Source organism: Adiantum capillus-veneris, chromosome 7, assembly GCF_014529385.1.
Source record: "Adiantum capillus-veneris isolate H3 chromosome 7, ASM1452938v2, whole genome shotgun sequence".
In the NCBI taxonomy this organism is placed as follows: domain Eukaryota; kingdom Viridiplantae; phylum Streptophyta; class Polypodiopsida; order Polypodiales; family Pteridaceae; genus Adiantum; species Adiantum capillus-veneris.
Window position 1 is genome coordinate 119,962,591 of NC_140937.1, and position 288,358 is coordinate 120,250,948.

A 288,358-nucleotide genomic window follows, 5' to 3' on the forward strand; every position below is an offset into this window, starting at 1 on the left:
TTCCCATGTACTTTAAGTAGCAAGGGACTTTTAGGTCTTCCCTCTATGATCTCAAAAGATGCTTTTCCTGTAGTAGTATGGATAGTATTATTGTACGCATACTCTACAAGGGGTAAGTACTTCTCCCATTTTGATCATTGATCTACTTTTGTAACATAAGTCTTTAGTAGATCGAGTATCGTAAGATTGGCTATCTCACTTTGGCCATCTGTTTGTGGGTGGTAGGCCAAAGAGAGATTCAATCTTGTACCTAGATTTTCAAAGAGACCTTTCCAAAAATTACTAGTCATTCTAGGATCTCTATCTGACACGATGGATGTTATATGAGATAAGAAGATGGTTGCCATTTGGTGTGCCTTTATAGTCTTTTTGACAGGAATAAAGTGTGCTTGCTTGCTAAACCTGTTGACTACTGTCCATATTCCCGTATTCCCATGGATAGACTTGGGTAATCCAAAGATAAAATCCATGGATATACTCTCCCATGATGAATTAGGGATGGGCCATGGCTGGAGTAATCCAGGTTTCTTCCCTCTATCATACTTAGTCTTTTGGCATATTACACATTTTGAAACATACTCCTGTATGTCCACTTTCATGGTAGGCCAATAGAAGTATGTCTCTACTCCTCGAAGAATAGGTTGAATGCCTCTAATGCCCCGCATAGGGAGGAGCATGGGATTCATACATGACTTTCTCACGAAGGGAGTGGGTAACACATAGCCTATTGCCATGGAGAAGATAACCACCCTGCAAGGTGAATGGTTCCTCTTTCTTCCCCAAAGCGAGGGCTAACATTACATCTTTAAAGTTAGGGTCAGTAGCATACTCATCTATCATAGAAGATAGATCATTGTGAGTTACTATAGACACCGCGTTGACTTTTGGTCATCGTGAAAGTGCATCGGCCACTTGATTGTGCATACTAGCAATGTGAGCAATATGAAAATAAAATTGCGAAAGAAAATTTGCCCACCTCATTTGTTTGTCGGAAAGCTTGGTTTGCGTCATGAAGTACTTGAGACTTTGGTGGTCTGTTTGTAAAATGAATGGAGTCCCCAATAAATAGTGCTTCCATGTGTCTAGGTCATGTAGAATAGCTAAAAGATCTTTCTCATAAATGCCCAAGACCTGTTCATCTGTATTGAGCCTTCAACTCTCATATGCTATGGCATGCCCTTCTTGAAGCAAGACTGCTCCAAGACAATTACCACAAGCATCACATTGGACCTCAAATGGCTTTGAGATATCCGGAAGCATGAGGATTGGTTGAGAGGTAAGCTTCTCTTTGAGCTTGTCAAAAGCTTTTTGCTCCTTAGCAGTCCATGAATACTTAATGTTCGTCTTTTTTAAGTCATGTAATGGTCCTACTATTTGAGAAATTTTTTCTATGAAGCATCTATAGTATGCACACATACCAATAAAGCTTCTTAGCTCATGTAGATTCCTTAGATTAGGCCATGCTTTTATTACCTCTAACTTCAATGGATCCATACGGATACCATCTTGAGAGATAATATGACCTAAGTATTGAATCTCTCGAAGGAAAAAATCGCTTTTCTTCTGGTTGAGAAAAAGCTTGTTCTCCCTCAATGCTTGAAAAATCACTTGGAGATGCTGCTTGTGTTCCTCTAAGGACTTGGAGTAGATGATGATATGATCAAATAACACTCTAGTGAACTTGCGGTAGGGTCTAAATATTTTCTCCATCAAACGATTGAATGTGGCTGGTTCATTGGTCAAGCCAAAAGGCATTACTAGATATTCATAAAGACCAAACGTTGTACGAAACGTGGTCTTTAGGATATCTTCATCCACTATCCTTATTTGATGATAGCCACTTTTTAGGTCAATCCTCTTGAAGTAGGTAGAGCCTTGTGGCTTATCAAACAGATCTTCTACCCGAGGCACAGGAAATCTGTTTTTGATAGTGATATGGTTTACTACTCGATAGTCCACACACATACGGTATGTACCATCTTTCTTTTGCACTAAAAGGACTGGAGACAAAAAGGGAGATGAGCTAGGCCTCACCATCCCTTTTTCTACCAATTCTTGTAGTTGCCTCACGATCTCCTCTTGTTGAGCTTGGGAAGCTCGATAAGGAGGCTTGTTACGCAGTGAGCTTCCTGGTAGGAGCTCAATTCGTTGGTCATCATCCCCTCGTTTTGGAGGTAAGTCCATAGGGATATCATCGATGAAAACATCTTAGAATCCATTTAAAAAAGTAGACAAGTCTAACTCTTCTTGATTCCTACCATTTTCACTTGCTAAACCATTAGCGTCATTAGTGGATTCTTTGACAAAAATCATGTACGTAGAAATCAAGATTTTCATCGACTTATCAGAAGCTGGTGAATTTACAAGTGGTATAGTACGACCAGACTCATTAGCATCTATTTACATGTTCTTTCCCCTATAGGTGAAGTAGATTCTCCTTTCAGGGAACTTCATGTTGGCCGCCATGCGATCGAACCATGGTGCCCCTAGGATAACATCCTCATGTTGGAGAAGAGAGATGAAAAAGTCTTTTTTGTCGACATAGGTTTGGATATGAAGCCTCAACTTCCCAATCAAGGGAGTAACGGAGTCTTGATGTCCCTTAAAAGCTGTGTCAGCCGTTACAATATCTCCCATCTTGAAAGCTTGAATGCCCAACTTGGTGGCCAACTTCGTTGATATGAAGTTGTGAGTAGAGCCAGGGTCAAACAAGATGAACGCATTATGCTCACTTACCTTTCCCCAAGCATAGAAGAGAGATGAGCCTTTGCAATGAGCATCTTCTTTTGGAGCTTCGATGGTGGAAGCCTTAGGAGTCTCATTGAGAGCATTTTTCTTGGGGCAAGAACTATAGCCATGTCCTTGCTCCCCACACTTAAAACACTTATGGTCCTTGCGAAAAGCTTCAAGCTCTTCATGAGAGAGTTTGTTTTTACCTTTGTAAATTCCCTTCTCCTTGGACCTATTGTTGTAGGAAATACCTTGGGAAGAATTTTGGGCATTGGTTTTCCCCTTTGCATCATTTTTGTCTTTGTTTTCCATGGGTTTGACATTCCGTCGAGCCCCTTGTTGGAAATTGATGCGAGAAGCAACCATGGTGTGGTGGATTACTTCGGTAATAGAACCAAGCCGTTGACAGTTGACATACTCGGCCATTTCTTCAGGTAATCTAGCACAAAATTGTTGCTTTTGCTTGGTATAGCTTTGAGATGTACAAAACTTGTCCACATATTTGTGAATAGACTCATGTGAGAGAAGCTTCAAACTGTGCCATTCGGTAAGTACTTTGTCCTTTGCATCGCTTGCAAGGAATTGCTTCATGATGGAAACTCGTAGAGTTTTCCATGTCTTTGGGGCTTCATTGTTGCCACGAAGGCTAGCCCACCATTGACGAGCCGATTTTTGGAAGTGCATAGCTATATGGCGTAGCTTGGAGGACTCCGTGAAGCCCTTGTCTCCAAAGGCCGTATCAAATTGCTGGATGAAGGCCAATACTTTGTCGGTGGCACCAAAGGTGCCATCATAGGTGATAAAAGAGATACTCTTTCCTTCCTCTTTGAAATTCGTGAGCTTTTGTGATCTCCGCCATGCAAGGTATAATTTGCGATGTCCTCCCCTCTTGTATTCTCTAGGAGAATAGCCATAGCTTTCGTCGAGAGAGGAGGAAGGTGAAGAGGGTGACCTCTTTCTTGACCTTTTCTTCCTTTGTTTCCTCTCTTCCCTTTCGGAGTGATGAGGAGAAGGACTATGTGTTGACCGTTTCCTCATGGGAGGAGTTGACGATCCTCTAGACCGCCGTCTTCGTGGAGCCACATCTTCAGAGGAACTTAGGGATTCATTACTTTCTTGTTCTTTGGATTCCTCCTCTCGTATGGGAGAGAGTCTTCTTTTGGGGGTCTCATCAAGAGGCCTCCTAAGCTCTCTCTCCTCTTGGAGAGGAAGGGAAATCCCATAAGCACGAAGTTGTTGAGTAACTTCGGCTTGCAAAGTAGGGTTGCCCATAGCTTGATGCAACCTAGTAACAAGATAATTGATAAACATGGGGGCATCATCATTAGCACCTTCATGTGCAAAATCAAAGTTATCAATGTTCATTCTATTCTCTTGGTTATTGTCAACCATGCTAATTATACGTATGTGTTTACTTAGTGTATTCTTTGGCAATTCAAAACCTTAGTTGCTACTCCTCTTAGCCTTTGAAAATAAGCACTTAAGTATCTACACCCACAACTCGAATTGGTTAATTATAGAGAGTAGCGGGGTGGGTCTAACATAGCAGAATTGTCGAGGGATAGCTCCTTTCGGACTTCTTATGGCTCAATAATGGTAAAGCCGTAGGCAAGTCTAAAAAGATCCCATTATTAGGACCAAAACTCCCGAGGTGTGCACCATATCCCACATAGTGGGCTCAACAAAACCGATAAGAGATCCCAGTCCCACTTACCCTAATATAATTAACAAAATCAACCATTAATAGGCTACTTAAGGACCTCTCTTCTTAAGCAAGAAAAGAGAAACCAAATGCTCTGATACCAATGTAATGGAAATGGCCTATGAACTTTGAGAATAACGGAATTAAGAGAATTAGAGTGAGCTTGTGAGATTACTTTGAGAACATAGAGGGTGAACTTAATTGATGGTAGCAACATGAACATAGTACTTAATTAACTTGGCATGAGCAATACTTTTGCAAGAGAGAGAGAGAGTATTAGAGAACATGACAATAGTTGAGGACCGGATTTACTTGGAGTCGGTTCCCCCTCCAAAAGGCGTCTGTATTATAGATTCTCCCATCAAGAGACACTTGTTACAATACAATCTTTGTGTTCCTTGTGACCTTGGTGATGCTATGAAGATGGAAAGCTTAATGCATTACGAGCATAACATAAACTTTGCAAAAAGCATTAACTATCCCAAGGCCTCAAACACCTTCGAAGGTGGAGAGAGCTAGCGCGGAATGAGGGTAGGGAAGAGGAAGAAAAATCATCCATAGGAGAAAGAAATAGTTCCTCGCTTATCATCACTCTTCTTGCTTAGCATAGCATAATAGCATAGTAATGAAGATGAAAAAGATAGCAAGTTTAAGCATCGAAGCATGGCTCTTGGTTGGATTTGCATTCCATAGCCTTGAAGAGTGTTGGTGTAGGCTCTCCACTTCTCAACAAGCTTGGAGACACACAATGACAGATGTGTGTGTGTGTGGAAGAGTATAACCCCCTCTCATGCTTGGTCCACACCTCTCTCTCTCTCTCTCTCTCTCTCTCTCTCTCTCTCGTATAATTTAATTATTTCATTTGGACATGTGTCCTCTTTTTCCTCTTTGAGAGAAAGAACTTAATTATTTTTATGTATCTAAATCCTCATTGGACCCCTTTAAAACCTATCCAATAGCATTCAAGCACATCATGAGGGCCACGTGTGGAGGATCATTTGAACATGTGTCTTTTATGCTTATTAAGTCATTTGGTTTGAATTGAATACTTCAAGAACTTAGTCAATCAAGCATGGAAACGTTGATGCCTCTTGAGAGTTTATCTTTGAATTGAACACTTCAAAAACCTTAGTCATTTAAGCATGTGAGAAGCACTTCAAGCTTTTGGGAAAGGTTCCCATTAACACTTAGCAAGCCGACAAGCACTTCATGCTTGAGTAGGATTCCCACCTCAAGGTCAGTCCTAGCTTTTTGTCTAAGATCAAAGGACTTTTTAACACTAACTTTTGAAGGTCTTTAATGAAGATAACCCTAAGGTCTTTAAGCTCCACTAGGTAGCATTGCTCTTTAACATACCATCTCCCATTTGGACCCCTTTAACCTTGGCCCCGTGTTGAGACAGATCCATAAGCACATGTCTACATTCTAACCCTTATTCCCGTTTATTCTCCCACATTAAATGATCCGTTTAATATGAGAAAATCATTTGGGTTGGTTAGATATTAGATTTTATGACAAAATGTCAGGATGTGAAATGAAAGTGAAATAAAAAGATCCATTTACTCTTTTAAAATTGAAATAACATTTAAGATAAGTCTCAATCATCACCGAAAACATTGAAAGTATGACTCTCCTCTAAGGCTTCTTTTAGAAAGCCAAAAAACTAGGGGTGGTGTAATCCCACCTACACATTTTCAAGCACTATTGCTAATATAATGATGTAATGATCATATAATGGAGAGCCATTTTCAGGCTCTCCATGTGGCTCAAAGCAAGAGACGGTGGCTCTGGTGAGCAGTAGCTGGGAGTCATGGAAGCGAATAGCTAGGAGTGACACGAGTGGGGGGAGAGAGAGCATAGTACTCCAATTGATCGTGTAGATACAAAGATTAGGGTCATTGATCGGCACTTGTCATCTCTCTCTCTCTCTCTCTCTCTCTCTCTCTCTCTCTCTCTCTCTCTCTCTCTCTCTCTCTCTCTCTCTCTCGCGCGCGCTCTCGCTCTCGCTCTCGCGCTTGCTCTCGCTCTCGAGAGACATGCATGGAGAGCTCTCTCTCTCTCTTGAGAGACATGCATGGAGAGCTCTCTCTCTCTCTACAGAGCTCTCCATGCATGTCTCTCAAGAGAGAGAGAGAGAGAGAGAGAGAGAGAGAGAGAGAGAGCTCTCCATGCACGTCTCTCTCTCTCTCTCTCTCTCTCTCTCTCTCTCTCTCAGAGCTAGAGAGAGACAGAGAGAGAGAGAGCGTAAAAATCTATCGCCCCCCCCTCCCCCCACCTCTCTCTCTCTCTCTCTCTCTCTCTCTCTCTCTCAAATAAAGGATGCCTCCTTAATCTTTTGCAATGTTTTGTTTCATGCTTGAAAAATTGCGCAAGCTTGTAGCTTCATAAGTTCATGGTTACCCCCCCTCCTTCTGTCTCTCGCCTCAAGATGGGCCACATAATTTTTTACTATCAAATATATACACTTAATTGGGTGTACCTAGCCATTTATATGTAGGCCTCGTGATTTTATTGCTTGTTGTCATGTATAGGGTAAAGGGGCCGACTATGGGACATGCCCCTTAGCAAGGCCTGTCCTCACCCTAATAAAATAATACTTGGTGCACTAGTGAATGTACAAGCTGGTATGAGAATGTGGTTATCTCATTAGCTCGTGGAGAGTTGTTGACTGTCAGATCATGAGGTCGAGCCATCTTGTGGAATTGTACTTCTTTTGCCTCAGACTGAATCTGCCCTTAGGCGCTCTACTTTGTTTAACTAATTATCAAAATCATGCCGCGCAATTGATGAGATCTCTATTGGAAGATCTTTTGCATGATGCGGACATCCTGAGCTTCCAAATGAGCTACTTCATGCCTCGAACCACAAAGCACAACCTTTGATTGAGCCGGCCCGACCCTCGTCACTAATTGACACCTCCCTAGGGAGGAGGGATCAATGGCCCACATTAGGTGTCGCGAGGCGGGTGCATTCCGAGCCGTCCGATCGCCGTGTGAACTAGGTGTGAACTAAGAGTGAACTCGGGAGGTATGTGCACCACACCGAATTTGGTGTGAACTCGATGTGAACTCAACAAGAACAAAGTGTGATCTTGGTGTGAACTGGGGAGGGTCTGCACACCACACCAAATTTGGTGTGAACTCAATGTGAACTCGGTGGTGTGAACTAGGTGTAAACTTGTTAGCGACGCCGTGATCTATAAACTTACCACACACACATACCTCTCAACGAATGTGCGATAGTCTAGTGGTTAGAGTCAATGCTATGGGAGAGAGGGTAGTGAGTTCAAGCCCCGGATCCGGACAAAAGTGGGAATCTTTTGCATTCCATAGGAAATCCAACGGTCACAATCAACCGATCATCGCGAGCCATCGATCCCCCCTCGCAAAAGGAGGTGTCAATTAGTAACGAGGCGGCCCGACTTGAGTGCCTGATGAGAGAGAAATAGACTGCGCACATGCCTAGCACCGATCGTTGAACGGCGCCTGGAATCTCCACCGGTCGTTGGGGTCTCTTTGCGCACATGCACCGCCGGCCACAGCCGTACCGGACACCACCTACGGTCAGGCATGCGCACATGCTGCACGTCCGGCCCAAAACCGACGGAATGCAATTTTGACATATGCTAAATAATATAATAACATGAACTACATCTCCAAGATCTATGACGTATGATATATCGATAGAAAGCTCTTGAAACAAGGAATCCAAATGTACAACCTCTAACAAATTTTGATAATTTTTTGTAAAAAATTACAGGACGCCCAACTTTTTTTAAGATGTGCTAACTTGAAAATGCTAACTACCACAAAAATCTCGACACGTTAACATGCTTTCACCCCTCCACGCTATGGCTAGAGAGAGCTTGTTGGAGGGAGCTTTTTTTTGTTATTTCTCAATCCCTTAGAATATTCAAACTACCATTGTCTTGGATAAAAATAATGCTTGAAACATATTTGAAGGACAATAAGATACAATCCACTCTTTTAGGTCATGTGAGCCTTGACACAAACCACAATTTTAACTCAACACATAGCATCCACTAACAAAGAAATATGTTATGCACAAAGTAGACGAACTGTAAAACAATTTCAACCCAGCACATAGCATCTAAAAACAAAGAAATATGATATGCTAGCGATAGATGAACTGCAAAACAATTTTTACTCAGTATATAGCATCCACTAACAAAGAAATATGTTATGCACAAAGTCGACGATTTTCAAAACAAAAGACATTAAGTAATCTCAAAGCAAGAATTCAAACTACTATTGTCTTTGATAAAAATTATGCTTGAAACATATTTGAAGGAAAAGAAGATACAATCCACACTTTTAGAACATGTGAGCCCTGACACAAACCACAATTTCAACTCATCACATAGCATTTCAAAACAAAAGACATTACATCATCCCATATGCTCAAAGTAGACATACTGCAAAACAATTTTTACTCAGCATATAGCATCCATTAACACAGAAATATGTTATGCACAAAGTCGATGATTTCAAAACAAAAGACATTACATCATCTCAAAGCAGGAATTCTTATTAAAGAGTTTCAATACCAAATCAATCCGCAATTACATACAAAGTCGCAAGCTTAAGGGCAATTATGTTGCACGTTGACAATTAAACACACGTAGCAGATCTTCATTTGTCAGCTTGCTCTGATGGACGAACAGATTGTGGTTCAAATCCAAGCCAAAATAGTAGTGAAATATGTAGTAGATATGCTTGCAGGCCATATATGGTTTACTTTGCACCACTCGTTCTGCAAAGTCTCCACATGTACACATTGGACTACTGGTAACATGAACTTCATAGCTCTCTCCTCGAACTTGAGAAGAAGATGTCTCCACCATGAATTTTTCATGTATGCTTGCCTTTACAACACCGTGTTGAATAACATGTGCCTCCATGGTTACAATTGATTCAATTCTCTTAGAGGCCTGAATCGATACTCCTGGACGATAACACACATTGTTGGTTTCCCTTGCTGCGATCTTATTTACGGTGAAGCTCCCTGTCTCCAAATCCAACAGCTCCAAGGAATTTATGTTCGTTTCCTTCTCCACATGTCAAGTTCTGGGTATTCTTGTAGGACATTGAGTTTGTGTTACAAATTTTTCGTGTGTGATCCACACTATTATTGTAGAACCACATGAATTGTGCCTTCAAAGCGCTACCTTGACCAGTGTTATCCCCTCTTTCCCATGTACAAATTCCCCAGAAGGATGGTGCAACAGCACCTGCACCTGTGTTCTTTATGTTTTTCTTGCATTTACCAGATCTAGATCCAAACCACCCTTGACATTGAACCCTACTACCCTTTGGTATACGACAGATTTCCCACATTGTCTTATGAATATCCGTCTCCTCTACCATCATACCACCCTCGTGTTCTTTGACCTCATGACCTGCCCTTGTAAATGTTGTTTGTGGTCCTTCACGATTGCAAGAATGTTCTGTGTAATATATTTAGGTTAGTGCGACAAATTCTCTTCCTCACAATCTACGTCTCATCATTTTTGTGCCTTTTGGCTACTGTAATATTATCTCCCTCCATTGTCGATCTTTGATAGTGTGGTGTACCTCCTAGCCCATCTTCAATCTCTTTAGCAATAGTTGTGGGACCTGGTGCTATTGCTTGTTGCCCGCGATAGCCAAGTTCGGTCGAAAGGCCTGCTCCATGATATCTACCCTCGACAAAAGCAAGCATCTTCACACTTTGCAACAATGGAATTGATAGATCGAAAATGCATGCATCGTACAAGATCAACATTTATTTGTTTCCCTTGCCAGCAAGCCAACTTGTGTGCTTTTTTTCTGCAAGGTTTGTAGTTGGAATGTATGACAAATCATCTACTGCTTGCAACATAAAGAAATATTGTAAATGCATTGAAGCAAATAATTATACATGCCACTAAGATAACATCCCACGTAGTTTTACCCCAACAAAGTGTTTTCTCCAGCGAGGGTAACGCAAGTGCCACCAATTGAGCCAACAATCCATCTGCGACAAGTTACTCCCGGATAATTTTCCAGTTGCCCACCAAGCTTGAATAGTCCTGCACAAGCTCGTTGCCTCCTCCTTGCACATCGCTAAAGTTCACACAGACGCTTGTGCTCATCTTGGAAAATTTTATGCACGTATTTCATGGTGTCAATGTGAAATCTTTGCTCCCAATGAAACAAGCAAGAACATTCTCTTCCCTCCATAATATTGTCAGGACCTCCATTGAATATTGTTTGAACAGCTCTCCAATTTACCCAACCTCATCTGCCTGAATCGCCTAAAATTTGCTGGAAGGTGTCCACTTTTCAAAAGCATAGAATTCATCATTTCCCACAGTATAGTTTGCAACTGTGTGTCCTCTTCCTTTATCTTGCAGATGGCTATTGTCTGCATGTCTTGGATCCTGCAAAGTGAATTGATTAGCCATTGTTACGAACGAACGTAAAAGAAGAGGGATGATATGTCAATAGGTCTTACGCAGGGTCGTAGACATGGCCTGCTATTGTTGTCCACAAAACTACTCTATGAACGCCACCAAAGCAAACACAACTTTTTTGAAGGTCTCCACTACCATCTTGCCGTATTCTATTTACAATTTCGACACTAGATCGTGGGCCATTGATTGAAATTTTGAACATATGACATCTTTTGCTATGATTTGTGGATTGTCCCGAAAAATGCAAACCGTGGAAATACTTGTAGCGACAACTTTTTTTAGCCAAATCAATTGGGACTTTGCATCAACACCAATCCATGCAATTGTAGATTCTCACATCCAATGTTTGAATCTGAGTTACAAACAACAAAGATGCAGGTAAGAACTCGTAGAGGGAGCAAAATTGATACATATATTAGACAACAATTCAATACCTATGTATGAATCAATGGATGCATCTCCTCTAGTATAGAAAGGAGCTCATTGCTATTCAGCTGCTCCACATTTTCTCGTACCACCACCCCCATAACCATCTTCTTTGCAAGATTTAATTGCAAATGCCTAGGGCCAGTCATCGGGCTTTCAAAAAACACACGTGACACACGCTCTCTAGTCTGTCTGATCGTTGATCACAAAACTCCCTTCGATGATTATGCCTTTTGAGGTGGATACACAACTGGGTCGAGTTGTAATAGACAGTGCATGGACACTCCTAAAGAAGAATTGGACAACTACCACAATGAAAGCAACATAGTGTTCCATTTTTAGAGCTAAACATACCAACCAAAGCAATTGATGTTAGCAATTTCCCCGTCTAGGAAGTCTTGTTTGGTTGCCCGTTCATTGCATTTATTGAGCACGAGCTATTTTCACAAATGAGTTGCCCAAAACATTTACTTCTCTTGATCAAAGCTGGATACCTATTTCTAGAATGGACCAGCTTAACCCAACAATGGCCATCATACTTTTGATCCATCCCCAATAGTTTGGGAACACCATCTGGCACATTGTGGAGCTCATAAATGCAGTCCCCATTGCATATTTGTGGAACTTCATCAACACGCTTCTTCATTGAACATCTAGAGATCATTCGGCCTAACTTGGGGTACTTGTGTCTATTTAATGCAATATACTCTAATGTACTCTGTGTTTTTTCCACATGATCAAAACCTGCCCATTTTTTGTTTTCTATATCTTCCTCTCTAAATCTGCCCGTCGTTCCTTCATTACAGGAATAAAAGGAATCTTTAGTCTTACCAAATGAAATTTTGGCAGACCTTTCTCCTTGTTCATCAATGGAGCTGTCAGTAAACTCTACTATTGCCACCTTCGATGTTGAGGGCATTTTCATACTGTTTTGCGTGACCAACAGAAACTTTCAAGACAAGGTTGAATCCAACACAAATTGAAACTATTGACCTACTTGCACACCATCTTTCACCTCTGTTTGAATGTCAGCGTCCAGAGTTGAAATGATGGCAAACATCTTACTGTCATCACAATCCCCGTAGTCCCTAGGATTCACCATCGAATATCTTGCTAGGCAATCAAGCAACAATGGGACATTGCCAACATTATTAAAAAACAAACTCACTTTGCTCGACGAGGATGAAGCCATTGCTCAATAAATCTAGTCGATGCAAATGAATTTTTGTGAATATCCAAGCTTTCCCCTTACCATATATTTATAGGCATTCGAGTTACTCAAACAAAGATTAGGAAGCTCAATCTATCATATCATAAATTAGATATGGAAATCAGTGACCATATTAGTATCAATTCCTCCTATATACATATAAGGTAGTTTACCCCCACCTATATTCTGGGTTTTTCTCCCTATCTTCCATTTCCCTTACCCCTAAATTTCTATCTCAGACACCTCTTTCCTTTTTCTCTAAGTTTTATGTCTATATCCATCTAGTGCTCATTAACTCTCCTCCTTCTACTTCAACCATCCTTTACTTTCTCTCTATCTATCTTCCTCACTCTGTCTATCATTTTCTTCTACCTCTCCCTATTTTCCACCCTAACTCTATATATCTAACACTCCTACTTGTCAATCTCTATCTATTTCTCTTCACAATATACTCTATCATCTGGCCTTATCTTTAATTTTTGCCCTCAATCTTTATAACTGACTCCTCTCTTTTCTCTGTTTTACCTAAAGTCATTTTTTTCATAAATATCTCTTCTCTATTTTTCACTAAATGAAAATTTTCTCATCCACACTCCACAATCCTCTCTCTCTTTGTCACCACTCTTTTATGGTTTGATGTTGAGAAGAGATTATCAGTCATTCAATTAGTATATGTGTATGTGCTCACATAGAAGAGCTGTCAATTGCATGTTGTTTATTGGGGTTTAGGGTATATAGGAGGAATCATAGTATATGTGTAGGAATACAACTTGATACTAATATAGTCTCTGATTTGATACTAATAGGGTTTAGTCTCTGATTCCTCTCTCTCTCTCTCTCTCTCCCCCCCCCCCCCCCCTTCAAACTCATCATGAAGTTTGAGCTTGAGGGGGAGAGAGAGAGAGAGGGAGATATTTGCAACTATTAATTATGCATGTTTTATAACTATATCTAGCAACTATCTTTCATGTACATATTTTTACGCGCCAAGGCTTAAGAGTGATTGTGCTCCAAAGCAAATATGATTCCTCTGTCACTTATCCCTTTCAAAATCTCTCTCAATCTCCCAATCACGATCTCCATGTGGGCTGAGCGCTAGCGCTCACGTGCAAGGAGATCATGATGGGGAGAGAGAGAGAGAGATTTTGAAAGGGATAAGTGAAGAGTCTGATGGGGAGAGAGAGAGAGAGAGAGAAATTAAGGTAAAATGAATTATGATATAGGTTATGTTTGTGATGAATTCCCCTTGCTTTTCTCCCTCCTTTTATAACACTCTCTTCATGCAAATATCTCCCTCTCTCTCTCCCTTGCTCTAAAACCTATCATGAAAGCTTGCGCCATAAACAATAAAAATCAAATCTGAAGAGAGAAAGTGCTCGCTAGTCTGTAGAGAGAGGGCGGTCGCAAGCAAGTGGAGTCAACGATATTTTTACAGGCTAGCCTTCAATTCCACGTTCATGATATTTTCCCTCGCTCTGTTACCCTCTCCTCTTGCGTATATCTCCCTCTCTCTCTCTCACCCTCTTGCTCAGCATGATGTCCGAGCGCTAGACATCATGATGAGCAGAGAGAGAGAGAGAGAGAGAGAGAGAGAGAGAGAGAGAGAGAGAGAGAGAGAGAGAGAGAGAGAGAGAGAGAGAGAGAGAGAGAGAGAGGGAGATATACGCAAGAGGAGAGGGTAACAGAGCAAGGGAAACCTAGAATCAGACATCATGATGAGCAAGAGGGTGAGAGAGAGAGAGAGAGAGAGAGAGAGAGAGAGAGAGAGAGAGAGAGAGAGAGGGAGATATACGCAAGAGGAGAGGGTAACAGAGCGAGGGAAGATGCCTATATATATAGGGTTCATCATGGATGTGTTGAGAGTCACAAGATTAGGTAACAATCAAGCGTGATTAAAAGGTAATGATCACCTTGAAACTAATTTTCGCTCCCTTTATGTTGACGACGCTATCATGCAAACATGGGATCCATTGTGGTAGCGGATGGTCAATGAAGAGTTTTAGGCCGAAATCAAAGATATATGTTGGGGTGACCTTTGTGGAAAATTGTTATATACATGGGATGGGAACCATAGGTTAACCGCTTGGATGGAAGTTCTTAAACAGAGTAAGTTTTGTTCTCTATGTGGTTAACTTGAATGCGCATTTTGTGGTGAATTACTACATGATCTTTCCTATGATTGCAAGCACAGCCTACAAAAAAGGTATTGATTTGCATCCAAGGGTTCATGTCGAGCTTGTGACAGTAGAATATTCAAATGAGGCAGACATGTTGAGCATCGTGATGCATATAAACAAGTAAGTACCTTTAGGCATGTTCAATTCAAGTACTACCTTTATAATCAATAATATTATCATTCTATGATTGTCAATCCAATCTAGATTGAATGAGATGGGATACGTTACAACATCTTGCACTGATATGTTATGGATGGTGCGAGTGATGGGGCTTGCTTGAAAGGAGGCAATCATGGAGAAATTACCATGTGTGGTCTACAGCTGGATGCAGATAGAAATCGACAAGAGGGTAGGGATAAAAGCATGGTATAATGTGCCTGTGGCTCTAATGTCTCAACTTCTACATCTAGTGAGTGCCAATGTATTTCTTTTTACAAAAGTTTGCGTCAAATTTTGCATCTCGCAACATGTACTTATTAATAATACCATACATGCAGGAAAGTACACTCTTGCATTGAAAAAGATCACCGCCAAGAAGCATAAAATGCTTCCTTTGGAGTTTCAAACCAATTATAAAAAGGCATTTTTTAAAACAGATGCACCATCCCAAAAGATAACGAAACATGCGTTGGCCATTGTTGATCCAGCATTAGGAGATGATTGGTAGAGGTATATTGTTTTGAACTCCCATGTGCTAAAAAATATGGAATTGATCCTTGTTGGATTCAATCTAGGAAATTGCAAACAATCGAGTGGACCAGTCAACCAAAGTGGTTAACGGAGGAAAGATTGTACAGGTTGGTATGTGTGGATCTTCTGCCTGTGAAAAGAACATTCATTCTTTGTGCAATGGCTTCTACTGACCAAGCAGATGTTAAGACTTTGGGCATACCACAGAGAGGGGAGCACATTTTGCCATTGGCTAAACAATCTACCTCTCTAGCTTGGCATGGAATTGTCATGACAAATGTTTCCACAAACAAGGAGAGTCGGTTGTGTTTAAGGAGTGGCTACGAGTTGAGGTTTGCTGGTCATCGACTACAAGAGAAGTAGGGAACGTACACAACAATATTCGGAGTATACATTTGACATCCATGCCTAGTCTAGAACTTGATTCGTTCATCGACGATGCCAAACTTATTCATAGAGGAAAGAGCTTCGCTTATGAGTTGGCTCTAATGAAAAAGGGAACTCAATTAAAGGTGGCCAAAGCATTGGTGGATGTAGGCCAAAGATGTCTTTGCAGGTTAGATCACTATATATTATTGCCTCAAACAAACAAAACATATTTTTGAGTACTTGTAATTATGTAACTAGTATTAGATGGTTGTGAAAGCGTACGCCTCAACATTAGAGGTGTTGCAAGCTTGCAAAAAATGCTTGAAAACAGTAAATCAAAGCAAGTGTTCAACTCTTTGCAAGTGGCCCGCAACTTCAAGACCTACCTTGGTTCTTGGAGTATGATGAGGGTTATTTCCCTATAAGCAAGGAAAAAGCACACTACGACGCAGTGAGGGAAAGAGAAGAAAGAGCACGTGCAGGTGTAGAGATGTCCATAGCATTAGAGTCTAGTGTGCAATTGCCTCGAGGAGAGGGATTTGATACGACTTCATAGGCACCATCATTTTGTGATTTAAATGAGCACCGTTGCCGTGGTGGCATTTCATTTTCACTAAGAAATTTGACTTTGTTATGCAGATTGAACAGTCCGGTCGCTCTTTCGGCTCACAACGAGAGGCTAGAATGAAAGAAAATCGTGAGTTCTATTGATGTTCGTAAGAATCATAGTCTTGATTTTTTAGCTTATTAATATGGTCTTGTTGTTTAGGAAAAAGAAGGGAGATGTCTGCAGAGGAGGTGATATACTTTGCAACAAGTCTGGAAACAGAAATATTGCATGCCTAAGACTTGCCACTAGTTACAATACCCTTTATTGGTAATTTCTAATCTCGGGTGAATGGTTGTTCAAGTATAATTCAAGAGCTTGTTTGCTTCGTTCATGTTTTTGTTTTGCAGCAGCTAGCGGTGGTAATTTCTAATCTCGGGTGAATGGTTGTTCAAGTATGATTCAAGAGCTTGTTTGCTTAGTTCATGTTTTTGTTTTACAGTAGCTAGTGGTGGTGAGAGTGTCCAAATTCTGCATCTCGGGTGAATGGTTGTTCAAGTATGATTCAAGAGCTTGTTTAACTTGTTCATGTTTTTGTTTTGCAGTAGCTAGCGGTGGTGAGCGTGTCCAAATTCTGCATCTTAGCTGGGACAAGACAGAGGATGAATTGAAAAATGTATTGTTGAGCAATGTCAGGACTCACGTGATGGAGAAGTGTCTAATGCCATTGCAAGATGGGTCGGCCGCTGATTCATCGATGAACACATCTATTCTTTTCCTACCATTAAATGTGCTTGTGTATGGGTTCTTTGAAACAGAAGTGCTTGATTGGAACAAGATGGAAGCATGCCATATGGCAACAATCGATGACAAAGGTGTTCGTGGTTGTTTGTCCGTTAGATAATTATGGAATGGTGCATATGGCATTCGATGTTGGTTGGAAAGAAGACCACTTGAATATGGTTGTGTGTAAGATATCTGTTTGCAAGACAAAAAGTAGACCGTGTGCATTTTGTTGGTGTCACCTATGAGAAAAGAGTAGATTTAGACTTCAAAGGCCATTGAAATTCCATCAGACGATGCTTGGTAGTATGATTCGGTACAAGAGGATGATTGGACACGAGAGGAGGATTGAACACGAATGTAAGGTACAATCCGTCATTCATTGGCTCTATGTATAGTTTTCTTGTGTCCTGTTACTAAACCCTTTGACAAATATTTGTTGTGTAGGGGGTATGGAACATGGGCATTGGTTCCTTTGGCAACTGCTTGGACAATACACCAATGAGAACGATGTTGTCGATCAATACGGGGGTGACTGCGATGCATTGGCCTTGCTGGGTAGCTAGATGTATGATGACTCCAACAGACTCAACAATGAGGATGTCTCTAGTAGACACACTAAGTAATAAACACATAATGGGTTCGAGTGAGTAATCACACTACCGCACATCCACATACAGATGGATATTATGTATCTTGATCATAAAAGGTTGAATTGGACACAAAGTTTTTTTGAGCACTAAACTTTTGTAATAAATGGTAGCATAGCCACATATTTTTACAAAATTGTATCAATTTGTAGGACAACCAAGGAACGGATGAGTCTAATACATGAGATTAGTTTCACACAAAACAAGATCAAGCAACAAGATGATTTATCAGTTGTTTTCTTCAAGAAAATTCATGTGGCTTCCTGTAAAGATCACCTGTTGGTGTCGTTATCGCAATAAAGGGCCTTGTAATTGTGCAGATTGTTGGATTTACATTATTGTACCATCTTTGATACCTTGTGGGATTATTTTGTGATGATTCTTAGTGTATAACTTAGGTGGTAATATTATGAACGCATTATGTTCTTGGAAAGGGTAACAAATGTAGGCACATGTAATCCTTTATTTTATTTTATTTTTTCTTGGGTTTAAGTACCAAATTTTTATAATATTTTTCTTGGTTGCATTTATGTGCTATAAGGGAGGAGAAGATATGCCGGAAAGGAACCCCCCTTCGTTTTAAAGTTGAATATTCTTACATGAGTGGGCAACCTCCCCCTTTGTTTTCCCAAGTTTAAATGCCTTAAATGTGTAAACATAAGGCATGGGTTAGCTGTAAATATAATATACTCACTCTTAGAATTTTTCTAAAAGACTTAGTTGCCTCAACCGTTTAAAACATAAAGCATGCTAGTAGCTTTTTGAATGTTCATCCTTAATTTTTCTAAAAATAAAAGTCAAACTTTCTATTTGAAAGAGTTACAACTCATAGCCTTAACTATTTGCACGCGGAGTTGCCAAAAAAAGCGTAGTATGAAAAACAGCCTTCAAATAACTCTTTAAAAAGGCCTATGCATGAATAGAATTCGTGCGCTTCTTCTTGCAATTAGTTATTTAGTTATTCACTTGCAATTGCTTACAATACTCTTAGCTTCTCAGCCCTAATGGCGACCACTTTTTGATAAGCACGCGTGCGTGTGTGTGTGCGTACGCACACGCGCATGCACATGCACGCACACACACACACACTCACATAAGCCTTGCAAGTGGTACGTTCTTTGCGTCTCAGTGTCAAGAGATAGTGAGCCATACAATTTCCCTTCTTGCAAACAGACACACACACACATACGTTGGCACAAGCTTCTTTCTTCAAGTATACGTGCACATGTGCACGCACGCACACACAATTCCCAATCAAGGAGGCTTATGATTCCGCACACCCCTTCACCTTGAATTGCGTCAACGACGATCATCAAACAAGGATTGGATAGCACATTTGGCATTAGGTATCGTAACAAAGTGCATAGTTGAAGTAACATTTTTGCGAACAAAATGGCTTCGACATCAATCTCTCAGGTTGGTTCTAACCAATTTACAAAGTTGGTTTTTTGGCTTTTTCGTTGTAGTCATGATGAAAAAGGCATTAACATATTGACCTCAAGCATAATTATGAAACTTTTGTCATAGATTAGAGGTTATTAAAGCTTTCTTTTGATGCATATTGAAGGTTACACCAGAAACAAACTTAAGTAAGCACGATGTTTGGATTTAGTATTTGAGTGATGAATAGGCATACACGGATGTTTAAACGAAAAGAATTGATGAAAGTATACTCGACTACGATAAATGGGCATCCCACAACCTACATGGCTATTTATATCACGAGAAATGTGTTCAAACTAACGAATACTATCTATAAAGAGTTTAATTTTGTCTTCGTGTGCTGAAAAACATAATTGTATCATCGCAATAAGACATACGGACTATTTGTTTCTAATTTTTTCTCGATACCCAATACTAACTCAATAGGATGATTTCTATAGATTTTTTGCATTATAGTATGATCATGATACTCTATGATGGTAATTCTCTTGGGTCTAGTTTCTCATCCCTTTATGCTTTTCAATCTTGTATTACCCACAGTGATAAAATCATATTATCTCTAGCCCTTGGCCTCTTTTATATATCACATTATACCCCTGCTATACACATCTAATACTTGCACACTAACTTAATCTGACATGTTTTGATTATCCCTCAGGAAACTTGTGTGAACGTTAATGATAACGCAACTCAAAAACAGGTAAAGGAGCTCATTGACAACCCGAAGGAAGGAAGCCGCTTTAAATACTTATCCTCTGGGAAACTCCGTCTCTCTGCTATACGTGATTTTCCTGTAGGTTGTAAGCCTGCACACCTCTATAAAAGCACCAAAATCATAGCCCGAAAAATATTAGCCTATTGCAAAGCAAAAAACCTTCCACCTAATGTGTATAAGGAGAGTGAGGGAGTGCAGGGCTATGTGATAGTGATGACAAACAGAATAGACTGGTTGGATACCTGTCTTCATATCAGAGATAGTCCAAGTTCTAACTTGTTATCTGTGTTGGATGGTGGCAGGTATAGGTCTATTCTCTCATGGTCTAAGAGCTCGTTTAGTCTCCTACAGGATCGGTTGTACCAATAAATATGAAATAAAAAGTTTATTTCTTAATCTTTGTCCATTTTTCTCTTGGAACTTTTTTTGGTACTGTCCATGTCAATAATTTATATATGGTTGTGTATTGAAGGGATATTAAAAATAAACACACAAATTGTTTCCCGGATTGTCCTTGGTCGGACAATCACCATATATTAATTATTGACAGGCTGTTGAATATTTTTGTAGTCTTGTTTAGCTATTTCAATTCTATTGTTTTATTGCAGAGCAACTAGATTGCCTCCCTCACTCGCTTAGGTTATGCTTCTGAAAAGAATATCCCCGTGCCACCTATTGGCACCCAATGTCTTCTATCTTGTTTCAAAGGTATTGAATTTCATAAAAGACTCTTGCATCATGAAAAAGACGCCATCAGAAACCTCAAAACTCTCAGCTTTAATGATAGCCTCTGTCAATGACTAGCTTAAGCTACTAGTCTTGGCAAGAAAGGACCCTGCGCTTCTCTCACAAACCTTAGAGTCTTTCGTAGCCTCCCTCAAGTTTATAGATGATCAAGACTCAGTTGATTTAGACTTTTATTTTACTTCTTTACCCTCCATTGTGAATAAACTTTATTTTATCAATAACCTACCCATTCCGCCCTTTGAAATCAAGCAAACAGATAATGTTATTAACCCCCTGCTTGACCTTGACCTCCTTGAACCAGATGAAAAGGAAGCCTTTGAGTTTTTAGGAGATCCTAATTCTCTAAAAATTGAAAAATCTATGCCCAAAATATTCAAAAGACTCTTGCATCATGAAAAAGACGCCATCAGAAACCTCAAACTCTCAGCGTTAATGATAGCCTCTATCAATGACTAGCTTAAGCTACTAGTCTTGGCAAGAAAGGACCCTGCGCTTCTCTCACAAACCTTAGAGTCCTTCCTAGCCTCCGTCAAGTTTATAGATGATCAAGACTCAGTTGATTTAGACTTTTATTTTACTTCTTTACCCTCCATTGTGAATAAACTTTATTTTATCAATAACCTACCCATTCCGGCCTTTGAAATCAAGCAAACAGATAATGTTATTAACCCCCTGCTTGACCTTGACCTCCTTGAACCAGGTGAAAAGGAAGCCTTTGGGTTTTTAGGAGATCCTAATTCTCTAAAAATTGAAAAATCTATGCCCAAAAGATTCTCAGAAGTGATCCCTCTCCTCCCTCCTTGCCAAATAGAATTGGATGCCATTAGATTAGAGAACAGACTTTGCGACTTTGAGATTCTCAATCAATGTGCACCTTTTACTATTGATTCCCTAGCTCTCTTATGTAGTTTGTCTCCCGAAGTCATAGAGCAATGCAAAACATTTGCTTTACAATCTAAACACCTTTTGTCCCAAGATTTACATTTTTCCCTAAAACAAATTAAGCTATCCGACGTCGAAAGCAAGAAGTGCTCCAATACAACACTGGTTGCTACGACAAAATGCCTATGTCTCAATGAAAGAGAAAATGACATTAGAAAATTCTTGAAGAATGGTTGGAACACCTACAGGCCCTTTGTTAAATGTACTTGCAGAAGGGATCCTTCGTCAACTTGCCCATCAACAATCATTTGGTTTGATCATCTCTTGTGGTTTGTTTTCCAAAACCTTCCAAAGTTCTTCCCTTTTTCATCAGGACCGGCACAAGTCTATGCATACATTGCTTGGGTGGCATCATTTCCTATTGAACTAGAGCATGCTGTGATTGTATTCTATGCCCTTCAGGAGCACCTTTTTGAAGGAGCTAAAGGCCTAGTGTTATATTCACCTGGTACCCCATTGCTTCCGTGCATACAACATCATCCTCTTGGACATACTATCGACACTATCTTAAAACCTTCAAAAAACAAAGAACAGTTGAAAAGGATTGGAAATCTCCAGGGAGTATGTCATCTTCTTTGAAGAAACCTCATCAATTTTGTGGATCAGAAGATTTTGGGGAAACCCCAAAGATGTTGGAATACAGCACAGAAGAAAAGGTAAGACACTTATCAATTCGAACTAATGGGTTACTTTCTTTTGAAAAAACTCATAAAAGCTTTGGCAAATTCATTCATTTATCTTTCTGTAATAAGTTTATGGATTTTGTACACCCTCAAGCTTTCTTTGATAATCTTCTTAAAGACATTGGTTTCAATAACAACCTCAAACATTTTCGTAGCAGTTTTAGTTGGAAATTTACACACAATATAGGACATTACCTTTATAAGCCTTACTTGACCTTTGCTGAACCTTTTAACCTAGAAGATACATGCATACGTGATACACAAAAATGTTTCCAAGCTTTTTTGCAAGATTTTGGTCCACATGGTAAGCATGTATTGACCACAAACCTAGATTTTATTCGAAACAAGCTACTTCAATCCTTTGGCCTTAATCACATCCCATTAGTGCCTGTACATTTTAGCTCCGTAGAACATGAGTTCCTTAGGGATGGGATAAACTCTGTCAAATGCTCAACATAACAAATTCACCAGCTCATTCTTTGACAATCTCAAGACGCCTGGAACAAAGATTTCAAGAAATCTTTCCTTATTACAAACCCAACCAAAGCCCTTGGTATTTGGATCTTAACATTATGGATGAAGTTGAGTTTATTTTGAAACACATTTTTGTGTGCGAACTTGATAAATCCGCACAAACTCCTATTTTTATTTGTAAACACATTATTCGCATGCACGCAAAAGAGAGACTCGAATCTCAAGAATTCATGGCTATTCAAGAGATTGAACAAACTACAATCAATCTTTTAAACAACTGCATTAGGGACTTTGGGGTAAATCCCTATGTAGACAAAGGACTTCCATACATCATGGGGAATTAAAAGATCCACAAAATGACTTTTAGATGGATTACCAATGCCCATGAATGCGTATTCACCCCCTTAACTAGTATGATTACCAAAATGTTAAATGGATTGACTTTTAACTTTAGGGAATATACGAAGGATTTCCAAAAGAAGCTTAAAACCTTTTCTAATGTTAACACTAATGTTTATTGGATTATTAACAATTAGTATGAGTTTATAGTTAATATTCCGGAGCACATTTACATGATCCACACTTATGACATTAAAGCATGTTATGAGGCCATTCCGCATCATGGAGTTGATAGCCTTATGAGCTCCCTTCAACATATAATTAAGGTACTCTTTGGTATGGGCTATAAAGGTTTTAAACTATCTCGAAACAAAATTGTACTATCAAAAAAGAAAATCGAAATAAAATGGATTTTTGAGTTTTTTTCAACCATCAATACGTCTATATTAGATCGCTGGTTTTCTAAACTTAGTACACAAGTTTATAGGCAAACTATGGGCATACCTATGGGATACTCTTGCTCCCCATTATGGTGCAATTTATATTTGGCATGGTTTGAGTTTGAGATTATTCGGAAGTTGTCTCGTCTCAAAAAAATTGAGATGCTTAAAGCATTTCTTCTCAAGAAGCTCTATCTGGCCCACCTACGGGCTCTATGTGACTTTTATTAAAGCGAATCTCGCAAGATCCCCTCCTTCTCGTCTCTGCCTACTCCCAAGGAGCTGTCCTTCACCATGCCATCGTGGTGTCTCCTCGTCCCTGCACCCCTCGTTTGCATCGCCATCGTCGACATCAGAGCTGGAGCCATTGAAGTTGTTGTTGATTGCAGCACAAGGGGAAGGCGTTTCGGGGCGCCGCAGTTGGCCACCACTTCCAAGGAGGCGAGCACTCATCCTCAAAATGGTGGGCTGTCCTATCATCCACCACAACTATGTGAGACAGATAGACGATTCCCATTAGCACCTCCAGGTTTTCAACGTGAGGAGGGAGAGAGAGACCAACACAAAAAATGACCTGCAATTGTCCGTCCACTTTTGTCTCTGTCCTCGTCCCATGTCCTCGTGAGCTCCATTGCACAACGCACCTCACTCTCTGCACCCGTACCCCGTTGGATGCAAGCATTCCATGTGATTAATCCCACCTCCACCTCAGCGTTCATCTCCCTTTGCACCAACATGTCGTCCTCGACGGTCTCTCACAAGCCACAACGGTTCTTGCCACAGCATGTCACATCCTGAGGAGACCCCCCCCCCCAAGGCTCTTGCTATCGGTCTATGCTTTACTGATTTGTTGTTGTCCCTATCAACAAGCAGAACCACTTCGCAGAGAGAGAGAGAGAGAGAGAGAGAGAGAGAGAGAGAGAGAGAGAGAGAGAGAGAGAGAGAGAGAGAGATTCATCGGAAGAGCCCTTTCATCAACTGGACCACCTCCGCCCTGCGCATGAAAATGATGAGCCACTCAATCTCATTCTGGTCCGACTCTGCGCCTCCAAGCCTCTTCGTCATCACCTTGAGCAATATGGCGATGGCTTCTACTACCTGCCGTCAAAGCCATGCTCTACTCCAATTATATATATCGCCTATTCGGTCTCCCTCTATTAAGCCGATCCTAGCAGTAAGCCGATTGAAGCATTGTGCAATACCAAGCAAGGTGCAAGAGAAAGAACAGCGCTCTACGCAGCTGCACCATAGGTGTTCCTTGCAAAAAAACACACCATAGGCACATCATGGATTCGCAAAGATCTCTCTCTCTCTCTCTCTCTCTCTCTCTCTCTCTCTCTCTCTGTGCATCTTGACTGACCGACAGGTTCGCCCTTCATCTTCTCTCTGCATTTACCTTTTGCTCCCCCTCCACGTGTCGACTCCCTCCCTTTTCCTCTTTGATGACCAAGGGGATCTTCTTAGATTCCACTTAACAAAAACGAGATTTTTTTGAAATCAGAGGGGTATTTTGGTAATTTTTAGACCACCTAAGCATCTTAGAAGAGGTAAGCTGGAAAGTTAAAAGAGAGAGAGAAAAACTTTACCTTCAGCTTTCCCTTTTTCAAACTAGATGAACGTAAGCATCCCCTTTGATTCCTCTAAAAAGAAATGAAAAACTAGTTTTGGGCACCTACTGCATCTAATACATCGGTGGAATATTGTGATTTAAAAAGAGTTATCTTTATGTTTGCGTCGAATGGTTTTACAGAAACAAAGATAGAAGACATGGTGGTCAAATTCTTAAAAACTGGAAGTGTTCCTGGATTAAGGTTCAATATGTCAACATTATTACTTGCATTTGGTAGGGGACAAGTCCACTTGGTGGACTTTCCTCCACCAAGTGATCTTCTCCCCAGGGATGGGGGTGGGCCACACACACACACACACACACACACACACACACTGTCTCTTTCTTTAAGTAATAAACACATAATGGGTTCGAGTGAGTAATCACACTACTGCACATCCACATACAAATGGATATTATGTATCTTGATTGTAAAAGGTTGAATTGGACACACAGTTTTTTTGAGCACTATACTTTTGTAATAAATGGTACAAAATTGTATCAATTTGCAGGACAATCAAGGAACGAATGAGTCTAATACATGGGATAAGTTTCACACAAAACAAGATCAACCAACAAGATGATTTATCAGTTGTTTTCTTCAAGAAAATTCATGTGGCTTCCTGTAAAGATCACCTGTTGGTGTCGTTATCGCAATAAAGGGCCTTGTAATTGTGCAGATTGTTGGATTTACATTATTGTACCATCTTCGATACCCTGTGGGATTATTTTGTGATGATTCTTACTGTATAACTTAGGTGATAATATTATGAATGCATTATGTTCTTGGAAAGGGTAACAATTGTCGGCACATGTAATTATTATATTTTATTTTTTCTTGGGTTTAAGTACCAAATTTCTATAATATTTTTCCTGGTTGAATTTTATGTGCTATAAGGGAGGAGACGATATGCCTAAAAGGAACCCCCCTTCGTTTTAAAGTTGAATATTCTTACAAGAGTGGGCAACCTCCCTCTTTGTTTTCCCAAGTTTAAATGCCTTAAATGTGTAGACATAAGGCATGGGTTAGCTGTGAATATATTCACCCTTAGAATTTTTCTAAAAGACTTAGTTGCCTCAACCGTTTAAAACATAAAGCATGTTAGTAGCTTTTTAAATGTTCATCCTTAATTTTTTTTAAAAATAAAAGTCAAAATTTCTATTTGAAAGAGTTACAACTCATAGCCTTAACTATTTGCACATGGAGTTGCCAAAAAAGCGTAGTATGAAAAATAGCCTTCAAATAACTCTTTAGAAAGGTCTATGCATGAGCAGGTGGACAAAACGATTTCTTCATTTCTTTTTAGAGGAATCAAAGGGGATGCTTACGTTCATCTAGTTTGAAAAAGGGAAAGCTGAAGGTAAAGTTTTTCTATCTCTCTTTTAACTTTCTAGCTTACCTCTTCTAAGATGCTTAGGTGGTCTAAAAATTACCAAAATACCCCTCTGATTTCAAAAAAATCCCGTTTTTGTTAAGTGGAATTTAAGAAGATCTCCTTGGTCATCAAAGAGGAAAAGGGAGGGAGTCGACACGTGGAGGGGGAGCAAAAGGTAAATGCAGAGAGAAGGTGAAAGGCGAATCTGTCGGTCAATCGAGATGCAGAGAGAGAGAGAGAGAGAGAGAGAGAGAGAGAGAGAGAGAGAGAGAGAGAGAGATCTTTGCGAATCCATGATGTGCCTATGGTGTGTTTTTCTGCAAGGAACGCCTGTGGTGCAGCTGCGTAGAGCGCCGTTGCTTTCTCTTGCGCCTTGCTTGGTATTGCACAATGCTTCGATCGGCTTACTGCTAGGATCGGCTTAATAGAGGGAGACCGAATAGGCGATATGTATAATTGGAGTAGAGCATGGCTTTGACAACAGGTAGTAGAAGCCATCGCCATATTGCTCAAGGTGATGACGAAGAGGCTTGGAGGCGCAGAGTTGGACCAGAATGAGATTGAGTGGCTCATCATTTTCATGCGCAGGGCGGAGGTGGTCCAGTTGATGAAAGGGCTCTGCCGATGAATCTCTCTCTCTCTCTCTCTCTCTCTCTCTCTCTCTCTCTCTGTGAAGTGGTTCTGCTTGTTGATAGGGACAACAACAAATCAGTAAAGCATAGACCGATAGCAAGAGCCTTTGGGGGGGGGGGGGTCTCATCGGGATGTGACAGGCTGTGGCAAGAACCGTTGTGGCTTGTGAGAGACCGTCGAGGACGACATGTTGGTACAAAGGGAGATGAACGCTGAGGTGGAGGTGGGATTAATCACATGTTATGCTTGCATCCGACGGGGTACGGGTGGAGAGAGTGAGCTGCGCTGTGCAATGGAGCTCACGAGGACATGGGACGAGGAAAGAGACAAAAGTGGATGGACAATTGCAGGTCATTTTTTGTGTTGGTCTCTCTCTCCCTCCTCACGTTGAAAACCTGGAGGTGCTAATGGGAATCGTCTATCTGTCTCACATAGTTGTGGTGGATGACAGGACAGCCCACCATTTTGAGGATGAGTGCTCGCCTCCTTGGCAGTGGTGGCCAACTGCGGCGCCCCGAAACGCCTTCCGCTTCTGCTGCCGTCAACGACAACTTCAATGGTTCCAGCTCTGACGTCGATGATGGCGATGCAGACGAGGAGTGCAGGGAGGAGGAGACGCCACGATGGCATGGTGAAGGACAGCTCCTTGGGAGTAGACAGAGACGAGAAGGAGGGGATCTTGCGAGATTTTCTTTAATAAAAGTCACATAGAGCCAGCAGGTGGGCCAGATAGAGCATTAATAGAATTCATGCGCTTCTTCTTGCAGTTAGTTATTCACTTGCAATTGCTTGCAATACTCTTAGCTTCTCAGCGCTAAGGGCTGCCACTTTTTGATGCGCGCGCGCGCACACACACACACACACACATTGGACTACTGGCAACTGTAAAGAATGAGGATGCAAGAGAGCTACACAAGACAAGCACAAAGCACACAGAGATGGAAAGCTTCTTCTTCTTCTCACAGAAAAGAGAGTACAAAATGACTAAGTGCTAAAACTGAAAAGTAGCACATATGTACATGCGGTCACTAAGTGTGAACTCGCTAGAAGCGTACTAGGCTGGCACTATAAGTGTAGTCCAGCTGTAGAATCACTGGTAGAGATCCTCCGTGTCGGTCACCTAACGCGCTAATGAGTAAATGTCGTAAAAGGCCAAGACCCTCCGTGTCGGTCACCTAACGCGCCAGTGAGTAAATGTCGTAAGTGGCCAAGACCCGTAGTGGATGCCAGCTCAAGATGTAGAGCTCGACATCTCAACAGCAACATGAACTTCATACCTCTCTCCTCGAACTTGAGAAGAAGATGTCCCCACCATGCATTTTTCAGGCATGCCTGCCTTTACAACACTGTGTTGAATAACATGTGCCTCCATGGTTACAATCGATTCAATTCTCTTAGAGGCCTGAATCGATACTCCTGGACGATAAAGCACATTGTTGGTTTCCATTGCTGCAATCTTATTTACGGTGAAGCCCTTTGTCTCCAAATCCAACAGCTCCAAGGAATTTATGTTGGTTCCCTTCTCCACAGGTCAAGTTCTGGGTATTCTTGCATGACATTGAGTTTGTGTTACAAATTTTTCGTGTGTGATCCACACTATTATTGTAGAACCACATGAATTGTGCCTTCAAAGCGCTACCTTGACCGGTGTTATCCCCTCTTTCCCATGTACAAATTCCCTAGATGGATTTTGCAACCGCACTGCACCTGTGTTCTTTATGTTTTTCTTGCTTTTACCAAATCTAGATCCCAACCACCCTTGACATTGAACCCTACTACCCTTTGGTATACGACAGATTTCCCACATTGTCTTATGAATATCCGTCTCCTCTACCATCATACCACCCTCGTGTTCTTTGACCTCATGACCTGCCCTTGTAAATGTTGTTTGTGGTCCTTCACAATTGCGAGGAATGTTCTGTGTAATATATTTAGGTTAGTGCGACAAATTCTCTTCCTCACAATCTACTGTCTCATCATTTTTTTCACCTTTGGGCTACTGTAACATTATCTCCCTCCATTGTCGATTTTTGATAGTGTGGTGTACCTCCTAGCCCATCTTCAATCTCTTTAGCAATAGATGCTAGACCTGGTGCTCTTCCTTGTTGCCCGCAATGGCCAAGTTTTTCGGTCGAAGGGCTTGCTCCATGATATCTACCCTCGACAAAAGCAAGCATCTTCACACTTTGCAACAATGCAATTGATAGATCGAAAACGCATGCATCGTACAAGATCAACATTTATTTGTTTCCCTTGTCAGCAAGCCAACTTGTGTGCTTTGTTTCTGCAAGGTTTGTAGTTGGAATGTATGACAATCATCTACTTCTTGCAAAATAAAGAAATCTTGTAAATGCATTGAAGCAAATAATTATACATGCCACTAAGATAGCATCCCACATAGTTTTACCCCAACAAACTGTTTTCTCCAGCGAGGGTAACGCACGTGCCACCAATTGAGCCAACAATCCATCTACGACAAGTTACTGTCGAATACTTTTCCAGTTGCCCACCAAGCTTGAATAGTCCTGCACAAGTTGGTTGCCTCCTCCTTGCACATCGCCAAAGTTCACACAGACGCTTGTGCTCATCTTGGAAAATTTTATGCACGTATTGCATGGTGTCAATGTGAAAACTTTTCTCCCAATGAAACAAGCAAGAACATTCTCTTCCCTCCATAATATTGTCAGGCCCTCTATTGAATACACTTTGAATAGCTCTCCAATTTACCCAGCCTCATCTGCCTGAATCCCCTAAAATTTGCTGGAAGGTGTTTACTTTTCAAAAGCACAGAATTCATCATTTCCCACAATATGGTTTGCACCTGTGTGTCCTCTTCCTTTATCTCGCAGATGGCTATTGTCTGCATTTCTTGGATGTTGCAAAGTGCATTGATTAGTCATTGTTACAAACGAAAGAAAAAGAAGAAAGATGATATGTTACGCAGTGTCATAGACATGGCCTGCTATTGTTGTCCACAAAAATACTCTACCAACGTGACCAAAGCAAACACAACTTTTTTGAAGGTCTCCACTACCCTCTTTCCGCATTCTATTTACAATCTCGACACCCAGATCGTGGGCCATTGATTGAAATTTTGAACACATGAAATCTTTTGCTCCCGAAAAATGCAAACCGTGGAAATACATGTAGCCGCAACTTTTTTTTAGCCAAATCAATTGGGACTTTGCATCAACGCCAATCCATGCAGTTTTAGATTCTCACATCCAATGTTTGAATCTGAGTTACAAACAACAAAGATGCAGGTAAGAACTCGCAGAGGGAGCAAAATTGATACATATATTAGACAAAAATTGAATACTTGTGTATGAATCAATGGATGCATCTCCTCTAGTATAGAAAGGAGCTCATTGCTATTCAACTGCTCCTCATTTTCTCGTACCACCACCCCCATAACCATCTGCTTTGCAAGATTTAGTTGCAAATGCCTAGGACCAGTCATTGGGCTTTCACAAAACACACGTGACACAAGATCTCTAGTCTGTCTGATTGTTGATTACAAAACTCCCTTTGCCACGGGACGATTATGCCTTTTAAGATTGATACACAACCGGGTCGAGTTGTAATAGACAGTGCATGGACACTCCTGAAGAGGAATTGGACAACTACCACAAAAAAAGCAACGTAGTGTTCCATTTTTAGAGCTAAACATACCAACCAAAGCAATTGATGTTAGCAATTTCCCCGTTTAAGAAGTCTTGTTTGGTTGCCCGTTCATTGCATTTATCGAGGACGAGATATTTTTACAAATGAGGTGCCCAACACATTTACTTCTCTTGAGCAAAGCTGGTACCTCATTCTAGAATGGACCAGCTTAACCCAACAATGCCATCATACTTTTGATCCATCCCCAACATTTTGGGAACGCCATCTGGCACATCGTGGAGCTCATAAACACAGTCCCCATTGCATATTTGTGGAACTCATCAACACGCTTCTTCATTGAACATCTAGAGATCATTCGGATTAACTTGGGGTACTGGTGGCTATTTAATGCAATATACTCTAATCTACTCTATGTTTTTTCCACATGATCAGAACCTGCCCATTTTTTGTTTTCTGTATCTTCCTCTCTAAATTTTCCCGTTGTTCCTTCATTATAGGAATCTTTAGTCTTACCAAATGAAATTTCGGCACAGCTTTCTCCTTGTTCATCAATGGAGCTGTCAGTAAACTCTACTATTGCCACCTTAGATGTTGAGGACATTTTCATACTCTTTTGTGTGACCAACAAAAACATTGAACAAGGTTGAATCCAACACAAATTGAAACTATTGACCTACTTGCACACCATCTTTCACCTCTGTCTGAATGTCACCATCCAGAGTTGAAATGATGGCAAACATCTTACTTTCATCACAATCCTCGTAGTCCCTAGGATTCACCATCACAGATCTTGCTGGGCAATCAAGCAACAATGGGACATTTCCAACATTATTAAAAAACAAACTCACCTTGCTCGACGAGGATGAAGCCATTGCTCAACAAATCTAGTTGATGCAAATGAATTTCTATGAATATCCAAGCTTTCCCCTTACCATATATTTATAGGCATTCGAGTTACTCAAACAAAGATTAGGAAGCTCAATCTATCATATCATAAATTGGATGTGGAAATTAGAGACCATATTAGTATCAATTCCTCCTATATACATACAAGTTAGTTTACCCCCACCTATATTTTGGTTTTTTCTTCCTATCTCCCATTTCCCTTACCCCTAAATTTCTATCTCAGAGACCTCTTTCCTTTTTCTCTAAGTTTTATGTCTGTATCCATCTAGTGCTGATTAACTCTCCTCCTTCTACTTCAACCGTCCTTTACTTTCTCTCTATCTATCTTCCTCATTCTGTCTATCATTTTCTTCTACCTCTCCCTATTTTCCACCCTAACTCTATATATCTAACACTCCTACTTGTCGATCTCTATCTATCTCTTCACAATATACTTATCATCTGGCCCTATTTTTAGTTTTTTCCCTCAATCTTTATAACTGACTCCTCTCTTTTCTCTGTTTTACCTAAAGTCAAATTTTTCATAAATATCTCTTCTCTATTTTTCATTAAATGAAAATGTTCTCATCCACTCTACACAACCCTCTCTCTCTTTGTCACCACTCTTTTATGGTTTGACGTTGAGAAGAGTTATCAGTCATTCAATCAGTATATGTGTATGTGCTCACGTAGAAGAGCTGTCAATTGCATGTTGTTTATTAGGGTTTAGGGTATATAGGAGGAATTATAGTATATGTGTAGGACTACAACTTGATACTAATATAGTCTTTGATTTGATACTAATAGGGTTTAGTCTTTGATTCCTCTATCTCTATCCCCCCCCCCCCCCCCCCCCTCAAACTCATCATGAAGTCTGAGCTCTAGCGCTCAGTCTCATGATGAGTTTGAGTGAGAGAGAGAGAGAGAGAGAGAGAGAGAGAGAGAGAGAGAGAGAGAGAGAGAGAGAGAGAGAGAGAGAGAGAAAGAGAGAGAGAGGGAGAGGGAGATATTTGCAACTATTAATTATGCATGTTTTATAACTATATCTAGCAACTATCTTTCATGTAAGTATTTTTACGAGCCAAGGCTTAAGAGTGATTGTGGTCGCAAGCAAATATGATTCCTTTGTCACTTCTCCCTTTCAAATCTCTCTCAATCTCCCAATCACGATCTCCATGTGGGCTGAGTGCTGGCGCTCACGTGCAAGGAGATCATGATGGGGAGAGAGAGAGAGATTTTGAAAGGGATAAGTGAAGAGTCTGATGGGGATAGAGAGAGAGAGAAATTAAGGTAAAATGAATTATGATATAGGTTATGTTTTTGATGAATTCCCCTTGCTTTTATCCCTCCTTTTATAACACTCTCTTCATGAAATATCTCCCTCTCTCTCCCTTGCTCTAAAACCTATCATGAAAGCTTGCGCCATAAACAACAAACATCAAATCTGAAGAGAGAAAGTGCTCGCTAGTCTGTAGAGAGAGGGCGCTCGCAAGCAAGTGGAGTGAACTATCCTTTTACAGGTTAGCCTTCAATTCCACGTTCATGATATTTTTCCTCGCTCTGTTACCCTCTCCTCTTGTGTAAATCTCCCTCTCTCTCTCACCCTCTTGCTCACCATGATGTCTGAGCGCTAGACATCATGATGAGCAAGAGGTTGAGAGAGAGAAAGGGAGATATACGCAAGAGGAGAGGGTAACAGAGCAAGGGAAACCTAGCAGTCAGACATCAGCAAGAGGGTGAGAGAGAAAGAGAGGGAGATATATGCAAGAGGAGAGGGTAACAGAGTGAGGGAATATGCCTATATATAGGGTTCATCATGGATGTGTCGAGATTCACAAGATTAGGTAACAATCAAGTGTGATCATAAGGTAATGATCACCTTGAAACTAATTATTGCTCTCTTTATTACCCTCCTTTTTTCCTTTTCTCTCTCGCTCTCTCTCTTTCTCTCTCACTCTCTCTCTATCTCCCTCAAGGTCATCATGTTGGGTGAGCGCAACATGATGACCTTGAGGAAAGTGTGTGTGTGTGTGTGTGTGTGTGTGTGAGAGAGAGAGAGAGAGAGAGAGAGAGAGAGAGAGAGAGAGAGAGAGAGAGAGAGAGAGAGAGAAGGAATAGAGGATGGTGAAAGAGGGAGGGAGGGTAAATTTGTAAAGGCACAATGTATGTGTGTGAGAGAGAGATGTGGGGCCTTAGGAGCTACTGATATATAGAGAGAGCTAGACACAAGTGTGGCAATAGAGAATGAGAGAGCTTAGGTAAGGAGGAAATATTAAGAGAGTGAGGGAGATATATGCAAGAGATGATTGAGATAGAGGGAGGGAGAATGCCTATAAAAAGGGATGTAGCATGGAAGTTTTTGGAGTATGACAATAGGTTACAAACGACGCTTTATAAGGTAATACTCACCTTATTTGCTAGAGCATGTGTTGCTATTCAAAAAGTCATTCTAACTCCCTCTATCACTGTCTTCTCTAGAGTCCTTCTATCTCTCTCTTTCTCTATCTCTCGCTCTTCCATTCTCTTCCTTCCTCAAGCTCTACATAAGGGTTGAGCGCTCAACACTTATGTAGAGTTTGAGGAAGGAAGAGAGTGGGATAGCGAGAGATAGATAGATAGATAGATAGAGAGAGAGAGAGAGAGAGAGAGAGAGAGAGAGAGAGAGAGAGAGAGAGAGAGAGAGAGAGAGAGAGAGAGAGAAGGACTCTAGAGAAGAGTGTGATAGAGGGAGGTTAAATTTTTTAGAGAGGCGTATGGCCTAGAAGATTCTTGAGTCATCCGAGTAAGTATGCAGTGTCTGTAAACAAGGTAGCTTCAATGTATACATTCTTTATCAATAAATTTCCCACTATCTCCCTCTCTCTTGTGACATACCTCCCTCCCCTTTGGCTCAATTATTCTCTATTGAGATAATGATAAAAACGTAGAGGGATATAATGTTTACATGTAAAATTATGGTTTTTTCTTTTGGTATTTTTTTAGAGTTTTCTATCTTTGCATTAACATCTAAAGCTGAGGATGGCCAAGAAAATTGATGCTGGTGCATACTTTGAATTCATTTACAATGGAGAAGCTATTACTGTTGGAAAAATAGACAAGACTTCAAATTTGGCTAATCTTCATGGAAGGAGATTCCCAGTTGGATGCTTCTCTGTTGCTGTGGTAGAGGTATATGAAGGGTAGGATGCTCCTCTGCCTCATGTTGCTTTTGGAAATGAGGAGATGACTGCTTTGAAGAAGACAGAGAACAATTTTGCTGCATGGCCTAGAAGTGATTTTGTAATTTCTGGTTTCATTTCACTAATGGCTTATCATTGATATCCTCTAAGTGAAAAGTCTTGTGTGTACATCTGCAATGGGTTAATGTGTTGAATGATCTTTGCTCCGTTTTTTGTTGAATTGTGGGTCACCGAGATCGCAAGGACAGAACCAACAAAAATGTCACCATCCGCTGATGTCAAACACTACACTAGTAGCCAACCAGTTAGTGCATCCCCATCTCCACCTGTTTTGTCAATGGAAAATCTAAAAAAGCTGCAAAGGGTAATACAAAAGTGCAGGAAGGTACATCTTTTGGGTTTGTGAGAGGCGCTATCAGCTCGGATGAGGATATCGATGACCAAGAGATGGAGGCTTACATGACAGTAGAGGCAAATGCCGGGGAGAGTTTCCCATTAACAAGGATGTCATCGTACGACAGGATATGTTGTTTAAGCATCTTGGGAATTTAAAGGTGATTGTAATCCTTTGTATTGAAATTATGCAGTGACTTATGCAAATTATGGTTTTGGACATAATTTGGTTATTGCAGATAGAGCATGGGACTCCGTTGCCCTAGGTTCCTCTATGCTGGTTGCTAAAACTTGAGAAAGCAAGACAGGTAAGCTGGGATTCTCAGCATCTCTAGCCACTAGCAGATACCTTTCTGTTGGAGGGATATTATGAGCCCAAGGGATGCTTCATATGCTCTGTCGATGCACTGGGCCATCTGGCGTCAATGTTCACGACGCTATCATGCAAACATGGGATCCATTGTGGTGGCGGATGGTCAATGAAGAGTTTGAGGCCGAAATCAAAGATACATGTTGGGGTGACCTTTGTGGAAAATTGTTATATACATGGGATGGGAACCATAGGTTAGCCGCTTGGATGGAAGTTCTCAAACATAGTAAGTTTTGTTCTCTATGTGGTTAACTTGAATGCGCATTTTGGGGTGAATTACTACGTGATCTTTCCTATGATTGCAGGCACAACCTACAAAAAAGGTATTGATTTGCATCCAAGGGTTCGTGTCGAGCTTTTGGTGGTAGACTATTCAAATGAGGCCGACATGTCGAGCATCGTGATGCATATAAACAAGTAAGAAGCTTTAGGCGTGCTCAATTCAAGTACTGCCTTTATAATCAAATAATACTATCATTCTATGATTGTCGATCCAATGTAGATTGAATGAGATGGGATACATTGCAACATCTTGCACTGATATGTTATGCATGGTGCGAACGATGGTGCTTGCTTCAAAGTAGGCAATCATGGAGAAATTACCATGTGTGGTCTACAACTGGATGCAGATAGACATCGACAAGAGGGTAGGGATAAAAGCATGGTATAATGTGCCTGTGGCTGTTATGTCTCAACTTCTACATCCAGTGAGTTCCAATGTATTTTTTTATATAGAAGTTTGCGTCAAATTGATCAAGTATGCCATACATGAAGGAAAGTACACTTTTGCATTGAGAAGGATCACCGCCAAGAAGGATAGAATGCTTCCTTTGGAGTTTCAAACCAATTATAAAAAGGCATTTTTAAAACAGATGCACCATCCAAAAAGATAACAAAACATGCGTTGGCCATTGTTGATCCAGCATTAGGAGATGATTGGTGGAGGTATATTGTTTTGAGCTCCCATGTTCTAAAAAATATGGAATTGATCCTTGTTGGATTCAATGTAGGACATTGCAAACAATCGAGTGGACCAGTCAACCAAAGTGGTTAACGAAGGAAAGATTGTAGAGGTTGGTATGTGTGGATATTCTGCCTATGAAGAAAACATTCATTCTCCGTGCAATGGCTTCTACTGACCAAGCAGATGTTAAGAGTTTGGATATACCACAGAGAGGTGAGCACATTTGGCCATTGGCTAAAAAGTCTACTTCTCTAGCTTGGCATGGAATCCAATTGTCATGACAAATGTTTTCACAAACCAGGAGAGTCAGTTGTGTTTAAGGAGTGGCTACGGGTTGAGGTTTTCTAGAAGAGAAGTAGGGAACGTACACAACAGTATTCGGAGTATACATTTGACATCCATACCTAATTGCAAGAGAAGTAGGGAACGTACACAATAGTATCCGGAGTATACATTTGACATCCATGCCTAATCTAGACCTTGATTCGTTCATCGATGATGTCGAACTTACTCATAGAGGAAAGAGCTTCGCTTATGAGTTGGCTCTAATGAAAAAGGGGAATTCAATCAAAGGTGGCCAAAGCATTGGCGGATGCAGGCCAAAGATGTCTTTGCAGGTTAGATCACTATATATTATTGCCTCAAAAAAACAAAACATATTTTTGAGTACTTGTAATTATGTAAATAGTATTAGATGGTTGTGAAAGCATAAGTTCAACATTAGAGGTGTTGAAAGCTTGAAAACAGTAAACCAAAGCAAGTGTTCAACCCTTTGCAAGTGGCCCGCAACTTCAAGGGGAGAGTTTACCAAGACCTACCTTGGTTCTTGGAGTATGATGAGCGATATTTCCCTATAAGCAAGGAATTAGCACACAATGACGCAGTGAGGGAAAGAGAAGAAAGAGCACGTGTAGGTGTAGAGATGTCCACAACAGCAGATTCTAGTGTGCAATTGCCGGAGAGGGATTTGATACGACTTCATAGGTACCATCATTTTGTGATTTAAATGAGCACCGTTGTCGTGGTGGCATTTCATCTTCACTAAGAAATTTGGCTTTGTTATGCAGATCAAACAGTCCGGTCGCTCTTTCGGTTCACAATCAGAGGCTAGAATGAAAGAAAAACGGGAGTTCTATTGATGTTCGTAAGAATCATAGTCTTGATTTTTTAGCTTATTAATATGGTCTTGTTGTTTAGGAAAAAGAAGGGAGATGTTTGCAGAGGAGGTGGTAGAATTTGCCACAAGTCTAGAAACAGAAATATTGCATGTCTCAGACTTGCCACTAGTTACAATACCGTCTACTGGTAATTTCTAATCTCGGGTGAATGGTTGTTCAAGTATGATTCAAGATCTTGTTTGCTTAGTTCATGTTTTTGTTTTGCAGTAGCTAGCAGTGGTAATATCTAATATCGGGTGAATGGTTGTTCAAGTATGATTCAAGAGCTTGTTTGCTTAGTTCATGTGTTTGTTTTGCAGCAGCTAGCGGTGGCGAGCGTGTCCATATTCTCCATCTTGGCTGGGGCAAGACAGAGGATGAATTGAAAAATGCATTGTTGAGCAATGTCAGGACTCACGTGGTGGAGAAGTGTCTAATGCCATTGCAAGATGGGTCGGCCGCTGATTCATCGATGAACACATCTATTCTTTTCCTACCATTAAACGTGCTTGTGTATGGGTTGTCTGAAATAGAAGTCCTTGATTGGAACAAAATGGAAGCATTCCATTTTGGACAACTAGCACAACTTGCATTGGCAACAGCCGATGACAAAGGTGTGTTTATGGTTGTTTGTTCGTCAGATAATTATGGAATGGTGCATGATATCGCATCAGATGTTGGTTGGCAAGAAGACCACTTGAATATGGTTGTGTAAGACATCTGTTTGCAAGACAAAAAGTAGAACCGTGTGCACTTTGTTGGTGTCAGCTATGAGAAAAGAGTAGATTTAGAAGGCCATTGAAATTCCATTAGACGATGCTTGGTAGTACAATTGGCTACAAGAGGATGATTGGACACGAGAGGAGGATTGAACACCAATGCAAGGTACAGTCCGTCATTCATTGGCTCTATGTATAGTTTTCTTTTGTCGTGTTACTAAACCCTTTGACAAATATTTGTTGTGTAGGGGGTATGGAATGTGGGCATTGGTTCCTTTGGCAACTGCTTGCACAATACACCAATGAGAACGATGTTGTTGATCAATACGGGGGTGACTGCGACGCATTGGCCTTGCTGGGTAGCTAGATGTATGATGACTCCAACAGACTAAACAATGAGAATGTCTCCAGCAGACTAAACAATGTTTTGGAGATGCAAGACCATCAACTACAAGAGATTCAGGAGCGAGACAAGAGACTAGTAGATGAGGTAGAGGGTTCCCTGAAGGCAACATCTCTTGTGGAGCCGCATCGAAACATTGTGGAATTGGATCCATAAGCCCATCCTATAGAGTAGACTAACAACAAGATACCCCCATTTTGTAGATGATGCTGTTTGTGATCTACCACTGTATACACATGCTTTGAACATTCTGCGAATAAATAGATGTGTTTTATTTGCTCACAAATACTTGTAAAGATGGTTTTTGCTTTTTGTCGTAAACCAGATCGTATACACTGAAAGAGGATGTACAAACTTGTTTGTTTTTTTGTTTCTTAAATATACACACACACATACACACACACAAACACACACGCACGTTCGGGTCGAGAAGGAGCTCGTCGAAGGGGGTTTTCCACACTCGTCATTGGAAGCTCAACCTAACCGGCAACTGCACTACAACCAAAGGTAATCACAAAACATTGCTCCCCCCCTCTTTCCCTATTTTTTTCTACTCCACAAACACACGCATAGTAACACGTATTTGCGCACGCGCACACGCACATGCACACACACACACACACATGCATAAACTCTAAAAATTGAAGACAAAGATAGAGATATCATGACATACCTCGTTCATTTGAGAAATGGTTGCATTGTTGAAATTTCTCTTCATGCGTGGTAGGAAATATCCGCTTGTTTGCAAATGTTAGATTTCTTAGGGTATCTTCGTGTTAGATTTGTTAGATTTGAGAGAGACAAAGAGAGAGAGAGAGAGAGAGAGAGAGAGAGAGAGAGAGAGAGAGAGAGAGAGAGGGAGAGAGATAGAGAGGCAGAAAGAGAGGGAGGTAGGAGGGAGAGAGAGAGAGAGAGAGAGAGAGAGAGAGAGAGAGAGAGATGGAGAGGTAGAGATAGATAGATAACGAAATAGGGAGATAAAGGGTAATGGTTGTAGGCAAAGCAACCATTTTGTGGTGTGCGCAGTGTGGGTATGCTTCTGTTCTGTAGAGTGCTATGAAAAAGACCTTATTTACGTGAAGCTGATGGACCCTCAGAAATTACTTTCTACTCTCTTCTCCTTAGCTTCTCTATCTATCTTTCTCTCTCTCTCTCTCTCTCTCTCTCTCTCTCTCTCTTCCTATCTCTTTTTTCCCACCGAATAGGCATTCGGTTGTACAGCTTTAAACGGTACCATACCTCAGAATGGGGACATGCATGCAATGTGCAAAGTAATCCCTCGAACAAGGAGCTGCGGTGAAGAGATGCTGCACAAGAAGCACAATAAAAAAGCTCTTCTTCATAGCACTATACAGAAGCAAGATTACCCTCGCACTGCGCACAACACAAAACGGTGGCTACATTGACAACCATAACGCTTTATCTCTGCTCAAAATGATGGCTACATTACGTAATTGTATAGATATTTGTGTGTAACATATATATTTGTTTATGCATGTATGTAGGCACTAAGTACGAGAGCATAGCACCCGAAGGTTAGACGCTTCCTCTTGGATATAGTCCATTTTTTTATTGTGGCGTTGTGGTCATTGATCCACTCACGCATGGATTACCGCAATGTACCTTTGGTTTTACCACGGTTGAGACTGTGATGATATCTAAAGAGGTGCACTTGACCTTTGGCACTACTAGCCTCTACTTAGGTCTACTAGTATGTATATGTATCTATGTGTTTTTGTGCTAATATACTTGTGTACGTATTTATAGATGAGCGAGTAGGGGGAAAAGCTAAATCTCATATTGCTCTTTGTAATGTAGATGTCAGATGAGAGACTACCTAGCGGGGAGCAGCCATCTGGCTCTTCTTTTGGTTGGTTCGCATCCCAGGTGAGATCCCACCCGGGGTGGACATCGCCTCCAGTGGACCCGAGTCTTGAGGTGGTGAGAACAAGAAAAGAAATAAAGATTGTTTCTGGCTAGTTAACACTAAACCATGAGTGTCATAGGTTTATTTTTGTTAACTGCAGGCATGGCCATCCTACACCTACTCTACTCAAGTTCCTCCCCGGGTCGTAGTTCCAGACCTACAACGGGCTATCTCTTTACGAGAGCAATAGATCCGTTCGACGGAGGATTTGTTTGGCCGCTACACTCCATAGCAGCTTGCGACCTACGGTCTTTCTCTGCAAACCACACCATGGGGGAGTTAGGGAGGACTCCTTACCTACTGAGCCTAGCACCGACGACACCTCAATCTACAGCCCCTTCTTATCGTACTACTCCCCTTCCATCGCAGGGTCCCATCCCCATTTCATCACAGGGTCCTCCTACGCCACTCCATTCCACTCTTGCTTTGCCAAAACACTGTCGACGAACTTCCTCTAGTAGCGCGCGTCGATGCTCGTCTCAAGGCAGCGAGCACCGTGAGAGACGAAGCGACGGCGGATCTTGTGGCTTTGCCTGTTTTGGTAGTGGCAGGGGAACGGAGTCCCCACTTTTAGAGCGTGCCTCCCCTGATGCATAGGACGAGGATACTCATGCACCCATGCCAGACACGCATGGGCGCTACTACATGGTTAAATATGATGGCAAGGTGGACTTTGGCACAGCACAGGGCAGTGCATTCGATGCCATCTACAAATTCTTATACAATCAACATAGAAGAATTGTTTTGTAAAGTTTAGAGATCAACTGCCCGATCATGCATGCTACATTGAGGACACGCTGCTAGCTAGATTTCCAAATGCCCTCGATCCACATTTTCCACAACAGTGGTTGGAGGGCTACATAATTTGTTTTTGAAAAACAAGCAGTCCAATGTGCGGCACGCAGCAGCCAACAGGTTAGAGATCCAAACAGAAGCTATTGCGGTGGGAACATAGCAGAGACGGAGTGGAAGTGGGCAATGCAAGAAAAAGAGAAATCAGGCAGCGACCACCTCATCCTACAAACAACAATGCGAAGCTCGCACCAGAGAAACTCCCACGCACTATGGCTCAGGAGGCAAGGAAGCGTGGAAGGACAAATATGTAAGATTGATTAAATTAGAACGTCGATCGGTGATTATAAAGATTGTAGTTGATGATTTGTTATTTTTATTGCTAACTTAGGGAAATATCACTCTTACTCAACCAATCAGAGAGATGGTCAAGTATCGGGAGCGACATACAAAATTTGATACTTGGCGATGGTTGTTCAAGAACAACCACATCTTTCGCAAGCAATCCGACGCGACGATTGGATCACTATAAGCAGTAAGTTTGAACAAGTAGTTTTGTATCAATTGTTTTGAGCTGTTGATGATTGTTTAATTTGGTTTGGGTTTATGTAGAGTCAAGTTGATCAAACGTATGTGCCTCTGGATGACGAGACGAGATCGAGGAGGATTAGATAGAAAAATATTTGTCCAAACTTTTGTAAAGTACAAATGTGGTACAATGTATATAAAACAATTTATATTTTATTGTAGATTTTTTAAATAGTTGATCTTCTGCATATTTAATTGTCAAGGTAAAGTAAATTCAATTTCAATTCTTTGGTTTTTTTGTATACTCTTCCAAATGAGCACCTTTATTTTTGAATGGTCCTTTAGTGGCAATAAGCGCGGTAATAGCAGCAGCAACAGACATGATAATATCAGTGGATATATTACCACAGATATTACTGTGCTTATTGCCTCCAAACTACTACCGCGTTCAGAGCCGCGGTTATGCTACGTACACAATTTTTTTCTCTCCATTTCCCTTTGTTTTTCCATGGCAATACTAGCGGTTATAGACTACTCCTCTGATAGTGACACACACACACACACACACACACACACACACACACACACACACACACACACACACACACACACACACACACACACACACACACACACGAGGAGAGGAGGGAGAGTAAGGTATACTCCCTCCCTCTCATGTGCCCTTTCCCCTCTCTCTCTTTCTCCTTCCCATCCACACAAACATGCGCATTTGGGGGGGGTCACTTAATAATTATGTGACTATCACATGAGTGCAACACAAGGGTTTATTAAATTTTTTTCTCACATTTCACATACAGAAGGGTATTGTAAAATAGAATGGGGGAAAAAATTTACAAATGGAATAGAAAAAGGGTGTATTTTAATTGCTAAAAACTCATAGATAATTTTTTAATTTTTTTTTGAACGCATGTGATATACATAATTTATACATAGTGACCCCCTGAACATGCATGTGCGCACACGCGCGCGCGCACACACACACACACACACACACACACACACACACACACACACACACACACACACACTTAAGTACTTCAACAGCTTATATTTAAATCCAATAAAAAAACCGACTCTTTTGGTTGGGTTTAGGACTTCTTTACCCTCACAATCCCTCAAATATATAATTAGAAATCCCCCCCCCCGGTTGTACGAGTGGCCCCTTAAAGCATAACTTTGTTAAAGCCTCTTGAGGGCGCATTGAAAATGGAACAATATCCCATAATAAATTGGCGGAGGCAGTTCTGGGTATTGTATTAAATGATCTTGGGCATATCGAGTACTTCACGCGTGTAGCGTGCAGTACATACCTCACATATGAGCTCTGTGTACCTGCACATTGCATGATGATGTTCTTCAATCCTTCTCTCCCACTCACTCCCCCTATGGGGCCATGGCGGTTGACGCTTGAAGCCATACACTTTGGGAACTGAGTCGATTTCAATAACATTGGTCTGCATCATTCATCAAAGCTCTATATAAAGGTGAGGATGGCCCTGAGACCCTCACTTAGTCTCTTTTTGCGTGGTGTTTGTGTTGGTATAAAGAGACATTGAGGGTGTTTTTTGGAAAGCTTGCCTAATGTCTAACTATGGAGCTTGTGAAGAAAGAGGGCATTTCTCAGGTCTGCATTCTGTACAAAACTTTTTACTGGATGTTTTGGTTTTATATGGTCTGCAGGGATATTTCTCAAACTAAAGTAGGAAAGATGGTGTGGCTTGAGATTTAGCAGCCATGAGCATTAACATCAAACTAATTTTTGAACTTACGTTTTGTCTCTGGTCTTTTTTAACGAAGTTGGTTTTTCAATACAGTGTTCGATTGAATTTCTTTAGATTTAACTATGGGGCATAAAAGGCACTTGGCTTGAGTAGGTTAATGAGGTTTGCATAGATTTTTGAAGGGCTTTTTTCAAATGCCCTATATGTTTTATGACTGTATGGGTATAGGTTTCTTTAAACCAGGGCTTTAAATGGCATCCACTAAAAAATAACTGGAATTTTTTCCATCTTTTTGATGTTTAGGGGTGACTGGAATTAGGTCATGCACTTCATGCGCAAGCATGGAAATATGTCTAAGGCATAGGATGTGTGCTCGTAGTTTTGCATACTGACTCATTATGTTGGTCTTTTAACTGCAGGTTTAAGCCGTTGATGCCATTAAAAGGCAAAATATACCTGTGGTATATCTACATACTGGCTACAAATATTGGGTTAACTGTAAAAAAGGAGGGGCCCAATTTGATGAGCCGTTGTTGCATTTGATTGTTTTGGGGTTGCTAGCATAATTGTGGTGTCACATTGATGATGTATTGCACACTATGATTTGAGTTGCATTGCATACCATGATGCAGATGCCAAGATATAACCGTTTGGGTTTCATAGTTTTTTTCACTTTAGGCATGTCTTAGTTACACTTGTTTGTACAAGTTTCATTTTTGGTTCCTCTTACTCAAACTTAATCTAGAGGATTTGATATGCTTAGCTTAGTTCTTTTGGCCTAAGCCAAGCAATAGACAACTATTTGAGATGTAGAAACGAAGTTTTTTACGGTTTTATATAATACTAAAGACAAAGTTACTATGTTTTGACTAGTGGTGTTTAAGATGGAAGTGGTAAGAGATGTACCGCATTTACTTGATTAATTTAAGAGAGTTGTCAGACTAAATTTTGTAAGAGAATGAAAAAATTGCTATGTAAAATTTTGATGATGAATGATTGAGAAGTAGGCACAAAATTAATGGGAATAATGGTGGTCCTAAGTCACTTGGATCAGAGGGGGTGGTGGCCTTCTGATCGAAATGATACATATGTAAATATCTATTTAAGGTCTATTAAAAATTGGGTTATATAGAAACCATACATATAATAATTACCATAGTTCAAAGGGGTTATGCCCCTTTTTACAAGCCTTAAAAATAATTCTTTTACAAAATTGAAATACATATACACTTTGGACGTTTGTTTAAAGTAAAAAAAGTTGTAAGTTGGACATGGATAACAACTGATATAGTCCGTCGACACCTATAAAGCACATTCAAGACTAACGTATGTGTTGTCTTGATTGAATGGATGCAGGTGAGGACCCTATCATTTTTTCGATTTTTTTAAGCTTGAACCAAATGTCTGTCCATGATTACACTGGCTCCTAATACTCGGGAAGTACTTCTTTAATGAGTTACTATCATTGTATACTTGAATGAGGCCTCATTCTTATATGCCATGTACAAAGATAATTCTAAGATTGAGCTATTTTTGTACTAATCATTGCCTTTTCTCTAAAGCCAGCTGTCTTTTGAATGTTAAAGTTCATTTATGTTTTATTATTTAAGTAAAAACAACTACACACATGTCCTATACATAAGGTTTTTTCATTCTTTTTGGAAAAACCAGGACGTTGGCTTTGGAAACTAGCTTGAATCTTAGTTCTAAGTTGGAAACAATGCCTATAAATCCTTTTTTGGTTGGCTGGTGTTAGGTGGTCCTTCATAGGCTAATGTTCTCGATACCTGCTTACGGCTATTATAGTCTCTGACTTTGTCTGTTTAAGGTTTGCAGGCCCAACCTACAAGACTAATTGTATATTTTCTTTTAGGATACAAACATTTTAAATTGACAGTTGGCATGAGAGTAAACCATGACCCGGAGAAGCATTAGGTTTTTCCTAAAGGACCATTCTCCAAAAAAAGCATTGGCTATTAGAACTAGACCTTTTCTGGCTCGACGTGCCAAATGCTCTGTTACATATTACTATAAGTAATCCCTAAAAGTTACGAATAATTTTGTCTATTGCAGACCTTTGCCCTCTCGAAAGGCCTGAAACTATCTTCTGAGCCCCTCTCTATGGCTACATCTCTTGTCCTAAGATGTATTGGTAGTCTGGATGCTTCTCAATTAATATATGATTCGGCTCTTGCCTCAGATAGAAAGCTATCTATCTTACACATGCTGTCTTTCAATGATTGGGTCAAGATTCTGGCTACCCTAGACAAGGACTCCAAAGATGGGCTTAATATAATTTCCCATTACATAGCCTAACTACCTGTACTTTCTGTACAATATCAACAAGAGCTGGCCTTATTTCTTCTTTTGGGCTGAATTATCTAACTTTCTGAAAAAATATGTGGCCTCAACCCTTCTTTTATTAGTACCCGTGCTACTCCAACTATCCCTCAAACCGGTGGTATCTTTTACAGAGACAATGCTGCACTTGAAGCTTTCAAGGAATTTCAAAATAATCGTTACTCCCTTAGTGACTCTAATCTCTTGGAAATGGTACCCAAAGTGTCCAAGGTTTTTCCCTTCCTTTTCCAGTTAGACAAATTGAAATTGAATCTTTTGGTGTGGACCATTAGCTCTGGGTTTTACCTAACAAAGCCTTTCTGGCACCAATTCTTAGTGAAACCTGGATCTATGTGGATTATCTTCCTGCCTCCACAACTGAGGATTGTAGACTTAGGATTCTGAAAGGAGGACATTTCTTAGACAAAGGACAACACATTAAAGCCCCCTTCAACCTTAACCTTATTGACCATTCCAAATTCTCTTCCAATACAGGTCTATACATTTGGACAAAAGAGAACATGGAGTTTGCTAAAAGTAATCTTGACTTTTACACAAAATCTATTTGGAATGTTTTTTGACCATATGTTAAATGTGCATGGAAATTGCTTGACCCTAAAGCATCATGCAAATCCAACATTATGTGGTTTGACCATGCTATCTGGTTTATCCTCAACCATCTGGACCAGCTCTTCCCCGAGAGGCCGATGGAATTTCATCTATCCCTTATCTGTTCTTGGTTAGGTGGTGGCCAAGCTAAACAATTAGTAATTGCTAAAATTTCTTTCAATATTTTTCGTGGGCTAATGCTAGATATCCTTAAAGAACTAAAATCTGATGAACTTGGGACATATTTGACTACTTATGCAAACTACAAAGGTGTTAATATTATCACCACTTTATTCAAGCCATGTATTGAGGATGATGATTCCCCCTCACTGAAAAGACCTAACTCTCTAGACACCCCCAATTCATTCATGTCATTTCTGACACCTAGCTTGTCCTCTAATTTCAAAAGAGGGAAATCTTGTAGCTTTACTACGGGAAGAGGAAGAAACACCCCTATCCGGTACCTTCTTGACTTATGATCACTTATGCTGTGCAAGTTGCTATTTGTAAGGTCTCCGACCTCGACCAAAAAGAGCACCCTTGTACCATAAAATGAACATAATGAAAAAAGTTACTATTTTTAGCAGTTTTCCAAATTCTGTCAGTGCCATGTTGTTTAGAATGTTATAAAGCTTCGAAATGTAAATTAAAATAATCTTTGTAAAAAAGTTCCAAAAATAGTAAGTTTTTGGTCACCCGATCCGTCCAATTTTGACCATCTCGAAAAACTGCACTCGTATCGCGAATTTAAAAAAATGCATTTTCGGACCCTGAGGGCTACTTAATATGGCAGGTATTCGGGCTAGTACTCCTTAGTTAAAGATCAGTATAGCAATCTATGGCATTAAAATCCGACTCGTATGACCCGTTTTAGCCTAAAATCAATTTTTTCAAAAATTGAGCGGGAGGCACCGGGGGCCCGAGGCTGTGTGGGAATAGGTTCCAGGCCACTCCAGGTCAGCTTTAGCAGCTAGGGGGCGCCCTCTTGCCTTGTGGGAGTCTTGGGAGAGTTTCCAAGATTGCAACTAAGTGTGAGAGCCAGTTAACCAAGCCAACTGGACACTTGGTGGGTAGGCAACTGGACTTGCCATGCTTAACTGGAGTAGCTCCCAGATGCAAATAGCAAGCAGGTTCGATTTTCAGCTTGAGGAGGCCTATTTAAAGGTGTGCTCACACACACACACACACACACACACACACACACACACACACACACACACACACACATGCTCACACACACACCCAATACACACACACACACACACCCAGTACACACACTTGGGGAGGTGCTGCTGGCACACACACAGTTTTTGAAGGAGAAGTAAGGAGGGAGGTGCTGCCAAAATTCTCATCTTGAAGATTCATTTTGGAGCAGAAAATCAAGAGGATTCTCAGCCCCTAATCACGGTAATCATGGTTTAATTCCTGCTCTTCTTAATTCTCTTCATTATTCTCCAAATTCTTCGTCTACTATGCTTAATCCTAGCTATAATTCCCAATAGCTGCTCTCTAAATTTACATAGCTATATTCCATTACATAATCATCATCTAATTAGCTAATTTATGCAGCCATTCATCATTCTTAATCTATGATTAATACATGATTATAAGAAAATTCTCTCTCTAGGCAGCATAGTTAATTAATTGTCAGCAGCAGCCGGTAACAATGTAGATTTGATGAAATTCATTCTTTTACCACTATATAGTGTTGTAATTAAATTATATTAAATTTTCTCACACATTAAGATGTGATAAAGGTAAAATTAATCCTTCATTAGGCCACTAAGAAGAAAATTTCCTAACACCTATGCATGCGGTAACTCTGCATCTTTCTTATCACACTAGTAAAGTGATTGAGCTTGTTTAATCCATCTCTCTTGTAAATTAATTAGTAAAATTCTGAAATTCCTTAATCATCTAAGCCAAGTAATTAACTTTAGAGCCGGTTCCCATAGGATAAGTAAAAGTATTACCCATAAAATTGTTAGGTCTCGAAGGAAAAATCTAAACCCTTGTATAAGGAGGATTGATCAATGATTCTAATCTGCCATTCGGTTTGTTATGATGCTCTCGGAATTTAGCTCTTTTCTTCAAGTTTATCATTTAAAGTAGTGAGTATGAAATGGCCCCGGTTAAGAGAACTCGCTTCGGTGGTGCCCACGACCGCAAGGCGGGAACTAGCAATGTGAATAGAAAAGGAAAAGCTCCCATGGACGAACAAGCACCGGCCATCTCACGGGCCATTGATGAAGAAATGGAAGAGGTAGGTCACAATTTTATTCAAGTTGTTTAATTTAATATTGCATACGATTAGCTAGGAATGAATATACCCCTAAACATGTTGAAGAAATCCGACGGAAACCTCGACATTTGAATTCAATTGTATATTAAAGTTTAAGTAGGAAAGAATGGTTGATGGATATACTGTTTGCAATAAGAAAGAATGTCTGCTAGGAAAAAATTAGCTCGGCCTGTTCATTCTATTTCCAATGTTGAACTAGTCATGAACCCCCTCCTGATCACAGGGGGCAAAGTTCCTGGTTAAGGGCTCTTGAATCCACGTCTGCTGGTTAAGCGGTGGATACCCACGTCTGCGGGTTAAGCGGTGGGAACCCACGTCTGCTGGTTAAGCGGTGGGAATGTCCATGTCGTGCTTTCTATGCGGTGGACATACCTAGTTATATGGGCAGCTAGGCAACAACGGGCGGAGTAAACTCTCGCTGGAGGGGGAATGTTGTACCTCCAGAACATTGGAATTTTAATGAATGAGTTTGAGTATAATTTTTACTAGAACTCTATCTTGGTGCTGCTTTGCAATACTGATTGAAGGGCTGTCTTAACGAACATTGTGATTTGGAATCTAATCAAGGAATGTTTATGTTGAACATTCATTGTGGTAGTAATTAGGACACACAAGGAAGTGTGAGTGTGGGGGTGGAAAGTGGGGGCTTGGCTCAGGTTGCCAATGCTTCTGAGAAGGGTGGTCCCGATTGGTCGGGAACTCTTTGTCCCCATAGTGTTTAAATCGATACTAGTAATACTCATTGCCCCTCCAGCGGCGGAGTCTCAAGTATACGTGCCTCTGAAAAATGGGGAAAAAGGCCCTCGGGGTTTCTCTCCTCTTGGAAGGTGGGTCTTAGGATCGATAGATAGTTTAAGTACGCTTCCCATGCGAGGTGGAGCTATATCTCATTGCTAGTAGGCTCGAACTCGACTCACCTTGTGATGAGAGATCGTCCGCTAGCTGAACCCTAAACCACTTTGTTTGCTTCCATTATAGATCTAGTGGCCACCAGGTTCACCATTAGATCCGCCGTTTGATACGGCGGGGTGGGGACCTCACACCTGGTATCAGAGCTATAGGTTTACGAATTGGAAAATGATGTTTTATGAAATTTTAAAAAATAAGGGATATTAGGATAGCTCGTACACAAAGCTTGAGCATGATGTTTCCCAAAATAATGACATTGGATTTGTCTAGTGGATTGTCTCGTGAGTGTTGTTAAAGAGTTTTACTTGTTGAGCTTGTTGGGATTCAGTGGATTCCACATGAGGTTTTTTTGAGAAGTCGTTGGTGCGACTAGTACTGCGGGCAGGTAGCCTGTTGATGCACATAAAGTTATAAGTATGAATGAAATCTCTCGAGTAAAGTTTTTACCATTATTTATCGGAAAATTTTGGATGTATTAAATGGAATTTAAACTAATGGTGGAATGGTTAAATCCTTTGTGATAGATGTACAGATTAAGTAGGTTGGTTAAGCCCAAAAGTTAAATTTCTTCTTGAGTATGGAAAAGCCTAGGTTCATTCGAGAAGAGTGCTATAGTAATGAGTTTTATACCATTGGATAGGCACCTCCTGCTGCTCTCTACTCGGCAGCGCAAGAGAAGAAGCTCCTCCTTAAACAAGCCCAACCTCCACTCTTTAAGGGCGAGGGGGCAAATGTGGAGAGAGATGCGGAAGTGTGGATGGAAGCAATGGACGATTACTTCGAAGCTCCGGGAACCCAACCCGTGAATCAAACTATGCTTGCAATGTTCCGTTTGTCTGGTGATGCCAAGATATGGTGGAAGCAACATTGCAGGGATTTGGATATTAAGGGATCTTCCCAATCCTGGGAAGACATCAAAGCTGCAATAATGGGACGTTATTTACCACCTGCCTATAGAACCTTGAGGATGAATGAATTCTTTTCACTTCGGCAGCTGACTTCATCTGTCGAAGAATATTATGCAAAGTTTGTCACTCTTCGGAGATATGCTCCTAAAATGACGTTGGAACAACAGGTAGCACGGTTCTGCCAAGGACTCATCGACCCCTTGAACAACCGACTAAAAGCTCTCAGGCCAGCAACTCTGCAAGATGCCTTGCTAAGGGCCAAACCGTTAGCTAAAGAGATTCAGAGGACTACCCAAGATAGTCAATACTATTTGTCAAAGAGGGCCAGGACAGATAACTGGAGTAACAGGCCAATCAACCCTGCATACGACCATCGTCCGATAGTAGCTACTACGGTAGCTACCGAGTTTCCCAATATAAAATGTTTTGAGTGCCAGGAGTATGGACATTACAAAAGCCGATGTCCAAAAAGGATCTCCCAAACATCTGGTGCTAATAATGTACCTCTGAATGTCAAGGGACGAGGTCAACCAAACGAAAGAGGAGGCCGAGGAAGAGGAAACATAGGACCATGAAGCGGAGCTTTCGCTAATGCCGCAGTGAGACAACCAACTGTGGGTGACGAAGCTGATGAGAGAGCAGCTCTGTATGCTGCAACTGCTAATCCTAGTGAGCAATAATTCAAGAACCAGGATCTCATCAAAGTTCAGCAGAATAAGACGCATAAAGCTAAAGACTATTCTATTATCAAAGGATGTCTTTACTTTAGACAAAGGATATATGTACCTAAGTAGTTAGCATAAAATTTTTCTAGATGTATTCTTGAGATGAGGACATCTCAAATTTTTCACGTTGGGGAGGTTGTAAGGTCTCCGACCCCGACCAAAAAGAGCACCCTTGTACCATGAAATGAACATAATGAGAAAAGTTACTATTTTTAGCAGTTTTCCAAATTCTGTCAGTGCCGTGTTGTTTAGAATGTTATAAAGCTTCCAAATGTGAATTAAAATAATTCTTGTAAAAAAGTTCCAAAAATAGTAAGTTTTTGATCACCTGACCCGTCCAGTTTTGACCGTCTCGAAAAACTGCACCCGTATCCTGAATTTGAAAAAATGCATTTTCGGACCTCGGGGGCTGCTAAATATGGCAGGTACTCGGGCCAGTATACCTTAGTTAGAGCTCAATATAGCAATTTACGGCAGTAAAATCCGACTCGTATGACCCGTTTTAGCCTAAAATCAATTTTTTCAAAAATTGAGCGGGGAGGCACTGGGGGCCCGAGGCTGTGTGGGAACAGGTTCCAGGCCACTCCAGGTCAGCTTTAGCAGCTAGGGGGCGCTCTCTTGCCTTGTGGGAGTCTTGGGAGAGTTTCCAAGCTTGCAACTAAGTGTGAGAGCCAGTTAACCAAGCCAACTGGACACTTGGTGGGTAGGCAACTGGACTTGCCATGCTTAACTGGAGTAGCTCCCAGATGTAAATAGCAAGCAGGTTCGATTTTTAGCTTGAGGAGGCCTATTTAAAGGTGTGCTCACACACACACACACACACACACACACACACACACACACACACACACACACACACACACACACACACACACACACACACACACACACACACACACACACACATACACACACACACACACACACCCAGTACACACACACACCTACACACACTTGGGGAGGTGCTGCTGGTACACACACAGTTTTTGAAGGAGAAGCAAGGAGGGAGGTGCTGCCGAAATTATCATCTTGAAGATTCATTTGGAGCAGAAAATCAAGAGGATTCTCAGCCCCTAATCACGGTAATCATGGTTTAATTCCTGCTCTTCTTAATTCTCTTCATTATTCTCCAAATTCCTCGTCTACTATGCTTAATCCTAGCTATAATTCCCAATAGCTGCTCTCTAAATTTACATAGCTATATTCCATTACATAATCATCATCTAATTAGCTAATTTATGCAGCCATTCATCATTCTTAATCTATGATTAATACATGATTAGAAGAAAATTCTCTCTCTAGGAAGCATAGTTAATTAATTGTCAGCAGCAGCCAGTAACAATATAGATTTGATGAAATTCATTCTTTTACCACTCAATAGTGTTGTAATTAAATTAGATTCAATTTTCTCACACATTAAGATGTGATTAAGGTAAAATTAATCCTTCATTAGTCCACTAAGAAGAAAATTTCCTAACACCTATGCATACGGTAACTATGCATCTTTCTTATCACACTAGTAAAGTGATTGAGCTTGTTTAATCCATCTCTCTTGTAAATTAATTATTAAAATTCTGAAATTCCTTAATGATCTAAGCCAAGTAATTAACTTTAGAGCCGGTTCCCATAGGATAAGTAAATGTATTACCCATAAAATTGCTAGGTCTCGAAGGAAAAATTTAAACCCTTGCATAAGGAGGATTGATCAATGAATCTAAATTTCCATTTGGTTTGTTATGATGCTCTTGGACTTTAGCTCTTTTCTTCAAGTTTATCATTTAAAGTAGTGAGTATAAAATGGCCCCGGTTAAGAGAACTCACTTCGGTGGTGCCCACGACTGCGAGGCGGGAACGAGCAATGTGAATATAAAAAGAAAAGCTCTCATGGACGAACAAGCACCGGCCATCTCACGGGCCATTGAAGAAGAAATGGAAGAGGTAGTTCACAATTTTATTCAAGTTGTTTAATTTAACATTGCATAGGATTAGCTAGGAATGAATATACCCCTAAACATGTTGGAGAAATCCGACGGAAACCTCGGCATTTGAATTCAATTGTATATTAAAGTTTAAGTAGGAAAGAATGGTTGATGGATATACTGTTTGCAATAAGAAAGAATGTCTGCTAGGGAAAATTTAGCTCGGCCTGTGCATTCTATTTCCAATGTTGAACTAGTCATGAACGCCCTCTTAATCACAGGGGACAGAGTTCCTGGTTAAGGGCTCTTGAATCCACGTCTGCTGGTTAAGCGGTGGGAATGTCCATGTCATGCTTTCTATGCGGTGGACATACCTAGTTGTATGGACAGCTAGGCGACAACGCGGGGAGTAAACTCTCGTTGGAGGGGGGATGTTGTACCTCCAGAATATTGGAATTTTAATGAATAAGTTTGTACTAGAACTCTGTCTTGGTGCCGCTTTGCAATACTGATTGAAGGGTTGTCTTAACGAAGTTTGTGATTCAGAATCTAATCAAGGAATGTTTATGTTGAACAATCATTGTGGTAGTAATTAGGACACACAAGGAAGTGTGAGTGTGGGGGTGGAAAGTGGGGGCTTAGCTGAGGTTGCCAATGCCTATGAGAAGGGTGGTCGTGATTGGTCGGGAACTCTCTGTCTCCATAGTGTTTAAATCGATACTAGTAATACTCATTGCCCCTAGAGCGGCGGAGTCTCAATTGTACGTGCCTCTGAAACATGGGGAAAAAGCACTCGGGGTTTCTCTCCTCTTGGAAGGTGGGTGTTAGGATCGATAGATAGTTTAAGTACGCTTCCCATGCGAGGTGGAGCTAGATCTCATTGCTAGTAGGCTCGAACTCGACTCACCTTGTGATGAGAGATCGTCCGCTAGCTGAACCCTAAACCACTTTGTTTGCTTCCATTATAGATCTAGTGGCCACTAGGTTCACCATCAGATCCACCGTGTGATACGTCGGGGTGGGGACCTCACACTATTGGCCCTTGTGGAAGGATGCATCTTACCAAAAAGACTTCTTGCAAAGAGTATATTTACGAACAATTTCTTTTTCAAAATGAACTTCTAGATTGGGTACACCCAAAGACACTTTTTTGTGAGTGTTTTGACTTACTTTTTGGAAACCATGAAATACTTGATAATGTACTTATTGGTTGGAAGTTTCAATAATCTATTAAGAATCTAGTCTACTTCTAGATTGGGTACCCCCAAAGACACTTTTTTGTGAGTGTTTTGACTTACTTTTTGGAAACCATGAAATACTTGATAATGTACTTATTGGTTGGAAGTTTCAATAACCTATTAAGAATCTAGTCTACATTAATGATTTTTTATGACACAACACTGTTCTTGATTGTGCTTGTGATAAATATATCCCTTTTTGTAAAGATTCCGATACTTATAATGGCAAGCATGTCTGTACTTGTATTCTTGATCTAGTTAAGAATACCGCAGTCTGAAAATTCCTAGCTAAAGGACTTAACCACATACCCATTTTTCCTAAAAACCCATATCTCACTCTTACCATATAAATGGTTGTCTACTGAAAGCACATGGATCACACCACAACTGGCTGTTGAATTTTAAAAGCTTTCATTGGACTGGTTTATAGTAGGGCTGGATAAAAATTCAAACTATCCCATTCTTTTATGCAACAACTTGGCTTGGAAAACAACTCACTCTCGGGTTTTTGGGAAGGAATTTACACCACTTAACACCTCTTTGTATGAGGTCACTAATATGGTTTCAAAACATCTAGATAAATTGGGCTATTTTCTTCAAGATACCAAACTTCTAGTACTTTTTCCCACCTATAAACTACACAAGCATAAATTCAGATGGATATCTGATGCCTCGAATGGTATTTTTACTAACATTTCCAAGGATCAGCCATTGCCTTGACTTAGTACTTTCAGAATTTGAATTTGTCTGCGCCTCTAAACAAATTTTTTTTCTCTCCCACTCCCTCCCCCTATGGGGATACACTTTGGGAACTGAGCCGATTTCAATAACACTGGTCTGCATCATCATCAAAGCACTATATAAAGCGGAGGATGGCCCTGAGCCCCTCACTTAGTCTCTTTTTGCGTGGTGTTTGTGTTGGTAGAAAGAGAGATTGAGGGTTTTTTTGGAGAGCTTGCCTAATGTCTAACTATGGAGCTTGTGAAGAAAGAGGGTGCTTCTCAAGTCTGCATTCTGTACAAAACTTTTTACTGGATGTTCCGGTTTTATATGGTTTGCAAGCATATTTTTCAAACTAAAGTAGGAAAGATGGTGTGGCTTGAGATTTAGTAGTCATGAGCATTAAAATCAAACTAATTTTTGAACTTACGTTTTGTCTCTGGTATTTTTTAACGAAGTTGGTTTTTTAATACAGTGTTCAATTGAATTTCTTTAGATTTAACTCTGGGGCATAAAAGGCACTTGGCTTGAGCAGGTTAATGAGGTTTGCATAGATTTTTGAAGGGCTTTTTTTCACATGCCGTATATGTTTTATGAATGTATGGGTATAGGTTTCTTTACACCAAGGCTTTGATTGGAATTCACTAGAAAATAACTAGATTTTTATCATCTTTTTGATGTTTAGGGGTAACTGGAATTAGGTCATGCACTTCACGGGCAAGCATGGAAATATGTTTGTGGCATAGGATGTGTGCTCATAGTTCTCCATACTGACTCATTATGTTGGACTTTTAGCTGCGGGTTTGAGCCGCTGATGCCGTTAAGAGGCAAAATATACATGTGGTATATCTACATAATGGATAGAAATATTGGGTTAATTGTAAAAAAGGAGGGGCCGAGTTTAGTGAGATGTTGTTGCATTTGATTGTTTGGGGTTGCTAGCATAATTGTGGTATCACATTGATGATGTATTGCACACTATGATTTGGGTCGCATTGCATACCATGATGGAGATGCCGAGATATAACAGTCTGGGTTTCATAGTTTTTTTCACTCAAGGCATGGCTTAGTTACACTTGATTGTACAACTTTCAAAATTTTTTGGTTCCTCTTACTCAAACTTAATCTAGAGGATTTGATATGCTTAGCTAAGTTCTTTTGGCCTAAGCCAAGCAACAAACAACTATTTGAGATGTAGAAACAAAGTTTTTTAGGGTTTTATCTAATGCTAAAGACAAAGTTACTATGTTTTGACTTGTGGTGTTTAAGATGGAAGTGGTAAGAGATGTACCGCATTTACTGGATTAATTTAGGAGAGTTGTCAGACTAAAATTTGTAAGAGAATAAAAAAATTGCTATGTAAATTTTTGATGATGAATGATTACTGTGAACTAATGGTGGTACTAAGTCACTTGGATCAGAAGGGGTGCTGGCCTTCTGATTGAAATGATACATATGTAAATATCTATTTAAGGTCTATTTAAAATTGGGTTATATAAAAACCATACATATAAATAACTACCATAAGTCAAAGGGGTTATGGCCCTTTTTAAAAAGAATTCTTTTACAAAACTAATATACATATACACTTTGGACGTTTGTTTAAAGTAAAAAAAGTTGTAAGTTGGACATGGATAACAAGTGATATAGTCCGTTGATACCTGTAAAATGCATTCAAGAGTAATGTATTTGTTGTCTTGATTGAATGGATGCAGTTGAAGGCTCTATCCTTTCTTGGTTTTTTTTTGGCTTGAAGCAAATGTCTGTCCATGATTACACTGGCTCCTACTACTTGGGAAGTACTTTTTTAATGAGTTACTATCATTGTATACTAGAATGAGGCCTCATTCTTATATGCCATGTACAAAGATAACTCTAAGATTGAGTTGTTTTTGTACTAATTATTGCCTTTTCTCTAAAGCCAACTGTCTTTGGATGTTAATGTTCATTTATGTCTTATTATTTAAGTAAACACAACTACACACACACACACACATACAAAGAGAGAGAGAGAGAGAGAGAGAGAGATAAAAAGAGAGAGACACACATACACCACACACACACACACACACACACACACACACACACACACACACACACACACACACACACACACACACACACACACACGAGAGGAGGAGGAAGAGTCAAGTATGCTCCCTCCCTCTCCTCTCTATCATGTTCCCTTCCCTCTCTCTCTCTCTCTCTCTCTCTCTCTCTCTCTCTCTCTCTCTCTCACACACACACACACACACACACACACATAAAATGAGAGAGAGAGAGAGAGATAGATAGATAGATAGATAGATAAATTTTATTATCGTCCTCGGAGGTCAAATATGACCTATGGGACCAAAGTTACATGTGATGTAGTATGTGTATGGCTGATGAGTGACTCTCGATGCTCCAAAATTGTAGTGATGAGAGTCGCAATGGAGAGCCCACACTTTGGATGGGAGAGGAAAGTGTGTAGGTCTAAGTTATGGCTGAAAATGTGAGAGAAGCAAGTTCGGATGTGATCAAAAGCTGAGCACTCTAGTAGTGTGTGGTACTCAGACTCTCGAACTTGCAGTGAGCATAATGTGCACAATCGATTTGACTCTTCTCCATTGCCCCAACGCCCTATCTCGCATCGAAGGAAATGGGAGCTAAGCCGAATTGCTGCGATAGTGCGTATCGCGGACAAGGGAATAGGCTCAAGCATGTAAGTGTGAGTACGGTTTCCTCTCTCAGCGAAGAACATGGTTTTGTAGTTGGGGGCAATATAGGTGGTGTAATGTATGAAGCGTGACCCACCGGATTTCTCCCAAGCCGTAATACATTGGCGTTGTAGAAAAGCTTCATTCACTTGAGAGTCAATTGAAGCATCATGTAGCAAGTGTAATGCATCCCATCTCCCAAACCACTTCTTTATGTCTTGCATCCATCCCGTGCTCAAGATCTTGCTTTTATGCGTCTTTTGAACTTTTTTGCTTGCTTCCCATGAAATTTTAGGAAGTCGATGTGAGGGGTTTTGACGCATCTTTATCATGTACTCCACAACCCTTTCCATGCCCATAACCTCAATTGGAAGAGATCCCGACTCAAGAAGTAGGAGCATATATGGTGTTTGTGTCTTAACTTGGAGAAAGTTTGTAAGAAAACGCTTTTGGACATTCTCAAACTCTTTCCAAGTAGACTTTGAGATGCTCCCGCCCCACACTTCAACTCCATAAAGAAGAACCGGTGTCACCAATGCATCAAAAAGATACTTCTTGAGAACCCAACACTTGATGTTTCCCGCATTACACATGTTCTCAAATGCATAATATGCTCTCTTTCCCGCTTCCAAACGACGCATAGCACATTCATGCCACTTGTGATTGGATGGAACCTCAAGGCCAAGGTACTTAAAGCTCTCAACAACTTCAAGTGTCTCGTTGTTGTACACAATGCATGGCTTCTCCTTATGGTTGGTTTTCACAAGCATAACCTTTGTTTTGGATTCATTTACAATCAGCCCACTATGCAAGCAAAAGTTCTCAAGGACAACCATAAGCTTTTGTGCATCTTCTAAAGTGTGTGCTAGAAGCACTACATCATCCGCATACAACAAAAGCATGATTACCGCATTGCAAATAGTGACCTCTTCAATGCCTTCTTCTTGTATAAAGTCAACTACCATTTGTTCCAATTGATCGATGCATAGACCAAAGAGAGTTGGTGACAATGGACATCCTTGTTTAACCCCAATAGTGCTTACAAAAATTTATGAAATTTCTCTTCCCATGCGCAATTGACAAATCACCTTCTCATAGATTCGAGAAACCGCAAGCATAAACTCACTTGGCACTTGGAGTTCTTCCATCCTTCTCCACAAATTGTTACGTGGAATCATATCAAAGGCTTTCTTAAAGTCCACAAAACAACAATACAATCGCTTGCCTTTCAACCGACTTTCCTCCATGAGAACACGAAGAGTGACAAGATGATCAATGGTGCTATGGCATCGACGAAAACCCGCTTGTCCCTTTGCACGCTTGTCATTCTCTTCAGCCCAATCACTCAATTTCATTTCCATTATGCACCCAAACAACTTTGCCATAAGAGACCCAATCATTATAGTCCGGTAGTTGCTTACATTCTTTACATCCCCTCCTTTATGCAAAGGCTTAACCCAATTAGTACTCCAATCATAAGGCATACCATGTTGAAGTGCAAGGTTGAACATATCAGCCCAACGCATACATCCTCAATAGTAAAAAAAGACGGCATACATGGGAGTGAACCATAAAATGGCATTTTCTCAGTATTTTCTTGCTCATATAATTGCCTACAATGTGTGTACATATCCACTAGACTCAAGTTACCAAAATTCTCAATCCGCTTGCCTCTCAAGTTTCTCCAAAATCTTCCACATACATGTGCCTTTTCTTGGACTTGAAATTCTTGTTGCTTTACTTCCCATCTTCTTCTCTTCTTTTGAATCAATGCCTTGTATGTATGCAAATGACTTTGATAGTTGTCTTTGTCCATAGTTGCATCAAGCTTTATCAAGGACTTTCGAGCATCTTGACATTCTTTATCAAACCACCTTTTGCGTGATCTATCTTTGTTGATACCATGGAGATGCTTTATGGCAAAGCATTCTTCCGCACAAGAACAAATAGCTTTTTTGAAAGCTTCCCATTTAGTTTCCAATGGTGCATCACATTGAAGCTTTGTCATCCATAATTTTTGCTCAACCATTTCAATGTACATTGGTGCCCGTTTGAAATCCATACATAGTGATAACTTCTCTTTCCTTTGGCTGAGATTATCATGCTTAGTTGCTTCTCCACATGAAAGGTCAATACATAAGGTGCGATGGTCGGATTCCGGGGTCCATTGACCAAACATAAAACTCTTTATGCGATACATGATGGCTTCAGAGAGTAGCATATAGTCAATCACACTATCCCCATTATGTCTTCTACATGTAAATCCATTGGTTCCACTCCACAAAGATACACCATTGGCAATGAGCATACCCGTGCTATTACACATGTGTAAAAGTAACTTTCCATAGTGATCCGGCTCTTTCTCATCCATTGAAGTACGATCATACAAGTGAACTTGCTCCAACTCCCTTGAAATGTATGGCATATCAAATTGTTGAGTATCATGTTGCAATGTTTTTGTGCGAGCATTCATATCCCCAAATACAATAACATCACCTTCACCTTTGAAATAAGCAATGTCCTCTTCCAAATCAGAAAATGGTTGATCTCTATCCATGCAAGCATAAAAGGGAGAATCATGATGAGGAATGTAGCAACCGGCTACAAAAATGGGTGCTTTTTTTGGTGTCATAATTTTCAGCCATACATAACGTTTGTACTTGTCATCTTTCACAATTGATACAAAATCTTCCAATCCTTTCTTAACCATACATGCTAACCCTCCTTGTCCTCTTCGTTGCTTGAGATTCTTTGACCACATCAATGAATGTACATTGTAATCCTCCAAGCCGTCAATCCTTTGTGTATCATGCTCCCAAGTTTCAACAAGAAGTACAACATCGGCTTTGCTTGTTAGTTCATCAATGCCAACCCCCGCATTCCATGGGTATCCATTACAATTCCAAAAGCATATTTTCAATTGTAACTCGGTCTCATAGGTCACGCATCCCTATTTGCTTGAGAGACTTGCCTCCTCCTTGGGCACATTTTCTTCATGAGAGATCTCCTTGTTTTTATTATTCTTTTCCTCATATGCCTTGCGACGCATATTTTATTGCTTAATAGTGCGATCTTCACATACAAAACATTTTGTATCCCTCAAATAGATCCAACTATTATCAAGGATAATCTTTCGCTTGGTCTCATCCGGCATGGTGCATACAATTGGCCGTTCTCCCGAGCGAGGAGCTCCTTGCTTCCCCACTCTATGTGCTCCATAGACCATAACTCCGGACATGCCAAAGTGGGTTTTGAAGAAATCTTGAATAACAATGGCAAGAGAAGGAGGTGTCTCTAACTTCTCTTCGGGAATTCCACGAATAACAATGTTCTTGGAACGTTGCTCCCGTTCCTTCAACTCCTCCACATCCACATTCTCAACATTCTTTGTTTGAACCATAGCTTGCATGAGTGAGGAATTAGAAACCACATTGCTACCACATACATCAGCCCAAGACTTGTTTGTGCATACATTTTTCATGTCGCATACATCCCGGCTCATAGTGTCAAATTTCTCCTCTTTCAATACATGGTCATGCTCTACTTTGCTCATCCGCTCCTTCAAAGCATTCAAGTCCACAAGAGAGCGTTTACATTCCTTGACTTCCTCTTCAAGTTGCATCAAACGTGTTGTTTGCATCTCAAGTGTCCTCCACAGATTTTCATTCTCAACCACAAGTACCCTTAGTGTGCCATTCTCCATTGCAAGTGCTCGTAAGTCTTCGCCTTGTTTGTTTACGGTCTCTTGCAATGATACCAAGTACGCCATGATCATGGTTTCCGATGTCGTTGGTTGGGTGGTTGTGTTGCTATCTCCACACTTAGGAGATTTTGGATCACTTTCCACAATGGTTGTGGATCTTGTTGAAGAAGAAGAACCCTTGCGAGTGCCGGAAGACATTGTATGTAAAATAGGAGATGAGAATCAATTTTGTTGAACCTGCTTACTTCGGAAATGCTGCTACAGAAACGCCTTCCATAACTCTGAAAATTTTTGTCTTTACATCAATGCGTAGAGGACTTCGTGCTCTTCGATTGAGGCTATAGATCACCCAAATCGGAGTTCGGATGAAGAAGTTATGATCAAAAGAGTGGACTGCTGTCTACTAGGTCAAAAAACGGCTGCACTGAGAGAGAGAGAGAGAGAGAGAGAGAGAGAGAGAGAGAGAGATTGAGAGAGACCATGTACACACATAGCACAACACATTTATTGTAACATTTAATGGCCTATAATCTTATGTGTAGCGGAAATTAGCATGAACATAGTGGGCATTTCATTAGAATAGATTCCTAATGAGAATTACAAGAGTGCTTGGGTGGAGAGAGCAACAAAAAGCATAACACCTAGTTAGATAGCATCGACAATACTTTCAAAAGAGAGAGAAATTAAGCTATTGACAACAGTTGAGGACCGGATTTACATGGAGCCGGTCCCCCCTCCAAAAGGCTTTGTATTATGGTTTCTCCCATCAAGAGAGACATTGTACAATACAATTCTTTGTGTTCCTTCAAGACTAGCTAGTGCAATGAAGATGGAAGCTTCATACACCAAGCAAAACACTTAATCAAACACAACTTGAATTATCCCCGTTCTCAGACCCAAGACCTCACACACCTTCGAAGATGGTGAGAGCTAGCAGGGTATGAGAGTAGATTGAGAAGAAAAAGAAGTATCTTACGAGAAAGATGTACATCTCCTCACATAATCACTCATATTAGCATAGCTTAGCTTAGTAATTAGCTTGGTAGAGAAGATGAGCATGCATTGAAGCTTGGCTCTTGGTTGGATTTTCATCCACATGCCAAGAGAGTGTTGATGTAGGCTTCTATCTCACAAGCTTGGAGTAGGTGATGAGCTCTCCATTAAAGCTTGGGAGGAGATAGAGTATTTTCCCTTCACACATGGTCAAGTGTGAGAGTGTGTGTGTCAATGCCAAGCAAAAATCAGCCCCCCCTCTCTCTTGGGCGAGCCCTAGCTGCTAATTAGGTCTGGCTTTTGCCTCATTGGACCTCCCCAGGTCAAGCCAATAGGAATTAAGCAGCATAAGTGATAGCCTTCTGACATGTGTCCCCCTTTCCCCTTTTGTGAGAGCTTTAGGTAATTAAATAATTAAACTAAACTCTCATTGGACCCCTTTGCCTCCTGGCCAATAGGAATCAGGCAAGCCATGGGGCTCCTGAATGCTCATTGGACCCCTTGGGAGACTGCCCAATAGTCTTCTAGGAGACTTAATTCTCATTGGTTTCTTTTATTAAATGTTTTTAAATTAATTAAACTAGATTTACTCTAGCTTAATTCTCATTGGTCCACTTCAAGGGTCTTCCAATAGGAACTGGGCACACCTTGTGGGCATCTGGCCTAGGGAGCTGACATGTGTCCCTCATTCCCTTTGTGTAAAGGGAGCCTGTGTGTGTGTGTGTGGCTTTCTCTCTCATCCCCTAGCTTTGGGGCTCGCCCCCTCCCATGTAGGGATGTGCAAAGACTTTTAGGGCACACACAAAGCATCCAATTTTTCCTAGGGTTGACCTTTGGACACAACCTTTGAATTTTGGAACCTTAGCATTTTGGAAGTCTTAATGGGCTGAACCTTAGGGTCTTTTTGGCCCATTGTTTCACATGGCTCTTTTGCAGATGGCCCCCCCTTTGGATCCCTATTTTCCCTCCTTTGGATCCCTACTGTGGCCGGTCTGCTAGCTTAACCAATATTCTAGCTTTTTCTCCCTTGGCACTTCCCCACATTAAATGATCAGTTTAATATGAGAAAATCATTTAGGAGAATTAGATATTGATTATTATGACATTACCTCTCTCTTGAAATCATAGTCGTCCTGGACTATGGTGTAGAGAAGATAAAGCATATGCATGAGTCCTTTTCTTAGCGGGTAGAGGATCCCTATGTTACCCTACGACATCATTCCATAATGGATGACTAGTCCATTTGGCGCTTGAGAGCCTGAGGCTGCCGCAAGCATGTCTGCACATTAGTCCTATCAGTCTTCCATAGTAGAGTGACAAGCTCTACTTGGTGTTTGGGAGACGTCGTCTTCGCAAACTTGATCTAAGCATGCATACTACTTCATTTTTGTGCACAAATAAAGAAAAAGAGAGTCTTATAAGACAAAAATTTTGTTCATTTTTAACATTTTGTACATTTGCTTACTCTTGGGAAGCATTGTAAGCATTGACAAGGTTTAGGTTATCCTTTAATTGTATGCCTTGCATCCATCTAGCATCTTCAAAAGGATAATTCTTAAACTTAATAAGATATCGTCGGATAGTCTTACCGCCTCTTAATACCTTGTCTTCATGTCGGAGAATGGACTCGGGCTGCAGCACCTCCTCGTGGTCCTCGATCTCCGGTGGGTCTTCAATAGTTGGTTCTTGAGGTGGCTCTCCTTTGTAAGGCTTTAATAGGCTCACATGAAAAGCATTGTGTATGAGCCAATGATTGGGCAACTTAAGTTGATAGGCCATTTCATTGATTGGCCTAAGAATCTGGAAGGGACCATAATACCTTTTTGCTAGTTTAGCATAGTACTTTTGGTGGCCCGTAGGATTCTTGCCCGTCGTGTGCCTTAATCGAGCCTTGGGAAACTTTAACAAGACCCAATCGTTTTCTTTAAAGGCTTGGGCTCTTCTGTGCTTGTCAGCAGCAGCCTTTTGCCTTTGCTGTGAGATAGAGATAGCATCCTTAATCTTTTGGAAAGATTCTTGTAGGTCTCGGCTATACTCATCTGCAGCGAAGATCTTCCCATGTACCTTAAGTAGCAAGGGACTTTTTGATCTTCCCTCAATTACCTCGAAAGGTGCTTTTCCTGTGGAAGTATGTACAGTGTTATTGTAAGCATACTCTACTAAGGGTAAGTACTTCTCCCATTGGGATCTTTGATCTACTTCCGTTACATAGGCTTTTAGTAGATCAAGAATGGTTAGGTTAGCTATTTCACTTTGGCCATCAGTTTGTGGATGATAGGCCGAAGAGAAGTTTAGCCTTGTTCCTAAATTCTCAAAGAGACCCTTCCAGAAATTACTGGTCATTCTAGGATCTCTATCCGACACTATGGACATTGGCAAGCCATGGTACTTGAAAATTTGTGAAATGAAGAGGGTTGCCATTTGATGGGCTTTGATAGTCTTTTTGACAGGTATAAAATGAGCTTGTTTACTGAACCTGTCTACTATCGTCCATATTCCCGTATTCCCATGGATAGACTTAGGCAATCCAAAGATAAAATCCATGGATATGCTCTCCCAAGGTGAATTAGGGATTGGCAATGGTTGAAGCAATCCAAGTTGCTTCCCTCTATCAAATTTTGTCTTTTGACATACTACACATTTGGAAACATACTCGTGTATGTTCACTTTCATGGTAGGCCAATAGAAATATGTTTCAATTCCCTTTAGGGTAGACTAAATCCCTCTATGCCCCGCATATGGGGGAGCATGAGATTCATACATTACTTTCTCACGTAGTGAGTTAGTAACGCATAGTCTATTGCCATAGAGAAGATAACCATCTTGTAAAGTAAATGGTTCTTCTTTCTTCCCTAATGCAAGGGCTGAAATCACATCTCTAAAATCGGGATCAATAGCATACTCATCTATCATTGAAGATAGATCATTGTGAGTTGCTATGGAAACCGCATTCACTCTCGGTCATCTTGAGAGTGCATCGGCTACTTGATTATGCTTGCCAGCAATGTGAGCAATATGAAAATGAAATTGTGAAAGAAAATTGGCCCACCTCATTTGTTTGTCGGAGAGCTTGGTCTGCGTCATGAAGTACTTAAGACTTTGGTGATCCGTTCGCAGAATGAAAGGAGTCCCCAATAAATAGTGCTTCCATGAGTCTAAGGCATGTAGAACTGCAAGGAGTTCTTTTTCGTATATGCCTAGAGCTTGCTCAACAGGGTCGAGCCTTCGACTCTCATAGCCTATGGCGTGCCCTTCTTGGAGCAGAACAGCCCCAAGGCAATCACCACAAGCATCACATTGGACCTCAAATGGTTTTGAGAGATCCGGTAGTGTAAGCACAGGTTGAGAGATAAGCTTTTCTTTAAGCTTTTCGAAAGCATTGTTCTCCTTAGCAGACCACGTATACCTGGAGGTGTTGCTTGTGTTCCTCCAATGAATTAGAGTAGATGATAATATCATCAAAGAACACTCCAGTGAAGGTTCGATGAGGCCTGAACAGCTTCTCCATCAAGCGGTTGAATGTGGCTGGTGCATTGGTCAAGCCAAAAGGCATGACAATGTATTCGTAAAGACCAAATGTAGTACGAAATGCGGTCTTTACAATGTCTTGATCAACTATCCTTATTTGATGATAGCCACTTTTTAGGTCAATCCTATTGAAGTAGGTCGATCCTTGTAGCTTATCAAATAGGTCTTCTACCCTTGGAACGGGAAACCTATTCTTGATAGTGATCCTATTTAGTGCTCTATAGTCGACACACATACGATATGTGCCGTCTTTCTTTTGCACTAATAGCACAGGTGAGCAAAATGGAGATGAGCTAGGCCTAACCATGCCCTTCTCAACTAACTCATGCACTTGCCGCATAATCTCCTCTTGTTAAGCTTGAGAAACTCTATAAGGAGGTTTGTTAGGCGATGAACTTCCTGGAAGAAGTTCAATTGCATGGTCGTCATTACCTCGTTTAGGAGGTAGCTCACAAGGGATGTCGTCAATAAAAACATCTTGAAACCCCTTGAGAAAATTAGATAACTCTAATTCCTTTTGGTTGCTTTTATTTTCTTTTGTTAAAGCATTAGGTTCATTTTGAGAATCTTTAACAAAAATCATGTACACGGAAATAGAGCTCTTTATTGACTTGTTGAAAGCTGGTGTATGTACAATGGGGATGGTGTTACCCATCTCCTTAGCATCTATATACATGTCCTTTTCCCTGAACTTAAAGGAGATTCTCCTTTCAGGAAATTTAACATCGGCAGCCAGGCGGTCAAACCATGGTGCCCCTAGGATTACATCCTCATGCTTGAGAGGAGAGATAAAGAAGTCCTCTTTGTCCACATAGCCTTGGACATGAAGCCTCAATTTCCCGATTAAGGGAGTGACTGAAGCTTCTTGCCCCTTGAAGGCACTATCTGCGGGTAGGATATCTCCCATCTCGTAGGATTGTATGCCTAGCTTGGTGGCTAACTCCATAGATATGAAATTGTGAGTAGAACCAGGGTCAAAGAGAATAAAAACATCATGTTCTCTTACCTTTCCCCAAGCATGGCATAGAGAAGATCCTTTGTGGTGAGTTTGGTGAATCTCTTCCTCTTGGATTTCAACCAAAGAAGCTCTAGGAGGATCTTGGCGGTTGTTCTTTTGGGGACAAGCGCGGTATGCATGCCCTTGTTCGCCGCACTTGAAACACCGGTTATCTTTACGATAACGCTCAAGCTCTTCAGGAGAGAGTTTATTCTTTCCTTTGTAAACTCCCTTCTCTTTAGCTTTGTTGGAATTGCCCTTAGGAGACTTTTGGACATTGTCCTTCCCCTTAGGCTCATTGGAACCCTTGTTTTCCGGGGGCTTATTATTTCTTTTACCCCCCGTTTGGAAATTGATTCGCGAGGCCACCATAGTATGGTGTATTACCGCCAATATGGTACGTGGCCTTTGGGAGTTGACATACTCCGCCATTTCTTCGGTTAAGCCCGCACAAAATTGTTGCTTTTGCTCTCCAAAATCCAACTTTTTGAAGACAGTGGCTTTGAGTTGTAGGTCCCAAAACTTGTCTACATATTTGTGGATGGATTCATTGGGAGAGAGCTTTAAGCTTCGCCATTCGGTGAGTACTTTGTCTTTGGCATCGGTGGCCAAAAACTGCTTCATAATGGAAGATCTTAAAGCCTTCCATGTTCGTGGAGCTTCACCGTTGGCTCGTAGGCTAGACCACCATTGTCTGGCGGACTTTTGAAAGTGCATAGCTACATGGCGTAGCTTAGAGGACTCCGTGAAGCCCTCATCTCCAAACGCCGCATCGAATTGCTGGATAAAGGCCAAAACTTTGTCTGTAGCACCAAAGGTGCCATCATAGGTAAGGAAAGAGATGCTCTTCCCTCCCTCTTTGAATTTCTTCAGCTTGGACGACCTCTTCCATGCGGCATAGGATTTTCTATGGCCTCTTCTTTTTGATGGTTCAAAAGTTGCACCATCACTTGCTTCAGAAAATGAAGAATTTGAAGAAGGTGGAGAAGAGGGTGACCTCTTTCTCGCCTTTTTCTTGTCTTGATCTTTGTCGTCTTCACCATAGCTTTCATAAGAGGAAGAGGATGAAGAAGATGGAGAAGAGGGTGTCCTCTTTCTCGCCTTTTTCTTCTCTTGCTTTTTATCATCCCTCTTTGAATTATGGCGTGGAGAAGAGTGTAATGGTCTTCTCCGCTTTGGTGGTGATGGAGAGCGTTTAGCCCGCCGTCTTCGTGGAGCCATCTCCGCCGAGGTGACGGGAGACTCGCTTCTTTCTCGTTCCTTCGGTGGAGGCTCTTGAGTTCTCCTTTGGGAAGGAGATGCATCATCAAGAAGTAAGTTCTTGAGCCCTTCATATGGATTCTCTTCTTCTTCCCGAATCGGAGAGAGACCTCTTTTGGTAGTCTCACAAGGAGGCTTCCTAGGTGTTCTCTCGTCATGGTGATGAGCTTGGAGAATCCCGTGAGCACGGAGCTGCCGTTGCACTTCACTTTGGAGAGATGGATTGCCCATGGCTTGTTGAAGCCTAGAAACTAGATAGTTAACAAGCATTGAAGCATCATTAGTAGCTTGCTCATGAGCAAAATCAAAGTTATCAACATTAATTTCACTCTCTTTACTATTGTCAGCCATTCTAACAACTTTTAGGTATAAACTTTTTAGGTGTACTTTGGCACTTCAAACCCTAGTTGCTACTCCTCTTTACCCCTTTAGAAAAAGCACTCAAGCTACTGTACCCGCGGCTCGAATACCATTAATTGCAAGGAATAGAAGAGAGGGTCTTTCGACACCAAAACAGCACCGGCTCTTGTCAAGCTTCTAATAGCTCAATAGTGGTTAAGCCGTAGGCAAGCCCCGTAGGACTCCACTATTAAGACCATAGCTCTCGACGGTGATGCCCCGTTAACTACACAAAGGCAGGCGCACTGCAAGGCTGAAAAATCCCTATTCTACTTACTCACAGGCAATTAATAATACCAACCATTTGTAGCTAGCTTGAGGACCTCCCTTCTTGAGCAAGAAAAGAGAAACCTTGAGCTCTGATACCAATGTAACATTTAATGGCCTATAATCTTATGTGTAGCGGAAATTAGCATGAACATAGTGGGCATTTCATTAGAATAGATTCCTAATGAGAATTACAAGAGTGCTTGGGTGGAGAGAGCAACAAAAAGCATAACACCTAGTTAGATAGCATCGACAATACTTTCAAAAGAGAGAGAAATTAAGCTATTGACAACAGTTGAGGACCGGATTTACATGGAGCCGGTCCCCCTCCAAAAGGCTTTGTATTATGGTTTCTCCCATCAAGAGAGACATTGTACAATACAATTCTTTGTGTTCCTTCAAGACTAGCTAGTGCAATGAAGATGGAAGCTTCATACACCAAGCAAAACACTTAATCAAACACAACTTGAATTATCCCCGTTCTCAGACCCAAGACCTCACACACCTTCGAAGATGGTGAGAGCTAGCAGGGTATGAGAGTAGATTGAGAAGAAAAAGAAGTATCTTACGAGAAAGATGTACATCTCCTCACATAATCACTCATATTAGCATAGCTTAGCTTAGTAATTAGCTTGGTAGAGAAGATGAGCATGCATTGAAGCTTGGCTCTTGGTTGGATTTTCATCCACATGCCAAGAGAGTGTTGATGTAGGCTTCTATCTCACAAGCTTGGAGTAGGTGATGAGCTCTCCATTAAAGCTTGGGAGGAGATAGAGTATTTTCCCTTCACACATGGTCAAGTGTGAGAGTGTGTGTGTCAATGCCAAGCAAAAATCAGCCCCCCCTCTCTCTTGGGCGAGCCCTAGCTGCTAATTAGGTCTGGCTTTTGCCTCATTGGACCTCCCAGGTCAAGCCAATAGGAATTAAGCAGCATAAGTGATAGCCTTCTGACATGTGTCCCCCTTTCCCCTTTTGTGAGAGCTTTAGGTAATTAAATAATTAAACTAAACTCTCATTGGACCCCTTTGCCTCCTGGCCAATAGGAATCAGGCAAGCCATGGGGCTCCTGAATGCTCATTGGACCCCTTGGGAGACTGCCCAATAGTCTTCTAGGAGACTTAATTCTCATTGGTTTCTTTTATTAAATGTTTTTAAATTAATTAAACTAGATTTACTCTAGCTTAATTCTCATTGGTCCACTTCAAGGGTCTTCCAATAGGAACTGGGCACACCTTGTGGGCATCTGGCCTAGGGAGCTGACATGTGTCCCTCATTCCCTTTGTGTAAAGGGAGCCTGTGTGTGTGTGTGTGGCTTTCTCTCTCATCCCCTAGCTTTGGGGCTCGCCCCCTCCCATGTAGGGATGTGCAAAGACTTTTAGGGCACACACAAAGCATCCAATTTTTCCTAGGGTTGACCTTTGGACACAACCTTTGAATTTTGGAACCTTAGCATTTTGGAAGTCTTAATGGGCTGAACCTTAGGGTCTTTTTGGCCCATTGTTTCACATGGCTCTTTTGCAGATGGCCCCCCCTTTGGATCCCTATTTTCCCTCCTTTGGATCCCTACTGTGGCCGGTCTGCTAGCTTAACCAATATTCTAGCTTTTTCTCCCTTGGCACTTCCCCACATTAAATGATCAGTTTAATATGAGAAAATCATTTAGGAGAATTAGATATTGATTATTATGACATTTACATACATAGAATGATAGAGAGAGATGTAATGAGAGAGACATAATGTACACACACACACACACGCACACACAACACAACCAACATCAACTCATCCATTGACTAGTCCACATTGGGTGTTGCATTGGGAGCCTCATTTTTATGCTATGCTACATAAACTGTGTCTGATGCACAAAGAGAAAGTTTGCTTCTGTTGGTGAGAAGAGCCAACTCAAGTGAGGTTTGGTGTCCCTAAGTGCTCAAAATCAACCCTCATGGCTCAAGATCAAAGGAGCACAATCTCATTGTCTTTAAATTGACTCCTTTACCCTATGTATATCTTGCAAGCTCTAGAATACATGGACTCGATCAATATAGACAACTCTCTCTATGACTTTGTTATTTGGTCTAACATTGCAATAGAAGAGTGATTGCTTTACCAATTTAAAATTTTTTGATTTCCCTAAACATAGTGTAGTTTCTAGTTTGTGATGAGAAGCCCCTCCCATAAAGAGATTTGCTCAGTTATTTTACTTTCTCTAAGAGTTCCATGACCATTTTCACATTTCCCTCTCCTAGTGCCTTTGCACTACTACTCACTAGAAGAGCTTTTATATCTATTATGATGTGCAGGTGCAAACGAGTAGTGAAGATGAGAATGTTGCAACAAATATATCACAACAAATCTACTTCAAAGCGAATGGATGTGATTCTCAAAGAAAAGAAAAATCATTTTTGCATATTGCATCACCCAGCCATGGAGAAATGGCTTAGTGCATACGAATGCACTGTGAAAGAAAGACATGCTATGCGTTGTGCATATTGAGCATCCCAATGTCAAAGATCTAGAGTAGTGTGATACCCATCGGATCTGGGGATATCACTAGGCTCATGCCTCTTTGATGTATGATGCTCTAACGAAGGTGTCTCAAGAAGGACAACGTATCAACGTCAAATAATGGGATTTTTTGTGAAGTTGTAGTGACAGGGTTAGTGTTCTTTTGTTTATATCATTCTAAACAAATGCTCGTTCCTTGTAATCTAGCAATGACAATAGCCTCCTTTTGCAATTTAAGTCATATAGTGTTGCAAGGTCTCGAGGTCATCACTTTCGAGTGGAGCACATCAATAAGAAGCATGTGACATTTGACTCTAGCATCATCACAAAGTTTGAGCAATCTAATCAAAGACGCACAAAAGTTCCCAACATTATCATTACAGAGATGTAATACTTTGGTCATCTAAAGGAGAATATAAATATGGACTATCAAAGCTTCAACATGCTTCTCTTTGATGTGCAATGGTTCAAAGTGATTAATATGGCATGATTGATTGCCACTGTTTGAAGAGATGTGTCAGGGTTTCTCAAAGTGGACTCAACAAAGCTCTAGAGTTGTGTCACCTCTGAGGGGAAGTAGGTGATGAGCCGCATGCACCAACTATGCAGATAGATCTTTTGCCACACTATCATGGTCTCTTAGAGGTCTCAAGAAAATCCTCCAAGGACTATATTATTAGTACGCTGCATTGTGAGTAGGGTAAAAGGGCCATTATAAGGCCACCTAAGGTGGGAGAGTGTGTTAGGGGTCAAAATTGAGCAGTTTTGGTATTGTTCAGAAGCTCCATGTGCCATTGCACATGAGGAATAAAGATGAGAGTCTTCCAGGTAAGGGAGGTGGGATAAATAGGGAGAAAAACAATTTCTTTGTAACAAAAAAGGGTGTGAAAAGGAGGACACTGGGTACCCTTGCAGATCCACAGTGACTAGAATCATGGTGTGTTATCTAACGTGTGCAGAGATTAGCACTTACCCAGTCGTGTGACTATCACCCTTGGTTAAAGGCCCACTCGCATTCAAGCACATGGACACGCGCTTTCCAACTAAACGCCTCCCAAATTCCTATTAATCAGGGTTCAGTGAGATTTTGCGCAGAGTCAAACGAGTGCAAACTGCCTAGCTCACTTCTTCCTCTTGACACCCCCCCCCCCCACATCTACGACAACTACCTACTTTTCACCTCTCTATCAAAGCCTTGAAGGCGGCGCTGATCACCTCTGCAGGGCCGTAGGAGCAGGAGATACAAGCAAACAAAACCTGGCCAATTCGTGAACACCAACCTCTTTGACATCCATCATGAACCATGATCACACATGTTCGACATCTTCTGCTCCATCATGCGCAGCCATTATGTCAACTGCTTCAAAAGCTTCCTCATCATACCCTTGACCAGCTCTAGCATCTGGAAGCCAATGGTACCAAGAAGCTCTCCCCGTTTATCATATACAGAGGCAGTGAGTAAAAAGAAAAGTTTTCTTGGCTTACATATCAACAACCAAAGCATTGCTTAATACAACATGTTTCTTCAACAACTCGTGTACAACTCCAAAATTCTCTCTCCATCGTAGCGCTTCAACCTCCCTCCATGTGTAGCTTCCTGTGTGTCAGAATGCCAGAACGCTTTGTGATAGGCGAGAGAAACACACATGGTACTGGTGACATGAATCGTGTCTGTGTCAAAGCTTTGACAACCACCAATGGCAGCAAGCATTGGAAAGATGCTTGTTTACGCACTTTCTGTGTCAACTTGGTAGGTCTAACAACAGTCATCAAACAAAGGGCATCCTGCCTTAATGTACAAGCAATCATGAGGATGGTATAGAAGCTCAAACTTCTGATTTCTAGGCTAGCTCAACTCAAACTTGAGAAAGCTATTGCGGATTGTTTTGCTAATGAAGAAGTTGTGACGCAAACTCATCGCCGACACATGCAGGGCTGGTATCAAACCTAGAGCTAGTAACGGTTGAGCCATCATCATCAAATGACTCTAAGTGGAGACCTGTTGAAACAATGTTATGGGCTGGTGGAGATGAGGATAGTCGATTCAAATCGACTAAATTCAAGGAGGTGAAGTTTGTGGGCTTCTAGAGGGTCGGTTTATGCTTGCACATGCCATTAGTGGGTGGTGTCTTTCTTTTTCTGCTTTGATGATGGTGCTAGCTGTGTGAGGTAATTAAAGTCTCTACCTCACTCAACACTCTTGAATTCATGCTCTGTATTGTTTGTTAAGCTAGATATCTTGAAGATAAACAAGAGGAAAAAGTTTTTGCAGAGTAAAATTCTGATTGATGTATGCACAACTTGTTGAAGGGTCAACTTGTAGAAATATAACTTGACCAAATCCATCTATCGATTTGTAGTATATAGCAAACCACCTGAGGCACATGAAGTTCTTGAGGAGTTGTACATTTGTCTAGAAAAATTTACATTGATTGTTTAATAAGGAGGAAAGCAGAAGATTATAAAGTGTACTCTATTTTCTCAAGGAAAGGTTGGAGCAGAACCTTACCATGTTGAACCAAAAGGTAAGTATGAAGAAAAAAAGCAAAATAAGTTGTAGACAATGAACTGCATTAGCTACTAGTAAGAACTCTAACTAGGAAAGAGAAATATCGCTTGGCATAATCAGAACTAGGGAGGCAATACTATCAGTTGGAGTTCAGTGATTGTTGTTTGAGACGCAATTTTTCCATCCTTTGCCTGCATGCTAGTGCTTGATATGGATGATCAATATGCAAAGGTCTTACAAATAGTCCTTGTGTAGATCCGCCTTCCCATAAGCAGATGCCTAGCATCTGCTTTCAAATGCTTGTTGTTGCATTTCCCAACCCTTGCGGGATTGTTTTGCTTGTTGTGCTTCAAGTTTTCTCTGCTTTGTGGCGTCTTTATCTACAAGAACTTGAGCTTTATTTTTCTCCTTTTCCAAATGTTTTGCTTCCCTTGCTTGGGCGACCTCCTCCTTCTTGGTAGTTTTTGCTCTCATACTCTCCATATATTGAGAGGATGTTAGAATTAAACTATTTGTATAGTCTACAAATGCCTCCCGATTCACTTGCCTCACGGATATGTCAGTTGATGGAATTCGTAAGAGGTCAATGATGTGCTTATTCCCAATCTCTTGCTGTTGTGGCTTTAATGTGTTGATGTTAGCATTCTCATCTGTGGTTGGATACTGCTTCTCAACTTCTTCTGGTGACCATGACCTTGGAGTGATTGGAGAAGTTTAATTCCTCAAAGGAGACTATCCACTGCTATCAGTTCTGTGTGCCACATTACCCAAAACTGCATTTCTCTTTTCGTAAATAATTTCGTGCGGGCCTCTTTGAAAGGTGGAGATGTTTGCATCCTCCATTAGTTGTGTGAAGGTCATTACTTGGCCTCCATGTTCTCCCAAGAGCTCTTCCTCTAATTGTGCTTCCATGTTGTGTAAGGCAAGGATTGCCTCATCTTAAATGTTTTCTTGCATTGGTGTGCTTTGTACTTGAGAAAAAACTCATCATTAGCTACTACATTCTCTATCCCCAAGTCATCTGTTGCTTCTTCAATCAGATTGATATGGTTACTTGGTATACCTTCAAACCGAACTGCTGATGAGTCTGGTGGCCAAATGCCCGTCACTCAAAGAGTGCCTTAATATTGGATTTTGTGAAAGAAGATGAAATTTCCTTAGCCACTATAGTGGCAAGCTCTGTCTTTGATGCTTGTATCAAAGAAGTTCTCTGCTGCCAGATGTCCCTTTCGTTTTGAAATTTACTTTTAATGATTTAAAGACACTTACATCTAAAGGTTGCAATTTATGTGATGTATGGGCGGGCAGTGTGATGATGTCTATTCCCTTCTCCTGAGCATACTTGGATTACTGGGACTGAGGCTTGGGATAGTTAAAGCTTTCCACAAAGTTTATGCTATGCTTGTGATGCATGAAGCTTTCCATCTTCATTGCATCACCTAGGTCACAAGGAACACAAAGATTGTATTGTAACAAGTATCTCTTAATGGGAGAAATCATAATACAAATGCCTATTGGAGGGGGGACCGGATCCACATAAATCCGGTCCTGTTGTCACGTTCTCTAAATTATCTCTCTTGCAAAAGTATTGTTCATGCCAAGTTAACTAATTGCTCTTTCTATGTTGTTATCTTCAATTATGTTCACCCGCTATGCTCATAAAGTAATTTCTCAAAAGTACTCTCATTAATTTCCACTACTCTCAAGTTAATAGGCCAATTCCATTACACACACACACACACACACACACACACACACACACACACACACACACACACACACACACACACACACACACACACACACACACACACACACACACACACACACACACACACACACACAGAGGCCGTTGAAGGCTGCCGGGATTACACTAAACTATTGCAAGAGGGGAGAGAGAGACAAAGAGAGAGGGTACTTTTCTTGATGTGCCTTTATGAAATTTGTCAATAGCAAGGGGCTTGAGGGTAAGAGGGGCCATGCCGCCACCGAAGGCGGCGCTGTTTTACTAGTAAGGATAACAAACTAGTAAAATTTTCCAAGAGACGGAATCGAATTTTAAAAGCAAACATTGGATCAACAAAACAAGAGCTTCAAGCATGTTAAGTTTAGAATGATTTGGTTCAAGTCAATTTTTGGTCCAAACGGATCAAGTACGCAAAATCGAGGGTAATCATTGACCAAAAATACAAATGGTAAGCGTCTTGGAGTTACAAGTGATATGCCATGGGCAGTCAAGGCAAGAAAGGTAAGTATGCACTTGGGACTCTAGGTAACCACCCTTGGGAAATTCATGCCTCAGTTTCACTTGGTAGCAGCTCTCTCTCTCTCTCTCTCTCTCTCTCACACACACACACACACACACACACACACACACATACACACGTAGAGAGAGAGAGAGAGAGAGAGAGAGAGAGAGAGAGAGAGAGAGAGAAAGAGCTTGTATTTTACCAAGAGCTACTACCACATTTTTCCTTGCTACGGGTATTACGAAAAATGCATGTAGTCCATACTACAAAAAGAAAACACCCGAATAACTATATTAATCAAATCAAGGTCAGAATTCTAGCAAAATTTCAAAGGCCATTCAAGGGCCAAATCAAGTCCAAATCTCAAAATTTTTTGCCAGCGGACTCCCCAAGCAATAATCTATCCATCCATCGAATCGAAGTTGGGATTGGGAGTGGAGCATGGATTGCAATCCATGTTTCTCCACCTCAGAATCTGAAAAGATTTCAACTACAGAATGCCCTCAATATCACCTAACTATTGCAGCAATCATAGTTCAAAAATGTTGCAAAACATGGATCACAATACATGTCCCCAACCATGCCAGAATTAGGCCAAAACTCACCTACAATTAGATCACAGCATGGCGAACATACCCTTCTAATTTTAGCCAAAAAAAACTCCTCTAGACCCAAAAACCCAAAATCTTTAGATTTTGGTATGCAAATGGTCATTTTGACCCATGCAAGGAAAAATTAATCCAAACATCAAAAGTTTGTGACCAAGAGCTTATGAGACATGTTTTTTGTGAAGGAATGGATCGTAGGCCTGCGTGTGTGCAATGAAGATGGAGAGAGAAGAGAGGGGGAGAGAGAGAGAGTACGACACAGGGATGTGGGGTGGAGCTCCCAAATCTCACTATATGAGCAATGAGTGAGAGCTCCTTATTCTTTGTATGTATAAAGAATAAGAGATAAATGTGGGCGGTTGGACATTGGCGAACAGACACGGGCAAAGCACGGTGAGGAACACCACCTTTACCTAACATTCTCCCACTAAAGGCTGTGTGCCAATAAGTGGTGAGAAGACTAGCCTACAACTAGTATATACAAGAGGTGAGATAAGACGACTCTCAACCTATGCCCACTGGCTCACTCCAAACACGTGAGTGCATCTGTAACCACTCTAGTGAAAATGAAACATGCATACCACTAGGGCTAGAGCCATGATGGCACTCCTGATGTAGGTACGAGTGACGACTTGCATGGCTCCACAATGCACAATGCCAGTGTCAGTCATCGCACAACTACCAACTACCATTGCAAATGCACCAACCGTATAAGCAAGATCAGATCTCGAGACCAAAAGGTCAGACATGAGAGACCCAAAAGCCAACGAAACATGCACTATGTGTGCCAACCTATCCCTATCAAAAACCTCTGTGCCATATGCATCCTGATCAGAAACCACGTGACTATGCATCACCATGTCAGCATCGTCTGGCAAAGGCATATCTACTGAGAATGATTGCAGAACTGAAAAAACAGCACCACTGCAAACACACAGCTGTCTGAAGGACACTATCACCCTCAAACATAACAGAGGCATCATAGAACAATGCATCAGTCCCTGGCTCAACTGATGTCACCTCAACTCTCCCTCAACTGATGATTGACCAAGCTGTGCATCCCTAGAGATACCATTGTCTGCGTGAACGTCACCACAAGACAATTGCACAACCTGCTCTCCATGTAGCACATCCACAAAAGAGACACGCATCATCTCTAACTCCAAACATGGATGCAAATACATAGAGACTACATCGTCTAGTGTGTCCGAAATATGCAAAGGGTATACCAGACCACTCCTAGCACCTTTGGCTATCACGAGTGATACCTTATGCATCTATAATGACCACTCTCCAAGCAGTACACAATGTCCACTACTCTGCAAACTGATGCACTGAAATGAGACTCTAGCTGAGTCCTCGTACATAACGTACATCTCGTAGTGTAAGCAATGCACCGCTAGGTAAAGACATCCATACATCTCCAACACCCTCTATGTCATATGTTGAACCATCAGCAAACTGCACACAACCAAGTCTCCCACTAAAGAAAGAGCAAAACAATCATGACGTGGCATACGTGAAAAACTACATACTCTTCTAGTAGAAAACGCGTAGACGATGTGCTATCCAAAGACACAAAGTAGTCTCAAGGCAAGCTAGACTCAAAAGTAACATGCCCGTCACATGCATACTCTCTAGCATCTGTCCTCATAGTAGCACCATGCATTTTCCTCTTTCGCTGCCTCATACGCCTGAAGCAATGGTGTGTAATATACCCATCATGGCCACAGTGCCAACATGTCAATCACGATCGTGAGCAAGAACCGCCTCTAACCCGAAGCATCTCCATATCCATACTAAAACTATGGCAAACAATACTCGAGATCACAAGACTCTCCCACTCGAGAGAAAACCACTGTCTCAAGCAAAGAAGGTGAGCAAACGGTCAAGCTCACTAGCCTCTGCAATATGCATACATATCTAGCAAAATTTCAGTAAAGTCTCCTCTGTAACTGGAGCAAAAAACTCAACAATAAATTGCAATGGAAACAACAACAAATGCCCAACTGGCCAATTCGGGAATGTACTCGTCTGGAATCACCTCACAGAGTCATACACTGAGCCAAACCTCTCTAGTTGGAGTATCACTCAACGGCGCGAAAATGACATACATATGTAAGTGAAAAACTACTACCAAAATGTGTCAATGAATAAACAATGTGCCAAAAAACCCTAGCATATACAATTGTCACTGTTGTGAGAATGGGTACAAGAACACCAAACTGCATCCAAGCTGACAAAACCTGTCAAAGTGGGAGTCCAACTTGACCACTAAAGTCTTCGAAAGAGGACTCTAAACTACTCAATGCCAATGAGTAGAAATGCCAAAATGGCTCCACATTTTCACATACAATGGCAATCCGCACACAATGTACATCAACAAAGTGACCGCGCATAAGCAAGCGCCAAAAGAGTTGCAATTTGGAAACTTGATCAATGAGAAAAAAATGCTCTCAAGAAAGCTCACCGGTGGATGTACAATGGGCATCAAGCATGTGCCATCACCATATGCAAACCATCCGCAAAGACCATGAATCCAAGCACAAAATCGCTGCCAAAGTATCCTGTGAAAACCTGTGAAAGAAGCGCCACCTTTGTGATCCAAAAATCATGTCTCTCAAGAGACCGCTTCGATGGGGTGTAAACGCCTTCGTGACTCTGTGTGTAATGGAATTGGCCTATTTAATTTGAGAGTAGCGGAAATTAATGAGAGTACTTTTGAGAAATGACTTTGTGAGCATAGCGGGTGAACATAATTGAAGGTAGCAACATAATCATAGCAATTAGTTAACTTGGCATGAACAATACTTTTGCAAGAGAGAGAATTAAGAGAACATGACAACAGTTGAGGACCGGATTTATGTGGAGCCGGTCCCCCCTCCAATAGGAATTTGTATTATGATTTCTTCCATTAAGAGAGACTTGTTACAATACAATCTTTGTGTTCCTTGTGACCTAGGTGATGCAATGAAGATGGAAAGCTTCATGCATCACAAACATAACATAAACTTGAAGAAAGATTTAACTATCCCAAGCCTCAGTCCCAAGACCTCAAACACCTTCGAAGGTGGAGAGAGCTAGAAGGGAATGAGGGTAGGGAAGAGGAAGAAGAAACATTTCATAGGAGAAAGAATTAGTTCGTCACTTATCATAACTCTTGTTGCTAGCATACATAATAGCATAGTAATGAAGAAGAGGGAGATGGAAAGATTAAGCATTGAAGCATGGCTCTTGGTTGGATTTGCTCTCCATATCCAAGAGTGTTGGTGTCGGCTCTCAACCTCTACTTGCTTGGAGAAGGAGAGGGAGCTCTTGCACTTTGCATAGCACACAATGAGAGTGTTTGTGAGTGTGTGTGGGTGAGTATACCCCCTAAGCAACCCCCTAGCTTACTTGGGTCGACCCCCCCTTGTAGCTCATGCTTGAAGCTCATTGGACACATCCAGGCCTAGCCAATCACAAGCAAGAGGCATTACAAGCAGCAAGGGTAGCCTTGAGACAAGTGTCCCCCTTTCCCCTTTGAGAGAGAGGGCTAGATAAATGCTAAATCATTTAATTAAATCTCCTAAATTATTATTGGACCCCTTGGGTGGCCAACCAATAGGCTTCAGGCACACCATGAGGAGGAACTTGACAAGTGTCCCTTTTGCTTTATTTGTACCATGCATGCCTTGTGTGAGTGTTCTCTCTCATCCCCCCTCATGTAGGGCTCGCCCCCTCCTTGTAGGGATTGAATCTTTGAATTTTTGACACCTCAAGCCCCTCATGCATAGGCCCAGCTCCCACCACAATCTTGGCTCATAAGCACTTTAAGCTTGGGCTGGGTTCTCACCTCAAGTGCAACCTTAGCAGCTCAAGCATGTCAAGCACCTCAAGCATCTCAAATTAAGCACCTCAAGCATCTCAAGCACCTCAATCATCAAGAACCTCAAGCATCTTAGTCATCAAGCATGACAAGCACCTCGAGTTGGGTCGGGTTCCCGCGCCTCAAGCTCAGCCCTAGCTTACCTAAGGTCAAAGGCCTTTTACACACATTATTGGAGGTCTTCAATGAAGCTAACCCTAAGGTCTTATGCTCCATTTGTTAGCCTTGCTCTTTGATAGACCATCTCTCATTTGGGCCCCTTTACCATTGGCCCCGTGTTGAGATAGATCTATAAGCACATGTCTATATCTTAACACTTGTTCCCGTTTATTCTCCCACATTAAGTGATCAATTTAATATGAGAAAATCATTTGGGGTTGGTTAGATATTAGATATTAGATTTTATGACACTTTGCCCAAATCTACCAAAAAACCCTCAAACCACAAGCTCTGCACAAGCTAAAATTGTATCTTCAGCTCATCATTTACGCACCTAATTTTGAGCACCTGCCGTGCTTCCAAAAGTGCATCAAACTCGCATACTATGCGAAAATAAAAAACCTGCAATTTCTGTATTTAGTCAGTCTGAGCTGAATATCAGCAAAACTTGAGGAATTTGCAAAACGTTTCTTCTGCAAAGTTGTAGACCACGTCAAAACGGATGGGAAGTGTAGACAGAATACTCAGATCTGTATTCTATGAGGAGAAAAACAAATCTAAAAATAGTGCTGCTACGTATACAATTTTTATGGGAGCACTTTCATCCACACACAATCTTCGACACTCCTTTTTGAGCTTCCACAAGAGCATACATCACTCTCAACTGAGCCCACAAGATCCCATTGCATTCTCACAAAGCTTTCAAGCTTTCTTGATCTCTCGAACGTCGAGAGCGAGTGAGTTATCGCCCCGAAGCTCTCAAAGACGTCTTGCTCTCCGCGATCACCATCCGCTTTGATACCAATTGTGAAGGAATGGATTGTAGGCCTGTGTGTGTGTGCAACAAAGATGGAGAGAGAGAGAGAGAGAGAGAGAGAGAGAGAGAGAGAGAGAGAGAGAGAGAGAGAGAGAGAGAGAGAGAGAGAGAGAGAGAGAGAGAGAGATGTGGGGTGGAGCTCCCAAATATCACTGTATGAGCACAATGTGAGAATGACTGAGAGCTCCTTATTCTTTGTACGTATAAAGAATAAGGAGATAAATGTGGGTGGCCAGACACTAGTCGACTGACACGGGCAAAACACGGTGAGGCACACTGCCTTTACTTAACATTTATATACTTTCCCTCAAGTTTGGTATAATTTAATCTCAAAACATGGATCATGATCCATGTACCCCAAGAGAAAAGTTGGCCAATTCAAATCCAAAGTGTGTGCATATATAAAAGTCATCAAGTGGTCAAGAAAATGGTGCAAAGTTGTTTGACTTTCAAGAGTTGGGCAACTTCAGAGAATTAAAGTGCAAAATTAGGAGTTTTGAAAGAGCAAAACCTTGGTGCAAAGTGAACTATTGGTATGCTTTGAAGCTCAAATGCTAACCTGAAAATGCTTGCCAAAAGTGCTTGATTTGTCAGGAAGACCAAGAGGCTCAATCAAAGACTGATAGGAATGAAAATTGACAAATGGGTATAAATGGGTGAAAATGCCATAATTCTCTAAGTATGCAAAATCCCAGTGAAAATGCCATAATTCTCTAAGTATGCAAAATCTACAAAATTTGGCTTCGAATCCAAACCAATGATCCAAATCACAAAAGTTTTACCCATAGCATCTCTTAAACATGTAAAACCAGATGGTGAGGACAAAAATCCAGAATGTGTTCCAACATGGATTGCGATCCATGTACCTTTGACCCAAAATTGACTTGAACAAGTTTGACCTAGTGCCTATAGTTGTCATAGACACACTCGTGAAATTTTGTCAAATTTGGAACTATTTTGCAAAGCTATGCTCATTTTTCATTTTTTGATCAAGTTTACGTTATTTCAGCTTTTTTGACAACATTTTTGATCAATTTATAGGCCCTAATCCACTATAATTTTAGTAGAAGCATGCCCCAAAGACATCCCAAAAGGAGTGAGAGGCTGCACCCTATGAGAGAATCAACATCTCATTCAACGAGAAGGCCCACATAACGGATGAAGAGCTTGCCCAAATACCAACAAACAACTTTACCAACAAGTTTCAGGCGACTGACGGAACCAAGGTTAAAGCAATAATTTTCCCTAAAGAGCTTTGGTAACTACACCAAAAGCAAGAATTCTTAGACAGTGCTGTTGAGATGTCGAGCTCTACACCTTGAGCTGGCATCCACTACGGGTCTTGGCCGCTTACGGCATTTACTCACTGGCGCGTTAGGTGACCGACATGGAGGATCTCTGCTAGTGATTCTACAGCTGGACTACACTTATAGTGCCAGCCTAGTACGCTTCTAGTGAGTTCACACTTAGTGACCGCATGTACATATGTGCTACTTTTCAGCTTTAGCACTTAGTCATTTTGTACTCTCTTTTCTATGAAGAAGAAGAAGAAGCTTTCCATCTCTGTGTGCTTTGTGCTTGTCTTGTGTATCTCTCTTGCATCCTCATTCTTTACATGGTATGAGAGCCTGATGCAGGCAAGAGAGGCTAAGAGAGCAAGAGCATCACAATCCCTTCGTTCGCAATCCACGACCAGATGCACAAGTTTCTGAACAGGTCTCCAAAGTTTCTGAACGGGTTTTTCGCACAAGTTTCTGAACAGGTCTCCAAAGTGCAGTATACAGAGATTTACTGTACAAGTACAGTGGTTGTATGTACGTTTGATTGTGGACACTCGTTGAGTGTAGGAAGCGTTACAGGTACCACGATAGCAGGTTCAACAGATTTGCAGGTTTTTGCAGATTGCATCTATTTTGTCTTAGTGCTTCAAGATGTCTGACGGTTTCAGTCAGATTGTTACTGAGAAGCTTGAGAAAAATTACTACCCTGCATGGAAGTTCAGAATAACAAATTTCCTAAAAGAAAAAGGTTATTGGGACTATGTAGAAGGAGACAATGAAAAGGAACCAGAGATTCCCGAGGCAAATGCTACAACAGAACAAAGGAAAGCTTTGAGGGACTGGCAACAAGGCCAGAGCAAAGTGATGTATTGGCTTTCTATGAGCATCACAGATGGCATGATGGGCTATCTACAGGATGCTGAAACCCCCGCCATTGCATGGAAAAACTTAGGCAGAGTGTTTGAGGTGAACACCAAGGCCAGGAAGCTTCAACTAAAGTCGGAGCTAAATCAGGTTAAGAGGAACAACCTCTCCATCAATGATTATGCTTTGAAGATCAAGAGTATCATTGAGGCTCTTGGATCTATTAAAGTCTCAGTGGAAGATGATGACATTTGTCCGTGCATGCTTGGATGGTCTAGGAGATGAGTATGTACATTTTAGGTCTTCCATGAATACAAGAGACGACATCCCCGTGGTCCAAGATTTGATCTCTATGCTTATTCTGGAGGAGAAGAACCTTGACACATCTTCTTCTCATGGAAGAAATAATTCTGAACAGGCCTTCTATTCTAACTCCAATAGAGGTAGAGGTAGAGGTCGTGGTCGAGGCCCAAGGGGTTGCAGGGGCCAATTTCTGGAAGGTCAATCAAATCAAAACAATACAGGTGGCAGGGGAAACCAGTCTCAAGGCAGGGGGAGTCAAAGAGGTCGTGGTGCAGGATCAAGCAGGCAGCAACATACTCCAGATAGAAGAGAATGTTGGACTTGTGGTGAAAGAGGTCACATGTCACGTGACTGTCCAAAGGGAAAAGCAAGTGGAAAGAGAGAACAGGGCAACTATGCATCTACTAGCAGAGATGCAGATGACAGCAAAAACGAGCGCATGTTTGTTATGCAGCATGTAATGAATACAATGACTGCAGAGAATTCCACCCAAGATGATGTTTGGTATGTGGATTCAGGTGCCTCTAATCACATGACGTCTCGTGGAGAGTGGTTTAGAGATATGCGCAAACCAGATGTGTCAGGCTATGTGCAGAGAGGAGATGACACAGCTCACCCCATTGATCATGTAGGGGACATACCTCTAAATACGAAGAGTGGGAAATCAAAGTACTTAGCAAATGTACTTCATGTCCCAAACATTACAAAGAATCTTGTTTCTGTTGGACAAATGGTTGAGCAGGGTTTGCAGGTTCGCTTCAATCCGAATGGCTGTTATGTAGAAGATTTCCAGAATGGCTGTAAGCTGATCACAGAGGGCAAATGTGTGGGCAGAATGTTTACGCTGAATGTAGACATGCCTGAGGTAAAAGCTGCATTATTTGCACAGGGCACAGGTGTTGTGGCTGATGTTGACATTTGGCACAAACGCATTGGCCATGTCAATGAGCAGAGATTGCGCAGCATCATGCAATCAAAATAGATTGTAAAAGGTTTGCCCAAATTCAAGGGGGATGGTATGCATAAAGTGTGTGCAGCATGCCAGTTTGGAAAACAGTCAAAGGGCTCATTTCCACATGAGCGTAATGTATGCAAAAAGCCACTTGAGGTGGTGCACACAGATGTTTGGGGTCCAACCGATACTGCAAGTATACATGGCTGCAGGTATTATGTCTCTTTCATCGATGACCATACAAGGAAAGTATGGGTCTACTTGATGCGTAGCAAAAGTGAAGTGTTTGGTCACTTTCAGGACTTCAAAGTCATGATTGAGAAGGAGACAAATATGCAAATCAAGACATTGAGGTCAGATGGAGGGGGAGAGTACTTCTCCAATGATTTTTTAGATTTTCTGCGAATGCATGGTATACGCAGGCAGTTTACATGCAGATATACTCCACAGCAGAATGGGGTCGCAGAAAGGAAAAATAGTTACATTGCAGAGGTTGCACGTGCATTGATGAATGAGAAGAACATGCCTCATCATTTCTTGGCTGAAGCCGTAAATACAGCTGTGTACATTATGAACAGGACACCTACAGCTGCGGTGCATGATGTAACACCTAAGGAAAAGTTTACAGGTACAAAGCCTGATTTGGCACACTTGAAAGTGTTTGGCTGCATAGCTTACATGCATGTACCAGATGAGTTGCGTAGGAAATTGGATCCTAAAGCAGAGAAATGTATTCTTGTGGGATATTCCCTTGAACAAAAGGGGTACAGGTGCTACAATCCTACTACACGAGAATTACGAGTGAGCAGAGATGTAGTCTTTGATGAGATGAGCAGCTGGTACAGTAATGCACATGGCACTATTGGGGCTGATGTAAAAGATGATGTGGTTGTACAAAATGTGAGGCCACAATCATAGGTTTTGAGTGGACCACAAGAGTCCTCTTCTCGTGGATCTGTTGAGAAACCATGGAATGGTAGACTACGTACGCAGGTTACTCCACCAACAGGTATAGGGAATGTATCACAAAAAGGAAAGGAAAAGGTTGATGAACCTCCCTTTATGGCTGATGCATCATCAGGTTTTTCACATGTAGACATGGATTCAGATGGTTCTGAACAAAGTCTTGATGAGGAATTTGGAATTCCGGCTGTCAGGACACATTGTGTAAGGAAAGTACAAGAAGATGCTAGAGGGTAAAGGAGTGACCCAGGATCGCGCAGATCTAATAGAGTCAGAAATCCAATTCAGAAATTGACTTATGATGGGTGTCTAGCGCATCACCAAGCCTACATGTCTAAGGTGATACAGGATGTGGAGCCCACATGTTTTGAGGATGCTGTTGGAAATGTGCATTGGGATGATGCAATGAATGAAGAGATGGCTGCATTGGAAGCAAACGACACATGGGAGTTGGTGCCATTGCCAAGTGGCAAGAAAGCTATTGGCTGTAAATGGGTGTATAAAACCAAGCATAAGGCTGATGGTAACATTGAGCGTCACAAGGCAAGGCTGGTCGCAAAGGGTTATGCACAGACGTATGGCATAGACTATGAGGATACCTTTGCTCCAGTGGCAAAGATGACGGCTGTGAGAGCTGTCATAGCAGTGGCTGCATCTAGAGGATCGATTATGCATCAAATGGATGTAAAGAATGCCTTCTTGAATGGTGAGTTGCAAGAGGAAGTGTATATGGATCAGCCACCTGGTTATGTCAATCCAGGTTACCCAGATTATGTATGCAGACTTCTCAAAGCTTTGTATGGTTTGAAGCAGGGCTCTAGAGCATGGTATGACAGGATTGCCAAGTATCTTGTAAGTATTGGTTGTAGGAGAGCTCATGCTGATCATTCACTCTATGTACGTGAGAGTGATGTGGGGATTGTGGTCATTACCATATATGTAGATGACCTTATTATTGTTGGTGACAATGCTATGGAGATTGACCATGTGAAGGGTCTTCTCAAACAGGAGTTTGAAATGAAAGATTTAGGCGAGTTGCGCTACTTTCTTGGCATTGAGGTGATCAGGACTCCAGAGGGTGTATGGCTATCACAGAGACAGTATGCTTTGGACATGTTGTCAAAGTATGGTATGGCTGATTGTAAGCCAATTTCTATTCCCTTGGATGTGAATGCAAAGCTGAGTGCAGAGAAGGGTGATGTTGTTGAGGATGTCAACATGTACAGGAAGATTGTGGGTAGTCTAATCTACTTGACTATCACGAGGCTAGACTTGAGCTACACAGTAGGCTTGGAGAGTCAGTTCATGCAGCTTCCGAGGAAGCCACATTTGGACGGAGTACGACGCACACTTAGGTATGTGGAAGGTACTCTTGACTACGCATTGTTCTATGCAACAGATGCACCATTAGCATTGTATGGGTATACAGATGCAGATTGGGCAGGTAGCATTGTTGATAGGAGATCTACGAGTGGCTTCATGTTCTCTTTTGGGAGTGCTGCTGTTACTTGGAGCAGCAAAAAGCAGCCTACGGTTGCTTTATCGAGCACAGAGGCCGAGTAAAGAGGTGCAGAAGTTGCGGCGTGCGAGGTAGCTTGGCTACGCACATTACTTGAGGACTTGGGAGTGCAGGTGGACCAGCAGATTTTCATCCATTGTGACAACCTCAGCAACATGCAGTTGGCTAGGAACCCAGTGTTCCATGCCAGGACCAAACACATAGAGGTCCATTACCACTACGTTCGAGAGCGAGTGTTGGCGGGCGACATCGACTTGGTCTACGTCAGCACAGAGGAGCACATAGCGAATATCTTTACCAAGGCCCTCGGAGCTGAGAAGCTTCGACGTTTTCGGACTATGCTTGGACTCTGTGACATGCAGAGCTCAAGGGGGAGTGTTGATATGTCGAGCTCTACACCTTGAGCTGGCATCCACTACGGGTCTTAGCCGCTTACGGCATTTACTCACTGGCGCGTTAGGTGACCGACATGGAGGATCTCTGCCAGTGATTCTACAGTTGGACTACACTTATAGTGCCAGCCTAGTACGCTTCTAGCGAGTTCACACTTAGTGACCGCATGTACATATGTGCTACTTTTCAGCTTTAGCACTTAGTCATTTTGTACTCTCTTTTCTATGAAGAAGAAGAAGAAGCTTTCCATCTCTGTGTGCTTTGTGCTTGTCTTGTGTATCTCTCTTGCATCCTCATTCTTTACAAGTGCAAGGTACCTCCACCATGATAGATTCTTCACACTACCAGCATGGGGGACGGACTTCCAAAGGGAACACAAGCTTATGAGACCAATTTAGTACGATGGAGAGGCCACACTGATCGACAATGATGGAGCTATTGTCATAGTAAAAATCACCAAGGAACTCATATGCCAAGCTCTCCATTTGCAAGCTATCTAAAAGCCACAATCTGCTACACAAGACAAAAGCCATCGATAATGATAAGGCATTTACAGAGCAACAGGAGCACAAACTCACCTATCAGGACCTCATCTACTCAAAGAGTAAATTGCCCTTGCAACTGATTTCACATCACTTGAAAGTTAAAAAGCCACCATGATAGAAAAAACCAATACTCCATCTGGTTGGGGTGATGGAAATTAGGTTGGCAGAGAGTCTAGTAGAGGCTAACCTAAAAGGCATGGACAAAAACAAGGTGTATATGAATGCAGGGCCTATTCTTATAAGGATAGCTTACCAAGCGTTGGGGATGATCGAGGACTTATCTAATTTTGTCTCAACTTAGCCTACTACACAAGACCAAGCATGCAGTGAGGACAATGGAGAGTTCATCTACAATTTCTACAAAAAGAAGAACACGTAGCCAAAGATCAAAAGCACCAACAATGGATAGCAAGGCTATAAAATCTAATATTGAGCTCATAGGTGAAATCAAGGCAAGGGAAGAAATCCCCTTTGAATACCACTCCTTAGAAGAAGAGGTAGAAGTATCATTGATCAGGAAAAGAATGCAACAAACAGATCAGATCCCTAAATCTCAAGCCCAAAGGTCTACGGAGGAAGCACAACGGTTTTGAGAAGAACGCCATGCAAAGATAGCAGCATAAAAGAAGAAGATGGAAGACACTCAGCAAGATGCACCCTCCTCCTCTAAGTCAAATGATGAAGAGCTAGACTGCAAGCTCAAAAATCTAAAAAAGAAAAGATAGAAAAATGCTCAAGCCGATATCAAGCTAGCTGGGTCCTCTCGTCAACGGATCCATGAAGTGCTCAAGAGGAAAGGGTTGAAGAGGAGTCAAAGCAACAAAAAATGGATTTAGACTCACCAATGGACTCCCCTTGAAGTGAGCGGTCTACTCATGAAGAATCTTCTAAAGACACAATCACAACAAAAGAAGAGGAGAAGATGGAGGAAAAGGAGCAAGTCTCTCCAAAGCGGACATCCCCTCCTCCAGTGGATCAACAACAAGAGAAAAAAGTTTCTCTAGTAGACAAAGAAGATCAAATCCGTAATGAAGAACAACAAAGAAAACCTCAAGAGAAAATCAAAGGAGATCCTTTAAAGACATATCCAATTGTTGAGACCTCCCAGGCAAAAAGAAACACAAGCAAGAAGAGAGGTACCACCTCCCACAAAAGAAGATGTAGTGGTGGCTTGAAAGGATTCTTACACAGTTTGATCTTAAAGAGAACCTAGGGATGATTGAGCCCCAGTTTAGATGCCAAAAAGTGATCATAGAGCTTCAGATTTAGGATGTGGAGGATGCCATGAACAAAACACAAAAGGCCAACGTGGAGATAGAACGGATAAAACAACAAGTAGCCCACCTGTAAGAGGACAATGAGTAGCTCCAAGCCACTCTAAAGAGAGAGAGAGAATATTTTGCAAGCATCTATTCAAATTTAGAAAAAAATTGAAGCCAACATACATATTGAGGTGCAATAACAAGCACTGGAAGAGGCTCTAGAGGGGGGGGAAAGAAATACTCCAAGTTGTGTAAGTCTTATGATGTGGTAAAGCACACCTCTCCACCCTCTTGTTCATTCAAGAAGTGCCTGCGATAGCCTCTATGTCACAAGTATCTATTGAAACTATTGAAGAAATTAAAGCTTTGAAGAATGAGGTCCGGAAGGAAAAGTTGCAACAACAACTCATAATGTCCAAATTCTCACATTAAACTCCCAAAGAGAACAACAGATCAGATAGATTCAAGAATAGCTGGAAAAGGCAAAATCTAATCTTACTATTCAATTGGAGATGCATGCCATGAAGTTACAAGCAAAATCATTGGAATTAAGAACTCTTCAGAAAAAGGCAATAGTACCAATCATCCAAACACAACAACTGGTAGAATTTGAAAGCAATGACATGCCCCCATTGAACCTACCAAAAACGCCATCTAGGTGAGAAATGCAAGATATTGAAGAAGTGAAAGAATCGACAGATGCCAGAGATGAGCTCCAAAGGTGGACAGAATACATGTCAAAAGGGTCCCAAAAGGACTACATGTAATACGAGCTCAAAGTGCTAGAGTTGGCGACCCTTCTGATGCTCAAGCCTAGTGAGCACATGAAATTTTTTGGCCATGAGATGGTGGCCCTACCTTTGATGAAACCAGAAGCACTTCTTTGGAATAAGAAGCTATTGCCAGCTTTGGAGCCAAATGCAAAAGGTGACAACAAAGATGTTCCAGTAATAGTTGAACAGGTACTTCTCACCCTGGAGAGTGAACCACTGTGGAGAAAAAAATGGTTCAAGAAGAGGTCCCAAGATGAGACAACATGCAGAAAGTCTTCTTGACATCTAAGGATCAACTCGACATACTTTCCAATTCAAACGGTGATCCTGGGAGACATACTATACATGGAGGACCAGGAGTTCATCCATCCTCAACTATCCAACTATTGCTAAGCACGCTCATATTCACAAGCTATAGAGGCATTTATGGTACATAGCCTCAAGGCAGTAATCACTATGATGTGAAATGTGACAGATCTCACCTACCAGATATTGTGCAAAATAGCTAAGATGATCCTTACATGCATTGAGTCCTTTGAAGAGATTGACAAAGCTGAACACCCATGGGAGGTGTTCCTCAAAGGAATCGACGACATTAGCTAGAACATGGAAATAGAAGCCCCCTCAAGGAATATCTTTATGGGGATGTACGTGCAGTTGATGATCCTCCCATCACACTAGATGCAAAATTTTGAAGAGGCTTTCATGACCGGATTTTCTAAGATGGATTCCACCATCTTTAACACGCTCACCAAGGATCTACAGGCTAGGCATGTTGCATATCATCTAGTACATTGCTAAACAATCTGTTTAGAGATTTTCTCAACAAAGCCGACATCATTGCAAGAGCCGCAAAATTCAACAAGATCACAAAGACACTAGAAAAGAAATAATTTTTGACTACTAAAGAGGTATGTTTCCACAATAGAAGAGTGATATTGGACCTTAGGACGACCTATATGGACTATTCTCTTGCATTTTTTTTGACCTAGACCATTATTTTAACAAAATAGCGTGATGACCTAGAGTGGTGAGATAGGACATAGGCATACTTTTTCAGATCAGAGAGTGTTTATTTGCTTGTTGTGTTCATGTGATTGCTTACTAGGTTCACTTCTTGAGGTTGACACCCTGAGAGGATCTTGCTAGATCCAGAGCTTAGAGATTGAGTGGAGGCACTTTGGACAGAGATCTTGGACATGCAGGAATCCCTTGCTGGTAGAGTGGCCTTCGGACTGGCTGAGCTTAGTCGCTTCTTCCTCCAACCCACTTGGGTGCAGCCAGGGAGGAGGAGAAGCGTCTCCAACGGGGAATTGTTTCCTTGGAGAGGATGTAGGAGCAACATCTAGACAGACCTTGGTTGGAGAAGTAGATGCAACAAGCTACAAAGCAATTGGCTAGCATTGAGGAGCGGCATCATGAGTTTGCCTTCCATCGGCAGGCATTTCAGTGGACCCAGGTGGGTGACAGAGTTACTAGGGAGTTTTTTTGAGATTGTGTGGCCACGACACTTGCCACTTCATAGTAATTGCATGGTAGATTATAGGGACCACTTTCCCTCCATTCCACTCCAAGCATTAGTACCCAGTTTCACTCTTTTAACCACAACCATGACCCTGTATGAATCTCATTTAGACTTCAAGGACAATACCACAATTTAACCCATTCTATAAAAAAAAGAATAACCATATGAGTCGACAACAAAAAAGAAATCACATACAAGCACCACATCGTGTCTTGAGTTACTTCAACCCTATATTCCCACATAAAGATCTCAATATTTGGTTCTCATCACCAGCACTCAACAATAAGGGATTTAAGTCCTTCTTTCAAAAGAGACTGCATGTAGCATACCAAGGAAGTAATTAAAATTTAATCACTGATATTCAATTTGGCCTAATTCATTTCCTCTTTAGAAAGTCCCCAAATCATGCAAGATAACGTAAAATGTCCCCTAACCCGCAGTTTAGCGGTTTTACGGATTTTGGTGGCGTACATGTCAAACTTAGTCCGATCAGTCCCTAAGTTAAGCTATGAAGTCCGCATAACATGTATAATCAGCCCCTAAGAGGGTTTGATAATTTGCATTAACCATCATATAGTTCGCCAAGGAGGGAACAACCTCAATACTAATGCAAAATTTGTTTTCCCAAGAAGAAGATCCTTCCATTAGTTAATAAAACTTCCCATAGGGCTACAAACCACCTCTACTAGAGAGGGCTACATCAAAAGCATGGGGAGACTCTCCTAGTGAGTGAACAAAATATGTACAATGGGGCTAAATCACAAAATGGGAGGAGGAAAGAGCCACACAGGTGGTCGATAGTGCCACCTAAGCGCACCCTGGACCATGGTGAAGAAAGACCCTGGACGCTAGAGTCGCAAGAAAGCCTCTCTGTGCTATTGCATGCGGACGGAGCTACCCTGTAGTCTCTTGATTTGACCCCTTAGAGTATGAATCAGCTCCATGGTGAAGAAAGACCCTCGGCACCAGAGTCACAAGAAAGCCTCTGTGTGCTCTTGCATGCGGACGGAGCTACCCTGTAGTCTCTTGATTTGACCCTTAGAGTATGAATCAGCTCCAACCAAAAGTCAGGAACAGTCTTCGTCGATGGGACAACGCGAGCTTTGAAGATGCGGAAGCAACGGGCCCGCCAAATGAACCAGAGTGCTAGGCCAGCTCCCAACACACCTCTCTCTCACTACACCACACCTGGGGGTAATTTCTGTGGCAGGCTGAAGTGTAGGTCGACCCCCCTTCATCATTGTCATCTTGCTGGTAAGAAGGAAAGGCATATGTGCCCAAACTTTCTCTTTGCATTTATCTTGACGCTCTCACTGAGGCTCAACCGACAACAAATTACAGTAAAAGTCAGTAGCAACTGCATGCATATCCTCAAGCTCTGAAGCAACTGACCCGTCAGGTCTCCTCAACTCGCTGACACTGGTGTGTGCCTCTTGGCTAAATTGTTGGATGTGTTGTGTTAAGTCAAGCGTGTGATGTCTCTTTCTTTGATTGTGAGATAAATCTTACAAGTTATCTCAACTTTGACCATGCTTGTATTTGAAGGAAGGACTTGATTACAATCCATGTTTGTATTGATGCTTATGGAAGCATGTTCTAATGTGGGTGTGGCCTCCATTGGGGAGGGGGAAACCAAATGGATTATAACTTTTGCAGGCAAGGGGAGTCATGTGTCCCCTCACAAACGATATTTGCCTATGTTCTCGAAGCACTGCTACGAAGAAGAGGTGTGCATAAGGCTACCTAAACTTAGTGATAGGTCTTGATACCCTACCATCACCTAGGTACCTAGGATCCTTTCAGAGTTGGGTCCCCATAGAGAGGCGAAACAACCTTGCCACTTATCTGTTTGATGAGGTGGTAAAGATGTTTTGACTCGCTCTCTAGGATTGTGGAATTCTTGTTGTCCGTAGGGGAGTGGACGGATGGGTGGACCGGTCAATCTCACACGGGTCCGGTACTTTTCTACATAATGACTCTTGTAAATATGCATGGTGTATAAAGGCTTTGGATATGAATGAGCATATAGGAATTGTTTTTTTTTTGGGGGGTAGGAATCATCTCTCTCTTTCTCTCTCTCTCTCTCTCCTCCCCTCCTTACATACACTTGAAACTAACTTGTGTATGTGTATATATCTCTCTCCTTCCTCCCTCTCATCTCTTCTATCCTATTTTCTTATCTCATCCAAGGGTAGCTAGCCTGGGTCATTCTAGGCTCGTTTGGTTGGGCACGAGAGCTTCTTCCCCAAGAGTGTTCGTTGTGCACTTTAGAATAGCTAGGAGAAAGGTAAACACCATCACTTTGCCTATGTCTTCTTGACCCCCGGGGGAGGGATCTCTCAACTGTTGGTATCAGAGCCCAAGGTTCAGAAGGAGTTGAAAGTTCTAAGAGAATATTAGAATTGCATACATAATGCATGCTGATTGTGAAAGAATTTTTTTTGTGGAAATGCAAGATCAATTGGTAGTCTAATTAAGAATGCATATATGTTGATAGCTATTTTCTTTGAAGGGGTTAGTGAACTGTGTGTTTAAAGTAGATAAATATTGATGAGAACCTAAAGGTGTTTTGAATCTCTAGCACAAGAAATTTTGGACAAATTCTCACAATAATTCTCACATTGTGACTTACCTCAACATCATGAGCTTATGTGAGGGAGGCACCACATACCTAGCTAGGTACGATTGGGAACAGGGGATCGCCGGTCCGGTGGGGGGGCCGGCGGTCCCCTACCCCCAATCGTACCTAGCTAGGTATGCGGTGCCTCTCGAGTAGAAGCTCATGATGTTATTCATTGTATGAAAAACACAGGAAAAGACTCCATTTTCCCACATGAGAAAATTTCTAAATCTTCTTGTGTATAGGTCATGGCGCATAAAAGGACTTGTAAACTGTTTAATGGAACCAACTGACGTGGATGAGATTGTCTTTTGTAACCTGGCATAGAGGCTCTACACCGAGCATAAATAAAACTTCTTTAATGACCTAAGAATGTAGTTCAGAGGGATTGGTTTATATTTAGCAAAAATAGTCATCACAAAGATATATGATATATGAAGTGTGATAGGGAAAGATAAATTCAAGAATATTGCAATATGTTTTGAGAAACCTCCAAAAAGGAAATTGTGTACTTATAATTTACTTAAAATGCACCAAATAATTTATACACGGAGAAAATCTAAAGAAATTTCTCCTCTTATTTCAGATATCATGGCTCCTAGAATTTCTTCACAAATGTTTGGGGAAGGATATGAGGTGTTTTAGATATCATTTTCCACAACACCACAAATAAATTTAGTCACACCAATAAGGGAGATTTTTGCAATACAATTGGTAAAGGATTCTTTCCAAGGTGGAAGCAGAGAGACAAGTGGTCCGTAGTAGATAGGACGGCAATAACTTTACATGGAAGTTCCAGTGTTCGGGAAAAGTGTGCCTCAGCTTACGGTTGCAAAATCAAAGTAGCTGCTTGAGGGGAGGACAAGAAGGAGAGAATTCCGCTTAAAAATACATGAAAAATAGTGTAATTTTGCACAAATACTGGCTAGAATTGTAAAATTTCCGGTTCAGATTTGTCTTGGAGGGATTTTTGTATGTTTGTGAAAATGATTTTTCCTGAACACTGATGGAACTTTCAAAAAATTGAAGCTTTCCGAAAAGTGGTTGGAAAGGATAGGTTAGAAGATAACCATCAACCGCAATTATGTACTATATGGAGGATATTTTTGGACTTGTTTACGTGAGCTACCCATGGAAGTAGCAAATACATATTGAGGCGGTCCGGGCGGGCAACAAGAAGAGTGGCCTCTAAGCACTCTTCTAAGCTCCCGTGCTGCTCAATTGGGTTGGGGTTGAAAAAAAACAACAACACACACCGCAACTTAACCCTACACAAATTTGGGGCACCACCTAGTTTTGGATGCGAACTAGGACGCATAAAGAGAGAGAGAGAGAGAGAGAGAGAGAGAGAGAGAGAGAGAGAGAGATTGAAATGTTCGACAGTGATCAAGCAAACACAATTATATATGTAAGAAAGAGAGGGAAGGGGTGCTTGTTGCACTAATACCTTCTTACAAATCTGTCATGACCAATCAAAGTGAGATTAGTATTTGTTCAACATAGCTTGAGTAAATTACACCACAACACATCACAAGAAAAGCCACCCCAATCACTGTCTTAAGGCCAGCGGAGTCCTCTCCACCCTGTCGCCCTCTTACATTATGTGGGATTTATGGCTAAATTGATGACAACACCCAGAGACAAGCTATCAAGAACTTTAAAAAAAAAACACCAAGACACCTACACATCATTGTTGTCCATTACTTCACGTTGGAAGAGAGAAAAAGTATCCAAGCTTTCTCCAAATCCACCCTCCTTGATTCAGCAAATGTTGGGCTTACACAAGTAGGAGAAATGATAGATTTCCTACTCTCAAAATTGAATGATCACTCTCTCTTACAATGGCATAGAGTTCCCTTGCTAATCACCCCTAATACAACACATGCATATGCATAAGACAATGAGCTTCCACTCAAGAGCTCCTTCTAGAGAGGTTGAGCTTGGCTTCTTAAGTTATAGCATAGTGCTCTTGCTTATGGCTCTCCCCTTTTGTGCTAGTTACACCCTCCTTTTATAGCAATTTTGAGGGCTAGGGTTACTCCTCTAACCATGGTTGGGTTAGATTTTCAGCACTTATCTAATTTCTTTTGCTTGGAATTATCAAGAAGTTGGTGTGGATAGATGAAGAAGAGAGAGAGGAGAAAAGTGGAGGTGATATGACTTTCCATAGTAGGTTAGTGTTAGTAAATTAGTAAAGTTAGTATTTTTATTGATTTACAAATGGAATTGGATATTTACAATGGAAGTATCCAAGTAGGATACAAATAAGGAAGAAAAAACTCTTAATAGGTAAGAAAATGTGGATTTCTTACAATGTTGATGCTCCAAGTGTCTTGAGTAGGTCAATTTTGACGCTTGTTGACGGTCCACTAGCTTTGACGGTACGTTTTTTCTCCACTCTTGACCTTCCTTGAGAGCCAAGGTGATTGAATATGAGTAATCAATCAACATGGTGCTGTCTTTCAAGAGAAGAGGCTGAATTTTGTGGTTTTCTTGATAGATATGGGTAATATGGAAGAGAAAAAATGAGACTAGGTGGTCAATTTTGGAATGGAAGTGTGTGTAGGAGACATGAGTTCACCATGGTTTCTCTTATTCTTCAAGGTTGAGAAGAAGATGAGTAGGGTGCAGAGAGGAGTGGTGAGAGAGGTGGGGATGATGAGTGGAGAAGTGTGTGTGTGAAAGAGGAAAATGATAAAGTGGAAGAGGGAGTGTGGTTGCATAGCATGGGCAAACTGGGGTGGGTCCACCAATAAAATCATAGCTCACAGCTCGTAGCTCAAAAAAATATAAAAAAATTTGAGGTAAAATTTCAGCTCATGAGCTACAGCTTTTGTTTATATCACCTTTTCAAATTAGGGGAGCATGTGATTTTTAAAAATTCAACAAAACTGACTGTTTTTTTCCACTGCACAAAGTCCTTGTGAGGTCCTTCTTTGGATGATTCTTTTGAATACCTCCAAGAGTGAGCCCCCCATAGTGCATGCATGCATGCCACATACCCTTGACCTTATTTGGTAGGTCTATAATTGAAGATATTGTTGAGATCATGATATAAGTGAATAGTACAACTAAGAAAATCAAATATTGAGGGGTCTAAGAAAATATGTACATGTCAAATATAAATAATATAGGTGGAAAAAATATAAAGGGGTCAAAATAAATATCTCTCATTATAAGTCTACCATAAAAAGATGAATATTTTTGGTGGTCTAATTTATGAGAGTAATAGAGAATAGATGTAAAAAGAAAAAAATCACAATAGTGAAAAAATATAGAACTAGTTGTTTTGGATTTTTGTTGGGATGGAGTTACACAAAAAATAAGAGAAGCTTGCATAAAATTATTTTTATATGGAATAAAGAGTATGAAAAATGGTAAGAGAAAATATGGTAATGGTGAGTCAATGTACATAGCATAAATAACACACCATAGGTAGAAATATTTAAATAAATACCAGAATAATTATGAAAAATCCTTTTATTTAGGCCCTATATACAATGAAATATTTACACACAAATGGGCCATAATATACTTATATTTTTTTATATTTTTTTGTTTTTTTGGCTCAACTAGCCCAGTGACTAGCTAATTAAGGGTTTTTAAGAAGATATGGGAAAAGTCCCCTAACTCACACACACCCATATACAGTAAAAGGGTGAGGGTAACCACAGTGTTTGAGTGATTTGATAGGGTGAGGTAGCTCACTATGGAAATTACAGAGAGCTGAAAAACGGCTATCAATATATATGCTACACCAAAGTTGAAGTTATGAGGAGTGTCCCAAATAAAGAGTTAGTCAACTATATTGTTCCAAATACATTCTTGTCTTGGGACATCTACTAACATAATATGGCGGAAGGGGGAGCTCTTTACACGTGTCGCAATCTGCAACCTGAAGGCTAAAGTCCAAAACAAAAACAAGCCCCTTGGCACGCGATAAAGAGGGAGAGAGGGGAAGAGAGAGAGGCCGCCGAAGGCAGTCGGCCGTACTAGTCTTTGTAGATGGATAGATAGAATTCTGTTATGGACATCCACCAGGATATTTCATGGAGACCTCAAGATGGGATGAAGTAATCTTTATAGAGATGCCTACAACCTCTTTCGCTATGGATCTTAAGAGACCATTTTAGCAAACAAGGCACTTATGATAAACCTTCAGTATGGTATGTCCCATAATTGTTTTCAAGATCTAGGACAAGATCCAATATTCCCTTACTCATGCATGCCTTATTAATTCTTCTTCGAGAACTTTAGTAAAATTTTGGAAACCAATCCTTTGGGCTTAGAAGTAGCCTATGATCACTAGTCAAGACCTAGATGTATATGGAAAAGTACTAGAATCTCCCTCGAGGACAATTAAAAAAATGTATATCACATGGGTTTAACATTGGAGATTATTTTATTCTATATTTCTTTACATTTTTCCATACAAAAGGGTGTGGAAAAATATCCTTGATTTTTTTTTTTACATATTGAATAGGAAATGGGTCCCTTTTATTGATGAGAAATTTACAGATAAGGGGGTTTTTAACTAGTGCTTGAACATACATGATATATAGATTTTACACAGAGTGACACGCCCGAGGGATCTCCGTGAGAGATTTTGGCCTTAATCGGATATTCTTTCATGAGATGTTAATAGAAAGACAAGCACATGTAAATTGGATATATAACCTCTCGCTCATATGAGGACACTTTTCACAGCCCCACATTGTATGCAAATCAAGATGACGGAGAATGGTTTACATTAGATTTAAAAGTAGATATGGGAGGATACACTAGAAACTTTAAAGGGATGAGTCCAATAGCCGATTGTAAGTAGTCAGGATGGCTCAACCAAACTGAACATGGGCCACTATGGCCAAGGAGATGATGGACAAAGCAAAACTATGCTCACAAGAAGGTCAATGGAAAGGGTTAGAAATCCATGCCAAACTATTGGCCCCGCAATGGGTTAGCCTGAGGCTGGGGGACACCACAAGCCAGCTGGTACAAAAGTGTAGAAGAGCAACTGGGACTCTAGGATGGGGGGAGCTAACCAGATACTTCTAGAATTCCATTACTCACTAGTTCCCCTAACTATTCAAAGTGGGTTACTTGGTGGGTCACCCTTTCTGGCAAGAAATTTCTAGGCAAGTGAACAACAAAGGAATCAAGAGCTCAACCTATCTTTGGGATAGAAACACTAAGAGGTGGAAGGATATTGACCAACTAACTGAGCAATTTTACCTCAATGGCCTGGCAAAATTGCTAGTTATCAGAGTTGTAGAAGGGTTGGACAACATTACTATGCCGATCTGCGAGTCCAACTTCGAGTGAAAAGCTTGGCTCTGGCTTAAGGAAATTCTTTAAACCTCAAACCAAAAGTGTTTATCATTCTCTCCGTTACAAGGAGGAGTGATTTGCACCTTTCAACAAACAATGGCCAGGAGCTAGCTAGATTTTGGTGATTAATAACATCTGGAACCCTTAATGATGTGAAATCAATTCTGATAGGTGTTTGGGATGCAGAATAGCGAGTGAAGATCTTACCCACCTCTTCAAGGAGTGCCCGACTATTTGTGGCCTTGCAGGCAAGCTATGCAAGTGGGTCCAAAGGATGTGGAAAATAGGATTCTATAAAAGCAATCTTTTACTTGGAGGTAGAACAAGGAAAATCCAAGAGCTTTTGGTTTGTACTCAAACTATCAGGTTTCACTTTTTCAAGCACGTTGTGAGCGGGTTGGAAACACACACAAAGCCTCTATGATAAGCCGACACACACTCTTGGAATAACACACACACACACACACACACACACACACACACACACACATTATGGGGCACCACTCGGATTACACAACCCGCCTGGCCGAGATAGGAAACACACAGATGGAGTGAGAAGAGAAATATTTCCCCACTTGCCTACTCAATACTCACACATACACACTCACACACACACACACTATCAATTCAGCTCAAAGCAGGCAAATTTTTGTTGTTTAGACTCAATGAAGCTCAGCCCAACACCAATGGGGCAAATAGTTTACACAGTATTGAGGAAATACACCAGATACAACCACAAAGTTAAGCAGAGGCTTCACTCACCAAAGAAGATTACACAGAAAAACAGAAAAAAATCTATGAGGAATTTGGCAAAATGGACAGCACCATTGCGTCTGGAATGGCCAAAAACCCCACCCTCCAATGTCACAGTGCTCAAATCCGACCTCAAATGAGCTGTTTAGGCCAAAAAATGCTCCAAAATGAGCAAAATTTGAGTTGCGGGTATTGCTCCTCTTCTCCCCTTTTTTTCTGGTCTTTTTCTCAGGTTTTTCAGTTCCCACACTTACTTGGGCACCTTTGGCCTTCTGGTTGACCTCAAACGGACCCCGAACATGCTAAAAGGTGGCCTCGCAGTGCATAGTTGTCACCCTGCTACATCCATTCGTACACCTAGCCCTCAACTTTTCTCAATAAGGCCATAGCTTTGGTCCCGCAACCACGGGAAGTATCCCCCGAAGATGGTCCTCATGATGACCTTTTGCATAATTCCTCACAAAAAAACAGCCCCGCTGTGTCTTCACTTACCCACGTGCAAGACTTGACCCCATTTAACCTCCTGACGCCACTCAATGCCATCTAACGCACCTGCTTACCTCATGGCGTGGGCCCGCTGATAGCTTCCTTGATAAATTTTACGCACTGCAAACTCCTCTTATTATAGAAAAACACAGTGATACTCGTGATAATGAAGATCGATGCACTATGTACACCCTGCCCTACTTGTACACATGTGGGCCCCACGTAACCACCTGGCTTTGAAGAATGGGCAATTCTTTATTTTATGCACCATGCATGTGTATATACATATGTGCAATCCCTTGCTCCAAAAAAATCATAACATAGTTTGCCCATCCCCTAGCCTACTAGATCATTCATGATCAGCAACAGCAAAAAGAGATATGAGACTCGCCGCAGTGACCAGTCTCCTTATCCCTCACCAACATTACTTGCTCCACAGACAGCTCATCTTGCTCCACCATCATTAACATGGCATGATGTAATTTAAGACGCAATCCATTTACCCTTGAATTATGTAGGATTCCATCCAGGTTAGCCAGCTGATATCTTAACTTGAAACTTCTTTTGGAAGGTGTTGTCCAGCTTACTATTGTAGCGCAAAACCAAGTCATGCTTCTTGATACCCTTACTTTTGACCTTTTCATTTATCTTTGCCAAATATTTATCCTGCATCTGCCCATAATTTTCCAATGCACTCATCCTATCCAATCGAACCTCTTCGAATGCATCACCGGAATGCCGAAGCAACATTTCTAACATCTTTACTACAGGCAACTCTACCTCCACAGGCAATAGTGCTTTCTTTCCATATACCAGATGAAATGGAGTAAACCCTGTACTTATCTTCACCGAAGTACGGTAAGCCCATAATGCACTAGGCAATTACAAATCCCAATTCTTTCCTTGGTGCTCTATCACTTTTGAAAGAATTTGTACCAACGCACCATTGAATCTTTCATTAAAGCCGTTACATTGTGGATAATAAGGAGTGGCATGCTGGTGCCTAATCTTCATCTTCACGCATAAGAAGTCTAGTAGTTTAGCTCTAAATCTTGGCCCCTTATCCGAAAGTAGCTCTAGTGGCACCCCAAACTTGCAACATATTTCATCGTACACAAATTTTGCCACATCCTTTGCAGTGATTTTTTTTACTGCTATAGCCTCTGCTCATCTAGAGAGATAGTCCACTGCAGTCAAAATATAGCTTTTGCCCCTGCTTGTGATAGGTAATGGGCCTATTGCATCAATCCCCCACTTTTCAAACACATCAAACGCCATAATGGTTTTTTGTAGCTCTGGCTTCAACACTCTCTTCCCAAATGCTTGACACCTGTTGCAAGACCTACATCAATGGTGAACATCCTTGTGCAAACTAGGCCATACATACCCCTCTTGCAAGATCTTATGCAAGGTGATCTTTAGAGCAAAATGTCCTCCACATGCGCCTTCATGATTCTCTTCCAACACTTTGTAAAGGTCCTCCCGCAAAGGTTTACGTCTAAACACGAGATCAACCCCTTTCACGTATAAGACATCACCAATCAATTTGTACCTGGATGATCTACACAGAAAAACATAATTCTTAGACTTCTGAATGTCCTTCGGAATGATATCTGTTAGCAAAAACTCCTCTTCTTGAGCCAAAATTTCCTGGCCATGATAAAGAGGTAAACTGGTCCTCAACACAAATAGCTCCCCAATCATGCTTTGAGCTGCTTCATGTGCCTCTCCATTTAGAGCACGTTCAATGTGTTTGATGCTCCATGCTTCGAACTTTTTTAACAGGCCTTTAATTCTAAAACATATTTCCTTCAATGAGGTGTTCTTGCTCTTCCACACACCCAACACTTGCTTCACCACTAACAAGGCATCTCCTTTTATGCTCAACCTTCTAATACCATGCTTCAAACAAATGTGTAATCCGACTTCCAATGTAGCATATTCAGCCTCATTGTTACTATGTGCATCCAAATTGAACCCTCTCTTGCATACTAGCTTCCCCTCTGGATCATAAAGTGCTATACCCCCTGAAGGTCCATCATGGCTCTTTCTGTATGAGCCATCAAAGAACAACACATGTGACTTGCTGATTTGTGGCACTTCTTCAACTACCCTTCTCACCACCTCTTCCTTAACAAAGAGGGGATTCTCCTTGTAAGTCAGTAAATCAGCTAGGGTAGCCCTTGTACTATCTTCCACTAGAAAAGAGAACTCAAACTCTTGCAGCTCAATTACCCATTTCTTTACCACATTTGATATGTTACTGCCATTAATTAATTGTGGTAAAAAGGCGTAACTCATTAAGAAAAAAAAAGGTTGTGGTCGCAAGTGATGACAAAATCATCGACAAGCAAATATTACATTGGCCATCACTAGCTATACTTCCGAGAATTTTCTCTCTGCTACCAACTTCACTCGGCTTGCACAATACACTAGCCTCATATAATGGCTGCCCTTCCCCTTTCGCAATAGCATGGCTCCAAAGGCATCATCCCCTACTGATGGATTTACATAAAACACTTGCTCCCAATCAGGAGCCTGCATGGCTGACAACCCCCCTAACACCTCTTTCACCTCTTGAAACACTTCTTTACACTTGTCATCCCATTGCAATGGGTCATGCTCTGCCACTTGTTGTAATGGATAAAGGATTTTTGAAGACAATGGAATAAACCGTGCCATGTACTTTACTTTGTGTATAAAGGTTGCCAATCGCTTTGTACTCGCAGGCGATGGAAGAAGAATAATAGACTTAACCTTGTCTGGATCAGCCTCAATGCCATTTTCTAACACCATGTGGCCCAATAACTTCACCCTTGGTTGTGTTAGAGGACATTTCTTTGGATTTAGTTGTCCTCCACATTCATCATGTCGAGCCAATACCATCTGTAGCTTCTCATGGTGTTCAGTCCTACTGATGTAGACACAGAAGTCATCCATAAAAGCTTTAACAAAACTACCAATGAATGGTGTCAATACCCAATTTTCTCTCTCTTGATAGAAAGGTGGTCAATTTGTTAACCGAAATGGCAATACCGTGTAGCAATAACAACTCCATGGCGTAATGAAAGTTGTCTTTGTTCGGTCTTTAAGAGAAATCTTTAATTGAAATAGCTTGAAAAACCATCACACACTCTATACCTCTCATAACCTGCCACACTGAATCCAAAATATGATCGATGAATGGAAGAGGATATGGGTTCTTCTTAGTGGCTACATTTAAGGTTTTAAAATCTACACAAATCCCATCCTGCTTTGGACTGACTACTACTGGACTCACCCATTCTGTGGTTTCCACTGGAACTATGAACCCTTTATTCAATAACTTGTCCACCTCTTCCCGCAAGGCTTCCATTTTCTCTTGACCCATCCTTCTTAGCCTTTGCTGCACTGGCTTAGCACCTTCTTTTAGCTCTATATGCATCTCTTTTCCCTTGAACCCTCTGATCTCTTCATATGAAGTAATGAAGAAATCATGAAACTAGCCACACATGTGCAAATATATCTCCTTCTCCATAGCTGAGAGGTCTCCATTGATCATTTGTGTTATCAATTCCTACTTCTTTGACAATTCAACCTTGGTTTGCATCATCCCTTCAATTACTTCATAAGGCCCTTCACTTTCATCTTCAATCTCATTTGCAAATGCAACTAAACCAGACTCCTGGATTTCTTTGTCCTTCAAACGAAATGCAACATCAACATCCTCATCACTGCTGGTAGTACTATCACTGTCCTCATCAGTCACTATGGAATAGTCTTCATCACTAGACTCATCTTCATCTTCATAAATATCTTCCAATACTTTCCTTGTGTCCATATTATATAGCTTCTTAGCACCTGTCTTTCCATAGAGGCTAATCGTACCACGTCTCCAATCTTGAACAACTCCCACTGCACATAACCATGGTCTGCCCAGTATAATAGGATATGATCCCAACCCCGCTGGCATCACATGAAAATCAACCACCACCTTTGCATCATACGCCTCCACTTCTAAGCTCTTTACAACACCCAAAAATTTTACTTTTTGATGGTTTGCCAATCTAATCCGAAAGCCTGACACCCCAGTCATTGTAAGACCCATCTTCTCAATGCATGAGTGTGTTATGACACATATTTGGGCTCCACCATCAACATAACCTTGTCCCATATTTTTTCTTTCGTGTCACACATCTTCTATTGGGAAAATGTCTGGTAGCTCATCCATTGCCAACACCTTTATTGAACCTCTCTCTGGATCTTTCTCCATTGGGTTAACAACCCTCTTCCACTGTCGCTTTAGCTTAGGCACCAGCTGCCCAAAAGTAACTTCTGCCTTCCTGCTTGTTAGATCCTCCTTTAAGTCATAGCTTAATTGTCCATCCCCTAGTGGAAAATCTGAAACATGAAACTTGCAACGAGCCCTCCTTCTCCTCTTGGCCTTGACATCCTCGCCTTCATGGGTATTTTCCTTCATCTTACTAGGACCCGGGGCACTTCTTCCTTCCTTGTCCTCTGTGTCCTCTTCCCAATAGGCATCCCTAATGTATCCTCCAGCTTTGCTGCCTTCTCCAAGGTGACCACACTTATCACTTTTGTCTTTCCCTTTTCCTCTTGGGTTAATCTAATGGTTCCTTCTTCTCCCTTAATTTCAATGCCATAATCATTTGACCTAGTTAGCACCTATCTTGGCAATGGATACATATCTCCCCCCATCCTTGGTGGCTTATCACATTGCGGGCTGATGTGTCCCAACTCTCCACAATTATAACATGTGGACGTCTGCCTCCAGACTCTACCATTGCTTTGTACAACACCATTCCTGGGTCTTTCTTCACCTCTTGGTGGCTGATTTGCAAATCTCCCCCGACCTTGATTATTTCCCACATTACCTAGCATGTTTAGGCTGAGATTCTTTATTAAATCTACCACTTGCCTCATGTCTTGCCTTAGCCCATCATCTTGCACTGTTGTAGTGACCACTGCTTGCATAACTTGAGGGGTAATAGAAACCACTCGTTCATGATGAACCCCTGGCATGTGACCTTGTAAAGAGTCCATGGGATGAAACTCAGACCTCCTGGGCAAAGACTCCACCCCTAGCTGGCTCATTTTCCTCAGCTTCTACTCTTTGTACCTTGCCACCTCCAATGCATCTTCATATGCTCTAGGCTTCGTTAGTTCCACTCTCTAACATAGATTCTCCCAAAGACCAACCAAGAATCTGTCCTTCTTCATCATGTCAAGTGGGGGTACTTGCGGTTGTAAGTCCTTGCACATCCGATCCCATGCCAATGAAAACTTACGTATGTATACATCTACTAGCTCACCTTCCTTTTGCACAAAACCTTATACTTCTTGCCACACTTTGTCAGAATCTTCTGTCTTCACATACTCCACTTCCAATCCATGCCTTAGATTGTCCCAAATCAATCTTACAGGTGGATCAGCCACACGCAACTCCTCTTCAAATGATTTGGACCAAACTCGTGCATCACTCTTCAAACAAACCTGGAGAAGACGTAACATCTGCGTCGGGTCATGAATCTGGTTGCTAATGTAGGCAACCTCCATCTTTTCCAAAAAGTCTTCCACATCTTCATCACTTCTTCCATGAAATTCCGGATAAGAGAAAGCCATGGCTACCCATTGAGAACCCCTTTGAACACACGTGCAAGAACCCAAAACTTTTGACTGACTGAATCCCTAGAAACTTCAATGGAGCTTGTCTTTAGGTAAGGACAAACACATGCACATCAAATGAGTTTTCATAGTTAATCATCAAAATCACAACAGGCAAAGGACATTCCAGTATCTCTCTTAGTCTTCTTGGCATAAACATAAAGACTCTGCGCTGCTGGAAAAAAATCTTCTTGGACACATGAACATTTATTTGGATTCTTTGTGTTAAATGAAAAGGAGTGAATTGAGGTCCATTTTGATCATCCATTAAAGGCAACCATGCAGCTCCCAAGAAGGCACACCCGACTTATCCTCTGATTTTTTGAGAATTTCAGCGGGCGGCATAACAGTATAAATGGCTCAAAAGACCAAAAAACCGGCCATCACAACCCGCAGAAGTAGAGTTTCCCCAGAAGTAGAGCAGTGAGAGCCCAGAATATAGACTATATATGTATGCATAACCTGCCAACAATAGAACCCGAGCATCAAGTAGGAATCACTAGTACATAGCCTATGGCGAGGTCATGAAAAGGGTGCTCCAGCCACCTGTATCACCGAAAGGATCTCACATTTGAGAATCCCCCAACTCAATAAAACCTCACGCTATCGACCCTCTCACGAAAGCTTATGCAAAGCTCGTATAATCAAGTCTAAAAAATGACTATCTTCTAGGCCAAGTCTCAGAAATGGATGGGACTACCAAATAAAACCAAGTATGGCTCCACAAAGGCATACAATGGCAGTATCCACAAGTAACGTACAATACAAGACAATGCGCTCAAACAGGCGCTAATTGATGCATACCCACGACAATTTCAAGTGACTCCCAGTTGCCAGTGTATCACTCTACTCCAGCTACCTGTACCTGTGTGAATCACCTGTACTTGTCCCTGTAACCTGTAATCTGCAACCTATAATCTTGAAGCTGAAGGTACTCAAAGAAGATCCTCCGTGGGGGCGCCAAAAGAATGTGAGCAAGTTGGAAACACACACAAAGCCTCTATGATAAGCCAACACTCTCTTGGAAATCGCACACACACATTATGGGGCACCACTCGGCTTCCATAACCCACCTGGTCGAGATAGGAAACACACAAATGGAGTGAGAAGAGAGAGATTTCCCACTTGCCCAATCAACACTCACACATACACACTCACTTGCCCACTCAACACTCACACACACACACTATCAATTCAGCTCAAAGGAGGCAAATTTCTGTTGTTTAGACTCAATGAAGCTCAGTCCAACACCAATGGGGCAAATAGTTTACACAGTATTGAGGAAATACACCAGATACAACCACAAAGTTAAGCAGAGGCTTCACTCACCGGAGAATATTACACCAAAAAAAAATAAAAAATGTGAGGAATTTCGCAAAATGGAAAGCGCCATTGCGTTCGGAACGGCCAAAAACCCCACCCTACAATGTCACAATGCTCAAATCCAACCTCGAATGAGCTGTTTAGGGCCAAAAAATGCTCCAAAATGAGCAAAAATTGAGCTGCGGGTATTGCTCCTCTTCTCCGCGTTTTTTTTTGGTCTTTTTCTCAGGTTTTTCAATACTCACACTTAGCTTTATTACTTGGCACCTTTGGCCTTTTAGTTGACCTCAAATAGACCCCGAACATGCCAAAAGGTGGCCTCGCAGTGCATAGTTGTCACCCTGCTGCATCCATTCGTACACCTGGCCCTCAACTTTTCTCAATAAGGCCATAGCTTTAGTCCCGCAACCACGGGAAGTATCCCCAAAAGATGGTCCTCATGATGACCTTTTGCATAATTCCTCACAAAAAAACAGCCCCACTGTGTCTTCACTTACCCACGTGCAAGACTTGACCCCATTTGACCTCCTGACGCCACTCGATGCCATCTAACGCACCTGCTTACCTCATGGCATGGGCCCGCCGATAGCTTCCTCGAGAAGTTTTACGCGCCGCAAACTCCTCTTATTATAGAAAAACACAGTGATACTCGTGATAATGAAGATCGATGCACTATGTACGCCCTGCCCTACTTGTACACATGTGGGCCCCACGTAACCACCTCGCTTTGAAGAATGGGCAATTGGTTCAAGCTATGTCAATAATGCAATCGCAATTAATGCACTAATTACTCGTCTTGTCATGGTCGTGACCTTTATCAACATCGGGCACTTGCAAAGTTAATCATCATCATACCTAGGTCAAAGCCATTAATGTTGTTGTACTATTCTCCATTCCTTAAATTTTTCACTCTCTCATAATTTGAAGTCACCGAGAAATAATAATAATAATAATAATAATAATCTCATTTTCTTGGGGATTTTACATTCTCCAACACTTGAGAAATCAAGGTATCCTCACCTCGACATAAATTGAGGAAAATTATTTACAAGTACATCCTCTCGTTCCCATGTAGCATCTTCTACTGGGTAATTAGACCACTTTACTAGATGCTTATTACTGATAATGCGATTCCTAAGTGTTTTGATGCAGGTTTGAAGGATGCTTTGAGAGACTTCAAATGTGCTATACACATTATACTGAGATGAGAGTCATCTATAATGTGCTTGGGACCAGGTACATACCTTTTAAGAAGGATAATGTGAAATACATTGTGTACCTTAATATGACTGGGTAGTTGTAACTTGTAAGCTTAGTCATTGATCTTCTTAAGGATGGGGTAGGGTCCACAATAGCGTGCATTGAGTTTCTTGAATTTCCCCATAGAGAGTTTGCTTCTTTTGGGTTTTACTCTAAGTAAAACCCCTTCTCTGAAAATACGCTTGGATCTTTTTAGATCAGCATAACTTTTCTCCCTATCTTGTGTTGCTTTATTATCTTGATGAATAAGGTCTATTTGCATCTCCATTTCATCGAGCATTTCCTTAGAGGCTTGTACTTTAATGAGAGGGTCTATCCACTTGAGTGGAGGTCTATCCACTTGAGTGGAGTAAGACATTCTTGGCCTTACAATGCTTTGAATGGTGACTTGCCTAGATGAGTTTTAGGCAAACTCTACAAGATATAAATACCCAAATCCCTTTGAAGATGAAAAATCCCAAGATTCTTTCCTTTCCCCAAGAGCGTTAACTTTGGCCCTCTCTCTCTCTCTCTCTCTCTCTCTCTCTCTCTCTCTCTCTCGTCTCGTCTCAGTGACTAGATTGCAGGCCACACACCACCCGAGCTGACCGGTTGAAGGAGAACCTGCCACGTGTTGGGGGGGGGGGGGGGGGGGGGGGGGGGAATCCTTCCCCCTTTTATAATAGTATAGATTAGCTTAAAACTATTGAAAATATTATTATTTGGACAAAAGTTAGCCAAAATTATCATTTCACACACTCATATATACATACTCTCACTCAAGGTATCATGATTGTCAAGAATCTATCCATATGGCTCATTATTATGCTACATAAGAAGTAAAACCGGTTAAAAGCAACTAAAAAGCAAAAATTTAATCAAAGAAACAAATTTTATACACTACACACAAGAGTTCTCATGATCTTGCAATAGGCTATTGTAGCTACTACTACTCCTCCCTTCCTATTTTGAGTTGTCCTCGACAGAGCTTTGTGCATTGTGCATGGGTGCGAGCTTTGTGTCTATGCAAGGCCGTGTAATGTGGCCCTATTATGCCAATGGAAGAGATGCATGTGGTAACAATATGTTGTGCAAGATGTGAGTATTGAATGGATTGTTTAGTGAATATTTCTAGTGAGGTTCCATCTATACTACGTGGTTTGAACAAAAGCATTTGTAGATGGCGTGCTCTTTCTTTGATGGTTGGCTTGTTGAGTACCGTGGGTTTGATTTCCAAGGGTTGTCGCTATCATGGTACCCACTTATACATTTGTTGTGGAGATTATTAAGCTGATTGTTGAGGTGGTTACTTTGATCTCCATTTCCAGGTTGGTTGGGGTTGGTTGTGCTTTGGTATCCCCTTGTGGGTTGATTTAGGGCTTGGTGGTTGTTTGGGCTACCATTTCCAAGTATAACTGCATTGAGGTTGTCATGATTTTTCTATTGGCTGCTCTGCTGCTTTGTTTTGCCAACCACTTGCATGGTTGTTGGCTTTGGTAACCAAAGCTGCTTTGGCTTGTTTTCCATGATGGATTTTTTATGCATACCTACTTTATAGTATGTCCATTGAAGTGTTGTGTAGGCTTGGATTTCATCACTGAACTTTAAGGTGTACTCTTGCTAATACTTACTTTTTTGTACGTCTGCATCAGGGGTACACCTAAGATAATTGATTCGTTGAGATCAATGTTCACCACCATGACATGAAATTGATGTGGACATTGATGGCCGCCGATATGTATTGCTATATTTGCTTGACCTAAAGTAACCATCATCCCTTGATTTGCAACTTTGCGATCAATTTGATTTGTTGTTAATTGTACGTCTGACATCTTCATGTACGTGGAATACTTCAATGGCATTAACATGCACTCCATTGTCTACGAGTGCGTATAACTCTATTGATACATCTACTAGCTATATACAAATGCATACATCCAAGTCAATTTTTCTCTATCTAGATTGCTTCAATATAAGGAGGTGGTGCTATTGCAAGTTGTGACAAAAATCGTACCTTGTCTTTTCATTCCTTACGCTTTAAAATCCGCAACTTCTCTTTCTCTTGAGCCCTTTCTTGCTTAGATTTGTCTTGTTCCCTTTCTTTTGCTTCTTTGAGGATCTTTTCCAACATTTTTGTGGTTAGCAGTAGATAATATGGCTTTAGCCTACATCCACTAATTTAGCTCGGCGTCTCTTCTCCCTCTAATGTTGCAAATTTATGGCACCACTTGAAGATATTTCATGAATCACAAATGGGCCATTCCCTCACTTTTTTAACTTTGTGGAGTGACATTTTGAAGTGTAGAATAATACAAAATCACCCTTTTTGAACTCCTTATTAATCGCATGTTGATCATGGAACTCCTTCATGTGTCGTTTTTGTGCATAGATCCCTGCGACTAAACTCGCAAGCATATTTCATCTAGCTTCTCTAGCTCATTTATCTTTTTTGACAGCTTGTGGCCAGTCCATTCTAAGTTCTTGGCTACTCAAAGCGTGGGAACCAAGAATTTCATAGGCAGTATGGCATTAAGTCCAAACACCATATTAAAAGGTGTTGTTTCAATTGCAATTTTGTGAGCAACTCAATACGCCCAAAGACTTGAATGTAAATTTTGGTCCTAGTCTGCTCTTAACTCACTCACTATCTTTGTGAGCACCATGCATAGGATCTTGTTCATGCTCTCCACTTGTCCTTTAGCTTGAGGGTGATAAGTGCTGATTTGAGATGCATCACCATAAACTCATCCACACTTGGTTGAGGAAGTGAGTCCCTCTATCGTTCACTATTTCAATTGGTAGCCCATATCTTGTAAATATGTTATCATACAAGAATTGCACTATCATTTTTGTATTGTTTCTGTGTGTCTCTTTGTCTTCAGTACATTTTGTTAGATAGTATGTGGCCACATTGCTATATTGAGAATACATATAATATGAAAAAGGTGCTATCGGTCCGACACATTCTTTTCCCCACTTGGAAAATGCCCTTTCCCCCATCATTGGTTGTAAAGGCATTTCATAACTCCGCATTGGTACTTTGCTCATTGTTGAAATTCATCACATCTCTTCATGTATACGTCAACATCCATGAACAAGGTCGCCCACCAAATTCCTATGATAAGAATTGCTTTTTCTATTTTATTAGCAAAAGATATATTCGCTAGCATGTGTAGCATGAGCTTGCTCAAGAATCAGAATGTATTCGTCATCTGTGGTGCACATTCACAATTGATTATCCTTTGCTCTCTTATAGAGGTGATCCTCAATCAACATGTAACTCTCCTCTTTCGTCTGTATGGATTTCATTCTCAATCTACTCAACCCATCTGGTGGGATTGCTTTTGTCAGGCAATCCACAATGTACGAGCTCCACTACTATGCGATAATTACCCAGAACAATGTTGCATGTTGTACAAGTGCCTTTGTTGCACACACGTCACATGATCTTATGTAGTTGTGAACACTTCTCTATATTCTAGGCCATTATACACCAAGTCTCATCAATCTTTGAAATGTTTTCGCTTTGCCATTGTGAGTTCTCTTGTTGCACATGAGCTTGGCTCAAGTACACGTTGGAGTGGGGGAACACAATCAACACACAACACAAGGCCTCTCTATAGCTCGGGGCATTCACAACACCCCTATCCTCTCAAAAAACACCTTCAAAACAACCAAATAACACTATCAAAGAACCGTTTGCATACAACTCAATGCACTAACACGCTCACCAAGACCAAACATGCACACATGCTGTGGGAATCAACGTCCATGCACCATTCACACGGTTTCTATCGCACAAACTACCAACACATGCAAACTCTCTCTCTCTCTCTCTCTCTCTCTCTCTCTCTCTCTCTCTCTCTCTCTGTGTGTGTGTGTGTGTGTGTGTGTGTGTGTGTGTGTGTGCACCACAAATGGTATGCGGGCACACACATCCACCAACACCAACACACACACAAAGATCAGAAGGAAAAGAGAAAGGGGGTGGAGGGATAGACATCACAAGACCAACAACGGGGAATTGATTCCTCCCAAGAAAAAAACACCATATGACACTTCCCTTTACAAAAATGCACCCTTTCAGGCACACACCTCTATAGAAAGAAGCCCCCCAGAAAAAACCCACGCTTGGGTCCCTGCAACTGACTGGCCAAAAGGCCCTAAAAATGATAGAAAATGAATTTTTTATAGAGCCCTCGCCCATTTTTAGAAAATATATCCTCATTGGCCCTTTTGGATGCTCGAATAGTAACTTTTGATGTTTTTTATGGTCCCTTGGTCAATTTTCCATCTCTCTCTCAACCGCTTGAACTCGAGGAGGGGGGAGACTAGCGCTAGCACTAGTGCTCCCTTTGTCTCTACTTAATAGGGGGGCACTTGGGGGACCCCGCATGAGAATTCCCTCATGGGCTCCTACTGCCATGTCATCAATGCCACCACCGTCAACTACTGACAACAACTGCCACCGGTGCCACCGAGAACCACCCAACTACATCCAACTGGGCTGCTAACACCAAGGACCACCTGTACATTGCTAGCCACTCGTCACTCGTGGGAGTGGAAGCCATAGCCAAAAGGAGTGCTCCCTCTCTCTCTCTCTCCACACTACGTTATGAAATGGCACCACCTCTTATATATACCATGCACAATGTGCTCTGCCGTGCACATGTGGATTATCCACGTGCAACGTGGAAACTTCATGGACACCCTCCTCACGAGTTGGGGAGAAAGCATCACAAAACTTAGCAAAAATGCAAATTTTTCCTCGAGATTCAAGGTCCTCCCATTTCTTGCCTAAAAACCCAGTGTTCAAACTATAAATCCTAGCTAGAAGCCCTCCTTGCCAACTAAAAATAACAGGAATATGGCCACATTTTGACTCTCTCGTGGCCTCAAACATCGAGTCCAAAAACTAGGAAAAAGCACCTTTTATTGCTCCTATATCAACTGTACCCAACTTTAACCGACCATATCCTAGCAATTGGGACTTTGATTGATGATCCGTCAAATTCGGCCAAATCTATACATTGATATTGTCTCTTAGAACTCTGGCAAGGCTAAAAAAACTCCAAATGGCATGCCTACCAAGGTGGTCAAACTATTGCACAATTGTCCCCAGTGGCAAATCTTCCTCTGCCCACCGATTGGCGATTCAAAAAGACCGGCATGCTCCACAATGGGAGCACTTCAAGACTATCTACTAACATCAACTATGGCCATCTACATGTACTTTCCCAATATGGCAAGGTTTTGCAAAGCCTTTCAACTTGGCGTTGTGATATCTTTCATACCGTTCGAGATGGGGAACACACCCGGCACACACACAAAGGCCTCTCTATAGCTCACGACATCCACATCACTCCTATCCTCTTGGAAACACCTTTAAAAAGCACACTTTACACTATCAAACCACCGCCTGTTCACTTCCGAATTGTTACACACTCCACAAGACCACAACATAATGCACACCCACTACCACAGTCCATCTCAACCCTTGTACACACATGCAACTACTCACTCTCACTCTCTCACATAAAGCACCACCAATCTGGGGGGGGAGGGGGGTGCACACACATCCACACTGCCAACATTGCGGGGAAACACAAGATCATGAGAAAGAGAAGGGGTGAAGGGGAAACGACAACAAGACTAGGAAATAGTGGCTTGATTACACTTCAAGAGGCAAATACAAAGCTTGGATTGCCATCACAATGCCCATTTTAACGAGAAGATACAAAGGGGGTTAACAAGCACACTCCTTTGTAAAAAAACTCCACTCTATACAAAAAAGCCCTTCAACTGATTAAAAAAATAGCTTTTATAGTGGGGGGCCTTCAACTTTGGAAACTGCCCTTTAATTGGTCCACTTGGTGCCCCGTTTTGGCATCTTTTGGAAAGCGGATACTCTCCTTTCATCTGCTCTCCCACATGAGTGTTGTCTGTGTTGACTCTAGTTGTTTCATTTACTCGCCTTAGTTTTGCATTCAAAATGTCCAACTTAGGTGACTTGTCTTTGGGATGTACGTCAACCTTTTCCTTTTTGCCTATCAATCCCCATTTGTACACTATATAGGGATTTTGCACAACTAGATACATTACCCCCTCTTCATCAAAGTATCAATAACCACTATAGTCCACATGCACTATGTACTTGAACTCACTACGTCTCTCTTCTAACTTAATGCAGAAGTGATCCATACTGTCCTTGTAATTTTTTGCACTCTGGTTGTTTCAAATTGGTATTTCAGGTAAAACAATTTAATGGTTGGTGCAGGTTGGGATGGTCCTGTCCCCATGTTTTCTCCCTCTTTGAAACTTCATGTAGGTATAAGATCTTTTTGGCGTAGTACCAGATAGAATTTCTAGCGGCTCTAAGGGAGGCAATTGTTCTGATTCACACTCTCCTCTGTGGAAATATTGGTCTCCTACAATAGGGTGGTTTTTACTCTGCTACAATCTGCCCGATCTCAAATACGTCAAGCAAAAGCACTATTGCAAAACCTTGACCTATTACATCTTAAATTTCTTCCAAATCCTCCGGTAGGAATCACTTCAAGTCGCATACTCTAGCCCTTGCAATTTGCACAACAAACATTTGGTGGCTACGAGTTTACATTTTCTTTGTTAGTCAAAAATCCATGAATAAAAAATTTATTATATGAAACCTATTTTAGCTTGTAGAATTCTCAAATAAATTCCAAATTCTATATTAGCTTGTAGAATGCTCAAAAAATTCCAAATTCAATTTTGAAAAGATTACTATGCAGTCCTTGTGACTAGATCTAGCTATAGTACAAATCTGGTCTCAGTGTGCGATAGAGGGACATGGATCACAATCAATGTACCTCAATGGCTGAATGTGATGAAACTTCACCCACATATTTATCTTGGTACCCTTACACTATGTTAGATCCCCTTGGGTCTCTTTTAAAAATAAGAAAAATAGATTCCAATGTCCGTTTTGTCAAAATCTTGATTTAAGATGCACATTTGATGGTATTGTAAGGTTCTAAAGTAAAAAGCAAGGTCGTTTCCATGTTCCAGTAGGATAGACAAATGTTTGATTCAGTTTTAGAAAAATCTGCTATTTTTAGCTCTGTCATGTTTTTTATGCTTTTAACTGTTTTTTTGCAAAAAACAAGGCCAGATCCTTGACATACGAGTCTCTTTAGGAAGCTATGGTTCAATTTTGAAAAAATTTGCTTTTTGAGCGCTTTTCAAGTTATTTTTAGCTCTTCATGATTTTTAGCGTTTTTTAGTGAAAAGCAAGTCATCTTTCTTATTCCAGTGGGGACAAGGGGAACCCGTGGTTCAATTTTATTTTTTTCAACTTTTTTTTGTGTGGATTTTTACACTACTTTTAGCTTTTTGTGCTTTTCGGCGTTTTTGAACATCAAAGTGCCTTTTAGGATGATCTAAACGTAAAAATATTAATTTTAGTCTCCGTCGGATTTAAAAATGATCACCGGGAGAAGAAACGAGATTAATAAGGATTTTTACGAGAATTATTTTTATAAAAACAGTACCATAAATACGCCGGGGTAGTACGAGAAAGTCATAATTATGTCGGGGCATCACGGTGCGGCATAGTCTAGTCACGGTTTCATTAGTTGCCCGGATATTGTTCAGTTAGTCAGCTCCACTGTAAAAATTGAATGATAAGTGGAGAGAGTTGACTGTCAAAAGTTGTGCAATGTTTTCAATAAAGTGCCCAAAAGCTTGAAGCTATTCCAAGCTGAGAAGGTAGCGCTAGTTTTTGGCTTGGGGCTCACTCCACCTTTGTCCAGTGCCTATAAAATCATCTGCAATGTGCAATTTTCAATGCTGTCAGTTGTGTCTACTACCGCAAGGCCATACATACCTATTATACGGGAGTGGTGCAAGCTCTTTGTCACCATGTCCATAAGCTCTTCTCTCTTGTTTATAGGAAGAAGAAGAATAAGAATAAGAAGAAGGAGAAGAATACTCTCTCTCTACTTGCTTACTATCTCCTCTCTTGTTTCACGATGTACTCACTCTCCAAAGGCTCTCGTGCTGAAAACTTCTACGTGGCTCTCATCACCGCTCTCTTGCGGCAAAGCAAGAAGCCTTTCGAGAACCCTTAATCAATTATTAAGCATGGTGCAAAGCCTTTCGAGAACCCTTAATCAATTATTAAGCATGGTGCAAAGCTCTAAACTGCATATCCATCATCTCTCTCTCCCTCTCTCTCTCTCTCTCTCTATGTCGTTTTTCGGAGTGGATACCCTTTCGGTGGTTGGTTTTTCATATACAAATGTATCTATAGATTTTTCGATGCGTATGAAGTCTTCCCATGATTATTTCATCATGTTTAACACGCTCATTTATGCACACGATGTGTTTATGATCACGTGCAATGCATAAAAGCTCTTTTTGTTTCACGTCATAAAACTGGTAGGAACATTGTTTTGGTCATAACTCACAAACCGTTATGAATCAGCTTGAACCCTTTAAACCTGAGATAAAACACATCATTTAGAACATTTTCTCTCTTGTGTGTCATGTGAAAATCATGCATGAGTAAAATTTTGGACCTCAGGCTCCTTGGAGAACCACTATATAGATTCACTTGATGGGCAAACCCACGTAGAAAATTGAAGATCTTGATTAAAATTGATGATAAAAGTATCTAGGTCTCCGCTTTCACCTTGGGTATGCGAGTTATTCATCATTCTATAACCGGGTCTACCTAGGCGTGTAGGGGTGCTACCAAGGGGAAGTACCATATGACGTCATGAGTTAACCAATCTCTTTATATATGATTTATGGTTTATTTTGGTAAGTTGATTTCAAGTATTAGATGTCCAGAAACTTATGTGAGGGTCTATGGTTAGTCAACCCGAACCGCACAGGCAGATATGAATAAAGTAGCTTTTTTGTGTTACTGCTTGTTGTATGAGTATCATATGGGCAAAGTGATGTGATAAAGTGTTAGTTTATATTGTGGATCTGAGCTTGATGCATTAGTTTTGGGGTCAAAAACTTTCATTTGCATGTTATGTATGCTCCCAGAAATGGCAAAAATTTGTTTTTCGCATATGTGTGAAGTTATGGTTTATGGTCGACCTAAGAGTCAGAGCTGTTTTGCATCATGATTTTGGTGATGAAATGATGTCACATGATGTATGGAACCGCACGGATAAATATAGATGCCTCAGGTGCATGGGTATGATTGCTTTCCACCTTCCTAGGTCAAAACTAGCTCTATGTGCTAGAGGGGTGACGTGCAAATATGATGCATCAATTTTTCATGATTGGATGTTGTCAATATTGGATTTTTATATCATTTTTAGTTGCTATTTGGACTTATTTTATGCATTAAAGATTCATGTCTTAAGGGCCATGTGTGTGGACTCAGATTGACTGCAGTGGATATGGCAAACTCCAAGTGTGGGAGTTGGTTCAGTGTGAATATGATTTTTGGTTAAGGGTTGAGATTCTCTCATGGATTATGGTTGTAATTTTGATGGTGGAAGCTGGTGTAGCTCTTGTGTTTTTTTGGATATGATTATGTTGCCAAAATTTTAGCATCCATGTTATGTTCTAAAGTGGTTATGCAAGATTGGTTGTGTTCTAAAGTGGTTATGCAAGATTGGTTGTGCCTCATCCGAGTTGGGTGGAGTGCTCACTCGTGTTATGTGATTGGATTATGGTTTATGGTTTGGGAATTGGATCATGAATTGATTTGGATGATTTATGATAGACGCGTAAGGGTAGAGACCCTATACAGTCTAACTGTCTGGAAAAGATTGTCTGTGCATACGGAAGATGCTATTGTGACTGGACTCATTAGTTATGTTTTTCATGGTAGCATCGCTACAAGACTAGGATCTCCTACATATCTTAACCTTAGATAAAAGGGTCGTTGGGCTTTGCTGGATTGGGGGTGTTGCCTAGGTCTTCTCTTTCATTAGGCTCATCTACATGGTTAGTGCATCGGGTTGAAAAACCTACATGGCTAACGCGTCAGGGATCTTGCCTTGGCTTTGTCTAAACACCCAATGTTGGCCATCGAAGAGGCATTTCGCCTAAATTGGTATGTTTGGTATTGATACCCTACTCCATGCTAGTATTTGGGATCCTTCCTGAGCTCGAGTTCATGGAGGGAGGCGAAGCGGCCTCAACCTATGTCTGGCCCAGGTAGGTTGGAGGTGTTCTGGCTCGTTCCCAGAGAAGTGAAATTCTCTCTGTTCGTAGTAGAGCAGAAGTGGATGGGTGGAAATGTTGATCCCTACACAGGGTCCGATGCTCTGCTAGTTGTTTTGCTACACTTCTTTTTGATGTTACTGTATACCCAGATTTTTCATTGCATTAATCATGGTTTCCTGTTTCATTTAGATGGGGCATTTGAAGATTCTCAATTGTCATTCTCTCGTGTCTCTATGCACTCTATTTTACCCTCCACTATATTCTCTCTCTCTGTCTTCCTACAATGCAGTGTACACATATATTCACCCTCCAAATTTTTTTTTTCTTGAGTATGCTTTCACCCATCACACCCATTTAGGGGTAGCACTAGCCTCAGGGTTCCTGTGGATGTAGTCCGACTCATGTCCTAAACTCCATGCTAGGTTGGGCGTTGAGAACTCCTCTCCTATGCAAATTCTTTCACAACTATGATGTATATTGAAAATTGTATAAAGGTGTAAATTGTATATTTTGTGCATAGACCCCTGGGGAGGGGTATCTCTCACTTGGTATTAGAGCCTATGCTTAAGGTTATGGGGAGCTTGATACTAGTCGGGCTAGTTATGCATCATGCATACATTCATACATGCGATTTGGGAAAGGATATTGTATTCATGATGCATCTATAAGTGACATTGATTGGTGGTACCTGCTTGACTTGTCTTCTTGAATGAAAGTATGTGGTTTGAAGTTATGGTGAAGTGGTTGAAGTGTTCAACAATGGCACTGATATTTCTTTGAATGTTTGTGTTGTCGTAATAAATGGCTCTTAAGGTGACGTCTAATGCTTTAGCAAGGGAAATGAGGTTTTGGCCATAGTGTTCAACAATATGGCAACACGGTTATCAACAAGGGATGTAAGGGAGCTCTTTTACTTAGAAATCGGGACCAAAGTCTTCGCCATGCCAGGGAGCACAACTTGTTGAAAGAGTGTTGACCGTAGTTACCTTACCCGTCTCACCAAGAACCCTTTTGTCAATTCTTTATTTACATTGATGATAGTCCAAGAGACTGGTTTGCCAATGTCAGGCTACTTCAACTCATAATTTAGCTAGGTCTAGAAGATATGTTCTACTACTTGGCAATGCACTCCCAAATGTTAAGGATTGCCGAAGTTGCCAAGAAGTTTGAAGCTCTTGCAATTGTCATAGGGAAAGAGAAACTAGAAGATAACTATAGACCACATTGTCGCGTGGGAGGTCTAGGAGAATACCCAATCATGAGAGTTAAAAGAATATATGGAGAGTTGGCTCCAAGTCACCAATAATATTGTAATGGAATCATAAAAACCAAATTTTGATGAATAAAAAGGACGTAGACTCAATTTTGGTTCACATGTGTACTAAGTTTTCTCTCTCCTTGTCTTGTTTTTAGATGGATCTTCTTAATTTTCTAGATGAACTCCCAAGTGATTTTGCACAAAGGGTCTTTTTTTATTACGCGATCGAATTCAATATTCATTGGGGAGTTGAAGTGGTTCGGGCTTCAAGCATGGGAGCTGTATGTTGAAGCCCAACCTGAACATCGGACACAAGTACCTGATAAGTGTATTCCTGATCCACAGCTTTGAGTCAAGGAAAATATCCAATAAGGCAACGTAAAAGTACAAGGATATGTTCTTTACCTTAATCTGTCTTCGATTTTGGACATACCAAGTCGAGAGATCTTTCTTAGTAAGACGGCCCTCATGCTAAACCAAAGACATAGTTTCTATTAAAAAGTTATAATCAGGGTTTGGAAGAAATCAAATGGCGGAAATCTATTCTATTATGTACCTCAAGACTGGTTCAATAGAGTCTATGGACCTATTGTTAATTACAATCCTCACAATGTTACTATTATCTTTGATAACTATGAGAAGCCCACATGCATTAGTGACTTTTTGATCAGACACATCCAATGAGAGTGAACTCCAGTAGATATTTCTATAGAGATGATGTAAATGAACATCACGCTCATGTAAACTTCTTTAATGCATTACGCCCACGTATGTATCTCGAGGAGAAGAATGGTATGAAAAGGAAGACGTGAATCTTAGTGCACAAGTTGAAGTTCTAACCTGTAAAACTTGAGATGTGAACAAACATAAGGGTAGAACCTCGGTTGTAGAAACCAAAAATTGGTTCATAGAGACCTTCAGTATTCATAAATCTTACTATGTATCTTTTTTGGCTCTTACATTTATAAAAATTTAACTTTTATATGACCCATATTGTTTTGAGGGCATAACATTCGAGTTTGGATATTTTGTTTTATCATTCTAATTAACTTGAGTGATGGGGTGTGTGTGTAGATGACTGACATCTTACCTCGAGGGGAAGAGCATCTTCAAATAAGAGTGGACGTGTAACAACTTTTCACTACCACGCATAATGGGAAAGAGAAAAAAAGGTTATTGTCCACAGATTGTATTGTACTTAATACATTCCGAGCTTGGTACCATTACAGTGCACGAGACTTCGAGTTTAGACCACCCGACCTTAAAGGAGATCATCGTCACTAACCAAATGTTGTACGTAAATTTTCATGAACTTACCTTGAGACCAACAAAGAAAACATGGATAGCTAAGAACATACTTCCCTTGATAATGGCTGTGATGTTTTAGAATTTTCATGTTCAATGTATGGGGCCATCAATGCCGGACCAATGACCAACATTCCTTCAGTCCGGTACTTTGGAAGTTGTTCTTTGACTTGTTTGAAAATTCCATAATCCACAATCCTCACCATGTAAAAATTTCATACAATGCCTATAACAAGCCACAGTTCCTCGCAAGTTGTGCAAATATACACATCTCTGATGGATGGAACACACCGAATGTGTTTCCAAAAGACTCTGCTTACTTTGATGACTACATCAATTATAAAAGGAATATAGTTCACAACAAAATGGGAGTACCTATAACTAGTGGATCACTTACCAAGCAAAGGTATGATTCACATGCTAATGAGGAGATGTTTCAACTAAAAATAAAAAAGGATTATGAGATCACCCATATGATATACTCAAAGAATGAGATAGCTATGCTCCATTGGTGGAAGGATGTTACAATGGCTACTACTAGGTACATTATGTCAGAGCTATTAGGATTTATCAGAAACTTTTAGGACACTTTGTAGATTTTTGAACTCCAAAGTTTTTGTGATGTAGAAATTGAATTAATTTATTTGTTATTCTTTCTCCTACTCTCTCTCTCTCTCTTATCTTATTCTCAAAGTCTATTTTATTTGACTTAAAGAACTTTGAACGAATTAGAATATTGTACTAAGAATAACCTTGGTTGATATGGTGTAGTAAGTTACCGTGCCTTTTAGATTAAATACGGTTGTTGCTAGCGCAAATGCGGCCATTTCTCCTTAACACATTATCATTGATAAAGACATCAATGTTATGCTTCACAAGTCTCAACTTAAGAACTTTAACGGGGAAGGCAAAGATGTAGGCAAAGTTCTTGAAGATTGGATTGAGCGCATGGATGGCTGCTTTGATTTGGCTCATTCATCTGCATAGAACAAAGCTATTATTGCTAAGTTCAAGTTAGAGAAAATAGCCAAACATGGGTGGAGAGACCATTGCATAGAAAACAATATTGATACTAATACAACAACTTGGGATTATCTTAAGATCCAGTTCAAGAGGAACTATCAAAACAAAGCCTATCATTCGGCCCGTATGAATGAGTTTCTTGATTGTACCCAAGGTACCAAAGATCTAGAATCATACTATCAACATTTCTTGACCCTTGTGCCAAGTATGCTTCAACAAGGATGACTCAAGAGGTCAAGGTAGCTCGATTTGTGTCAGGGTTACATAATTCTATGAAGACCAGACTCCAGAGTCTTCATCTTACCAACTTTGCAGATGTCCTTGATGCATGCAAAACCATTGAACTAGAGTTATCCAATAGAGAAAAGAGAAAACCAAAACCTACTCTTGTTCGTGAAGTCAAAATTCCTCGCGTTGAGGAGGAACAAAGGCCTAGAAATTCACAACAAAGAAGAGAGAGCTTATTATGTATGAAGGCCAGACAGGATCATTTGTGCTATACTTGCCATGATCTTGACCATCAGTTAAGAGATTTTCCATTTAAGAATTCAAGCTTCACAGGATTGGTGGACAATTATGAACCTAGGAACTTCAACCTAACTCAAACTTTCAAAAATTTTAGACTTAGACCGTACAACTGGGAGGAACTTCAATCAGCACAACTTTAACCAAAGTTAGAGACAACTTCAAAACCAAGGGATTTTTAGACCATGCAATCCATCTTTTGTTCGGAATAGACTGCCAACCAATAACAACAACAATGGGAATATTAATCGTCAACCTCGTGCAGGAGGAGGAGGAAATCAAAGACCTCAAGTTAACAGAGCTCAAGGTGGTAGAGAGGAGGGGAATCAAGTAAATGCGTATGTTCATGCTGCAGTTGAACATCAAGGAGTGAATGAACAATTTTTAGTGATTCAAATCCCAACAGAGTATCAAGATAACCATTTGACCTTATTGATTGATTTTGGGAGTACACATTCTTTCATATCTCCTAGGTGCATCAAAACCCTCATTTTTCCTGAACACCTCAATACAGATCTTACAATGGAATTAGCTATGGGTAGGAAGGTTAAATCTTTTGCTTCAATGGGTAACTTGAATTTTGTTTTAAATAGTCACAATACTTCTACAAACTTCAGTCTTACCCATAGGAGTCTTAAATAGTCACAATACTTCTACAAACTTCAGTCTTACCCATAGGAGTCTATGATGGAATCCTAGAAATGCATTGGCTTAAGGCCAATGATGCTCACATACATTGTAAAGATGCTTCGTTGAATTTTATAAATAATCAAAATTCCAAGGTTACAGTTATTGGAAAATGAGGGAAGCCTAAACTCAAACTAGTGAGCTTTACCAAACTTATGAAGAGCCATAGAAAAAACAAAATGATTTACACAGTTAAGCTTAACCCTAAAAGAAGAAGCTAGATTCACCTCAACTTAAATGGATAATGGAATTTGATAATGTATTTCCCAAAGAACTTTCACAGTTACTGCCTAAGCGTGATGGTGATCATGCAATAGAGCTTATTCCAGGAGTTCAACCAGTCCCCCATAGGCCATACAAAATGTCGATACTTGAATTTTCAGAACTCAAGTAGAAAAACTGACTCAACTTCTTGAACAAGGCTTCATTTGACCTAGTATTTCTCCATGGAGTACTCTTGTTAATTTTAATCAAAATAAGGATGGTACTCTACATCTTTGTATTGATTATCCTGGATTGAATCAGGTAACAATAAAAAATAAAAATGCAATACCAAGGATTGATGAGTTACTTGATCGATTACATGGAGCTTCTATCTTCATGAAAATTGATCTTAAGTCAGGGTATTACCAAATCCAAATCAAGGAGGAGGATATACCAAAGACATGATTCAACACTTGTTTTGGACATTATGAATTTATAGTTATGTCATTTGGACTTACAAATTCTCCTGCAGCTTTTAATTGTCTCATGACCAATGTGCTTTGAGAGCATCTTGATGATTTTGTTCTTGTCTTCTTTGATGATATCCTAGTTTACTCAAGAAACAAAGAAGAACATGAACAACATGTGTGAGACAAGTACTTTAACTTCTTCTTCAAAATCAACTTTATGCTAAATGTAGTAATTGCACCTTCTTCACTGACCAGGTGGATTATTTGGGATTTATTGTATCCAAGGATGGTGTTTTCACTGATCCAAGTAAGATTGAAGCTGTTGTAGCTTGGCTTACGCCAGAATTGTTAAAATAAGTACATGGCTTTCTTGGTTTAATAGGATGGTATCATACATTTATTGAAAGCTGCGCAAAGATCGCATCTTCATTGACTAATACACTTAAGAGGGCTAAAGTGTTTACTTGGAATGAAGGTGCTCAAGCTAGTTTGGAAAAACTCAAGGAAGCTTTGGTCAATGCTCCAATATTACGACTTTTGAACTTATCAAAGACATTCATTGTGCTCACTAACACAAGTGGACAAGCAATCAATGGCGTTCTATCTCAAGAAGGAACCCCAATAGCTTATGAATCTCGTAAGGTACATACACATGAGTTGAATTATCCTACACATGACTTGGAATTATTGGCCACTATGCATGCTCTTAAAGTATAGCGACATTAACTTTTGAACTTTTGAACCTGACCTTAATATGTGACAACAAAGATGGATGGAGTTATTATGCGAATATGATTTTGGAATCAAATATAAACCTGAGAAGCAAAATTTTATGTCCAATGACTTAAGTAGAAAGAGTACCGTAGCGGTTGTCACAACCTCTACTACCTCCTTAATTGATCTCATTTGAGTGGGTATATATCAAGACCCATATTACTTAAAAATTTAGTACTTGATAAACTTAAATAATATCACAAAAATCAAGAGAGGCAAATCAAAAGCTTCCACGTTGAAGACAACGTTCTTTACTTTAGTAACAAACTTTGTATCCCAAATCAAGGTGGGATCAAGCTTCAAATACTACGGGAAGCTCACAATATACCTATTGCAGGACACCCAAGGTACATTAAAACTTACACTACTATAAGAAATAGTTCCTTTTGGTGAGGACTAAAGCGTGATGTGTTGAATTAGGCTACAAGATGTTTAGCATGTCAACATATTAAAGATGAACTAGTTCAATATCACGGTAAGCTTCAACCTATTGATGCACCACCAAATGAAATGGGAATACATATCCATGGATTTTATTACATGACTTCTACATATCTCGAATATGACTCCTCTGATACCAGGTGAGAGATACCCCTCCCAGGGTTCTATGCACAATATATACAATTTACACCTTTGTACAATTTTTAATATACATCAGAGTTGCGGAAGCATTTGCATAGGGGAGGAGTTCTCAGCGCCCGACCTAGTATGGAGTTTAGGCCATGAGCCAGACTGCATCCAAAGGCACCTAGCGGCTAGTGCTACCCCTGAATGGGTGTGATGGGTGAAAGCATAACTCAAGAAAAAAAAACATTGTGGACAGTGAATATATATGTCTGCAAGAGAGAGAGAGAGAGAGAGAGAGAGAGAGAGAGAGAGAGAGAGAGAGAGTATAGTGGAGTGTGTAATAGAGTGCATAGAGACATGAGAGAATGTTAAATGTCCCATCTAAATGAAATAGGAAACCATGTATTAATGCAATGACAAAATCTGGGTATACCATAACATAACAGCTAGTAGAGCAGCGGACCTTGTGTAGGGATCGATTGGTCCACCCATCCACTTCCGCTCTACGGACATAGAGAATTTAACTTCGCCGAGAGCTAGCCAGAACACCTCCTACCTACTTGAGCCAGAAATAGGCTAAGGCCGCTTCGCCTACCTCCATGAACTTGAGCTCTGAAAGGATCCCAAGTACGAGAAAGTTGTAGGGTATCAACACCAACCATACCAGTTTAGGTGCCACGTCTCTTCAATGCCCAACATCGAGTGTTTAGACAAAGCCAAGGCAAGATCCCCAATGCATTAGCCGTGTAGGTCATTCAGCCCCCCTGACACTAATTTTGTAGATGATCCTAACAAAAAAGAAGACCTAGGTAAAACACTCTATCAAGAAAAGCCCCAGGTTAATGACCCTTTTATCTAAGGCTAAGCGATGTAGGTGATCCTAGCAACACCGCCATGAGAAACATAACACATGAGTCCAGTCACAATAGCATCTTTCGTATGCACATACAATCTTTTCCAAACAGTTAGACTGTATAGGGTCTCTACCCTTACACGTCTATCATAAACCATCCAAATCACTTCATGATCCAATTCCCAAACCAAAAACCGTAATCCAATCACATCACACAGGTGAGCACTCTATCCAACTCAAGTGAGGCATAACCAATCCTGCATAACCACTTTAGAACATAACATGATTGCAAAAATTTTGGCAGCATAACTATAGCCAGAAAAAACACCAAGAGCCACATCGGCTTCCACCATCAAAATCACAACCATAATCCATGAGGGAATCTCAGCCCTTAACCACAAATCATATTCACACTGAACCAAGTCCCACACTTGGAGAGTAATCATATTCACACTGAACCAACTCCCACAAAAATCATATTCACTTGAGGTCTTCCTTGAGGTATTTGATTTCCTCCTCCTCCTGGACGAGGTTGACAATTAATATTCCTATTGTTCTTATTATTGGTAGGTGGTCCATTTTGGACAAAAGGTGGATTGCTTGGTCTAAAATTTCCTTGGTTTTGAGGTTGTCTCCAACTTTGGTTAAAGTACTATTGATTGAAGCTCCTCTGGGCTGTAGATGGTCTAGGTCTAAAATCTCCAAAATTCCAATTCGGGTTGAAATTCCTAGGTTCATAATTGTCCATCAATCCTGTGAAGCTTGAACTGTTAAATGGACAATCTTTGGATTCATGGTCAGGATTAGGGCATGTATAACACAAATGATCCTGTCTAGCCTTCATATGTAATAAGATCTCTCTTCTTTTGTGAATTTCCAGGCCTTTGTTCCTCCTCAAGGCGAGGTCTTTTGACTTCACGAATAGGAGCAGGTTCTTGTTTCCTCTTTTTTCTATTGGATAACTCTAGTTCAATACATTTGCCTGCATCAAGGACATCTGCAAAGTTGGTTAGACAAAGACTTTGGAGTCTTGTCTTCATAGGATTATGTAATCCTGACATGAATGAAGCTACCTTGACCTCTTGAGTCATCCTTGCTGGAGCATACTTGACAATGGTGAAGAAATGATTGGTCTAGCATTGACGGCCCCATACATTGAACATGACAATGATGAAAACATCCCGTAGCCATTACTAAGGAAAGTATGTTCTTAGCTATCCATGTCTCCTTTGTTGGTCTCAAGATAAGTTCTTAAATATTTACATACAAAATTTGGTCAGTAATGATGATCTCCTTTTCCAACTTGGATTGGATCCATTCGATACTCCTAATGGGTGAGGGTTTATGTTCACGTGGTCTAAACTCATGGTGTCTTGCATTGTAATGGTACCAAACTCGGAATGTATTAGGTACAATACATTTTGTGGAGAATGACCTTTTCTCCTCTTCCCATTATGCATGGTAGTGACAAGTCATTGCACTTCCACTCCTATTTGAAGATGCTCTTCCACCATAAGGGGAGAGAGTATATTCGCCCATATCCCTCAAGGAAAGATGTCAGTCATCTACACACACACCCCATCACTCAACTTAGTTAGAATGATAAAACAAAAGATCCAATCTCGAATAGTATGACCTCAAAACAATATGAATCATATAAAAATAAATTTTTTATAATTGTAAGAGCCAAAAAAGATACATAGTGTTCCTACTAAGATATATGAATATAGAAGGTCCCTATGAACCAATTTTTGGTTCCTACAACCGAGTGTGAATATGATCACGATGCCAAGTTCACCTCAAATACAGGAACCTAGTGGGCCTTTAGTACTGCTTATCATCCTCAAACTGACGGGCACACACAGAGGACCAATCAAATCATTGAAGACATGTTAAGAGATGGACACGATTTCTGGGCGAGCAATTTTTGGCAAGCGCTTTTTAAGAATCGGGCGAGCGGATTCCCAAAAGAAGGGACAATCTACCCATCTCTCTCTCTCTCTCTCTATCTCTCTCTCTCTCTCTCTCTTTTGTTTCCTCTCTCTCTCTCTCTCTCTCTCCAACTAAAATTTGGTTGTCATTTCACGACCAACTTACATTAAAAAAAAAAACACCATGGAATCATTCAATACACTATTAATAAGAGAAACAGAAGTTCCTTACACACAATTACGGTCTATTTCATATAGCAAACCCCAAATCTATGTGTTCCATTGCATCAAAAGTAAATACATATGGGGGGTGATACATCATGGGTGACGTGGAGGAAAGAAGGGCAGTGGGGGGCCATATGCTCTGGGAGGAAACAAAGGTCGTGCCAATGGGGACAGCCATTAGGAGAAAGTTGGACTCACTTTTGGACCCTGTAAGAAATGCCACGTCGGCTTAGAGAGAGAGAAAATGAAAATGTTAAATTGTGCAGTTTATGTGATACTTTTCTGCGCAACAAAAAGCCAAAATGAAATTCTTTGGTAGGTAGCCGCTGTCTTTATCATTCTTATCCTTCGTTCTTATTCTTTGGTAGGTAGCCACCGTCTTTATCATTCTTATCCTTCGTTCTCTTGTCAGGAATCCAACTAACCATATGACTAATGATTTGAAATGCCAACTTACAAGCGTTCCCTCCAGAAACATAAGCCACACGAACTTTATCAACTCTAAACTTGAGAATATGGCTTTCCCTCCCAAAACCTGAGACATTTCTTCATCTTTTCTCTATCAACTCTAGGAATGGAGAACGCATCTTTTCGTGATGAAAACACTAATTTGAACTTACAATCCTCAGGCCCTTCATCTTTAACACTTACCCAAAGAAAAAACATACATCATCTTCATGTTGATGTATTGCAAGAGTACGCACCGTTGCAGAAACGTAGGAGGGAGTCTTTCTTATCTCAATGGGAGAAAGAACTTAGAAGGACAAACAAGGAACATCATTTGGATTGGTGGACCGATGGGTCTATTTATCCAAAGGATCCTACGACAAATGTGCCACCTCCCTTTGCTAATATCATTAACCTCTTACATTTCACAGGCGATGGCAAGGATGGGCTATTGGGATACACCGAACATTTGGAAATGAGAGGATTGAATGCGGAAAGGCAAAGAAACTTCCTGGCAATGGAGTACATGCAGCTGAAGAAACTTAATGAAGCATGCTCTCAAAAGATTTCATCAAACAAAGAGACAATTCAAGGCCTTGAGAAGAAGATCACAAGTTTGCGAGAGAAAGACACCGTGCTTGGTAGTCAGAAAAGAAAACGAGATCTGTGCAACATTGAGAACATGAAGGTTGGTAGTGGTGGCCTGAAAAAACGAATATGAGCTTTAAGGTAACTCGAAGTTTGTTTCTTCAATGTGCTTCATTAAGAAATGGATACACTTACTTTCCTATACATGATCATAACGCATTGTGCTTTTTTGGCAGGTCTTTACTACATCCAAACTTGAACGGTGCAGGCTTCAATGCCGGAGTGCATTACAGCCGTCTAGTTCCAAAAGAAGTAGTTGAAGAGATGATAACTCAGAAAAAAATTCGTAAGTTGAAAGGGAGGCTACTTACCTCCTTCATGAATGAGAATCAGCTGGAACCAATGGAAGTGCAAGCAATACTTGATGAGAGTGGCATCTCGCAGATGGGATACAGGGCACTCTTCAAAGCATTAGCTAAAAAGTCTCAAAATAAACTACAGAGAGGATCATTGCTGCCAAATCCATCACATGTAAAGGCTGCTCGCTGGCATATAAACGATGAGGTGTTTGAGAAACTTGGGTCACCATTCCATATTGAAGCAACGTTCTTAGGCAAGGGTGGCAAAGAGGTACATTTTAACGAGCACAACAACCTCTTCGTTGATCTTGAAGCATTGGAAAGGTATGCAGTTCACTTCTTTGACATCAATTGAGACGAGTGCGGTGGGGTTCTCAAGTTTGTTTTGAAGCTCGACGAGTGCGAGGTCCTGAAGAGCAAGAAGTTGGAGAGAGTCACCATTACCCTCATGAACAGAGCTTTGGATCCATCAATAACGAAAGAGGATCCACGATACTTCAGCGTGCAATCAGAAAACAACATTCTAACTCTAGGATCATTTCAGGTATACTTCGTTCAATCTCTGATAACAAAAATATTGATTATTTGGTTATTGATTTTGTGTTTTCATTTTTCACTGCAGGTTGATAAGGAAAATTTTGAAATCCTCGATTGGGTTTTTAGTCAAACCCAAATTCCTTCTATCATCAGTGAACAAAGAAACGGAGCCGTTCTTTTAGTGGAAGGATTTGGTGACTACATAGTGGAATGGCACATGGCAGGTGACTTAAAGACTCTTAAGTGTATGTACAACATAACATACGGAGCAGCTGTGGCAAATCCATGCTTATATTGCATGGCTGATGCACAATCACTTGAGAGTGTGCAATGGATTAGAGCTCCCAACAGACATCTTCAAGATAAAACTTTTAAACCAGTGCTTGATATTCCTCTGAGTAGAGTTCACGTCTGTACACTTCATGCACTCTATCGAATAATTGAAAAGGTGGTTCATTTGTACATATATTTTGCATGGACATTAAAGCCAGAGAGTGAGTCGAAAAGAGTGATCAAAGCATTAGAGGGAGTGCTCTCAGACATTGGTTTGCATGGAGGAAATGTCAAAATCGAAGAGGACTAAGATGTCTCAAAGTCGGTACAAGGTACCGAGGAAAGCATCGATAGGCAGAGTGAAGGCAAGAAGGTTTCTTGGGTTTAGCCTCAAAGATTCAGATAGAGAAGAAAGGAGAAACATGTTCAACTAATGGAAATAGTTAGATAAAGTGGTAAAAGACAATGCTGGTGGTGGGGCAATCCAGAATCACAAGGCGAACGTGTGGAAATCACTAGATAAAATTTTCCATTACGTTGAGTAGCATTCTTGGGACCAAAGTAAGCTCACATCATTTCAAGCAGCCTTGCAGGATTGGAAAAAGGCTTACCTAACAGGGTGGGGTGGGCAACATATCACACATTACATGGTGGGTTGGCATTCTACGTATACAAAACAAAATTTTAAATTGTACTCTACTGACCATTTTTTTTTATTTCAATGCAGCACATATTGTTCAACCATGGTCCATATTTTGCCAAGACATACGGCTCACTATCAATATGGTCCACACAAGGCATGGAAAAAACCCACTACATGGCAAGAACAGGTTATTTTAAGCACACTCGACATGGGGGAGGAAAAGAAAAGGCCAATAGCCTATTAGAGTTACACCAATGGACTTATAGATGACTAATTCATAGAGCAAGACAAAAGGAACTTCTTAAGAGTTCAGAAATTACACGGTTTTTACAACACATCCGCAAAGAGAAGAAACAGATGGCTTGGGGAGCTTCAAATGTGGCGGAGCGCCATGCGAGGTGGCGCCGGTCACGAGTCAGGAGCAGGAGAAGATGGACCTGAGCCCGTCATTTTTATCCTCTTCGATGCACCTCCTTCTTCCTCACTTTGTACCTCTTCGATGTGCAAGCTCTGTAGACGAGCTCATTCCTCTGTTGATGGCAGCATCCCCACGGGCATTAGGCATCTTCTTTCCCTCAGAAACAGCCGCTTGTTGTATGGATCTAGGCTTTCGGGGTCTTCAACCCCTGCAGCCACAGCCTGAGCTGTGTAGGACATGAAATCGGGGGCTCTGAGTGCTTGGCACCCATACCCAATGCCAAATACGCATAGAGAAAACTGTTCTCAATCAGAATTAGTCTTTCTGTGTTTAGTGGGAGGGGGTGCCCACCACACAATCTTGTAATAACTTTCATTGCAAACAGTGGGAACTTTACATTGTCATCGGAGTATTCCTTGTGGTATATTGTGATCTACATAAAAATTGCAATGAATTTATGGGCCGTAAGTGAGATGAGTGCAATTTCCAAGTACTTGAAATGTTTCTACAAACCTTTTTGTGGTTGAAACGCCCGATGTAGTGAGACAACGCCGCATCCTTGCCTTGTACTCCAGTGACAAGCCCTTGCCGTGAGCCTCCCGCTCTTCTAAGGAAACTATCGTCATACACTAGCACCTGGAAGCAAAAAAAAATGATCATGATATTTTATCAGTGGGCCATCTCTAATACCATTTGAATGCACGACAAAAGTTACCATCTGATTCTCATCCATTTCCAGCATCGACCTCCCCCACAAGTGAATAGACTGACCATTCATTACCTAATCTTTGGGTGTCACGTGCCTACCCATGTTTTCCAAGCTGAGTTGTTTTGTTGTCGATTCAAACTGCTCATCTGTTGGCAAATTGGCCTCTCCGGACTTCGCTTCATTGAACGTATCTTTGATCAGTTGCCACCCTGAAGTGAACTGTGAGTCACGGATAGCTGTGTCAGCAATAAGATGTTGGTCCACTCCATCATCATCCACAAACCCCATGTCTGCCTCAAAAAAATTCACAATTGCCACTAGGAAGTAGTCCTCCCATATATTGAGCTCATGCATGATATCTGTGATCAGAACATAGTGGGTGTCCCCCGCCATAGCAAAGCTGGGAGCACAATTTAGAAGCAAAGTCACTTCCATACTTGGGCTTTCTTGCTTGCACCCTATTGCTGCATCCGCAAGAGAAACAAGAGTTAAGACCGCATCAAATGTTTCCTTTAGTACCTCTACCCACTCTTCTTCTGGGTTGAATTGCACCTCCACATCCTCTACCTCTTCCTCCGGCGCCAATGGACAACTACTGAAAGTTTTTGATTGCGAAGTCTCTGACTCATCATCCGTCTGCAAGTATAAGTAACAATCAAACCCATGGTAGAATTCCAATAAGCAACACTTTTTGAAGTGCTTCATACACCTGTCTTGTACAAGCAGTGCATTGGAGGGACACTTTTCTAGACAGCAATTCAGTCTCCTTGAAGCACTCTTGTCAAGGTCAAGGTCGGCAGGGTGCACATATCTCATGCCATCAACTGTCATGGAATTGTCACAAGTGACTGCCTCATACTGTTGCAAATGGTTTTGTAGGTACTCAAAGGAGCAATCTATAATCCTCTATATAGAAAACTCTGCATTGAACATTCCTGATAGTTCTGGTGCACGATGATGAGCACGGGCGCTATTTAAGAATGTGAATAGTTTTTCTTCACATGTATCCTCGCTCACGTCTGTCTCCAAGACTATGATCCCCATGACTGAAAGAAAAAGCAAGCCAAAACTATTTGGTGTCATAACCAAGCGAATGTTGAGCCTTGAGTACCCCTCAATGTCCTTTTGCTTGGTTTTTTCCCGTGCGCTAATGTCATAAGAGGTGACGTTAGTTGAGTCAGAACCAAGCGAGTAGGGCCCCCAAGAATTTCCAAAGGGTCCTCGCTTGGTTCTGTCCCGTGCGCTAATGTCATAAGAGGTGACGTTAGTTGAGTCAGAACCAAGCAAGTAGGGGCCCCAAGAATCACCAAAGAGCCCTATTCGCTTGGTTATGTCCCGTGCGCTAATGTCATAAGAGGTGACGTTAGTTGAGTCAGAACCAAGAGAGTAGGGGCCCCAAGAATCTCCGAAGGGCCCTATTCGCTTGGTTCTGTCTTGTGACCTAAGCATTCGGAACAGGTGGATAAGAACAGAGCATATTATGTTATCAATGATAGATTTATAGGCCTACTCACTCACTATCCCCAAACTCAGGCACGGTCACATAAGGAGTAGTTATTCCAACCATGAATGCGGTACGGTCACATAAGGAGTAATTATTCCAACCATGCATGCGTTTTTACCCTAACGCAATGGCTTCGGTGCGCACACAACTAACAGCACATAGGAAGGCGAGAGGCAGGGAGAAAGAACCTGTCTCTGCAATATCCAATGGCACCGAGTTGGATGGTGATGTCGTAGGCCACCGACAGCAAGAACCAGAGGGGGGCGATGGCGACGCGGCAGCAAAGGACTCGACCCAGTGGAGGTCACTCAACGGAGGATCACGAGAGCTGGCCAAGGGGAAGAGCATAGAAAATGCAAAGGCGATGGCGATTTGTTTGTTCTACTAGGAGATGGAGATGGCAAATGCAAGGGCGATCGGCGTCTGACTCTAAACGCAGGATCACGAGAGCTGGCCAAGGGGAAGAGCACAGAAAAGGCAAAGGCAGCGGCGATCTATTTGTTCCACTCAGAGATGGAGATGGAGATGGCGACTGCAAGGGCGATTGGCGTCTGTCTGACCCTAAACGGTCACTCAAAAAGGCACGTGGGCTGCGCTCTCAAGGACAACCAGTATTAAATGGTCTCAGATTCCCATGCAGTACGATTTACCAACCGCAATCTCGCGCATAAGTGAAGTTGTCATCCTCCCCGAGGTAAGCATTCTAAGTTGAGGCATTACCCCCGCCAAACATCTCAAGTTTCAACTGTTCTGCCTCTTTTCGCGTCCTCTACTGCGCATCATTCTAATTAACTCTACCCCCATCGACGCTACGCGGTAAGCAAACTCCATCACCTCTTACTCTCACGTATCCTCCTTCTCTTACTCTTGTTCTGCAGTGCTTCAGTGACGCGGAACTCTACACACAGTGAAGAGGTATGCTACTTACTACCCTTCTGTGCACTTGTATTTTGTGTAGTTAGTACCAGGCGAATAAGGGAAGGTAAACCCTGTTTGCTGCACCTGTTCGCTTGGTACAGGTCATTGTCCTTGGTCAATACCAAGCGAATAAGGTAATGTCACTTAGTCCGAAGGGTCCTATTCGCTTGGTACTGACCAAAAGAAAAGTTCAGTGATGTCTGCTAGTACACAGGTCAATATAAGCAAATAAGGGAAAGGTAACCCCTGCTTGTTGCGGATTTAGGGTTTTTTTTTGCCAAATACGCGTTTTGATTTTATAAGAAAGAAACAAAATTACAACTGAACACCGGGTTTTGAGTTAGAAAACACTTCAAACTTTACAAAGAGTGGCCTATTAATTTTCGGGGGTTTAGGGTTTGCAATAACCATGTAGTCCTTTTCCTTCATAGCCAGGCTATCTCTTTGCAAAGCCTATTGGCAAAGTTAATGGCTTCCTCATATTTACTGGCTAGCTCAAGCACTTCATCCTTCATTTCCTGAAGCCAATTAATAATAGCCTCCATAGAGACATTCTCGGCGAGCAATCGCTGCCTATCTTTAGGCCTTCTTGCTTCCAGAGAGTCTTTAAGGATTGAAACCCTCTGCCTGACTATCAGCATTTGCTGCAGCTTTAGGCTAGCATCCTGCACAGAGCATTTAGCAAGTAAGCTCTTCAAACTAGGAGCTTGGAAATTGGGAGAAGAAAGTAAAGAATTACCAGCGGCTTCCCTCGAGAATTGACTCCCGTGTTGACAGCAGCCACTCCCGAGCTGTGTCGATCGAGAACATTAAAGGTAACATCGGCAGAGGGCCAAGGGGGGACCTCAAGAGGAGGGCCCGGATAGGTGTTGCTAGTGCTGCGGGAGTATACCTTGGAAGGCATCACCACTATCCTAAGCTTCTTTTAGTTGTTCTGTGAAACCCTGAGGGAGGTTCTGAAAACACTGCTTCTTAAATAGACTTTCAGACATGCCTAAAAAGCAGAGCCTGGGTTCTGGCTTATGAGTGAGTGGTCTGTGAGGGGTGGTACCTCCATGCGATTTCATGAGAGGTGGACGTGGGAGAGAGAATCAATGGTACCATCCCCCCGATATTACGGGACGTGATGGGAGGGAACGACATGACAGTTAGGACCACATTGATTTAACATCTCCTTCACATTGGTATTTTGTTGCAGCGGATGCAAACCTGTTCGCTTGCTTGTACACTTTTCTGAGGTCACTACCCAGCGAATAAGGTATTTTGTTGTAGGGGATGCAAACCTGATCGCTTGGTAGTGACCTCAGAAAATGTAAGTGATGTCTGCTATTACTATTTTCTGAAGTCACTACCAAGCGAATAAGGCAAGGCAAACTCTTTCCTATGCACCTATTCTCTCGGTAGTGACCTCAGAAAATATAAGTCATGTTTGCCATTACTATTTTCTGAGGTCACTACCGAGTGAATAAGGCAAGGCAACTCTTTCCTATGCACCTATTCGCTCGGTAGTGACCTCAGAAAATGTAAGTCATGTCTGCCATTACTATTTTCTGAGGTCACTACCGAGCGAATAAGGCAAGGAAACTCTTTCCTATGCACCTATTCGCTCGGTAGTGACCTCAGAAAATATAAGTCATGTTTGCTATTACTATTTTCTGAGGTCACTACCGAGCGAATAAGGCAAGGCAAACTCTTTCCTATGCACCTATTCGCTCGGTAGTGACCTCAGAAAATATAAGTCATGCCTGCTATTACTATTTTTTGAGGTCAGTACCAAGCGAATAAGGCAAGGAAACTCTTTCCTATGCACTTATTCGCTCGGTAGTGACCTCAGAAAATATAAGTCATGCCTGCTATTACTATTTTTTGAGGTTGGTACCGAGCGAATAAGGCAAGGCAACCCTTTCCTATGCACCTATTCGCTTGGTACTGACCTTTTCTAAAATCTGAAGTCCCTTGTGCTGACAAATGAATTGTCTTTTGGTGTTATTGTATTTGTAGAGATGCCTCGTGTAAAGGCCTGTGCTAGGAGGGCAATAGGTGAATCTTTGAATGCTCAAGCAAGAAGACGCCAATAGGAGGCGCACAGAGGTGTACTACAAGAGCTGCGCAAGATAGAACGACACGTTCAACCTGCTATTCCACGTCTCCCTTTCCAGCGAGTAGTGTGGGAGATTTGCGAGTAGTGGAGAGTCGGCATGCGATGGGCTAGCAGTGCTTTACTCTGCCTTCAAGAAATTGCTGAAGACTACCTCGTGGAATCAGCGATGGATATATCCTGGCTGCCCATGCACACAGTGTCACTATTATGCCGCGGGATTTTGATACTCTTCATAGGCTTTCTTTCCGCTCAGCCACTACCTATCCGGGTTAGTAGAACCATGGATATTCTCAACATCCCCCCTCTCCATCCTCGTGCACGACAGACAGAGCCGTCTAGGGCTGAAACAAACAGCAGAAGGACCCGATCACGGGTCGAGAGAAACGACACAGATGGGTAGGCTAAGATAGCCGTAGAGGGCCAAGAGCAAGCCAGAGTGGACCCCAAGGCAGTCATGGAAGAAACAGAGACATTTATAGAGGAGCCAGCTAGACACCAAAATGAGCAAGTCATGGAGGATCCGCAGCCCATCGTGGATGATGAGGGACAAGAGCAGGTCAGGGTGGAGCCTGAGGCATCTAAGGAGCAACCAATATTGAAGGAAAATGATCCGGAGTTTGAGGAGACTGAGGCTGTTAGGGAGGAGCCTGAGGCAGCCAGGGAGCAGCTCAAGAAAGGCAAGGGCAAGGCTCTGCATCAGAAGGGCCACCCAATGTATCGGATGAGCCAATTATTTTAGAGCAAATCAACGAAGAGAATGAAGAGGAGTGGAGAATTTTGTTGAGCTCAACGCCTCTGCATGCGCACATACAGCTGCCTGCAAGGTCAGAGGAGGCCTACATTACCAACCTCAATAATGTAGACTTCATGTGCATGCGCAGTTTCACCGACTCGCTCACAACGAATGAGGTCGTCAATGTTGCTTGGTGGTAATTCTCATGCTCATTAAATGGGTCAATACCAAGAGAGACAGTGGCTAATGGAATTGGATATTGGTACTACTTGCTCGGTATTGACCCATGTCTTTGCTGCAGTTGCCAAGTTTTTCTTTATAATGGTTCACTACCTTAAAGACATGGGTCAATACCAAGCGAGTCATTTTCTTATGGAGTTGGAATCCGCCGCTGACTCGCTCGGTATTGACCCATGTCTTCTTTATAATGGCTCATTTCAGCCAAGACATGGGTCAATACCAAGTGAATCAGTGGCGGATGGAATTCCATAGCTACCCCACTCGCTCGGTATTGACTCACTTGGTGTTCAAGTCTAATCTCTACCATTTGTTCCATGTTAGCCACGCTATCTCGCTTCTGCCCCCTGAGGTTCAAGAGAAAGTATACGTGATAGATCCACTGATATCGCCTTATCTGCAGAACAACCCAGTTTAGCAGAGTCAACTTTGATCTAGCGCGCTTTCTGGTCACTGCGTACAATCAATCGTGAGTATTTTCTTGCCTTGTAAAAAACATCTTGCATTGAGAATCTCTCCTCATCTTTGATGGTGTCTTTGTAGTGATCATTGGAGTCTGATGTTATTTGACATGGAAGCTAAGATTGTTTACTACACAAACTCCGGGCAAAGCAGGGTGTTTCACAGTCGTGTAAAAACGTAAGGTCCATTTGGGTACATTTGGAAAGCAGTGTCTCTTTGTAATGTGTTGTTGAATCAAGTGGTTATGTATGTAGTGCCGCGAAAAAACTTATATGTTGTGTAGAGCTGTTAGAACATGATCTAGGAAATGTAGTCCGACACGAACGGGTAATCGTGCCCACACAAACTGATGACTATAGCTGTGGGTGGAGAACCTGTTTGAATGTCGTGTTGCTCATCAGTCAAATTATGGATATACCGAACGTAAGTAATCTGTTGTTTTATTGTTTGCTACAACGTATGTATGAAGCAACAGATGTCTGTATCACGCTTCTACAGGAACTTCGATTACATAAGTACACCAACAACGATGTGCGACATTTTTCTGTAATGGCCATCCAACATATTATAATCTCGGTAAACAGACGCACAAGAGAGGAAGCGACGAGAGCTAACGAGTTCGAAGAGGCTCGCATTAATGAAATGACGCAACGCCACAATCAGACTCAAGAAGAAGTTCGAAATATGCAATAAGCAATAAACCAATATTATGCGGACGTCGCAGAAGTAGAGGATTGGGCTACATGTCGACGACAAAAGCAAGAACAACGGGAAGCTTCACAGGTGCAAGAAGCATGGGAAGCCATGGAAGAGACCCATGATTTCGAGCGACGCGAAAGGATGCCCGAGACCAGCGTCCCCAGAGGCAGAGGTAGCAGCAATAGGAGCAGAGGGCAGGGGAACAACTGGAGCAGAGGGCAAGGGACGAGTGGCACAAACCGCGGGAGAGGACAGGGGATGAATGGCACAAACCGGGGGAGAGGACAATAGCAGGGAAAGGGAGCAAATTACTTGTATAAATATTGACCGAAACAAGACAATATGTAAAGTTTTGAAACATTGAAAATGTACATTTTTGAAACATTGTTTGACCGCCAAAAAATATCTCTGCATTAGTCATTTTGAAGAGTATATCATGGTTTCAATGGCATCAAAGCTATTTGCGTGCACAAAGTATGTGACCTAGCTTCCGGTGGAAGCAATTAAGTGAAGTGTATTTGTTAGTGACTCCTTGCACAATGTTGTTTTCTCCTTGCGCCTTGGAATCTGAAAAGAAGAAAAAGTTAGATTCAGTCATAGTGTATTAAAGACAATCAAAATTTATCGACTTAGTAAGCACCTTTCTATTGTTGAGACTGAACGCATACAATTCCGGCAAAAGTGGAAGTTCTTCACATGTAAGATCTATCCTGAGCTGTGCCAGAGTTGTGCTTGACATTGTCTCCATCATAGTAAGTAGGATGTCTCGAAAGTAGAGCTCCATTGATAAAGGTTTGTTCTCGAGGCTGTTCTCTGTATCTTGGTCGAGTGGAATAAGCTACCCACTAAGCAGATGATATCTAATATAGTAAAACGATACTAAGAAATTTTGAGAGCTTATAATGAACTTGCAAATTATGGACTTCTTTTGCAAAATACAGATTTTGTTCTGTGATTGTTTCCTATCCCAGTTATCATCTAAAAAGTCCAAACAACTCTCAGACTTGCAAATGAACATTGTTGTGGTAGTTCTTATTTGCTCATCGAAGAAAAAATCTACAAACACTTCAAGAGGCATAAATAGTGCGATCCGAACTATTTTTGTGGCAATTGAATACTTGAGGGACTTTTGTATATCCTGAAACAACTTATTCCTGAAGCTTTCACTAGTTTGCGATGCAGGCAGGGACCAATCCTTGCTGTCAAAGGATAGAAGTGACAAAGGAGCTACACGACCCCAAACAATGGAAGTTCTCGGTTCCACATATGACATATCATAAAATAAAATTCCATTATCTGCAAGTTCCTTGTGTTGTCTTCCTCGGTACATTTGCTCACCGATAAATGCATGGAAAGCATCAAAAATCCCAACTATACTCTCAATTGGTTGCCAATCTATCCTATTCGATGGATAAATATCTGAAACATACCAAAGATGATATCCACCACTTAATATTCGAATATAATCATGCACTAAGCGAGATGCTGAAATAACTTACAGTTGGGTCTATGCCTTGAAAAACTTGGAGGAGATGTTTGCAACCTTAAGTCTGCATGTTGGAAAGCATGTTGTATGAGGACCTCTTTCACCCGCTTGCTTTGTGCCCACACTTTAAACTCTTTAACTTGACCCTTGAAAGCCTCCAAGAAATCATTGCGTTGCCTCCTCTTCCTCCTCCCAGTTTGCAGTAGAACCCAACTTCCGATAGTTATTCGAGATGGAATCCATGCTTGATCGTCTGTAGTATAACTGTTAAAAATGCTAACAGAGTCAATGGTAGTGCTAGGCCTTCGAGAAGTAGACATGGTGTGCAGTAGAATGAATACACAGAAAGGTTAGTGAAAATATGAAAAAGGGAAGAAGTTTTGAGAGGGAAGTAGAGCTACTCAAAGTCATATTTGGGCGGGAACAAAGATACTAGATAGAGTCTTCAATGAAAGTTCTGAAATTCCTCGGTACATAGTTAGTACGACTTATGGCATTTATGCCTTGAAAGCGTGAAATTGTGCAATTTGATGAGCCAAAATAATATTTCCTCCTTTTTTTTAAAAAGAGCTTGACTGCAAAATGTCGATTCAACGTAACGTTAGCCTCTTCCTCATTGGTCGAGCGCCACTCTCTCTCTAGAACCGAAAGGCCCAAAAGTGAGTCCAGCTTTCTCCTAATGGCACCAAATGGTGGGGGAACTCCTCCAAATGGCAGAGGGTACGAACTATATGTGGGTGGGACTGTAGGTAGTGAAAGAGGCAATGGATCAACCCCGGGCGAGGCCTCAAATGTGGAGGCAATGAATGCACTGGGAGACATTCCAATTGCACACCATGCCAAAATTGGGGCCGTGAAAGTTGGATATGGTGCTGCTACTGCCTCGCCCTGACTGTTGAGTGGTGTCGGGAATGGTGGGTCAAGCGGATGAAGCTGCTCGGACACCTGCTTCGGTTGCTCAGTTACCTGAGCATTGACACTCCTATGAAACATCAATGTCAAGCCTAAATCGGAAGGTAGGCATTGTGCTGGCTCCAAACAAGCACTGAAAACTGCCCAATCCTTCTCACAACTGATGTAATGTTTAGGTAGTAGTAAACATTGTGCTGCCAATGTCCCAACTCCTGCAAAACAATCCAACGCAGCATCTCCCATGTCTATGAAGGTACCTAGTAGCCATCTACCAAAAAAAAAAAAACTAACCTTTAGATTTATTATACCTATAATTTTATAGGAACAATAAAAAAAACTACCAAAAAGTTTCTACCACCTGGCAAAGGCTGGACTCCTCTCAACACCTCTACGATAAGGCCGGCCCATACGATCAAGCGTCCACTGTGTGGAATCTGATCCTGGTATCTTCTCCCACAACATGTCGTCATCTGCAGAGAAGCCACATACATTTGCTACAATCTCTCCATCCGCTCGATCGTACCTCGGAAGCCGACACCCACCAGTTCTAGGGGGTGAAAAAATGGCCAGAAACAAAGTACCAACCTACGGGGAGCAAGTAAAACATTATTTTTTCACCCGCAAACATCAAAGTTACTATTCATTATCAAAAAAAAAAACCCCTCTAAATAGTCCTGAACAGTCGTACAACTAGCCTTCGGTATCCGTAAGTACAATATCCTCAACAACTGGAAACCAGCTCCCTCTGCCTTCAAAGTGACAATGGAAAGATGTTATGCACAACATGTCACCACAATCATGCCATCAACCAAAAGAAACTCGGATGCCAGAAGGAATGCAACATCCACAAGCTCACTGTCCCATTGGTTCCATAAAGGAACCCCACCCGTGCTAGCTGACAGTGGCCTAGTGTCTAAGGGAAAGGCCATGTACACCAAACGTACGCCACCCAATCTCAAGCTAGGGTTCATCTGCCATGTTCCTGATAGAGAGCCCAAGAATGCAGTGACTGCATAGAACTACATGCAATCTTTGTTAGCACTAAAATTGTGCACATAACTATGATTGTAAATAAGCGTGGCTTACCTGTCATTGCACAACACATCTGGAATAGCTTTTGCCAACTCTTTGGCACTCGCATGCACTGCAAGGTGGTGTGGCCCTACATGCATATCTGTACGTAGCAACATAAGATCAAATATATCTTTCAAGCAATGCTAAAGAGAACAACACAACATTAACCATTTTCACGTAACTGGATGGTTATCTCCCACAACTCTGGCCATGTAAGGTTTCCAGTTTTTGAAACCTTAAAGATTGTATAAAGCTTAATCAAACTGATATGATTATTGAAAAAGCAATGTAGAATTGTCTGACCATGGAAAATATTGGTATTTTTGGAATCTTAAGCACAGCAAACCCTGGGGCAGAAATTTTCAGATTTAAATTCGGACAAAAACTGACTTCGCTAGTCCTTCCGAAAGATTCAATGTAAATTAAATTATTAAGAAAAATTGAAGGGTTACAGTAATCATTTAAGCGTAGACTTTAATAAAGGCCTCCCAGATATTTACAAGATATTTACCAATTAAGCAAAAATAGGTCAAATTATAGCAGATTTGACATTTTAAAAGCTGGCAGGTAATAGGAAGGTCATCACTGACCTGCCAGGGACTCATTTAACAGCAGGGGGAATTTTTTGACTTGCTGGAGACTGCTTGAACTACAAGAAATTGCCTTTTACAGCCTGTGAGAGCTTGTGAGTGCCAGAAAACTATAAATAGGACCCCTTGCTTCACAAATTGGAAAGACTCGGAACCTTGACACTCTCTCTCTCTCATCTAGAGAGAACGCTACACAGAAATCACTAGAGATTAAGCTCTAGTCGATTAACCTAAACGGTAATTAGACTAATCCTTCTTAATTAGCAAGGCTAGATTAATCTATTTTGTTAATAAATCAAAGATTAGGCCTATGTATACTCATAAACCCTCTCTTAATTAATTATTCTTTGTTAATTGTTGTAATTAAGCTTGGTAATGTTAAGCTAATTAATTATCCTATCATATTGTGGTGTATATGGGAAAAAGACCAAACTGAGTGTCCTTCCCTTGCATCAGGCACCTCCTTATATTATCATGAGAGGTAGTTACAACCATAACATGTCCGACCACACTAGGTGGCCGGACTCTACCTGCACAACCACAAACCACACCTCCCCCCTTAGGGAGAAAAAGATGGACATCTTTTTAAAGTTTTGGGCTGAGAAAGGACTCGACAGGAAGGGATCGACTCCAACGCCTCATCCAGGGGGGAGTCATCATACAACGGCTTAGGGGCTAGGGGACTGAACTTGGGGGCTATACATGACAGCATGCCGACATCATCAAGGCATGGAAATTGAACATCTCGCTCGTGCATCAACATCAGGTTGCTATCCTAATATGATGGACAAGACAAGGAACAACTAGGGACTGCATCATAAGGACAAGGATGCGATCTTTTTGTGACATACATCTCTCTCACAATGGGTTTAGCGTGGTAGTGCTTCTTCAACCAAGATACATGCTAAATAACGATGGGAAAGTAAATGAACTAACTAAATGTGAAAAACTAAGACAAAAAATTGGTATGATCTATAGCTTCTAAATTTTTTCGTTGTCAAAAGGCTCCTCTGCAACATCGTTGCGGCAACTCCTGCTGACAAGAAGAAAGCTCCATGTAATTGCAAATTTATCTTGATATTTATTTGAGAAAGGGCTAGAGGTGATCAGAGCCTCGCCACGAAGTTGGGCATGCAATTGAGGCTTGGACAACACCCTGAACTGCACCCTTAAGCAGTTCCTTCGCTCGCATCGTCAGTTCACTAGGGAAGGAAGATCAAATGCCACGTTGACAACAGCAAACCAGGACAAAATTCTGAAGAGGACGAGGCCGATGAGCTGCTCATGCGTATGAGTCCAATTAAAGCCGCTTGGTCCGTTCTTTCCCTTGCTAACTGGGAAGGGTATGCAAGATGGCGGCCTCCTACTAGTAGACGAAGCAGGGTTAAGTGAGCATGTGAAAGGGGGCATCGTAGGTAAAGCAACAGGAATTGAAACAGCTTTTGAAGGTGTTCTTTGTACGGCATGGCCTAGAAGCTTTGAACTTGACATCGTTGAGGAAGACATTATGGGCGCATGATGAGACTGAGGTGTGGACCAGCGAGGCTACTCGAAGTATGAGCTGAATGTGGGGCTGCTGATTATGCCCAAGGTTGCATGTTGCTAGCTCCACTTCGTTTCAATAGCTTGTGAATTAGTGTGAGAAGTTAGAAACCTTGCAAAGAAGCTCATAGCCATAGCGTCTATTTCTGTGCATAGCAACAGAGCAAGCGGACAAATTATAGCAGATGACTTGTCATCACGAGTAAGAATGTTCTGCAGGGTTGTTGCTACAGGGGGCCAGAGGCAATCGGTTAGCACTGGCCCCAAGAAGATCTGAGTTTCTATGCCCCAAGAAAGTGACGCCAGCCTCCCTCTCTCTCTCTCTCTCTCTCTCTCTCTCTCTCTCTCTCTCTCTCTCTCTCTCTCTCTCTCTCTCTCTCTCTCTCTCTCTCTCTCTCTCTCCTCTACCCAGTGTCAAGCAGCATTGCCATCGCTGTCGTAGGTATTCCCCAAGAAAATCAAGAAAAGGGTTTTTAACTAACCCATGCCCGCCGTCTCCACCAATGTGGTGTATACGGGAATAAGACCAAATTGGGTGTCCTTCCCTTGCATCCGGCACCTCCTTATATTATCATGAGAGTTAGTTACAACCATAACATGTCCGACCACACTAGGTGGCCGGACTCTACCTGCACGACCACACACCACAATATTAGGGCTGAAATTGGCCAAATTAACCAGGAATTAATGAGAAATATATTTATTAAGCTTAGATTAAGTTGAGGTAATTATCAGAGCTATATTTGACAGTCATTAAGCTAAGAAAATTATCCTATAATTTTTTGAGTAATTTTCCTAATTAATTAGGTAGAATTACACTGTTTTTTAGAGAAAATTAAAGGGGAAGATAATCAAATTGATTGCTTTGAGTTATTTATCAGTGGTTAATTAGTTGTTAAGGAACTCATGATAATCAAGAGAAGCTCAGATAATTAATTTATCGAATTACTTTAGAAGAAATACTCTATTTTTAGGACAAATTAAATAGGGGAAATTAGTAAATTGATTTAAAATGCTTTGAGTTATTTATCAATGATTAATTAGATGTTCAAAAACCCATGATAATTAGGAGAAGCATAGAAAATTAATTTACCTAATTACTTTAGCAGAAATAGTATGTTTTTATGACAAATTAAATAGGAGAACTTAGTAAATTGATTTCAAATGATATGAGTTATTTATTAGTGGCTAATTAGGTGCTAAGAAACCCATGATAATTAGGAGAATCTCAGATAATTAATTTACCTAATTACTTTAGTAGAAATACTCTATTTGTAGGACTAATTAAATAGGGGAAAGTAGTAAATTGATTTCAAATGATTTGAGTTATTTATCAGTGGTTAATTAGGTGTTAGGAAACCCATGATAATTAGGATAGGCTCAGAAAATTAATTTATCTAATTATTTTAGAAGAAATACTCTGTTTTTAGGACAAATTAAATAGGGGAAATTAGTAAATTGATTTCAAATGCTTTGCGTTATTTATCAATGGTTAATTATGTGTTAAGAAACCCATGATAATTAGAAGAAGCTCAGATAATTAATTTATCTAATTACTTTAGCAAAAATACTCTGTTTTTTGGACAATTTAAATAGGGAAAATTAGCAAATAAATTCAAATTGAATTGAGTAATTTATTAGAGGTTAATTAAATATTATTAAACCCGTAATAATTAGGACAAGCTAAAATGAGTAATTTAGATAATTACTTTAGTAGAAATACTCTCATTTTAGGACAAATTAAATAGGGGAAATTATCAAATAGATTCATATGGAGTTAATTTATTTATTAAAGATTAACTAGATGTTAGGAAACCTATGATAATTAGGACAAGCTCAAATGAGTAATCTACATAATTATTTTAGTAGAAATACTCTGTTTTTAGGAAAAATTAAATAGGGGAAATTAGCAAATAGATTTATATTGAATTGAGCTATTTATCAAAGGTTAATTATATTTTGGAAAACCCTTGATAATTATGTTACCATCAGATAACTATTTTACATAATTATCCCAGTAAAATTACATTATTTTTAGGGAAAAATAAAAGGGGGAATATAGTAAATTAATCCAAAAACCTTTGATATAAATATGAGAGGTTGAATATATCTTGATGAATGCATGATAAATACCCAACCTCAGATAAATAGTTTAGGTATTTATCTTCAATAAAAGTAACCAATTTTGTGTATAAAATAGACAAGGGAAATTAGTAAACGAATTTATCTAATTACCAAATGAATACCTGAGGTCAAAAATCACTATTGAAGGGTGGTAAAAATACCTCAGCATAAATGGATGGTATAACAAGTTACTATCAGTAAAATCTTACCTAAATTAGACCATAAGTATAGGAGGGAAAGGTTATAAATAGAAGTTATGAAAATTCCTAGAGATAGAAAATATTCAATTACAATTTAGGGTGAGCAATCCATTAGCCGATAGAAATTTATAATTTACTAAGGCTAAAATGGAATATAGACTAAGGATAAACCTAGTTAAAGGACTGCCCAAATTAAAAGGTAATTATGAAAAATTACTTATAGCATAAATAAGTTACAAGAGGAATATCTCATCAAATTGAGTATCAATGATACCTACTTATTAATTTTGGGTTTTTAAAAAAAAGGAAAAAGAAGATTATTCAATTAAACTTCTAATCGCTTACGTCTTTTTATAAGGCTGTCGACATGGCTCCAAAGAGAACGAGGGGAAATCCTCTTACCGAGGAAGAGGATCTTAGCAACAAAAGAAACAAGGCCACTAATGACCATGAGGCTCGGCCTAGCCATAGGCCGATGGAGGAAGGTTTGGAGGCTCCAGCCCAGCAGCACATGGACGAGCAGTCCCAGGTGGGTTTCGCATTATTCAATTACGTTTTTTATAGTGTAAGTTCATTTTTAAGTTAGCATTGCATACGTAAAGTTAGGAAGGATAAACTTGCTGAAAACGGAAGGTAGCTTCCAACGTGCATTTGTTTATAATGTAGGAAAGAACTGTTTGGGTTAAAACTGGTTGAAATAGGAAAGATATGATTGATCATCCTTAAGACAGCTTGTCTTAAGACACCTCCGACTCCTTAGTATTAAATTGATGATAATGATTGGCTTTCGAGCCACGGATAAGTCGGTTACCCCCATGAACGATGAGTTTCTACTCCCTGTCATGACTTGATGTTTCTACATAAGCTAGGATACCGTTTTTTATCCTAGGGGAGCCGCCCGGTTGTATGGGCAACTGGTTTGGTGTATGGGCACCCGGAACCTTGGGTGAGGGTTTATCCACTCCGGATTTGAATAAGGAATGGGTGCCATTTTTCACCCTTAGGTGGTCTTGAGACAAGAAGAGTACTGGTCATGGTTATTATGGACAATGTTTTGATTGACAGTACCGTGTCTTAAGTTTAAAGATGTTTGTTTTCTAAAAGAATGCTTTCAATGCTGTCTTCTAGAAATTTCTGTGATGGAACATTAAAAGAAACCATTATTTTAAATGTTAAAACAATGTGATAATAAGATAAATGAATCTTGTGTGAGTGCAGGGTGGCAAGTGGGGATTGACTAAGGTTGTCAATCATGGGCGGGTGGACTTGATTAGTCAGGTAACTATCCATCCCCGCGCACTAAAAACGTTTAGAAAACTTCTTCACTTGGAAGAGGAGTCCACCAACGGCTCTTCCCTCACATCTGTTAGGGGGAAAAAAGCATTGGTTGATGATACCTTAGCCCGATTGTGGTAGTTATAGGGCTGAAATAGTTTTTTGGACTTTTAACACTAGGTTGGTAACCTAACAGGACATAAAAGTGTCCTTTCAGGGTTTTGAAAAAAACCTCCAAAACCAAAGTAGATCCACTCATTTTGTAAAATCCTTTCATGAGGTTATAGTTCAAGGCCTACTACACATGGAAAAAATAAGAAACTTGTAAAATTTCTCATCTTTTGGTCACACCAAGCCTCCAAAGTTGATGGACCAGTACATTTTCATCAAAACAGTCATTTCTTACGTTTTGTTGCATAAAAATAAGATTAGGGAGTTTTGTAGGACTTGAGATAAATTCCCTAGTTAACTTCAATGGGTTGGTGATTAGAACATATGATTGCTTCTCACTCACTATTTTTTGTTTTGCCAAAAGAAATAGGTACAAAAAAGTTGAACTTTTACCATTCTGCAAACCTATCATCAAAGTTTCTATAGCCACGCTCAATACAAATTATATATGCATGTTTTATTAGTTCCCTATTGTCCTTTAGGTTCATAAGGAGCCATGGAGCATGTCAAAAGAATAATACATCTCTTACCAAGGGGAATCTTGGGGACAAAGATGAAGTGCTGAATACAGCAAACATGAAAAAACTAGGTTCAACATCATGAGTTGTAGAATCCCATAGAAACTATTCAATATCTAGCCAAATTTGATCCTTATGACTAGATATGGTTACTACCTACAAAATGCATGTAGTTGTCACAAGAAACTAACAATATTGGAAAAGCTATACTTGATATAATAGAATGTTTCGTTTTCTTCTATAAATGAAAAAATCAACCATCGTTGTCTACTATGCAAAATAGGGTATTAGGTGCCCCAAAACTCAAGGAATATTAGCTTTATGTTACAATATGAGACATAGAAAATCAAAACTTCATTTGGATATCATGAAAGCCACCAAAAAAATCATAGAAGAGCTAAAATTGGCTAAAAAACAGGATTTGTCAATTTTTGTAATTTGGTCATAACTTACAACTTTAACATTTATTTCTCCTTAGAAGCATCAGGACATGTTGAGGACTACTAAAGATAGTTCTCTATCATTATAGACCTCACAAACATGAATTCTAGAGTGGTATAGTTGCAAAAAGTTGAAAAAAGCCAAAAACAAGACCCATTTTTTCACACAGTTTAGGTTGTGAAATGTTGTGCAAGGACAAGGTTAAAGATGGAATTGATATTCCAAAAAAATGTCGAGTTTTTTTCAGCTCATGAGACAACTTTCTAGACAAATAGCACCTCAAAATCCATTTTGAAACTCTTGATATAATTCAAGGAAAATGGTCACTTCATAGGACATAAAAGTGCCCCAGGACATAAAAGTGTCCCATTACCAACCTAGTGTTAACACGTTGTCCCGTTTCCGCTGCGAGACAGGACTAGGTCTTCTTCTAAGGCTATAGACCCAAGCCATTGTCAATGGTAAAGGTCTATTCCTTGGATTTTTCTTGTTTAGACACTCTGATTTTTAACAGACCTATAGACCTGTCAAGGATCCCATCCCGATCTTGGTATTGACGAGTTGGGGATCTTACAGGCCATGTCTGATAGGTCCTCTGCAGCCCTACCATGTGATGGTGAACATGGAGGGGACTCCTGGATGCCCCCCACTGGTCTTGGAGTGAAGGATAGTGTCGGTACACTGTGGCTCATAGCACCAAGGCTATGAGCACTATCGCTGACTTCTACAGAATACTCCACAACCACATGCTCGCTCTCACAGTCACTGGAAACTACAACCCTCTTCTTTCTCTTCCCATGTTGCTTGTCAGCCAGTTGTGCTTGCATGTCTTTCCTTGAGGTCTGTTTCTTCTTCTCCGGTTTCTTTGATGTGTTTGGAGATAGAGCATCCTCTATCACAACCGCTTTCTTCCGTGACGCACTATGCTCCTCTATTAATTAAAAGAAGAAGAGTTATTGAACCCATATTCTATTGCTTCATGGCAAAGGTAAAAACTATATAGAGGCATACATATGTATAGCTCTTCCTCTTTGGGTGGGTACTCCTTGTCCAGGTAGTCCAGCCACCAAGGAAACTTGAGCGACGCTCCCTTTGGCCGAAAGTCGTCTATCCACTCTGTTACCATATACATGTGGTAGTGATGTGTGTGAACACACTAGGACCGCCGGGGCATTTTTTCCCTCTTTAGGAGGTTTTTTCCCCCGAGCATTGTATATACGCCCATCACTCTAGGGCTATCTATCTTTCCATTGCATACTAAGAAACACACTCTCTATTGTGTGCCTTGAGCTTCCTTCGTCTTCTCCAAGCTGTGTGTGTCTCTCTGCAACCCTAATTCCAAAAATTGGTATCAGAGCAGGTCGTGTCCTCCCGGGCTTAGTCGCCAGCTGCTCCAGCATACGCCTGCTCACTTTCTCCGATTTCAGTGAGCTTTGGCAAGCGTTCGTAGGTCGACAAATATTTTGGGCGAGCTCATAGAGCTCGGTCTGCTCAGAATTTTGATTTGGGCTCATTTCAGCCTGCGTTTCCACTACAGGCAGTACTACACAGGCTATTTCGTCATTTTGTGTAGAATTTCTGTAAGTGCCGTTTTTTGCATAGCAGGTGCCTTATAGTCTTCTACGGTTTGTGCTATATAGCACAAGCTGTTCCCGCTCCGTTTCTCCTATTTTCGGGCAATTTTCACATCAAGTGCAGCATTTACCATGGCTGACAACAACAACACGGATGTGTTCAAGATGTTTGCTGCTGAGGACAGGTTGGATGGAGACAACTACCCTATGTGGGCTTATATGATGCAACATGTTCTTGTGTCAAAGGGCGTCTGGAACATTGTGCAAGGCATTGATGTACGTCCTGGTTCTGAGGATGTAGGCGATGTTGAGGATGTTGGAGGTCTTGCTGCAAGGATTGCAGCTGTTAGAGTTGTTTTGCCTATGGAAGAACAAGCTTGTTGGGATGTTAAGGATGGGCAGGCTCATGCATTGATTGCATTGTCTGTGAAGCGCACCATTGTTCCTCACATCCGTTCAGCAAAATCTGCAACACAGGCTTAGGATATTCTAGCAGGTCTTTATGCAAGCCGCAATGAGGCTAAAATTGCTTTGCTGCGTAAAGAGCTAGAGTCTAAGATTATGCATGAGGAAGATGATATGGAAACTTTCCTTGCTAGTGTCAAGGATATCAATGAGCAACTTATTTCTGCAGGTGAAGTTATTTCAGACAGTTCCCTTGTGCAGACTGTTCTTGATGCCTTACAAGATTCTTACCAGACTTTTGCTAGTACATGGAGACTTATGACCCAAGGAAATCCAGAAGTAGTCAAGTTTGATGCATTATGCACATTGCTATTGCAAGAGTCGCTTTCCAGAAAAAACAGGACTAGACAGCGTGCAGATGAACAGGATTTTATTGCTTCTCAAAGAAAGGGTGGTAATAGCAATGCAGCCACTTCTTATGGTTCTGCTGCGAGTGGCAAAAATTATGTTCCTAATGCTTCTACTGGCAGCAATTTGTCTGGAAATTCTAGTAATAAGGGCAAAAAGAAGATGCGTTGCCATTATTGTAAAGCCAATGATCACTTGATCAAGTCGTGTCCCAAGTTGAAGGCCAAAGAGGCTAAGAAGAAAGAGGGTGGTTCCACTGCAAATGCTGGTTCCACTACAAATGCAGCCATTGTTGAGTCTTCTGTGAAAGGAGACTGTTGTTGATGTTGATGCAGAATAGGATTTTAGCGCAGAGTGCACTTACAATCTTGTTGTCCATGATGCATGCTTGTCAGTTGCTGCAGATTCACATGTGTGGTATTTTGACAGTGGTGCTACAAATAACATTACCTCACATCGTGAATTGGTTACCTCTCCCGAGTCTGTCCCTCATGGGAATTCAGTCACTTGTGCCAACAATGCCTCTTATCCAGTTCAGGGAGTTGGAAAGATTGTGCTTACTGCTACTAATGGCAGTTCTTTCACACTTGTTGATGCACTTTATGTACCTGGGATCAAGAAGAATCTCTTCTCTGTATTCGCACTTGCTAGACTTGGACTTGTAGTCAAATTTGTGGATGACAGATGTACAGTTCATGATCTCAGTTTTGGTGATGAAATTGTTGCATCTGGCCTTTTGTGCCATAGGCTGTATAAGCTCACTTTGTATGACAAGTGTGGAAAAAATTTTGCAAATGCTGTTGTAGATTCAAGGGCTATTTCAGATGCAAAACTTTGGCATGCATGTTTTGGTCATCTGAATTTTGCCAGTTTGCTGCGTTTGCAAAAATCTGATATGGTTGCTTCTTTGCCACCTCTTGAAGCACTTGTCAAACATGTTTGTGAAGGCTGTATTTTGGGTAAAATGCAGCGTTCTAAGTTTCCAAAGGTTGGTTCAGTTCGGGCCACATGCAGGTTGCAACTTGTGCATAGTGATGTTTGTGGGCCCATGCAAACTCCGTCCTTGGGCAATTACTTGTACTTCGTGACTTTCATTGATGATTACTCCAGGCATGCATGGGTATTTCCGCTTAAAGCGAAGTCCGAAGTTTTTATGTGCTTCAAACAATTTCTGGCTATAGCTGAAAATGTCTCGAAATGTACTATGGGCACCATCCGTTCCGATCGAGGGGGGGAGTATATGTCTCATGAATTTAATTCATTTCTGGCTAGTCATGGGATAAAACACCAATGTACAATGCCTTATACACCTCAGCAAAATGGCGTTGCTGAGAGGAAGAACAGGTCACTGACGGAAATGGCAAGATGTATGGTCAAAAGTCAAGCTTTACCGCATTTTTTTTGGCTTGAGGCCATCATGTGTGCCACTTATGTACTAAACAGGTGTCCTACAAAATCTATTACTCCATATGAAGCATGGCATGATAGAAAGCCTTCTATTGAGCACATGCGTGTTTTTGGCTGTTTGGCATATGCTTTGGTGCCACAAGTGCAGCGTAGAAAATTGGATGATAAGGCTGTAAAATGTATTTTTGTTGGTTATAGTGTTGAAAGCAAAGGTTACATGTTGTATCATCCGCAAACAAAACGTATTCTGGTTTCTCGGGATGTAGTTTTTGTGAAAGATTCTGTTTAGCCCTCGCTGTCATGTACTAGAGACAGTAATGTAAGCTCACAGGACATTTATGACACTTTGTTGCCTCTATTCAGTGGTGGAAATATGAATGTAACTTCCAATGAGGCAAATGTACAGCCTATGGGGGTTTCTAAAATTTTTTTAGATCAGCCTATTACTGATGCAGATGTACATGATGTACTTGATGAGAAAAGGGCTGAAAATGAGCAGGCTAGAGGTATGCCAAAATGGCTGGTGCACAGTTTGCGTGACAGTAAATTGGATGCACCTTTGTCTAGTCGTACTCGTTCAGGCTCTCGCCATGCATCTTATGCATCAGATTGTTATGCTTTGGTTGTGTCTAGTTTACATGATTTTGAGGAGCCTCTGTCTTTTGATGAAGCACAGAATTCAAAAAATTGGATGGCTGCCATGCATTCAAAATATGATGCACTTATAGAAAATGACACATGGACTTTATGTGATTTGCCTCCTGGAAAAAAGGAAATTGGTACAAAGTGGGTTTACAAGTTGAAACGCAAGCCGGATGGTGAGATCAATCGCCATAAGGCTCGACTTGTTGCAAAGGGTTATGCACAACAAAAAGGCGTAGATTATGAAGAGGACAAGAGGACAAAGTGTGCAGATGTAAGAAGGCTTTGTATGGGTTGAAGCAATCTCCTCGTGCTTGGTATGAGAAAGCTGACACTCATTTGGTTAAACGCGGCTTTCGTAACAGTCCAACAGAAAGCACATTGTATGTAAAGCGTGAGGATGATGTATTTCTCATTGTGGTTCTTTATGTCGATGATTTGCTGATCTCACTGGACCAAATGAGAGACATATTTCTGAATTTAAGGCTGATTTGAATGCTACTTTCAAGATGAAAGATTTGGGACTGTTGCATCATTACTTGGGTATACAGTTTAAACAGTGTGATGGTGGTATTGCCTTGTGTTAGAAAAGTTACATAGAGACGTTGCTATGTAAATTTGGACTTGAGGATTGCAAACCTATTGCCACTCCCATGGAAACAGGTTTGAAGTTGAGTCTACATGATGCTGGCGATCCTGCTGATGTCACTCTTTACCAAACTGTTGTTGGCTGCCTCATTTATGTATGCAACACGAGACCAGATATTCAATTTGCAGTCTCACAAGTCAGCAGATTTATGCATAGCCCAGGGTCTAAGCATTGGCAGGCTGTCAAGAGGATTTTCTGCTACCTTAGTGGCACTTTACATCTTGGCTTGTTTTATCCCAAGGGAGGATCATTGCCGCCAGACTTACATGCTTTTTTGGACTCAGATTGGGCTGGTTGTTTTGACACGCGAGTGTTCACAAGTGGTTTTTGTTTCATGCTTGGTAGTTCATGTATATCATGGTTGAGAAAGAAGCAACCTACTGTGGCCACTTCAAGTTGTGAGGCTGAGTACAGGGCAGTCTTCACAGCTATGGTTGAGTGTGTATGGCTCAGACGCCTTATGGCTGATTTGGGTGTTGGACAGGACACTGCCAACACTATCTACACTGACAGTGAGAGCGCATTGGCAGTTGCGAGGAACCCAGTTTTTCATGCTCGCACAAAGCACATTGAGGTGCATTACCACTATGTCAGGGAGAGGCTCTCAACAGGAGAGATCAGCTTGTCTTATGTGACAACACACGACAACCTTGCAGATCCTTTCACAAAGGCATTATCTTGTGAGAAGCTTGAAGCTTTCCGTAAAGCTTTGGGCTTACTCCCCTTTGTGGACTGATATGTCCTCAGGGCGTGGCACTTTCCTTTACTCATGTGCCAGCTCTCGTTCACCGCATCACTCCAGGGGGGATTTGTTACCGTATACATGTGGTAGCGATGTGTGTGTACACACTAGGACCGCCGGGGCATCTTTTACCTCTTTAGGAGGTTTTTTCCCCCGAGCATTGTATATACGCCCATCACTCTAGGGCTATCTATCTTTCCATTGCATACTAAGAAACACACTCTCTATTGTGTGCCTTGAGCTTCCTTCATCTTCTCCAAGCTGTGTGTGTCTCTCTACAACCCTAATTCCAACACACTCATCAGGATATAAGCCCGTCTCCTCCCTCGCCGACCTGCACCATGCATCACTCGGGTGCTCGGGAATGGGAAATACAAGAGCATCTCTCCACCATCTACAAGACAGACCACAATGTTTTCATTTGCATAGAACAAGATTAGTGTGTCCTACTACATTCTTAATTTGTCAATTAAAGATGTCAAACCTGTACAACAAGCATCGTGCTGTACAAGCAAAATGGGGTTGCTCTTCGAGTTCCTGTGTGGACTTGATCCGAGCACTCCACTTCTTGAAGGCCTTCTCAAAGTGCTTGCTTCTATATGTCAATAATGTGTGGGAAAGTGTGCAACCATGCCTACCTTAGCCTTCTCATGTTGGATAGAAACATCATGATTCTCGGCCTCCATTTTCTCAGCCATCTCAAGCACTCTCCTGCAGCAGCAAATAATAAGTCACAAGTTACATTATCAACAAATTGCTAGCTGGTGCAGATGTTCACTAAATCTAACCTTTCCAATTGCCACCAGTACACGTGGTATCGAAGCCACTGGATCCACGCCTTCTCCGTTAAACCGATGCCCTTCTCCTTTAAGGATGCATCACCGCCTTGGAGCAAATCAAGCAAGCGGCACTTCCTATCAAAGGAAAAGCGAGACTTATTTTTTATTGCTACATAATAAAAAGAGAAATATATCCAATGATTTAAATGACTTTTACTTACTCTGTCGGAATAATGCGTGCACGCACAACCTCTACCACTCTCGAGGGTGTCATTTTTGTGGTCTTCTCGTCCCAACCTGTAAATGATATACATTTCTGAAAAAATCGCTGCCATTCTCTGGATTTGCAATGGTGGTTATCTCAAGCCCTTTGCGCGTAAAGTATTACTCCGTTTGAGATAGCGCTAGATTGATGCTTTCCTCGTATGCGTCAGGTGCCAACTCGTAGTCAAAACTCTCTTTTGATGGGAGCCCTTCCGTTTTACTACTAAACATATGATCGAACTCTTCCTATCATTTTCCCAGGACTCAATCAAAATACACATAATAAGATTTCGCAATCAAAACATATTCTCATTTACCATTGGTTTAAAGCATACCTTCCAAAGTAGTTCCGCAAGGATAGCCATTGGCAATTTTAGCCACTTTGACTTGTTTGGACCTCTAAAATTCAAAGCCCTTTCTGCTGCCAAACGCGCTCTTTCGGGGAATTTTTGCAAAAGTGAAGTAGGGTCCGCCAACCCTAGCTTTCTCATCATGAAAATATCATGAGCAGTTATGTGAGGCACTGAAACCCTCGTGGCCCTGTTTAACACTCGATTGTAATTTATATAGTTTAAAAATAAGATGCATTTACGTTTGCAAAAAAAAAAAGGCTCACCTATTGATAATACCCAAAACCAATAGAAACTCCGCTATCTCATGGGGCTGAAAATCAATTAGAATGCACTCCACCTTTGGTGCCTTCTCAATTGGAATGTCATTCTTGTTCATCCACCACATTCATGCCTCCAATCGATGATTACCATCCCAAACCACAAAGTACCTCTCGACCATGTGACTAAGCTCGGGGATTTGGCGAAGCTCCTCATCCATATCATATGACATTGCAAGATCCCTCGTAGCGTGACCATGACGAGTAAATTGTTTGTGATCCTCCCCAGGAATCCGTTCACTAACAATAAATCTTGCCATGGTTGGTGGTAGCTTTTGTTTGCAATGGAGAGTTGCAAATCGGCCACATGGTCATCATGCGTGTGAATGGTGGGGTTTGAAAGAAGTCGACATAGAGGCAATCGTGGAAGTTTACCATCGTATGGTACTCTATGAGAATCCACCCAACCCAATGAAATGTGCTTGTCGACAACGTTTCCAAACTCTTCATCTCTTACATCTTCAATAGCGGTACGTGTTTCCACATGATGACTGGGTCCGGTGCTTGATTGTAATGTTCCATCCACTCCAGTTACGATGGACACAATGCAATCTAAATAACTCAAGGCTTGAGATTGTTGGGTATCCTGTGTGCATAACGGAGGAACTTCTTGTGACGTAGTAACATCAACTTCATCCACAACACCAATATTTTTTGTTTGATTTCTTGTTCTCATGCTTGCAATAAAGAAGATAGATACAAGATAATTTATGAGAAATAGATATAGGATGATTTATGAGAATTTTTACGTTAGAGTTTGAGATGTGAACAAGAGGAAACTTGACACAGAGAAAGAAAGAGATATGTGCAATAGAAGAAAATAGAGAAGAAGAAAGTGAAAAGAAAAGATCGATGCACTTTATAAAGCTTTCATATTTTTTGTATTGATTTTAATTTTTTAATTATATTATTTTTTCCTTGTGTGTGTGTGAGAGAGAGAGAGAGGAGTGTGTGTGTGTGTGTGTTGGCATGTACGTGTGTGTGTGTGTGTGTGGTGGCGTTTGTGTGTATGTGCGTGTGTGTGTGTGTGCGTGCACGCCTGTGCGTGTGCGTGTGTGTACACAAACACACACGTAGGCACTGTCGTTTGTGTGTGTGTGCACACATACACACACACGCTGCACGCAGGCGCGTGTATGTGGTGCACACACACACACACACATGCCAATGTGTGTACACATACGCGTGCGCTTGTGTGTGTGTGCTTTTGTGTGTGTGTGTGCACATATGCGCCTCCGTGGCACGTTGTGTACGTTTGTGTGTGTGTGTGTGTGTGTGTGTGTGTACACACACACACACACACACGTGTCATTGTCAACCGACAATACACGTGGCCACGCGCACTGCCACGCGGGCAGCATGACGGCCACGTGGCCTGCCACGTGTACTGTCGTTGGGCGGCACTACACGTGGCACTATGCGTGGTGCCTTTTGTAGCACCACGTTGCGTGCCACATGTATTGTCGCCCAGCGACAGTACACGTGGCAGACCACGTGGCCGCCGCGCTACCTGTGTGGCAGTGCACGTGGCCACGTGTATTGTCGTCGAGCGACGGTACACATGGTGAGTCCCCGTGGACAGGCGACAGCCGGCGTGTCCACGTGGACTGCCACGGCCATGGGCGCATGTGTACTCTGCCTCTGGCCACGTGTGTGTACTCTACCTCTGGCCACGCGTCGGCGAGAGGCAGAGTACACACATGCGCCCATGGCCAGCGCGTTGGCCACGGGCGGGCATACGCCTCCGTGTGGGAGCGTGTGCTCGCCCATGGCCAACGCGTTGCCATGGACGCTTGGCCGCCCACTACCAATGTCCCGCCCTCCCCCCCCCTCCACCCCCCTTGCATTAGTGCCCCGCCCCCGCCCATGCAAAACACTCCGGCCCAGCCCGCCCGCTCGCCTCCGCGCCCCTTGCCCCGCCTGCCCCCCCCTCGGATAGATAGCGCCCGCGACCCAACCTCCGCCTCCGTCGCAAGTGGCGGCCCTACACGCAAAACCCGCCCGGCCCTGTGTGGGAGCGTGTGCCCACCCATGGCCAATGTGCTGGCCATGGGCGCTTGGCCGCCCATTGCCAACGCCCCGCCCTCCTCCCCCTCCGCCCCCCTTGCGTTAGTGCCCCGCCCCTGCCCCCGCCCATGCAAAACGCTCCGGCCCGGCCTGCCCGCTTGCCTCCATGCCCCTTGCCCCGCCTCTCCCCCCCGATAGATAGCGATACTCTATCCTTAGCACATCCGATTATTCACACATCTCTTTTACACAAACATTAAAAAAAAGATATTAAAATAAATAAATTCACGTGATCACACAATCATATTTTGTAGCAATTTTTTTTACAAAATATTTAGTATTTTTTACATTAATTTTTCAAATTAATAAAATAGTATTAATTTTAAATTTATAACGGCTATTTATTAGACGTGAGTATATAAACAATTTTTTTTAGTTTATACAATGTGATCTTGTGCTTAATTATTTTCTTAGCATATTATTTTGGCTTGCTCTTTATTTTTCCTGGGTAAAGAGTTTTCTTATCCTTTTTACAATGGTAAATTCATAATATCTGAATCATTTCTTTTAGAATTAATTTCTCCAATGCAAATTATAACTTTAGATGCTGTTATAGAAGTAGGTGATATTGAAATGAATTTTCCTCTTGAGAGGACTCTCAACAATTTGGTTGAATTCATCTATGTACTGGATGAGCAGCTTTCACGTAAATACAAAGTCAATGTATCCCATCAAACACAGTATGCCGGCACACCTAGCATGATTCCCATTGCCATTGTGGATAGTCCGTCAAAGATTGAATTCGGTCAAAATGAGTTAATAGATCTATGTACCCCCCCTCGAGTTTTCCCCTCAAACAGCTTCAAAAGGAGTACAAGACAAAAACTCTTACAGGCCGAAAAGAAGGGCACATTGACAAAGCTGTTAATGCAAATAAAACAAGTGGAACAAGTTACAGAGATTCCAAGGTCTTACAATGGAGATCTCGTTCTAGAATTTCCACCTACCATGGGAAAGTTGCTCCGTATGGATGCGATGGAGCATAAGTATGATCCTCATTTGTGGTCGAAGTCTACTACATCCAATATTGTTTTTCAAGGTGTAGTGTGTCTTAGTCATTGCAGGGTATCTCTCAAGTGCATGAATGAACAATGTTTCTGCTTGGTTAATTATCATATTCCCAATACAAGTCATTTCAACGGGTACATACAAAAGGCAACTGCACCCGGGGAATATTGTAAGATTGGAGATAAGAGCCTTACATGCCACTTTTGTAAGGCAATTGCTTTCTGTATTGCAACATGTGATTGTGTAGTATACTATGTCATGCCATCCGATGAGACTGCCACTAGATTCATGATTCATCGTGGCACACATCGACACGATGTGTGCAGCGGCACATCCAAAACAGTAACGGAAAACACCAAGATGATGGTGCAAAGGATTTTGATTGTTGACCCACACGCAGGAGCCAGGAAGGTTCAAATGTGTTTGGCAAAAGAAATTATAAGTACAACACTTCTTCGCAACAACACCAACAAAGGTATTTTAGGCGAGCAACAACTATTTGCAATCGCTGAGGAGTTGGGGCTATTGGTGCAAGATAACTGGTATGAGCATTTCCTAGATTCTTATTTCGATGCAAAACTCTATGCTAAATTATTTTTTTATCTAAACACTTTTAACATTGACAGGTTTCGGAGGTCAGTATCTCTTTTACGTAGAGGGGTTGACAAAGAATCTTTTGGCATTGATGCACTCCTAAAACTAAAGCGAGACTGCACATATGAGCTTTTCCATGGAAGCCGGTTTCCTGGTCAGGTTTCCTGGTCAAGGTATGGAGGGGGAGAAATGTTATTTCTTCAAAATGTCCACAATTGATCCAGTATCCGGTGTGGACCTAGTGAACCGAATGAGACAAGATCGAAATGGCGCTCTTCAACGTGCGTGGATCCAGTTTGATCACACCAGACGTGTTAACGATTGAGTGACTATGGCCTGTCATGTCTATGATCCAAGGTACATGGCGCACCTTAAGAGCTTTGTGGCTTGCCTTTTACTCTCTCTAAAACAATTTGTTTGCAGCATGCAAGACCTTTTGACTATTGCAACTTGTGTAATGAAACAGGAAGACATGGAAACGCAATGTTTGTTTTGGGAGTGCCTCAATGATGTAATGATATCATGTGGGTGTGACAAAGCTAATTTCTTTGCCTACATGGCTGATGAAGCTCAAGCAAATTGGAATGTAGTTCGAATTGTTTTCAATGGTGGTGACAAGACCAATACAATGAGCGGCCGAGAGCGTTCTTGTCTTTTCCATTGGAAGCAAAGCTTGAATCAACACACAATGAAGTATGTGTTGCAAGCTTCTCAACACACACACAAAGAAATGTGTGAGAATTGGAGGCAAGCACCAACAAAAGAGGCTGCAGCAACAGAGGCTCGTCTGATATGCGAATGGTGGCGTAACGGTCATTGCATAGACCGTAACATTCCATACATGGATTCATGGCTTAGTTGGTGGGAAGTTCGTATTGCACATTGGGGTGGCATTATACATGCATAGAAAGTAGCTCTGATGGACCAAACACGCCACGCACTAACCTTGCAAAGAGCAAGCATGGCAGTTGGCTAGTAGGGGAGGGTTTCCGTAAAAACATTTCATTACATGATGCATGTACAACCGACCTTGAAAATTCCATCTTGCAGAGCACAAAGGCCATTTCATACAGTCATGGAAAACACATCGGGAAGGGTCCATCAATACAAAAGCTTACGGAACGCCATGAAAAACGTCTTAGCGAAGTTATAAGAGCAATGAATTCGGCTACTGAGGGCACTCGAATGTATAAACAACCAACTCCATTAACAGGAGATAAGGAGACATCAAGGAAAAAATGCAAGCCAAATAAGGTTATCAACATGGAATATGATGCATCACATAGGCCTGAGTACAACTCGATCACCAAAGATAGCAAGAAGTGTAGAAGACCACGTAAAATCAACTTTGCAGAAGAAGAGATATCACAAACCCCAAAATGAAGTATAGGTTTTGGTGGGCAGTATGTAGTTGAGCTAAGGAGACATCAAGGCAAAAACACAAGCCAAATGAGGTTATCAACGTGGAAGATGATGCATCACATAGGCCTGAGTACAACTCGGTCACCAAAGATAGCAAGAAGTGTAGAAGACCACGTAAAATCAACTTTGCAGAAGAAGAGATATCACAAACCCCAAAATGAAGTATAGGTTTTGGTGGGCAGTATGTAGTTGAGCGCAAGGTCAATGAGGCAATGTGGGCCATACGCCGAACTCCACAAGGTAGTAGGGTCACATGTAGCGGCACGCCAAGAAGAGGACGCAGGTGTGGATGCAGTATAGCAGGTTCTAGACTTGGTATACCAGCCCCATCGTTTGAAGGATATCAAAAACATCCAAATGGTGTGGTGCGTCAATGGTTTTGGTTTTGTCCGGATAATGTCTTGCATTGCCATATAGTAGACCAGAACATTGAGCCGCAGCCTCAGCATCCACCACACACTTGGCCCGTGCATGTGGGCACCAACCTATCGGAGGATGAGGTGCAAATATTGCATGAAGGGGGGTATCAAGTGGAGCTAAGCAAAGAAGGAGTATCTAATGTAACACCAGTTGCTCAAGAACAAAATATGAAAAACTCTTCTTTCAAGTCAAAAGATACATCCACTCCTGAAGGCAGTGCAAGAGCCACAATGCGAGATGGTCTGCGTGTACGGTATCGGACTTCCATTTCCGAGGATGCTGCTCGCAAGATCAATCTAGCACTAGCCCTGAGAGCGAAGGTTGTAAAAGAGATATGTGCAGCAGATGGTGTTAGTGAGGTCTTCAAAGTAGAGACGAAATGTCAAGATGGTCATGTTGGGATGTACAAAGTTTGTATTAGCAACCAGCCATCGTGCACATTTCCAGACTTCATGGAACAGGTGTCAAAGCAAAAACCATATCTTGCATGTAAACATTTGTATTTTATTTATCTGCATGTGCTGGGGCTAAGCCAAAATGAGAACATGTTTATCCATCAACCAATCCTGGCACATGTTGATATCTTCAGGGCACTGAGTTGAAGCCGGACTTATCCAGGCATGGATGCATAGCATTTGTCAATGCTCACTTTTTCTTAGTATGATTTACCTAGACAACTGTACTACTTTCTAATTTTATCTTATGATGGCCACATTTGGATACATTCATTTGCAGCTATTTTTCATATTTGAGTACTGGTTGTTTATGTGTCAAATCATGTAAAAAGTAATATGATATTACCACAGTGGCTATAAATTGCCATAGCTTGAGTTATTTTTGTGAAAGCGTCCACTAGCTTCCTAGCACACCTCTCTTTCTTTCACGATGTCCGACGATCTTGAGAGTAAAATCAAGTCTGCGTGGGATGCCATGGAAGACATTCCAAATGGAGAGGCATTGTATGGAGCCGGCTGGTTTAGTCAGGCTCTAATGTCAACCATCAATGTGTATCACCTCTATTGATGCCGCAAGGAACTCAATATGCGGAGCTTAATCAATTTGAACAAGATGGGACAATTTTCTTTCTCTTGTTGGAAGAAGATTGGGCTCATCACAAAGGAGGATGAGGAGGAAATGAGGCAGCAGCTAGGGAACGTGGTGAATCTTAATATGCCAATCGAAGGGAGCACATCAACTCCTAAAACCGCGCCTTCCAGAAGATGAACACTTCTTGCTTATGTAATGCAAGTTTAATAAAATGTAACTTTTTTATTATTAATGGGTGTTCTTGTTTTAAGTACCCTTGTCTCTATTGTTTTTGAAACAATTTGTTTAGCTTCCATATCTTTGACTATGTCTCAACTCTCTCTCTCTCTCTCTCTCTCTCTCTCTCTCTCTCTCTCTCTCTCTCTCTCTCAGAGATAGAGATATGAAAAAGACAAAAGAGTCCACAAGGAGGGAGAGAGAATCTTTTTAGGAATCTGCTCACCTGATTCCTAAAAAGCGCTCGCCAAAAAGTGCTCACCTGGAAATATCCCCCTTGAGAGATTATTGTATGCATGAGAAGGGTAACTGGACCAGATATTTGTATTTGGTTGAATTTGCGTATAATTCCTCATTTCAACGCTCGATTGGGATGTCTCCTTTTCAACTATTGTATGGACAAGAGTGTCTTACTCCACTCAAATGGACAAACCTCTCATACAGGTTCAAACATCCAAATAAATACTGGATGAAATGCAACTACAGACCAATATTATATAGCTTAAGACTGCTCAAGATAGATAGAAAATTTATGCTGACCCTAAACGATCAATCAGACTCTTTGAATGCCCAGACCATTAACGATCCTTTTCAATCACCATTCGTAGATATGATACTAGATGAGATTGCACACCACAAAATGTATAGCTTTATGAATGGCTATAGTGGATACAATCAACTAAAGAGAGCACCTAAGGATAGGGCCAAAACTACATTTATGACTAAATAGGGAGTATTTATGTATCTAGTAATTTCATTTGGGCTATGCAATGCTCTAGAAACTTTTCAGTGATGTATGATGGAAATTTTCAGTAAACTTTTGTATAAGTTTTTGGCCATCGTTTTGGATGACTTTACAGTCTTCTCCATTGAAGAGATTCACTTATTGTTTTTGAAAATGGTTTTCAAAAAGTACAAAGAAAAGAGGATTTGTTTGAACCGCCTCAAGCATTTATGTATCTGGTAATGCCATTTGGGCTATGCAATGCTCCAAAAACTTTTTAGTGATGTATGATGGAAATTTTTAACAAATTTTTGTATAAGTTTGGCCATCTTTTTGGATGAAGTTACGGTCTTCTCCATTGAAGAGATTCTGCTTCAAGTCAATAATCATGGTTTGGAAGGGACAACTTTTGGGACATACGGTGCCTAAAAATGTGATTGAAATGGCAAGATAGTGATCGATTCCAATCACTCTTGGAGGCAAAAGAAGCAGACTAAAAGAAGTTGCACCAGAAACACCATGTCATAAAGGATGCCATATTGGAAAGATACATTTATCATTCTCTGGTGTAGATAATGGACAAGGATGGAAATTTGACTAGATTCCTCCACATTCAAGTTGTGAAAAAGTGCTGGAAAGGGTCCCAGAATGGTTCTTGATTACTGATGAAAAAGAAGTAAGCCCAATTAACTACTGAAGACCTCAAATCTTTGGGTTTACAAGTTGAGATGTTACTAGGCACATAATCAACCTACCAATGTATGAAGAACCTCTACCTTCATATCAAAGACATGCTGATATAGATGCCTCTAGAGTGTTAGAGGAGTTCTAGATTTAAGGATCAAAGCTTAAGCATGCAACTAGCAATCAAGACCCGAAGACTAGGATGACTCTCAAGGATTCAATGTCGAGGGTCTGCTTCATCTGGTTTGGCTTACAAGGAAGATGATGTAGCAAGAAAACCAGATGACTCTGAATTTTTTGGAATTTGTCCCAAACTCCTTGGCATTGCTTTACGCCATTCCTATGAAAGGTAGCTTTGTTGATGTGTCCACCCAAATTTGTTCTTAATCTTTTCCAGCTCATCTTTCAACTTATCTACCTCCGAGATAGAAATGGATGCTTGTGCTTCCAAACGCTACAACATGTCCAGTTTCACAATGGGCAGGTTTTGAACCACTACCGAATGCCTGGTGCCTTTCCTTCTCAGGCGTGACACTAGTATGAGCTTGTTCTATGGTGGCATCTTTTCCATTTTTTGCTTCTCTTGTTGTTGCTGCCCAATGGCCTTGCTTTGTATTGTGTCAACTTGTGCCTCAATAGTACCCCCTGTCTTTTGAGTTCTTACTTTGAATCCTTTCAGATGGTCTGTTGTTTATTGATTTTTGTTAGATGACCCTCTCTCTGCCTGGGTTGATGGTCTCTTGCTCCTAGTCTTTACTTTCTCTTTTACTTTCCCTTCTACCAGTTGCTATATTGTAGTATCCTTGGTTTGTTCTCCTCTAAAATCTTATCAACGTCCTCAGTTTTTCTGTTTTCAGAGGATGATACTATAATCTTTGGTGCTCTATCCTTATTCACCTTATCCCAGATAATTTGAAATTAACATGCCATTAGGAAATTTCAGAGGTCATTTGGAGGGCCTTCTAAGAAAATGTATTTTTTGCACTCTCTCTCTAGAAAAAATGGCAAATAAAACAGCTGGGTCTTTCATAGTAAAAGTTCAAAAAGTGTACTTTAAGTAGATTCCTTACTCTTCTGAACATTCGTTCGTAGTGATTGAGGGATAATCCTCTTTTTAGTTGCATTGAATGAACCTCGTCAATATGGAGGGAATGAGGCTAACATGGAGGGACGAATCCGCAGCCGCTATTCACTTTCCATTAAACCTGCACATTTGGCTAATGGCGCACTCCTCAAATGGCACAAATGTTACCCAGAAACGAGCCAAAGATCACCTTCACATTGATTTGGACAATGAGTACCAACCATTGATTAAGCGCAGTAAAACAAACACACATATACCTCCCGCTTCCATAGACACGCTCAGAGCTCAAGGAGCTAAACACATAGATATCTGGACGAGAGGCTCTCTCTACCCTAAGAATCCAACGACTAATGCGTCTCCACCGTTTGTCAATCCTACAAGCTTATTGACCTTTGCTGGTGATGGAGAAAAGGTCCTTCTGGGTTATTGTAAATCACTTACAAGAGAAGCTGAAACTTACAAGAGCATTCTCCAAGCTCAACAATGTGAGATTGTTCGCCTTTCACATTTACATTCTACAGATCAGGTTACCATTTTGCAACATAAAACAGAGGTACAAGAACTGAAAGGAAAGGTGCGAAGTTGTCAAATGAAGGACACCATCTTGGGTGGTCGTATCCGAAAGAAGAAATTGCGCAATCTTGAAACATTGCAGGTTGCATCAGGAGGTCTCAAGAAAAGAATCCGAGCATTAAGGTGATGCTTCTTGGTTGGCTACATTGTCTTAGTTAAGTAATCTTTTTGTTTTTTCTTGTTATGCATTGTTTTCATGTGCCTAAATAGTGTTAGTGAAGCAAATTTTCTGTTATTTACTTATGCATTGTCTTCATGTAGAGATTCAATCTATCCTGACAAGGAAAACATTGACCCCAAAGCCAATATAGGAAAGAGATTGAAGCCACTTATAAGTAGAAGCCTGGCAGCAGATATAGTACATGACAAGAAGTTTAAGGTCCTACAACAAAATGTAGTGGACCGCTTTATTTCAGAGAACTCAGTGCCTGCAAAAGAGATACAAGGCACACTTGATTCACTTGGTGTAAGCAAAAGAGGATATTGGGCTATCCAAAAGTCTGTCTCATCCATCTTTGTTAGGAAGGGTATAAAATCCAAACTTCTACCATCAGCCTCAAGTGTTTGGAAAGAGAGGCTTCAGCTTAATGAGGCACAGGGAGACTATCTTGGACAACCCTTTCATATTAAAGCAACTTACAGTGGCCATGGAGCAAACATGGCATATGATGAGTTCAACAATATTTTTATGGACCTGCGGATATTACAGAAGAGAATGGTGGAGTTTTACAACATCACATTTGAAGAGTCACGTGGGGTATTACATTTTGTGTTAAAACTGGATGAGTGTGAGCTTGTTAAAGAGAAAAAGCTAGAGCGTGTTACTATTACTTTAATGAATAGAGCCCTCTCAAAGTGTCCCAGTGATGATCCTTTATATTTTAGTGTTCAATCAGAATCTAACATATGGTGGCTTGGTGCGTTTGAGGTAAGCGAGATTCTCAAGTAAGCTCAAATGTTCAGATCTACTTAAGTCTCATTTATTTTGTGTTGCAGGTAAAGAAAGAAGATCATGAGATTCTATATTGGGTGTTCCATCGAACTAATATTCCGGAGGTGATTGATCGACAGACTAACCAGGGAGAGGTACTACGTCTAGATGGAAGGGGAGACTTTCAAGTTCAGTGGCATCTTGCAGGTGACCTCAAAACATTAAAGTGCATGTATAATTGTGGAATGGGTGCAATGGCAAAGTCACTGTGTTTGTTCTGCATGGAGCCTGCAAAGGTCATGGACCCAAAGTGGTGGAGAAAAGCTCCAACACGTCACATTGAGGATCCTGCTTTTCGACCGGTTTTGAAAATACCACTTGTGAATGTCCACATTTGTACAATGCATGCCCTTTGTAGAATTGTGGAGAAATTGGTCTACTTATACATCGGGTTTTCTTCGAAGATTAAGAACTCCGCAGAACGACAAGTAGCCCTGCAGTGCTTAGAAATGGTACTGTCGAACATGGTGGCAATGTGAAAATCCAGCGGGATGAAAAGAGATCAACTGCTGAGAAGGATGTCCCATGCAAACCATCCATCGGTGGGGTGAAGGCACGGAGGTTTTTATCTAAGCCCCAAGGTACAAGAGATCCAAAGCTAACAAAACATGGAAAAATATATAACACATCTTATGTTAGCAAGGTAGAGTATCAGAGTTGGAAAAAGCTACATATTGCAGTCAAAGACCACGAACCAACTACTCGTAACGCGAAGGCTGAGGTTTGGCGATCAATAGACATCCTATTTTTGATGTGCGACAAAGATGACTGGTCACAAGGTGATATGAACAAGTTCAAGGAAAATCTCAACCTTCTGAAAAAATCATTCAAGACAGCATGGACAGACACCCAGATTACTCACTACATGGTATTATCATGTATTTCTTTCTCTCTTATGTGCAAATATGTGACTGTAAAACATTCTAACTAATCTATTTTCATATCCATCACATCATCTTCAATCATTTGCCATATTTTATACAGTATGGGAACCCGGCAATATGGAATACCCAAGGGATGGAAAAGTCTCATTACATGACGAGAAATGCTTATTTCAGGCACACACGACATGGTGGCTCTCGAATCAAGGCTAACAGTTTGAGAGAACTATTTGAATGGTTCTATCGTAGAATCATTCATCGAATGCAGGCAAAAGAAGTCTTGGCAAATTCAGCAACAGCACAAGCCATCAGACATTTACAACAACAAAAAGTTAAAAGATCAATGGCATACAACAACTCCGGAGCTCGTGAAAGTCAACGAAGGTGGAGAGAGACAATGGTGTATGTGAATCACAAGTGGAGAAAGATACTCTGAGTGGATGACATTGTACAAAATTTATGTAATACATGATCTTATACAATTGCTACTTGAAGTGTATCAAGATTTTGAAGGCTCAATTTTGTTTTTTGGCACGTCACCCTTGTAACGAATCATGAGATGTTTTCCATACTCTAAAAGTTCATCTGGGTTTTGTCTACCAAGAGCTAGTGCCATTGCTGTGTAGGTGTAGTAATACGCTGCCCGACCACCTGTATAGCCTGGGCAGTAACCAAAACAATCTCTAGCAAACACTTTGTCCACAAGAATGACTTTATCTGCACTTTTGGGCAGCACCAGTCCACCCAAGAAGCGTGATAGTGTCTTGAATGTGTAAGTTGCTATTGAACCCTCTTGTGACATGGAATTGTGAAAAACTACTATCGGCGAATCGCAAAGCTTTGAAAGGTACTGTGCTAGGGCCGCATCCCTTCCTCCATACTCTCTTGTCCGGCGCCGAAGGAAGTCATCCTTGTCAGCAATCCAAGACTGCACATACCATGTCAGAAGTGGCACAAAGAGAGAGAGAGAGAGAGAGAGAGAGAGAGAGAGAGAGAGAGAGAGAGAGAGAGAGAGAGAGAGAGAGAGAGAGAGAGTTACCATGAAGCTCTCATCCTGCAGAAAGAGGTTTTCTTGCCACAGGTCTACAGATGTAGTTGACCCCTGACCTGAATGGTTAAACCAATCCTCCACTTCTTTGTTACTTTTCGATGGTCTTAAGCTTTGTCTTATTGCTTGGAAGGTGGCTTCATCAGGTAGTGTCTCCTTGTATTTTTCAGCTTTCTCAAAGCATCTTCGAAGGCATTCCATTGGATTGCTGGATGTTTCCATTGCCTCATCATCACTACTATCCTATGAAACAAATCCACTCCTCTCCTCTTGGACTCTGGAAATAATAGCCAGGGAGAAATCCTCCCTTAAATAAAATACACTTTGCAAATCATGTAAGAAGATATAGGTCCTATCTCCAATCCTGAAGTCAGGCACAGCAGGCAACATCATCTGAGCATGCTTCTCAGTGAAGTTACTGACATCCAATGGAAGTTTGATTTTTGTGGTTTTCACAGAGAGCATCTTACTTCTTTGTACTTCAATTGCCTCAACCTCAAGGTCGACTGTGTCTTCAACCTCCTCGAATTCTTGCATATGAGTTGTCTCCTCGCATTCTTCATCTGGTGCTGCATCCTGCTCATCTAACACCTCATTAGGATTCTGCATGAGGAATCCAAACAGGCTGTTCAGGTAAATCATAAAGCCAAAGGCTTCCTGAATGAGTTTGTATTCTTTTTGATGCAAAGGGCAGGCTGACTGTCGGCAAGAAGGTGGTAATTCCCTATACTTCTTCAGTCCCTGTCCCTTTCCACCACAGTCATTTAAATACACAAGAGTCATAGTAGGCAGAACAACCCTTCCTACCTGCACCATCACTTCAAACTTATCTCTGTAGGACTGCAAGAAATTACTGTGCTGAGCTAACAGGTCTTCAATGTCAAACTTTGGATTAAACATAGAATAAATTAGATCAAACTTGTCCCCAGCACCACAAGATGCTGCAAAATCAAACAGCCTCTCATCAGTTGTAGCTGGGTCTTCCAAAGAAGACACATCCTCTTTGTCTTTACATTTAGTTGCACAGGGACTTCCTTCTAGCACATCTGTATCATCTGAGAAGTCTATATTCCTCTTTCTTGTATTTTTCTTCAGAAGTACTGTAGAGGTCACCACAGCCTTGTAGGGTGAGGGATCCTCTTGCCTTGGTGACCTCTCTGATTGATCTTCACCAATTGACTTTTCTTCAGATATGTCCTGACAAAAGTCAACTGTTCTTTTGGCAGATACATTAAGCAACTGAGCCTGCAAGGGTTGAAATCCTGGCACAAGCTCTGGATCAGGTTTCAGCCTCTTCTGCCTACTGGACCTTAATCCTATTCATCAGGAAACATGACAAGTCAAAACCATCAGGAAACATGACAACTCTGCCAAAACCAAAACCATCATGATCTCTCTCTCTCTCTCTCTCTCTCTCTCTCTCTCTCTCTCTCTCTCTCTCTCTCTCTCTCTCTCTCTGTCTCCAGATAGATATAAATATATATATATATATATATATATATATATATATATATGTCTCTCACCAAAGCACAAACAAAAACACACATAGTCTCTCTCTCTCTCTCTCTCTCTCTCTCTCTCTCTCTCTCTCTCTCTCTCTCTCTCTCTCTCTCTCTCTCTCTCTCTCTCTCTCTTTGTATTTTTCTATTTGTACTAAAGGCGCGCAAGGACGGAAAAGTGCTTTTTTCAACTCTCTCCGCGCGCCTTAAGTGCAATTGAGGGAGAGTCATAACTATACTATAGGCGCGCGGAGAGAGCTGGAGCCAGTGTTTGGTTGGCTATGCGCGCCGTTAGTAACGTGTACAGAGAGGGGAGGGAGAGAGACAATGTGTATATATCTGTGTGTGTGTCTGTGTGTATGTGTGTCTGTGTCTCTGTCTATGGAAGTATGTGTATTGAGGTGTGTGTGTTGAACAACAGTCTGGGTTTTTCTTTGTTTAGACACACACACACACACACACACACACAATTTGTACCAACTGTTGGAAATATAGAGAGAAAGAGTGAGAGATCACCTTTTGTTAATGGGGCTTGCAGGAACTCCAAGGGAGGTGTCTCCTCCATTGCTTTTTTGTGTGTCAAACTGACTCTGTCTCTCTCCCTCCCTCTCTCTCTCTCTGAGAGTAAGGAGTCCCTCTCTCTATCTCTCTCTCAATCTGTGTCTCTCCCTCTCTCTATCTCTCTCACAATCTGTTCTCTCTCTCTCTCTCTCTCTCTCTCTCTCTCTCTCTCTCTCTCTCTCTCTCTCTCTCTATTGTTCTCTCTCTTTCTCTCTCTCAAAATCACACTTATAACGGATACACACGGCGGCGCCCCACGTGTCACTATAAATTAGAGTATATTTTCATGTTGTCACACGTGTGGTCATTATTGAGACCGTATACTTTTGTACGTCATATAAAGAGGTCAAGAGAGAGAAAAACCACACCTCGTGAAAGAGAGTGAGTGAAAGAGAGAGAGAGAGAGAGAGAGAGAGAGTGCAAGAGCCGTCGTCTGCGTCTCCGACAGCAAGCCGGCCCATTGACATAACGAAGGTCTGCCTCTCCCTCTGCCTTTGCCTCTATATCTCTATCTCTGTTTCTGTCACAGTACCAAGCACAGTCTTAACAAACAACCCACACAAACAGTCACACACACACACACACATACACACACACACATACACACTCACACACACACACTCACAAACACACAGACACACATCTTAAAAATACAAAACACACACACACACACACACAGACACACACACACACACACACACACACAAACATAACTTACACACACACACACAGGCACGCACACGCATACTCTCTCTCTCTCTCTCTCTCTCTCTCTCTCTCTCTCTCTCTCTCTCTCTCTCTCTCTCTCTCTCTCTCTCTCTCTCTCTCTCTATACCAAAGACTCGCGTAGAGAGGCATACCCGGTGTGCATGTCTCTATGCGCGCCGTTAGTACTGTGCATTGACCAGAGAGAGAGAGAGAGAGAGAGAGAGAGAGAGAGAGAGAGAGAGAGAGAGAGAGTGTGTGTGTGTATTTATTTTACCCTATACTAACGGCGCGCGGAGGTGTTTGTTGAGGTAAGAACGTGCTCCGTGCGCGCCTTTAGTAATGGGCTCTCTCTCTCTCTCTCTCTCTCTCTATTTAAATATGCTAAGCTATAGAAAGGAGAGAGAGAGAGAGAGAGAGAGAGAGAGAGAGAGAGAGAGAGAGAGAGAAAGGGATTGAGACTCTTCTTTTGGTGTACAGTGAGATGGCTAGAACAAAAGCCACTGCAAGGAAGGCAGGCAAGGGACCAGGATTAGCATCTAAAGCAAGTAGCAGATCTGCAACCCCAAAGAAAAGACCTGGAAAACCAAATAAAATTCTGAAAGGGCCAAGGATGAAGAAGTTGCAAACCTGCATGGGACTTTTCAGAGAAATCAGAAAGGCACAGAAATGTGTAGATTTATGCATACCAAAGCTACCCTTCCAGAGGATGGTGAGGTCCATATGTGATGAAGCTACCTGGGGCACCAAAAGGTGGGAGGTGGTGGCATTAATGGCTCTATAGGAGGCAGCAGAGGACTTCCTGCTGGAGTACTTCAGTGACATGACCATTGTTGCAGCCCATGCCCACAGGGTTACTATAATGGACAAAGATAGTGAGACACTGAAAAGAATAAGGTGGAGGTATGAAAAACTACTGGTCCCTAATGTCTGCAAGGATAAGAAAATGAGGGAAATTTTGTTATACCCCCCGGAGCTAGTGCCACAACTCACAGTTGTAGATGTCACACATGATGTGAATACAAGGGCAAGGGCAGAGACTATTGCTCGCCAAACACAGGACATGAGGGAAGCAGAGCTTAAGGAGAAAGCAAAAGTAGCAGTGGAGTCCCAGAGGCAAACAGAATGCAATGTGACCCTGTCCATAGAGGCAAGCAATCAAGAAACTCTACTTTCAATGAAGGATGGTTTGCTTGCAGAGATACCATTTGTAGATGGAGCCAGAAAGCTAGCTCTGGAAAAAGTGGACATTAATTTATTGCAGAATCCAGATGCTCAGATTTCAGACACAATTATCTATGCTTGTCTTAAGTAAGTGTTACTATCTTGCTAGCTTTGAAAACTCAGATAATAGGTTTGCTAACTCAGGTAGAGTCTCTGTAGCCTGATCAAAAGTCAACTCCCACTGCACACTCACATAGAGGTGTTTCTTCTTGATCCACAAATGTCAGTGATCATTAGACAAAAGAACAGTTCATCTGGGACCTTTGAGAGTTGGTTTCTCCACTGTGCTATGCTGGAAGTTACTGTGATCATCTTTCCATATGAGAACAACCATCACTGGAGTCTCATATGCCTTGATGTTGACCAACCAGCAGTGTGGGTGTTCAATTCAATAAAAGGAACCCACCCTGAAATTAGGCTGTAAGTGTTTTGTATCAGAAAGTGTTTCTTATAGATATCCATGTAAATTTGAAGCCTCATGCTAACATCTTGACATTGCTTTTGTGCAGTTGTATAAAGAGGTTGTTGCTTGCCTATGGCAAGCTATGTGGAAGGTATGAACTATACAAGGCCCCAATCAAAGAAGTACCTATCCCAAATCAAACCGATGGAAACTCTTGCGGCTAGAGATGTCTTCTCCATGCAGAATATGTCCTGCAAAGCTACTTTGCATTAAAACCTTTCATGACTAAGGTACCCATTTGGCAATGCATTCTGTTAGTTTTGGTTTAGTCTATAAAAGAATTCTCACCATGTGGTCTTTCAATTTTGCAGAGTGCTTTAAAAAACTACACATATGATTATTTGCAAAGATACCGGGTAAGTTTAATACAACACCTGCTTACTATGTCTAGCCCTAGAGAGCTTGAAGATAGCGGCTTGGATGAGCGCACTATTGATCTAACAAAACATGACGTGCCACCACGACAAACCCCTACATCCGATACAGTGGAATCACAACGGGCCGAGGGGGTCATATCAGCAGAAGATGAAAGAGCCGAGGATGAGGAAAGGTCAAATGAGCATATGGAAGGTGCTAAGGTACAACCAGAGGAGACAATGAAAGAGCCAAGTCAGCCAGTGGAGGAGCCAAAAGAGCCTATGGCTGAAACCCAAGATGAGGAAAGCAGGCCTATAGATGAGCAAAAGGATATGGATGAGGAAAGCAGGCCTAGGGATGAGCAAAATGATATGGATCAGGCAAGGATGTATGAGGCAAGTTGATCAACCGAGGGAGATGAAAAGACCTTGGAGGAAACCTTGAATGAGGCAGAAAGAGCCATGGGGGAGACCCCTGATGAAGATGTGAATGATGACTATGAAGATAAAGCAGAGGAGAGCAACAACGACATGAACACTACAGAGACCCAGTATGGACCCTTGCTACCTGTAGATACGGTTGTTCCGGTAATGTCTATTCAAGTATGGAAAAATATTTTTAGCTTCTAACTACTTATATGTACTTGTCAACTTTTACAGAGGTTGATTATCTTGGACGTCAATGGATTGCTGCTGATGCGGGTGCCTCTCGGTGACAGAGGACCCTTTGAGGATTTGCAAACGTTTCGGATGGGAACTTGTCGAGTCGTGGTTCGTCCAGGAACCAAGGAATTTATTCAGTTTCTTCTTCCGCGCTTCAGAGTTGCCATATGGTCTTCAATGCAAAGGCAAAACTTGTCGCCACTAGTTGCAATAGTTTGCAGTGTATGCCACGCTCACACGTCAGATTTTGCCTTTTTGTATGATCAAAGAAAATGCGTTACCGTTGAGGGCCACTACCACCCTAAAAAACCACACTTACCTCTTTTGTACAAAGTGTTTAGCCAAATCGGTGTACCCTTTGATGCAACTAATACACTACTAATTGATGATACTCCTGAAAAGGGAGAACTAAATCCGCCGGGAACAACTGTCTCACCACCTTCTTTCGAGGGGCATTCCTTCGATTTTTACCTTGAAGACATTCCGATTCCATACTTACAGAAATTGTATCTCAGTCCATTGTTCACGGACGAGTTTGTACTTTCTAATGAATTAAGATGACTCTTCTATCATGTCTTTGTCTTGTCTAACATATATATATATATATATATATATATATATATATATATATATATATATATAGAGAGAGAGAGAGAGAGAGAGAGAGAGAGAGAGAGATTTGACTTGGTAAAGAAATGTATTTCAAGCACACTTTTTCACAGGGCACAATTGAAAAATGAGCTCAATAAACTTCATGTCTTGAAAGTCATTTGTATACACTTGGGTTCACAAGAATATCTGTTACATTGACACTACTTCAACCCGACCATCCAACTCTTTGCACAAAATATCTTTTTCCCTTCACCACATCACCTTACGGCCAGCTAGGAAAAAGGAAAAATCTGATAGGTCCTTGTCCATTGACTCTTCAATGATGTCATGCCGCAAATGCTGAAGACTGCATAGCTCCCTTATTGTAACCACCAATAGTAGGCCATGCTCTTTATCAATCACTTCCACATCCACAGCAAGATTATCTTCCAAACCTGCAGAAACCTGGTCCATAGGAATGTACTTACCGTTGAGCATTTGTGATCGCATATACCAAAACGAGAGTAACAGTGATTGGCTTGCAATCATGTACTTGACAACTAGAGTATCAAGCGCGACCTCGCACCGTAAACCAATCTCTTCCTTTGCATACCATCCTTTGTCAAGAAGTTTGTCACAGGATGACTGCTGAAATGACTTGCACATGAACATAGTTTTTGTAACTCGGATGTTGTAGCTATGAAACAGCTCTATGAAGAGTGCAACAAGACAGAAGTTTGCAATTCTAACCAGTTTGGTAGGAATAGAGCTACGTAGAGACCTTTGTATATCCTTGTAGAGCTTACTTCGCATTGCCTCCACCATTGTTTCCTCGGGAACTGGCCAGTCCACAGTGTTCCAATCGGTTGGTAGAGGCACTTTCACCAACATGCCATTCTTATTCCCTGAGCTGAGTTGGTAAAAGTGGTCATAAAAAAAGATTCCCTCATTAGCCAGTCTTTTGCTGCTCCTCTCTGAATACTGTAGAGAACCAATGTGGGCATGAACAACATGGAAGAGGCCTATTATGCACTCCACAGGCTCCCATTGCTCATAAGAAGAGGGATAAACATCTGCAATATATATAAGAAGAGTTTAACTAAGAGTATCAATAAGTACAAATGACAAATCTAATGTAATTGAGCTGTGAAGAATGGAGACATTACTCATAACAAGCGGGAGAAACATTGCAAAATATATAAGAAAAGTTATAATGAGAGTATCAGTAAGTTCACATGTCAAGAGCACTTACAATTGCAACGTGGTTGATGTATATCTGATACATTTCCACCGTTTGCTATCACCTCAGGATGGGGTAAACACATGCTGAACAAGAACTTCCTTTACAGATCTTCTGTAAACGTTGATACCACTAGACCTCTTGGGTCTTCTTGGTTGCATGAGGAACGATGAACCTTTGTTTATCCTTTGTCCAACCCATTGGTTCTCTGCACTTATTGAAGTTGGTATTGTAATTGAGGATATGCTACTACTTGGCCTTCTAGGCAAAGTGCAGTTGTTGGTTGTTGGTGTGAGAGACAGTAAACACCTGGAGCGTCTTGGGCGAGAAGACGTGGACGCCATAGCTCTCAGAGAAAAGCTTTAGTGGAGGGAGATTCACTTTGAAAGCATTCTAATGGAGGGAAAGTGTTTTAGAATTCCAATATCTTGTGCGGGCTTAATGGTCACCCTCTAGTACGTTAATGACCATAAGAGAATATCAGAAGTGGGACCACATGCAAGCACCTAAAAGCTCGATAAAAGGAAGGAAATTACTATGCTACAATCCTAGATTCGTGAAAGTTTTATGCTATTTTCCTATTTTTTGAGTCTTTCCACGTACTTTCCTACGTAACGTAGCCTTCATGCTCATTGGACGCGCTCTATTTTTCTCTCTCTTCATATGGCCCTCCAAATGACCTCTAAAATTTCCTAATGATTGGAGCCAATTTTTCCCAATACAAAAACTTCCATACATACCAAGCTTTGAACAAATTTTTGGATTTGGCTTTATGTGTCTATTGTGCAACACTTATATGCAATAACTGACTTATATTGATATTGGCTTGTGAATTTTGAACCTTTGCTAGCAACATTTCAAACATTCTCTCGGACAAATAGGTAGGGTTGTTCTTCAAACGGATGGTCTCTGCTATGAAGCGATATATCAAGGTGCATTCAAGTGTAGCTACTGGAATTCCCTCTGTGCCATCCTTGTGCTTCTTCCTTGCTTGGTCATCCTCCTTCAAAAAATTTCTCACTTTGTTAGCCATGGTTGGTGTTGGTTTTGTTGCATCTGGTATTTTGAATACTTGGGCTAGTTCACCCGTTGTCAATTCCAATGTCTGGCCATTCAGTACTATTGTTCCTTTGTCTACTTGATATGTAGCTAGCACCTGTTGCTAATACTTGCAAAAAGCACTAGCTTTGACCACTACCTCTAAACGCCATAGTCATAGTAGATCTTGTTTTTTTTCTTGAAACATGTACTTGGCTATTTTGTTGTGTGCCACTACTCCTAGTGATTTTGCTATAGACGCTTTCAAACTCTCTGCTTTTGCGGACATGGTGTCTAATGTTTCTTGCATTTTTTTGAGGTTTTCATCCTGCCCATACAAGACTCAGTCAAAAAGGTTTGTGTGGAAGAGGACTTACTTGTAGTGGTAAAAGATTCGCACAAAGAACAATGAGGAGTCTTGGGTAGTGTTGTTGCAACTGCTAAGGGAGTAAGTTTTGTGTAGCAGAGAAGCTTCATGTTGCGAGATTGAGGAAATTCCTAAGATTGTGATGCGAGTGGCATAAGAGGATGTAAGTGAAGTGAAGATGGGTGCACCCTTTGCATAGTTTTATGCACACGTGCCATGAGTACACCACTCTTTGGCCGTCTCAAGATTATGCGCACTATTTCTGATGTGTCACTCATGCAATTCTCCATTATATTCGTGAGGTAATGTGACTAAATTGTCTTACTAGTTTTGAATTGGCTCATTGGGTTTGAATGCGGGTTGATTTTTGAATCTGCAATCGTGCTGGAGCAGACTCTACTAGCCTCATATGAAATATATTCAAGGGTTCATTGTCATATTCAAGTTGTATGTCTTCTCTAGTGGAACTTCCTCTGCTGTGGCATAGTATAACTTGATCTTGGCTCTATTGTATAGTCCTTGCAACATCAACTTTGTGCACCTCAGACCATCGGGGGGGGCACAACTGATGACACACACCCTAGAACACATTCACACAAATGGACAAGAGAAGAGGGAAGGGGAAAATTGACACAAACTGCATAGTAATGATGGCTTAGCTTGTGAAAAAAACAATCACATAATATCTCTAAGCCGGAACACCCTCAATGAGCACACGAACAATCAATATGCAGCCCTCTGGCTCCATCTTGACACCATAGCTATACTTCCCAACTCAACGCTCTCTAGCGGAGCAAAACTCTGGCCCCAAATCTTCTTTCTCTCCCACTGTCAAAAGCTCTCCTCCGAGCTCTCCTCCCAAACCACGCCCCTTCCTTGCAAAAGATGGGTCCCCCTTAGGCGTGTGTGGCCACCCCTATTCTTGGTTGACCCCTTCTATTTTCCTATCGCACTCTGCATGTAAAGAATCACCTGCTAATTTTGGTATTCTTGGTCCCCAGAAAACCACATGTGAGCGGCCCCATCCTTATGGCCTCAAGTCGCTGCATGTGTGCATCCTCTTACCCAAGGGCTCAAGCCTCGCAATCATGGCGTCTTGACTATGGGAACCCCCTCTTACTAAAAATGTTGGGCACCATTATGGCACACACGGGCACCACCCTATTGCACAACCACATCATCATCAGTATCGCACTCATGCGTTGTTCATGGCTACCGACAAACGCTAACAGAAGCCACGTAGCGCCGCCTAGAGTGGTCGCCATCGCTCCCAAGCTCCCCACGCCTCAAGTGATACCCATAAGGGGTACCCCTCTTGCCCTTATACCCTCCATCTCTACCATGTGATACCCCATGTTGGTTCACTTGCCTATCACATGGTGCTGCCTGCTCGCCCTACCTCTTTAGGGCTCCCAACTCCACAAAAAAGGTTTCTAAAACAACCTCTTGCTTCTAGGCACTGAGTTCTCTTTTCAATACTCCGATGATCGGGTTGTTTGAACCCATAAAAAGATATTTTCTAGGACTTCAACTCCACTTGCGTACTCTATAGTCTAACGATCTGAGGACCTCAAACGATGCCCACCAAAATCGCAAAAAAAACATCTGAGGCTTCCCGGTTGGTAACTGCCACCAACCTTGACCTTCAATATCCTAACCGTCCTTGATGTGTCATCACTTCTTGTGATGGCTTCACACAGTGCACACTTCCTCTGCAAACCCCATCAAGATTCAAAAACCATCTGATGGCTCACTTTTCAAAGTAGTCAATCCAACACAAATCCGACCCCCGACAAAACCTCATTTGGCAATATCTTTCACATACAAGCTCCAATTGACGATCTGAAAAGGCTGACAGGCTCCATAAATCAACCCATCTATTTGTAGAAATTGGCTCGGGTCACCTGGCATCACCTGTCATGTTCGTCCCAGATTTACAAACACCTTCAGCTTTAATATCTTGCAATTTACAGCTCTGTTTAACAAGCCGCCTGGACCTACTCCTCGTGCTCTACATATCCAAGCCAAAATCTTGCATCTTGAACATTTGTCACTTGCCACCCTATCAGGCCCTTTCAAGAGCCCTTTTGGTCTAAAAAATCACACCATGCATACATATCAGTTGTTTCATGTCTACCCAGACTCTTTGTATCTACTTCAACTCTTTGTCATGCACCTGCTAGCCTGCATATAGCTTCTTGTGCCATCTTCTATGGTCAACCAGCTTTGCCTGCACCATCATTTCCCAAACCCCTTGTTGAACATTTATCTTCAACCACAAATATGCTTTATTCTTTTAGAAATTGCACACACTGGCAAACATTGTCAGAAAACTAAACCGTATATATAGTTTTATTCATGCCTACTGCCAAATCTCATGTGGGTTGCCTGACCCCCCGCATCACATAGCCTTTCCTGGATCAAAAACCTGGCACTGATCTTCTCCATCCATCTGCAACACCTGCCAACTGTGTTTCACCCACGTCTGCAGCCATCCATGCACACAATATACCCAAAGCACTTTAACACCTCTTCGACCATGAATATACCTTATCAGATTACCTGGTCTTGCTAGCATATAACCCAAACCAGCCAATGCATGCGGCTCTACAACCACATCATCTGCACCAACCACCACTTTTGACCCTCCTTTCTACCATGTAAAGCAAATCTCCTCTCAATGGAACCCTCTATCTCGCAGATAAAAACCTGCACCAATGCACTTTCAAGCATATACCTCATCCATGAATTGCATACCTCTTTAGACACCTTGGGAACTTTATGGTAATTTCCTTCATCCATCACATGACATGCATGTTGCATTGGACTCTCCACCATCTCTAAGTCTGCATTCTCCTCTTTGCTAGCAATGTCTTCAACATCAGCATCATCAAACCCTCTCTCTTCAACTACCGGCTCTTCAAAGTTAATCTGCTCTACCTGCTTGTCAGCTTTGATTGCTTTCACTTCACTCATCTCTTCTACTACTGCATCATGCTCTATACCAAAGTGGAGAGAAACTCTCCCTATACTGCATCATCTTGGTCCTCATCCATAGGCGAGGTCACCTCACTCCTCTTGGAAAAATCCTGCACCCTTTCTACCTGCATATCCTCACCGATGGGCATGGATCTCTCCACTTGATCCTCATCAAACATTCAGATTTGCATTGCTCCCTGCTCTTCTTGAACATTGGCTATCACCATATCATCAAACACATAATAAGGTAGCTTTACCTTTACCAATTCAAGTTCATCATACTCCAATTCCTCGCCATAGAATGTGGACTCATCTGCCCTATCCTCCTCATTTGTTTCCCAACAACTCGAGCTTGTACCTTCATCTTCATCAGCATCATATATCAACTTTGTATCTGCATCTTCATCTGCTTGCGGCTCTACAAATGCTTGACCTTCATCTAGGCTTTTCTCACTTCCTTCATCCACTTTTGAACCCTTGGTTCCTGCAACTTGATTGCAATCTGCTACCTTTTCATACAAGCTTTCCACAAGAACAGAGTTTACCTCTTCAATCTTCTCTAGAGCCATTTGCTACCTCTTTTGCACTTTGGCTCACTTCAACAACGGGCTTATCCGTGTTGACAAGCTCGTCCACCATTGGCACAAGCACATCATAACTTGGAAACCTCCAAGGAACATAATCAACCATAGACCTTACCTCCATCGGCTCTGCACTTTGGGAAACCGGTACTGCTTTCTATCAGATCAAAGAACACTTCGCTACCGTTGTAGCAGGCACATAATTAGTAGGCTTCAGCAAGCCCAGCTCCAACTTCCGCTTCACCTTTTGACAACTGTGAAGACTAATTTCCTTTTACCCAAGTAGAAATCTTTGATTGCCTCCAACAAGCTTCAAATTGATCCAAAAAAAAGAAAAAATCTTCATTTACATCTTGGCGTATCGCCTTCAGCTTTGCACCATCCTCCTCCAAAGTAACCACCTTTCGAAATTGCTTTAAAAATTGAACTTGAAGCTCTTTCCATGAACCCCGATCACTGCTCTTTAAACCATCAAACCAAATATTGGTCTGTTTATGCATCAGCAGCGGCATCGTATGCAGCTTCTCCACATCCATCAACATACACATTGATGGTATCCATAGCTTGAAATCTGCTACCACATCTTCAGGGTCTTCAACACTTATAAATATGGGCCAAAACTTGGCTCCACCAGCTTCAAACTTTGCCACCAAACATTTCATGACCATCGCCAACCGCAGCTTTCAAACACCTCTTCCAACTTCCAATAGGAGCATTAGACAGCTCCTTCTGGAGGCACTAGAAGATGGAGGTGCCAAGTGAAACCCTACCATGTAGGTCTATAATTGCAAAGTGCAAAAATGTATCTAGTACATTACTGACCCAAATTCTTTGCTCCTACATGACCTTGTCCTGTGTCTGAAGAGTGAAATGGATGAAAAATTTCTAGCATATGCATCCTGCATGGAAACCCTCAAATGAAGCATATCCAAAAAGTAGATGAAACCAAATCATATGCTTATGTAGAGGTTGAAAATAGTTTCCACTTACCCGGAGTCAAGTACACTATCCAAATTTGAAAGATACATTACCAAAAATCCAACCTCAAAAGACCCAGTATGTCTTTGACATGTAAAACACTAAATGAGAGGTCACTAGAGTTCACCTTCAAAACTCGATAATCTCGTAGGAAAACCACCATTTTTACACAACTACACATGCACCCGTTGTTGATATCACAAACACCATCAATTACCCTATACAAACCAATTCATTGCCTTCACCACACACAGAGCCTCTCTCAGTCCCTTTGTGCACCTCACACCATCGGGGGGGGGGGGGGGGGGCACACCTACCGACACACACTCGGGAACACACGCCCACAAGCAGAGAAGAGAAGGGGAAAGGGGAAAATCGACACAAATTGCACTACAATGATGGTTTAGCTCGTGATAAACACCATACACATGATAGCTCCAAGTTGGCACACCCTCGGCGAGCACAAAAACAATCAATATGAAGCCTTTTGGCTCTGTGTGGACACCATAGCCGTACTTTCCAGCTCAACGCTCTCTCATGGAGCAAAAATCTGGCCCCAAATCTTCTTTCTCTCCCACTTCCGAAAGCTCTCCTCCCAAACCAGGCCCCTTCCTCGCAAAAGATGGGTCCCCCTTAGGCGTGTGTGGCCACCCCTATTCTTGGTTGATCCCATCTATTTTCATCTCGCACTCTGCATGTGAAAGATCACTTGCTAATTTTGGTATGCTTGGTTCCCACACAACCACATATGAGCCACCCCTTCCTTATGGCCTCAAGTCGCTGCATGTGTGCATCCTCTTACCCAAGGGCTCAAGCCTCACAATCACGGCGTCTTGACTGTGGGAAACCCCTCTTAGTAAAAATATTGGGCACCGTTATGGTACACGCGGGCACCACCCTATTGCATAGCCACATCATCATCAACATCGTATTCATGAGCCGTTTACGACCGTCGATGGACGCTAACAGACGCCCATGTAGCGGTGCTTAGAGTGGCCGCCATCGCTCCCAAGCTCCCCACACCTCAAGTGATACCCATAATGGGGCGCCCCTCTTGCCCTTATACCCTCCATCTCTACCATGCAATACCCCATGTGGGTTCACTTGCCTTCCATGTGGTGTTGCCTGCTTGCCCTACCTCTTTAGGGCTCCCAACTCCACAAAAAGGTCTCCAAAACAACCTATTTTTCCACTTGATTCCAGGCACTACAGTTCTCTTTTCAGCACTCCAATGATCGGGCCGTTTGAACCCACTAAAAGCTATTTTCTAGGACGTTAACTCTAGTTGTGTGCTATGCAGTTTGACGGTCCGACAACCTCAAACGATGCCCACCAAATCTGCAAAAAATTATCTAAGGTCGCCCAGTTGGTAACTGCCACCAACCTTGACCTTCAGTATCCTACTCGTCCTTGATGTGCCGTCACTTCCTATAATGGCTTCACACAGTGTACACTTCCTTTGAAAACCCCATCAAGCTTCAAAAACCATCTGATGGCTGACTTTCCAAAGAGTCAATCCAGCACAGATCAGACCCCCAACAAAACTTCATCTATCTTTCACATCGGAGCTCCAATGACGATCTGAAAAGACTGACAAGCTCCATAAATCAAGAAGTACCTATCTATCTGCTGAAACTGGCTCTAACCACCTGGCATCACCTGTCTTTTTTGTCCCAGATTTGAGAACACCTCCAGCTTTGAATTGTGATATCTTGCAATTTACAGCTTTGTTTGACAAGCCATCTAGACTTGCTCCTCTATCACTTCAAGCTCTACATATCAAGGCCAAAATATTGCATCTTGAAAATCCTTCACCTGCCACCCTATATGGCCTTTTTTGGAGCCCTTTAGGTCTAAAGAACCACATCATACATACATATTAGTTGTTGCTTGTCTGTCCAGGCTCTTTGTGTCTACTTCAGCTCTTTGCCATGCACCTGCTAGCCTACATATACCTGCTTGTGCTACCTTCTATGGTCGACCAGCTTTGGCTGTACCAAATGTCCTGCCATTCCTGGGTCTGGCTCCTCTTTAGTTGTAGTCTGGAGTAATTCAACATCTACTGGCTAATCTCTCAATGATGTTTTTGAACAACCCTTTGTTCTTTTGGAAAGGAAGTGTGCTCCATAGTGTAGTTTTCCTAGTTTATGAAAAATCTTAAATTCAAACTCCATTAAGAACATCATCCACCTGATTAGCCTTCCTTGTATAATAACCTTGCTAATAAAAAACAAGAGAGCTTGATGATCCACATAGAAATGAAACAGCTTGCCTAGTAGATAGTGTTCAAATTTGGTAGCATTGAATACGATCTCCAGTGCTTCTCTTTAAGTAGTTGAGTACCCCTCTTCAGCTATACAAAACTTGTGATTGGCAAAGTAGACTGGGTAGTTTGTCTTCCCATTAGGCCAGACCAGTATGGCTCCCATAGCCATGCCAAAAGCATCTACATATGCATGGAAAATTAAATCCCAGCTAGGTTGGCAAAGTACTGGCTTCCTATTAATCGGATCTTTTAAGCATTGGAAACTTTGTTGACATTCTTCAGTCCAGATAAATTTGTTCCCTTTCTTGGTCAATTCATATAAAGGTAATGTCTTTGTTGCAAACATATGAACAAACCTCTTGTAGAAGTTTATGTATCCTAGAAACAAACTTGACTCAAACATCGTGGTTGGCTCTCTAGCTTGTTGAATGCACTAATTCTTATTGTTTTCCATTTTAATTCGATTTCTAAACACTAAAAGTACCAAAATTTGTCCATTTTAGACCATGAATACTAACTTGAAATGGTTCAGGAAAATCTTCTCTTTGCAACTTTCAAAAACCACTTCCAAAAACAATAAGTGCATCTCTTCACTAGAGAAGACCATAAAGTCATCCATGAAGATGGCCAAAAACTTATGCAAAAACTCGTTGAAAAGTTCCATCATACATCGCTGAAAAGTTGCTATAGCATTTCATATCCCAATGGAATCACCAAATACATGAATGCTCCCCATTCAACAGTAAATGTCATTTTAGCCCTATCCCTAGGTGCTATCTTTAGTTGATTGTAGCCATTACAACCATCCATAAAGATATACATTTTGTGGCTTGCAATCTCATCTATCATCATGTCTATAAATGGTAATGGAAAAGGATCCTTAATGGTCTATGAATTAATCCTCCTGTAGTCTACACACACTCTCAATTTTCCATTCTTCTTGGGGACTACCACTATAGGAAACAACCATTCACTACTTGCTACCTCTATGATGAATCCTACTTTGAGAAGATTATCAATATCCTCCTTGATTTTCTTAGCTTAGTTAGGGTTCATTCTGTACCTTTACAACCTAACTGATCTAGCATCTGGCTTTAGTGGTATCCAATGTTGGCACACTTTTGGATCTACACGTTTCACATCAACATGTTCCCATGTGAATACACCCTTGTACTTGTAGAAAAATGCCTTTTTCTTTTCTTTGGTCGCTACCTTTGGGTGCTTGTTGATCTTAATCATTCTAGGATTGTCTTCTGAGCCAAGATTCCACTCGTCTACCTCTTGATCATCTGGGAGTAACCAATTTGGGCCTCCTCCCTTTTGCTTGGCCATAGACTCTGCTTCATTCTTAGTTCCAATGCTAGTAGCATGATCATTGACAGGATTACTTATTTTTAAAAGATCATTTTGAATTTTTGGTGCCAACACTGTTGGATCTCCTTCATCGGCATTTTCTAAACTAGTCTCCCTTTCTTGCCTAAATCAAACTTATCTGATGTTGGCCATTCTAGCAAACACCCATCTAGCTGAACTGCCCATTCTCTAGAGTTCAGTTCAAGAAACTCCTTTGTATATTGTTGCCTTTGGTTTTCAGCTTGTTCTTTATCCATAATTACATCACTCAAAGCAATTTCCGTTAAAGGAAAGATATTCATAGAGGCAAGATTCCTTTAATTTTCTTTGTCCCATACTTCTTGCATAATTATTCAGGCCTCAAAGTCTTTTTCTAGCTTTTGGTATTATTTGTCTTAATCTAAATTCTTCTTCTAGAACCCTAATGGTCAAAGTCTGGTTTGCATAATCATGGATGGCTTGAGCACTTTTGAGCCAAGGTAATTCTAACAACATTCCATAAGCTCCTTGCACATCCAATACCAGAAAACTAGTTATGAACTTCTCCTTTCCTACCCTAATTTGCATATTCTCAATGAGTCCATCATCTTGGACTACTCTGTGGTTAGCTATTCTCACTTTGAATGGGTCTAGTTTCATCTTAGTTATCCCAAGCTTTTACTTCAAATGCTCATCGAAAATGTTTACTCCAACTCCCCCATCTATGATTACTCCAGACAATGGCTCCCATTGCTTTCTTAGTTTGTAGTCTATCTAAATTACCCAAATCTCGTCATCCCAAATGGTTGCCAAGTCCACTGCTCTGGCTTTAGCTTCAACTTTTCTCTTTTTTTTTATAAACTTTGTAGCTCGTTGGTAATTTTTATCTGATATCATCTAACTCGAATGTTAACTTTTGTATCCTTTCATAGACTTTGATGTAAATCTCATCTTGCTCATTACCAGAACCATTGTGTGAACTAGAAGACTTGTTCACATTATCTTCACAATTTTGTTTTGCTTTTTGGCTAGTTGCCGACTGTTGGTGGAACCTGAGATGATGAACTTTGTGGTTGGCCCTCCTTCAGTTTAGTTGACCCAGCTTCAATCAAGTCTGGCCTGACTTGTGGTACCTCATTGGCCAGGCTTTGCACTACAGCTATCATGGCCTCATCTCCTTCTGGACCTTTGAAGATTGGGGTGGTAGTTTTTGAATTGTCTGGGCTTCAGAACACTCTAGCTGCTTTGGTAGCTTCTTAGCCAGGTTTTTGGTGATTTTTGTTGCAAGATCCCTTTCCTCCTACCATTCATCCACTACCTTCTCCTTTACTTAGTCTTCTGTACTTCTCTCTGTTGCTCCCACTTCTTGGTCTCAACAGTTTGTTTGTCCTCCTTCTCATTTGGGATCTCTTTAATGACTACCCCTTTACATCTGGTTACCACCCTGACAAGCATTGGTTATGGTGCCTTTTGGTCTATAGTTTATGGCTTTGAACCTTTTCCCTTTATCTTCTCCGAGATCATCTTTTGTTCCTCCTTTGAACAATGGGAAGAAAATCTTCAGGTTACTTGAATGTTCAGAAATTTGATTGGTTCTAACTTTAAGCATTGGCTTCCTATTTCTGGTTTTTTTCTTGTTGTCATGATCAATGTCAGCATTCTAGTCCTTATCCGTTTCTATTTTTGATACAGTGTCCTCAAATTTATTCTTAGTTGGCTTATGTGCTAATGTGTGAATTCTTTTTCCACTCTCACTTTTTTTAGTATATCTTTGGTTTCTATGGGATCGTCTGCTCCTTTTGGCTTGCTCAACTTGTCTTCGCCGGGAATGAGTAGAGTGTTGAGAATCCCTTGATTCATCAAGGGTGCCTGGTCTGGGACCACATATGTCTTATTACCAGGTTGTTGTTCCATTTTAGAGCCTCAGTATGACTCTTCTGGAATGAGGATGACGCGGTTGGGATCCTCCATGAATCTGGTAGTTGGCCTTAGACCTCTTCTAGGTGGCATGTCTGGAGATAGTTTGTCTGTCTAGAGTAGCTTTAGCTTAAGCCACCATAATCACCAAAATGGGATGATTTGAATGCGTACAAATAGCTATTCAAGTAGGTAGTTAGAGTTACTTCAATTTAAACTAAAGACTTCATATCAAACTTCAGTACACTGAAAGACAAAACTAGAACTAGAATTAGGAAGACACTAGAATTGGAGTTGTATTATTCAAATTAGAAAAGTATACAACTAGAGTCGCTATTGAATAAGCTTACATCTTAATAAAAGTACAAAGCACATCATCCAGTGTCTCAAGATACAAATATGAGGCTTGGGGTTAGGAACTCAGGAGTTGAATCTAGACTCTAAGCTCTCATATATAGGATATTAGGTTCCTAAAATGAAGTAATGGGTCCTATTTATAGTCTTTTGATTGGGCTCTAATCGGATGTGCAATGTGTTAATTATCGTGGTAGCTGTCCAAAGTTATGGCTTTTGGAAACTTCTAGTTCAATCGCCTGGTAAGGGTTATTCCTGTCATCCACAACTTGTAATTCACTGGTATGATACACAAAAGTAACTGATGTGAAATCAATACAACTATGCTTAAATCCACTAAAACTGCACTTAACATTCAATTTGAGGTTAAGGTACAAGCTCGAGGGGTTACTATATATAAACACTCTACATCACATGTGTTCAAGGCCAATTTTAAAAACCCCTTACACATGGATTTTCCATAAATAGATCATACCCTTTTCGTATGCAATATGTGTAAACCACCTTTGTTTGGTACCCTTCGGTATGTTAAATAAGGGTAAAATATATGGTTTAAAAATCCCTTATGTTTTGAACTCACGTGCTATATTAACATATTTACACACAAACCCCCCCCCCCCCCCCCCATGAATCAAGGAAATAATGAGCTAAAATGGAGGAGTACAATCATAGCTTGGTAGACAATTTTTTTTCCATTGACTGTGTATAGTAATAGGAATTTAAAACTATGTATAATTACATGAATTGGTGATTTGAGGGTATTCTCAAAGTAAATTAGCCCTACAATGCTCTTTATATTCTTTTTATACAAAAGTATGTTCACTACATTCTACAATATGGAGAGTAGTGGTTTTTGTATACTTAAATCTATCTTTTGTGCAGAGCCATCTGGCAAGACAGTGGATGATCACAGTTGTCAAAAATGACTATGCTACAAAGTCTAGCTTTTGATATTGGGGAATACTACACATTAGCCTAGCTTGTTCCATGTAAGCTCGTAGCCGCTGTCATCATAGATAAGTGAATTAACTAGTCCTTAGAGACATATCTTTCATGTAAGTTTAGCTAAACCAACTCATACATTTTTCTTCTGATGCTGCTATAAATTGTTGCAACTAATTAGGATTGGGATACAAAGCTTGCCATTAGATCTCAAATTGAGCCACATGAAAATCAACATCTTCTTTAGACCTTCCTCTAAATTTTGTTGCATTGACCTTAGGGTTGGAAGGTTGTTGAGCAATTGGGATAGTATAAGGTACTCTCCTAGGTCTTTGTCTGGTAAATACTTGAAGTGGGTCACTAGAGTCTTCTTCTACTTCTTGCAGGTCCTCCTATCAAGAGAAAATATCCCAAAATGCTACTACTCCAACACTCTTTGCTCCCATATGTTGCTCCAACACTCTCTGATCCTTGTTCTAATAGTTTCTCCTTAGGGATTGGTTCTTCCACATCATCATCTATGACTTGTTTGTAATTAAAGGGACATACATTGCCCACCTGGGCTTGGGCCGTAGTGTAATATACCATGGATACTCTGACATGCATCATCTCTCGTCAAACACAATGGACATAGCAAGATCACCAAGTGTGTTGGGGTTCAAACTCACATGACAAACTCAAAGAAAAAAACATCAGACACAGTACATCTTCTCATGGATGACTTCAAACTGAACAAAAAGATACACAGAGAATTCAAGCATAGTAAAGAAGTAGAGGAATAAACTTGCATAATAGAGTTTTATTCATCAAGAAAAAATACATCATCTTTCTCACTACTTTGAGGGTAGCCAAGTGGTTGTACAAATACCCTATCCCACTTTACTTGTTGACCCATGTGAGAAAATTCACCGGTCTTACTTGTCTATCGTGCACCATCCCTGTTCTCCTTGGAATTGGCATCACAGGATCAAAATCATTGAGCATGATTCACAATAGAGGTGATCCCTTTGTTGGTTCCATTGTCATTCATTTTCTTTGCATTAGAGGTGGTAGGAAGCCCATCTTTCCTATCCATTGACTAAAAGTTTTGAGTAGATCCTTGTTGATCTTTCATGCTATTGAAGATTTGCTAAGCTTGAGTTGCTTGAGAGTTTTCTTGTTCTTTTCTTGGTACCCAATGATTCACTAAAACCCCTTCTTCCCCATCTATCCACTCTACTTAAATTGTCACCTTTTATGTATCTAGTTTCTTTAGGATCTATCTAGGTTTTGCCCTATTTTCTAGCCTACAAATCCTCCTCAAACACAATGTTATGGTCATGAATTCTAATCACAAACTCTTTATTAGAGACCAAATAGATTTGAGCCCCATTCTCATTTTTCGAGTGAGAATATATTTGAATTGCATGCCCAATCCCTCACTAGATTGAGATTTAGAAGAAAAGGAATCCTTTTCAAAAGTTAAATGAGAATGTGTCTCATTTGTTTGGAACTAAGAAGTCATAACCCTTGATTTACACTCTCTACTATTGATTTACACTCTCTTTAGTAGAAGCTAATCTTGCCAATCTTAACAATGTTTCGACTAACTTTGGTAATCAAAACAAAGCTTTTGATAGGAGTAATGTCTCCTTCAAGTCAATAATCTCTTTGTTTCACACCACGTCAAGAATGATCGAATTTTAGCTTATGTATGGCTAAAAAATGATCGAATTGATCTTAAACTTGGCACACAAAAATATTACAACATGTGAAACCTATCTTATGACCAATATCCTAGTTTTAGCTTATTCATGGCTAAAAAGGATCGAATTGGTCTTAAGTTGGCACACAAAAATATTACAACATGTGCAACTATCTTATGACCAATATCCTAGTTTTAGCTTATGTATGGCTAAAAAGGATCAAATTGATCTTAACTTGGCACACAAAAATATTACATGTGCAACCCATCTATGAGGTCAAGTTCAACTTTCAAGTCTAGGATAGGCTTTCCTATTAATAATCTTAATCATTAACTAGCTCTTCCCCAAACAGGGCTAGAAAAAAACAGTTTCCCTACCCGAAAAAAATAAGGGCAAACTTGAAATACTCCCGGTTTTTCGGTCGAAATTTAATGCTTTTTCCGGTAATTACACTAAAACTTATGAAAATTGCCCGGTTTTCTTCAAGGCAAGCTCAAAATCTAACCAGGATTTTAGGATTTCAACCGGTTAAAATACATTGGACCCCGGTTTTTTTCTAACACTGTCCCCAAATAGTTTTGTTGCCCCAATTTTTGATTTGACAAGCTTATATACACGAGTACATGTGAACACTGGTAAACCTTTTGATAATTGACATGATTACTTTACATGGTAATGTACTATTACTTTACATGGTATGTACATTTTCCAAGTCTAGACGCAGGCTATTAGTATTAATCATGACTATTAATTAAGAAGGTCATTTTGCAATTTCTTGCACACTTTGTTCCACCCACTTACCTAATACCAAGTCAAACCGTTGAGTTTTCAACAGATTATAAGGATTATTAACTAACATTGTAATTTTCAGCTCTTGGATTGGACTTTAATGGTTTTTTTTTTCCTCCAACAATGTTTTTATTTAACCTAGTCTTATAAAAAAACCAAAAAGGATGCGTAGAAAGTTTAAAAAATGCATCAAATACACTAATTTATAATTTTATAAAAGTGTTGACCTTTCGACTCTAACACTACTCTTAACCATCAAATCCTAATCTAGCCTAATGTACTAAAGCCCTTGGAAAGCATCTCCCACTCCCAACGACCCTACATATCCATCAAATATCAATCTCCAACTATGCAGAAGGATAAACATAGTGAACATTCTAGGCTAAGCCATGAATTACGACCTTCATACTATGGTTTTCTCTAGTCTTGGTTGACTTATCTCTGGTAATAGTGCCAAATGTCAATGGGCTTCTAGAACTCACTCTATTCCTCAAAGAATACCCAGAACCACAAACAAAATATGTCAATACATGGGATGAGGTGATATCATAAGTGCTGACGAGCGCAAAGCACAACACCGACTTCGACGGTCTCGAAGCAAGCCGGCCACGGTGAAGCGAACAGGGGGCACCACCTAGCTTTGAGCGGCTAGGACGCAGACAACGGTGATTGGAAATATCACAGACTCTACACACCACGAGAGAGAGAGAGAGAGAAAGAGAGAGAGAGAGAAAATAAGACAGGTGATGAAAACCCTCGGGGTGTGAGGGAAAACTATTTTCTTGCAATATTTACAGCAACCTTATTTTCAACGAGGTGGCAATCATGGTGATAGAGAGATAGAGAGAGAGATAGTGAGCCTACTAGTGCATTCTCTACAGATGGCTCACAGACACGGAGACTTTGCTAACATGAGTGTCTATGTGTCGACCATTGAAGTCGAGATGTAGACATAGCTTCAAATATCAATCTCCAACTATGCAGAAGGATAAACATAGTGAACATTCTAGGCTAAGCCATGAATTACGACCTTCATACTATGGTTTTCTCTAGTCTTGGTTGACTTATCTCTGGTAATAGTGCCAAATGTCAATGGGCTTCTAGAACTCACTCTATTCCTCAAAGAATACCCAGAACCACAAACAAAATATGTCAATATATGGGATGAGGTGATATCATAAGTGCTGACGAGCGCAAAGCACGACACCGACTTCGACGGTCTCGAAGCAAGCCGGCCACGGTGAAGCGAACAGGGGGCACCACCTAGCTTTGAGCGGCTAGGACGCAGACAACGGTGATTGAAAATATCACAGACTCTACACACCACGAGAGAGAGAGAGAGAGAGAGAGAGAGAAAGAGAGAGAGAGAGAGAAAATAAGACAGGTGATGAAAACCCTCGGGGTGTGAGGGAAAACTATTTTCTTGCAATATTTACAGCAACCTTATTTCCGGCGAGGTGGCAATCATGGTGATAGAGAGATAGAGAGAGAGATAGTGAGCCTACTAGTGCATTCTCTACAGATGGCTCACAGACACGGAGACTTTGCTAACATGAGTGTCTATGTGTCGACCATTGAAGTCGAGATGTAGACATAGCTTCTTTACATAGTGCAAGTTCCCAAAGAAAATTGCTACACTAAGTCCCCTCTCTCGTGATGCAAATGTTGCCAATCCCTCCCACCAAAATACTACCAAGTGTTGATCTCTGATGAAATTGCACACCCCCCCTTGATAGTGACCTTTCAGTGTCTTTTTATAGGTGTTGATTGCTTTAAATTAGGGTAATTTGATTAGAGTAGGGATTCTAATAAGGGGAGACAAAGCAAGGCGATGGGTCTTGGATGGTTAACGCTTGCTTTGTCTTGGAAAATATTATAAGGAAAACTCCTAGGTGGGCCTTTGGCCATCACCTAGAGAGAGGTGATAATTTACAAATTGGGATTTTTTACAAGATTTGGTTTAAAACTGGGAAAAATGATGACAACCTACGGATTTTACTGAAGAGGGCATCGTGGATGTGATGCCGATGAACGGTGGCCTAGCTGGTGCATCGGTGTAGCGCATTCGTCATTTTCAGGGTCGGTTGGGGCATGCCTTTGGCGTCTTTTCTTGTTTCGGTGTCGGCGGCGCACGACTTGGCCTTTCCTTCTTTTTGTTGATGACGTCGATGTCCTTCGTGTTTTCTTTTTATATCTTCTTTGATGGGTGAGTATGGCATGCGCGTGTATGTGTATGTTTATTTTGGTGTGTGTAAACGTGTGTGCTATATATGTGAGTGCGCGTAGGCGTGTGTGCTTGTGGATGTATGTAATTGTGTGTGCGAGAGTGCTTTTTATGAAAAGCGTTCTAAGTGTGTGTGCGTATGGCTCGGGGTTGTGTGTGGGTGTGTAAGTGGAAGAGTGCATGCGTGGGAACCAGGGAGTATAATCTATTTATATATATATATATACATATATATTCCGGTTTCTTGCTGCAAGGAACGGGAGGACGAGAATGGGAGAGAGAGAGAGAGAGGGACCTCGGGTGTTGTATGGGGGAAGGGAGGGTGTATGTGTGTGTGTGTGTGTGTGTGTGTGTAGGTGTGTGTGTAGTGAGTCTGTGTGTGTGTTTAAGAGAGAGAGAAAGCGGTTCATGGTTGCGCCTGCACAGGCTGAGAGCACACGAGGGAGACAACAAGATGGTAGCGAGAGCGTGAGGGGGAGTGTGTGAGGGGGTGTGTGTGTGTGTTGGAGAGAGATCTTGGGGGGCAGTCGCGCCTTCGGGCTTGAACTAGAGAGAGAGAGAGAGAGAGAGAGAGAGAGAGAGAGAGAGAGAGAGAGAGAGAGAGAGAGAGAGAGAGAGAGAGAGAGAGAGAGAGAGAGCTTGGCGGGCCATCTTATTGCCGACAGAGAGCAAGGGAAGGGGGGTAAGGTCAACGGGATAGGGAGGGGGTGAGGACGAGAAGCGGGCCAGGGAGAGATTGAAGGGGTGAGGGGTGTGTGGGTGAGAATGTAAGGTGTGTGTGTGTGTGTGTGGTCTGTAGAGAGGAGAGAGGGAGTTGTAGATGGCCAAGAGGGGAGAGAGGGGAAGAGGGAGGAAGGAGGTGTGTCGGGAAAATGAGAGAGAGAGAGAGAGAGAGAGAGAGAGAGAGAGAGAGAGAGGAGATATTCTATTCCATGCCCGCGAGGCCGCTTACTCAGAGAGAGAGAGAGAGAGAGAGAGAGAGAGAGAGAGAGAGAGAGAGAGAGAGAGAGAGAGAGCTGATGGATGGAGGGAGAGATGGTGAGAGAGAGAGATAGTGAAGAAGAGAGAGAGAAAATGGGGAAAGAGAGAGAGGAAGAGAGATAATGACGGGCCAGCTTATGGAAAGAAAACAAGAGGGAGAGAGAGGGAGGGGAGAGTGAAGTTGAGGGTGTGTGGATGAGAGGGAAGAGGGAGGGGTGAGGGAAGAGGGAGGAGTGAAGTCGAGGGTGTGTGGATGAGAGGGAAGAGGGAGGGGTGAGGTATGGCGGCCTGTTGGGCAGGGGTATGGACGAGCGAGGATGGGTAAGAGAGAGAGAGAGAGAGAGAGAGAGAGAGAGAGAGAGAGAGAGAATAATTATAATGAAAGAGAGAGAGAAAATTTGTAAAAGCGTGGCAGCCAGCCAGTGGAAAATTAACAAAAAAACAATGGCAGCTTGTTTTATGCACCCATTGGGCCAGGCGATGCAGAAGCAGGATAAGTGAGATGGTGGTGGATTGGCGGAGCTGAGTAGGAGAGAGAGACCTCTATCTTCTGGTGATAATGGAGAGAGGTGTGGCCAAACTGGGGGCGGCCCGCCTGTGGTTATGCATAGAGGGGGTGGTGAATGTTAACAAAATTACTTTTTATTGTTTTTCTTGGTAATGTGCTCTCCCCTACTTGGGGTTGGTTCTTGCGGCCGCGGCTCCAAAAGCCGGGGCTAATGATGGATAGTGACGCGCTATGGCTAGGGGTGCTGCCAGAGCAAGGCCGCATGGGCCGTGGCGGGGGTAGGGAAAAGAGAAAGAGATCGAGAGAGAGAGAGAGAGAGAGAGAGAGAGAGAGAGAGAGAGAGAGAGAGAGAGAGAGAGAGAGAGAGAGAGAGAGAGAGAGAGAGAGAGAGAGAGAGAATTTGTGGCTCACCAATTGACCGGGGATTTGTTGAGCCTTTTGGTGGTGTTGTCGTGCTTCGGGCAGAGGAAAGATAAACCTTTTTTTCTTTTTTTTCTTGATTTCTGAAAATCGGCTATCATTAGCCCTCCCCTTTTGGCTAGAGGCATTCATGTCTCTAGCCCTGACTTTGATTCTTCTTCAGCTGATTTGTAGGAGCCGATATCGAGTTGCCTTCAGAACTAGCCATTTCATTTGGCTATTGGTGAGATTTCTGGGATATTCATGAATCTGCAATAGGTCCGGGTGATAGCTTGTTCCTTTGAATAGTGTGGGTTGATTAAATGGGAAACCCACGGCTTCCAGAACTTTTTTCCAGTGTCCTCCTGGATCCCATGTGAAGAATAGGATCATTATCTGCAGTGCCTGAACAATAAAATTTGCATGCCAAATAGGACCAAATTTGTAACCACCATTAGCGATAGGAGAAATGAGCATCTTGGCACCTACAAAGACAGAACTGAAAATTATGATTCCCAAGAGTGTGCCAAGAATCCACTATAGATGGCGGCTTTGTTGGTGTGGTGAGCTTGAGTTGTCTTCAAAATCTTGCTTACTGCCGCGACTCGAAAAGCTTGCAAGCATATCATGCTTCTCTTGGGTGTGCTCAAACATGTCTGCTGTCTTTTCTGATGTTGATAGTAAACCACCTACCTTGTGTCTTAAATAAAAGTGTAATCCACTTACCTCTCTCCAAAGAGAGGATGCACTATTTGTAAAAAATTGCACCAAATTGGGAATGAGGCCTTCATTCTTGCATCCTATCAGCCTTTTCTCTATCCATGGCTCCTTAACTTTTATCTCCATGCTGATCTTACCTTTATATGTTCTAGCGGTTAACCATAACCATAGGTATGATGCATCCCATGCAAACACAATGCTGCGTTGTGGAGGAGTTTGGAACATCCTTAAAAGTTTGGCAACATGTTGATCATCAAACTTACTCTCAACATCCTTACATAAACTGGAGGCATTACCCATCTCCAAGTTTATAACACCTTTCAGTAGACTAGAGTCATTACCCATCTCTAAGTCTATGACACTACACAATAAAGTCTTGCTCGGCTGCCAAGCCTCTGGAACAATATTCAACTCCAAACCTGAAGGAGTACGAGCGGAAGTGCGACGTGAGAGAGAGTGCGAGAAGAAGAGCACGACGATATGGTGAACTCGCTCTACTGTAATGTGTAGAGCATAGTGAGTTCTTATTAGGTTTTTACAAAAGAATATGTGTACATACCTGGCAGCCCGCCCACTTACCTGGGCGACCACATTGGGCTTTATACCCCAACAACCTCCCACTTAAAGTCCAATGTGGTACTTTAAGTGTGAGAGAAGCTACTATACAAGCTAATATACAAGAGATGTAGAGAAGTGATGTACTACCGTACACCTAACTGCTTGCGAAAATGCGCAAAGCTCTCTGAGGGAAGTCCTTTTGTAAGTAGATCACCAGGATTTTCTATGGTGTGAACTTTGACAAGCTGAAGTTGCTTATCCTTGAGCATTTCCCTGATGAAATGATACTTCACATCCACATGCTTTGTCTTTGAGTGATAAACAGGATTGCGAGCCAATTGTATAGCACTTTGACTATCACAATATAACACATGCATTTCTTCTTTGATTCCCAAATCTGTTACTAGTCGATTAAGCCAAATTGATTCTTTGCAAGCCTCTGATGCTGCAACATATTCAGCCTCTGTAGTAGACTGAGTAACACAATCTTGTAATCTAGAACGCCATGATACTGCTCCACCAGCCAATGTAAAGACATACTCTGACGTAGACCTTCGGTTGTCTAAGTCACCTGCATAATCTGAGTCTGTAAAATCCTTTACACTTAGCTCCTGACTCCCATAGCATATACGCATACTATTTGTAGCTTTCAGGTATCTCAATATTCCTTTCATTGCCTCCCAATGTTTCTTGCCTGGGTTTGACATGTATCGACTTACTACTCCCACTGCAAATGCAATGTCTGGGCGAGTAGCAATCATTGCATACATCAAACTACCCACTGCAGACGCATATGGAATCTTATCCATTTCAGCCTGTTCTTCCTCAGACACAGGACAATCTTGTTTGCTAAGTTTCACATATGGTGGCAATGGAACACTCAGTGCCTTTCCCTTCTCCATATTGAAACGTTGCAAAACCTTGTCAATATACTCTGTTTGAGATAACCAAATCAACTTCTTTGATCTGTGTCTCTCAATGCGCATACCAAGTATATGATTTGCCTCACCCATGTCTTTCATGTCAAACGATTTTGCCATCTTTGACTTCAAAGCTGAAATTTCTTCCAAGTGCTTGCCAGCAATCAACATGTCATCCACATACAAAATAAGGATCATCCAACTACCATCCTTAGCCTTCTTTGTATATAGACAGTGATCGAACTCACTACGTTTGTAGCCTTGAGAAAGCATAAACTTGTGGATTCTATGCTACCATGCCCTCGGTGATTGTTTTAAGCCATAAAGACTCTTTAACAACCGGCATACCCAATCTTCCTTGCCTTTCTCAACAAACCCTTCTGGTTGCTGCATGTAAATTTCCACATCTAAATCACCATGCAAGAACGCTGTCTTGACATCCATTTGGTGCAACACCAAATCTAATATGGCAACCAATGCAAGAAAGCATCTCAATGTAGTCATCTTGACCACCGGAGAGAAGACTTCATCAAAGTCAATGCCTTGTTCTTGCTTAAAGCCCTTGGCAACAAGCCTTGCTTTGTACTTTGGCTGACTATCATGAGCGGTGATCTTATACCTGTAAACCCATTTACAAGGTAGAGCCTTTTTGCCCTGTGGTAATTTAACTAGCTTCCATGTCTTGTTTTTATGCAGAGCTGTAATCTCTGACTGCATGGCCAATTGCCAATTCCCGAAGTCCTTCATTTGCACTGCTTCCTTGTAACATGAAGGCTTATTGCAATCAGTCAACATGACATAGTTCATAGATGCAACAAACCTATTAGGAGGTCGCGTGACACGTCCAGATCTACGTACAATAGGTGGCTCAGGCTCAGCCACAACCTGTGGTTCCACTCTATCCTGTCCTTGCTCCTCTTGAGCCCTGACATTTTGTCTTGCACGTGCAGGTTCATCTTCCTGGAAGACAACTCTTCTAATCTCCTCAACCCTCTCTGGTTTAGAATGATATTTGGATTCATTAAAGTGAACATCATTGCTGCGGACAACCTTTCTGGATTTGGGATCCCAAAGTCTGTACCCCATCTCACCAGAATTACCATAGCCTAGAAAGATGCATTTTCTACTCTTTGGCTCAAGTTTGTTCCTAAATTCCTTTGGAACGTGAGTATATGCCTCACAGCCAAAGACTTTGAGATGCTTGTATGAGCGCATTTTGCCTGACCATACCATCTTTGGCACTGAATCCTTCTGCAAAACCTTGCTAGGAGATCTATTTACAAGATGAATAGCTGTTGATACAGCTTCAACCCAAAACCCATTTGACATATGTGCATTAGACAACATACTTCTGACCTTCTCTTGTATGGTCCTATTCATCCTCTCAGCAACACCATTTTGAGGAGGATTGTAAGGAGCAGTAAGTTCACGTTTTATACCTTTTGACTCACAAAAGTCCTGAAAGGCCTTTGAAACATACTCTCCACCATTGTCAGTGCGTAAGCATTTAAGCTTCTTGCCACTCTGATTCTCCACAAGTGTCACAAACGTTTTGAAAACACTAAACGCTTCATCCTTGTGCTTGAGAAAGTAAACCCATACTTTCCTCGAGTAATTGTTAACCCTCATGGCTCACGGACACCCCATAACGTACGACGGACGTGTATTATGTATTTGGTAGAGTCAGGTACCGGGCTTGTCGGACCAATAGGAAAAGGGTAAGAGTGATCGCCGATGAGAGGTGCACTCTAACTGGGACATTCAAGGGATTAGTTGGCTAAGCATGGGCGCCCAAGTGTGAATGGGGTGAGCTCATATAAAAGCCAACTAAACCTAAAATTCACTCATTCTCTCATTGTGCAATAGAAGCTGCTCTTGCTCCATCTCCACCTTCTCCTTCACCATCTCCTTGTGTGTGTGCGTGAGAGAGAGAGAGAGAGAGAGTGAGAGTGTGTGTGCGATCGAGCGTTGCGGCGGCACGACGGCGATGAGGCGGTTGAGAGCGGCGTAGCGGCGTCTCCCTCTTCTTCGCGGCGCAGGAATCCTTCATTCGCAACTACGTAGGAAGGTGAGTGACACACCGTTCTTCCTTGTGAGCTTGTCTGTTGTATGACTGTGTGCTAGGAGCCTTTGTGGCTTGCACACGGTGCGTAGCAAGTCCCTAGCCTTGACATTTTTGGCGCCGCTGCTTGGGAGCTGCTGCGCGTGAAGCTCCAATGGCGACTTGTAAATTGTATTGAAGCTATTTTTTATGTAGGAAAGGCGCGGTTTAAGTTTGATTATTGTTGTTATGCAAAAACAGTAGAGAAAGACACAATGTTGTGGACTGCATTCAAGTTTTCTGTGTTCTGTTAAGCTCAAATTTCATCTTACACAGTTAGCATTTCTTGCGTTTCTGCGTTTTCTGCATTTTCTGGTTTGCACTGCACAGTTCTATCAAGTTTCAATTTCTGCATTTTCTGTGTTTTCTGTGTTTTCTGGTTTGTGCACAGTTAGTTAATTAAGCAGGTTAGTAATTAGGTGAACCGCTGATTAGCAGGGCAGTAGGTAGGTGGGACAGTAAATAGTAGGTGAGGTCAACGCGCACCAAGACGTGTACCAAATAATATCTCAAAAAAAAAAAAAATCGAAAAAAAAATCGAAAAATAAAAACGTGAGTGAGGGGGAGGTTAGATTTTCGAAAATAAAAAACGTGAGTTATAAAAACGGACGGGTTGGTTTGTATAAAAGTTAGAATGGGGATCATTTCCCCAGGCCCAGGCCCAGGCCCAGGCCCAGGCCCAGGCCCAGGCCTCAGTCCTCAGTCTTATGATATATACTAGACTCACTCTTATATATATACCCTACCCCCTCAAGAGGGAATGAGAGCATGTGGGACAAGTCCTCCACTCTCCTCCCTTCTCTTCCCACTTGCACCCTTAGACTTGCTATTTGGAGCCTAGTTCCCCAGCTAGGAAAAGACTGTTTCGGGCTTTTCTGGAGCAAAATAGAACCAAACGGTGGGCTGTAAAGCACAGCGCGTCCCTCCTAGCGATACGCTCGTTTAGAGCTATCACACGGCCCATTCCACGACACGCTCTAAAAAATCTAGCAAAAAAACACACAAAAAACTAGTCACAAGGCCTCCTAGAGCAGCTTTTTGACACCTTAGGGTATCAAAAGCACATGCACTTACGCTCTGGGCGGGTGCTAGAACACGAGCATATTGAGGATGCCTCTGTTCATGCGGACACCCATTACCCATCCACGATAGGCTCTAGACCCTCAGCGGGGACACAAGGTAGCACCACCCAAGACCCTAAAATAGCCGCTAGTGATTCCTCCTCCGACTCACAAATCATGGAAGCATACCGTACCCAAAACACTAAGAGAGAAGGCCATGCACCTCCCGAAGCTCCACAGCCTGGTACTAGTATGTTTAGCCGTTTCATGGAAACATTAGGTAGAGCTACTCGCTCGGAACCTGATGCAAATGAAGCACACGAAGGGGGTGGAGAAGTGGACTCTCCTTTCACATCGCACGTGGACCCCACACCCCCAAAGAGTGTCCATGTGGATATCCTCCCAACTTCTTACCAAGAAGGCCCTGTTGAGCTACCTCCTTCAGAAGTTCCCTCTAGAGTACCGTTGCTGACAAGTAAAACCACGGGGAGCAACATTGCTTCTACCTCACAAGAAACCGTTAACACGTCGACTCGAGAAGGATTTTTCATTAACGATCATTGGATATACGACCTCCACACTGAGGTGTTGACGGATCTACACTCTGGCCACGCCTACCATGTAGGATGGATAGAGATTGTACGATCCACTTCTAGTGCCACGAGCCTCGAAGATCAACAGAAAATGATCTGTAATGTTATCCATGGCATTATTCAATCAGAAAGGCAAAACCGAGGGGTAAATATACTCTCAACTGGCCCCATGAGATTTCTAGATACGAGCAAGGCTCAACAGCCTACTCTATCACAAATGGAGACTCCTCTAATGAGTCCCATGGACCCATCTTACGTCATTTCACATGGGGTCTCTATGCAATCTGAGCCTCAGAGCGACAACTTTAGCTTCCCTAACTTGGCTCAACCCTCTATTAAGGAAAACACGGTGCTCACTCCAGGGATAAGCCTGACAGAGAATGTACCGATGACATCTACGGTTAGCGCAGTGCCACTACCTAGTGTCGTAGTACCTAATATGGGGCCTCGACCGTATGTGCCTCTAGCCCCTTATGCACACGTGGTCCCCACACCTCCAATTGTACCACTTGTTTATGCTCCTCGACTGCCGCTCCCTAGCCCTTATCCGAGTGGACCTATGCCCGGTTATGTTCCATATCCTACATCATCCACACATATGCCAAGACCGGTACCCATCCCTCTCCCACATATGATTCCAAGAGTACCTCCACCGGCCCTGCCTCCTCACATAGGTGACTTGGCAGCGTTTGCTCAAACCATAGGTCGATCTATCGCGGAAAATATGCGTCATGCATCTGATAGAGAGCCTAGAAGTAAGGCAGTACAAATTGCCAAACTCACGCAAAAATTCAATGGGGACGAAGATGCTAAAAAACACATTGAAGTGTTTGAACAAGTATGTGATTCCTTAGGGGAACGCAACGAACTACATAAGTGCAATGCCTTAAGCTTGACATTAAGTGGGAAGACTGGAGATTGGTATAGAACCCTAAGGGTGGACGAGAAAACAATCTACCCTACCCTTCGAAGGTTGTTTCTAAAGGAGTACATACGAGAAGGTGTGCTTTGGGGTGTAGCATCTCAGCTACAGAAGGCCGAACGTAAGGAAGGAGAGTCAGTAAGGGACTTCATTAGTCGTCTAAAGCACTTAAGCTCTCGCTGCTCTGTAAATGAGCACTTCAACAATAACCAATTGCTTGATCAATTCATTCGAGGGTTGAGGAATGAAGGAATCTATAATGGACTAGTGATTAGAGGTATCACAACCTGGGAAGATGTCACTGCCAATGCAATCCAATTAGAGGACAACTTGATGATAGCAGGCATGAGGGTGTCTACTGACACGAGATCCACTAACTCACAAGCCATTGAGTATGAACCCATGACTGCAAAGCCCATTGCCAATGAGCCAAAGGTATTTGAGACATTCTTGACAGACCTCACCAAGGCAATCCAAGAGTCTCTTAAGGATAATCGACCCCCTCAAAATAGTCACATGTATCCAAGAAGGGAGCAACAATGGTGTTCCATTTGCTTAGGTCCACATAGCACTAGTGAGTGCCCTACGTTTAGAGTAAAATTTAATGGAACTTGCAACGCATGTGGTAGGTATAGTCACCAAGCTAAGGATTGTTTAATGATCAAACGTATGATGGCAAATAGACCACCTGTAGCCTGGACGGATGCGCCTCGAGCTCCTGTATTGATGCCTGCTCCACCTGTTGAGCAACTACCGCAACACATGGTCCCTAGATCTCAAAATGTTATACAAGCTACACCGCTACCACCTCCTGTGCTAGGACTGCAGCCCCCGCATCCAAGAGTCGCCCCTATCAACCAAGTGGGTTGCGAGCCATCTAATGCTTATGCAGATGGCTGTGAGGAGGAAATAGACACTAGTATTGCCTACGGACTTGATACATTGGAAGAGTGTCCTATTTACTACATGGAAGATTGTTGGGGGTAAGTCAAACCGGTTTATCAAGCTGCTGCTCTGTTAACCCTCACGGCACACGGACACCGATCACCTACGATGGACGCGTATTATGTATGATTTAGAGTCAGGTACCGGGCTTGTCGGTCCAATAGGGAAAGGTAGAGTGATCGCCGATGAGAGGCGCACTTTAACTTGGACATTCAAGGGATTAGTTGGTTAAGCATGGGCGCCCAAGTGTGAATGGGGTGAGCTCCTATAAAAGCCAACTAAACCTAATTTTTACTCATTCTCTCATTTGTGCAATTGAAGAGTGCTCTTGCTCCATCTCCATCTTCTTCTTCTTCTTCACCTCCTTGTGTGTGTGTGTGTGAGAGAGAGAGAGGGAGAGTGTGTGTGCGATCGAGCATTACGAAGGCACGACGGCGGCAAAGCGGTTGAGCGCGGCACGACTGCAGCTTCTTCTTCATCGCGGCGAGGAATCCACCATGAAGGCGAGCGTAGAGCGGTGAGTGACACACCCTTTGTTTTCTTGAGCTTGCTAGTTTAGGCTTGTTGTGTGCTTGGAGCCGTTTGTGGCTCGCATACGGTGTATTGGCAAGTCCCTTGCTTCGACAGTGCGGCAAGGAGCGCACATTTTTGGCGCCGTTGCCGGGGAAATGCCCTACACTAAGCTCGGTTAGCTCTTTACGCTTCCTTGTGGTGCAATTTCTATCATAGGAAAAGCAGGGAAGGAGTGTGTGGAGATTTCTGTTTTTTGCGTTTTCTGCAATTGCTGTCAAGTTTCAATTTCTGCTATTGTCTTCGTTTTTTCAATTTCTGCAATTTTTGCATTTTCAAGTTCGGCGTTTTCAATTTCTGCATTTTCTGCAATTTCTGCGTTTTTTCCTGCAATTTTCTGTAATTTCTGTAATTTTCTGTAATTTCTGCGTTTTTTCCTGCAATTTCTGCAATTCTGTATTTTTTGCATACCTGCGTTTTCAATTTCTGCATTTCTGCACAAAAAAAAAAAAAAGTTTTTTATTTTTTCTCAAAAAAAAAAATTTTTTTGAAAAAAAAAATTCGGAAATTAAAAACGCGAGCGAGCGGCTAAATTTTTAGAAAATAAAAAACGTGACTCTTAAAACGGACGGGTTGGTTTGTATAAAAGTTAGATCGGGATCGGGATCATTTTCCCAAGCCCAAGCCCAAGCCCAAGCTCAAGCCCAGGCCTCAGTCCTATGATATATACTAGACTCACTCTTATATATATACCCTACTCCCTCAAGAGAGAATGAGAGCATGTGGGACAAGTCCTCCACTCTCCTCCTTTCTCTTCCCACTTGCACCCTTAGACTTTCTAGTTTGGGCCTAGTTCCCTACTGGAAATTGACAGTTTTAGGGATTCCGAGGGCATAGAGTGACCAAACGGAGGGCTGTAAAGCACGGCACGACCCTCTGACCGATACGCTCATTTCGAGCCATCACACGGCCCATTCCACGACACGCTCTAAAAAATCTAGCAAAAAAAACAAACAAAAAACACGCTAAAAACTAGTCACAAGGCCTCCTAGAGCAGCTTTTTGATACCTTAGGGTATCAAAAGCACATGCACTTACGCTCTGGGCGGGTGCTAGAACACGAGCATATTGAGGGTGCCTCTGTTCATACGGACACCCATTACCCATCCACGATAAGCTCTAGACCCTCAGCGGGGACACAAGGTAGCACCACCCAAGACCCTAAAATAGCCGCTAGTGATTCCTCCTCCGACTCAGAAATCATGGAAGCATACCCTACCCAAAACACTGAGAGAGAAGGCCATGCACCTCCCGAAGCTCCACAGCCTAGTACTAGTATGTTTAGCCGTTTCATGGAAACATTAGGTAAAGCTACTCGCTCGGAACCTGATGCAAATGAAGCACACGAAGAGGATGGGTTGGACTCTGACACACCTCTACGATACCCCATTGAGTTAAATAGTGCCTATGGAAAAGTGCTATATAACGCCTTATTGGACACGGGTGCTAAATACAATCTGTTATCCTATGGGGTGTGGTGTCAGTTAGGGAAGCCACCTCTATCTGAGAGTATTATCCAAGTCAAGGGTGTCAACAAGAAAAAAACTGCGGTTTTTGGAATCTGGCACACTTCTGTCAGTTATGACAATGGGGTGGTAGCTCAAGACTTTTTGGTCATGCCTACTGGAACTATGGAGGGTAATATAAACCTAGGCCGCACGTGGATGATAGCCACCAAATGCACTATTGATTGGGGGACTGGGGGTGTTACAACGCAAAAACCAACTCTTAGCCCTACCACTCAAGCGATAGTCCCTCAGATATTGCCCAAGGAAATAAAACCCAAGACATTGCATGTCCAGGAGGTTGAACCATACATCCCCATAGCCCAACTCTCTAGAGCTTCAACTAATGTAGTTGAAAGAAAGCTTGAGACACACAAGAACCATCCTAATGTAACAGAGAAAACATACAAGTGGGTCCCTAAAACCTCTGTAGTGAGCATGGTTGATGCAAAAAAACGGAAACCTAGTAAGAACCGTACCACTCACTCCAAGAAATGTAAAGAAACGCTGCGTTGGATTCCTAAACGACTATTGGAAGCCCAAGGATACTATGAAGGAAATGATCAAATCTGGGTGCCCAAACGTAAAGTATACTCTTACCTGTCACCTGGCCCATGTAAACCCAATCCTGTGGCTCCAAAACAAATTGAAAATCGCGGAAAGGAAAAAATCATGGAATGTTACACACCCGTTCTAGAGCTAGTTTGGGTACCAAAGAAAGAACGATTTGTTCCACCTAGCTCAGGAACAGGGAAATCAAATGAAGCTTCTTGCTCTTCATGTAGTCCCTATATGCAAATAGAAGCTTCGACACAACCTCCACCTAACACTGTACATATCCATCCAAGCACGAAAGAGTTTGCACCTTCCGGGGTAAGTTCACCACCTACAACAACGTTGCAAATAAAATCCTGGGAGAGTACCTTACCACCCTTACAACTTGACGAGGCACCTAGGGTAATAGAAAACTACTGGAAAAAATCCTCACCTATTACCAACTGGAACAATTGGTTTCAAAGGGTGACAAGCTCATTTCAAACGGTATGATCTACCCAAGGAAGGGGGGAATGTTTGTGGACATCCATCATTCACTTGCTTCCCTCTCAACCTTTTTCCCTGACCTCTTAATCTCCGATCTTAGGGAATGTATATATATAGCCTTATACTCACAAAAAAACAAAAATAGTAAAGAGCAAGAGCGCCTAGCAATGAGAGAGCACCCTATCAGATCTTACATATAAGTCCAAATTCACCGTGTCAATTCAAGAAACACACAAAAACAACTCTTATGTTTTAAAGGCCTAACCAAATCTATCTGTCTTGTCAGAAATGGCTACTTCACCAGAGGCATGCACTTCTATTTTTGATGAAAGGTACCCCTTGTCTTTTCAACAAGTGTTCTACGTATGCTACCCTATACTTTCTTGCGAATGGGATTTGATAGAGAGCCTTGCATGTGAGAGAAATTTTGAGGAGTTAGAATGGCTGATACGTCTATGGCTAACTAGTGATCCCTACCCAGTAGCGAATGTGTCTCCAATGGCACATGCTTATTCTTTTGCACAAGATGAGTATCCACGCATCACGAGGTTCTTGATTAGCATGCTTGCACAAGAGGATGATGAAGAGGAACTAATAGAGACCGAGGAAGACTATGGCCTCACGAACAACGATTTTATTTATCTAGATGATGAGGATAGAGGCCTAGCCTTAGGGTGGCCACCCGGTTTATATAATATCCTCTTTCCTTGATTCTAAAAGGGGTGACAAATAGGTAGGTTAGGGGTCTAGATTGTGTTTTGAGTTTGTTTTTTAGGAGTTTTAATTTTTCCCACTGATGTGCCTCCTGGAGGTATTCCTTTTGTTTCCTAGTGTGTACAGGAACGTGTTGCTATTGATAGGATTGGACCTTCATGGAACCTTTCTCTCGTTCACACTTCAAATCAAGCGCGACCATCAACACAAACAGGTGTTTCTTGTCCATTAGCATTGCCCTTATCTTTTTTGCATCTATGATTGTCTGCTTTGATTGTGATTGGTAGCATAATATTCACCGCATTGGCTTAGTATCAAACATTTAATTCAATGTAATGTTTTGTCATAATCACTTGTCTAGGTTTAAAAATCAAGCAGTCCGACTAAGCTAGTTTGACCAAGCTAGGTATTAGAAATCTTCTCTTAATACCATGGGGAATGCCTTCCTAATAAACAATGGTTACTTAGGTTCTTAATCCGATTTAGGCAGCATTGTATGAAATGTACTAGGGCTTTCTAGTGGGCTTAACCCTATTGACCTTTAGCTTAAGTATTATAAAGGGAGTTTACTAATGAGATGAGCCTGGGGAGGGTAACAGTGTTATATGACCCCCCAAAGTTACAAAATTAAAATGATGAAAATGAACAAACAAAAAATCAAAGTGCCACAATGTAAAATTTTAAGCTGGAAGAGAAATCTCAGCTTGATTTGGTACTTCACTCACATGTATTGCCTATGGTACTAGAGCCCTAGAGGTTCCCAGTGTGGGCGCTTTTCCTTGAAAAGCAAAAAACCCAAGGTATACAAAATAAGCACACACATCATAATTGAATCAGTGTGAAAAGACCTTGGGGGGTCAAAGAAAAAGTAATCAGTCAGGCGATGATTTCATGAGAAATTCCTTTTATGGTAGCTTAACTACAAGGTTTTCTAGATATAGCCTCTAGTCAGCCCTCGAACATGAATACTTGGCTCTCGCGATTAAACAACTTAATTGACCACAGAAAGTTAAGAAGCTTACCCATGGTATTAATATTCGATCTCTAGTGCTTTTCGACCGTCAAATTAGCGACCCCAGACTTGTTTAATTTTTTACCTTTACATCTGTTTATGCATTTGATTACATTGCAATTTAATGTTCATTGCTAACAAATTGTTTGAAATTCTTTTACCAATCAATTTGTCTACCTAAAACTGCATATGCTTTTTAAGAGAATGCAATTACTGTGCCAATGTTGTTTGATTTTGCAGTGACTGAAGAAGGCTAAGGACATTCATCTCAAATGCTCTTCCACCTCGACGATCCAGCTTCAACTCAATAGCTTCCGAGGACGGAATCTACATCAGGAAGGGGGGCATGTTAACCCTCACGGCACACGGACACCGATCACCTACGATGGACGCGTATTATGTATGATTTAGAGTCAGGTACCGGGCTTGTCGGTCCAATAGGGAAAGGTAGAGTGATCGCCGATGAGAGGCGCACTTTAACTTGGACATTCAAGGGATTAGTTGGTTAAGCATGGGCGCCCAAGTGTGAATGGGGTGAGCTCCTATAAAAGCCAACTAAACCTAATTTTTACTCATTCTCTCATTTGTGCAATTGAAGAGTGCTCTTGCTCCAGCCAACTAAACCTAATTTTTACTCATTCTCTCATTTGTGCAATTGAAGAGTGCTCTTGCTCCATCTTCTTCTTCTTCTTCACCTCCTTGTGTGTGTGTGTGAGAGAGAGAGAGAGGGAGAGTGTGTGTGCGATCGAGCATTACGAAGGCACGACGGCGGCGAAGCGGTTGAGCGCGGCACGACTGCAGCTTCTTCTTCATCGCGGCGAGGAATCCACCACGAAGGCGAGCGTAGAGCGGTGAGTGACACACCCTTTGTTTTCTTGAGCTTGCTAGTTTAGGCTTGTTGTGTGCTTGGAGCCGTTTGTGGCTCGCATACGGTGTATTGGCAAGTCCCTTGCTTCGACAGTGCGGCAAGGAGAGCACATGCTCTCGCATCCAGAGGACAAAATATCAACACCCATGCTAGGAGGCCACCTCTTCAATGCTACGAGTGTGGTGGACCACATCGGGCAGCGGAGTGCCCTATTAGGCTGCAAAAGAATGCTGCACAGATGCAAATGAATCAAGGGAGCACGTCTGCAATGCCAATACTCACATGTAATCATTGTGGCATAGATCACTTGATTTCCCAATGCCCCTATAACCCAAATGCGCCTAAAATCACACCCCTAAATTTGGTCGAAATTGCTAGTGTGACATCGCCAATACCACCCGTCGCACCCGCTTATGCGATTACACGGTCCATGCTTCAAGGGCCAGGCCATATCCTCGAAGAGAGAGATACTGCATCAGTTATCCAAGCAAAGAAAAAGAAGACACGAAGGAAGAGGTCGCAGAATACGGGAAATTCAAAGCCAAGTTCCAAAACAAACATAGGAACAGGAGATGACCCCGTGTATATGAATGACCTCGAGGATGATTCAGATTCAATCGAGACAATGGAGACTAGAACCAATACCACAAAGGGAAAGACCGACAAAGAAAACCGTAACATGGAACCAAATGAAAACCGAATAAGAGAAAACCATAAAGAGCCTCTGACAACACCACAAGTGTTTCCAAATCCAATCCAAGACCCCCAAGATAAACCGCAGGGGAAAAAAGGGAAGAATCGTAAAAAGAAGATTGGGACATACCCAAACCCAGTAGACGAGATTGAGCAGGTGAAACATCTAAGAGGTTTAGTGGAGGAGACTCAAAGGAAACTAGAACCAGAACCCATGCATGTCAAAATTCATGACACAATGTTTCCCACGCAAGTTCATCCACCCCACATGAACCATAGACCGTTAGCCATATCTAGTATCATCCAAGAAGGGAGTGAGGACGGGACATCAGAAAGTGAGCATACACCTTTCTTGTTGGAAAGAATGTTTAACGAAGGAATACCTGATCCCATTGAGGAATATGAGATTCCATCCTCACCAGTTCCTAGTCAAGGACCTACACCCTGCAAAATTCCAATGAATGTTGCCAAACTGGTGGACTTTATGTCTTCTGAGGTCCGAACCACGATCATAGCAAAGCTGTATGGAGATCTTGAGTTATTCCTTGCACTTCGAGCATTCCTTAACGGAGAGCTACGAACGGGATTACCGCAGTTTGCGCAACCAAATAGGCCTGACTCGATTATGATTGATGAGGAAAATCATGTGCAATCACTTGACTTAGATGGACACGAGTCTGTGATCGAGGTACACATTAACGAATTAGGGCAGTATTTTGAAGGCGACGAGTCTAATGCGACCCTACCCATCACTACCAAGGGATTAACTATAAAGGGAATTCTTGATGGTGGTGCGGGAGTTAGTATCGTTACAAAAGATTGTTGGGAATCCATGGGAAAACCCCGCCTCAGTGTTACTAACATTGTGGTAAAGATGGCAAATGGTACCATAGCCAAACCTATGGGGATGCTCAAGGATCTTAAGATCAAAGTTCTAGGACACAAGGTACAACATACGTTCATTGTAATGGATTTCTCTAAACACCTTATGTCATATGAAATGATTTTAGGACGACCATTCATGAGGGAAGCACAAATGGTTCATGATTGGTCTAAAAATCATGTCTATTTGCAATTCCAAGACTATGTCCTTAGAGTGGATTTGGTGACTGGTAAGGTACACCCCTTAGGGAGTAAAAACATTATTGATCATCGCTCTGACACCACAGTTCACTCGGCCCCACTACAATATTGTTACACTTGTAAGAAGGATACAGACATTGGCCAAGATTCTCCTTACATGGATGTGTTACCGGGTATGACGGAATCAGACAACGTAGACTGGGTACACCTAGCTGCAACCATAGATACCTGGGGAAATAGAGGAACCACTTGGGTCACACCAGAGGGGGAAGAGGTACCACAAATTGCACCTCTGAACATGATAAGGGCCATACATGCATCTTCTAAGGGCAAGGCAATTGTAGACCAATCTGATAGTGACACCGATAGCTCAATAGAAGACTTTGACCAACACGACTTAGACACTGACTCCCAGAGTGAAACGGATTCTGAATCTCATGAATTAGAGAGTGGAGCAAGTTCAGAGTCAAAACATTCGAAAGGACCGAGCACATCAACCGATGATAGCTCCTCCGAGAGTGAAGAGGACACCAACAAGGACTCCTTTAGTGAGCCAGATCTAAATGCAAATCAAAATCAGGTCTCAAATAAGAAAAAGAAAAACTTTAAGAGGCGTCGATATCGAGCCAATGTACGTGCTAGGATAAAAAAGAAGAGATCCTCAGCAGAATGGCTCAGTTATATAGGAGCATGTGATGCTCATCGTAAATTGGTAGACGATTGGGGTGAATATCTCCAAAATGTTATGTGGTTTGGACCACGACCCCATGACATAGCCCAATTAGAGATCATAGACAAGCCAAAGTTGAGCCGCACTGCAAGGAGGCGTCAAAACCAAGAGTTGGCTCGACAACACAAGAAAGCAGAAATGGAAGCACAAACCAAAGCACAACCAGAATCCACAGACTTGCATCGTGCACCAGAACATTTCAAATCTTACACCACAGGGGAAGCAAAGGTTGTGTACACAAAAGCCCAAAGAATACCTATCGATGGGAATAATGGAATATATGATGGTCCGGCAATAGTTAAAGAAATAGAATTAGCTGACCCCGGTGAAGAATCAAAACCTGTTTTTATTGCCCAAGACCTCACAGAAGTTGAAGAGGCGGTCCTCAAAGAGCTTCTCAAGGAATTCAAGGACATATTCGCTTGGACATACCATGATATGAAAGGTGTTCCACCTTCTGTGGTCCAACATACAATCCCTATGATTAGCACTGCGAAGCCCATACAACAAAGACCCTACCCGATGAATCCTAAGTACGCAAAGATCATTCAAGAAGAACTAGAAAAGCTTATCAAATGCGGGTTCATATATCCTATTGAACACTCTGAATGGGTGTCTCCAATAGTTATCGTGCCAAAAAAGAATGGGAAACTCAGGGTGTGCGTGGACCTCAAAAAAGTTAATGCAGCTACTAGAAGAGACCATTACCCCCTACCATATTCCGAACATGTACTCGAAAGAGTTGCAGGCAAGGAAGCTTATAGCTTTCTAGATGGGTACTCAGGCTACAACCAAATCACGATAGCGCTAGAGGACCAAGCTAAAACTGCCTTCATCACAGAATTTGGCGTGTTTGCATTTCGTGTGATGCCTTTTGGCTTAACAAATGCCCCTGCTACATTCCAACGATTAATAAACACTGCTTTTAAAGAATATTTGAGAGAGTTTTGTGAAGCTTTCTTAGACGACCTTTGTGTTTACTCTTCTTGGAAAGAACATCTATCATGTTTGCGGAAGGTGTTTGAAAAGTGTAGGTTATATCGTATCTCATTGAACCCGTTCAAATGCCAATTTTGGGTCAAGCATGGAGTTATTTTAGGGCATATAGTATCTAAGAATGGTATCTCAACCGATGAGAGAAAAATTAAAGTGATTCTAGAGTTACCACCACCAGCCAATTACAAGGGAGTTCAAAGGTTCATGGGACACGTGGGTTATTATCGACGGTTTATTTTATTTTTCGCTGAGATAGCACGTCCTTTGTACAAGATTCTCATTGAATTTAAATGGACTGAAGAGTGTGACCAGGCCTATGAACAATTGAAGAAAACACTAGCAAGTGCTCCGATTTTAAGGACACCTAACTGGGATGTCATTTTCCATGTGCATATTGATGCATCAAACTTTGCTATTGGGTGTGTTCTCACTCAACCAGGAGAACATAAATTGGACTATCCCATTAGCTTTGCAAGCCGTCAATTGAACGATGCTGAAAGGAACTACACCACTACAGAGCGAGAAGGTTTAGCAATGGTTTATGCAGTAAAGAAATTTCGCTACTACCTTCTGGCAAACAAGTTTGTATTTTATGTGGATCATCAAGCGTTGTTGTATCTGGTAAACAAGCCATGCTCCACAGGAAGAATCACACGATGGTTGTTAATTCTTCTGGAGTTTGATTTCACGATTGTAGTGAGACCCGATAAAAGGCACGTCATGGCTGATCATTTGTCTCGCATACCCAATGGTGAAGCCCCTACAAGAGTTGATGATGAATTACCCGATACTTCCCTATTCATAGTTGAGACTATGCCTGAATGGAGTGAGAACATTGTTAAATTCTTAGTTAATGGTTTTCCACCCAAGGAACTTTGTAAGGATATCACTCGCAGGCTAGTAAAAGAATGTGAACCCTATTGTTTGATTGCCGAAACTCTGTATAGACTAGGCAAGGACGATATTCTTAGGCGTTGTGCCCACGAGGATGAATATTTGTATATCTTGCAAGAAGCACATATGGGCATAGCAGGAGGACATTTTTCAGGAGACCTAACTACTAGAAAGGTGCTGCAATCAGGCTATTGGTGGCCAACTTTATTTAAGGATGCATCACTTTTTACAAAAGGGTGTGAGCGTTACAAGACCACACAGCGCAAAGACAGAATTCCCTTACATCCTATTAAAGTAACCCAACCATTTGAAAAATGGGGCTTAGACTTTGTAGGTCCAATTAGTCCCGCAGCTCGCAACACTCAATCTCGATATATTCTAGTTGCTACGGACTATGTAACAAAGTGGGCTGAAGCTAAGGCTTCACAAAAAGCTGACGCGAGGACAACAGCTAAGTTTCTTTTTGAGAACATTATCACAAGATTTGGTTGCCCTTTTGAAATTGTTAGTGATAATGGTACCCATTTTATAAATGAAGTAATAAGAGAGCTTACCACGACCTTTATGATATCCCACCATAAGTCTACACCTTATTACCCGCAAGCTAATGGACAAGCCGAGAGCACCAACAAGACTCTAATCTCTATTTTAACCAAGACGGTAGAAGCTCATCGCACTGATTGGGATTTGAAGTTGACATCTGCTCTATGGGCTTATCGTACTGCTTATAAAGTGGCTATTAATTGTACGCCATTCAAAATGGTATACGACCAAGAAGCGGTTATGCCTTGGGATTTTGTCATTCCTAGTCTTAGGGTAGCTTCACAGGAAGGATGGAATGGTAACCCCTTAACCGAGCGTTTGTATATCTTAGAAAAACTAGACGAAGAGAGACAGTTGGCTGTGCAAAATGCTCTTGTGGAAAAGGATAGGAGAAAGAAGTGGTTTGATCGCCATGTGAAGGACAAGGACATCAAAGTTGGTGATAAAGTCCTTATGTATGGAGTATGTAAAGAGAAGAAAAAGTTGAAATATGCTGGTAAAGGACCATATAGAGTATGTGAAATTACTCCACAAGGTACCCTTCGTGTGGAAACTCTTGATGGAGTTGAAACCATTGGATTCCTCAATGGGAGTAAATTCAAAAGATATTATGATCCTTTAAGCCAAGAAGAACTACGGGCCATTCATCAAAAGAAGGCCGCCAAAGCACAAACCGAGTTAAACAAGATACAAGCTCAAGCTGAGGCAAAGGAGCGACAACAACGTATAAAACAAAAACGAGAGGCTAACCTTGGAGTCACAAATGCATTCCACGTGGAAATCGAAGAGGATTGGTTGGACTCTGACACACCTCTACGATACCCTATTGAGTTAAATAGTGCCTATGGAAAAGTGCTATATAACGCCTTATTGGACACGGGTGCTAAATATAATCTGCTATCCTATGGGGTGTGGTGTCAGTTAGGGAAGCCACCTCTATCTGAGAGTATTATCCAAGTCAAGGGTGTCAATAAGAAAAAAACTACGGTTTTTGGAATCTGGCACACTTCTGTCAGTTATGACAATGGAATTGTAGCTCAAGACTTTTTGGTCATGCCTACTGGAACTATGGAGGGTAATATAAACCTAGGCCGCACGTGGATGATAGCCACCAAATGCACTATTGATTGGGGGACTGGGGGTGTTACAACGCAAAAACCAACTCTTAGCCCTACCACTCAAGCCATAGTCCCTGAGATATTGCCTAAGGAAATAAAACCCAAGACATTGCATGTCCAGGAGGTTGAACCATACATCCCCATAGCCCAACTCTCTAGAGCTTCAACTGATGTAGTTGAAAGAAAGCTTGAGACACACAAGAACCATCCTAATATAGCAAAGAAAACATACAAGTGGGTCCCTAAAGCTTCTGTAGTGAGCATGGTTGATGCAAAAAAACGGAAACCTCGTAAGAACCGTCCCACTCACTCCAAGAAATGTAAAGAAACGTTGCGTTGGATTCCTAAACGACTATTGGAAGCCCAAGGATACTATGAAGGAAATGATCAAATCTGGGTGCCCAAACGTAAAGTGTACTCTTACCTGTCACCTGGCCCATGTAAACCCAATCCTGTGGCTCCAAAACAAATTGAAAATCACGGAAAATCATGGAATGTTACACACCCGCTCTAGAGCTAGTTTGGGTACCAAAGAAAGAACGATTTGTTCCACCTAGCTCAGGAACAGGGAAATCAAATGAAGCTTCTTGCTCTTCATGTAGTTCCTATACGCAAATAGAAGCTTCGACACAACCTCCACCTACCACTGCACATATCCATACAAGCACGAAAGAGTTTGCACCTCCCAGGATAAGTTCACCACCTTCAACAATGTTGCAAATAAAATCATGGGAGAGTACCTTACCACCCTTGCAACTAGATGAAACGCATAGGGCGGTTGAAAACTATTGGTTAAAGCCTTCACCCATAACAACTTGGAACAATTGGTTTCAAAAGGTGACGAACTCATTCCAAAAGGTATGATCTACCCAAGGAAGGGGAGATTGTTTGCTAACATCAATCATTCACTTGCTCCCCTCTCAACCTTCCTCCCTGACCTCTCAATTCCAATCTTAGGGAATGTATATATATAGCCTTATACTCACAAAAAACAAAAATAGTAAAGAGCAAGAGTGACTAGCAACGAGAGAGCACCCTATCAGATCTTACATATAAGTCCAAATTCACCGTGTCAATTCAAGCAACACACAAAAACAACTCTTATGTTTTAAAGGCCTAACCAAATCTATCTGTATTGTCAGAAATGGCTACTTCACCAGAGGCATGCACTTCTATTTTTGATGAAAGGTACCCTTTGTCTTTTCCTCAAGTGTTCTACGTATGCTACCCTATACTTTCTTGCGAATGGGATTTGATAGAGAGCCTTGCATGTGAGAGAAATTTTGTGGAGTTAGAATGGCTGATACGTCTATGGCTAACTAGTGATCCCTACCCAGTAGCGAATGTGTCTCCAGTGGCACATGCTTATTCTTTTGCACAAGATGAGTATCCACGCATCGCGAGGTTCTTGATTAGCATGCTTGCACAAGAGGATGATGAAGAGGAACTAATAGAGACCGAGGAAGACTATGGCCTCACGAACAACGATTTTATTTATCTAGATGATGAGGATAGAGGCCTAGCCTTAGGGTGGCCACCCGGTTTATATAATATCCTCTTTCCTTGATTCTAAAAGGGGTGACAGATAGGTAGGTTAGGGGTCTAGATTGTGTTTTGAGTTTGTTTTTTAGGAGTTTTAATTTTTCACACTGACATGCCTCCTAGAGGTATCGTGCCTGTTTTTGGATGTGTTAGGTAGGACTTATATGGATCTCCATCCACATGGCTGAGGACATCTGCTTCAACGAAATGAGCCACTCCATACCTCCAGGTGTACTACTTTCCATGATTCATGTTGGTGGATATGTGTAATTGCTAATAATGATTTTTCATGCTTTGTTTGAGTGCAATAGTTATGATTGTTATCGGCCATTATAGATGTATAAATTTGTCTTTGCTTAAGTTGATTGAACTCCAGTTTGAACTCCAGTTTAATCTTATGGATGAGCCTAAAGATTAGGAGACCGTGACTTTAGGTTAACTCATTTACTTGACCACTAGGCCTAGCTAATAAAATTATCCGAGTATTTGAGACCTTAGGAATGTTTTAGGCAAAGAAAGGCTTGCTCACTTAGACAACAAAAAACACTAGTGCGAATACCAAGGAAATGGAAGCAAAAAAAAAAAAAAAAACATAAGTGCCACAAATGAAAAATCTTACGCTGGAAGAGAAATCCTGGCTTGAATTGGTACTTCACTCACATGTATTGTCTATGGTACTAGAGCCCTAGAGGTTCCCAGTGTGGGCGCTTTTCCTTGAGAAGCAAAAAACCCCGAACATACAAAATAAGCACACACGTCACATGATTGTGACCCAAAGTAAAAAAGTATTATAAATAAAAAATAAAAAAATTAAAAGACTTCCATTGAGCTTACAGTTAACATTTCAAGCTTTTGTTTGCAGTTGTGAGAGCGAGTTGGCTAATCAAAGCTGAAAAGCATAATTAGGGAATCTTGCATTTAGATAATCTTCTTAGCTTAGCTAGTACTAGAGTAGTTGTTTTAACCTTAGTCATAGCTAACTAATTGATAGACTCACCCATAAGCTCAAAACTCTTGATTAATTAATTTACTCAAAGTGCAATTTATTTGTCCTTAATGGCAGTCTAACATTTCATAAATCTTGCATTTACTCATTTCCACATGTACTTTACATTCCCCTCATGATTTATGGCAATATAATTCCGCTTGCTAAAACAGTGACTTTGCCTTGCAGATTCAAATCTAGATGCTCTACAACATGGACATACCAAGCTTCAACTCAATAGCTTCCGAGGACGGAATCTACATCAGGAAGGGGGGCAATGTTAACCCTCGTGGCTCACGGACACCCTATCGCCTACGACGGACACCGTAACCATATTATTTATTTAAGTAGAGTCAGGCACCGGGCTTGTCGGTCCAATAGGGAAAGGTAGAGTGATCGCCGATGAGAGGCACACTCTAACACGAACATGCTAGGGTTAGTTGGCTAAGCATGGGCGCCCAAGTGTGAATGGGGTGAGCTCACATAAAAGCCAATTAAACCTAAAATTGAGTCATTCTCTCATTGTGCAATAGAAGCTGGTCTTGCTCCATCTCCACCTTCTCCTTCACCATCTCCTTGTGTGTGTGCGTGAGAGAGAGAGACACACAGAGAGAGAGAGAGAGAGAGAGAGATTGTGTGAGAGTGTGTGTGCGATCAAGCGTTGCGGCGGCACGACGGCGGCGAGGCGGTTGAGCGCGGTGTAGCGGCGTCTCCCTCTTCTTCGCGGCGCGGGAATCCTTCATTCGCAACTATGCAGGAAGGTGAGTGACACACCGTTCTTCCTTGTGAGCTTGTTTGTTGTATGACTGTGTGCTAGGAACCTTTGTGGCTCGCACACGGCGCGTAGCAAGTCCCTAGACGCGGCGTAGCGGCGTCTCCCTCTTCTTCGCGGCGCGGGAATCCTTCATTCGCAACTACGCAGGAAGGTGAGTGACACACCGTTCTTCCTTGTGAGCTTGTCTGTTATATGACTGTGTGCTAGGAGCCTTTGTGGCTCGCACACGGCGCGTAGCAAGTCCCTAGCCTTGACAGTAATCATCTATAAATGTCATAAAGTAAGAAACTCCCCCTAGAGATAGGTTAGGCATAGGTCCACACAAATCACTATGAACAAGTGCCAACTGTGTATCTCTTCTATTGCTTCTATGCTTATGTGGCTGTTGTGTTTGCTTACCATACAGACAATGTTCACAGAATTCAAAATCATTAAATGAAAAGCCAGGCAAATAACCAGAACGAGACAAGATTTCCATTCCCTTCTTGGACATATGTCCTAACTGGCTATGCCACAAAGAAACGTTCGGCTGCTCGGTTACATTGATTACATTTTTAGAGACATTTGATACATAAATCATGTAAAGTCCTCCAGACTTTACTCCATGTGCTACTGTCATAGAACCCTTGGATATCTTCCACATGTTCTGTCCAAAAGTGGTGACGTAGCCAGCATCATCAAGTAAACCTGTGTTGATCAAGCTCTTTGTAATTGCGGGAACATGTCTCACATTCTTCAGCATGAAAGAAGAGCCATTCTGAAACTTCAACTGAACATCTCCAACACCTAAGATCTCACATGTCTGTCCATTGCCTAGCCGAACATGATCTTTAGTGGGCACATAAGAGGTAAACCACTCCTTGTTTGGAGACACATGAAGTGATGCCCCTGAGTCTATAATCCAGTCACTCACTGCATTTCCATCAGATGCTGTAAGAAGAGCTGAGTCCATTGTATTCTTCAAGAAGTAGATGTCTCCTGACACTAGACTATCATCCACTGCAACAATGTTTGTCACATTTATTTCTTGAATCTTCACTGAGGACTTGTTCTTCTCACCATGGTCTTCAGCTTTCTCTTTGCCTTTTTCTGCTTTCCATTCTCTGCAGTCTCTTTTCACGTGACCCTTCTTGCCACAATGGTAGCATTCTATGTCACTCTTGCCTTTAGCATTGTGGGACTTGCTACGAGACTGATTCCTCTTTCCACCTTTGTACTTTTCTTTGGTCCTTCCCCTGACAACTAAGGCTTTTCCTTTGCCTTTGTCCATTTTCTTTCTATTGGTTTCTTCAGTAAGCAGACTTCCTTCTACACCTGCTATGTTCAAACCATCTGGAGATGCAGAATTACTCAAAGCTGTGCGAAAAGTGTCCCAACTTTCCGGCAATGTGATCAACAGGAACATAGCTCTAACAGGTTCATCAAACTTGACACCTTGTGCTGACAACTGACTGTAGATTGTGTTGAATTCATTCAGATGATTGGACATAGGTGTCCCTTCTTTCATCTTCAAGTCAACAAGCTTCTTAAGCCAATATACCTGTGAAGCTACACTCTGGTTCTCATAAAGATCACTCAGCTTTAACCATGCTTGATAAGCCGACATCTCGTCTGCTACATTGAAGTAAACGCTTTCTGCCAAAGTCAGCATAATGGTAGAAAGTGCCAATTCATCCATTTCGCTCCATTCATCTTCGTCCATATCTTCTGGTTTGATCCCCTTGAGCTTTATAGGTTTTATCTGCTTCTTTTGTACCAACACGTGCCAAATCTGCTTCTTCCACAATGGGAAATTGGTTCCATCCAGCTTCTTGAAATTGTAAAGAGCAGTGTCCTGTGATCCCGCCATAGCTACGCTTCACAGTGGTTTACTTTCCTGGGAAAAATTCGGCAAAGTTTCCCCTGTAAACTGACCTCTGAACCAATATCAACCTGTCAAATGAACCAAGAAAGCTTCAGATTCTGCATAAATTTCGGCAGAGTCTCCTTTGTAAAATGGCTCTGGTGTACTCAAAAAACAGACCAAAAAACAGCTCAAAAAACATTGTCTCTCTGACACTGTAAGCTGCGGGTAAACCTGTCCTGCACCTGTACTGTCTCTCACTGCCCTGTCACTATCCTGTAAGCATAGACTGTGACAATGCCTCAACGGCAGTAAAGCAAAGATGCAATCCCAACTGTCTAACTCACAGTCAATACATCCTAGCTGCCTATCTAAGGGTGCTCGAGGGATCGCTCCAAGACCTGTATCACAGAAAGGATCTCAACATTCGAGAATCCCCCAGCTCAATAAAACCTCACTCGACCCTCAACAAAGGCTGCAGTAAATCTGACAGTACATAGACTTCTCACAAAGTCATACATCCACAAATTTCCCACTATATGTTGTAACTGTTGCGGCGGTTGTTTGCTGCGTGACTCACAGCCAGCAAACCCTCAACAAACATACATCATCTCTGACAATACATCCCATGTGGAAGTACCTGCAATGTCAGGATGAAATCTGGAATATCAAGCAGCAAACACAAGCTACCTGATGAACTAGTGGATGTTGCCTACAGTCTGTGTGTAGATGCGCCCGTGTCGTATGTGACACGCCTCCAAGAACTGTGAGCCGTCCTTCGATGTGTAGACAGCCACAAATCAACACTCTGGGAGTGTCGATATCCTCAGCACCTACAGCCGTAGGCCGAAAACCCCAAATTTACAGAGTCAGATCTGCACCCGCCGAGACAACGTAGTCGAAAATGGCCTGCGCAGACCTTTGTCAAAGACGAACGGTGGCCTGTCGAATTTCACTCCAATCTGAGCTGGTGACTCTAGCCTTCTGCAGTGCTGCCCCGAGCCTCGATCTGAGCTCTGATACCAGTTGAAGGAGTACGAGCGGAAGTGCGACGCGAGAGAGAGTGCGAGAAGAAGAGCACGACGATATGGTGAACTCGCTCTACTGTAATGTGTAGAGCATAGTGAGTTCTTATTAGGTTTTTACAAAAGAATATGTGTACATACCTGGCGGCCCGCCACTTACCTGGGCGACCACATTGGGCTTTATACCCCAACAAAACCTTCATTCATGCTTACCTCTTCGTTATGGTCCTCTGGTGAAACTCGTTGATGCAGGATGCCTTTAGCTTGCTACACTGTCCTTGATCCATGTTGGTGCAGAGGCTTTTGTTTTCAAAGCCCTCCCCTTTGCTTGATATGTTGTCCATCTTCTGCAAAGCCTTGCTAGCAGGCTGGTCTTGTATTTTCCAAGCTCTTTGCATTCCTCTTACTCTGACGAGGTCTGATCAACACTTTACACCTTCTTACCCTTACTGCCCAATGTTGGCGATTGATCTCTTTGGTGTCTACTTCACCCAAGGTTAGAGATGTACTAGCATTTGTAACACAATTTTCTTGACTTACCTCCTTCATTGGGGTAGCAGCTTTTGATTCTTTAACCTCTTGTTCCACTGCTTCAGTCCTTTGAACAGACTCCTCGCTTGATCCTTCTTTTGTTATCCTCATCTTGACCTCTTCTACAAGACCAATGACATTCGGTGTGCGGGTACCAATTGGTGGTGGGTGTAGGATGAGTGTAAGTGGTGATTGTGGCAGTGGTTGCATCCGTGGTGGCTGTAGGAATTGAACTAGTGGGGCTAGCTGTGGTTGCACGGCTGGTGGTGGGATTTGAACAGGTGGGATTGGTTGTTGGGCGACGTTGGTCTCACCCTTGGTGGAGAGATTTGATTATGTCTTCCTCCTCTATTGAAATTTTGTCTTCTTGGATGTGGGCAGTAGTACATGCCATGGCCGTCTTCCCCGCAATTGTAGCAGTGATACTCCTAGTTTTGCCTTTGTTGTCCTCTCCCTTGCTCTGGATTTCTGACAGGTGCATGCCCTTGTTGCACTAGATGCACGGATAAACTTTTGAGCTGAGTAGTGATGCGACTCAACAGGTCTTGTTGCTCTTCTGATGCCTCCTGTGGTGGGGCTCTATGATGAACGGTTGTTGCAGTCACTGGGGTTAGTCGGATTTCCATTCCTCTGACTCGTTGACTCTTGCTTGCGTGTGCAGCTTCTTGTCTTAAGGCGGGCTACTTCCACTGCCAACTCATACGTTGCAGGGAACCTCCCCTTCAACTTCTCCTTAAGCGGCGACCACAGACTAGCAATGAAACGGTCGTTTTTTAGGAAATTAGGCGCTCCTCCCCCTTCCTCCAGTGAGGCAACCCATCGCTCCCACAAATCCACAAACTTGGACTCGTAAGTGGCATACTCTAGCATACCTCCCTGCTTTAATTCCATCAGCAGCAGCTGACATAAATTTTCTGAGATTGTGCCTCCACCAAACCTCTTCACAAAGGCAGCACGTAGTACATCCCATGCATTTTTGGTAGCTTGGGGCAAAGCATTGTACCAAGACTTGGCCTCTACTTTCATCAGTAGAGGAAAAATTTGTAGCCGTGAGGCATCGTCATCCTTGTTGGAAACCACACAAGCGATGTTGAAGTCATCCAGAAAGTCGGTGGTGATGTCTTCTCCCTTCTTTCCATTGAACGTGGGAAAGAAACACTTGCCATGGTAGTAACTCAGGAAATCACAAACTTTTGTATTTTTTTAACATTAATGATATTAGCAGCTCATAGCAGCTTTTTTACAGAGTTGGGTGGATAGATTAAAAAAGGATAAAGATGGAAATATTGAAGGAGTGGTGGTAATCCAATATGGGGAGAATGATAGGGTTTGGGGAGCTAAGGATTTCTCCTAGCACCGCAGCACCAAACAGATACACGATCTTCTGTTGGTAGAAAATTTTCCTATCTACATAAATATTTATATGCATGTGCTGCAGAAATCTAAACGGGAACACTGTTGGCCTTTTTTCCATCATGCACAGAGGGTGGAGCACTTACTTATACTCTTACCTTGCTGGTGTTGATGAGTCGGCACATCCACAGGAGGTCGTTTCCTTTCATAGGCTCCACTTTTCCTTCGTCGCTCAACACGTACGGGGTGATGGCAATGCGTTTGACTACTCCTAGCCTTTTACCTAGTAGCAGCTGCAGGTAATTACCGTAGTCGGTGTGTTGCATGAACTCCACTCCATTCAGCTGTAACTCGTCTCCAGCCCACTGGGTTTCACCCGTGGTGGAGAGCTTCTTCAGGATGAGCTGTACAGGGAGAGGAGGAAGACCCTCTACCCGTCCTCCAAAACAGCGAGAGCAGTAGCGGAACCACATAAGCATGCTAGTTATTAAGCTGGTTAAGCAAGGATAATAAGCACGCTATCTATCTATATCTATACCATATCTATACTAATCTATACTAAGTATAATGGGGAAAGCAATTCCACCCCCTCCCTCGGCCACGTGTCACCATGAGCTTGATCCGGCAGCTTCCAGGACAGCGTGCTCTGCATGCGCGCGTCCGACACACACACACACACACACACATAGAGAGAGAGAGAGAGAGAGAGAGAGAGAGAGAGAGAGAGAGAGAGAATGGAGAGGCCCGGGTCCAAAGAGAGGGTCCACCACCAGGACCCGCTTAGGAGGAGGGATGGAAAGGGCGCTGTGAGCTCCAGGCCATCACTTAGAAGGCAATAATGCAAAAGCTTTCCATGGCAAGATTGGCGGCAAGTTCTGGGAAGAGAAGAAAGGTCCTCCTTGATCAAGCGTATTTCTTCTGAGCGGTCATGTTCTTCTTCTTCATGCAGTTTAGATGAAGCGAGGTTTGCAGTGAAATTTCGCTTATGAAAGACCATGGCCACAAGCAAGATGATCTTGATAATATCATGCAGGCTTCTATGGCGTTCTGTGTCGAGCAGCTCCGCTTGAGCTGATTTGAAGAGAGAGACAACACGAACCAGACTTCCTTACATTCGTCTTAAATTCCCAAAATGCCCTTCAAATTTTCTAAAATTTCCAGAATACCCCTGGTTGTGAGATTGAATACCTCCAAAGATTACAAAATTTGTAGCTTTTCGTGAGCAGACTGATTGTTTATCAATACAAGATGCTAAAACTAAAATTTGAGTTGGTTATGTAGGCTTTGGAGATGAATTACTTAATTATTTTTAGACATAATTAATATTATATATATATATATATATATATATATATAATATACTAAGTATAATGAGGGAAGGGATTCCCGCCCCTCCCCCGGCCACGTGTCACCGTGAGCTTGATCCGGTAGCTTCCAGGACAGCGTGCTCTGCGAGGTGTTGCATTGCGCACGCGACACACACACACACACACACACACACAGAATGGAGAGGCTCGGGTCCAGAGAGAGGGTCCACCACCAGGAGCCACTTATCGCTTAGAAGGCGATAATGAAAAAGCTTTCCATGGCAAGATTGGCGGCAAGTTTTGAGAAGAGAAGAAAGGTCCTCCTTGATCAAGCGTATTTCTTCTGAGCGGTCATATTCTTCTTCTTCATGCATTTGACATGTAGCGAGGTTTGCAGTGAAATTTCACTTATGAAAGACCATGGCCACAAGCAAGATGATCTTGATAACATCATGTAGGCTTATATGGCGTTCTGCGTTGAACAGCTCCACTTGAGCTGATTTGAAGAGAGAGACGACACGAACCAGACTTCCTTACATTCGTCTTAAATTCCCAAAATGCCCTTCAAATTTTCCAAAATTTCCAAAATACCCCCGGTTGTGAGATTGAATACCTCCAAAGAATAAAAATTTGTATCTTTTTATAAGCAGATTGATTGTTTATCAATACAAGATGTTAAAACTAAATTTTGAGTTGGTTATGTAGGCTTTGGAGATGAATTACTTCATTATTTTTAGACATAATTGTCCTTTTTTGCTAGGTAATTTGTGACAAATTACATGCTAAGCGCTCAAAAACGGATCTCGACTGTCAAAAGGGGAAAAAAAAAGGAACTCTTGAACAATGCAACCAAACTAGATACAAAGGTATTTTGGGAATTTTTGAAATTTTAAGGGGTATTCTGGGAATTTCCACAAACTGGAGGGGTATTTTGGTAATTTCCCCTCTCTTGGCCACGTGTCAGCAGGAGATTGATCCGGTCATTGTCCCCTGGAGCCAAGTGATACATGCGGACAATGTAGAGCGTCCGTTAGCAAGCATGAGACAGTGCGCACCTATAGTGTGGAGAGAGAGAGAGAGAGAGAGAGAGAGAGAGAGAGAGAGAGAGAGAGAGACTTAGAGTGTGCGAGCAACATGGACAACGGCCCTGGAGTAAGAGAGACGGGAGACAACATGACCATTGACGAGAGAGAGAGAGAGAGAGAGAGAGAGAGAGAGAGAGAGGGAGAAGAGTCGGGAGAAGTGTTCGTGAAAAATGTGTATCAGCTTAATATTGTGCCGTTTTCAATTTAAAAAATGCCGGCACTGCATGACGAGCGAGAGAGAGAGAGAGAGAGAGAGAGAGAGAGAGAGAGAGAGAGAGAGAGAGAGAGGCGCTTAGAACCCCCATAGCTTTGTAGTTTGGAGTCCCAGTGTTAGGAAAAATGCATCTCTCTCTTAATATCGTGCTGTTTTCGCCGGTTCAGAGCAAGGAGAAAAGGAAAAATTTCACCCCAAAATAGAGAAAAATAACGCAAAAACCCGAAAAAATAACGTAAATTTATAGAATTTCTTCTTGGAAAATTCAAGGAAAGGAATTTTATATGCTTGAAAAAATGGTCTGGATTGTGTGAGATGTTGCATGACCATTGACGAGAGAGAGAGAGAGAGAGAGAGAGAGAGAGAGAGAGAGAGAGAGAGAGAGAGAGAGAGAAGACTCGGGAGCAGTGTTCGTGAAAAATGTGTCTCACCGAAAAATAACGCAAAAACCCAAAAAAATAACGTAAATGAAAAATGATTGGTTTGGATTGTGGGAAATGGTAAGCGAGTCATGCTTGTGTTATGAGTGCGTTTGTGTGGTCCACTGTGGGACCGTGAGTGTGAAAGGGCGCGATTGGGCCGTTGAGAGGCGTGGACACGGGACAATGGCAGGGGGCACTGTTTAGAACCCTCATCGCCAACATCCTTTCCACAGTGCACAAGCATTGAGCAATGAGCAATGAGCATTGCCCCCACTGTAGACTGGCTCCAATCTAGCCTAGGCCTACGTAGCAACTCCAAGGCAGGCGGGCGAGCCGCGAGCATACGTTAGAGAGAGAGAGAGAGAGAGAGAGAGAGAGAGAGAGAGAGAGAGAGAGAGAGAGAGAGAGAGAGAGCTGTAGGCGAGCATGTTTTCTTTTCAATCCCAAAGCTAGCATCTTTCGAGACTCGTTGTAATAAAGCATTTCTCAAATATGTCGGCGAGAGAGAGAGAGAGAGAGAGAGAGAGAGAGAGAGAGAGAGAGAGAACTTTTCATGATCTTCTTTTATGAAAATTGTCAAGAGTGAGTAGCTTGAGGGTAAGAGGGGCCATGCCGCCGCCGAAGGCGACGCCGTTTTACTAGTGATTCTAAAGGGAAAGCGATGCAAGGGATAGAACTCGAAGCAGAGCAACAAATGGCAATTGCACACAACCCCACAGCACAGACACAAGCGAAGTATCTGCGCTAGCAAGGCAAGTCTTCCACTACACTACAATGGGAGCAACAGGTCTTCGCGCAGTGGATCCTACACTTGGGTGAACCAAGGCCATGAAATTAACACGAAGATACTGGCAGGCACGGGCTCAACCTTGTGGCTACCCGCACATGGGAAGTAGGAGATGGAGACGCAATTCCAAAGCAAAGCACAAGCAACAAGTAAGACGTCCAACATAGCAAGGCATCAACACGCCCACACACCAAAGGCCCACCGCCCGGTGCTGAGTATTTGAGCACAATGCTTTGAATAGCTCTGACTTTCAACCCTCAAAAAGCAATACAATGCCGCTACATGTTTACTACCAAGGTTGAATTTAGGTAAGTGAACGGGTCAATGGCTTTCTCCTCATAAGATACCCTCTAAAATTGAGCACACCTACTACGTAGAGATAGAACAATAGGATGTGCTTTTCTTTTGATGTATTATGCCAACTGTCAACTTCTTGTGCCACTCACGTAGTTTTAGATCAAAAAGAAGATAAGAATGATCTTCTCACTTTTGAAAAGCCCATAAAAAGAAAGGCAAACAGCTCAAAGGATCCACTTTGGGTACTTTATACGGCACACTAGAACAACCGAGTAAAAAAAGCACGGAACTTCAACATTTTCAATTGGTTGTACACTGTACACTCTAGGGAGGGGTGATCCAACGTCGTGACTAGATGGCATGGGGTCTTGAATGAAGACCCGGCCATGGGATCGACGATGGATGGCGAATGGCGAGGATCTCGAGGAGATCTGACGATGAAAAAAAAAAACGGCGGTGCTTTCCCCATCACGACTCGAACCTAGACGGGCGTTGTGGCAACCCAACGCGCTAAACGTGTACGCGACGATTTGGTTGAAATGGGGGTGAATTTATAGTTATTTATGCTTGTCTGAGTTTACACTTCGGATGTCCGACTTTACAAAATTTGTTCAAGTTTACTTTTTCAAATCTAACGACGCAACGCATCTTTGCTTTTGTGCGTGGGGTTCTCCTCCGTGGATCCCATGACGAGGACTTCATTCAAGACCCTGTGTTCTTTAATCCTGAGGGTGATCCAACACAAAAGTTACATAGACAAGGCATGCATGCCATTGCTTGTGCTTTACACCGAAAAAAATGGTTGAGAAAAGTTGTGAAACTATAGGAGAGAGAGAGAGAGAGAGAGAGAGAGAGAGAGCAATGATGAGTGGTGGCAGGCTTTTGAGTGGGAGAGCATTAGAGAAAGAAGCCATGCTCAAGTTGAGCTTTGGTTCACACTCGGCACATCGATGGCTTCCTCCGTATTTTATTGCCTCCACTCATCCAACTCAAATGAGAGAGTGATGAAGGCTATAAACAACATTCATAAATGCCTAACAGCAAAGAAATCATGATGGTAAACTAAACAATGGGAAACATAGCATGTGCTAGTTCAAATTGCATCTAAAGCTTTTGCATAGAAGAGGTCATGTTTACCTTTGATACCAATGGATGAATGTCATCTATTGCGCACACCCTTTTTCCTCACATTGTCATCATCCCCAGTTTGACCCGAGTTTGGGCGTGTTATGTTGTATTGCATATGGCATGCACATTGCGTAGGTGTGTATGAGAGTGAGAGAGAGAGAGAGAGAGAGAGAGAGAGAGGGGGGGGGGGGGGGAGATGCTAGGTGAAGTAGAAGCCACTTTGCCAACCAATAAGGGAACCACATGTAAAGAGGGACTCTACTTTTGCATGGAAAAGTGTGTGTGTGTGTGTGTGTGTGTGTGTGTGTTTGTTTTGTGTGAGTGAAAAGGGGAAAGGGTGAAGGAGTGGGGGTGGGGTGTTTCCTTAGGCTCTTTGGCCTCTCCTTTTACAAAGAAACCCATCTCCATCCAGTGTTTTCTTTTTTGTGAAGCAACAAGACAAAGACACCAACAATGAGAGAGATACAAGCTTTCAAGAAAGCTTGCAAGGCCAGCTATCATCATATTTTTCCTAACCTCCCATGAAAACGCCAAAGACCACGGAGCCAAAAATCTTAGACAAGGAAAGAGCCTACAAAAGTGCCTCGATTTCTTGTTCCTTAGTCTTTCTCACGGAAATTCCACCTTTATACCCTTCACAAAGGTGCCTTCCGTAATGCCTTCCCAGAGAAACGAGCATATATGAAGTTGTAAGAAATATAAAAACCCGGCGTTCAACTAGTCTTGCTTGGTTGGAACTAGTCTTGCTTGGTTGGAACTGGGCCTTGCCGTCAAGGTCCAGGGTCGCAGAGCACGCGATCAAGGCCGTTCATCTACTAGCTATTACAAGTGGTAATTTTTGCCCAACGTCGTCAGATGTCAGACAACTCAGCACACATAATGTGCATGTCAATGATTGCCAATTATTGTGCGCCACCTCAGCATACAGAAAGTTGTCTTCACTGTAGTTAATCTACACCGCCCATCTTGTCAACATTATTTTATGTAACCCTTTCCTATGACCATTGGATCTCTACCAAGTCAGCACATGAAAGCAATCAATATTGCTAGTTAACCCGTTGTTGTTGTTGTTGCTACAGGTGAAGCTTGAGCGTGACGGCTTGCATCATCGCATGGTACTGTAAAGCGATCCAGGAGCTGCAGGCGGAGTCCTCATGGGATGTAGAATTGCAACGCATATGCATACGTGCGAAAGCCAATCAATGCCTTCAAACAACATATTCATTGCGCCAGCAGCTTAGCCTGAGTTTGGTCAGAGAACACTCATTGGCCCCCCTCCCTTGGACCTTGATGGTTGGGAAAGGTCTTTTACTAGACTTTCCCTTCGTAAAAATTGCTCTTGCCATGGCTCTCGGCTCCCTGCCGGTTGCCATGCGATCGTAGTTTTTACGAGGAAAGGTCAGTAAAAGACCTTTTCCTACACCATCAAAATTTGTTGATGTGGTACATTGTTGATGTGTTGTTGCGAGTTAGAAACAATATGTTATATATAGTAGATTGTAGTGTGGGTAAATGTAAAAATTAAACTGAACTTTTGACTTGGTCATCGAGTAAGCGTCTCGAGTGAGCGTCCAAAACAAAGAAAGTTGTTTTGTAAAGCTACATGAAAACCATGTGACGCAATAGAAAATGACACAAACTATAGACAATATAGTGCACATCATATAAAAGTGCCATACAAAAGTATGGTGGAGAGTCGGTACTATGTCTCCCCAAAAATTATAAGAAATGAAAGTCATGCCTTGCTCCATAGTCTAGTTGTGTAGTCTAAGCAAACACATAATTATAGAGATTTGGATGAAAAACAACCTTTACGAGTTTTTGTTGCAGAGTTTTGTTTGTTTCTATGACTCCTTCAATCATAATACATCATGCTCTCTGTGGGTCTTTTGATGATGAACCTTGTGGCTAACATCCCTTCTACATTCACCCTCTTTGTCATGGTCTCTTCTTTAGTCATGCTTGTCTCATGTTGATCATATCTACTGTGGTGTCCATCATTTTGTCGATATGTCTACTGGAATCTCCTTCGTCATCTCTTCTACGACTTCTGCCATCAAATCGAATGTTGTGTTTGCTTCGGCTATCATGTCTACTATCACAATTTCTTTTGTGTTGTTCCTTATCCCATGCTCAATCTTCTTTTATAGATCTTCGATTCTCCCATTATTATCAAGGACAGAAAGATAAGGGAAGGTTGAATCTAGTTGCTCCCTTTTGTGTTTCTATGCTCATGAGATTTTTTTTTTCCAAAAGCTCAGCACCATTCTCTTTGAGGCTTTGGTGAAACATTTTCTACATATCCATGGTATCTATCCCTGTGATCATCATGCTCTCTATGAGTCCTTCAATCATGATACTTGTGGCTAACATCCCTTCTACATTGAGCTTCTTTGTCATGCTTTCTTTGTCTTTCATACTTCTCTCATGTCGATCATATCTTATCATTGTGTTGATCATGTCTACTTCAATCTCCATCATCATGTTGATCATGTCTATTGTGATCTCCATCATCATCTCCATTGCGCCTTATGCCACCAAATTGACAATTGTGTTCACTTGTGCTATCATGTCTACCATCACCACTTCTTTTGTGTTGTTCCTCGCCTTGTGTTGAAGCTTCTTTTGCAAATCTTTGATTCTCACTCTGCCATCAAGGACAGAAACCCAAGGGAAGGTTGAATTTAAATGCTCCCTTTTGTGTTTCTATGCTTGCGAGAAAACTTCTGGCAAAGTACTTGGGAAGCTCATCATCATTTTTTAAAAGGCTTTAGCCAAAAATTCTCTAAATAGTTATGGTGTATATCCTTGCAATCATCATGCTCTTTGTGAGTTCTTTGATCACCATCTCTATGGCTAAAACCCCTTGTACATTTAGCCTCTCTATCATGGTCTCTTTGTCTTACATACTTCTCTCATGTTGATCATTTCTACCACAATGTCCATCATCATGTTGCTTATGTCTCTTTTGTAACTTTTGTTATCAAATTGATTGCTTTCATGTCTACCATCACCACTAATTTTTGGTTGTTCCTTGCATCATGATACCTTTGTAGATCTTTGATTCTCCCTCTATTATCAAGGATAGGAATGAAGACACAAAGCCCAGACAAGGTTGAAGTCAAATGCACTCTTTTGTATTTTGTGATGGTGAGAAAACTTTTACCAAAGTACTCAAGAAGCTTAATGTCATTGTCTTTGAAGATCACCAAACATTTTCTACATATCTATCCCTATGGTCATAATCTCTACGAATCCTCATATCACTATCTTCATGGCTAAGATCCCTTATACTTCAACCTCTCTGTCAAGATCTCCTCATGTTTGATACTTCTATATTGTCAATCATGTCTACCATGATCACCATCATCATGGTTTCAATGATATCTACTATGATATCCATCATCATCTATTTTGTGATTTATGTCATTGCATCAAGTTTCATGTTCACTTCTGCTATCATGTCTATCATCACCACTTCTTACGTGTTGTTCCTTGCCTTGTGCTCAAGCTCCTTTTGTAGATCATTGATCCCCCCCCATCAGGTGGAAAAAGATTAGAGCTTCCTTGCCACAACCATGTTAGGCATATCTACAAATCGACCCCTTCTAAGAGACAAAAAAATATCATCAAGAACTTTCAACAATTTGGACAGAAAGCTCATTGAGAACTTTTTAAAACGTTGTAAGGCAAGTGATTGTAGTTGGAGAGGTTCCCTCTTATTGCATTCAATAGAAAGCGTTCAGAGATTCCGGGACCAACCCTTGCTGGGCATATACTCATATAAGAGCACTCTAAGAGACTTCATGTGGCCAAAAACCCTCCCTTTGCATTTGGTCAAATTAACTGAAGAATCCCTGTCCCCAAGCAACCCAAAGCTTCCTTGCCACCAAGAGATGACACTACGGAAAAAAAACTCATCAAAAGCTTTTTCTATTACACCATGCTTAGAACATATCGCCAAATCATTGACAAGGAAAACATGTTTCTCCAACAACTACTCTATTGAAATCTCATAGTGAATTCTCTCACCCAGGTGAAGGAATTATGTAAAGCCATAGGCTTTGAATTTGGAGAAAGGCCTTTCTTCACACTTGGTCAATCTAGTCAGTCAAAACCTTGTCGCCACAACCATGTTGGGCATATCCAGCAATCAACACACTCTAAGAGATGACATCTCTCAGGTGAAAATTTTCATGGTTTTGAGACAGAACCCCATCTAGCATGCATATCAAGCAACGCACCAACAAGAAAGATAACTTTCTCTAACAACCTCTAAATATCAATGACATCATGAATTCTCTCATCCATGTCAACTTCTTGCGTAAGACCACAAGCCTTCAAGGTGCAAGATACGTGATCACATTTGGAGTGAGACCTTCCCCTCAAAATAGAAGAGGTCTTCCTTGCCACATCCTTAATAGCTATTCTTGCTTCTATGTTTCTCAAGAGATGACATTTGAGATACAAAGCCACATCAAACAAGGTCACCTCCGCTTCCACCAAGAATTTAAGTAGTCTTGTTGGACTAGTATGTGTTTTCCACATGTTGTTCGGTGTGAGGGCCATGCCAAGGGCCGTTGGTCGCACCATCTCCCAATGGATACACCACAATTCTTGACATTTCTCCCACTTGAGACTGAAACCAAGACAAGACTCCTCCTGCTCTCTGATGCCAACTCAAGGGAGTGACAACATTCACTTTTTCTCATATGGAACCCTTCACCTGGAAACACCTTTCCTTATCGGTTCAACTTTCCAATCGAAGTCATCAGACTACATTTGAACTCAACCTTCCAAGGTCAACTGCTGGGAGTTCTCTAATTCACCCTTGGTTCAAGGTCACTAATGCTTTTTTTCCTGTTATGATCGAACACAACCGTTAGTGTGCTCCCCTAAGATGAGTGTATTTACTAACTACACAAATCTCTCATTCCCAAGTTTGATTTTTGCTCCGTAGGTCAGATTCCCTTTCTGCATCCTTGGTTTAACTTACTACACAACATAAAATTGGGTTCAAATTTTCGGCCAACAAATCAACCCTTCGGGATCCACCTTCCCACCAAACCATTCAATAAATGCACCTTTCCAACGTAGTACTATGATACAAGAAAACAGTATTTCAAACATATCAAACCAAGAATACATTTCAAGCATTTGAAAGAAACATGCAAACTGTTGCATACCCTTGCAAGTGTACATTTATCAGGTTGTTCCCACCTTTTTCCTTTATAGAATATTTTACTTTTTTTGTTCTTTACTATTAATAAAATTATCTAGTTATCTTTCAAGCAATCACATGTACCCTTCTTCGTAGTTGCAAAACAAACTTGAAAATAGACAAACTTTAAGTGAACAATGTATATGCTCTACATAATGACCTTTGTTAAGTGTGTACCATGAGTAGTAAGCACTAACATTTAGAATGCATTAACTTGTGATTTTTAAGAAAAATAATCTAAAACTTTTTTTAATTGATTGTGCTTCTATTTCAATTGCTCTCTGTCTGCATTTGCTCATATCTCTAGGGAATGTCCTATTGATTAAATATTCTACCAGATATCTACTCCATCATGGTGTAAATAATGTGGCATGAGATACAACAGATTTTTCTTTACATTTAGAGAAATTTTTCACATAATCATAAATGTCTCTCCTCATCGTAGGCCAATAGACCCCTAGCCAGGTTAATCACCATAAGGTTTGGTCTTTTGCAAAGTGGAGTCCTATGACCATCATATGAGCTTGTTTCAAATAGTTTGCATGTTCCTCACAGCCAATGCACAAAAACAAAATCCCATCTTTATCTTTTTGCTAAATCCTTTGAGCCAAAAATTGATTCATAGCTCATTGTTCAATCAATCATGGTGTAATAGGAAGTGGTATTTGTGAATCTACTTGCATTATGGTCATTAGAGTTACAAGGTTCTCCGACCATCTAGGAACCATTTCAACAAACGACAAATAAGCATTTGGAACATCTTCAACCACCCCTTTTGGTGCTTCTTCCAAAGTGATCCTTAACAAGTGATTTGCATCAGAACAGTCTGCACAAGGGAACTGTCTGAAATGACTTCACCTACAGAAATAAGTTGCTCATTGATATCCTTGACACCAGCAAGGAAAGCGTCCATATCATCTTCCTCATGCATAATCTTTGACTCCAGCTCTTTACGCAGCAATGCAATTTTTTCCTCATTGCAGCTTGCATAAAGACCAGCCAGAATATCCTAAGCCTGTTTTGAAAATTTCATTGAACAATGTGAGGTGTGATGGTGTGCTTCATAGACAATGCAATCAATGCATGAGCCTGAACATCCTTTACATCCCAACGAGCTTGTTCTATCGTAGGCAAAACAACTCTAACAGAAACAATCCTTGCAACAGCAAGACCTGCAACACCCTCAACATCGCCTACATCCTCAGAACCAGGACGCACATCAATGCCCTGCATAATATTCTAGACGCCCTTTGATACAAGAACATGTTGCATCATGTAAGCCCACATAGGGTAATAGTCTCCATCCAAGTTGTCCTCATCAGCAAACATCTTGAACACATCTATGTTGTTGTCGGCCATTGCGAATGCCTACACCTGATGTGAAAACTGCCCGAAAAGAGTAGAAATGAGGCGGAAACAACACGTGCTAGATAGCACAAACCTTAGATGACTGTAAGGGACTTGTTATGCAGAAAACGACACTGACAAAAATTCTACACAAAATGACAAAATAGCCTGTGCAACCTTGCCCGTAGTGGAAACGGAGGCCGAAAGGAGCCCGAATCAGAAATCCAAGCAGACTAACCTCACGAGCATTCCCAAAAAATTTATCAACCTGCGAACGCTCGCCAAAGATCATTGTAATCGGAGAAAGTGAGTCCGGGTGTGCGCTAGAGCTGCTGGCGACTAAGCCTGGGAGGATGCAACCTACTCTGATACCAAATGTTGGAATTAGGGTTGTAAGGAAATGCACACAGCTTGGATAAGATGAAGGAAGCTCAAGGCACACAACAGAGAGTGTATTACTTAGTGTGCAATGGAAAGATAGATCGCCCTAGAATGAGTGGGAATATATACAATGCACGGGGAAAAAAACCTCCTAAAGAGGGGGAAAATATCCCGGCGGTCCTAAGTGTGTTCACACACATCACTACCACCTGTATATGATAACACCATGCACCCATGTGTGGCTGCCCTTGAGAAGACAAGTCCACCCAAAAATTGGCCATTCTCCCATGTGCAGCCGTAGACAAGTCTAGTTCAAACTCATCCACCTGCCATTGAATTTAGCCACCATCCAAAGACTTTGAAGCATTGGCCATCTGCCATTGACTACCGGCCAGTCGATCGACCATTTTTCGATCGCTTTTTGGCCATCGTCCAGCCATAATATTTGAGATTGGGCGTGAATTTTTTGTTTTTCAATGAGTGATTTTTATTACACACGATGGCTTATTCTCATAACGAGGGCCTTACAAATGTGCATTTTGAGACTAAAAGTTACAAGGGGTGAATCAGGCTCCATACTCATTTCCTAGTTTTAGGAAATTTACCCTCTTTTGTTTACCGTGAACAAAACTTTTCACAGAACTCTAAGTCCACTTTTTTCAAACCTGGTAGAAGCTTCTTTGATTGAAGTATTTGCATTCCTTTGGCACTCATATACCCAAGCCGATAGTGTCACACTGCACTATTGGATTTGTAGTTGTTGCATAAGCTGAAGATTGCGTGTTGACAGTACACAAGTAAAGTGTACAAACCTTTTCTCCTTTGGCAACCACCAAAGATCCCTTTGAGATCTTCTATCATTTGTTTCGGAATGAAATGTGGTGACCTTCATCGTCCAATTATCCTATAGAGATCAAATTTATACAAAGAGAAGGATTATGCCTAACATCTTTAAGCTTCCATTCATTTCCATTTGCAGTTTTTACAGAAATTATATCTTTGCCGATAATTTTGCAAGCTTCATCATCTCCCAAGTATACATATAAGAAATTACCTTTTTGTGGATACTTGGAAATGTTACTTGTGTGGTGTCGCATGAAATGAAGCCTTAGAGTCTACTATCCAAGAATTAGACACATTGCCCATTGAGAGAATTAGAGCGTGTTGCTATACTTTACTTGCCACATTGGCCTCCGATGTTGACTTTTTGTCTTGAGACTGCAACTCCTTCTTCTTATTGGACTAGCAATCCTAGAATAATACATTACTCCCACTCAATTCAAGAAATCCTTTCCTTTAGCTATGAGGAAACCTTGCTCTAATACCAGTTTCTAGGAAATAGAGGTGTAGCTAAGTAGATATCAGAATAGTTTCCTTAAAAGAGAGAGATAATTTTCTCACACAAAAGAGAGATGAGAGAGAGAGAGAGAGAGAGAGCATGATATACGTGTTCACCCAATGTGGGCTATGTCCATGAGAAAGTATCCACTCAATGGCTTTAGTACTTCAAACTAGAAGTAGGTTACAAAGGGATTATACCCTTAATGGAACTTCACTTTGCTTCACTCTCACCACCTCACACACACCTTGTTTCATCAACTTCACAATCCCTTTTTGTGTGTAGAAGAAGCCTCCATTTATAGGTCAAAAGGGTTGTCCTCTCTCATGAGAGGTAGTCGTGTGTGGATGCCCTTTGTGTAGACAAGTCCAAGTTGAACTCTTCCATGAATTACTTAGTGTGCAATAGAAAGATAGATCTCCCTAGAATGGATGGGCGTATGTACAATCCATGGGGGAAAAAACCTTCCAAAGAGGGAAAAAATGCCCCACCGTTCCTAAGTGTGTTCACACACATCACTACCACATGTATATGATAACAAATCCCCCTGGAGTGATGCGGTGAACGAGAGCTGGCATGTGAGTAAAGGGAAGTGCAATTCCCTGAGGACATGATCAACGCACTAAGGGGAGTAAGCCCAAAGCTTCGTGGAAGGCTTCAAACTTCTCACGAGACAATGCCATTGTGAAAAGGTCTTCAAGGTTGTCCTAGCTTGGCACATAAGCCAAGCTGATCTCTCCTACTGAGAACCTCTCCCTGACATAGTGGTAATGCACCTCAATGTGCTTTGTGCAAGCATGAAAAATTGGGCTCCTCGCAACTGCCAATGCACTCTGACTGTCAGTGTAGATAGTGTTGGAAGTGTCCTATCCAACACCCAAATCATTCATAAGGCGTCTGAGCCATATACACTCAACCGTAGCTGTGAAGACTGACCTGTACTCAGCCTCACAACTGGAAGTGTCCACATTAGGTTTGTTCTTTCTCAACCATGATATACATGAACTACCAAGCATGAGACAAAAACCACTTGTGGACACTTGCGTGTCAAAACAACCAGCCCAATTTGAGTCTAAAAAATCATGGAAGTCTGGCTGCAATGATCCCCCCTTGGGATAAAACAAGCCAAGATGTAAAGTGCCACTCAAGTACTGGAAAATCCGCTTGACAATCTGCTAATGCTTAGACCCTAGGCTATGCATAAATCTGGTGACCTGTGAGACTGCAAATTGAATATCCGGCCTCGTGCCTTGTGTTGCATACATAAATGAGGCAACCAACAGCAATTTGGTAAAGACTGACATCAACAAGATCACCAGCATCATGTAGACTTAACTTCAAACCTGTTTCCATGGGAGTGGCAATAGCTTTGCAATCCTTTAGCCCAAACTTACATAGAAATGTCTCTATGTAACTTTTCTAACACAACGCAATACCACCATCACACTGCTTAAACTATATGACCAAGTAATGATGCAATAGCCACAAATCTTTTATACCAAGCACGAGGAGATTGCTTCAACCCATACAAAGCCTTCTTACATCTGCACACTTTGTCCTCTTGTCTTTTCTTGACAAAACCGCGAGGCTGCGTTACATAAACTCCCTCAAATATGTCACCATTCAAGAAAGCAATAAAATGGTATGAGTGATGTACATCCCAACCAAAATGAGCTGCCAATGCACATAGAAAATTAACAGTAGTCATACGACAAGTGGAAGCAAAATTTTCTTCATAATCTATACCTTTTTGTTGCGCATAGCCTTTTGCAACAAGTTGAGCCTTATGGCGATCAACCTCACCATCCGGCTTGCATTTCAACTTGTAAACCAGCTTTGTATCAATGGAATTTTTCCAAGAGGCAAATCACATAAAGTCCATGTGTCATTTTCTATAAGTGCATCATATTCTGATTGCATGGCAGCAATCCAATTTTTTGAATTCTGTGCTTCATCAAAAGAAAGAGGTTCCTCAATATCATGTAGGCTAGCACAGCCAAATCATAAGAATCTGATGCATAAGATGGATGGCAAGAACCTGAATGAGTACAAGTAGACAAAGGCGCATCCAATTTACTGTCAGCAAAGTATGCACCAGCCGTTGTGGCATACCTCTAGCCTGCTCATTTTCAGCCCTTTCCTCATCAAGTAAATCATCTACATCTGCATCAATAATAGACTTATCTATAACATTTTCAAAAACCCCCATAGGTGTACATTTGCCTCATTGGAATTTACATTTGTATTTCCACCACTGAAAAGTGGCAACAAAGTGTCATTAATGTCATGTGCTTGTCCTGTGAGCTTACATTACTGTCTCTAGTACATGACAGCAAGGGCTGAACAAAATCTTCCACAAATATAACATCCCGTGAAACCAGAATACGTTTTGTTTGTGGATGATACAACGTGTAGTGTTTGCTTTCAACACTATAACCAACAAAAATACATTTGACAGCCTTATCATCCAATTTTCTGCGCTATGTTTGTGGCACCAAAGCATATGCCAAACAGCCAAAAACATGCATGTGCTCAATAAAAGGCTTTCTATCATTCCATGCTTCATATGGAGTAATAGACTGCAAAGCTTTTGTAGGACACTGGTTTAGTACATAAGTGGCACACATGATGGCCTCAAGCCAAAAAGAATGCGGCAAAGCTTGACTTTTGACGATACATCGTGCCATTTTCGTAAGTGACCTATTTTTCCTCTCAGCAATACCATTTTGTTGAGGTGTATAAGGCACTGTACATTGGTGTTTTATCGCACGACTATCTAGAAATGCATTAAATTTATGGGACATATAGTCCCCCCCTCGATCGGAACGCAGGCTGCCCATAGTACGTTCGAGACATTTTCAACCATAGCCAGAAATTGTTTGAAGCACATAAAAACTTTGGACTTCGCTTTAAACGGAAATACCCATGCATGCCTGGAGTAATCATCAATGAAAGTCACGAAGTAAAGTTAATTTCCCAAGGACAGAGTTTGTGTGGGCCCACAAACATCACTATGCACAAGCTGCAACCTCCATGTGGCCCTAATTGAAACATCCTTTCGAAACTTATAACGTTGCATTTTACCCAAGATACAACCTTCACGAACATGTTTAACAGGTGCTTCAAGAGGTAGCAAAGAAGCAACCATATCAATTTTTTGCAAACGCAACAAATTGGCAAAATTCAGATGCCCAAAACGTGCGTGCCACAATTTTACATCTGAAACAGCCCTTGAATCTGCAACTGCATTTGCAAAAAAAATTCCACACTTGTCATACAAAATGAGCTTATACAGCCCATGGCACAAAAGGCCAGATGCAGTGATGAAACTGAGATCATGAATTGTACATTTGTCATCCACAAATTTGACTACAAGTCCAAGTCTAGCAAGTGGAGATACAGACAAAAGATTCTTCTTGATCCCAGGTACATAAAGTGCATCAACAAGTGTGAAAGAACTGCCATTTGCAGCAGTAAGCACAATCTTTCCAACTCCCTTAACTGGATAAGAGGCATTGGTGGCACAAGTGACTGAATTCCCATGAGGGACAACCTCTAGAGAGGTGAACAATTCACGATGTGAGGTAATGTGCTTTGTAGCACCACTATCGAAATTCCACACATGTGAATTTGCAGCAACTAACATGCATGCATCATGGACAACAGGATTGTAAGTGCACTCTGCACTAAAAGCTTATTCTACATCAACATTAGCATCACAAAACTTAGGACACTACTTGATCAAGTGATTATTAGATTTACAATAATGGAAACGCATCTTCTTTTTGCCCTTATCACCAAAATTTCCAGACAAATTGCTACCAACAGAAGCATTAGGAACATGTGATTTTCCACTAGTAGAAGAACCATAACAAGTGGCTGCATTGTAATTACCACCCTTTCTTTGAGCAGCAATAAAAGCATGTTCAACTACATGATGTCTAGTCCTAATTTTTCTAGAAATTGACTCTTGCAACAGCAATGTGCATAATGCATCAAACTTGACAACTTTAGGATTTCCTTGGGTCATAAGTCTGCAAGTACTAGCAAAAGTCTGGTAAGAATCTAAAAAATAAAATAAAAAACTTGAATTGGTTAATTTTGATGCTTGGGGTCCTGCAAGTACACCATCCGTTGGTGGCTCACTGTACTATATAACATTCATAGACAATGCAACTAGGAAAACATGCGTTTATACAATGAATAATAAATCCATTGTGTTTTCCATATTTCAAAGGTGGAAATTCTTTGCTAAGATTGAAGCAGGTACCGAGCTTAAATGTCTCAGATGTGGCAATGGAGGCAAATATTGTAGCGAAGCTTTTAAAAGCTTATGTGCTAGCAATGGCATTCGGAGGCAACAACCCCAAGGACACCTCAACAAAATGGCATTTTGGAAAGGATGAACATGACAATCATGGAGCGGCCACGAATCATGCGGCTACATGCAGACCTGTCGCTTGAGCTTTGGGCAGAAGCAGCAAGTACATATGTGTACTTTATCAACCATTCACCCTCAATGGCACTAGATGGGGGAGTTCTAAAAGAGGCATGGACAGATAAACCAGTGAATTATGCATTTCTCAAAGTGTTTGGTTGCGAGGCTTTTAGACACATAGATAGAAGCCTGAGATCAAAGCTAGATACAAAGTCCAAGAAGTGTTTCTTCATTGGCTATGAAGAAGTAGACTCTGGGTATCACCTATGGAATCTCAAAGATGGTAAAATCTTTATGAGTAAGGATGTAATTTTCAACAAACAAAATATGTACAAAGATTACTTGGAAAGAAAACAAACAAAAGGTACAGGTGATGAGTACATGGATCTTGATGACGGTGAAGACCCAAGGAGTGCAAGCGGTGACAATGTACAACAACGTCAACCAGATGAGGAGCCTCAACCTATGCCTCAAAGAACTACAAGAGCAAGTAGATCTCTAGAAAGGTTCGTTCCTTCAACCATCTCTTGGTCTCAAACTCTAGAGAGCTGGAATCGTACAAAGAAGCTATGCAACACAAATCCAGAGAAGAATGGATGAAGGGCATGCAAGTGAAGATGGAGTCGTTACATCACAACCAGACATGGGTGATGGTTGAGTTGCCTAAAGGTAAGTGGTTACTACAAAACAAATGGGTGTACAAGCCGAAGGAAGAAGAAGGTGGGAACAAAAGGTACAAGTTCAAGCTTGTGGTAAAAGGGTTTTCTCAGAAGAAAGATATTAAACTCAATAAAATATTTTCTTCGGTTGTAAAATTGAGTTCAATTAGGATTTTCTTAAGCCTTTTGGCTGATCAAGACTTAAAACTTGAGCAAATATATGTAAACATGGAATTCCCTCATGGTGACTTGGAGGAGAATATTTACATGCTTGAACTAAAGGGGTATGAAGAAAAGAGTAAGGAGAAAATGGTTTGCAAATTAAATAAAAGCTTGTATGGTCTAAAGAAAGCATCAAGACAATGTTACTTGAAGTTCAATCGATGGATGCTAGATCACAGATTCAGAAGATGAAACTTAGATCACTGCATCTACACGAAGAATTTGGGAGATGGGAAGTTCATCATCCTAGTGTTGTATGTTGATGACATGATGATTGCAAGTGCTAACATGAAGGATATCAAAGACCTAAAATAGAAGCTTTCTAAATCTCTTTCAATGAAAGATTTAGGTGCTAGAAAGTGGATACTTGGTATGAAGATATCAAGGGACGTGATGAAGAAGGTACTAAAGCTATCTCAAGAGGATTACATCAACAAGGTACTAGAAAGGTTTGCAATGCAAGATGCAAAACCGGTTTCTACACCTTTGGCTAGTCACTTTAAACTAACCAAGGATATGTGTCCAAAGACACAAGAGGAGATAGAAAATATTACTAAAGTTCTATATGCTACAACGGTAGGTTCTCTAATGTATGCTATGGTCTGGACAAGGTCAGATATTGCACATTCAGTGGGAGTTGTGAGTAGGCTCAAGGATAATCAAGGTAAAGAGCACTGGTAAGCTGTAAAGTGGATACTTAGGTATCTAAAAGAGACAACAACAAATGCATTGTATTTTGGAGGCACTGATATTTTCTTGCAAGGGTATGTTGATGAAGATATGGTAGGTGACAAAGATACTTGAAGAAGCACTACTGGCTATGTCTTCACAGTTGGAGGCACAATAGTGTTAAACCTCACGCACATTCCTATAACCTAAGATGGACACCGTATTATTTATTTGGTAGAGTTAGGTACCGGGCTTGTCGGTCCAATAGGAAAAGGGTAAGAGTGATCATCGATGAGAGGCGCACTATAACTGGAACATTCAAGGGATTAGTTGGCTAAGCATGGGCGCCAAAGTGTGAATGGGGCGAGCTCACATAAAAGTCAACTAAACCTAAAATTCACTCATTCTCTCATTTGTGCAACTGAAGAGTGCTCTTGCTATATCTCCATCTTCTTCTTCTTCATCTCCTTGTGTGTGTGTGTATGCGTGAGAGAGAGAGAGAGAGAGAGAGAGAGAGAGAGAGAGAGTGTGTACGATTGAGCATTGCAACAACGGCATGGCAGTGGTGAAGCGGTTGAGCACGATGTAGCGGCGGCTCCTTCTTCTTCACGGCAAGGAACCTCCACAACAGCAAGCGTAGAGCGGTGAGTGACACACCATCGTCATCTTTGAGCTTACTATTTTAGGCTAGTTGCATGCTTTGAGCCATTTGTGGCTCGCACACAGTGTATCGACAAGTTCCTTGCATTGACACGTGCAACAGATGTGCACATTTTTGGTACCGCTGTCGGGGAATGCCATACACTAAGCTTGAATGGCACTCTGTGCTTCTTTGTGGGGCAATTGTAATTGTAGGAAAGGTAGAGAATGAAGGCGTGTGTATAGAGAAGGAACGTGTGTGTGTAGAGAAGGAAGGAGTTTGTTTTGCTGCTGCGTATTATTTTGTTAATAAGGAATTGAAAGGTACTGTGTTTTCTTTGTGATAAGGTGTTAGTATTAAGGTTGTAGATCCATAATGTTAGTTCTGTGTAAAGTACAGTAAGTAGTTCTGTTAGCTAGTGAGTTACTATAGTAGTGTGTAAGTGTGTAACAGTAGCTGTATTAGTGATAAGTAGGTAGGTTAGGTGTGTTTGCGCTCGCACACACATCGCGGTTGCCCCGATCTTATCCCAAAAAAAAAAAAAAAAATATTAAAATATTAGCAACGAAGAGAGTTAAAAGAAAAAGCCCCTATTTCAATATCTTTGATAGGAGAGCAATCAAGTGCTCCTGAATTAGCGATCACTAAGGGTCAACCCATAGAGATCCACATTGCATCTAGTTCAAAGGACACTACTAGCACCTCAAGCTTATATGGAGCGTTCCTGAATGAGAATTGGGATTACAAACTACAAACAGAAACTCTAACTGACCTATACACAAATCACACCTATCACGTGGGTTGGTTAGATATCCTACAATCCACAACAGGTGCTACTAGTGTGGAGGATCAACAACAAAGAGTTTGTGAGGTCATCCATAGGGTTATTGAGCTAGAGAGACAGAACAAGGGGATCCACATGCCTTCAATGGGTCTCATGATATTCTTGGATAGAGGGAGGCTAAACAACCGACCTTATCACAAATGGAGACTCCCTCGGTAAGTCCAATGGATCGTCCATATGTTGTTTTGCAAGGGGTCTCAGTGCAATCTGAGCCCACAAGTGATAGCATTAACTTTCCAAGTCTAGCTCATCTTTCCCTTGATGACACCATGGATACCATGCCTAGCCCAATGATGGGCATGCCGAGAAACACGCCATGGATCTCATTTGTTAGTAAAGCACCACTACATGGTAGCTGAATGCCTGCAACAGTACCTACAAGTATGTACCAATCGTATACACCCATGGGTCCTCGTACTCATGTAGTTCCTACCCCTCCCATTGTTTCAACAACCTATGCTCCACAACGACAACACCCAAGCTCTTATTTCCATGGGACCATACCCGCTAGCATTAGCATGTCACATCCGACGTTTGCTATGTCCATGGCCACCCATATGAACTTTGGGCCGCCACATGGCACAACACCATACCAAACGTGGAACCCAAGGGCTTCCTATACGCCAAGGCCAATGCCAATACCTACTCCACATGTAGTCTCTGGAGCACCTCCACCCATGGTTCCTTCTCACTTAGGTGACTTGGCAACGTTTACTCAAGCTATCGGTTGATCTATTGCTGAGAATATGCGTAACACGCCTGATAGAGAACCTAAAAGTAAGGTAGTACAAACCCGGGGAGGTCACTTATCAAAAGCTTCCTATATCACGTGTGTTCAAGAGGTTATTAATAATACCTCAATGTACATACTATATTTACACTACTTGCCTATTTTAAAAAACCCCATCCCCCTCTGTATGTATACATTTTGATACATTTTGATCTTTTAATAATCCTCTCCGGTTAACTCACGTGATAGCATACACATTCTAAAAAGTGACCACCCCGGGAGTACAAATAGCCAAGCTCACACAAAAATTTAGTGGAGACGGGGATGTAAGAAAGCATATCGAAGTGTTTGAACAAATATGTGATTCTCTAGGAGAACAGAATGACCTGCATAAGAGTAATGCTTTAAGCCTAACCTTAAGTGGAAAGGCTGGGGATTGGTATAGAACCCTAAGGGTGGAAGAAAAAACGATTTACCCTACTCTTAGGAGACTCTTATTAAAATAATACATACGAGAGGGAGTGCTTTGGGGTGTAGCCTCTCAACTCCAGAAAGCCCAACGAGAGGAAGGAGAGTTGGTGAGAGACTTTATTAGTCGCTTAAAGAATTTGAATTCTCGTTGTAATCCAAATGAACGCTTCAACAATAATCAATTGCTTGATAGATTCATTAGGGGATTACGACATGAGGATATCTACAATGGCCTAGTCATTAGAGGTATCACCACTTGGGAAGCAGTCACCACCAATGCGATCCAATTGGAGGATAATTTAATGATTCAAGGAGAAAGAGTGTCTGTTGAGCCTAAATCTATTAGCTCGCAAGCATCGGGGCATCAACCAATGATCCTAAATCCTATTGCTAAGGAGCCAAAGATATTTGAGATGACTCTAGCAAATCTCACCAAGGCTATTCAAGAGAGCCTTAGAGACAATTGTTCTCTGCAAAACAATCATATGTATCCAAGAAGAGAGCAACAATGGTGCTCAGTATGCTATGGACCGCATAGTACCAGTGAATGCCTACATTTAGAGTAAAATTCAATGGGAACTGCAATGCCTGTGGGAGGTATGGTCATCAAGCTAAGGATTGCATAGTATTTAAGTGTGCGATGGCCAATAGACCAACCTTAACATGGATAGACACACCTCGAGTGCCTGCATTGATGCCCGCCCCACCTCTTGAACAAACAGCACAACACATGGTCCCTAGGGCCCAAAATGTTTTTCAAACAACACCCTTACCACCTCCAGTGCTAGGACTGCAACCACCACATCTGAGAATCACTTATGTGAATCAAGTGGGTTGTGAGTCATCTATTGCTTGTTTGGAAGGCTGTGAGGAAGATATAGATCCTAATATTTCCTATGGGATGAATTTGCTTGAAGAAAGTCCACAATACTACATGGAAGACTATTGGGGACAAGTCAAACATGTCTATCAAGTAGCTGATCTTGCTGCAAGAGTCCAAAATATCAATTATACTGCTAAGAGACCACCTCTTCAAAGCTATGAGTGTGGAGTTCCACATCGTGTGGCCGAGTGTCCTATTAGGCTACAAAAGAACACCACACTAATGCAAACCAATCAAGCGAGCACGTCTACAATGCCGATACTCATGTGTATCGATGTGGCATCGATACTCATGTGTATCGATGTGGCATAGATCATTTGATTGCCCAATGTCCAAATAATCCAAATGCACTGAAGATCATGCCATTACACTTGATTGAAGTTACCGAGGAGCCATCACAGTACACATGTGGTACCAGTAAACGTACTCACACGATCAATGCTCCAAAAAAAAATTATATTCTTGAGGAAAGAGACACGGCATCAATTGCCCAATCTTAGAAAAAGAAGAAAACACGAAGGAAGATATTGCAAAAAGCAGCGAAGTCAGACCCCATTTCAAAGATCAACATAGGGACTGGTGACAACCCCGTATATATGAACGACGGTGAAGAGTATTTTGATTTAGGTGAAACCATGGAGACCAAAATGACCACTAAGGTAGAAACCAACAAGGAAGATCTTCATGAGCCACAATGGCCAGGATCCAAGAAGAAGATAGGAACTTATCCAAACCCTACAGAGGAGATCGAGCGAGTCAAGCAATGAAGGATTTTGGTAGAAGATACCCAAAAGGATCTAGAACCAGCACCTAGGTAGATCCAAATTACAGACACCGTGTTCTCTACACAACAACAACCTCACCAAGTCCATAGACCCTTAGCCATACCTAGTGTCATCCAAGAAGAAAGTGACTTAAAGTCATGGGAAAGTGGGCGTACTCACTTCTTGATGGAAAGAATGTTTACAGAGGGACTACTTGATCCTATCGAAGAAATGGAGATCCCATCTTCCCCAAGTAAAGGGGCTGAAGCCCAAAAGGTGCCGTTAAACATTGCCAAATTGATGGATTTCATGTCTTCAGAAGTTAGAACTACAATCATGTCCAAACTACATAAAGACCCTGAGCTAGTCTCAGCTCTTCAAGCCTTCCTCAATGGAGAACTAAAGTTTGGGCTACCACAATATGCACATATGGATGGAGCTGGGGAGATGACAATAGAGGAGGAACACTTAGATCCACAACCCAACTTAGATGAGAACCTTGTTATAGAAATACATGTTAACAAGTTGGGACAATACTTTGAGGGTGATGAATCCAATGCGACCATACTAATCACTACTAAGGGATTAACTGTGAAGGGAATCCTTGATGGTGGCGTTGGGGTTAGCATTGTGACTAAAAATTGTTGGGAAACTATGGGAAGAACTCACCTTGCAACCACAACCATAGTAGTGAAGATGGCCAATGGGTCTATTGTTAAACCTATTGGGATGCTAGAAGATCTCAAGATCAAGTTCTTTGGACATAAAATAATAATTACCTTCATTGTTGGATTTCTCCAAGCACACTATGGCATTGGAGATGATCTTAGGACGTCCTTTCATGAGGGAAGCAAAAATGGTACAGGACTGGTCTAAAAACCATGTCTACTTGCAATTCCAAGATTCTGTTATTCGAGTAGATCTTGTAACTGGTCGAGCACATCCCCTAGGAAACACGTTTATAATTGATCATAGATCTGACACCACAGTTCACTCGGCCCCATTGCAGTATTGTTACACGTGTAAAGCGGACACTGATGTTGGGGAAGATTCTCCCTATATGGATGTTCTACCTAGGATGACTGAGTCTGACAATGTGGATTGGGTCCACCTAGCAGCAACCATAGACACTTGGGGAAATAAGGGGACGACCTAGGTAACACCTGAGGGGGATGAAATGCCCATACCCTTAAATATGCTAGAAGCAATGCATATAGCTTCTGACAAGACTCATCCTAATATAACGAAGAAAACATACAAGTGGGTCCCTAAAGCTTCTTTAGCGACCATAGCTAGTGCTAAAAGACAGGAGCCTGGTAAGAGACGTCCCACTTGCCCCAACAAATGTAAAGAAATGTTCAGTTGGATTCCTAAATAACTATTGGAAGCCCAAGGCTACTATCAAGGAAATGATCAAATCTGGGTGCCAAAACGTAGATTGTGTTCTTACTTGTCACCTGATCCATGTGAGCCCAATCCCGTAGCTCCAAAACAAATCAACGATCGCGGAAAGAAAAAAATCATAGAATGCTATACACCCGCTCTAGAGCTAGTTTGGGTATCGAAGAAAGAACGATTTGTTCCACCTAGCTCAAGAAGGGGGGAGTCCCATGAAGCTTCTAGCTCCTCATGTAATTAATCCATAGAGGTAAAAGCTTCTTCAGAGACTCCACCTATAATAGTGGACCTCCATGAAGCTACAAATGAATCCACACCTCCCAGTGTTCAAGAATCACTTGATGAACCACTTCAAGTTCGATCCTGGGAGAGTACCTTACCACCCTTGCAACTCGATGAGGCACCTGAGTAATAGAAAACTATTGGCAAAAACCCTCACCTATTACCAACTCGAACAATTAGTTTCAAAGGGTGACGAGCACATTTCAAACAGTATGACCTACCCAAGGAAGGGGGGAAGTCTTCATTCACGTCAGCCTATTGAATTATTTTTGTCTTACCCTTCTTTCCCTGACCTCTCAATCACCAATCTTAGGGAATGTATATATAAAGCCTTATACTCATAAAAAACAAAAATATTAAGGAGCAAGAGCAATTAGCAAACGAGTGTGCACAATAAAAGTCAAACATTGACTCAGACCTACACATTCATATCTGGTACACTGAAACAAAAACCTATGTCATCAAACACCTTTGATCCTCATCACTTGAGTGATGGAGGGTAGGTAGGATTAGTACAATAGGAGTGTTTCTGTTTTAGAGTTTAGTGATTAGCAAAGTTGTTTTTTCCCACTGATGTGCCTCCTAGAGGTATTGTTTGTGTTTCATAGTGTGTACAGGAACGTGTTGCTGTTGTTAGGATTTGGACCTTCATGGAATCTTTCTCTCATTCACACTTCAAATCAAGCACGATCATCAACACAAACAGGTGTTTCTTGTCCATTACCATTGCCCCTTATCTTTTTTTCATCCATGTTTGTCTGCTTTAATTGTGATTGGTAGCATAATATTCAACGCATTTGCTTAGTATCAAACATTAAATTCAATGTAATTTTTGTCATAATCACTTGTCTAGGTTTAAAAATCAAGCAGTCCGACTAAGTTAGTTTGACCAAGTTAGGTGTTAGAGATCTTCTCTTAATACCATGGGGAATGCCTTCCTAATAATCAATGGTTACTTAGGTTCTTAATCCAATTTAGGCAGCATTGTGGGAAATGCACTAGGGATTTCTAGTGGGCTTAGTCCCTATTGACCTTTATCTTAAGTATTATAAAGGGAGTTTACTAATGTGATGAGCCTGGGGAGGGTATTAGTGTTATATGACCCCCCAAAATGAAAAAATTAAAATGTTGAAAATGAACAAACAAAAAAAAAAATCATAGTGCCACAATGTAAAATCTTAAGTTGGAAGAGAAATCTCAGCTTGATTTGGTACTTCACTCACATGTATCACCTATGGTACTAGAGCCCTAGAGGTTCCCAGTGTGGGCGGTTTTCCTTGAAAAGCAAAAAACCCAAGGCATACAAAATAAGCACACACATCAAAAGTAAATCAATGAGAAAAGACTTTTGGGGGGTCAAAGAAAATGAAATAAGTCAGCCGATGATTTCATGAGAGATTCCTTTTATCGTAGCTTAACTACAAGGTCTTCTAGGTATAGCCTCTAGTCAGCCCTCGAACATGAAATACTTGGCTCTCGCGATTAAACAACTTAATTGACCAGAGAAAATTGAGAATCTTGCCCATGGTATTAATAGTCGATCTTTAGTGCCTTTCGATCGTTAAATTAGCGACCCCATACTTGTTTATTTTTTCCTTTATAATTGTTTATGCGTTTGATTATATTGCAATTTAATGTTTATTGCTGACAAATGGTTTAAAATTTTGTTACCAATCAAATTGTCTGCCTACAACTGCATATGCTTTTAAAATGTATATGAGAATGCAATTATTGTGCCAATGTTGTTTGATTTTACAGTGATTGAAGAAGGCTAAGGACATTCATCTCAAATGCTCTTCCACCTCGATGAACGAGCTTCAACTCAATAGCTTCCGAGGATAGAATCTACATCAGGAAGGGGGGCATGTTAACCCTCACGCACATTCCTATCACCTAAGATAGACACCGTATTATTTATTTGGTAGAGTCAGGTATGAGGCTCGTCGGTCCAATAGGAGAAGGGTAAGAGTGATCGTCGATGAGAGGTGCACTCTAACTGGAACATTCAAGGGACTAGTTGGCTAAGCATGGGTGCACAAGTGTGAATGGGGCGAGCTCATATAAAAGTCAACTAAACCTAAAATTTACTCATCCTCTCATTTGTGCAATTGAAGTGCTCTTGCTCCATCTCCATCTTCTTCTTCTTCATCTCCTTGTGTGTGTGTATGTGTGTGTGAGAGAGAGAGAGAGAGAGTGTGTGATCGAGCATTGCGACGACGGCACGGCGGCGGCGAAGCGGTTGAGCGCGGTGCAGCAGCAGCTCCTTCTTCTTCGTGGCGAGAAATCCTCCACAACAGCGAGTGTAGAGCGGTGAGTGACACACCATCGTCATCTGTGAGCTTACTAGTTTAGGCTAGTTGCGTGCTTGGAGCCATTTGTGGCTCGCACACAGTGTATCGGCAAGTTCCTTGCATTGACACGTGCGACAGACACGCACAAATAGTAAGTTGGACTTCAAAGCTGTAAAAAGTGGTCTTACTTTCTACCATGGAAGCAAAATATGTAGCAATGACGGAGGCAAGCAAAGAGATTTTGTGGCTTCACGGATTCCTGGAGGAGCTTGGATACAAGCAAGACAATTGTGTCTTGTACAGTGACAGTCAAAGCATCATTCATCTTGTGAAGAATACATCCTTTCACACAAAGCACATTGAGGTGAGATATCACTTCATACGTGCTCTTTTAAAAGAGGGACAACTAAAGCTAGGAAAGATGCACACAAGTGAAAATCATGTGAACATGTTAACAAAGGTGTTTAAGAAGGAGAAGTTGAGATTTTTTTCATCTTCAAATGGCATTCAAGGATAAGAAGATAGGATGCAAAGCAGTCACAGGTTTGATGTGGAGATCAATCTCCAAGTGGGAGATTGTTGCATATGGAGCATGATTCACCCCTTGTAACTTTTAGTCTCAAAATGCACATTTGTAAGGCCCCCGTTATGAGGAGAATCCACCGTATGTAATAAGACTGACTCCTTGAAATTCATGCTCAGTTTCAAATATTATGGCTCCTTGAAATTCATGCTCAGTTTCAAATATTATGACCGATCGGCGGCCAAAAAGTGGTCGATCGGTTGGACGGTTGGCTGGTGGACGATAGTCAATGGCCGGCGGTCGATAGTTGGAAGTCTTTGGCCGGTTGTTGAATTCAATGGCTAGTGGATGAGTTTTAGGTGGACTTGTCTATGGCCACACGTGGGTGAATGGTCGATTTCTGGGTGGACTTGTCTTCTCAAGGGTGGCCACACATGAGCGCATGGAAAAGTTCAACTTGGACTTGTCTACACAAAGGGAGGCTACACACGGCTGCCTCTCATGAGAGAGGGCATCCCTTTTGGCCTATAAAAGGAGGCTTCTTCTACACACAAAAAGGGATTGTGAAGTTGATGAAACAAGGTGTGTGTGGCATGGTGAGAGTGAAGCAAGGCGAGAGTTCCATTAAGGATATAATCCCTTTATAACCTACTTCTAGTTTGAAGTACTAAAGCCATTGAGTGGCTGCTTCACATGGACGTAGTCCACATTAGATGAATGATGTATAAAAATTTGTGCTCTCTCTATACTTTATAATCTCCAAAGAAAATTCAGATGCATTGTAATGTTGCTTGGGTTTTCTCATCTTCTTCTCTTTACCTACACCTATTTCAACCTGTTTCTCTCTTTTATGGTTGGGACTTGCATCACTCATGTCATGATCTCTTGTAACTCTCTTACCTTTAGGAATGACCATAGCTCCAAAGTCATCCTTGTTCTTATCCAAATGGATTATGCTTACCACCTTTGTTTTGCCCTTCTCTTCAGCTATCAAACCACTTGGCCCTGCTTCCCCTTTAATCTCAATACCATAATCTTGAGCTCAAGAAGGAATTTGTAAAGGAAGAGGAAACATGTAAACATGTCACCATCCATCCTCTTTGGCTTGTCACATTGAGGGATTTTATGACCTCATTAACCACAATTATGACTTTGAAGCATATCCCCTCTTCCATACATGCCTCTTCCTCTACCACCTGTAAACCCCTCATTACTTCCATAGCCACGTCCATATCCATAGCTTTGATCTCTTCCACCTTGCATCATATGCACACTAAAATTCTTAATAATACCTATAACCTCTTGCATCACCTTGAAAAAAGCATTCACATTATGAGAAGCTTGTCGATCATAACCTGGCTCCTTGATGAGGACCCTTGGTTTCTCTACAACTTTCACTTCAACCTTTGACTCAACATTGATTCCAAGTTGATGAAGGCACTCCGCTTTACACTCACTTTACACTCTTTATTTTTTGCAATTTCAACTGCCTCCTCAAAGGTCCTTGGTTGCTTAAGCTCCACCTCAAGTGCAGACTACTCCTCAAGCTTGCAAGAAACCTATCCTTCTTCAACATGGCTGGAGGAATTTCAGCCCCAAAGATGTACACCACTTTGTATTTAATGCATTGAAGGCCTTCACAAACTCTTTTATGGTCTGGCCTTCACCTTGTACCAAGCCTTGAATAAACTACCATACCTTTTGTAGGTCTTCCGACTATTGAAAATGTGTAAGAAATTCATGTCTTACCATTTCATAAGTCATAACTTGAGGAGGTTGGGCTGATTGTATCTCCTTTTTGTAGCCTTACAACCATTCTCTAGCATTACCCTTCAAACAGATGTAGAAGATTCGCAGCACCAACGTTGGGTCTTCCTTGTCAGCAAGGCAAGAAGGAAGGCAAACTCCATTCTCTCGATGAACCCTTTTGCACTTTCATTCTATTTCCCTCTAAACTCCAAGAAACCAAATGCCATGTCTTCCAAAACCTATCAACTGAAGGTAGCTTGAAGCAATTTCTCGATGGAGGGCACTAAAACACTATTGATCAAAAGAAAAAGTGGGACACCTCTGTCTCTATATAGCCCAAGAGTGTTCAGACTTTGATCTCAGCACCAAAAAGGTATTCTAAAACAAATCTTAGTAAACCCCAGCCAAAAGGCCTATGCTCCCCCAAGAATTGAGCAACACACGCCCACCCAAAGGACAATATTTGTCTGTTCAATCTCCCTTGGAGTCATCATAACAAAATTGTTGTTATAACAATCCCTAAAGAGGCGAGCAAGAAGTCCTTCTAAACCCTTTTTCCTTATTTTGAAAATATACATGATTTTTAAGGCTCACAATTGCCCTGGTTTGGCATGAGCAGTCCAAACCAAATTCGTAACATTGTTATCTTCCCAACAATAGACTCCAAGTCTTGGGTTGTTGGTGGGTATGCGCTTTAGAGGTTTGGTGTCTACCAAGTCATATCCTTCAAAATCTAACACTGACAGTCCTTCTTTCACAGTCATGTTTGGAATCACAGGGTCAACCTCTAATCCCCATTTGTCTACAGTGTCTGGATTTTGTATTTTGAGGTACTAAACCCCGTTTTGGTCCATGTAGAGGGAATCTTGCTTGTTCACTCTAACTTCCTCTTCGAATTTAACAGTATGGTCATCTACTATTACAACATATTCCTTGTTAGTATCCAGATAAATCTAGGCATCATGCTTGTTGGTCTTAAAAAAGGTCAGAATGTGCTTCAACCTGAGCAAGGTTCCAATCCTGATTGGGTAAAAAAAGAAGACATCTTGGAACTTGAGTTGGAATAAGTGTCTAGAACCTCTTCCACTATAGTCTCTAATGGTCTCCCTTGGTTTACTCTCTATTTTGTGGATACTCTACTCTTTGTTTCTCGGTTATAGCCTTGATTTGCAACAAACCGGCATGACCTTAGGTACATAGACTTGAACTTCTCAATGAAAAGGAATACCTGGCTTTCGTACCAATACCAACCAATTTCAAATGCAGTCAATTCAATCTAGCAGTTTCCAAAGTTCTCTCCAAACTCCTTGTGAAATCACTAGTGTATAAGTTAGTCTGAGGATCACATGGATCTCCAGGAGCTCTTGATGCAAACTTTTGCTTCAATCCTGTCAAAATAGTTAGTCACAGCAACTTGCAATTTTTCAACTTTAGAATACTTAATTTCAAGTAGCAAACAATGTCCAATTGATCCCAAATTTTGCAGGCTACCTGTATGACAAGTCTATTAACACTGGTAACCAAAAAATGTGAAAAACTCTTTCTTTGACTAACAAGAGATATTAATTGCGATTAATAGCTCTTGGGTCAAAAAACCGATATTGGTTCCCTTGGGTTAAGTATATATCCAATAAGCTATGGGTCTATTTTTGACAAATTTGGACAAGTTTTACACAATTTCTTATCAATTTCAGTCATCTGCAGACTCTGACACTGAATTGTGGTCAATCTCAGTCCAAACCAATCCAAATCACCTCAATTTGGCATAGGCACTAAACTGCTATCAAAGATCCAATCACTATTGAAAATTTTCCAAAAGTGGATTTTTTGGAGTGGAAGCTATTAATGCGATTGATAGCTCCTAGGTCAAAATCAAGGATGTGTCCCTCTTTTTGGACTTGTATTGGATGTTTACCCCTTTAAAAAGTCTCCTGTCAAGTGTCATGGAGTTTGCCCTCAGTTTCCAGTTGTTCAAGCCTAGTTTTGTGTCTGTTTCTAGACTTTATTGTAATCTAGATCTAAATGACAACTTATAAGTCCAAATGGCTTCAAACTTGAATCAGTGCCTACTTGCACTATGTTCTAAGCTGTGCTATGATCATTGAGTAAGAATTTTTCTCTTTCAAGCCAAATATATTAATCACAATTAATAGCCTTTTGGCCAGAATCACACTTTTTTCTACTTTTTGTGACATAGAATTGACAAACAAAGAGTTTTGAATCATGTCTTAAGGTCTTGCCCAGTTTGGATTCAGTTTGAATTATTTACCTACTAATTCTCTGCTGTCAAGGTAAAGATGTTGCCATCATATAAATTTCACACTCAATTGAACTCCAAGATCTTATACTCCTTGCAGAAAGGTTTGATCTTTACCTGGTAGGGTGCTGGTGCAACTAAAGTCACCTTTTGAAACCAAAGATGTCAGCCAAAATTGTTAGCTTCTGGACTGCACATGAACTTTTTTGGTCTTTTGACATCATTCAGGTTTTAAACAGAGCATTTTAAAATCTTTTGGCCACTCAAACTTAGATTCACAAGAATAAACCACCAAGGAGATGTTAATCTATGTTTCAAACAAACTTTGAAACTTTCTCCTAAAGTTGGTTTTTGGCTTACCAAAGCTTTCCCATGGTTTTCCCAAGACCAGCTGTGATCTCAAATGCTAATCTTTTTTGTTTTTTTGGCTTGTCTTTGAAGATTTAGTCTTGAAATCTCTAAAATATTCCAAGATAAGTCACTGATGATACGTCAAGTGGTGAGAAATGTCGCAAATCCACCCGGATATCTACTTACCCTACTGCTAGTCAAATCGGATATAGGTAGTCGAAAGTGTCCACTAACAGTGAGTTTTTTCTTGTTTTAATAATGAAATGGGCATCAACCTTCAGACTCTAGTATATTCTAATGTATCAACCACCCAAAAACAACATAATCTAAGCCTAAAAGGTTCTATGAGAGCAAGACTACTCCTGAGACACCTCTACACAGCTGAAGTAGACACACCTCAGGTGTACGGTTTCTAAATGATCGTTTTTGACTTTAGGTGAACGTAGAGGAAATCCTTGAACAATGTTATTGAAGCTCTCAGGTTTTCACTAGTTTAGGTCACCTCGTCCCCGACAACTGTGCCAAAATCTTGGGCTCGCTACTTGCCAAGCCACTATCTTATAATAGAGATAGCGAGAACCACGGACATAAATGTCATACCATGGGATAGTGCTAATCCAAATAGTGCAACAAGGCTACAAGAGGTTGTTACTCTCTTGAAAAACACATACTTACCCAAAACAACACTCAACCTCATGTCGAACAACAAGATTTAGTTACAACACCACAAGGAAATCTCATAATTTCACCAAGCAAATAAAGTCCAAACGCAACCAAACTTATAGATAGGATCGGCAACACCTAAAGGTACATGCCCAAGCCCTCAAATCCCCCTTATGACCACCGGCCAAAATTGCAATTAATAGAAGTAGGTCAAATTTGATATGACTATTTTCGGTCTCAAATACATATTAGCTTAGCAATGATGCCCCAACACCCCTCCTATGCATAAAATGCAATTTTGATATGAAAAACATGGGTTATGAGCATATTTAGAAGGAGGTTAGACACAAGTAAAACATAGATTTATCGCAAAAAACTTACAATACGACATAGAGCTTTCATCTACGAATGCAACGAAAGCAATGACACTTCAAACAGACCATCTATGAGAGAGTTATGAGCTTCAGAAGAAAGAGGAACAATACACATCGTTCTCTATAATTGCACGTAGATTCATTATCCAAAGTGAACTAACAAAATAATACAAAAATTGGCTTTTATACCTTGCCATAAGATTTTAGGTCAAAAATAAAGAGTTGTGACAACTCTATCTCAACCTAAAGATTAGTGGTTACAATATCAAAGCTTATAGCCCCGCTAGAATAAACTCATAATTACATACGCACTTGCTTCAAAAATCAATTAAATACATGGGCTTGCGGCTATAATTGTCCAGATTGAGTAAAAATGAAATATTACATCATGATCCGATGCTTAGAGCTTCTTTGTTAGCTAGGCTACTAACACTTGCGCCCACTATGTCACATGCATAAATACATGGGCTTGTAGTTATAATTGTCCAGATTGAGTAAAAATGAAATACTACATCATGATCCGATGTTTAGAGCTTCTTTGTTAGCTAGGCTGCTAACACTCGTGCCCACTATGTCACATGCATAAATACATAGGCTTGGGGCTATAATTGTCCAGATTGAGTAAAAATGAAATATTACATCATGAACTAGTCTTTCGAGATTCTTTGTTAGCTAGACTCTAACCGTAGTGCCCACTATGTCACATGCAAAATTGTTTCCAAGATGGACCACATCTTTCCTTGAAGCATCGTAGAAAACCATTCTCTACATGGAGTAGCATGAAATGATGTGCCAAAATTAATGATCCTATTTTGAAAGGTAGTAGTGGAACTTGCAACTAAATTATCATAGTCAATAGATAATAAGAATAATACATAGCTCCATGTGATTGGGTTTTCTTCATCAATCATCACAGACGAAGCTTTCTTTTCCACTTTGTCTTGAAATTTCTTACCTTTTACTTGCTTTTGGTCTCTCTACCATCTAAAATAATCATTTTGTCTATGAACAGGCTTATTGCAATTGTAACACTTTATGTCATGATGAGAATGTGATTTTCTTCTTGATATTTCTCTTTCTATAGATTCTGTTCTTGAATACAATCTACCATGAACATTAGTATCAATAGAACATGCTCCACTATCATTGTTCTTCATATACATCTCTTTAATCAACAAAAAACTATCAACCTTCTCCATGGTGAGTTCATTCATTGTAAGACTGCTACTAGTTGTCGTACTGAAAGTATCCCATCTTTTTAGCAAAGTGGTCAACAAAATCATAGCTTTTAGGCTTCATAAAGAGGAGCCTTTTGTGCAATCAACTGGATAAAAATTTCATTGAACTCCTTCAAGTGATCTGGCACTAAAATCCCTTCTTTCATGTGTGAATGAACAAGCTTCTTTAGCCAATAGACTCGTGATCATAAAGATCTCAAAAACGTTCTCACAATGCATAAACACCTCCTTCAACATCTTCTACATTGTAGTACACAACCTTAGATAGTGATAACTGAATGGTAGACTTAGCTAGCTTATCTAGCTCTTTCCATTCTTTCACATCCATGTCCTTGGTTTGACACTTTGAAACTTTATGGGCTTAACTTGCTTCTTTTGAACCAAGACATTCATGATTTCTTCTTCCAATAAGAAAATTTGTTTCCATCAACTTTTCAATGTTAAGCAAGAATCTATAATGCCACTAAATGACAAGAATAATCCGGATAAAAGTGAGACTGAATTTCATCTATAAATTGAGTAAAAACTAAATCAACAAACCTAATAGAAGCCCATGAGAATGAATGGCATGATAAAGAGATGTTCAAGCAATCATAGCCATGAAATTCATGAGAGTATTTTGGCCAAGTATCCCTTGTACTTGTATGAGGAACATAATGTAAAATCCCAAACGTCATAAATTACCAAAATAAGTAGTATCTCAGTAAGAAGAGTCAAGAATTGCAGTATCTCTCAATGCTATACTGATCATGAACACATATATTGAGCACCTATGTCCACAACCATAAACTTCCTATGGCAAGGCATAATAAGGGGAACTCTGATGATCTAATCCTTCTTGCACTGCGTAATCTGGCCCTCAATGTTCAGCTTCAAAAAACCTCACACATGACCCTCACAAAAGGCTAAGCAATGACACGACTATAGTCAAGTCTCAAAATGACTATCTTTTGGACCAAGTCTCAAAAATGTCTAAGACTCTCGTACTAGTCAAATGGCTCCACAAATGTGTACATAGTCAATGTCCACAAGCTCGTGCATCAATGTAAGAAAAAATGCACATAAGCAAGCACAAAACCGCAAGATGAACTATCCACCATAAATGTACTCAATAAACATAATCCAAACACATATGTTTTCTTCACAAGACACACATAAATTTCTGGTATGCATGCTTAAAGTCCCCAAGTAAATCAGCCATGCATTGAAAAAATGAAGTATGTAATAAGCATCCCACTTCCAACAACTCTTCACAAAATCATCTACAACTTCCAGAATACCCTGTAGTATGCCACTCAATATCTCTCAAATTATTTAGAATTTGTAGAGACTTCCTTCTGCAAAGTTGTAGAGCACAAAAGATTCATCAATAATTGTGAAATGGAAATGAAATGGGATATTTTTATAGGTCAAAACAGATTTGTAAAATTCTACAGCTATCTATCCACAATCTACAAGTAGTCTATCAAATGCACAACAAAATTGGCACGAAATTTGGAAAATTGCTTAATTGAAAAGTTGTAGAACAAGCTCAAAATTACCTTTTTATTATTGATTCATATCTGTATTGCAAAACAAAGTTAGAAATTTTGCAAGTTCACCGAATTCTCTGCCACAACATTGCAATGATGCAAGGCCTTCACTCCGGCTCTGATACCAATTGTTGATGATACACAATATGGACGGGATGCAAGGACTAAGAGATTAGGGTTTTGAGAGAGAGAGAGAGAGAGAGAGAGAGAGAGAGAGAGAGAGATTTTGGTGGAGCTTCTTCTCACACTTGTGTGAGATCCTTATTGTTCTACATCCTCAATAACAAAGAATGAGAATAAGGATTTGTATGCGGGTAGTTTGTGATGGTATCGACCTTATTGCCTTTATCCCAAGCAGGTTATTTTTGGAAAAAAAATTAGGCTTTATTGAGATGGAAATTTTCATTGAAATTTTCCATTGCATTGTTGATGGTTTGTTTTTTGAAGTAGCAGCTTCGTATGAGGTTTGATGAAAACTTATTGAAGGTAAACGTGAATTACAAAGTTGATTTTGTTCAATTTTCACTTTAGCTTTTCCTTTTTATCAATGGATGATTGTCTTTTTTGCATGTGCTTGAGATGCCTTTGATGTAGAGGCTTTGTATGAGGTTTGACGAAAAGTTGTTGAAGGTAAAGGTGAATTACACTTTGTATGAGGTTTGACGAAAAGTTGTTGAAGGTAAAGGTTTTCTTTAGTGTTTGATTTAGCTTTTGCATTTTCATTAATGGATGGTTGTCTTTTTTTCATACACTTGAGATGCTTTTGGAACTATCATTGTTATGGTTCTTAACTCTCTTTGTTGTTGTCCAAAGAAGATGTACTCAACTTGAGTATGGATTTTTTCCCTCACCAAAGTTAGGAGTTGGTGTTTTAGAATTTATGTACATTATTTCTTCCAGATCTTTGATTGGTGGCTTTCCCATCATTATCCAAGTGCCATACAACATTAAATTTTTTGTAGCACAAGGATCTATTATAGTTGAGCTTGCAACTTTCCGCATATGATGAATTTGATCAATACAGGAGATAATTGATGTATCCCCTTTCTTTATTTTTCTCTCAATTTTGAATTTGTTGAACATCTTGTGTGAAACTTGGCATCATTGCTTCTTCATTCACGTTCAATTTTGCATTATTTAGAGTCATTTCCTCGAAGAAACTGTTGCAAATTCTTCAAAAATATTAATGATGGCATCTTCATGTTGTTTACTCCCATGGTTTGTGCTTTTGTAGCAAGATCCATGACATAGATGTTCATCCCAATTTCTCTTCTCTCAAACTCAAAGTTCTCATTAGCTTCTTTGAAAAAACTCAACATCAAATAGGGAGCTATCTAGTATCTTTTCTCATTGCAAAACTTTGTCTTGAAGAGATCTCTTATAGAAACTTTATCCCTCACACGCCTACGTGGTATTTCATTGTCTACATGCCTCTCTCATTGTTATTTGGGCTCCCTCTAATTATTCCAAACATTGTTATTTGGGCTCCCTCTAATTATTCCAAACATTGTCTACATGCCTCTCTCATTGTTATTTGGGCTCCCTCTAATTATTCCAAACATTTGGAGAGAAATAAATTTGTATTCATTGAAAGGGGGGAAGGGGAACCACACCTGATACCACACATCAACTGTCTATAGCTTAGTAGGAAACAATACACCCCGGTTCTTTTAGAAAAAACATAACCAATATCAAAAAGTCACTACAAACACTTGTCTACCCCCATGCCCAAGCATGAAATCACTCACATGAAAAGATTGCTTTATCACATGTCAATCACACAATCGCCTCTCTCTCTCTCTCTCTCTCTCTCTCTCTCTCTCTCTCTCTCTCTATATATATATATATATATATATATATATATATACACACACACACACACACACACACACACACACACCCCACAATTGGCTGGAGGGGCTCACGTGCACACACAACCAACACCACCACACAAAGGTAGAGCAAAAGAAAAGGGGGATGGGGAGACGGTAGAGAAAATGATGTCTCAAAATGGTTCTGGTAGCCTTCTTCTTCCCAAAAAACGTTGACAATGATCTCTTCTTTAAAGAACAACTTCCCCCTCTCTGATCATGAAAAAAGGCACTTCTTTTTTTCCAAAACTGTATATAAAAGGGGGGGTTTTACAGTTTTAGCACTTGTCTTTGAACTTCAAATCCTTTTAGCAACTTTGTATGTCCATCCATGTGTAAAGCATTTATTGCAAGCCAAGATGCCCCTTTGGAGCTACCCTCAGAGCACGTGCATAGAAACCTCCCCTCACTAGCAATAGCACTAGTGGGTGGGAGCATATCGTCAATAAAAGGGGGGTGCCCTTTTTGGATGCATAAATGCAAAGCAAGCCACCATATCACCACTTGACACTGCTCAACAGATCCGGCTAGTGCCAATGAAGGGCCACCCAAAGCAACATCTATTTGAGGGGGAAGGCAGAGAGCTCCATAGCTAGAGAGGCTCTCTCTCTCTCCCTTGTTTCCATATGAGAGTGCCACTCTCGTATATAAATACCCCGGAGTGGGAGGGATCTGCAGATGTGGGATTACCTTGGCACATGGAGTAGCCCCACAAGGCTCACCTCCTTTGGGGGTTCCAAAACCCCATTAACTCCACTTAAAAACCTTGAGTTTAGTTCCTTTGGGGTTCCAAAAACCCAATAACTCCACTTAAAAACCTTGAGTTTAGTTCCTTTGGGGGTTCCAAAAACCCATTAACTCCACTTAAAAACCTTGAGTTTAGTTCCAACTTGGATTTAGGATATCTTTCTGCTCCTCGATCCAATGGGCAAGTCGTAAAAACCACAAAATTTTCTCCCAAACTTTAAGTCCAATGTTGTGACCCCATTTTAATGTCCTCAAGTCCTTGAATCCATGCTCAAGGAAAATGAAAAAGTCATTTAGTACCTTGCCATGACCATCCTTTACCAACTTTGACTCAATATGTAACTTAATGCTCAGGGCTTCAACCATCGACCTATCACTTTTGGCTTGCTTCACATGATGCATATCATCCCTTAAAATGTTGGAAAGCTTGAAAAGAACTCTATTTGCATGTTTCTCAAGGTGACCAAAATGGTGTAGACCTGGCCTCGAGTGAAATTTCATATGCTTATAACTTGGTCGTTTGAACTCCAATTCACAATCTGAAAACACTAGCATGTACAACAAATTGAACACTTCAATGCCATAACTTGAAATACCTCTTGGGTCATCATTTTACATGCTCTACTCGAAAAAATAAAAAAACCACTTTGATCTTCAAATTGCAATGTCTTGCACACTATAGCTCCAATTGACGAGATGTTTGGATGAGCTTGGATAACACTTTGAAGAGCACCATATACACCTTAAACCTACCCTATTTTTAGCTTTAAAAATTGTCCTCAATTAGTTACAAAATAGGATCTTTTGGTTAAAAAACCACCAAATAGCATATAAATTTGGATCCCTTTGCACAGACCTATTTTCATACTTGTTATGGCACTCTGGCATACTTGTGCAGACACCCTTGACCATGCTTTTCCCCATTCTTGGCATCAACTCTATGTGGTTGCACCTTCATTTCCCAACCCACTTGTTGAACATTCATGCTCAATCAAAGAAGTTATTTTTTGAACTTGAAATGGCAAAAGCTAAAAGAAAAAACAAAGTTTTATTCTTGCATTCGGCTTGGCTTTTAGGTGTGATGCCCAACCCCTTGTATCATATGTTGACATCCACTAGGATCAAATAAAAACACAATTGATTTTCATAAGAAACATCCCCTGAAAACATTTCCTCCTAGATCCAAAAGATAGTCATTGGCCCATAACATGCATTTAGCAAAAATTGATCCAAGCCTGCATTTTATGACTATAATTTATAACGCTTATGGTGGATGTTATGTTCATAGCACACATAGAATAGGAAGGTAAATAGATCTATGAAAGAGACTAAATACTTTCTATTGCAATCACTTGAAAGCCTTGCAAAAATGTTTGAACTATAATAGAATATGAAATATAAATCACATCTAAGCACAAACAATGAAACATTTTCATTAACAATACATAGCCTTTCTACATGCATAACTAATCATCTATTAATGTTGTTTAACAATACTTGTAATCATAACAAGTTTTACTAGGTATCTGACAAGTTCTAGCCACTGAAATTGTTCCTGATCTAACATGTAAAATGGTCTATCAAATGGATTTGACCAGCACTTAGGGACTTTGTCGTGACACATAATTAGAAAAATAGGTGACAATGTAGGTCCAAGAGACTCTATTCTCCACATGTAGAGTATGCCTCCTCATATTGTTAACCCTCACGGCTCACGGACACCCCATCACCTACGACGGACGTGTATTATGTATTTGGTAGAGTCAGGTACCGGGCTTGTCGGACCAATAGGAAAAGAGTAAGAGTGATCGCCGATGAGAGGCGCACTCTAACTGGGACATTCAAGGGATTAGTTGGCTAAGCATGGGCGCCCAAGTGTGAATGGGGTGAGCTCATATAAAAGCCAACTAAACCTAAAATTCACTCATTCTCTCATTTGTGCAATAGAAGAGTGCTCTTGCTCCATCTCCATCTCCATCTCCATCTTCTTCTTCTTCACCTCCTTGTGTGTGTGGGTATGTGAGAGAGAGAGAGAGAGAGAGGGAGAGTGTGTGTGTGATCGAGCATTACGAAGGCACGACGGCGGTGAAGCGGTTGAGCGCGACGTAGCAACGTCTCCTTCTTCTTCGCGGCGAGGAATCCTCCACGGCAGGAGCATAGAGCGGTGAGTGACACACCATTGCCCTCTTTTGAGCTTACTAGTTAAGCTAGTTGTGTGCTTGGAGCCGTCTATGGCTCGCACACAGTGTTAGGCAAGGCCCTTGCTTCGACATTGCGGCAAGGAGCGCACATTTTTGGCGCCGCTGCCGGGGAATCGCCCTGCACTAAGCCCAAGAGGCACTTTGTGCTTCTCCTATGAGTTGTTTGTAGTAGGAAAGAAGAGGAAGAGGAAGAGGAATGAGTTGTTTTTCTGCAAGTTGTTAATTTCTGTGTTGTCTGCAAGTTCTGTGATTTCTGCATAATGTTGTGTTTTTTGTTTGCACACAGTCTTTGCACAATTAGTAGTCGTTAGCTTGTTTGCAGTGAATGAATAAGTAGGAAGGAGGTTAGCAATTTCTGTTTGCACACACTCTGTACACAGTTTTCTGTCAAGGTTTGGTTGCACACAGTCTTTGCACAGTAAGGTAGTGAGAGAGGAAGTAAGTGGAAAGTTAGCTCACTGTCAGTAAGCAGTTAACAGATTAGTCAGTGGTTAGTAGCACTGTTAGTAAGTAGATAAGGTAGTGAGATGTCTGTGAGCTATTGACTGGGAGGTTAGGTAGGTGACAGTGTGTGTGGCCAAGCCCAAGCCCAAGCCCAGGCTTCAGTCCTCAGTCTTATAATATATACTAGACTCACTCTTATATATATACCCTACCCCCTCAAGAGGGAATGAGAGCATGTGGGGCAAGTCCTCCACTCTCCTCCCTTCTCTTCCCACTTGCACCCTTAGACTTTCTAATTTGGGCCTAGTTCCCTACTAGAAATTGACGGTTTTAGAGATTCCGAGGGCATAAAGTGACCAAATGGAGGACTGTAAAGCACGGCATGTCCCTCTAACCGAGACGCTCGTTTTGAGCTATCATACGTTCTATTCTATAGCTGGGTCAGAAAAAAAGGACCAAAAAATAAGAAAAGGCTTGGGTTGCAAAACACCCAAAATTACTAGGTGAGCAGCCTTCACGGGCCCTCACTGACACTTCTAGGGGATCCAAGTCATATGAACCTACGCTCTGGACGAGTGTTAGAGCACGAGCATATTGGTAGTGCCTCCATTTACGCGGGCACCCATTATTCCTCCACCCTAGGTTATGGACCTTCGGCCGGGACTCAAGGTAGCGCGACCCAAGATCCTCATATCGCGTCTAGTGATTCTTCCTCTGACTACGAAGTCATGGAGGGGTATCCTACACCAAACCCTGATAGTTCAAGTCAAGACATGCATGCCATGGGCCCACGGCCCGGGTCCAGCGTGTTTAGCCGCTTAAAAGAGACCCTTAGTAGAGCTACTCGCTCCGAACATGCGGTTAATGAAATAAATGAAGGGAGTGGGGAAGTAAATTCGTCATTCATGCCTAAAATAGACCCTATTCTTCTTGAGAGTGTGCATGTGAATGTTCCATCCACTGCACCTCCTGATCCTTTAGGACTATCTCCCTCTGAGGTTTTACTACCCGATGGTAGGAGTCTTGCCGAAGTGCAAGAGATCGAACGCTATATGCAAGCAACAAGGGAGAGGGAAATTGAGAACCTACGAAAGCTAGAACAAAGTCGAGCCCTGAAAGAAAAGGCTCCTATGACAACAATCATGCCAGCCGAGCAACCGAGTGCTCCCAAGGTAGCAGTCACGGAGGGGCAAACAATGGGGAGCAATAATGCTTCCACTTCAAGGGAAACCTCCAGCACGCCAGGCCTAGATGGGATATTCCTAAACGAAAATTGGGAGTATGACCTACAAGTAGAAGCTTTAACTGATCGGTACACAGGACACACCTATCATGTGGGTTGGTTAGATGTTCTACAATCCACATCGGGTGCTACTAGCATAGATGAGAAACAACAGAAAGTCTGTGATGTCCTCCATAGGATTGTCGAGTTAGAAAGACAGAACACAGGGATCAACATGCCTTCAACAGGCCTAATGAGATTCTTGGATACGGGAAAGGCCAACCAACCAACCCTGTCACAAATGGAGACTCCCTCAGTGAGCCCCATTGATCCTCCATATGTTGTTTCGCCAGGAGCCTCAGTACAATTTGAGCCCACAAGTGGCAGCTTTACCTTCCCAGATCTAGCTCATCTTTCTCTTAATGACACTACGGCTACCATGCATATCCCAGTGGTGAGCATGACAAGAAGTACACCATGGAGTTCATTTGTTAACACTACGCCGATGCCTAGTAGCACAGTGCCCCCAACTATACCTACATGTATGTATCAATCATGTGCACCTGTCGTACCTCAGCCTCATGTAGCTCATACACCTCCGATTATTCCAAGAGCTTACAATCCACAATGTAATTATCCAAGCTCTTATACAAGTGGAGCCATGCCATTTAATAATAACATGCCATATCAGGCACCCCCTATGCCTAGGGCCACGCCTGTAATCTTTGGACCACCGTCTGGTACACCACCATACGAAATTTGGGACCCAAGAGCCGCGCGTATGCCAAGGCCAAGGCCAACTCCCATCTCACATGTGGTTCCAGGAGCACATACACCCATTATACCTGCTCAAATAGGAGATTTGGAAGCATTTGCTCAAACTATCGGTCGCTCTATTGCGGAAAACATGTGTAGTGCACCTGATAGAGAGCCTAGAAGCAAGGCAGTTCAAGTAGCTAAGCTCACACAGAAATTCAGTGGAGACGGAGATGCTAGAAAGCATATGGAAGTCTTTGAACATGTGTGCAATTCCTTGGAAGAGCACAATGAGCTACATAAGTGTAAGGCTTTGAGTTTGACCCTAAGCGGAAAGGCTGGAGATTGGTATAGAACCTTAAGAGTAGAGGAGAAAACGATCTACTCTACTCTTAGGAGACTGTTCTTAAAAGAATACATACAAGAGAGAGTACTTTGGGGTGTAGCCTCTCAGCTCCAGAAAGCCCAACGAGAAGAAGGTGAATCCGTGAGAGACTTCATTAGTCGCCTAAAGAATTTGAATTCTCGATGCAATCCAAACGAGCGATTCAACAACAACCAATTGCTCGATAGATTCATTAGGGGACTACGACATGAAAGTATTTATAATGGCCTAGTCATTAGAGGTATCACTACTTGGGAAGCAGTCACCATGAATGCAATCCAATTGGAAGATAATTTAATGATTGCAGGAGAAAGAGTGTCTGCCGAGCCGAAGTCTAGTAGCTCATAAGAATCAGGGCATGAGCCAATGAAGATAAAGCCAATCGTGAAAGAGCAAACGATATCTGAGATGAATTTGGCAGATCTCACAAAGGCCATCCAAGAAAGCCTTAGGGGTAATCGTGCTCCACAAAACACTCATATGTATCCAAGAAGGGAGCAACAATGGTGCTCAATTTGCTTGGGCCCACATACTACGAGTGAATGCCCTACTTTCAGAGTAAAGTTTAACGGGACTTGTAACGCGTGTGGTAGGTATGTCCATCAAGCGAAGGATTGCCTAATGCTTAAACGCATCATGGAAAATAGACCGCCTATAGCTTGGGTAGACTCACCTCGAGTTCCTACATTGATGCCTACCCCACCCATGGAGCAACAGTTGCCATTACAACACATGGTCCCTAGAACCCAAAATGTGGTCCAAACCACACCGTTGCCACCTCCAGTGCTAGGACCGCAACCCCCTCATCCAAGAGCTACACCTATGAACCAAATAGGTTGCGAGTCATCTAGTACTTATGTAGATTGCGAAGAGGACATAGACTCTAGTATCACCTATGGAGTCAACATGCTTAAGGAGTGTCCCATGTACTATATGGAAGACCATTGGGGACAAATCAAACCGGTATATCAAGCTACTGCGTTAGCAGCAAGAGGCCAAAACATTAATAGTTTTACCAAGAGACCACCTCTTCAGTGCTACAAATGTGGTGGACCACATCGAGTAGCTGAGTGCCCCATTAGAATGCAAAAGAATGCCGCACTAATGCAAACAAGTCAAGGGAGTGCATTGGCAATGCCAATACTCACTTGTAATCATTGTGGCATAGATCATTTGATCTCACAGTGTCCTAAAAATCCAAACGCACCGAAAATCACACCATTGAACATAATAGAGATTGTTGATGGGACACCACCAACTATAAACATAGCACCAGTGAATGCACTCACACGGTCGATGCTCCAAAAGCAAAATTACATCCTCGAAGAGAGAGATGCTGCATCCATTGGCCGAGCGAGAAAGAAGAAAACATGAAGAAAGAAATCCCTTAATGCTTCTAGCTCAAAACCTAGTTCAAAGACTAACATAGGGACAGGAGAGGATCCCGTGTATATTAATGACCCTTAGGATGACTCAGATTCGATAGAGACCACGGAGACCAAAACTATTACTATAAAGGAAAAAGCCAGTGAGGAGGATCACGAGAGGGAATTACGACGAACACCAAAAGAGTATTCAAAGTTAAACCACCCAGTTGCGAACCCCCAAGATAAGCCACGAAAGACAAAAAAATGAGGATTGCAAGAGAAAGATTGGAACCTATCCAAACCCAACAGTGGAAATTAAACGAGTCCAACAACTGAGGGGTTTGGTGGAAGAAACTCAACGAACATTAGAACCTGAACCCAAACATATCCAGATGTCGAAGACAGTGTTTCCCACACAAGTTCAACCTCACAAGAACTATAGGCCGTTAGCTATACCCAGTATCATTCGGGAAGAGAGTGAGGGTAGGACATCTGAAAGTGGACACACACCTTTCCTAGTAGAGAGAATGTTTGGTGAGGGAATGCCCGACCCCTTAAGGAAGTGGATATTCCATCTTCACCATTCTCTTGTCAGGGTCCTATGTCCCACAAGATGCCATTAAATGTTGTCAAATTGATGGATTTCATGTCTTCAAAAGTTAGAACCACCATCATGTCCAAACTATATAAAGACCCCGAGGTAGTCTCAGCTCTTCAAGCCTTCCTCAATGGAGAATTACAGGCCGGATTACCACAGTTTGCACATATGAACAAACCTGACTCGGTAATGAATGATGAGGAACATTTAGCACCACCATCTGACCTAGCGGGACATGAATCTGTAATTGAAGTACCCGTTAACAAGTTGGGGAAATACTTTGAAGGTGATGAATCTAATGCTACTCTACCAATCACTACTAAAGGATTAACTGTAAAGGAGGTCCTTGACGGTGGTGCGGGAGTCAGCATGGTGACAAAGAGTTGTTGGGAGTCTATGGGGCGACCTCACCTTGAAGCCACAAGCGTAGTGGTAAAAATGGCTAATGGATCTATTGTTACGCCTATTGGAATGCTAAAGGATCTCAGAATCAAGGTCTTGGGACACAAGGTAAGGTAGACTTTCATTGTTATGGATTTTTCCAAGCATCCTATGTCATTTGAGATGATCTTAGGGCGTCCATTCATGAGGGAAGCAAAAATGGTGCATGACTGGTCCAAAAACCACGTCTACTTACAGTTCCAAGACTCTGTCATTCGAGTTGATCTTTTAAGTGGTCGAACGCATCCTCTAGGAAATAAATTCATCATTGATAATCGATCAGACACAACAATTCACTCAGCTCCATTACAGTATTGTTACACGTGTAACGAAGACACGGATATTGGGGAGAACTCTCCTTATATGGATATCCTACCCGGAATGGCTGAGTCAGACAATGTCGATTGGGTACACCTAGCGGCAACTATAGATACATGGGGAGCTAGAGGAACAACCTGGGTAACACCAGATGGGGAAGAGATACCACACATTGCACCAGTAAACATGTTAGGTGTAGCGCATGTAATATCCGATGATAAGAAAGAGGCACACCTACCTGAGAGTGAAACCGATGATTCCTCAAAGGCTTCAGGCCAATACACATCAGAAACGGAATCTCAGGGAGAAATGGATTCAAAACCTGAGGAAACCTCGAGTGAGCCAAGTATAGAAACTGAACCCTCAAGGTCTAGTACGACCATCTATGGTAATTTATATGAGAGTGAAGAAGATACAAGCGAATACCTATCAAGCGAGTCGAGTTCAAACATTTACCAAAATCAAAACCTTAACAAGAAACAAAGGTCATATAAGAGACGACGATATCGAGCAAATGTGAGAGCTAGGATAAACAAGGAAAGATCTACTGCAGAATGGCTTAGCTATCTAGGGGCATGTGATGCTCATCGAAAGCTAGTAGACAATTGGGGTGAACATCTCCACAGTGTCATGTGGTGCAGCCCGCGACCCATTGACCTCGCTCAATTGGAAGTTACAGAGCCGAAATTGAGTCGAACTATAAGAAGACGTCAAAACCGAGAGTTAGCACAACAACAAAAGGAGGCAGAACTAAAAGAAAGGTCTCCGTCAGGACAAGAGCTTGTTGACTTACATACGGCTCCTGAACATTTTAAATCTTATACCACGGGGGAGCGAAAGGGTGTGTATGCCAAAGCCCAACGAATACCTACCAATGGAAGCAGTGGAGTCTATGATGGTCCAGCGGTAGTTAAAGAGATAGAATTAGCAGAACCAGGTGAGGAGTCTAAACCAGTCTTTATTGCTCAAGACCTTACCGAAACTGAAGAGGCTGTACTTAAGGAGCTCCTCAAGGAATACAAGGATATCTTTGCTTGGACATATCATGACATGAAGGGCGTTCCACCTTCTGTGGTGCAACATACAATTCCCATGATCAACCCTGCTAAACCCGTCCAGCAACGACCCTATCCAATGAATCCTAAGTACACCAAAATTGTACAAGAGGAGATTGAAAAACTTATCCAATGTGGATTCATATACCCTATTGAGCACTCAGAATGGGTTTCTCCAATAGTCATTGTGCCAAAAAATAATGGGAAACTAAGAGTGTGCGTGGACCTCAAGAAAGTTAATGCAGCCACTAGGAGAGATCATTATCCCTTGCCATATTCAGAACATGTGCTTGAAAGAGTTGCGGGCAAGGAAGCTTATAGCTTTTTAGATGGGTACTCTGGTTACAATCAAATCACAATTGCATTAGAGGACCAAGCTAAAACTGCTTTTATCACAGAGTTTGGAGTGTTTGCATTTCGTGTTATGGCTTTTGGCTTAACGAATGCCCCTGTTACATTCCAACGATTAATAAACACTGCGTTTAAAGAATTTCTAAGGGAGTTTTGTGAAGCTTTCCTAGACGACCTTTGTGTTTATTCTTCTTGGGAGAAGCATTTGTTATATCTACGAAAAATATTTGAAAGGTGCAAATTTTATCGCATCTCATTGAACCCTTTCAAATGCCAATTTTGGGTTAAGCATGGAGTCATTCTAGGGCATATAGTGTCCAAGAACGGGATATCCACATATGAGAGTAAGATTAAAGCCATTGCCGATTTGCCACCACCTACGAACTATAAAGGAGTTCAAAGATTTATGGGCCATGTTGGTTATTATCGAAGATTTATTTTAAACTTTGCTGAGATAGCGCGTCCATTGTACAAGCTTCTTATCGAGTTTCACTGGACGGAAGAATGTCATCAATCTTATGAGTTATTAAAGAAGGCCCTAACAAGTGCTCCAATCCTGCGAACACCCGATTGGAATGTACCTTTTCATGTGCATATTGATGCATCAAATTTTTCTATTGGGTGTGTTCTAACTCAACCAGGAGAACATAAATTGGACTACCCTATTAGCTTTGCAAGTCGCCAATTAAATGATGCCGAGATGAACTACACTACTACAGAGCGCGAAGGTCTAGCTATGATTTACGCAGTAAAGAAATTTTGCTATTACCTTCTTGCTACCAAGTTTGTGTTTTATGTTGATCATCAAGAATTGCTATATTTGGTAAACAAGCCGTGTTCCACAGGTCGAATTACACGATGGTTGTTAATTCTTCTTGAGTTTGACTTCACCGTGGTTGTGAGGCCTGGGAGGAAACATGTCATGGCGGATCATTTATCTCGTATCCCTAATGGCGAAGCTCCTACGGGGGTTGATGATGAATTGCCTGATACTCATTTGTTCATTGTTGAGACAATGCCTGAATGGAGTGAAAAGATTGTTAACTTCTTAGTTAATGGTTTTCCACCCAAAGAACTGCGAAAAGATATAGCTCGAAAATTAATCAAGGAATGCGAACCCTATTGCTTACTGGCTGGAACTCTCTATAAGAGAGGAAAAGATGATGTTATTAGGCGATGTGCCCGCGAGGATGAGTATTTATATATTCTACAAGAGGCACACATGGGCGTAGCTAGTGGTCACTTTTCAGGAAAGTTGACTGCTCGAAAGATCTTACAGTCATGCTATTGGTGGCCCACTCTGTTTAAGGATGCATCACTTTTTGCAAAGGGATGTGATGAATACCAACGCTTCAATAAGCCACAAAGAAGGGATAGGATGCCTCTACATCCCATCAAGGTAACCCAACCATTTGAAAAGTGGGGCTTAGACTTTGTAGGACCGATTAGTCCGGCTGCACGTAACACGCAATCACGATATATCATTGTCGCTACCGACTAAGTAACCAAATGGGCTGAAGCAAAAGCAACACGAAAGGCGGATGCAAAAACAACAACTAAGTTCCTCTTTGAGAACATTATCACACGTTTTGGATGCCCCTTTGAACTTATGAGTGACAATGGAACTCATTTTATAAATGAAGTAATAAAAGAACTCACATCAAACTTCATGATATCTCACCACAAGTCTACACCCTATTATCCCCAAGCAAATGGCCAAGCTGAGAGTACCAACAAAACTCTCATCTCCATTTTGACAAAGACAGTCGAGGCTCATCGCACTGATTGGGACCTAAAGCTTACATCAGCTTTATGGGCTTATCGTACTGCATATAAAGTTGCTATTAATTGCACACCGTTTAAGATGGTGTATGGCCAAGAAGCAGTTATGCCATGGGAGTTTGTCATTCCTAGTCTTCGAGTAGCTTCTCAAGAAGGTTGGGATGGTAACCCCTTAGTGGAGCGATTATATATCCTGGAAAGGCTAGATGAAGAAAGGCAATTAGCTGTGCGAAATGCTCTAGTGGAGAAGGATAGGAGAAAGAAGTGGTTTGATAGCCATTTAAAGGATAAAGACATCAAGGTTGGTGATAAAGTTCTTATGTACGGGGTACGTAATGAAAAGAAGAAATTGAAATACGCTGGTAAGGGACCATATCGAGTGTGTGAAATTACTCCGCAAGGTACCATTCGTGTGGAGACTCTAGATGGAGTTGAAACCATTGGATTCCTTAATGGGAGTAAATTCAAAAGATATTATGATCCTCTAAGCCAGGAAGAGTTGCAAGCCATCCATCAAAAGAAGGCTGCCAAGGAACAAGCAGAGCTTAAAAAAATCCAAGCAAGAGTTGAGGCTCGAGAATGACAACAACGTCTTAGACGCCAACGAGAGGCTAATCTGGGAATCACGCAAGCATTTTTCGAGGACACAGATGACGACTCATTAGAATCTGAGCCACCCCTACGATACCCAATTGAGCTAAATAGCCCCTATGGGAAAGTACTATACAATGCCTTATTAGATACGGGAGCTAAACACAATTTGTTATCCTATGGAGTTTGGTGTCAATTAGGGAAACCGACCCTATCCCCGAGTACGATGCAAGTCAAGGGCATTAATAAAAATAAAACTGCTATTCTTGGAGTCCTTCAGACCCCAGTTGTCTATGACAATGGAAGCATAGTGCAGAGGTTTCTAGTCATGCCCGCAGGAGCTATGGAAGGCAACGTAAACCTGGGACGCATGTGGATGTTGGCAACCAAATGCACTATTGATTGGGATACTGGTAGTGTCACGACGCGACCACCAACTCTTACCCATATCATTCAAGCAAAGTCACCTACGTTGCAAACTCTAGCAAAGTTGAAGGATAGCCAACATTCACAAGCCAAGGTGGTTAACTCGTCTTTGCCGGCTACCCATGAATCTAGCACTTCAACACTTGTAGTTGCAGCAAGCAGTAATATTGCAAGTACTCAACCTGCACGACCTAAGAGTACATATCAATGGGTCTCCAAGGGCTTACTTCCAACTACCTCAACCCTCCCATCCATTCCAAGAAAAAATTTCCCGGGAAAACCAAGAGCGCGCCCTAGGAGAGTCAAGACCAAATCACGATGGATTCCAAAACAACTATTAGAAGCCCAAGGCTACTATGATGGAAATGAGCAAATTTGGTACCTAAACGTAAAATGTGTCCTTCCCTATCGACAACAAACCCATATGAGTCAAACAGTGTAACGCTAAAGCCAATGGCAAACCGTGGGAAGGGAAAGATCACAGAATGCTACACACCTAGTCCAGAGCTAGTTTGGGCTCCAAGGCAAAACCAATTTATTCCACCTAGCTCAGAAAGGGGGGAGTTCCATGAAGCTTCTAGCTCCTCATGTAATACATCCATAGAGGTAAAAGCTTCTACACAACCTCCATCTATAGTAGTGGACCTCCATGAAGCTACAAAAGAATCCACACCTCCTAGTGTTCAAGAATCACCTGATGAGCCACTTCAAGTTCGATCCTGGGAGAGTACCTTACCACCCTTGCAACTTGACGAGGCACCTAGGGTAATAGAAAACTACTTGCAAAAATCCTCACCTATTACCAACTGGAACAATTGGTTTCAAAGGGTGACGACATCATTTCAAACGGTATGATCTACCCAAGGAAGGGGGGAGTGTTTGTGGACATCCATCATTCACTTGCTTCCCTCTCAACCTTTCTCCCTGACCTCTTAATCTCCGATCTTAGGGAATGTATATATAAAGCCTTATACTCACAAAAACAAGATAAAAAAGTAAAAGAGCAAGAGCCATAACACAAATCATAAAAACAAATTATGCACAAGAACACGACCCTTGTAATATTTGCACTCTAACCATCATCTATTTGCGTGTACAGATATGGCTAGTACGCTAGAGTCATCCACTCCTGCCTTGGGTGAGAGGTACCCTCGTTACTTTTCACAAATATTTTACATGGTCTTTCCAGTGCTTGCATGTGAATGGGATTTGATAGGTACGCTAGCATGTGAGAGGAATTTTGAGGAGTTAGAATGGCTGATACGTCTCTTGACCACGTCTGATCTATACTTAGTAGAGAGCGTTTCTCCCATTGCACAAGCCTACCCTTTTGACCAAGATGACTATAGGCGTCTAGTGACATTATTAGTAAACATGGGCACCTATGATGAAGAAGAAAATTTACACGACTACACGGATGGCACATATGGTCTCATGGATGATGACTTTGTTTATCTCGACGAAGAGGATAGGGGTTTAGCCTTAGGGTTTCCCCCCAACCTCTACAATATCCTATTCCCTTGACTCTCTAGGGGGAGTGCAAATAATTAGGTTAGGGTTCCTTATGTTTTTTGTTGTGTTCAATAAGTGTTGGTACCTTTTTCCATTAATGTGCCTCCTGGAGGTATTCCTTTTGTTTCCTAGTGTGTACAGGAGCGTGTTGCTATTGGTAGGATTTGGACCTTCATGGAATCTTTATCTCGACTCACTCTTCAAATCAAGCGCGACCATCGACACAAACAGGTGTTTCTTGTCCATTAGCATTGCCCCTTATCTTTTTTGCATCTATGATTGTCAGCTTTAATTGTGATTGGTAGCCTAATATTCACCGCATTTGCTTAGTATCAAACATTTAATTCAATGTAATTTTTTGTCATAATCACTTGTCTAGGTTTAAAAATCAAGCAGTCCGACAAACTAGTTTGACCAAGTTAGGTGTTAGAAATATTCTCTTAATACCATGGGGAATGTCTTCCTAATAATTAATGGTTACTTAGGTTCTTAATCCGATTTAGGCAGCATTGTGTGAAATGTACTAGGGCTTTCTAGTGGGCTTGACCCTATTGACCTTTAGCTTAAGTATTATAAAGGGAGTTAACTAGTGTGATGAGCCTGGGGAGGTGTATCACTGTTATATGACCCCCCAAAGTTACAAAATTAAAATGCTGAAAATGAACAAACAAAAAATCAAAGTGCCACACTGTAAAATCTTAAGCTGGAAGAGAAATCTCAGCTTGATTTGGTACTTCACTCACATGTATTGCCTATGGTACAAGAGCCCTAGAGGTTCCCAGTATGGGCGCTTTTCCTTGAAAAGCAAAAAACCCAAGGCATACAAAATAAGCACACACATCAAATTGAATCACTGTGAAAACACTTTGGGGGGTCAAAGAAAAGGTAATCAGTCAGGCGATGATTTCATGAGAAATTCCTTTTATCGTAGCTTAACTACAAGGTCCTCTAAGTATAGCCTCTAGTCAGCCCTCGAACATGAAATACTTGGCTCTCGCGATTAAACAACTTAATTGACCAGAGAAAATTAAGAAGCTTACCCATGGTATTAATATTCGATCTCTAGTGCCTTTCGACCGTCAAATTAGCGACCCCAGACTTGTTTAATTTTTTACCTTTACATCTGTTTATGCATTTGATTACATTGCAATTTAATGTTCATTGCTGACAAATTGTTTGAAATTCTTTTACCAATCAATTTGTCTACCTAAAACTGCATATGCTTTTTAATCACTTATGAGAATGCAATTACTGTGCCAATGTTGTTTGATTTTGCAGTGACTGAAGAAGGCTAAGGACATTCATCTCAAATGCTCTTTCACCTCGACGAACGAGCTTCAACTCAATAGCTTCCGAGGACGGAATCTACATCAGGAAGGGGGGCATGTTAACCCTCACGTCTCACGGACACCCCATCACCTACGACAGAAGTGTATTATGTATTTGGTAGAGTCAGGTACCGGGCTTGTCGGACCAATAGGAAAAGGGTAAGAGTGATCGCCGATGAGAGGCGCACTCTAACTGGGACATTCAAGGGATTAGTTGGCTAAGCATGGGCGCCCAAGTGTGAATGGGGTGAGCTCATATAAAAGCCAACTAAACCTAAAATTCACTCATTCTCTCATTTGTGCAATAGAAGAGTGCTCTTGCTCCATCTCCATCTCCATCTTCTTCTTCTTCACCTCCTTGCATGTGTGTGTATGTGAGAGAGAGAGAGAGAGGGAGAGTGTGTGTGCGATCGAGCATTACGAAGTCACGACGGCGGTGAAGCGGTTGAGCGTGACGTAGCGACGTCTCCTTCTTCTTCGAGGCGAGGAATCCTCCACAGCAGGAGCATAGAGCGGTGAGTGACACACCATTGCCCTCTTTTGAGCTTACTAGTTAATCTAGTTGTGTGCTTGGAGCCGTCTATGGCTCGCACACAGTGTTAGGCAAGGCCCTTGCTTCGACAGTGCGGCAAGGAGCACACACATATATTGATGTCAAGAGAATTGACATCCATCAAGTAAGATATGTACTTGTGTGTGGAGGTAATTGTAAACACTTAGCAGCATGAGTGAGAGGGACCCTCATAAATCTTGCTCCACACTGGCTAAACCCATCTCTATGAGTTTATAGACCATGTTGCACCCCTTGTGACTAACAGCATGTGCCAAGTGAAACCCTACGATGTAGGTCTATAATTGCGAAGTACAAGAATGTGTCTAGTACATTACTGATCCAAATTCTTTGCTCCTACATGACCTTGTCGTGTGTCTAAAGAGTGAAATGGATGAAAGAACTCTAGCATATGCATCTTACATGGAAAACTCAATCAAAGCATATCCAAAAAGTAGATGAAACCAAATCATATGCTTATGTAGAGGTTGAAAATAGTGTCTACTTACCCGGAGTCAAGTGCACTATCCAAATATGAAAGATACATTACCAAAAATCCAACCTCAAAAGACCCAGTATGTCTTTGACCTTTAAAACACCAAATGAGAGATTAATTAAAGTAAACAAATATTAACTAGGAACCTTGGGTTGCCTTGGCAATTCAAACCCCTTGGTCACAATCAATGCTATAGACTAAACTCTAGATCCTCTCAAGTTGGAATCTCAATCGTAATTGGATTAGACTAATCAATGGATCCTCTCAAGGTGGAATCTTTTTTACAATTGGATCTTAAAACAATCATATCTTCCCATGAAAAGAAGAGAAATATTCCCAACATCAAAAAGAAGTTAGTTGTACTAGACTTTCTTTGGTTTCTTAAATAAACTATTACCTACCTTGAGGCTCTCTAAGCCAAATCATGAAATCCCATAAATTAGTTGCTTGATAGTGAGGCCATGCCTACTTGCCTCCCACAAAAAGCATCATTTGTAGTAGTTGCACCTTGTGCATAAATTCAATGATATAAAATGTCAACCAATATAGTCATATACAACGATCACAAGCATATATACCAACCTTAGAATGAAAAGTTATAGCTATAGGTAACCCTTGCAACAACATGAATAGAAGAAGATTTGAGAAAAATCATTATAAACAAATAAGTTCTTACCTTGTCTTTAAAGATCGTGTGAGTCCACCAGTGCATGTGGACATCACAGTGAGTGGAATCCACCATGATTATGAGGCAGAAAAGGATGCCCTTGATAATTTATTTGATGTTATAGTGGAAGTATAAACAATGATGGGGTGGACTTCCTCCCACCTTACTATCACGCCATGCATGCAAGCCCGTGGCAACACTAATGGTCTCAACAATTTTAGCCAATGCCATAATTGCCTTGCACAAACTATACTGGCATGGATGCATCAAAATTTGATATTTCCAAACATTAAATGTGAGCTTATACCCTTTTATTGCTAATTTCCCAAACATGTCTACCATTCCTCTTAATCTCAAGTCAATAAGAAGTACCTCGATATGGGGTAGAAGCCTTGCTTCTCATATGGCTTGCAAAGCACTTTGAATTGCAAAGCAAAAGATGGCGCCAATTGAAAATTTGAAAGAATAGAAAAACCAAAAGAGCTTGAACTTTGCTAACCTTGTTGCCTCTCTGCAACGCGTTATTCTAAAATCCAAAAATAAATTCTTGCTTGAGAGTGAATGTCACGCGACTTTGTTGTTCGCACTTGAATCTGGCTCATAGCCATGTATGCTGATGAATGTGGCCTATAGTTCATATGTTGATAGCATATTCCAAACTCTAGGAGCTTCTATGCAATATGCCTCACAATGAATCCTTGCTTCACATAAGTACATCAAGAAGATAAGACATAATGGAGCATGTGCTCATAGCTAACGGATGCTCCTACTAACCAACAGATGTCAAGGAAAAAGTAAATCGACCTTGTCGGATCAAAAATCAAGAATCAGAAAAGTACCATAGATTACCAAATATTAAAAGGGAATAGCTCAAGAAACTTATCAAATCTCCTATGACTGCCAAATGCATCTCAACAAAAGAAACCTTTGCTTGCCAAGTTTTCTTTGGAGAAAATTTTGCAAGATTTAAGAAGTTCAAAATTGTAAATTATATAATTATTCCTATGTCTGCGATATTTGATCAATGTCTTAACACGGCCACCAATCCGCTCAATTTTCAAACTGCAACCTCAAAAATCGGCTCAGAATTCTCTAGAATTTTTTGAATTTGTAGAGATTCGATAACTTTTATTTTCCTCCTCTTTGCTTGCTTTGTTGTCCCTTGTTGGATCGTACTTTGCTTGCTAGAATAGATGAGATGAGGGGGTGTGCCATGAGCACCCTCCCTTAGGAGATTTTTTGAAGCCCACAAAGGGGTGGCCCTTGGCCTTGCCTTGGGCACCCACCTACAAAAATAAGAATCCAAGAAATGACCATAAGGGTTAGACAACACATGAGGAGAAGAGACGCTCATAGCTCATGCTTGTCAAAATTGGAAGAAGTGAACATTACCTTTTCTAGGGCAAAAGTCGGTGGTTTGGACTGAATGAATTTTGTATTGTAGGACATATGTGCAAACCATATGGGAGAAGACCTTGTCTGGAAAAGATTGTTGTAATTGAAACAATGAAGGAGACATGTATAAATGTGACTAAGGTTTGAATGTTCTTGTGTGCGTGTTTGTTTTATGTTATCTAGGTCCACATTATGCACATGTAGTAGAACCTTTGTATCAACTTTTGAGAAAGAATCAAAAATTTGAATGATAAGGAATGCATACACATGCCGTGAGGAAATCAAAGAGGTTGCTACGTATGCCTCCAACTTTGAGGAAAGCAAACTATGAATGTGGAATACATGTGATTGTGATAGTGGATACTAGCCCCATAGGAATTGGATGGGCAATTGGTAAGATGGTGATTGAAGACGGAAAGCAATATGTGGTGAGATTTGGAGTATAGTTCCTAAGTGCTCATGAACACAGTTATGCACAGGTAAAAAGAGAATTGTGGGGAGCAGTCACAACACTAAAGTGAGATAAAGATTATTTGTTGGTAAGATCAAATGTAATAGTGGAGACTAATTTTTTGCGCTTCTTGGAATGATCACAAGTTGTTCAACTAACAACATTGCTATGTTGAGATGGATTGCCTACATATAGTCCTTGAAACTAGAATTTAATCATATTTTGGGTAAAGATAATCCACTTTTACATATGCTTTCTAGAGCAAGGTATGAAAATGAAGAAGAAATGATTTTCAAGGGTTATGATGTGGGCAAGAGGTCTTATAGTAGCTCTCATGCCAAGGGTGATCATGTTTGCCTATCAAATGCACTTCACTCTACTATAGAGGACCTGTATGAAGGTAAGTGGTTGCTCATTGGATGATATCTAAGCACTTTGACAAGGCAAGAGGAGTGGTTTGATTAAGAGTGTAGAAGATTATGTAGAAGACCATATGGAGACTTTTTGAAAGATGGGTACTTGTGGAAGCATCCAAAACAAAGAAATGGAATGTTGTTGAGAGTTTTGAATGATAAGGACACTCAAAAATATCTTATCAAAGGGGTATTGGTGGAAAATTGTATATAAAGAAGTACCTCAAGAGTCGTGTGAAACCTATTAAGTGTACTGAAATGTACATCATGGTAATGGGTTGAACCCTATTCACATTGTCCATGCACTATAAGTAGATCTGGTTACAATGCCATTGGGCTTCTGGAAAATGATATAAATAGTGATTACATGAGAAGAGTTGACTAGCCAGGTTGAAGATCGTTCTCTGAGAACATTAAGCATGGAAGGAATATGCAAATTTCTCTTGGAATATGTGACTTGTTGATATGGATGTGAAGGGAAGTGCAAACAGAGGTGAGTTGGATGTCGACAAAACCAAGGAGGTTTTCTCTAGGTTGGGAGTTAAGCTTGGTCTCACTACTGCTTACAATCTTGAAGGGAATGGTAAATATGAGCGTGGGCATCTTCTTATCATTAAATCTTTGGCTAAGGCTTGCAAAGATAAATTGGGAGAGTGGTCTAGGTTATTTCCTTATGCTTTATGGGCTAATTGTACAATTCATAGCTCAATTAGTGGCTATATTGCTTTTGAGTTGATGTATGCACAGAAACATGTAATGCCAATTGAGGACGTGATTCCCACATGGAATGTATTGCCTTGGAAGGCCCCAAGATATTGAGATTGTAGTAGCACAATTAAAAGATGCAAGGTTTAAGAGCGAAGACAAGGTTTGATAAGAGGCATAAGCTCATACCTAAAGCTATTGAGGAAGGTGATTGGGTGTTGGTCTATGACACTAGTCTTGAAAACCAACATTCAACAATAAGAAAGATTTCAAAGAGATGGTTTGGTCTTATGGTGTTGAGCATGTGCATAGGAATGCAACTTACACTTTACGTGAGTTGAATGGGACACAAAATCAAGATTCCAATTGCAAGAAAAAGTCCATTTGAATCACAAGAAATTAAAATGAAGTTGTGATGAAAAACTTATAGATGAGTATGAATATAGAGAAGATGATGCATTAGACTGTGTTGAAAATGAAACATTAGGAAGAGAATGGGGTCTAGGATGGCCTCTTTATTTGGCAGTTTAAGGGAGTCAAACCTCTATTATTAAGAAAGCAAATGAAAGGACAACTTCTAAATTCAAATAGATAAAACCGGCTAATTTATTTGGATTCAAAAATTTGCCCGAAATACAATTTAAAATCTACCAAGAAAAATCATATCACATAGCATATCTATGGAAAGAGCTCAACGTGTAGATCATAGATCGATGATCTCTGCTCAAATTGGAGATCCTATGTGGGAGGTATGGAAGACCAAAAATCATAAAGTTGTCCACCCCCTTTTTTTGTTGGGGGGGGGGGGGGGGGGGGGGGGGGGGGGGGGGGGGAAGTGCATCCTTTGACCGCTCTTACACCTCTCTTACACACCCACCATTCTTACACACATGTCATGAACCTATTCATCAAAATGTTAATCACCTCTATAATCTCATGGGGCAAACAAAGAGGCCCTCTTAAACCCCATCCTCTAATGAAATTGACATGTATGTTGACTTAAATAAAGATTGAACCTCTCACATACAAGGATGTGCAGGTTTAGAGGGAATGAATGTCGTGTTGTTGCACATTCATAATATTAAAATAAATTGCTAATCTCATTTTCTATGCTTCTTGATACTTGTAATTAACTGCTACAATTTATATAGTGTGATATATGGAAAAATGGATGTTGCAATTGTTGTTGTCATGTATATACATTACCAAGGCATTGTAACCTTGGATGTGGTATTGTTGCCTGTTTTCTCTTCTTAGAACATGCTTAACCTAGTTTAGGAATGTCCAAACATCAAGTGTTTTAAAGTGGCACACTTGTCTAAGATGAAGAGGATGCTCTTACCTTGCTTGATTCAGGTGTCATGCATACATCAACCATCTGCACCATCCTTCAAAGAGCTCTTGCAATGCTCTGTGCCAATAGTCATGAGTGATGACCCACCTTGAGAGTCTTTATGAACACCTACACAAGATACTTAGGAGGCTTGGATAAGACAAATGCATCAACAAGTGCATCCAAAAATGTCCACTTAAGACTTATTGGGTTTGTCCAAAGATTCCATGGCATGTGGTGTGTCATGTTGTGCCTATAATAAGGTGTTCCTTTCCACTTCCTAATTGATTTCTACCACTTTCCAAATGCATTCCACCACTATCTTGGACGTTTCCAACACTATATTGGTGGTTTCCAGCATTGTATTGGTGGTTTCCACCACCAAGGACTACAGTACCCATTGAGAAATCCTCGGCTACTTTTTACCAGTTTCCATAGGTTTCTACCAATGTAAAGATAATGTCTAGCTTGTTTTTTCCACTTTTCATCTACTTTCAAGAACTTCAAAATGGTTTCTTCCATCAATTAGGTTTCTATCATGTCCAAAATGGTTTCTACTTGTTCCTACTATGAAACTAGTAGAAATATGTCCAAAATGCCCTAGTATGGTTCGTAGACAAGTTTCTACCAAGTCAATGGTTTTTACCCTTTCCTTTACTAGTTCAAAGTGCATCCATTTATGGTTCTTTGCAAGTCTTCTACCCATCACAAACGTATGATTTCTACCCATCCCAAGGATCATTTCTTGCATGTCCAAGGTGGCTTCGACCAGTGCCAAGATGGTTTCTATCACACTCCATGGGTGGCTTTCACCAATGCCACGATGGTTTCTACCAATGCCAGGATGGTTTCTACCAATGTCAGGATGGTTTCTACCAATCCATAGAGTCTTCAAACCCACCTACTTTCTTATTGGTGGGTAGTTTTGTGTTAAGGTAGTATCTACCTAGTTTCTACCACTTTCCATTTTCTTTCAAGCAGTTCATAATGGTTTCTTCTAGCAATTAGGTTCCTACCATATCCAAGATGGTTTATATTGGTTACTACCATTACAATGGTAGAGACAATCTCTTGCTATGGTTCCTAGACTATTTTCTACTAGGTCACTACCCTTTCCGTCCTTGATTAATAGTGCAGGCAATTGTGGTCTTTAGCAAGTCTGATGATGTTTTCTATTTATCCCAAGCTTATGGTTTCTCATCCCAAGGAACATTTTTTGATAGGTCCAAGGTGGCTTCCACCAATGCCAATTGGGTGGTTTCCACCAATTAAGAGGTGATTTCTATGTCACTAGGTGCAACCCTCAACAATGTCTAGGTGCATTCTACTACCTTTTAAAGCAAGACAAAGTTCAAATGAGCATACCAATTGATAGAGACTTCTTGAAAACTAAGGGTGGACACATTCATTGTGTAGCATCAACAATTACTTGATATACATGATTTTGCCCCAACTTTTTAAGTATGTTCTTGCAGAACTCCAGCCTGCGGACATCTTGCTCAAGAAATTTTTGCACCCTATCCCTCTCTATGTGCACATAAGAAACCCAATATATGAAAGTATTTAGATCCCCTTGAATATGAACAAATCATTTTGCAAGAACCCACAAGCAAAATTGGCGACTTGTCGCACGCTTCTCATAGCCATGCAGCTTTGAAGCTCCCAAAAGATGTTAAACATTCTTCACAGCTTTAATGTTAGCATGTAGACTTATGATTTTCTTCCTATTTACAGTTTCATCTGCTGCCTCTATTGCTTGTAATTGGCACTGAGAATCTAGCTATGCCATCCGAGAGACCTTCATGTTTGTGCATGTCTCTCTTTGCTACCTCCAAGTCTACATTCATTCTCAATAGATGCTTTTTATTCTCCCGAGCCCTCTCACTGAAGGTGCTAACCATTTTCTTTGTTGTTGATATTGTTGGGATTAGGGTTGCAAGAAAACACGCACAGTTTGGAGAAGATGAAGGAAGCTCAAGGCACACAATAGAGAGTATATTACTTAGTGTGCAATGGAAAGATAGATAACCCTCGAGTGATGGGTGTATATACAATTCATTGGGGAGGGAGGGGGGGGGGGGGGGACCTCCTAAAGAGGGAAAAAATGTCCCGGTGGTCCTAATGTGTTCATACACATCACTACCACATGTATATGGTAATAAATTCCCCTTAGAGTGATGTGGTGAATGAGAGCTGGCACATGAGTAAAGGGAATTGCCATGCTCTAAGGACATGATCAGTCCACAAAGGGGAGTAAGCCCAAAGCTTTGTAGAAAGCTTCGAGCTTCTCATGAGACAATGCCTGTGTGAAAAGATCTACAAAATTTTCTTGTGTTGGCACATAAGCCAAGTTGATCTCTCCTGATGAGAGCCTCTCTCTAACATAGTGGTAATGCACCTCAATGTGCTTTGTGTGAGTAGTAAAAAGTGGGTTCCTCACAACTACCAATGCACTCTGATTGTTAGTGTAGATAGTGTTGGCAGTGTCTTGTACAACACCCAAATCAGCCATAAGGCGTATGAGCCATACACACTCAACCGTTGCTGTGAAGACTGCCCTGTACTCCACCTCACAACTAGAAGTGGCCACAGTAGATTGCTTCTTGCTCAACCATCATATACATGAACTACCAAGCATGAAACAAAAATCACTTGTGGACACTCGCGTGTCAAAACAACTAGCCCAATCTGAGCCCGAAAAAGCATGTAAGTCTGGCGGCAATGATCCCCCCTTGGGATAAAACAAGCTAAGATGTAAAGTGCCACTAAAATAGAAGAAAATCCTCTTGACAACCTGCCAATGCTTAGACCCTGGGCTATGCATAAATTTGCTGACCTATGAGACTGCAAACTAAATATCAGCCCTCGTGTTGCATACATAAATAAGGCATCCAACAGCAGTTTGCTAAAGAGTGACATCTGCAGGATCACCAACATCATGAAGACTGAATTTCAACCATGGGAGTGGCAATAGGTTTGCAATCCTCAAGTCCAAACTTACATAGCAATCTCTCTATGCAACTTTTCAAACACAAGGCAAGAGGCAAATCACATAAAGTCCA